Source organism: Lutra lutra, chromosome 10 (genome assembly GCF_902655055.1).
Source record: "Lutra lutra chromosome 10, mLutLut1.2, whole genome shotgun sequence".
Lineage (NCBI taxonomy): Eukaryota > Metazoa > Chordata > Mammalia > Carnivora > Mustelidae > Lutra > Lutra lutra.
In genome coordinates, this window is record NC_062287.1 from 17178976 (window position 1) to 17465770 (window position 286795).

At 47.0% G+C, this 286795-nt stretch overlaps 1 protein-coding gene, 2 long non-coding RNA genes and 1 pseudogene across 4 annotated transcripts; 3 read left to right on the forward strand and 1 right to left on the reverse strand.

Moving 5' to 3' along the window:
• Positions 1-425: 425 nt before the first annotated feature.
• SORL1 (sortilin related receptor 1) lies at positions 426-153434 on the forward strand. Of its 2 annotated transcripts, none has more exons than XM_047690800.1 (48): positions 426-1262; positions 16151-16267; positions 22514-22639; positions 29116-29277; positions 30911-30978; positions 36097-36277; positions 46681-46782; positions 47828-47997; positions 53568-53760; positions 56323-56440; positions 56659-56732; positions 66234-66322; positions 75535-75713; positions 77008-77194; positions 81178-81306; positions 81798-81883; positions 85387-85559; positions 86844-86975; positions 89064-89155; positions 90850-91096; positions 91762-91900; positions 96920-97093; positions 98617-98730; positions 102341-102463; positions 104828-104947; positions 109720-109845; positions 114373-114480; positions 116209-116340; positions 117207-117338; positions 117963-118097; positions 118956-119111; positions 122734-122883; positions 125284-125415; positions 126349-126475; positions 126643-126812; positions 127148-127260; positions 127487-127591; positions 128822-128894; positions 131529-131611; positions 132836-132932; positions 135202-135386; positions 138683-138802; positions 139632-139796; positions 141100-141274; positions 142487-142593; positions 144889-145081; positions 147558-147773; positions 149122-153434. In XM_047690800.1, exons 1-48 carry the CDS (start codon positions 987-989, stop codon positions 149187-149189), a joined length of 6639 nt encoding a protein of 2212 aa, XP_047546756.1. In that variant the 5' UTR covers positions 426-986; the 3' UTR covers positions 149190-153434. The 2 variants fall into 2 exon arrangements, with proteins under 2 accessions (XP_047546756.1, XP_047546757.1); XM_047690801.1 differs by having other exon boundaries at positions 147561-147773.
• A 28279-nt stretch (positions 153435-181713) lies between these two features.
• On the reverse strand, positions 181714-187546 carry LOC125079474 (uncharacterized). The gene is made up of 4 exons (XR_007121129.1): positions 187396-187546; positions 184666-184761; positions 183055-183125; positions 181714-182314 (listed from the first exon to the last, which is right to left on the reverse strand). It is a non-coding gene; the product is annotated as an uncharacterized LOC125079474 (long non-coding RNA).
• A 16511-nt stretch (positions 187547-204057) lies between these two features.
• Positions 204058-229514, forward strand: LOC125080040 (uncharacterized). The gene is made up of 3 exons (XR_007121200.1): positions 204058-204422; positions 224215-224352; positions 229285-229514. It is a non-coding gene; the product is annotated as an uncharacterized LOC125080040 (long non-coding RNA).
• LOC125080039 (28S ribosomal protein S16, mitochondrial-like) lies at positions 216162-216875 on the forward strand (annotated as a pseudogene).
• Positions 229515-286795: the final 57281 nt, after the last annotated feature.

The following is a 286795-nucleotide window of genomic DNA, read 5'->3' on the forward strand; positions in this document are numbered from 1 at the left end:
ACTTGGAGCAGGTGCAGAATGCGGGCTGAACGGACTCGTGAATATGTCCATTTAGCAACAGAGGTAGGCTGGCTCCGTGCTGGGTCACCTGCAGGGTCACAAGCAAGCCCCCCAGCCAGGGCCTGGGTTATGCACAGGTATTCCCGTGTGCAAGGAACCCTGTATAACTGCGTACCCGTCCGGGCATGGCAAGTCCCTTGTCAGAGGTACCCTCGCTGTACTGCCTCTGTGCAGGGGGTACAGTGACTGTGCTCGATGCCCGAGCAGTTTAGCTTGATCCTGGGTAGTTTTTGGCTGCGACCACTTCAGGTACGTTTTGATGCCCAGAGTAGTAGAAACCATGTGAGTTTCACAATGGGGGCGGGTTCATCCGGCTTCTGATTTGCCGGCTGCCGCGTTCTGCGTGTTCAGAGCGAATTTTCTTTGGCTCCGGGCTGTCCCTCGGAGGTGGGGATGCGGCGGGAGCCGGGGGAGGTGGTCCCGCGACCGGACGCGACCCGGGGCTGCTGCAGTCAGGGAAGGAGACCCTCCGCGGTTTAGGACGACCTCGACGCGACCCGGGACAGGAGGCAACTAACTCCGGGGAAGACGAGCGAGCCCCAGCTCAACTCTCGGTTGCCGCAGGGTGGACGACGCGGTGCGCCCGCCGGCGGGCATGGGGACGCACCCCAGCGGGCGCTCGCTGCCTTGACCTCCCCATCCCCGCGCGGGGGAGGGGCCCGAGCGGCGCCGAGGCCGCCGAGCGCGGAAAGTGCGCGAAGCGGACGCCGCTGCGAGCCGCACACGTGACGGCGCCGCGCCGCGCCGAGCGGGACCTGGCGGCGGCGGCGGCGGCGGCGGCCGGCGCAGCGGGGCGGCCCCGAGCGGCGCGGGCGGCCTGGAGCCCCGGGAGCGGCGCGCGCGGCCCCAGCCCAGCCGCCGTCCCGGCCTCGCGCTGCACATTCTCTCCTGGCGGCGGCGCCACCTGCGGCAGCGTTCGCCCGAACATGGCGACACGGAGCAGCAGGAGGGAGTCGCGACTCCCCTTCCTATTCACCCTGGTCGCGCTGCTGCCGCCCGGGGCTCTGTGCGAGGTGTGGACGCAGACGCTGCCCGGCGGCCGCGCGCCCCTGCCCCAGGACCGGGGCTTCCGCTTGGTGCAGGGCGAGCCGCGCGAGCTGCGGCTGTGGGCGCGCGGGGGGCCCCGGGGGGCGGACGAGAAGCCGCTCCGGAGGAGACGGAGCGCTGCCCTGCAGCCGGAGCCCATCAAGGTGTACGGACAGGTGAGCGGCCGGCCACCCACCCGCCTTGCCCCGGCTCTCTCCTCTCCCCGCACTTCCTCAGCCCCGCATCCATCCTCCGCGGCCGCCTCCCAGGTGCCGGCGCCCCTGGGGACTTCCCGGCTTGCGATTGTGTCCCCCCTCCCCCCGCAGGAGTGTGACCGTTCGCACTTGAATTGCATTGATCTTTCCTTCTTCCTGTCGATTTTAGCAAACGTCTTCCAGGTAACTCGCGGGGTGCAGTGCCCATTTCCGCAGGGTGTGTGCACACCCGTGTAGTTTCTAGCAGGTAGAGGAGGGGTGCAGCTGCATTTTACATGTGGGTGAAAAACCGGGTTTCTTTAGTGTGCCGTCAGTTGGCATTGGAGGCGAGGGCAGCCTGCGGTTGCAGTATACTTACACACGGAGCACTGAGGGGAGGGGGACTCCATGCCGACTGTTTTTAACCACAGTTAAGGTGGGCAAACCCGAAAGCGTGACTTTTCTTGCTCTGCCCAGAGCAAGAGGGGTGTGTGTGTGTGTGTGTGTGTGTGTGTAAGGGTTGGATTTTGTTGTTGTTTGTTGGGGGAGGGAGGGTCTGTCCTTTTTTTCCACCTTCCCTTTTGAGATACTGACTTTATTTTTGGATAAGAATATTAACTCATGGCCCTTAGGGATTTGAAAGACTACAAGAATTTGGTGGGCATTGTTATTCAGCAAATGATTTATTTCTGTCCAGGCAATGGGCTTATTAGATCATGAGTAACATGAATTTCACTTTTATGGCCAGACTTACTGCTAGGAATAGCAGACCGAGTTTGTGGGTTCCTATCGGCATTGGCAAAATTAATTTGACCCTGTTATCGCCTCATGAGACTCCTAGCCCTGTGGTTAAGGTTGACATCAGCAAAACTAGAAGGTCAGTGGGGAAGAAAAAGTGGGACCAGAGGAGATGGTAAATGACACCGTTTCTAGAGTCAGAATGTTCCCACTTAAAGCAGAAGTTAAAAGGTTAGTGTGAATTCTGCTCCTCTTCACTGATTCTCTTTAGCCATTTCTTCAGGAAACGTAGAGAGTTAAATGTTCAACCCTTAGAGCCAGGAAGGACCTTATAAACCATCTCACTGATTGTGCCATTTTGTTGATGACCAAATGCTGGCTGGGAAAAGTGAAATGACTAGCCCAAGGTCACATGGGGCAGGGTTGCCTGGTGTTTAGTTTTTGTTGGCATCATCTCAGTGACCTTTGGGTGATCAAATAAACCTCTCTTTATACAGTGCTCCCTAAATAATTCTTTTCTAAAATAAAAAAAATATATGGCTCTTAAGGGGGTGGCAAGTGGGTGGGAGCACTTGACTTCCATCTACCACCAGGCCCTGGGAAAGAGCATGTGCAGAGGTGCGTGTAAACTGCTGTGGGCCAAGGCTGCTGGGGCCTGCCTGCCGGCTCCGTTTGTGTGTGGGTCCTGACCTTCTTCCCTGCTGCACCCTCATGAGAGACTTCTTTTTGTATGTGGAAAAGAAGACAGCAAGGTCATCATTCTCAGCTGGGACGGCAGCATCCTGGTGTTGAGTAGAGGAGGGAAAAAGAGAGACTGCCTTGTTCATGGAGCCTTCCGGGCTATCCAGCTCTGCTGTGGGCTTGAATCAGCTCTCTGGGGGCTGGGAGCAGCAGGGAGGGGAGGGAGTCAATTCTTCCTGGAGCCCAGGTCCCCTGCAGCTGTAGTCTTGGCTGAGGGCAGAGCATCCCAGTCTAAACAGTATGTGTACAGGTAGGTACCATTTCTTCCTTGGGTTTGATTTGTGAACCAGCCTGAGTTTGGTTCAGCTGAAGGATGGAGAGGTAGCTGTTGAACCAGTAATGAGGAATTCCTACCAAGGGTGAAAGCCCCGGTCAGTGTTTTCTCTGAGGGCCCAAGGTTAATAAAAGAGGCATTAACTTGAATCTTCAAGGATCTCAGTTAGATAGAAGGAAGAACTTCCTGGTCCTGGGCTTTCTGCCACAAACACATCTGACAAAGCCCCTTTAGGCTGCAGGTGCAGGAGTCAGGGACTCCAAGGGGTTTGGTGTGCCCCTCTTGGAGCTCTCTTTGGAATGACCTTTCTAGCAAGGGTGACCATTTGCCTCTGTTTTCTCTGGGACAGACCTAGTTTATAAGTTGTCCCTGCTGCTTATGAAAGCGCTGTCCTCACTCTTACATGTCAGAACGCAAAGTATAAATCATATGGCCATTCTGCTTCTAGCTCTAAGCCAAGTTCCATTTCATCCCCCCTCCGCTTTCACTTTTTAAACCCTGAGGAATTGCAATGTTCTCCCATCTTATCGCTTGAAGGGAGTGTGGCTGTAAATAGAGATGCGCGTGCGAAGGGCGAAGGAGGGAGGGTGGGGAATTTTTCATCCCTGCTTTCAGAAAGTTTACAGTTTAAGGTGCAGATAAAGCAGGTGCAGTTGCAGACACGTGCTGGGCGGGAGCAAATACACAGGCACAATAGAGGGGAGTTATGGCTCTATAGTCGGGCTTTAGAGGGTAGTGTGATATGGGAGGGCTCCGGAGATGGTGGGATAAGGTCAGCGGGCTCAGACACTCTGCAGATTCTTGCCCTCTGACCTTTGAGTGAGGTTAAGAGGATGCCTGGCAACACAGATTAGGGCTGGAGGCAGAGGCTGCCTGATGGAAGAAGCTGGAGGGGTGACGTTAAGGCCACCAGCTTCGGGATGAGCTTTTGCAGGGGGATACCTGCCTGCCACTGAGAAGGAGCCCCGTGTTGGCATTTCGGTTCTTTTTCTTCGGCTCCGCTAACCTACGGAGTAAACGATCTTGTGATCGTTTTTATCTTCGTGTTCTCTAATGTGGGGGACTGGCTTCTGCCACGATTCCTTGCAGACATGTTTGTAATAATAAAGTCTGGTAAGAGTAGTGAACACAAGTTGCTATGAGATATTAGGACTTTTCTGCCCAAGTTCAGGGGTTAGAAGTTGAGCCCCTTCTAAAGGGGGCTGAGTCCAAGAAGGGGAATTCCATAATTCTTGCCACACGGAGTTTCTTTTCTGACTTTGTGTTCACTCCATGCCTCTGTAGCATCATGTTTGCTTTTCCTCAGCCTGAGATGGTCTTCCCCACTCCTGTGTTGGCTTGCAGAACCCCAGTTCCCTTCTTTGGCAGCCAAGGAACTCCTCCTAGGATTCCCAGGCTCCAGTGGCAAGAGTTCTTTTGAGCTTGGTTACAGCACTAACAGCCTCGTGTCATAATTGCTTGTCTGTCTCATCTCTTTCTTTGCTCCTTGGGGGCATGGATCAAGCCTTGTTCTTCTCTGTGACTGGCACTGGGGAGGCCGTTAGTGAATAATTTGTGGACCGACTGCCCACTTGGAAGAAGAGAAGCCTGGAGGGTAGGAAGCACATGCAAGTTACAGAAAAGGTATTTATAAGAAGGACCACGGTGAGCCCCCAGACAGAGAGTGAAAATGAGTTGGTTCTCTCGGTGGTGAGGATAGGGGAGTCCTGCTTTTGCTGTGCTGTCCTGGGGGTTATTTTGAATAAAGAACTGGGGTTCTGTTGTACGGAATCCTCCCTTTTAGGGCCATCATGGTATTGCTAATGGTATCGTTTTGGGGAAAAATCCTTTGGAATGAAGCGCGAAGCCCAACAGGATTTACAGGTTTGTTTTCCTTCCAGTGAGCTCTCTCTTCATAATTGCTGCTTTTTAGAGGCCAGAAGTATTCAGTGTCCTGACTTGAGACTGAGAAATAAAGTGTCTATTACAGCACAAGGCCCTGGGACAAAGAGCCTCCTTTGGGGATGAAATACCGTGTAGCTTTAGATCTTTCTCGAGGAGATTCTTACGTGATACGCTTGCTTGGGGAGGAATTGGCTGGTTGATTCTGAAGTTAGGATGCCTGACCTGCTTGCTTCCAGAAGATGAGAAGGCAAAGCATGTGCTGTTTCACGTTGGCTTCTACGTAGGTGAGGAGTTGCCGGGCGTGTTGGGTTGGCTCAGTAAAGAACGTGACCTTGAAAAACTTCCCGGTTCCACTTGGCATCTCTTCTTGGTGCGTGGGGCCTCTTTGCTCAGTCTCTGGCTACCATTTAGTTCATCAGGAGCTTGTTCGTCTTGGGGGATGGTGGGCAGAGGCTGTGAGAGGTGGGAGGAGTGGGAGGGAGAGGGGACGGGGGAGGGGTGAGGAGATGGGAGATGTAAACAGATGAAACGAAAAGGCGTCCAACGTGTCTATTTAGCCTTCAGGGGGTAATACATGTCTGCAAGATAAAATATGTATGAGAATACAGTGAGAAGTAAATTGCCCTCCCTCTCGTGTCCCCCGTTTATGTGTTGCCTCTTCTCAGTTGGCAACTGCTATCCTCTGTTTTTCTGTATGTCTTTCCAAAAACATTCTATGCATGTAATGGCACAGAGGTGCAGAAAATTCGGAATTGGTAAGATCAGTGCATTCTGTGATCCGTAGCCACTGACAGCATGGATGATGAGGTTAACTCTTGCTCCACGATGTGTTTGTGGCATTCGACTGTCAAAAGTAGGGAGTTACGTGAAGTGTCGTAGAGTAGGAGGGCTTGTTACTTTCCCTTCAGGCCTGGGAAGGAAGACGGCCTCTCGTCGCACTTTGAGGCTTCCTGCGGGCCAGGAGAGCCACCTCATGGCCCTGGTTCTGGAGCAGGCTGCTGGAGAGCAGTTCCCTAGAGGCGAAGAGCCCAGGTCTGTGAAAATGTCAGAACCGAGAGGCCACGGATCTTGCTTTGAACTCGTGTTCCTTTCGGGAATGGTTTCTTTATAGTCTGTAAAATAAAGTTAATCGTATGTTTAGTCGATTGCTTTGAGACCTGGGATCCAGGAGGCCCATCCTAACCACAACTCGTGTCCCAAAGCCAAAGGCTGATGTCGTCGGGTCCTTTCATTGTCGTATTTTTGGTCTGTTCCTCCTTAAAGATGACAGCCATCTTCGTGTCGTCCTTATGTCATCCCAGAGCCACAGAGAGACGGAGCCAGCAAGTCCTGTCCATTGTAGCGGACACACAGGAACATTCTAACGATCTGGAGGGGAGGTTTAATCCAAAAGGAAACCTCGTTGCCTTTGCCCCTATTTATCTAGCCATTTTATTAAAGCACCAGTTTACTTTCCTGATTAAATTTGGCTTAGGTGAATATTAAAATGAGCTTGCGTTCTTCGAGTAGCCGATCTGTGAAATGGCTGGCGTAAATGCGTTCGGGGAAGCCTGTTTGGCGTTTAGAATTTCCGACAATACTTCAGATGTGGGTAATGGAGAGTTTGCTGCGCAAAAATGGATTCAAGCTGAAGTATTACACTAACTTTTCCTCCATTTTTTAAGATTTAGTTGTGGTGGAAAGGGAAGGGGAGCTCACTACATTTTGGTTTGAGTGTTTGAGGCTTAGTATTTCTTTAGAAGTGGTCTGGGCTGCGAGGGGTGAGGTATTTTCTTTGTCGAGTGCAGAACCTTCCTACATATCCCGTAGGGGCACCCAAATCCATTGGCACAGGGCATATTCAGTCCAGCCACGTAGATGCAGAAATCAATTTCCCTCAGTTTAAAATGAGCCACAGTTAATTTCGACCTAATTTATTGGTTTATCGACCTGCGGACCTAGGGCCTTCGAAGAAGTGGCACGGGCTGCCTTCTAGCATTGAAGTGGCTGAGAATGCTATAAATCAGGAAGGCAGGGTCGGTGGGTGCTCAGCTTCAAGATTTGGGTTGCTCCTACCTTATTGTGAGCACCCCCCCCTCAGGTTTTTTATTATCCCACGAGGAATGGTCTGCGCGCTTTGGGGTGGATCCCATAAAAACAGGACTTCATAACAATCAGGACGGCCGTGGGGAGTTAAAAATGAGCACAGCATTCTGTTACCTACTGGGTTGATGTTAATAAGAATGGTGACCTCCACGATCGTATCCCTGCTGCTGGCCAAGAGCGGAAAGACGCTATCTTCCTGGGCTCATGGCAGGTCTTCTAACACCGTCTTCTCTGCTGTTCTGGAGATGCACTCTGTCTGTGTGGCCCAGCGTGTCCACTAGCACATATGGCAGTGGGAGACTTGAAATGGGGCCGGGACAACCGAAGAATTCAATTTATTTTCTTTCACTTAATTTTATGAATTTAAATTTAAGTGGAAATGGCTACATGTGGCCGTGGGCTGCTGTGTTGGAAGGCATAGCTTTAATGGGTGGCGGGTGGCCTGCTTTTTCCAGTGCTGGGGATCCTCTGCTTTGCCTGGGAGAGACACTGAATTTGCAGCAGAGGCCTGTGTGTGTTCCCCCCGAAAAACAGCTGGGCCAAAGCAAGAGTTGAGGGCTGCAGTCTGAAGCCAGGTTTCCGTGGCTGTAGCCTGCCTGGGTGGGTGTTTGGAAACAGTGGCCTTTCCTGCGTAGGTCGGAATGCATCAGTGGCCGTGGGGGATTGGGGGGTTGCAGTATTCATCTGGTTGGCAGTGGCATTGGCGGGGGTGGAAACCTCTGCACGGTTGCCTCCTTCCATCAGTCATTTGGGTGATGAAGGCTGGTCTCTGTGCCTTCACTTTTTTTTTTTTTTTTTTAAAGATTTTATTTATTTATTTGCCAGGGGGAGAGAGAGAGTATGTGTACAGGAGAGCCCAAGCAGGCAGTAGGCTGGATGCGGGGCTTGATCCCAGGACCTGAGCCAAAGGCAGATGCTTAACCGACGGAGCCCCCCACGGGCGCCCCTGTGCCTTCACTTTTGATGTGGCCTCGCACATCCCTCGGACCAGGCTTTGCCCGCGCGGTGCGTAGGCCCGGACGTCTGTTGAGCAGTGCGTGGTGTAAACAGTGCCTCAACCCTGGAGCTGTCTCCTCCCGCCCCCGCCCTCCGCTTCCTGCGCGCTTCCTGACTCCCCACAGTGGAGCTGGCTCTGTCTGTCATCCCCGGACCCTGCAGGCTGACATGAAGACAAACAGCGCGGGCCTGGCTGTGTGGCCTTCATCACTGCATGGAACCCCCCCCCCCCACCTGCCCCTTCCCGGCTGGCCCTGTAGCTTAGCATGCCGCTGCTGTTGCCGCTGCTGCAAGCTCCAGGCTCGGAAAATCGGGACCCTTCACGATGATTTATCTCTAGTCCCCTGAATGAGATTAAAAACACAGCTACGAATTCTCAGAAAGGCAGGCTGATGTGATTATGTCCCAAATCTGAGTGGCAGACGAGGGCAATAAAAAGATGTACTTATGTCTTAGGCGTTTTGGGCCGCGTGGGGGCCAATGTCCTGTGTGTTATCCCCCCCCCTTATTTGGGGGTTTTAAATGAAGAAAGTGCGTAATATTGCTTCTGTTGCTTAGAAAGGAGACGAGCCTATGTAGTAGAAACTTTCTTTCCCTGAGTAACTATGAATCGAGGTGGGGAAGGGCGTTAGAGTGATTGTCATGTTACGTAGATGTGGATTTGAGCTATTGAATGGGTCCTGAATGGGGCACTTAAGACTCTAGTTGGGACGGGGGTGAGATCCATTTTACTCTGGTGGACTGGGAAGCTTAGTAGTGTTTTGATGACATTTTGAACTCCTAGGAAACCTCTATGTCCAGAGGAAATCGGGAAAAGCTGGGATGATCTCATTGAGCTTGGAGGGCTGGGGTTCAAAGCAGCCTTGGGTCAAAGGCTACTTTGGAGGCTGTCACTGTGGACACTCAAGTGGGTGCCATTGAGATGGGTCATGGGGGGAGGGGAGGCGAGGTCCAGAGAGTAGAGGACCCGGTTTCCCATTAGCCCAGCAGTTCCACGTGGGTCGGCCTGGGGACCTGGGAAGAAAGGCCAGTGCTGGCCTGCCCAGGGATCCCTAGAGAAGACCCCGCTGATGGCAGGGTGTGAGGACAGCGTGGAGGAGGGTGAGTGGCCTGGGAAGCTGTGCGAGTGTTTGGGGAGACTCGAAGTGTTTGAAAGCATTCTTTGCAGAATGGGAGACCGGGCCCCCAGGCCTTACCTCCTCTGTATACCTTTAGTCCCCTGAAGCTCTCTCTCTGAGAAGTCTAAAAAGAATCCTGCAGCTCGCGGTGCACGAGGCTCGGCGGATTGGGCAGGGCGTCTGTCCGGTTGCTGGTGGTGATGGAAGGATTCTTGCACAAACAAGGCTGGGACTCTTCAGAGGAGACAGATGAAGGAGGGATATAGGCTCGGATGGGGTGAGAGGCCTGTCTGCTCTGAGCTGGAGGGTTGAGCTGGCAGTGGGGGTGCGGCGGGAGGGTTTCCAGCAGGCGCCTTGCCCTCCTGCAGCTCCGAGAGCATCCTGTGTTACCAGGGAATCAGCCGTGCTGCTGGGTGGCATAGGCTTTGCCTCCGTTAGCTTCCCTCAGCGTGGTAAGGAAGCCACCAAGAAGGTGAGGGCTCGATGCAGGATTTAAATGTGTTCCTTTGGGGCAAGGAAAGCGCAGAAATCGGTGCCCTCCGTGTGCGGCAGCCTCAGGTACCCCTGAGGCCTCTAGCTTCCAGCCCTGGTGGAAAACGTTCATTTTTTACATGGAGTTGTTTTGTGAAGAATGGCTTTTTCTGGTGTAAATGACGGACCACCAACAGAAGGCATTTTGAGGTTCGTGAAACCTGTTCACAGGTAACCCCTCATTGGCTGCTTCTCATAGTCCCATAAATTCAGGAAGATAAGAATTACCCTCCTTGTTTCACAGACGGGTATTTCGAGGCCCCAAAAAGGCGTTGCCATGTACCGAAGGCTTTGCAGCTGATGAGTCTTGGAGACCAAGACTCAAACCCAGGCCTGTGGCTCGTCTCCAGTGGCTTATGGTGCCTTTGCCTCTCGTAAATATGACAGTGAAAGCTTTGCTCTCAGCCAGGGACCCACAGCCTGGGTGCTGTGAACTCTCTTTTCCCCCTTGAAAACCTAGAGCTCTCCCATAATTCTGCCCTCTCCTTGGCTCTCCTGGCTGTACTCATTTTCTTGTAACTTTTCAAATATGACAGTCCCCATGTCTCCCCTGTTCCTGGCTTTTGCTCTGCTCTCGTCTGGGTCCAATCTTTCTCCTCCATTGCATTTCCTCTAACTTGTCTCCCTTTTTCCTGTGGTACCTGCTGTAGGTCCTGTGGTACCTGCTGTATGTCATGTCTTCAGTCTTTGGGGCAGTCACACCCTCTCCCCCACATGAAGTTATGCCCCTGGCCCCAGAAATCCTGTTTCCTAACACCTAGCGTGGTGTCTGCTGTAAAGTAAGGGCTCAGTACGTATTTATGAATGAACAAGGGCGGGGGGCTGTTTATGGTGAAACGGTGGGCCCAAAGAGGAAAGGCAAAGAAAGTGCGTGCAGTGCAGCCTGCAGAGCTCTTGGAAATGGCCTGGGTTCGCAGAAACATCCTCATTTGAGGCTAACCCTGGCCTAGGTGCTCAGCAGCCAATTAACAAAGCCCAGTTTGGGGCTTGCCGTCGCCTCCAGCTGTCTGCCCTGCTCTGTGGTCCGGTGGGACAGCACCTCTAACTCTTTCTTTGGGCTTAACCTTTATCTGCAAAATAATGGACATTGGTTTAGATGTTCTTGGAGGTTCCTTCTGGTCCGATGTTTTCTTCTTTTTCTTACTTACCAACTGGTAAATGAAGGGGTGATTGTTTTCATGACAGGGATTTTTCCCAGGTTCTTTTTAATAGGGGGGCCTCCCACAAGAGCAAAGCTGCTATTTGCTCAATGACAAAGTGGGGTTCCCCAGGAGGGGTGCCACCTACAGGGGTCAGGGGTGGCTAGATTCTGCTTGCCGAGGATCGATCAGAAATAAAGTTAGCTCTCTCTGAATTGGTGTCGTGAGTCCGTGAAAATAGGATTATCACCCTTTGGGAGAGAGAAAGCGAAAGACATCTACCTGCCTACCTACCTACCTACATGTCTTCCAAGGACAGCTCATGACTATGGTTAATGCTCCGTTTTATCATCCGTGCTCATCCCCTCTTTGTTGGCTCATCTGTAGAATGGGCAGCCTGAATTAGTTAAAGAGGTCTGTGGGTGAAGCAGCTCCAGCAGACCCAAGTCAGATGCTCGAGCAGGCGGTCCCTGAGCAGGCGCTGTCTGCAGGGAGTTCTTAAACTAGATTTTAGCTCTCCTTCAGAGGTGGAGAGCCCCTGGGAGGGTAATGGCTTGCTAAATATAGTGAATTCACTGTCCTGAATGGGGACATGGAGGGGCTGTTTGCCTACCTAGCATTTAGGTCGTGCAAATGGATGGTCTGAGAAAACCTTGTTATCCTTGGACCTCGGGAGTCTATCTTTGGTTTCCTGAGCCTGTCCTGACATTCAGAGGATTCAGCAGCTGCCTCTGTCCTCGAAATTGAAGGACACGGTACGTGTTTTCTACTTCGTTGCAGAATTTTAAAAACACTTCTTCGTGTTTCCCTGCTAGTGAGGGAGGCAGAGGAATGAACCAGATCTCCTTGTTTGTCCTCCTCGTTCTGGCGAGAAGCTGTGCAGGCGAGGGGAGGACCGCAGGCTACGGGTGTCTAGGACATACTGATCTTCGGGTTTGACTGATTCTCAAGAGGCGATGGCAGAAGAAATGAATGGCAAGGATGTGGGGCCTGTTCCATTAAGGACCCCATCCTCCTGAGTAAGCCTCAGTCGACTATACAGACTTTGACAGTTTCATTATAAATATCTCATCACCGGTCAGACTTGCAACACTGAGTTCCCTGAGGCGTGCTCTGTGCACCCTTGACAAGGGGAGAATTTATTTCAGAGCCTCCAAGAGTGCCTGGCACCCAGTCGGCCTCAGTGCCTTCGTCAGTAAGTGAATGCCTGAGCCATCAGTCCCTCCATACAACAAGCAATTTATTTGTGCTCCCTTCTATTTATAACAACCCCGAGCTTGGGGCTTGGGTGACAGCAGATTCTTTTTCTCACTCTGAATAATGAGGCAAATCATTTAACCTCTTTGGAATGCCAGGGGGGCTGAGAGACAGCGTGGGGGTGGCCCGGACCGAGGTGTGTTCAGTGTGGGGCTGGGGCTGGGGCTGGAAGGGGGTGCTGGCCCAGAGCTTGTGGCCGTTTCTCCAGCCGGGGACCAGGGGCCAGCGAGCGGGGACCGGGAGGCCCACAGGGACGCCGCGGCTCTGCAGATGCCACCGACAGCCTTTGAAGGATGGCTTTGGCCAGAGACCCACTCCTCAGCCCGTCTCCTCTGTGACTCATTCGGGCTGCATATTTTGGTAGCGGGAAGACTGAGATGAAAGACACTGTTCTTCAGAGCAGGAGCTCCTTGGTGTTAGACGAGCACCTCAGAAGTGTGATCTTCTTGACAGGTCACAGAAACAGGCTTTTAAAAAAATTATTTTAAAGGATTTTTAAAAATTTTATTTATTTGGCAGAGAGACAGATCACAAGCAGGCAGAGAGAGATGGGGAAGCAGACTCCCTGCTGAGCAGAGAGCCCGATGCGGGGCTCGATCCCAGGACTCTGGGATCATGACCTGAGCGGAAGGCAGAGGCTTAACCCACTGAGCCGCCCAGGCGCCCCTAAAAAAAATTACTGAGATGAAATTCACATAACGTTCACCACTTTGACTTGAATAGTGCTGTGGCTTATAGTCCGTTCTCGGTGTTGGGCAGTCACCCCCACCCCCCTAGTTCCATCGCTCTAAAATAAAACTGGTCACTTGTACAAGGGTGACTCCCTAGGTCCCTTTACCCCCCAGCCCCTGGCAACCACCAGTCCGCTTTCCATCCATAAGGATTTATTGACTCCAGATCTTTCATGTATGGACTCAGGCGGTCTTGTGACCTTTGGCGTCTGGCTTCTTTCAATGGCAGAGTGTTTTTTGAGGTTTGTCCACGGTGTGGCATATGTCAGATTATGGAGTTTCAACAACTACCCCAGATACCCAAAGACGGCCTCTCCCCAAAGGAGCGGGTCTCCCGGCTACCCCAGTTGGATCTGAGGGCCTGCGCGTAGGAAGGGGAATGGACTAGAGTCACTGCTCCCCAGAGAAGCTGCATTACAGACACCCGGAGCGTCTCTTTTAAAAACAGGAATTATGGAACGCCCCCCCCCCAATCAGAGAGGGATCTAAATCAGCATCTCTGGGGGCGTTCTCTGGGCTGGGTTTGGGCGCCCCAGACAGGGTGACCTCTGGGGGCATTAACGACCTGCCGGTGACCAGCCGATGCTTCAAGTGCCTCCTGGACGCCGTGGGTTGTCAGTGATGCCGTTTCTGTGTGCGGAGATTTTGGGGGCCTGTGATTTTTCTCTGCCTTCCGAGGGGCGGTTGCAGGCCCTTCCCTGCTGCTTGGACTGCTCCAATTCACTGTGTCTCATTTATCAAGTCCTTTTTTATTTTTTTAAAGGTGTTTCACCAAGCTTGCCTTCGGCTTCCTTTGTCAGAAAACCCTTGGACCTTCTGAGGCTTGTCCTTTGCGCTGCTCTCCCCCCTTCACCCCTGTTAGGATTGGTTGAGGGCCTCATAAATCTTGTATCCTCCGGGGAGAAAGACTTCAGCAAGCAGCCTCGAGACCTCGTTCCCACTCTCATCACTGGAGGCTCTGTGGCCTGCTCAGAGCGTGACTGGATTGTCACCCGCCAGGGGGGACTGTACTGAGGTTGCCCGCGTCACATGTTGGTGGGCTCTTTCATGCCAGAGCTGGAGAACTCGGGTGGCCCTTCCAGGTGCCAAATCCTTCATTGTGTCGAAGTTTGCATACGCTCACTCTGTGTTCCCCTCTGGTTCTAAGGGCGAGAATGTTTTTGGAGGGCAAAGACTTTAGCCCGAATTCCCAGGGTACTTGGGCTATTGGGCTTCTGATTTGTGCTGCTTCTAGATTCTTCCCAGAGGCATGAGCTGCAGGGGCAGATGTGGGAGAACGTCTGGAAGAACCTGGGGAAGGCTGGAGGGAGGCCTCAGCCAGCTGGTGGAGGTTTCCTCCGCTGGCTCCCCCGGTAGCACTCTCAGGTGCATTATTTACTTACTTCTGTTTTTCATTTGTCCCTCTCTCTCCATGTGGCCCTGGACCTATCTCTGGGAAGGAGAAGGCACATTTTGGAATGACGTTATTTTCCTAAAAAGATACCAAAAGGTCCTTTTCTCTACAGAGGTCTCATTTTAGGAGTTTTCCAAAAGCATTCGGATCCTGGATCAAACGCAATGCAGGCGCTTCAGAGCCAGAGCAGAGTAGTTAAGGATGAGGTTCTTTGTCGTCTTGTCGGCCAAGTTTGTGGCACAGGTGTTTCCCTTCTCCTTTGTGACATCTGGGAGCACCTCAAGGAGGAGGATGGGGAAGCTTAGAGCGGTGGCAGGATGAGGGATAGAAAGGAGAAAGGAGGAGGCTTTCTGCTGCAGAACGTCCACGGGAAGGCAGCTCAGAGGGCATGTCCATGCAGGCTCGGACTTAGCATCAGTCCAAGAGGTGAGCGTGGTGGGGGGATCGGGCAGAGGCTCCTTGGAGCCCAGAAGCTTGGTTTCCTTCTATACGTGCCCCGGGCAGCTAAGGTTGGACGCTGCTGGAAGAGGCTTCTCCCAGACACTGCTCAGCAAAAGGGAGCGTGCATATTCCCGATTTCGGGGGGGGGGCGGCTATGTCCTGAATCTGACTGTTAACAGCAGCTCTTGGGATTTTTGTTTGTGTGGTCGTCGGTTTGCTCTTCACACAGAGCGGGTGGAAAGTTAGCTCAGGGCCTCTGAGACACGGGCCCTCAGACTGTCCTTCCGTGTCTGGTGAAGGAGGAAAACTAAAAGGAATGGAGTTAGTTTTTCATAAAGCAAAACTGTCTCAAAGAACTGTTCTTTATTCCGAGATAGATCCTTCTTCAGTTTTTGGAGTTTAACTGTCCTTTCGTGGAAAAATGATGGTGATTATGGTGGTCATGCTGCTCAGGAGGGCTAGTTGTGTAACGGGCGGATCCCAGAAGCTCAGGGTGTAAAGGGATCCCCCACTGTGGGGACTTCCAAGTGAGTGTTACTGACCAGTGGAGGGCTTCCTCACCAGGGATGTGGGCTCCTTCCTTCTTGTGGTTCCAGTCTCGTCGGGGGCTCTGGAATCCTGAATGGGGCCTGCAGGTGGGAAGGAAGCAGAGGGCTGACAGGGGCTGCGGCTGGTGGCTTTCCCTCACGTTTGTTGGCCAAAAGTCAGTCCCAGGCCACACCCCACCGCAAGGCAGCCTGGGCACGAGTCTGCTATGTCCCCAGGGAGCAGAGGCAACCGGTTCAGAGAACAGCAAGTCCGGCTCAACACAGTGGCTGTTTTTGTTAATGGCCTTCCTGGGTAAAATAGACTTGGCCAACCAGTCCTGTGTTGGCCTTTCTAATTATTTTTCATCTTCCTGGTTTACAAAATCCAGAAGTCTGGGAACTACTGTTAGCAAGAATTCGAAGGTCATTTCTGGGGAGTCCTGGAAAATATTTCCTTACTTGGGACAGTTCAAAACGAATTAAATAAAACTTGTACCGGGGTGTTTCTCTCTTGTTCCTCTGTCCGAGGAGCTCGGCACCTGTCATGGCACCTGTCAGCCGGAGAGGGCACCAGTTTGAATGGAGGTTTGAAAGGATGTGGTCTTTCTGGCCGGTGCGCTTTTTCTGAGTGAGGAAGATGTGTCAGTGCTTTGGTTTCAAGGCCTTAGGAGTGCATGACCCACGTAGGAGTTAGGGATGAAAGTAACCGGAGATTGGTTTACGCAAAAGGCAAGAATAAGTCAAGACATGGTTATGCCAGAGAGAGCCTGAGAAGGAGATTTTTTGCAATCCATTTGTATCCAAAATAGCAGGGAATTTGTGTTTCTTCTTGGGGGGAAGTTGTGTCTTGTGGAATCTGCACTGGAAGAAAAATAGGCCACCCTGGTCCCCTGCTCCAGATCCCAGAATCTTAGCTATTTCCGAGTGACAAAGGAGGAGAGAGTCTTGCTTTAGAATGTCATGGCCCTCACTCATCCTGGGTCCTAATTCCTGTGACCTGTTTGATCTCTTTCAGGTTAGTCTGAATGATTCCCACAATCAGATGGTGGTGCACTGGGCCGGGGAGAAGAGCAACGTGATCGTGGCCTTGGCCCGGGACAGCCTGGCACTGGCAAGGCCCAGGAGCAGTGATGTAAGTATTGGTTATGGTCTGGGCACTCCTCGTGGAGGCCACCAGCCTGCCCTCTTAGAATCTGGTGGGGTTATCGTGCCAGCAAAAAACAAAAACAAAAAGTGGTTGATTGGAGACTGAATGGATGGGATACATTTTACAACATGGAAGAGAACCTGGAAAACAATAAATACCCCTTGTCTGCTGAACAGAGGGAGGCGTGGGCTGTTTTGCAATGAGATCCACGCAACATGTGGTTACTTTTGTGAAGTGATAGGGTTTGATCTGGGTGGTTGGGTCTGCTCCAGAAAGTGCCAGAAGCACGTTCTGGGCAGAGTTGTCCGTCCGCCACAGAGCCTGATGGGACCCCTTCCAGTCGGGTGGGTTCTTGACGCCCTGCGCTCCTACTCTCAGTTTTCACGGTTGGCTTCTATAGCGTTTGAGTTTAGGTGCCTTGAAGACGAGAGACCAAGGGTCACAGACTGAAAGGCCCCTGAGAGACCAGGTGGGTAGTGGAGGAGAAGCCTCCCTCGCTGTTCCCTACACTCTTTCTTCCGGGGAGGAGAATGGTCTCTCCCATTTCTCTTGAAGTGTGTGGTCTTCTGGGACAATGTGCTGTTTTCCCACTTTGGTAGACGTGCCAGGTTCAAGAAGCATTCCCCTGCGTGTTAATTTGAATGTGGCGATTGATCCTTGGTTGCTGTGTCTAAGCGAGGCTAGGAGGTAGAAGGGATTTGGTGCTTGTGTGGGGCTGCTGTCATCAGTCTTGGCTCTGGTTGCCGTGAAGGGCCTAGTACTGCCAGATCTGATTTCCGAGAGGAACTCAGAGGCCTGGGTTTTTACGTGAAAACTGCTGAGTCTTACAGGTTGGCAGCTTATGCATCGTTGGTACAAGTACTGGACGGGCCAAGTTCCATCCCCCTGAGGGCCAGAGCTGGTCCTTGGGTCCCAGTCTCCAGACGTCCCCTTGTGGGAAGAGGGGCAGCCCTGCCTGGGGTCAGGGACCGATGTGGCAGCAGGTGAAGCCTGTGGACAAAGAAACACAGTGGGGAGCTTTGTTCACTCTGCTCCCTGGCCAGAGGGAGCCTCCTAGTGAATTTGCTAGCGCTGTCACATCAGCCCAAAGGACACCCTCGAGATTCTGGAGTAGAGACCTAGTCTCTGTGAGAGCCCTATCTGTGTCCCTCCTGGGTGGCTTGCATGTGCTCCGAGGGAGACACCCGGAGGTAGCACTGGGGGCCGCTTTCTAGCAGGTTCTGTGGAGACAGCCACGGACAGGGAGGGCGGTGGAAGGGCTCTGATGCAGACCTTTGTCCCATGCGGCCGCTGAGCAGGGGCGGGTGGGAGCCACAGTCAGTGACGGCCAGTTTGGATGTCGTGTTCTGGAGCAGGGCTGGACTCCTTGGGGCAGTGGCTTTGGCCTGTTATAGACGTGGCCAGGGTTTGTGAGCGCAGATGGCAGTGTGTGGGTGCTGTGGTCCCGTAAGGCCCGTGGGCACCTGTGTGTAGACTCAGCACGGTCCTGGCCTGCATGCCCCTTCATGGGTACCCTTCTGAGTGCAGGAAACAGCTGCGGGCCCCATGCTGTCGAGAAGACTGCCTTTGGCTTTTTATATGTTTAAAAAAATTCTTTGTCTAGGTAAAATATGTGTATATATTTATATACATATAAATATATAAATATGTAAATATATATATACATATCTATCTATCTATATATCTATCTATCTATATATATATATATATATAAATGAGATAGGTAAAAGACCTTAAGTGTTGTTTTATGGTTTTGCTGGACAAACAGGAGCCTGGAGACATTGAGTGGCCTGCTCGAGGTCATGCAACCTGTCTGTGGGAGGAGGGCGGTGGCTCTGGAGACCTGACCATGGGCTTGCTCTGTGAGGGTGTCATGTTGCCAGCAGGAACCCCCTCCTCTGGGTTTCAGCCCTTGGAGCCCTGCATCCTGGGAGCCTCCTCAGGCCAGGGTGAACCTGTACCATTGGTCTCCCCACATGTGGCCAGTCTGCCCAAACCCCATTCTCATTCTGTCTGAATACTTGGGCGTATCTTACTGAGAAGCCACTGAACATTGGATGCAGTACATCATCCCGTAATGAAATACACGATAAGATTGCATGGAAGGGAAACGCCGTGCTTGGAGATAATAAATGGGAGTGGCAGAGATTTCTCTGCTGTCCGTACATAGGCTGTATTAAAGACTTGGCAGCTGAAATGGAGATGTTCTGATGCAAGAAGTTAACATAGAAAGAAATTATGACTCAGAGGCCAGAGCTGGTGGTGCGGGCGTCGTAGCAATCCCGACTCTCTTGAGAGAAGACCGGGAGCACGGCTCGTAAGAAGGCCCCATCAGCAGTCCAGGAGGGAAGGGACCAGTGTCAGTGAGGAGCTCTGTGAGTATTGGAGAATGGCCAAGTCATGCATATTCAGTACATTAAAAAGGGACAGATCTGGAAGCTGGAATCCCGGAGGGTTTGCTTTTCAGCAGGAAAAAAACTAAAACAAAAAACAAACTGTCCTGATGAACTAGTAGCAAGTGTGATTCCATGAAGGGTGGCAGCTGCATTCCAAAAGGAAGGCCATCTTTTTCCCTGAGAAGTCTGGCTGATGGAAGGAGACATAGGTATTGGTTATCTGGAGCCTTCCCACGTCTCTGTTTCTGCCCTCTCCTGACGTATTTTGCAAAGGTGCAACTTCATTGGCCAAGGATCTCTCTAGAGATTGCGTCCCCTGGAAGGTCTGAGTCGGCCAGGGAAGGTTTCAGGAGTGGTAGGACTCTACTGCCTTTGCACCCAGACTGCTGTGACATTATGATGGGTGCCCCACCCCCCCCGGGATGGACCAGGGAGCAGGGCCAGGACTGGCTAGCTTGCTAACAGGGCAGACCTTGGGAGCCTGTGGAGCTGCTGTCTCGCTGAGCTCTGGCTCTGCAGTCGGTACGGCTGGGGTTGAATCCGGGCTCTGCCGTTCGTTAGCAGTCGGGCGTTGAGCCGAGTCGTTAACCTGCTGTTGGTCTTCTCATTTGTTGGTGAGACAAGTGCTTGTAAAACCTTGCTCTCCAAAGTGTGGTCTGTGGATCAGCAGCGGGGGGTGTTTTTCTGGGAGCTGATTAGACAGGCAGGATCTCAGGTGCTGCTCCAGACTTCCCGGGCCAGAGTCTGCATTGTGACCTACGTTGTGCTGGGTGACTTGTAGGCGTAATACCGTTTGAGAAGCACTGGTACGAAGGAGCTGCTTTCTGTGCATTTCAGCCTTCTTTCCTTCCTCCCTGCCTCCGCTGTCCCTGCTGCCTCTTCCCCTCCTTGCTCCTCTTCCTTCTCATTATTACGCTGTTTTAAAGGGGAAAGAATTTATTAGGATGGTTTGACCTGGAGAAGAGAAGGCAGGTTGATGAGTCATTTACAAGAGTCTCGAGGTGTAGGATGAGCCCTGACATATTACTCTTAACTTCTATTCATTGGAAGTCATAAAGAGATGTAGATTGTTTACAGGTGCATGTTAAAGAACAGCTTTTTGTTTTGTTTTGTTTTGCTTTTTAAAAAGATTTTGTTTATTTATTTGAGAGGGACGGAGAGAGAGAGAATGCACACAGGCAGGGGGAGGCAGAGGATGAGGCAGGCTCCCCACTGAGCAGGAGCCCGATGCGGGACTTGATCCCAGGACCCTGAGATCATGACTGGAGCCGAAGGCAAACGCCTAACAACTGAGCCACCCAGGCGCCCCGGAATCTGTGTTTTGTTCAAGTTGGTGTTTTACCCTGTCTGTCCCCCACTCCTTCCACTGCCCAGCCTGGAGCCCCAGTGTAAGATCACCCCCTTTAACAGAGCAATGCATGTCCGAAGCAGACAGCATTCTCCTGGGGGGGGGGGGATAACTTGCAAGAGTGGACAGACAACTGGACCGGTGACTGGAGGGAACCCATTACGTTTTGTCACTTCCTAGCTGTAGGACCCTGGGCTGGTCATTAACTTCTCTGAGTCTTGGTTTTTGTCATTATTTATTTATTTATTTATTTAAAGATTTTATTTATTTATTTGACAGACAGAGACCACAAGTAGGCAGAGAGGCAGGGTCGGGGGGTGAAGCAGGCTCCCTGCTGAGCAGAGAGCCTGACGCGGGGCTTGATCCCAGGACCCTGAGATCATGACCTGAGCCGAAGGCAGAGGCTTAACTCACTGAGCCACCCAGGCGCCCCAGTCATCCTTTAAATGGAAATAATCCCTCATTCACTCACTCACTGGTTTATTCGTGTCACTCTCTTTTATACATCTGTGGGACACATTCATTGACCTCACTCCGTGGTTTCGAATCACATGTAATTCCAGAAATCTTTACTGAGGACGTGTGATGTTCTAGGTACACCGAGGGAGACAGAGTTTTTAAAGATGAAGAGCGGTAATATATACTGAAAAGTGATACCCTAATACGACTTATTATCACCTCTGTGCTTCTGAGGAGGTAACTCACAGTGGAGTATCAATTTGGGGAATGTTGGAGCTGGAGGGGGCCGAGTTCCCTATTTGAGGAGCCGTCTGTTCCCTACATGTGACATCTGAACCTAACAGGGCCCCTCCGTGTCCGTTCTGGACCAGGAGACTGGAAGTGAGGAGGTATCACTTTGTTTTTTTACCCACTGAGATCATCTGTGAGTTTCTCAACCTGCTGCCTTTTAAAGCTCCTTTAATGCCAGCCCCTCCCTGCGTGCTTGGCGGTTGGGGACACACGCTGTGTTGTAAATGTGACGTTCATAATGAGGTTTCTGTCACTGTGGCCCAGATACTGGCAGAGGTGCTATCTGTGCTCTTCTAACCTTTACATCTAATAAATATTAACGCCCCGTGTGCGTTCCCGCTTCCCTCTGTACCTGCCATGTGAATTCATTCTTTGTAAGGGTTATTGCTTACCAACATTTGCACATTTACAACGAGTATGAAGGCCACGTCTTTGCCTATCTGGCACTTAGCACAGCCTCCTGCTCGCGACAGACCCTTTGGATGTGTTTGCTGTGGCATCAGTGGGCCCTGGTGGCAGTACCTTTCCCGGGGTTGAGCCCAGCCATTCCCATTCTTGTTGGGATTCACCTGTCATTTTCCTTTCGAACTTACCACAGTCCTAACTAAGCCTTCGACTGTCAGCCTTGTTTTTAATCCCCTGATTATGTTAATTTGACGTCGCCTAGGTAGTCAGTCTAGGTGCGAAACACCTGGTGGCTTCTATCCCACCATCCCTTACCTGAGGTGTAATGGCTTTGGGATTTCTGGCTTTGGAGGCAGGCAGCCTGGATCACATTTCCACGCCTCTCCTTCCCTTTTCTGTTTCTTTGGCGAGCAGCTAATCCTCTCAGCCCCTGCCGCCTTATGTGTAAAGTGATTTTAATAACTGGTTTTGCCACGCCGGGCTGTTGGGAGAGCGCCCCGAGTTCTTCCACGTGGAGAGGGTGGTACGGTGTCTGGTCCCTAGGAAGCACTCCGTGAATGACGCTTCCTCTTGGGTTTTACCACCGTGGTTACGGGGTAGCCAGAGCCCCGCAAGCAGGGGAGAAGTCCGTCGTGCTGGCACGTGCCGGGCTCTCATGGCCATTCCCCGCCACCCTGGGTGGCAGCATCAGCGAGCCTGAGTGCTGGGGCGGGGGGGGGTGTCTCAAACCTATATATTCAACCTCCGTGTGTAGTGAATCACTCAGTACTTCTTTCTTGTCTCTTGGGCTTCTCTGTGGAGGCCTGGGAGGGTTTCCTTTCTCATCCTCTGCAGTGTTGTAGGAACAGACCTCCCCAGCAGAGGGTTGAAGAATTATATTACTTTTTGGGGACATCTCAACAGATGGCAGAACAAGGCCCCATCCCTCCCCCTTGGAAAACCACATTCTGTCTGCCTCTGGATGTAATTTGCTCAACACTTAACCCGGCCGTGGGGAGGAGGTCATCATTGCTTCCATCCATGGGTCCCCCCCCCAGCAGTCTCTGCAGGGACGCGTCTTGGCCTCAGAAAGGAGCCTGTGTCCCCTGGGCAGTAAGGGGATGCGGTGCTCCCCGGGCTTCCTGTTCCCACACTCTTGGGGTGGTGGGTGGAGGGGTGCCCCGCTTCTCCTGGGCGCGTCATCTCTTCACATCTGTTGCATCCTGACACCAGGGACCTGCCGGGAATGCCGTTCGGGATCCAGGGTGGGACGTTGGCAGGTGCGGGCGGAGGGAGAGGTCTCTCGGCCACATTTCTCATCAGCTTTTCTTTGTCTTCTCCTCCCTGACTCAGGTGTACGTGTCTTACGACTATGGGAAATCGTTCAAGAGAATTTCCGAGAAACTGAGCTTCGGCGTGGGAAACAGCAGTGAGGCAGTGATCGCCCAGTTCTACCACAGCCCTGCGGACAACAAGCGCGTAAGGGGGCGCCGTCCCGCCGGTCGGAACTTCATGGGGCTGAATTGGGGGATGACCGCCGTGCTCAGGGTGCGGGGCGGGGCTGGGAGAAGGAGCTCCTTGTCGTCATCTCGTGTGTGATCAGGCAGGCCGGGTGCTGGCCAGGCAGGATTTCTGGACAAGCAGCGTCAGGCTAACGCGAAGAAAGAAAATCTGCCAACCGATGAGCTGCCCGTCTCATGGTCGGCAAAAGTGTTACATGGGTTTTCCGGGACTTTCACCACCCGTGTGCTGCACGTCTTCCACAGTGCTTGCCGAATGCTTGGTTTCGGGGCATCACCAGCGCGTGTGTGGGTGTTCACGCCTGCGCACGTCCCCCTCCCTCCAACCTGTACCGGTCTAGGAACGAACACCGAGGCAAGGGGGCAGATACTGCTGTGTCTGCGTTTGTTTTCCCAGCTGGCTGGCCCGGGGCTCTGTTTCTGCCATAGAACCTGGGCAGTTGGTTCTGGAGGAGGCAATGATTTGAGATGGCCTTGGGCCCCCAGAGAGATGGAGGGGAGGCGGAGGCGAGAGGGCAGGAATGAGGCAGCCTGCGAGGTTAGGTCTCTGTGGCTTGAGCAGTTGTTACTTGACCGCTTTCTTCCCTGCTCTGGGGAGCCCTCGCTCGTGTCCAGAGGCAGGATGACTGCTGCTAAGGACGATCAGAAAGCTTCGAGGGAAGGGAAGCTGCTGCTCTTTGCTCATCCAGAAAGGAGCAAGACCCTCAGGGTCTTCCGGCCAGGTGGCCCCCCCACCACTAGCTTCTCGGGTTGCCTGTATTCAAAATCTTTAGCCGCTGGAATGGCCCCGGCCAATTGGAACAGAGCCCATCCACAGGGAGCTGGGTCCTGAAGGCAACCCTGCCTGGCCGGACATTAACCTTTTAGTTGCTGGATGGTGGACAGGCCCTGGGGAAGGGACCAGGCCGCTGGTGCTTAGGAGGGGCCTCTCTCAGGTTTCAAGGAAGCAGCTATTTACTAACGGGTATAGAAACAATTTTTTTTTTTTAAACTAGAATAATTACTACTGGTACGTGCTGGTTAATATTAGCCCTGCCTGATGATCTCCAAGCAGAGCGGCAGTTAGGAACAGCTCCCTGCCCTCACTCCCCTAACTCCACAATGAAAAGCAAGGAAGAGGTATTGGAGGGATTTGGCTCTGGGGACAAGATTGCCAGCCATCTGCACTGGCTTCTCCCGCCGCATTTGGTCGGGCAGGCCTGGGACCTCACGCTCCCAGAGCTAGGTGGACCCTGCTGCCCGGTTTGCTCTTGGCTTCCAAGAGGTGAGGCTCCCTGCCCCAGGGTCCGGGTTGCTGGCTGTGCCCCATCTCCCCTGGAGAGCTCTGTATGCCTCCTGCCTTGCAAGCAGCAGATAACACTCGGATGACTCACCTGGCCAGGATGTACCTGTTGGCTATTACTATCCTTCTCTTTACACGCTGTCCCAGAGCTAACTCGTATTGCAGTTGTGGCCTTGGGACCACTCTGTGGTCCCCTTGGAATCTTCTTTTTCAGCTCCCTCTGCTCCCCCCCTTCACCTCCTACCACAAGGGCACAGATGTCTGTCTGCAAGCAGGTTCTGACTTCCTTCCTGCTTGTCATGGGTTGTGGTGAGCAGCTGCTGGGCCCACATCCATGTCTGAGTAGTCAGAAGACAGGAAAGACAATGTTCTGGGCTTGCAGAGCGGGTTTGTGCAGGGTGGAGAGGGGCTTTTGGAGCATTAGGTGTGGAGAAGGAGCAAGGGCACTGGGGCACGCAAGAAGAGAACACCAGGGGTGGTTGTCAAGAAGTTTGGGGTACGGGAAGGCCAGGGCATGCCTTCAGCCTGGGCCCTCCCAATGTGGGAGGTGGGGCGTCTTGGCCTTCTCATTGGAGAGATGGACCTACTTTGGAGCCCATGGGGAGATGAAAGAAGAGCCGCCTTCTTGGAAAACCTAGCGACAGGTGGGGCACAGGCCTGGAGCAGACTGAGTGGGGTTAGAGAGGCAGCCTTCTCTGCTGAGTTTCTAGTTCTCCAAAGAAAGTCGTTACCCCTCCCCAACTTCTCAGGAAGGAAGCTGTGACTCTCACTGTGCCGGTTGCTTCTGTTACTTTTGCCTTGGAAGGCGCATTGCCTCACGAGACCTGCCACTTCCTGAGAAAAATCACACAGGCTAGGTGCCTCGCTGTCGACACCACCAGGCCCGCTGGGCCCGGGCACATCCTCTGTGTGAGGACCTGAGGGTGTGGTCAGGAAGCAGGGTTTGAAATGGTTGAAATGACTGTGGTCAGCGGCCTGCATAGGCGAGGATGTCACCTGAGGGCCCCGTGGAACCCTGAGGGGGTATGCCTGTGGAAGGGGAAGGGAAGAGCTGGTTAGGCAAGCAAGCTCTGCTCTAGTGGTTTTGCTTTGTGATGGAAATGGAGTGGCTATGGGGTCATGTGAGGGTTTGGGTCTATTTTTGCACCTGCCAGCAGCCCCACTTCCTTCTTCTCAGCCTTGCGTGCCACCTCCCTGAAGCAGTGCGCAGCCTGGGCCCCCTGGCAGTGCTGCTGGCCCCATGGCGCACCTGAGGTCAGCCAAGCAGTACATCTGGGGCTCCTTCCAGAAAGCCCCAGAGTGTGCTGCTAGGCTTCCCAACCTTGAGAGGTAGTCCTCTCTGTCTTTCCCTTCGTTCTCATCTCCTGGAGATACATTCCTTCATTGCCTCCTCTTCCCATGTCATCATGCTCCTGGTTCCCCCACTGAGACCTGGAGAGAATCACTTATGCGAACATGGAGGTGTGTTCTGTAGCTTATGTTATGCTTCTAGAGGTATTTGTGTTTTCAGAGGAAACATCGTTTTGAGCCCAAAGCTGAACATTGCATGATTGCAAACAGGGTGGGAGAGGTGGGTGTGTCTGAGGATATTTCTGACCTCACACAGTCTAGGAAGCACCCGGTAGGTCGGTAGGTCGGCTCTGCTGGCACATCTTTGGGCTGGCCTCGAGGAGACTGGACGGCAGGCAGTCTGGGGACCTCAAGGCAGAGTGGGACACACTGTACCTCCCGTCCTGTGCTCATGTGGCACAGTTACATCACAGCATGCCTCCATGATAGTGGGAAGTCATGGTGGCGGGGCGGTGGTGGTGGCTGGGGATTGAGTGAGGTCAGGTCAGAGGAGTAAAGGCTTCACGGGGTACTTGGGATTGGAAATGGAGCTTCAAGGACGGGTGTGATTCCAGTAGCTGAGCAGAGTTGGTGGGAGTCCTTGACGGGGAGGAGGCCATGGGCAATGTCAAGGTGTCGGTGGCTTCTGTACAGGCAGGAGGGAGACTCACTTCTCAGGCATGGAGGGTTGGCCCTGGGGCTCTTTGAGATACGAGGCAGGCCCCCAGCTGAAGATGGAGGAGTTTGCTTTTTTCCTCGAAGACTGTGGGGAGCCATGGAAGGATCTTTGAATAGGGGACTCATTGTACATAGAGTCTTTTAGGGAAACGTGTGTTCTGGCAAGAGGCAGGATGGATCAGAGAGGGGAAAGATAAGAAGGGGTCAGGAAGTCATGAGGGGGTCATGGTAATATAGACATGATGCTGCCCGGTTCCTTAGCCAAAGTTCCTATCACCCTCTTGAGCAGTTCACACCCTGCCAAGCCTGGGAAGGCACAAGGGGGCCTAAAAAGCCCAGCGCCTGGCCCCAGTTTGCTCACGGGCTCTAGCAGGGAGTTCACAACATGGGTAGCACTGGGGATGCAAAGGAGAGCAGAGATATGAAGAGGAAAACATAACTGGGTGGGTAGCTGATGGGGCATGGGGCCGAGGCCAGGCAATGGAGTAGAAATCCCAGCTCTCATCATGAGGACTCAGGCCGGAAGCAGGTGTAGCGTGTGGAGAGCTTGGGGCATGGCGGGATGGCATCAGAGGTCTCCGTTGTGGATGTAGTGAGTCTCTTCAGTGCATCAGAGGGGAGATGCTGAGGAGGGTCAGGTCCAAAGTCAGGATCAGACTGTAGATTAAAAGTCCCAACATGCCTGATCTCGGCGGTGGTAGTTGAAGCTGCATGGGGCCTGGTGGACAATGGAGCAGGTTTGCAGCAGAGGATGGAAGAGCGGTGAGGTTATGCGAGGGTGGGGAGTGGAGATGGACGAAGAAGGAGCCAGAGGAGAGTCAAGGACGGGCCCATCAGGTGCGGGGCTCGGAGGCTTGGCATGAGATGGCGTTGCCCAAGGCCAGGGAAGGGAGCTCCCTCTATAAGACCGGGGAGCTGACTTGAGAGAGGGAGGCACGTGGATGAGCCCTGGGGCACAGGGTGACACCTAGGCATGAAATTCTGCAAGTTCTGCCTCTTTGTTGGAGGAGAGAAGAAAAGATTGGGTGAGCGGTGAAGGGATGGGCTCCGAACCCACCAGACACCCCTGTAGATGCTGCTTCCTGGCTCACCTTGGCCGGTTAACCTCTCTGTACTCCAGCGTCCTGGTTAGTAAAGGAGGATAAGATTGTACCCAAAGGAGGACCTGGCTGTGAGTACCAGAAGGATGGAATGAGCCTAGGAGGAGCATGAGCTGAGGCTGGCACAGCTTGTCTGCTCAGTGCCCAGCACACAGTACGTGCTCGTGACACATTCCCTTTTCTGATAAACTCTATGCCCAACGTCGGGCTCGAACTCGAAACCCAAGATCAAGAGTTGCAGGCTTCACCGCCTGAGCCAGCCAGGCGCCCCTGTTCTGGACACATTGAGCTGTCATCGTGAATGACAGATAATACGTTTGATAACCGGCTTCATGATTTTTATATCTTCAAATGTGAAACCCCTGGAAACGATGGAATAGGTTTCTGGAGAAGTCTTTCTAAACGGAGAGCACTCCGTTCCCTAGTAACAGAGATGATTTCGGAGCAGGAAAAGGGGCTCCGGCATTTCTAGGGAATGCCTCTTATGCCAGAAATGATGATGGTCCTTTAAGGATCATAATTGTTTTTACAACATTGCGTTTGCTTGTGGTCGTTTATGCTTTCAAAACATTCGCTCGCCTTTACGGTTAGATTTAATGAGGCTCCGACGGAGTTTGGAGTTCGGCATTAGAGACCATGGAAGGAACACAAGAGAAAGAACACGTAGAATGCGCTCCTGGGAATCGGGGAGGGAAAAGCCAAGGGCGGAGGAGCGAGAACGTGAACACAGCGTGCAGACTGGCACGAGTATTAGGACATGCCTTCGCTGCTCGTGCCAAAAGGATTCTGAGCAGAAGATTGATCTGGGTCAGCTGCAGTCAGTGAGGGGAAGTGTGCTGGGACGGGTTCCTTTGGATTGTTGACTTCTGGAATTTCAGGGACTGGTGGGTGCTGGGAGCTGGGTCCCCCTTGCTCTGGCCACGGTGAGCCACTGAGCTGCCCTCACCCTTCCAGAAGCAGGGGCTGCCCTTCCCACCTCTCTTGTGCGTTCCAGGCCTGCTGCCCTCTGTGCTCTGTAGACATTTCCCACAGGCCCTCCTGGCCGTCCTCAAGTCCGTGCTCTACCTTTGTCCCCTGTGTTCCCGAACTCATACTGCCCTCGACTCGGATATTCTATCCCTCTGGAAGTCTTGCCTACCCTCCAAGGGCCAGATCTTCCCTGAGTCCCTTCTGAGCTCCCAAACTGGGACTCCTCTGGACCGTGCGCTCTCACAGGACTCTGTCTGTGGTCCCCCGCAGAATCTCATTTCCCCGAGTTCCCCCTGAGTCACCCACGGTCACGTCTGTCTTCTCGCATGTGAGACTGCAAGGATTCTGGATGTTCACTGTGGCGCCCACAGCATCCAGTCCACGGGGAATAGCCCAATGTACGTTTGTGAGGTTGAATTGCTGTGGTCCTTTCTCCTGGAGGACCCTCTAGGCTGGCAGTCACTGTGCGGTCCTACTTGTTCAGAGCCGCTCACCTGGGCAGGGCTAAGTCAGGTGAAGGCCCTGCTCACCAGAGCTTTTCCTGCCATGCCCCCAAGTGAGGCGGCCGGTCCCTCCTGCAGCTTGGTCCTTGGAGCTGCCCTGTCCCCTGGCCTGGTGGCCAGAAGAAGAAGCTAATCCTCCTAATCCATCTAGGAGTCCATCCACACCCTAATCCATCTAGGGTGTGATTATAGGGACTTCCGTAGCTGCTCAGAGAATGGAGGGAGAGAAGCAGGGTTATCTGTGTGCAGCCACTCTGAAGAGCAGGCCTTCTGGGTCCCCGCTGCCCTCTGATGGTGCCTCAGTGACCTGCCGGAGGGTGGGAATGGCCAGGTCAGTTCAAGGAAAAAATGGGCTTGACTAGCTTGCTGAGCTGGTGACAGGGGAGCCTCTCCTGCACCCTTTCCTTCCCTGAGCCTTGCTTGGTGTGTGCCAGCATCTCCTCCCGGCCGGCAGATGGGGAGGAGGCCAAGTGGGGGCCCCTGCAGGCCCCCGACCCTGCACACACCGCTGGGGACAGGGTGTTGGGCGGCCCTGGCGGAGCCCCGCTCTGAGCTTGCCTTTTTTCTCTTGCAGTACATCTTTGCAGATGCTTACGCCCAGTACCTCTGGATCACGTTTGACTTCTGCAACACTATCCATGGCTTTTCCATCCCGTTCCGGGCAGCCGATCTCCTCCTGCACAGCAAGGCCTCCAACCTTCTCCTGGGCTTTGACAGGTCTCACCCCAACAAGCAGGTAAGAGAGCTCTGGAACCCTGCTTCTCTGGTTTTCTGTTCCTGCCCCTGTGGGTTGTGTGTCCTCTGGGTGAACTCCCTCTGCCACCCTCCCTCTTCCTCTGCCAAGCTAACCTTTGCGCTAGGTGACTTCCCATGCCTGAGGGAAGTGTCTCTCCCTGACCCTCTCTGTCTGCCTCCCAGCTCCCTGGGGGCAATGCCCGGTGCTCCGCAGGCCCTTGTAGCCAAACATCATACCCTTCTCGGTATCGATGCACCTTTGTGGGTGTGGGGCTACCTCGAAGCTCTGGAAATTAATCCGCGAGAGCCAGCTAAGGAAGCCTAGAGTCTGGGCTCTGCTGGGACCTCTTCTTGAATTTCTGTTCTACCTTTCCCACCCCCCACCTTAAACTCACTGCTTTTGTACCATTTATTTGAAATTACCATTAACTTTAATTTTTTTCCCTACATGTGTATGTGTGTGTGTGTGCGCGTGCGCACCTGTAATACAAATATGTGTATTTTTCTCCTTTAATTTGGATTTGAAGGAGAGTGAGATGGGGAGAAAGCCCAAGTAGGGTTTATATCTCAAGGTTGAAACTTGCCGAATCGGGGCTATTGGTCTGGTATAATCCCATGAAACCGGCAGACCCTGTAGGATTGGATTCATGATGAGTTTTGAACGGCTTGGGTCTGAGGAACCTTGGAACGGTTCTTTTTCTTCGCAGGTTATTTAACCAAAACATGATCTGTTTACCTTCCCTTGCCTTAGGGAGTAACCTAAGTACAGGCTGGGTCAGTTTACTGTGTAGGTGGATTAACGTTATTTTTAGTCTTCTGCTTCTTCCTATGTGGTCGCTAGGGCCGGAGGAACGCTCAGGTGCTGTGTTTGGGAGTTCAGGGGCTTTGGCCAAACCAGCAAGTTCATCACTCTCGGCCGTGTCGTTTGTACTCAAGTGGTTCCCCTTGGTGCTCTTTGCCTCTGCACTTAGCCAGGGTCCCCTCTGTTCACCTTTAATCACTGTGGGCCATTTCGAGTTTTTAGGGAAAAGCAGGAAAGTACAGAGTGTAATCCTTTTGTTTTTACTACCCCTCATGGCTGGTGTCGAGTAAACTGTAATTTCAGATGATTCGTAAATGGAAGACAGTCCCCACTCATTTTTCCTTACAGCTGTTCTTAAGGCCTTAGTAACTGCAGAGAGGAACAGGAAGGTACAGCTCTTGCCTGCCCCCAACCCCCCACTCTTCGGATTTGGAGTAACCAAGCTGGCCTTGCTGATCCCCCGGCCGGCCTTCCCGATCTCCCGGCCGGCCTTCCCAGACTGTGTGTTACTTATGGTGGGGCCTGATGGCCATGCCGTTCAGGTTATGCCTGCCTTTTGCTTCTTTTTCTTCTTCTTCTTCTTCTTCTTCTTTTTTTTTTTTAAAGATTTTATTTATTTATTTGTCAGAGAGAGAGAGAGAGAGCACAAGGGCGAGCACGCACAAGTGGGGGCATGGTTGGCAGAGAGAGAAGCAGGCTCCCTGTTTAGCAGGGAGCCTGATGTGGGACTCGAACCCAAGACCCAGGATCATGACATGAGCTAAAGTCAGACAAGGGAGCCACTCAGGCATCCCTGCATCTTGATCCCTTCTTGTCCTTTTGGTCTTTGCAGCTGTGGAAGTCAGACGATTTTGGCCAGACCTGGATCCTGATTCAGGAACACGTGAAGTCCTTTTCTTGGTAAGTCATCCATCTAAGAAGTTTGAATTATGTAATCACCTTTCTCCAGTTCTGGCTCCTTCCTGGAGGACAGACCTGCCCTCACCTGAAATGTGGAGCAGGTGGTTCGGAAAGGCACATTTTAGACCTGGGAATTAGAGCTTCGAGTACAACACACTCACTGCACAGGGCAGTGGGGGATGAGAAAGGAAGGTTATTTGTGAGAGAAGTAATGGAGCTTTTGCATTTTTTAATCTGTCGGGGAACCCAGGGGAGTCTTGGGGCACTTGCATGGATTAGAATTTCTAAAGACCTTCACTCTTCGAGCATGATAACAGAAGTGGGATTTTTCTCTGTATAACATTTATTCACTTGTTCATTCATAACGTATTTTCTTTGGATGTCTGCTGAATATAAAACATGCTAGATGCTTTAGGGTAGAAGAAGTTGAATAATTTATGGATATAGTTATTAAGGAGACCATAGCTGACGTGGTAAGAAAAGGCATTTCGTGCACATAACACGCATCCTGGAGGAGCGTAGAAGTCACAGATGTAAGCGGGAGAAGCCGGAGGGGGGAGCGTAGTCTTTCCAGACACGACGGTCCCAGATAGTCCATGGAGGAGGTTGCTTAGGAGCCAAGACATGTGCAAGAGGCCGGAGGTCCCAGGAGGGGCCTGCAGGTATGCGGGACAGGGATGCCAGATAGAAACAGAGTGGCCAAAGGCAGAGACAGGTCCCTGTGGCGCTTGGGTGGGGGAACAGGGAGTCTAACTTCTGGACAGTGTGTTGGGTGACATATAGGAAGGGACACTGGTATCCGAAACCACAGTGCTTGGTAAAGGAATCTGAACTGAATTCCAAAAGCAGCGGGGAGCCCCTGTTGGGGTTCTGAGAAGGAGAGAGAAGTCAGTAGGGCTGGCCTTGAAGACATACGGTTGGTGTTAGTCATCCTTGCTTCTGGCCTTTCACTGTTACAGGATGCAGGTGCTCTTGGACACGTGCAGACGAACAGGCAGGACAGATACTCAGGAGCAGACCTGCTGGGTCACTGGGTCACTCGACCCCTTCCCACTCAGCAAACATGATTCCTCCCACATTCACCCTTGACCTTCACTGCTCCCAGTCAGCTCCCCCTGGAACCTTACCCATTTCAGTTTCTCGTTGCTCAGGCCAAGAACTTGGAGTTGTCACTGAATTTCATGTTTGTTTCCTGCTTTGCCTTCTACCTATCAGGAAATCCTGTTGTCTCTACCTTCGGTTAATATCCAGGATCTACTCCTCTGCCATGACTTTACTCCAAGCCACTGCTGTCACTCGTTAGTTGTCTACCTGGTCTTTCCATTACTTCTGTCCTTCTGCAGTTTATTCTCAGTACATAGCCAGGTTGATCTTTGTAAAAACAGGTCAGATCATGTTGTTCCTCTCTCTGCTTTGAACGCTTTAATATGCGCCATCGCTTCTCTCAGATCAGTGCCAAGCACGTTCCTACCACTGGGCCTTTGCCCTTGCTTTTTTCCCTGCCTAGACTGTTCTTCTTCAAGATACACTTATCGCTTACTCCCTTACCTCATTCAAGTCTGCTCCAATAACACTTTCTAAATGAGGCTTGTCCTAAGCATCTTGTTAAAATTGCAACTACTCCCCTGTCATTTCCTGTGCCGTGATCTGTTCTTTTTTTACATAACACTTACCACATTCTAATATGGGATTATTAGGCTTATTGTCTTTCTCTCTTTGGTAGAATGAAAGCTCCACCAAAGCAGGGGCTTTGGTCAGTTTGGCACTGAATAAATCACTGAAATTGTAACTTTGGTAGAGATTGCCAAATCTGTGGAGACTGTCAAAATTTGCTCTCATCTCAGTAACATAGAACTGTGCTTCTCTCCACAGCCAATGCGTCAGGTAAGACAGAGTATCTCAGTATAGTCTTAGTTTGAGTTTTTCTTATTATGAATGAGTTTGAACATCTTTTAACTGCTAAAGCATCATTTTTATTTCTATTTTTATGACACATCTTTTCATACCCTTGACCCTTTTTTTATTGAATGGTGAGTCTTTTTATTGATTTCCAGGAACTCTTTGTATATTTGAGGTTAGGCCTCTGTGACATGAGATATCACATGTGTATATTCATTTGTAATTCTAAGTTTGTCATTTGTGTTTCGAGTTTTCCATATAGTTTTTAGTGCTCATTAAGTGCAGTAGTACATACTGCCTGTGCTTCTTTTAGCTGTTTGCAGAGGAATGTCTTTGAGTTGGTGTTGCTTCCTTGGTAATGAGGACAGTAGAGATGGAGGGAGCACAAGGAGGGGTCTTAGAGCTGAGTATCTTGAGGTTCCATTGGATTTCCTTTTCAAAGAGGGCAACTGTTTCTGATTCTTTTTTTTTTTTCTTTTTTTAACTTGGGCAGAGGTTGTGGTGTCTTAGTGAATTTATGACCACAGTCTTATCCAAGTATAACCTCTACCCGAGGAGTATGTAGAACTTCCTTTTGCTTTATTTGTGTTTTAAGGGGACAAATTGCCCTTTCTCTGTTTATATACCATATATTTTTTTTTTTAAAGATTTTTTTTTTTTATTTGACAGAGAGATCACAAGCAGGCAGAGAGGCAGGCAGAGAGAGAGGAGGAAGCAGGCTCCCCGAGAGAGCAGAGAGCCCGATGCGGGGCTCGATCCCAGGACTCCGAGATCATGACCTGAGCCGAAGGCAGCGGCTTAACCCACCGAGCCACCCAGGCGCCCCTATATACCATATATTAAGAGGGTACACAGTCGTCCAGCAGGATGACTGAGTAAAGGAACATCACGCTTGGGAATTTGAATGTTGTACCTTTTCCTTCCGTGCACATATGCAGATATCTTAGGGGAAAGGGCTGGCTTTGCTGAATTTAGATAATTATGTGTCTGGTGTCAGGGCATTTCAGGCCATTTGGAGGATTTTTCCCCTAGGAGTTCCTGTAATAAGTGAGAGTGAAATCTAACCTCTCTGAGAATAATGGCATACATTTATTCGATAATGCGTGGCAGCCTCGGGGCAGCAGGAGTCCAGAAAACCAGTGATCTATGGAATCCGGAGCTGGAGGTTGGCAAGACGGGACCATGGAAGGGCTGTGGGGGAGGGACTCAAGGATGCCCTGGGGAGCATGCATCACTGAAGGATTGTAGCTGAGGCCAGGTGAGGACTGGGGACTGTGCTTAGAGATGGAGCAAGGCTTGGAATTTTCAAATGAGGGCAAAGAGAAGAGAAAATCTTGGAAGGCTATTGACAGCGGAGTAGCAGAGCTTGGAGGTGAAGGGGCTCTCAGAAAGGGCAGGCCCACCTAGCGATCACAGAATAGAATTGGGAGGAAAGTCACAGCTCTTTCTATCTCTAGATACCGGTTTTGTTTAGGAAAGGAAGAGCAGAGGTGAGCTCAGTCTCAAAATTATCTGAGCGAAGGTCCCTTTCTCTCTGCCTTTTTAAAAATACCCAGCAGCTTTGTTTTAATTTGCATATCCTCTAGGGTAGAGGAAGTACTTTAATCAGTACTTCTAATTGTGGAAAAGAAGAGAACATGCCACCACCCCCACACATACGCACACGGGGAGTCTGATGACGAGCGCTTCTCTCCTGCACTAGGACCAAGGCCGCTGGCTTCTCTAGTGCCCTGCTAAGATTCCAGATTGTGGGGCCAAAGTCATTTCTTTTGGTGTTCTATTTTGTGTCTCCCCCTTCCTTCTTTCCTCCTTTCCTTCCTCCTTCCCACCCTCCCTCCCTTCCTGTGCTCTTGACAGTGTATCTTTACAGAAATTTTATATCTGAGCCTTCCTTACCCTGAGAGCCATCATGCATATGGCCCTGTGCAAAGACAGGCCCAGAAGCGAATCCTGCCATTCCTTGGGTCATCCCTGTAGCCTCCCTTGGAGGCGCTCCTGATTTTTCCCATGTGCTGAGCGGTACATCTGGCCTGGTATCTGGTTGAGCATTAGGGAACCTGAGGCAGAGTAGTCCTCCTCCCTGCTGTTGCTGGGGGCCTTATTTGGGATGGAACCCAGTTCTGAGCCTCTTCTCGAGGGAGTTGGATCAAGTCAACCTTACAGTTTTGCGTTTGGAATAGTCTTTGTACTGTGGTCCACAGATTCAGGGCAGCAAGATTCAGGTCAGCTGGGAGCCCTGTAGGACAAAAAGAAATATAAGACGTGGCCTTTGAAGGGATCTCTGCTCTCTCCGGGAGGCTCAGACACATTATGGTGAACAAAGGAACACAGTGAATCAGAAGCATCACTGTGAATCAGAAGCAGCATTGTATGAAGTCTTGAGAGTGATTCCAAAATCCACCCACCCCAAGCAGCTTTCTACCTTTGTTTGAAACTCACATAATGTTGAAATTGAACACTGCGCGGGTACATGGTGGGTATTGGGAGAAGGGAGGAGAGCTTTGGGGGAGGGCTTCCTGGAAGAGGGGCCTTGAATATGACCTCGGAAGAGTAGGATTTTGACATGCAGGTCCCGAGTGCATGCAGGGTGGGTGCTCTGTTGACGGAGCACAGGGAGCCGGGGAGCAGTGAGCTCTGAATTTCTGAAGGGTATCAGGGAGATCAGTACATGTGAGAAAGTTTGCAGAGGAGCCTCACAGAACATGACTGTACTGATAGAATGAGTCCCGATTGCACGGATCAGAAAGGGACAGACAGAAAGGGCAGTGCCTGTTAACAAGGTCAGGCTCACTGGTTCCTCATGTGGTTTCTTCTAGAGGCCTGGGAAAACATGCTCCTTCCTTCTCTGAGCTTTACAGCTTGAGGCCAGAAACTCACCGGCAGCCTCGAGCAGTCCCATGCTTATTGATTTCGAAATACCCCGCCTTTTACTTTTCCTTCTTTTCGCTCATCTCAGGCATTGGCCAAAGCTTGCCTTGAGGGACACTCAGGGTGCTTCAAAGGGAGCAGTAACAACATCAAAACTTGACTAAGGGCGATCCCTTTGCCTTTCCACTGAGCCAAGGAGCAACCACAGGGCTCTGTTTGTGGCTGGGAGCGTATCATTTGTAGATCCCGCCATCGTGTCCCCCCGTTCCAGTTGGCTATCTGCCTGGCAGAACCGTGGTGTCTCTCGTTGCTTAAACGGGATGATGATAGCAACTTCTCTCTTTCCTCCAGGGGTATCGATCCCTATGACAAGCCAAACACCATCTACGTGGAACGGCACGAACCCTCTGGCTACTCCACGGTTTTCCGAAGTACAGACTTTTTCCAGTCCCGGGAGAACCAGGAAGTGATCCTGGAGGAAGTGAAGGACTTTCAGCTTCGGGACAAGTACATGTTTGCTACAAAGGTGGTGGTAAGTTGAAGGCTCTGAGGAATGTGGAAACTCCTTTCCCTGAGTTTCCTTTTCAAGGTTTGGCGTTCTGTGACCGAGCCGGTGAGCGTGTGTATGCAGGGACAGGATCAGGGTGCCCTGTGGAGCTTGACTGAGGGGCACTGGACATAGACGGACAATCCCTTGGGGCTTGGATGGTCCCAGGATGTCAGCGGTGTGGAGAAGCTCAGACATCCATTTGGGATGTCTCTGGGCTCTCGGAACGTGGATGTTTCCTGGTAGCCGAGCGTCCTCGTCAAACACGTGTTTCTTTGAAATCCCAATTAAAAGAGCAAGGAAAGGAGAGGTAGGGCTCCGTGGCAATTTGCTTTAATCTCACCGCCCGATTTCCTTTCAGATTAGGCCAATGTCTTTGGGAATTTTGGACACATGTTAATTTCCATGGCTAATAGAATGTGTAGTCATTGGCTAGTGGGAGTTAATGCTCTAAGAAAAGCAGTGATTAAGCTTCCAGCTGTCAGTAAGTAGCTTAACTCTCAGCCTTTGGGAAAGTCTTCCCTTTGATTTGATGTTTTGGATGGAGCCAGATGTTGGAATGGGGTTGGGGGAGGGGTTTGCTCATTTAAAACTAGACTTGATTGTTTAACAGGGTTTGCCTTGTGACTGTCTCAAGTTGCAAGTGATGGCTGTACTGCCCTGTGTAAAGGGGAAAACCATCCTGAGGAGAGTAAGTTGGGCCACTTTCTTGGAGTGCCATAGCTTATTTTCTTGATCGGGGCCATTCCCTCCTTGATCTCAGGCTCTGAAGATGGTCTCTGGTAACTGGCAGGTACTTTGCTTTCCATCACCATTAACCTTAGGGACCAAAGTCAGGTGTAATGTTTTCCTCCAGATTCTCACTTAAAATATATGATGGGTAGTTGGTCAGGCAGAAGCAGGCCACTCCCTTTGGTAGGATTCTAGGGTAGAGAGAGGACCTCCCCAGAGAGGACAGCAGAGAGTAAGGTTGAGATGAGAAGAGAAGAGAAGACGTGGGTGGGTTCCCTATTACATACTTTGCAAAATGTTTTTTAAAGCCACTGTAATTATGGTAGTTTTTTTTCTGTCAGGCTATTTGTGTTAGTTCTCTTGCTGGATCGTTCCTTTCTTGCCTTGCCTATCACTTTCTCTCTCTTTCTCTTACACACACACACACACACACACACACACATGGATGCATGCGCACACGCACACACAGCGGCCAGAAACCCATGAAGAAGCTTTCAATAATAGTTCTGTTCTCATAGTTTCATTGTAGATTGGATGGGTTGATGAGGGAAGAGACCCAACTAGCAGTGCATGGTAAAATGAGTGTTTTCCCCCCTTTTATTTTCTTCCTTTTTATTACATCAGACTGCTGAGCCATAAGGATAAACAACATTGGCCTTGGTTGGATAACCCTATCCGTGGGAGTGTCATGAGGTTTTTGCAAATGTAACTTCTTATCTGGGGTGTGCTTAGCACTCAGGCTGCCTGAGTTTGGGGAATTCCGAGTGACCTTTATTAAACAGATTCAAACCAAATTAGGAAAGTCAAGGAGCTAATTGCAGAACCACAGAAAATTGGTTTTGGGTGATTAACTTTTTTGGTTTTTTTCCAGTACTGTGAATGATTACAGTGCTTTGCAAGTTAGCTTTTTAGAACACGTGGGGACAGCCATCTGGATTCTGGACTGGAGCCGGAGTCAGACTCTTCAGGAACCCCCGGTGCCCTGTTAGCCTGGCTCTTATTTCGTATGAGCTTTGTGTCTGAGGCCCCTTTGATTTTTTTTTTTTAAAGATTTTACTTAATTATTAGAGAGAGAGAGGGAGAGAGAAAATCTCAAGCATAATCCATGCGGAGTAGAGTGCCCAATTTGGGACTTAACTGTAAGACTCTGAGATGACCCCAGCGGCAATCAGGAGTGGGTTGTTCAACCGACTGAACTGCTTGGGTGCCCCTCCTCCCCCTTTGAGATATATATATATATATATGTATATATATATATATATTTTTTTTTTAACCCAAGTTTGCTTTTTATTCCTTGTTTTTTGACATGAAGTTCACTTACTTGTCTTAATAGTCTACATGAGAATGATACGCCATTAAGGCAGCAATGAGGCACTTCTGCAGACTGGACCAACATTGATTCCTTAACTTGGCAATAGAGAGCTGTTAGGTTCTTTCTGGTGGATAGCAGTAGTTGCCCGAATGTTGGAGAGAAGTGAGTCTGTAGCTTCACCATCAGCTTATCATGAAAGCCAGGTCCACACCTTTCTTGCACAAATGTGTATCAGTAAGCAAAGACCCAATGTTGGGCTTGATGGCATCTCCTCTCTTGTTCTAGGTGATCCAGACACAATGTTCTAGAGCAGAGATTGGCAGACTATGGCCTTTCACTTGTTTTTGTCAATAAAGTTTTATTGAAATAGCTATGCTCATTTGCTTACATGTTGTCCATCACTGCTTTCATGTCACAGTGGCAGAATTGAATAGTTGCATGGAGGCAGGATGGCTCACAAACTAAAATATTTCTGTATGGATCTTTACAGACAACCAACCCTGTTGTAGAGGCAAGATGCTGTTACCCTTTGAGTTGGCATCAGGCAACCAGAATCCTCTCGTGTAAAAGCTTGATAAGTCATGGGCATTACCCCTAAGAGTTCACGTTACAGGCCTCCTTAAATTGTTATGTGCTGTTCATGCCCGAGTATTATCTTTAGGATATAGTGGCCACTTCAAATATCTTGAATGCCACTGATCTCCCGAGAGAGCTCATTTGTACTTTTGCTATTCTGACCAACCAACCACTATTGAAAACCAGTTTTTTTTTTTTTTTAAGGATTTTATTTATTTATTTGACAGACAGAGATCACAAGCAGGCAGGGAGGCAGGCAGAGAGAGAGGAGGAAGCAGGCTCCCTGCTAAGCAGAGAGCCCGATGCGGGACCCGATCCCAGGACCCTGGAATCATGACCTGAGCCGAAGGCAGAGGCTTTAACCCACTGAGCCACCCAGGCGCCCCTGAAAACCAATTTCTCATCTTCATTATGCTCATTTAAGGTCTCTAATGTTGGTAGAGATAACAAGAAAATTTAGTAATCATTGCAGGATTATGGGCTTCTCTATGAAACGTTAGTTGACCACAGTTGGAACATGATTTTTTAGGATAGCTGACCAAAACCAAGTTAATGACAAATTTTTTTTTCTTTTAAAGATTTTGTTTGTTTATTTATTTATTTATTTATTTCTCAGAGAGAGAGAGAGAGAGAGTGCGCAAATGCAGGCAGAGGCAGAGAGAGAAGCAGGCTCCCTGCTGAGCAAGGAGCCTGATGCGGGACTCGATCCCAAGACCCTGGGATCATGACCTGAGCTGAAGGCAGTGGCCTAACTGACTGAGCTACCCAGGTGTCCCAACAAATTTTTTTAATCATAACATTACTTAAATGTATGTAAACATAAAGGTAGGTATAAATAGATGCTTAATGCATATAATTTATATGCAACAATAAAACCCAAACACATTATAAATAACAGTAAATAAATATAAAACCCCAATAAATTATAAATAAAACTATAATACCAATACATTTAATATAAATTTTTATAATACCTGTATTAAAATATAATTCCTATGCCGTAAAATTCACCCTTTTAAGGTATATAGCTCATTGGTTGTTCGCTTATTCACAAGTTGTTTATGCTTACCCCTATCTAATTCCAGCCCCCACACCCCCATTCTGTTCCCCTCCCCTCCCAGCTCCTGGCAACCACAAACCTATTTCTGCCTCCTAGGATTGCCTGTTCTGGACATTTTATGTAATGAGTATCTTAAACCATGTGACCTTTTATAACTGTTTTCTTTCCTAGTATAATATTTTCAGATTACATCTGTGTTTCATCAGAATTAATGTGTCTTCAGGTCCACTCCCTCTCTCTCCTGCCACTTCAAATCTCTCGTTGAACCCCTCTGGTGATTTTTTTCTTGTGACTTATTGTCCTTTCCCACTCAAGAATTTGTATCTGTACAAATTTCTGTTTCTTTATTGATATCCTCTCTTTGGTGAGACTGTGTTCTCATATTTTCCTTTAATTCTCGTGACATGGTTTCTTCTAATTTTTTAAGCATATTTATGATAGGGGATTTAAATTTTTCATCTGTATGTCCAATATTGGGCCTTCCTCAAAACAGTTTCTATTGACTGTGTGTGTGTGAGCTGTGTCTATATAGGGAACATACTTTGCTGTTTGCTTGATCTTATCATTCTTTTCTTGAAAATCAGACAGTTTCGATGGTATATAATGTAGCAACTGCTCGTATCAGAGTAGCCCCTTCCCAGAATGGTTTTTGTTACCTTTTCCTGCTGTTGTCTATGTTTGTTTTGTCTGAGTTTCCTGCATTAATTTTGTAGAGTTTGTATTCTTCATTGTGTATGGTATGAAATGTTTGATAATTAGGTTTCGTGCTCAGTTAATGATCAAATAGAGATTTTTCTTAAATGCTTTGAATCAATACATCTGGTAGCCTTTGCTGAGGGCCTCGGAGCGTGGGTGGGGGGGCCTGCCTTTGGCGCAGCCTACAGCTCTGCCTTAGCCTTCGGTTCCTGCTTCCGCAGACCCAGCCGTGAGCCATTAGGCCCTTTTCGCTTCTCTCCTGAGCGTACTCATAGTTCTTGCGTGTGTGACCTTGTAGATTCCCCAGAACATTCCACAGCGTATTGAAGCCTCTCAGGAGCATCTACTTCCTCAGCTTTTCCTTTCATGCTTATGAGTGAGCCTTTTGTGAGCTCCCGGCCGTCATGTTGCTCCAGCAGCTGTGATGCGAAACATAGGCCATTTGTCTCTGTTTTTCTGTAAGCAAGCCAGCTATAGGTCTGTTTGAGCAGGGAGCTCTGTGCGGTTATAGGAAGAGAAGGCCCGAGAACAGGGTTTTCACGCTGGGCGTGGCAACAGTCTGTCCCCTGCAGGGGCTGCACGGCTGCTGGTTTTCACAGTTCCCGTAGCTGCGAGGCTGTGGGTTTCCAGGGCTACCGCCGGGCCAGAGAGAAGGGGATGGGACTGAGGCCACGAAGTCGGCTGTTCCCGCTGAGCTTTGACACTGTTCTCCACTAAGTGCTCTCTGGGTTTTGGCAAGTCTTTGTTTAATTTTTCGAATTCTGAAAAGTTGGCTTGGAGAATTTTTGTCAGTGGTCCTGTTGCTTTTCGGATGAGTGCATTTTCAGAGTTCCTTTCTCTGCTGTTCTCAACGTGCTTCCAATGACTATTAACTTTGTGAAACTTTATTATGGATGTTTTCTTCTTTCTCTTAAAGAGTGTTTATTTATGTATTTATTGGACAGAGGGAACAAGTAGGGGGAGAAGCAGAGGGAGAAGCAGACTTCCCACTGAGCAGCCTGACGGGGCTTGATCCTAGGACTCTGGGATCACGACCTGAGCTGAAGGCAGATGTCCAACCTACTGAGCCACCCAGGCGCCCCTATTATGCATGTTTTCAAATCTGTATAAAAGCACAGTTTATACTGATAGGACCACCACAGTTAGCCCTCATTCAGCCTCAATATTATTTACATTTGCTAATCTCTTTTTGGCGGTGTACCCATGAGTTATTTTTTTCTTGGAATATTTTATTTTGTTTTTTATTATTATTTTTTTAGTAGCCTCCACACCCAGCATGGACCTCAGTGTGAGGCTTGATCTCACGACCCTGAGATCAAGACCTGAACTGAGATCAAGAGTCAGATGCTTAACCGACTGAGCCACCCAGATGCCCCTTTTTTCGAATATTTTTAAAGCAAATCATAAATATGTATATATAAAATATATATAAAATGTTATCCATAAATATTTTAGTATGAACAACAGTAATGTGGATGATAATGTCTTGCTGATCCCTTGTCACGGTTTCAGAGGAGAAGGTGGCGGTGAATGCGCAAGCCCCTTCTGGACTATGTCCTTATCTGCCACGTGCCTTGGGGTCCCTCAGTCTCTGACAGCTGTTCTCCACAAAATGTTCGGTTGAAGAGCTCACTGTGACATCCTGTGGCCTTCACCTGGCAAGAACGTGTCGTTTATTTAGTTCCTCTCTGCTCTTCCCTCCTTGACCTCTCATTTCCTTTGATAGAATCTCAAACATAAATGTAAGGGCACTTTCTGAAATTCACATTATTCAGAAACTTACATCAATTTATTTTTCCTTATCGGAATGAAAGCACCAAATGAAACAAAGATCTTATCCTACATTTTCAGATCCTAGAATCCTGGCATAACCCGAAGCATTGAAATACCTCCTGGATGCCATTGGAAGTATTATGTGTATTAACTGGGGTAGCCTTTCAGGAAGGCTCTTTCTTCTGCTGAAAGTGAAAATGTTGACGTAGGGGTTTTAAGAACAGCATCCTATCGACACTCTTGTGTAGTTCTGGCAAAGGTAATATATCCAGGTATATTCACTCTAGAGTGCTTCTGGAAATCATGTCAGAGCCCATGAGCTGTTAAATGAGAGACGCCTAAGAGACTCTGATAATGAAGAAGGTTGAATTGCGTAAGAATATTTCTTGCACAATCTGCATCGTGTGTGGAAAATAAAATTGCATGTATCACATTGACATTGTGTTCAATTACCGGTAACAGAGTAGAAGTGAAAAGTCGCTTAATGAATACAGATAATTATTTTTCTCTCCTCAGTGCTGCCTGGAGGCAGGCAATGTAGGGTTGGTTTGTTGATACCCTGGTGTCATTGGGGGCCCAGGCCTCTCTCTCTGTTCCACCAGCCTGACAATGATTTCCATCCTCACCGTTCCCTCGTGGTCCAGGACATCTGTACTGGCCTTTGGGTCTTTACGGGAGTCAGAAAGAGTAAGGACAGATAGGCCACAGTAGGACCCCTTCCTTATGATTAATTCCCTTTAAGCAGCCTTCCTAGAAACCCAACACACCATTTAGGCTTACAGATCTGGATTAGTTCTCAGTCACATGGCCACATGTAGTTATGCAAAAGGCGGAGGACCCCAGTGCTTTATTTGGGGTAGCAGTCAATATCCTGTTGCTAAGGAGGAAAGAATGTTGGGTACGTGTAGCATTGTCTGTCACTATATAAGTATGCCTGGGGTGATGGTACCGAACACTTCTCAGAGACCCCCTAAGAGGGGTGCCCAGGTGGCTCAGTGGGTTAAAGCCTCTGCCTTCAGCTCAGGTCATGGTCTCAGGGTCCTGGGATTGGGCCCCACATCAGGCTCTCTGCTCAGCGGGGAGCCTGCTTCACCTTCTCTCTCTGCCTGCTTCTCTGCTTACTTGTGATCTCTCTCTCTGTCAAAATAAATAAATAAAATTACAAAGAAAAAAAAAAGACCCCACGAGAGCCTGTTCCCTGTTACTCCCTGGGGAGGAGGTCAGGAGGAGCGAGTGGAGGATAGAGAGCTGAGCGCCTGCATTTTACCTTATAGCCGTCCATACTCTTGGGTGTTTCTTTCTCATGAGCAGTTTTACTTTTTTTTTTTTTTAAGACTTTTATTTATTTAATGGACAGAGACACAGTGAGAAAGAGAACACAGGCAGGGGGAGGGGGAGAGGGAGAAGCAGGCTTCCTATTGAGCGGGGAGCCTGATGTGGGGCTCGATCCCAGAACCCTGGGATCTTGACCTGAGCCAAAGGCAGACGCTTAACGACTGAGCCACCCAGGCACCCCCTGTTTTACTTTTATAATCGTGGTAAAGAGAAACTCAGCAACCACAAGAACCCATGGCTTATTAAGGAAAGTTAGTAGGAGCTTATGATACGTCTATCTCACAATCCACAGTGTCCCACGGTGTAATTGTTAATGTGTTTCTTGGTGGCAAGAAAGTATTACAGTAGCTCCTTAGGGGTGAACCTGAATTGTCCAGGCTTTGGAACTATTGTCCCAAAGGAAAGTAGGATGCATGTGTTTTGAGCTTTCTATCTTTATTTTTTTTTTGTTTTTTGGTTTGTTTTGAGGTTTCTTACAACCTTTGTACTCTGACTTTTGCATCTATGGAGGAAGACTGACCTTGGTGTGCATTCTTAATTCTTGCGCCAACCAACAGCATGCATTAAGAATGCTTAACTAGGGGCGCCTGGGTGGCTCAGTGGGTTAAGCCACTGCCTTCGGCTCAGGTCGTGATCTCAGGGTCCTGGGATCGAGTCCCGCATCGGGCTCTCTGCTCGGCAGGGAGCCTGCTTCCCTCTCTCTCTCTCTCTGCCTGCCTCTCTGTCTACTTGTGATCTCTCTCTGTCAAAATAAACAAATAAAATCTTTGGAAAAAAAAAAAAAAAGAATGCTTAACTAATCATGGCCCTGGTGTCACTGAGAAAAGTGTCTCCTTTCTAAGGTTCAACCACAGTGGGAAGTAGTGAACAAGTTTAAGGCATCAAAGTGTGTGTTTCACGGACATCTGTGTATTCATACATGTTTATAGGGATTTATATAGGGTAACTTAACATGGATCCTCCGACCTTTATGAATAGCTTTCAAATTTTATTGACTTAAGGAGGGCTTTTATTTTTTTATTTTTTTATTTTAAGGAGGGCTTTTGGGATCTATGGCTGACAGTTTTTCTGGGCACTGCTTTCTCACTCAGGTAATATGTTTTACATTTTTAATTTAAAATTAAATTTTAAATAACTTTTTTTTTTTTAAAGATTTTATTTATTTATTTGACAGAGAGAGATCACAAGTAGACGGAGAGGAAGGCAGAGAGAGAGAGAGAGGGAAGCAGGCTTCTTGCTGAGCAGAGAGCCCGATGTGGGACTCGATCCCAGGACCCTGAGATCATGACCTGAGCCGAAGGCAGCGGCTTAACCCACTGAGCCACCCAGGCGCCCCAAATTTTAAATAACTTTTAAGAGATCCATGTTTTCTCTGGCCTCATATTGAGTACAAGCCATTAACATGGTTTTCCGTGTGGCATTTTAGAAAGGCAGTCTTTTGTACTTCCCTACCTGGCTTCTTTCAAATAAGCTACTTTTAAGCATTTGTTTGAATATGTGTGTGCGTGTATCTTCACGTTCATCAGCTTGCTCTTTACATAGCGCCTATTGGATATATATTAGTGCCGGGAATTCAGTTACAGTTAAGAGAAATTGGTATGTTTTTTACTTTATAGGAATTTAAAATCTGTGGTAACAGTGGCAACGTGGTCAAGGATAAATGAAGCCAAATGTGAACCCCTTCCGGCTGGTGATCCCAATATTCTTTTTTTTTTTTAAAGATTTTATTTATTTATTTGACAGAGAGAGATCACAAGTAGGCAGAGAGAGAGAGAGAGAGAGAGAGGGAAGCAGGCTCCCTGCCGAGCAGAGAGCCCAATGTGGGACTCGATCCCAGGACCCTGAGATCATGACCTGAGCCGAAGGCAGCGGCTTAACCCACTGAGCCACCCAGGCGCCCTGATCCCAATATTCTGATCAGCTTAATAGGCCTGTGTGTGATTCTGTCCACACGACAGTGTGCGTCCCTTTCTGTCTGGATAGATGTGCACCGTGTGGCTTGTGTTCGCAGTCCCATACGTTCAGAGCTGGAAAAACCCACATTAAGCCTTTACGGTGGTTCTCACCTTTTTCTGAATCATTGACCCTTTTGAGGATCCAGTAAAGATTGTGTCCCTCCCTGGCAGGGTGAATGGGTGCATCTATCACACTGTTTGCCTGTGTGTTTATAGGGTGCCTGGACCCTGGAAACCCATCGACAGGAATCCTGTGCCTAATCAGCTTCTCAGCCTCATAGATGAAGGCATGAGACCTAGAGAGGCTTAGTGACTTCTCGAGGTGGTACAGCCAGCTCTTAATCTAGTGCTTTTGTACACATTTTCGAGATTCCAGCTGTGCTCCAGTATCTCTCAAACACAATGTGACGGGGCCGACCTCATGGGGCATGCCCTGGGCCCTACCGAAGAGAACATATTCCAGCAAAAACGTTCATCAGGGAGAAGTTATTAAAAGGTTTCAAAAGAGAATAGGTGAAAATTTCCTCACCTCTTTGTGCAAGTTAAAGCCCTTGAATTCGAGTATGCTTCTAACCTGAAAATAGGAGGGAAAGAACAAGGGAATAGGTTTTTATGTGCGCCCTGTGTGGCTGACCTCACCCTGGGTGGGCTTGAGGGCTGCCCGGTTAAGCCTCCACCCTCCCACACTCAGCTTCAGTCGCAGGACCCTTTGCCCTTCATCCTCATCTGGTGTCGGGGGGTGTCTAGTGCCTGCTGCAGACCAGCAGTCTGGAACCAAGCGAGCTACAGAACAAACAGCGATGTTGCCAAAGTGTGCATTTGCAGTCACCCCTGTGCTCCCCGTTTTTGGTAGAATTGGAGGGGTCTGACCCTACTCTTTCCTTCTTCACTTATTTGAGTGGCTGTCATGTGGCGCCATTAACTTCTTTTTCCTCCTTTTCCTTGGCAGCATCTCCGGGGCAGTCTGTATCCATCTTCGGTCCAGCTCTGGGTCTCTTGTGGCAGGAAGCCCATGCGACCAGCCCAGTTTGTCACAAGGCATCCTGTTACCGTGAGTGGGGCCCGCTGTGGGGGTGGATAGAAGTGTCATTGTCCTTAAGCAGGCGTCAGCGGGAGTGTGTCGCGGGCATGTCCTTCTGGGTAGCTCGATCTCTGATAGAGGCTCCCTGAGGTCACTTTTGGAGATCGGCCCTGAGAGAGAACCATTGTACTTTGGACATCTTGATCTGTTTCTTTTCCTGTTCACTTTCAAAGGGGTGGGATGGGAGCTTTAATTTGCTTTAGTGGAGGCGGATGGGTGGAGAGGTTTGCGACCAGAGTCAGTGGGCTCAGGGTGTCAGTCTTGAAGGAATGGGGAGCTGGTGACCGTGAGTGGTTTGTTCGGGATATGCTCTGTTGCTTTGCTTTAGGCAGCTCGATTCCAACAGAGGATAAGAGCTGGGTCCCACCCTTTTAGAAACACATAGGCTGGAGACACAGAGAACCAAGCAGAGGAGGGAGCCACACATGGTCCAAGGCCTGGCTGCTGTATGTGTGTATGGTAACGTAGAGATCGATAGGAAGGATCCTCGTGGGCTGGGGTCATCAGAGAAGTGCCCACAGTCAGGAGGTGGCATTTGAAGGCCTTGCCGCTAGCATTCGGTGTGGTGGAAGGTTTGGGAGCTCAGGTGGAGAACATTCTTGTCCATTCTTTGCTTTTTACGGCTTCTACCTTCCTTTAGTGCCTTAGAGAGAATGAAAGGAAAGGAAACGCACATGAACGTGTATTGTACTTGGTAGTAATGATAGACCTCACGGGAAGTAGATGGAGACATTATGAACTAAACTGAAGGTTTTAGATCATTGATGGAGTTCAGTGGTCCCCACTTTTAGGCCCCATTTGCCAGGAAGAGACTTGCTCCAGCAACCCGGTGGCTTCAGCTCCTCCAAAAAGAAAGTTGGCCAAGCTTCCCCAGGATTTGGGAAGCTGTCTGTGGGCTCTGGGCCCATACCTGTCACTGGGACATTGGGAAATCGTTACTTCAGTGGGCCTAGGGAAAGCCCAAGGCTCGAGTGTGTTTTTTGACTTGTGTTTCTTTCGACTTTTGATTCCAAAGGAATATTACATCGCAGACGCCTCCGAGGACCAGGTGTTTGTATGCGTCAGTCACAGCAATAATCGCACCAACTTATACATCTCGGAGGCAGAGGGCCTGAAGTTCTCCCTGTCCCTGGAGAACGTGCTCTACTACAGCCCGGGAGGGGCGGGTGGCGACACGCTGGTGAGGTAAGGACGACGTGGGTCCCTCACCCGCTGTCTCACGTTAGCACCACCCGTGCCCTCAAGTTGGGTGTTTTTAAGCATTAGCTGCACATTTAGGTTGTGATGGTGAGTTGTCAGAAACCCTGATGCCCGGTTTGGGGTTTGGCCAGTTTGGGGTGCGGCCAGACTCTGAAGGTTTTACAAAGCCCCTCAGGTGATCATGTTGGTCCTGGTGACCTTTAGGGTCACAGCCCGTGTCAGCTACTCCCTGCGTTCCTCCTCTTCAGTTGTCTGGCTCTGTGGTCTCTGAGCCCGTGGGAAAAGGCATGGGGAAAATGTCAGCTCGGGGTGAGCTGGCGTGGGGAGCCCCGAGGGTCTTGCCATTAAGTGACGGGTTCATTGACATTTTTTTTTCTTATTGTAATTGCAAGTCCTGCTCTGTGGATGTCTCTGGAAAGACACCAGTGTTTTCCATCCTTTATCAGTACCTCTGGGCTTGGAGCTGTTTTGTAGTAATGGACGTTTTCCATGGGCTGCGGGGGAGTCCAGGGTTTGGGAGGGATGAACAACCTGTGACCCTTGAGGGCCAGGAGTGCGTTTATTCTCTTGTCTTCTGTGAGGCGTCTGACTGTGGTGAGCCTCACTGTCTGCCCTTGGAAGGAGCCCTCTGCTGGAGCTGGCCGCTGGGCAGCGAGGTCTAGCTCCAAGGCCATGACCGCCAGGTCACAGGACGTGGCATTGCCGTTCACGGTCTCTCATCAGGCTGGTGATTTATTCAGTCACCAGCTCTTTCAGCAGGGACACTGCTGCGTGGGGCCAGCCCTTCTTCCGGGCACAGCACTGAGATAATGTGTCCAGCCATGAAAAGTCAAAACAGGGACCCTGTTCTGTGGATCTTCTGTTCTCATTGGGGGAAGACAGAACATAAATAGGTGTGTAATTTGCCTGGTGGTGGTAGGTGCTGGGAGACAAAGTGAACAAATTAAGAAGACAGGGCACTGGGAACATGGTACTTCATACTGGCTGGTCGTGGAAGGCTGTTCGAGGATGGTGACATGTCAGCAGGTGCCTGAGTTCCATGAGCAAGGGAGCCGGCAGGTGCGGGAGGCAGGGCACTGCAGGCAGAGGGAACAGCATGCTCGGAGGCTCTGAGGTTGGATTCTGGGGGTTTATTTTAGGAGCAGGGAGGAGACCAGGGTGGATCCAATAGGAGGAGGAGGGAGGGAGAGAACCCAAGAGACAGGCACTGAGAGAGCAGAGCTCAGTTTGTAAAAGGCCTTCGAGGACATGGAAAGCACTTTCTTCCCAAGTGGAATATGGAGGGTTTTGACCAGAAGATGGACATCATCTGATTTAACATGTTATATATATATATTTTAAAATATTTTATTTATTTATTTGACACAGAGAGAGAGATCACAAGTAGGCAGAGAGACAGACAGAGAGAGAGGGGGAAACAGGCTCCCCACCGAGCAGAGAGCCCGATGCGGGGCTCGATCCCAGGACCTCAGGACCCTGGGATCATGACCTGAGCCGAAGGCAGAGGCTTTAACCCACTGAGCCACCCAGGCGCCCCATCATGTTATATTTTTTTAACCATTAAAAAAATTGTAAATTGCATAATATAAAGGGAAGCACCTGAAACATAAAGGGACAGTGTTATCAGTCATCTCAGACTAGCACTCAGGTGATCTGTGTTTTAAAGAAGCCGTCCTCAGTGCTTTGTGCGAAGCAGGCTCCCAGAGAGGAATCGGGGTGTGGGGGCAGGAAGGCTGGCTGTGGGGGGTGGGACGGGGGTGGGATGACAATCCAGCGAGCAGGGATTGCTCTTTGCTGGGCCCAGGGCAGCAGCGGCAGAGATGACGGAATTGGGCAAATTCTGATGGTTTGCTGAGCCGCTGGCAGAATGATGGCCATGGGCTGAGTCAGGGATTCGGGGAGGGCTGGGTTGAGGAAAAGAGCCGGACCTTGGGTTTGAACTCACCAGGACCTGAGGGGAGAACTTTCTACCTGGTCTCTGAGCATGCTTTTCCATGCCCTGTTTTGGCTCTTTCGGAGGTATGTCCTATTTTATGCCTAATTTTTTTTTTTTTTCCTTCCCAGTATAGTCTCACGAGTTATTTATTACTTGGTGCATGTTAATGTGTTGTAAACCATTCCTCCCATGATTCAGCCTCAGGTTTTTCTGGTTTGGTCAATGACAGCCTGGCTGCTGCCAATGGGCTGGCACTTGGGCTGGCTCCTGCGTTCTTTTCGTGTTTGTTTTGTTTTGTTTTAAAGTAATTTATTGAGGTGAAATTCACAGAACATTAGCTTAACCATTTTAAAGTGAACAACTCAGTGATACTTAGGGCATTCACAGTATTGTACAACCACCAGCTTTAATTCCAAAACATTTTTACTTCCCCGAAAGAAAATCCCTACTGCTAAGCAGTTTTTAGTGCCCCCCACCACCCCCAAACCCAGCCCTTGGCAGCCTCTAATCTCCTTTCTGTCTCTGTAGATTTATCTTCTCTGGATATTCTATGTAAACAGAATCACAGCATAATATGTGACCTTTGGGTCTGCCCTCTTGCCCCTTGCGCGTGTTCAGGGTTTGTCCACATGGAGCGTGTTATCAGTGTTTTATTATTTTTTTTAATGGGTGAATAATATTTTCTTTACTTTTTTTTTTAAGATTTTATTTATTTATTTGACAGAGAGAGAAAGAGAGATCACAAGGAGGCAGAGAGGCAGGCAGAGAGAGGGGGGAAGCAGGCTCCCCGCTGAGCAGAAAGCCCGATGCGGGGCTCCATCCCAGGACCCTGAGATCATGACCTGAGCCGAAGGCAGAGGCTTAACCCACTAAGCCACCCAGGCACCCCTCTTTACTTTTTTAACAATTAAAATTATAAGCCCATTATTCCTCAAGCCTTTCACAGACTCTGATTTTTTTTTTCCCCCACATTTGACAGCCCTTCGCTACGGAGTGGACAAATCAGAGCTCGCCGAAGGTTTCTGGATCCTCCACACGTGGGGGTTTTTGGGATGGGTATCTCGTGACTGGGCAGAGCCAGAGCCAGAAGCTCCCCCAGGAAGTATTAAGCCCAGTTCGTTGACTGTGTGGCCCTCTCGTAGATGCACGAGGCCCTTTCTGTGGTCACAAAGGTCGCTCCCGCTGTGCCGGAGCGTACAGTCCCGTTAGGAAACTGGAAAGAGTTTTATGTGTATGTTCACAGAACCACATAGGCTCAGCCTTCTGGCTGTTTTCTTTAGACTCTATCTCAGGGCCTGGAGATCTTCACAGGGGCTCATGTGAGTGAACTTGTCACCTGCTTCTGCCTCTCAGCGAGATGAAATGGGATAAGGGTGAATTAGCAGATTATGTGGGCAGGCTGATTTGAAAAAAACAAAACAAAACACAGCTTTTCTGTGGTATTTGAAATGAGTTGTTCTTTGAACTGAATAGGCAAGTGCGGTGCCAAGGAACCCATCCTAATTTGCTGAGAGGACTGGAGAAAGAATTCTTAATGGGGTGCTCTTGGCATTAGTGATATGTGTGGAATAGAAATCTCATGACAAGCGGTGTCTGTGTGGAGGACCAGGTGTGGAGAAATGTCAGGCCTGGTGGGGCATCTGAGGAGGGCCTGGGTTGTGCGTGGCGAGGCAGACTTAGGTTCTGCAGGAGGGTGGCCTAGGGGCCCTGGGGTGCTGGCCAGGGAGCAGGGGACAAGTGCTGTCCTGAGGGCTGGTGAGAGGAAATGTAAGAAAAATGGACGGATAGAGGGCACTTAGGGGGAGGTGAATTGTCATAGGACCACAGAGACGCTGACAGGACAGTCTGGGGAGCATGTGAGGCACAGAGAACAGGTTTCTAGAACCTTGGAACCGGAAGACAAAAATCCAGGAGAGTGACCAGAGGGAAGAAGCAGAGCTCATCTAGGTGAGAGAAAGCCAGACCCTCCTTCATGTTTGAAGGAAGCCTTTGAACCTGACGGTGGCAGCCTTGTGATGATGGGATCCAACGCTGAGGTGAACACATGAACAGAGAGCTGGTGGGTGATAGACCTTCAACTGATTTCTAAGGAAGCAACCAAAAAACAACTCCAGTAGACCTAAGGAAACCACATGTTAGAATATTTGGTCTCAACATCAGTATCTTATTTAGGATTTTGCTTGGTCTCTTAGTCTGAAGTAGCTCTGTCAGTGCTTTTTAAAAATTTTCCTTTCTGCCTCAGAGCTTGTAGTGTGCTTCTTTCTGTCTGAGGAGACAGAGCACTCCTCCAGCTCAAGATCTGTACAGTGGATAACGGAAAAAAGCAGTTCTGTGATTGTTTTTCAATTTTAATTTTATTTATTTATTTGACACACAGAGGGAAATCACGAGTAGGCAGAGAGGCAGGCAGGGAGAGAAGGGGAAGCAAGCTCTCTGGTGAGCACAGAGCCTGATGCAGGACTCAATCCCAGGACCCTGAGATCATGACTTGAGCCGAAGGCAGAGGCTTAACCCACTGAGCCACCCAGGCTCCCAGTTCTGTGATTTTTTTAATTAAAATTTTCTTTTCTTTTTTTTTTTTTGTTACACAGCCCAGTGGCTCAGAACCCTTCTAAGCAAAGGACACACATCCAGTTAAAAGCCTTGTGTGAACTCTGGTTGGCGCTTCTCAGAAATTCATTCCATTTGGGATGGGTGGACCATTTCAGGGCAAAACGGCTTCCCAGTGAAATCAGTATCCCAGTGTAGTAGTTCAGGCCCTGGGAGGGCCTTATTCTCTGTTTCACTATTAAGAAGTATAACCTCAAGGTTCTAGAGCCACTTTTGCTCTCTATCCTGCTTCCTTGGGTAGGAGTTCTGCTCTGCTTTCCGAGAGGAACCCCTTGGGCTTGGGTCTGTCAGGGCATCAGAGAATGAGTTGTCAGCGTGTGGATAGTGGCTGGGGAACCTTTCGCGCTGGATTTCTGCCACTTGTAAGCCCGCCGCTTTGACTAGTGTCTGGCAAGTCTGGCTTCTTGTTCCTGTTCGTCGAGGCTCACTGGAGGTTTTGGGGTGAATTCGTCAGCGAAGTGATAGCTGTGACCCTGTCATCAGCTCTGTGTGTCGTAGCCAGCATTCTGAACTCCCTGCGAGGACTTATTGATCCAATAAGCATCTTAGCCTTCAAAGTTAAAACACAAGCACGTTTTAAAAAAAAAAAAAGAGTGAGAGAAGGCTATTCATCTATATAAAGGAATGGAGTACTGATTTGTGTTACAATATGGGTGAACCTTGAAAATATTACGCTGTGGGAAAAGAACCATTAAAAAAGCGTGTTTCTGTGTACATGAAATGTCCAGAATAGGCAAATCTATAGCGACAGAAAACTCAGTGGTGGTTGCCGGGGCCTGGGGTGGGCAGGGGAAAGGGGCGATGACTGCTGGTGGGTACAGGGTTTCTTTTTGAGATGCGGAAAATTCTGGAATGAGATAGTGATGCTGGTACAACACAACATTGGGAATGTGCTTAATGCCACTGAATTTTGTACTTCTCAACAGTTAAATTTTATGTCATTTACGATAAAAACACACCAAGGAAATATCAGTTCAGGTTCACAGCTGTTTATTTTCTCTTACTGTAGGTATTTTGCAAATGAGCCGTTTGCCGACTTCCACCGCGTGGAAGGGTTGCAAGGAGTCTACATCGCTACTCTGATTAACGGTTCCATGAATGAAGAGAACATGAGATCAGTCATCACCTTTGACAAAGGGGGTACCTGGGAGTTCCTTCAGGCTCCAGCCTTCACAGAATATGGAGAAAAAATAAACTGTGAGGTAGAGATGCTTTCGTCTTGTTTGAGCTTTTACTACAAATTTTTTAGCTGGTTATACTGCCCTTACAGTTCTCAAACTCAGCAGCAGGGCACCTAGGGGGTGCCGTAGTGAACTCCCAGGGGGCACTCTGGGATGTTTTAAATTTTTTGAGGGAAACATAAGGTACTTGGTATTTTTGGTCATTGTGGCAAGTACCATCTTGAGTTTAGTTCCTCATTTCAAAATGAGTTCATGCTGAATTTCTTTGGAAGGCATCCTGTTTGTGTGAAGCTGGATTTCCTAGCAGTTGATGTGATAAAAAGCAAGGGAGAAAATCAGGGTGGAACGGGTAATGACGGCGGTGGTGGGATCTAAAATGACTCTAAACTTTGAGAAGGGGCGTGGTACCCAGCAGGTACATATATCCCATGTTAAATAATTGTGGTTATCTAAGAGTGAAATTAGAAATTTTGTTTTCTTTCTTTCTCTATGTGTGTGTGTATGTATTTACATACGCACACACACTATTATTTTGAACTGCTGCTAAGTTATTAGAACTACTTATTAAGTTGTTTGGCCTTAACTATGTAAAACAATAAATGTTGGTATTTCTTCTGGCTTGAAGCTGCTATAAAAATTTTATGAGGACACTAATTGTGCTGTGAAGCAAGAAAGTTTGGGAAATTCTGATTAAGTTTTTTATTTCTGTGGTACTTTTATTTTTTTTTATTTTTATTTTTTTTTAAAGATTTTATTTTATTTATTTGACAGAGAGGTCACAAGCAGGCAGAGAGGCAGGCAGAGAGAGAGGAGGAAGCAGGCTCCCTGCTGAGCAGAGAGCCCGATGCGGGGCTCGATCCCAGGACTCCGAGATCATGACCTGAGCCGAAGGCAGCGGCTTAACCCACTGAGCCACCCAGGCACCCCTCTGTGGTACTTTTAAAAAAAAGTGCCTTCCTGAATATAATTTAGGGTTCTATAGTTTTCCCAATCTGTGGCTCCATCTGAAAAGCTGGGAATACTACAATGTATTATTTGGCCTCAGTAAGTGTTCCTGCTCGCCTCAGCAGCTCTGTTCTTTTCCCTCGGAAGAACATTCTGTGGACTGAGTTCCTTGGCTTTATATGATGCCCCACACTTCCCTTTTTGCCTCACTTCAGGGATCTGGAATAAGTAATGTAGGTAGGCAGAAGGAACTCAGAAAAAAAAAAAAATCATGTAGTAGTAATTTTGGGAAAACTGTAACATTTAATTAGACGGTTACCTGATCTTTGGAGTTTTTCAGTCTTGTTTGCCCATGATGAAGTGTGTTAACTGTACTGTATGCTGTAGCTCTGGCCACTGGGGAAAGTTTTCTTGGAGACTCTTGTCTCTTTGGATTTCTTGATTACTCTTGCCGATTTCGCAACAGGTGCCGACTTTGTACATCAAGTCTAACTTTGGAAAGAGGCAGGGTATGAGTAGAAAGAGACAACTACACAGGTGCTGCTTTATTCTGGAGCGGCTTCTAGATTTTAGGAGCTCTGCACGGGCCTGTGTGGATGGGGGTGGCCTGCTTTTCAGCGTGCTGTTGGGGTCTGAGCCCTAGTTAAGTAGAATTAATGGCATTATTAAAACCCCGCTTATTCCCTGACTGACCTATTTATGAGCTGTACAGCAGTTGGTGAGCTCTTAGCTTCTACCTGTGATTTTAGATGGTGAAAGAACAGGTTGGTTGACAGATAATTTCCTTGAGATCCAACCTTCCTCATTTGCTCACATCAAACTGTGATCCTAGCAAGATGGACATTTGCTAGAGAGATCCTTTTGTTATAAAAATGAGTATATGTAGCAAAACCGTGTCTATTTTTACCTGCTCACGTAAGCACACCAGACGAGGTTGAATAACACTTGACAACGACTTTCTGGCCAGGACGATCAGGAGTGACCACACGGCAAACGGTGTTGTTTGCAGAACTATTAAAATCCGAATGTAAGCGGCCCGTTCGAATGACTTGTTTTGCAGTGGACACAGCAGAGCTGGTGCCCTGTACAAATGCTCACTACTTTAAATCTGTTTTAATGTGGATCCTTCGGTGTCTGTAGCTCTCATGTGGTACATCTGGGAGCTTATCATGGAGACTTAATGATTTCTGATTCTTGGTTTTTCCTCTAATGGCATTGCTTACGTCCTATTTGAAATGTATCTCTACGGACTTAGGAAATAAGTCCCACGAAAGCATTTCATTTCTTTTTCGTGCCGAGTCACGCGAGAGTATCTCTGGGGTAAAACAGAGGGAGGGATCACTTTCGATCGACTTGCGTTGGCACTGATTTCTAATTGCTGTTCTCTGAGAGTCTCAGGAGGATTTTTTTTACTCGTATTTTTCTCTTTTCTTCAAGGAGAGGCCTTTTTGTGAATCAGATAATCATATCCACCTGAGAGAGGTAGTGAGGGGCCAGCTGGGCTCTGCGTCTGGGTTCCTCTGAGCCAGATTTCCTTTCTGTGTGTGTGGCTGCATGGTCTGCACCCAGGCCTGTGTTTTGAGGGAGCTGGAGGCCTCCTATCCCACACTGACGGTGCCTGGCACTTGTGTCCCGTAGCTCGCCCAGGGCTGTTCCCTGCACCTGGCCCAGCGGCTCAGTCAGCTGCTCAACCTCCAGCTCCGAAGGATGCCCATCCTGTCCAAGGAGTCTGCTCCCGGTCTCATCATCGCCACTGGTAAGTCCGCGACGCTTGTCGCCGCTGCGGTCTTAAGCTCTTTGGGGACACGCAGCTGAGTACAGTACACGGGGACCGCTGACCTCTGCCGTGGCCACGCCGTTTGTGATGTTCTGAGACATCTGTAGTTGCTAAATGTGACTGGCAGTTCTGGTCTGGCAGGGTGAGTATCCGACCTTTTCTTGAAGTGGAAGGTCATTACTCCTCTTGCCTTTCAGGTTCGGTGGGAAAGAACTTGGCAAGCAAGACGAACGTGTATGTTTCTAGCAGCGCAGGAGCCCGGTGGCGAGAGGTCAGCTTCCCACCCCCGCCCCCCACCCCACCACCGCCCCCAGCCGCCAGCCCGGGTTCTGGTTTGTCGGAGATCATGGCCGTGCCTCCACCTTTCAGGATCACGTGTGGCCCATGGGGAGGCCAGCGGCGCCAAGTGTGACTGTAAAATTAAAGGATGGTACCCAGAGCCACACGAGTGCGTCAGCTGCACTGATCTTGTGTTCACACCTTGTAATATGGGCTCGTGATGTTGCCAGAAATATTTCTTTAATCAAAAACAGACCTTCTCTTGCCCTCACGACTGTAAATTTAACTAAATGCCCCGAGGGGACAAAGCACTGTCTCTCTGCTTAACTTCTTCACCCCTAGAACCGAGCAGTGCCTGGCAGGGAGGGGGCACTGCGTAAATATTTGCAGAATCTATCAGCAAATGGCTGTGGGCTTGTACTGGCATCTGGCGTGAAACTGGCCATTTGTTGTTGCATCGTAACGAAATCGATGTCAGGCCTCTCCTCAGTGGGCTGTGCCGGGCAGGCCCTTCCATTTCACTCTGCGCTGTGGAAAAAGACCATTTCTGCCTGAAAACGTCTGCAGAGCTGCTTCGGGTCCGTAGGCACTGCTGATACCAGTTCTGAGAGCAGAGCTAGTCCTGTGGTCCCGGAATGCTAACTCGGCCTTGGGCGTTAGAGGATTGCCAAACTTGTAAACAAAACAAAACAAAACAAAACTTTCACCAGCCTCTCATGATTTACGAGGGCCAAGGGAACTACAGCTGGTCTCATTTGGGGGGGTTGCTTTTAGCGGGGCTCTGCTGCCCGTGTGGGGAGCCAGCAGGAAAACTCAACAGATCATAGGATAAGAATTTAATTGAGCACCTTGTGTAGGTGGAGCATGATGGCGGGAGGGATGTGGTTCTCAGAAGACCCAGCCAGCCTCTTGATGCCCCTTCCTTCCTTCCTTCCTCCTTCCTTCCTTCTTTAAGATTTTTAAATTTATTTATTGGGAGAGAGAGAGAGAGCATGAGGCAGGCAGAGGGAGAAGCAGGCTCCCCTTTGAGCAGGGAGCCTGACGTGGGGCTCGATCCCAGGACTCTGGGATCGTGACCTGAGCCAAAGGCAGCTGCTTAACCGACTGAGCCACCCAGGGGCCCCTCATGGTGCTTCCTTTTGGGAACGCAATATATACACGTTTGTATTTAAATCTGTCCTATGTAAAGCATTGGTGATACCCAGCATTCATTTGGCTCTGTGTGGTTGGCAGGGACCCATCACATCTTATCTCTGTGAGGTAGGTAGGGCCTCCCATCCCTGAGGCCGAGTGATCCGGGACCCAGAGCTTGCAGGTGTGCCTACATGAACAACTGGCCGGTAAGGTGGAGACCATGATCACATGTTTGGATGTAAGACGAGGTGAAGGCCCGGTAGTCCTAAAGGGTGAACGGTTTGGAGTTTGGGGAGCACTCTTGCTCTGCCCCCGTGGGAAGAATTAAGCAGCTGTTCTCCTCTTCACTGGAGCCAGACATTCCTTTTGAAATTGGGTGTTCTCTCCTCAGCGACCAGGCTTGTGGTTTGTTTGGACCTTCTGATGGTGGTGTAATCTGGGATTTGAACATCTGCAAGTGATTTCCTTCTGGGGAGAAAGCAGGGTCTTGTTCCTCCTCTGGTGAAGTGGTATCGTCTGGCTCACACCGGGGCAGCTGCCCGTGCCTCCTGCCTGGCCTGCTTCACGCCTTGCCGGGAAGCAGCCATTGCACAAGGGACCTTAGTTTTGCAAAGAGCAGAGACCGAAGTAGGGGAGAAGGCTGAGATCATGTCTGTGTGAGTGAGCATCTGAGTTCCCTTGGGCAGCAGTTATCACGTGAGAGGGACAGCCTGGGGTGTGAGGGACAAAGACAGGGAAGGGTGAGGTAGGATGTGGTGGATAGAGCTGTCTAGAAAATCAGTGACTAGAAGACTTGTTCCTCCTCTGCTACTAAAGACTTGTGCAAATTCTCCGATCTTGACTTCCTTTTCTATGCTTTCCTTCCTTAACAACTTTATGGAGGCCCCTGCATATTTTGAGTGTACAGTTTCATCAGAGTTGGTCACCATTGCTGCACCATCACCAACACCACAATGAAGACAACAAGCATGTCCATCACTCCCCAAAGCATCTTCGTCCCCCCCCGTAATCCATCCTTCTCTTTACCTCATCCCTGCCCAATGGTTAGTTGGCATTTCCTAGAATTTTATGTAAATGGACTCATAATATGCTGGTTTTTTGCTTGGCTTCTGACACTCATCATGATGATTTTGAGGCCCATTCGTGTTGTTTCATGTATCAGTGGTTCTTTCCTATTTTATCGTAGATTTGTATCCCATTGTAGGGATATTCCACAATTCACTTATCCATTCATCTGTTGGTGGACATTACAGTGTTTGCTGATTATAAGTATAGCTATTATAAACACTTAATTATATATATATATTTTTTTTAGATAGATGCACATTTGTATTCCTTTTGGGTAAATACCTCAGAGTGGAATGATGGGCAGCTTGATGGGTCTGTGTTTAACTTTTTTTAAGGAATGACCAAATTTTTGTCCAAAGTGGGGGCTGTCTCAGTGTTGTCTGAGACTTCTAATCGCCTCAGGTCCACACTGGCACTTGGTATGGTCACTCTTTTTAATTTTAGACGTTTTAATGAGTACACAGTGGTGTCTCATTATGGTTTTAATTGGCATTTCCTTGGTGACTGATGACTTTGAGCTTCTTCTCACGTGCCCATTGGGCATTTAAAAATCATTTTGTGAAGTGTCTGTTCAAATCTTATACTTATTTTAAAAAATTGAGTTGTTTGCCTTCTTATGGATGTGTAGGATGTTTTTTTGAAAAATGTAAAGTTAAGTCTTTCGTTTGATATGTGTGTCATGAGTATCTTCCTTAGTCTGTGGCTTGCTTTTTAAAAAAAATTTTTCTTAATGGTGTTTTTCAAAGAGCAAATGTTTTAAATTTTGCTGAGGTCTGATTTAGCAGGACTTTTCCTCTGGATGTTATGCTCTTTGTTGTTCTGAGAAATGTTTGTCCCTTTTGCAAAGATTTACCCCTAAATTTCATAGTGTAAGGCTGTAGTTTAGGGTTATGATCCATTTGAATTAATCTTGATATCTGGTGCGATGGGAGGGTTTGCCACTCATTTTTCCTTGTGGAGATTCAGGGATCCAGCCCCACTTACTGAGAAAGACTTCTTTCTCCCCTCGCATTGACTTCATGTCTGTTTGAAAATCAACTGGTCGTCTATGCATGGGTCTGTTTCAGAACTTGGTAGACTTTCTCATCTGTTCCATTTATCTGCATGTCTGTCCTTTCACTTGTACCAAACTGTCCTGATTATGGGAGACTTAACAGTAAGTGTTGGGATCAAGTGCGTAAGTCTTCCAACTTTGTTGTTCTTCTTTCTTTCTTTCTTTTTTTTTTTTTTAAGATTTATTTATTTTAGAAGGAGAGAGAGAGTGAGAGTGAGCGAGCGGGGTGGGGGGTGAGGTGGGGGGTGAGGTGTGGGGTGAGTGGGGGCGTGTGTGTGGGAGGGGCAGAGAGAGAGAGATAGTCCAGGGAGACTCTGACCTAAGCCCAGAGCCCAACCTGGGCCTCAGTCTCATGACCCTGAGATCACTATCTGAAACGAAACCAAGAGTCGTTAGTTTAACAGATGAGCCATCCAGGCGCCTCTGAACTTTGTTCTTCTTAAAAATTTCTTTGACTATTCTAGATCCTTTGTATTTCTACAACATTTTAGAATCCGCTGGTCAACTTCTGCAAAACCTGCTGTGATTTTGGCTTGGATTGCATTGAATTTATAGATCAATTTGGGGATAATTGACCTCTTAGCACTATTTAGTGTTCTGATCTGTGAATGTACTATGTTTCTTCATTTCTTTTTATTTTTAAAAAAATTTTTAAAGATTTTATTTATTGGACAGAGTTCATAAGTAGGCAGAGGGGCAGGCAGAGCGGTGGCGGGGGGGGGGGTGGGAAGCAGGCTCCCCGCTGAGCAGAGAGCCCGATGCGGAGCTCGATCCCAGGACCCTGGGATCATGACCTGAGCCGAAGACAGAAGCTTTAAACCACTGAGCCATCCAGGCGCCTCTTTTCATTTCTTTTTAAATCTCACTGAGCAATATTTTTTAGATTTCAATGTGGGAGGCCTTGTATATACCTTATATATATACCTTGTAGGTTAGTTTTATTGCTAGATATTTTACAAATTTTCGGTATTATTGTAAATACAGTTTTTTTCAAGTTTACATCCTAATTTTTATTATAGGATATAGGAATACCATTGATTTTTATCGATTAACCTTGTATTCTACAGCCTTGCTAAAATAATTCGTTAGTGTTAGTAGTAGTTTTGTAGATTCTGTTTAAGAGATGATAATCATCTGTCTGCACATAGGGACCTGTTTTATTTCTTCCTTTTTGATCTTTATGTCTTTTGTTTCTTTCTCTCTCTTCCTTTTCTTCTCTTCCCTAATATGTAATAATATGGCAATATGTAATATAGTGTAAAAAACCCCTCTTTTCCTTTACTCTTGATACCAAATGCTAGGGGAGGTTCCCCTCACAGTGAGCAATTCTCCAGTTCTCTGGACACCAACCGGATGTCCTGTATTTCAGTCATGACACTAGCTGGCTGGAGTTAGCACAGACCCCACAAGTGAGGGGCTCAGGCTCACAAGACTGCCCCCCACTCACTTCACATGCTCACTGCAAGTCCCAAGTTGTCACCCATATTTCTGACTGACCAGCTTATAAATAGGGTGCTCCCCTGACCCCCCTTCTTGGGCTCAGGAATTTGCTGGAATGGCTGACAGAACTCGGGAAATACTTATTTACATCCAATTGATTATAAGGATATTACAAAGGCTGCACCTGGATGGAGAGGTCCATTGGGCAAGGTCTGGAAAGATCCTAAGTACGGGAGCTTCTGTCCCCCATGGCGTTGCGATGTGCCAACCTCCCAGCTTGTGGACGTATTTGCCCACCTGGGAGCTCTCTGAATGCCGCAGTTTAGGGATTTTTTTTTTTTTTAATGGAGGCTTCATCACAAAGGCATGATTGATTATTAACTCCGTCTCCAGCCCCTGTCTTTTCCCTGGGGGTTGAGGCAGGGCTGGAAGTTTCAAGCTTCTAGTCATGCTTTGTCTTTCTGGTGGCCAGTGCCTGTACTGTCCAGGAGTCCACCAAGAGTTGCCTCCTTACAACCAAAGACTCTGCTATCTTCCTGGAAGTTCTCAACGATATAGAAGTTCCTGTGTAAGACCCACATCATACATCACCCCCATCAGTCAGGAGATGGTTGCAGGGGTTTTTAGGAGCTCTGACTGGAAGCTGGGACCCAAGACCAAAATACATATTTCTTTTCCTATCACATAGGTGATACGGTATGTTACATGTATGTTGTGGTATGTTATATTGATTGATTCTTGACAGTTATATGAACCTTGAATTACTGGGACAGACCCTGTTTATTTATGATCTATTATCCTTTCTATACAATGTTAGGTTTGAGTGTCTAATAGTTTGTTAAGGATTTTTACATTATTCATGAGAGAGATTGGCCTGGTTTTTTGTTTTTTTTTTTGGGTGGGGATAATGTCTTTTTCAAGTTTTGGTGTTAGGGTTGGGCTGGTGTCATTGAACAAGTTGAACAGTGACTCCTCTTTCATCTAAAAATGGGGTGATTTTTCTTTCTTGAATAACTCACCATTGAAACTATCTGAACCCGGAGTCTTCTTTTTGGGAATGTGGTTAGAAAAAATTCAGTGTCTCTGGTTGCTAGAAAATGGTTTAGATTTTCTGCTACTTGCGTCAGTTTTAGTGAGTTTCATCAGAGTCATTGAATTTGTTGGCTTAATGTCTCCAGGGTCTGTGGTGCTCACCTGTTTCTATTCCTGATATTGAGGATTTGTGGGGTTTTTCCCATTTTGCTTAATAGTTTAGTTAGTGGTTTGTCAATATTACTGATCTTTTCAAAGAACGTGCTTATGGCTTTGTTTGGCTTGTCTTCTATTTTGTTGATTTTTTCTCTTTAGTATTTTCCCTTATTTGGATTTCATTTGCTTTTCTTTTTGTAGCTTTTTTTAAGGTATAACTTTAGGTCATTGATTTTTAGATGTTTTTTTCCCTAATAGAAGCATTTAAAGCTGTTAAGTTTTCTCTAAATCCTGCATTGGCTACTGTCACAAATTTAGAGATGTTGTATTTTTTTTTGTCATTCAGTTCAGAATATTCCTTATGTCCCCCTTTGAAGTTGAGATGTAAATCACATACCATAAAATTCACCACTTTAAAGTGTACAGTTTGGTGGGGTTTTGCTATATTCACAAGTGATGTGATGTGCAACCATCACCTCTAATTCCAGAATGTTTTTATTACTTCAAAATATCCCTTCTGCTTTTTGTCTTTGATAAGTTATTTAGAAAAGGGTTGTTTAGTTTTCAGATACTTGAAATTTCCTAGATATCGTACATGTTTGATTTCTAATTTAATTGCCTTGTAGTGTGAGAATATACTTTGTGTGATTTTGATCCCTTTAAATTTATTGGGACTTACTTTGGGATCTAATATGTGGCCTATCTTGCATCCATCATATGCATTAGGAAGGAATGTGTATTCTGCTGTTGTCAGATGTTAGTTACATGAAGGTGTTATTTCTATGAAGGTGGTTGATAGGCTGCTGTTCAGATCTTTTATGTTCTTTCTTTTTCTTTTTCTTTTTTTTGGCTAGTTCTGGTAATTGCTAAGAGAACCATGGTGAAATCTCCAACTATGTGGAATTGCCAAGTTTTTCTTTAAATCTCCTCAATTTTATCTTTTGTATTTTGAGGCTCTGATTCAGTACATGCACATTCTATAATTATCTTTTCTGTTCTTGTCCCGTTTATTGTTATGAAATAGCCCTCTCTATCAATGGTGATAACCTTTGTCTTGAAGTCTGTTTTATCTAGTATTGAAATAATCATTCCAACCGTTTATGTTTACTGTTTCAGTAGTGTATCTCTTACCATGCTTTTACTTTGTGCTCACTGGTGTCTGTATCTGAAGCGTTTCTTACAGGCAGCATATAGGATGGTTTTGCTTTTTTATCCATTCTTCAAGGCTTTGTTTTTTAACTGAAATGCCTGGACCATTAGCATTTAACATAATTATTGGTATGATTGGATTTAGGTCCAAGGTTTTATGTATGTACGTATGATCTTTGTTTTTTATCCCTCTGTTCTTCCTTTACTGACTTTTCTATATCATTTAGATGGCTTTGGCATTTTACTTTTATTTAGAGACTGTTTTTTTTTATTATATTTCTTTCAGTGGTTGCTGTAAGGATTACAACATGTATATTTAATCTTTCATAGTCTTTTTAAAATTAATATTGCTCTTAATATAATGTTGCCCTTCACATAAAATTTAGAAACCGTGCAAGCATGTACATCCCTTTTCTCTTTCCCTGACATTTCTGTTATTGTTGCCTGTGTATCTCATTGAAGTCCATTAAAAAACCTATAAGACAATGTTCTTGCTTTCATTTTGCTTTACATTATTATATCAGTTTTAGAGAATTTAAGGTGAAAGAAGGAATTTTTTATATTTACCCAGATATTTCTTTTGTTCTTCCTTCATTCCCGAGAATCCCTGTATCCCCCTGGTAAGTTTCCCTACGGCCTTAAGAAATTCCTTTACTGTTTCTTCTTGGGCCTATCTACCATACACATTTTCTTGGTTTTTCCCTCATTTGAGAATCTCTTTTTTTCCCCTTCCTTCCCAGAAGACATGTTCGTTGGATATAGAATTCTGGTTTGATGGCGATTTTCTCTCAGTGCTTTAAAGATGTGCTACAGCCGTCTTGCCTCTCTGGTTTGTGATGAGAAATCTAGAGTCATTTCAGTCATCACTGTCTTGCACGCAATCTGTCATTTTGTCTAAAGGCTTCAGGAGCTTTTTCCTTATCTTTGGTGTTCAGCAGTTTTGCTGTGATGTATCTAGGTGTGGTTTTCTTTGTGTTTATCCTGTTTGGGTATGCTGATCTTGAATCTATAAATGTATGTCTTTTTACCAAATTTGGCAAATTTTCAGCCGTTATTTCTTCAAAAAAAATTTTTTTTTTTCCTGCTCTGGTCCCTTTTTCCTGTTCTTCTTGGACTCCAGTCATACACACTGGACCCTTTATTATTATCCTCCCAGTCTTTGGGACTTTTTCCCCTCTTCATTCTTTTTTGAGTGTTCTTTGGAATGGGTAATTTCTCCATTCTATATTTCTCACCGTGTTTACCAGTTCCTCTGTCATTTCCATTCAGTTGTTGAGCTCATTCATGAATTTCTTAATGTCACATGTTATATTTTTCTGTTCTAAAATTCTTTTCTTAAAGGATAGCTTCCACTTCTCTGGGAAGAATCCTTGTCTTTTGTTCATTTCAAGTGTGTTTTCCTTTACTCCATGAGACACAGTTATGATCAATAATTTCAAGTCTTTGGTAATTCCAGCATTTGAGCCATCTTGGTGAGGTTGACACCTGTTGATTGCCTTTTCCCTTGAGAACTGGACACGATTCGTTGGCAGCTGTCTGTGTTGAGTTATTTTGGGTTGTCTCTTGGACATGTGAATGACATGCATGGAATACAGTCTTCTGGAAGGTGTGGATATTTTCGTTTTAGCGTGGAGCGAATCTGCTTAGGTTCAGACCGTGGGTTTCTTCCTGCATTCTCAGGGTGACAGTGCAACTCTCCATTGTGTTCACTAACCCTTTGCTGTGTTGGTTTCAGTCTGCTCCATACACGTATGGTTAGGGGTTAGGATGAGTGTTGTGTGAGTTCATACACAGAGGATTTATTTGTTTGATTCTCTCCCTGCTGGCGTTTCAACCACATTCTTCCCGGCCTGCACAAATGGTTTCTGGTGATGCTGCGGCCATCCACCTGGGACTGAGGTGTTCCAGGACTGGGACTTTCCCTTGGGACAAAACCACACCAGGAAACCCCAGCCTCGTGGTGACTCCTCAGGTTTGAAGTCCTTGCCATAGACCGCCTGATTTTGTTTCCTTTTCAGCATCCTTGGGCAGCCCTTTTTTGTATTTTGTTCCAAGTTTTTTTCTTGTAATCGGCAGGAAGGATGGGCTGCTGTGGGTTTGTACACTCATGGTAGAAACTCCAGTTGAATTGTAAACTCTCACGGGGGAGGGCCAGAGATCAGGGCTTGACTCCTCGCCTTGCTGTTTGCAGTCAGCCGCTTTAATACCAACCTTTGTTTCTTCATTTGGGGGAAGAATTGGGGTTTGTGAGAAGTCGCTGTCCTGTCCTCACCGCTGTGTGGAGCAAAGGAGGGAATGGATGTGAATGTGCTCTGGAAACTGAAATGTTGTATTCAAGTGGTTGGCATCACGGCCATGTGCTTCTGTGTGTGTCTGTGCGTGTGTGTGCCCGTGGGGTGTGCATGGTTTCTGCCCGCTCACTCCAGAGCAGTGGCATCAGCACTGGCTTTTCCTCTTCAGGCACTTCCTGGACCTCACTACTATACTTGGGGAGATCATGGCGGCATCATCATGGCCATCGCCCAGGGCATGGAAACCAATGAGCTGAAGTAAGTGTCTCTGATGAAACTTTTTCTCCTGACATCACACCACTCTCCCAGATGTAAGTCTGTGAGTATAAGTAGATTGACCTCAGCAAATTATTTCAACTTTCCTCATCTATAGCAGAGGGATAATAATCTGTCCCTCCTATCTCAAGGAGGAACAAAGGATACCATTTTATTGATTCTGGCAAATACAGCTTTATAGAAATATAAATTCATATATTTATATTTATATATTATATATTGATATAAATTCATATATATAGAAATATAAAATCATGATGACTAAAAAATTAACTAGAGATGTCAAGTTGTCTATCTTTGCTTGGTGTGTGACCTAGAAGGAGTGATAATAGAAACAGGAAAGAAAAATAAATAATAATAATACCTGAGTAATTATTTCAGAATGTACCCTACTTGGTAACCAGTGACTTTTGCTGTTGACACATTTGCTTTGGGGATTCATACCAACAGACCTGGAAGGGACGTTTGGGGTTAACTGCTTCGTTTTACAAATGAAGAAACTGAGACTCAGCAAGGTCAAGTCAACTGGCCGAAGATGCCCCCATTTGTTAGTGACGTTAAATCACATTCTGTACTCTTTGCCACTGTATTGCTCTGAAAAGCAAGAATGTTGAGAGTCTGTAACCTCTGCTTACTTGATCTAATGTTATCAGAACCAGTTCTTTATTTTTGTCTGAACTAGGACCAAAGTTAATTTTGTTAATGGTACATCAGGGCAGACTGGCCCTCCCTTCTCCCCGTATTTGCCCTGAACCCATGAGATGTGTTGCCAAAGGAGGACAGGGAGGCCTCAGCAATGGTCTTGTTTCATGCAAAGAAGAAAGCCTTCTCTTCCTTTGCTGCTTTTAGAAGCAGAGCCAGCAGCAAGAGAGAGGTGGGCGGTTTGAAAAGAGAGATCTTAGCCTCTGGTTTCCCGCGTGGTGAATTTGACCTGTGCTGAGTAGGCTGGCCTCAGGCAGACGGAAGCAAAGCATGGTGTCTGGCTGATCTCAGCTCTGTGCTGTGCTGGTCAGCAGCTGCTCTTAGGGCCAAGAGCCAGAGGCCAATCCTGTTGTACACGGTGCTGTATCCACATTCCCACTGGTGTTCGGTCGGAGGAGGATAGTCACAAAGCACTGTGCTTTGCCCGCTCTGCTGCCATATATCGATTTACACATTAATTTATCAATTCCCATCTCACATGTTTAGCAAGCACGAATTGTGCTGGGGAGTGCATATGTAAAGAAATAAAGACGATCTGTCCCCTCCCTTGTCAGGAACCCATCCTTCAGGGGTAAGATGCACAAGTCAGCCGTGTGATGGTGGGGACTCGGCTGTGTGAGGACGACAGCAGGGGACACGGTTCGGCTTCCTGGGCAGCATACGTGTCATGCTCCGCGTGGCCGCCCGATCGTAGAGTCCGTTTCTGAGGTTCCCTGTTTAACTTCTCTGCAGATGGCATTTGCATTCCAAGCCGGCTCCCCCGAAGTAGTTAGCATGATTCTAGTCCTCTGACACCATCTGTCGGTGCATATGGGCTCAGGGAAACGCAGCGTCATGGCTACACTAGATGGAGCAAAATGTGACCTGGAAAATAAACCCCACCGCCAGAAAATTACTGTGCCCTCCCCGGACACAAAAAATGACCGCGGGGTTGGTGGGCTCGAGGATTATGGGCACTGCAGCCCCCTTCTACTTCTGTAGGTTATTTGGAGGTGTCTGTGCATATGGTTCACATAGAGCGCCTGCAAGTAGGAGGATATGTTCTGGCCTCCTGTTGACAGGTGCATGTGTCCCAAGTATCAGTCCAAGCTTGGCCTCAATCTGTGTAGCCACCTGGCACTCACTCAGTAGGTTGCTCTTGGGTTTTTTTTGCTGCTTCTCCTGCTGCTCTTCTTTTGATCTGTCGCTGTGTGCTATCAGCTTCATCCGAAGACAAGCAGGAAATAATACTGTAGCTAGTGCCTAGTCTCAGACCACAGCGATGACTTACTCTGAGAGCGTAGCATGGACAGAGGAAGGATTTCTGTTGCCAAGCTAGGGCAGTGATGTCTCTCCTGGAGTCTCACGGCATTTATTGGTGGGCTCATTAATTGGGCATTGATCACATATGGACTTCTTAACATTAGTTACCATTTCATTATACGCCTGAATTCTTCAACTCATTGGCAAGGTCTTTTGAATAGTATTTCTATTCTGGACAGGCTCACAGGCACTTTGTAAATGCTTGATCAGTCAGTTATCCACACTCATTCTTCCAAGGTTGCATATTTTTTTTTATTGATTTATAAAACCAGAATAGGTGTGGTTGTGTGACAGGTGCATTGCTCTGAGGGGACCCCTCCTGCCATCCTCTGTGTAAATGACAGTCTCTGGAGCTCAGGTAGGAAAAGGGACCCCCCTGGATGTGTGCCCTTCCCTGGAGGCACTGGGGCTGGCCCAGTCCACCTTCCTCTGTTTTCACAAGAGGAAATAACGTGACTTGTCAGTCGGTAGGGCCCAAGCTGGAACTTGGGCTTATTTCTGTTAGATGTTATCTCAGGTCAATGACAGCAATGAACATGGACAATGAACCAGCATTTTGCTCCATCTAGTGTAGCCATTGTTCTAGGTACCGCGTGTGCAAAGGTGAGTCAGGTGTCCATCAGGGGCTGCCCCTGCCCCCCGTGGGTCTGTTAAGTTTCTGAGCCAGCTGGAGAGAGAGGCCAGTGGAAGGGCTTTTTCTGAAATGAAGTGTTCTGACCCAGACTCTTAGGGAGGAAGGCCACGCGGGATAACATCAGGAATCCCCATAAGAGTTTTAGTAGGGACAGAGGTTGGAACATTGCTTAACGCAAGAGTGAGGTTTTTGTTTTGTTTCATTTCGATTGTTGTTACCTTTCCATTATTCATGTCTTTCTTTCCCCGATTAGCCCAGATAATGAAGAGTTGACTGTTAATTGTCTCGGCTTCTGCCTCGACTCTCCACTGAGGCTGTTACCTTTGTTACTGCTAATTGAAATCGAGAGCAAGAAGTGGAATGCTTTGTTTTGCTCCTGTGTCTACATGTCTGAAATGAGTAAATAAGAACCCGTTCTGGGGATTCACATATTCATTCGATCAGCACGCTGTCACAGTGAACCTGCTCAGGGGAGGCAGGTTTTTCTTGTGTATAATGCCTGTGTCCTTCAGAGAAGGGGCTGCTGTGTTCTTGAACTTTGGCCAAAAAAAAAAAAAAGACCCAAGCACAAGTTCATTAACACAAATTCATGGGCTTGATCATGAAAGAGATCAATTTCCATTTCTTCTTGCTGGTTTACCTGTCAGCAAAATGCTGTCCTTGGTAGTTACTAATAATATTTCGGACTTGCCCAACAGCCTCTTTCCCTGTGGGAGATTTCTGATTTCATAGGTCTTTCCTCTAGGAGTCCCTAAAAGGTCGTGCAAGGATTACACCCAGCAGCTGTTTTTTCAGGACCTGAGTTGCGGAAGCAACCTCCGGGTTCCAGAATGTGGGAGGTGGCAGTTCACCTGCACGTGGGGTGGCAGCTCCTGATGCCACTGGTAACACTCAGGGGGACACTTGCCAAACCATCCCCGCCTGTGACATTTCCACCCTCACTTGGTTTCTCTGGCCTTTGGGTTACAGTGGAGCGGGCATTACCACCTTTTAAAGTGAGACTCAGTGAAGGGGTTGAAAAAAATACAGTGCTGTTCATTTCATCTCCTTTAGCAAATGTTAATTAACACTTACCCTTCTGTGTGCCAGGAAAGGTGCCAGGTGCCAGGGGCAGAAAAGTGAGTAAGTGGGTGTGTTGCTGCCCCATTGCAGTCTAGGAGGATATGCTTGCAAAATCACGCCATGAAAACAGAGTGGAATGTAAGGTATAGGGAGCACAGGGGGCTGTGCGAGCACAGCCAGGAGGAGGAGGGAGGGGGAAGAGGGAGCTTGAGCAAGGTTGGAGTGCCATTTCAGAGTTAGAAAGACCTTGGGCAAAGAAGGCCCAGCAAGCATCAGCATGGAAGGTGTAAGGCTTTAGTAAGATGGAATGCAGATTGCAGGGAAGAGGCGGTGAGAGGCGGGGATTGAGGGAGGTGTAGGTAGGGGCCTGGAACTGTAGGTAAGGGCCGGGAGCTCGAGGCCTGTGTGTACTGCACTGGAGAGATCAGACTTGGCTGTTGAAGTGATCGTGTCCCTCTAGGATTTTCAGTAGGGGAATGACACAGCTAGAGCTGCGTTACAGAGCTTGGGCCCTGGCAAGCTGAGGCGGATACATCTAAAAGAAGCAAGACTGGAGGTGAGAACGGAAGCTGGGGGTTGGGGGACTAAGCGTTTTGGGGGCAGAGTCTGCAGGACAGCTCTGCTGTAGCCGGGCAGGCCCCTCCTGGAGGAGCGGGGGAAAGCAGCAGGCCCTGAAGGGCCCGCGGAGGCATGTGGCTTCGGACGGGTCGGACCGGACTGCCCTGGGCTGTGCACGGGGAGAGGTCCAGCGGGAATCCACGCACGCCCCGTCATCCGCTCTGGCCTCCCAGGCCCTGTGTGCGTCTTCCCTTGACGTCTGCGATGGAAGATCCGCCGGTCTTTGCCTGGACGCTTGCAGTGGTGGGGAGTGGCCAGACCAGAGGGGATTTTGTTTCACTTTGGGACAGCTTGTTGGCTGTTTCTTCGTTCTGTCACTTGTTTATTGATCTAGTCCTTCATGAGTAAAAGGAATTCATCCCTCCTCATCCCTCTCACGTGTCTCCCATTCCGCGGCAGACGGCTCTGCTTCCTTTCCTCCGGTGCCGTGACTTTCCACCGTCTGCGTATCCTTTAGGTCACCTCCCCACGTCAGCACCTTCACGTGTGGGGCCCGGGTCTGACCCCAGCAGCTGACCCCAGCAGCGTACAAGGATTCACATTGACGGGGCTCAGAATGCTCAGTTCCTGCCTGTGAACCCCCAAGACTGATTATATTTCTGACAGCCTCCCCAGCATTTTAGCTTCTACTGAATTACTTTTTTAAAAAAATTGAGGTTTCCATTTACACACCATGAGATGCTTGGATTGTAAAGACACCCGTTAATCCGTTCTGGAGGGCACTTGTCAAGATGCAGAGAATTTCTGTCACCCCAGAAAAGACCTGCGTGCCCCTTCCCAGCCAACACCCCCGCCCCTGCCCCACCCCAGTTAGAGGCAACTGATGGTGTGATTATATTTTTACCGCATACGTTGGTTCTGCCTTTTCCAGAATTTGCTGTGTTTGCATTTGGCTTCTTTTGCTCAGCGTGTTTTTGAGATTCTATCTCCGCTGTGACTTGTACCAGTAGCTCAAGTTTGGTTTAACTACAAAACATGGAGATCCCTTTTTCCTTATGAATTTTATTAAAGACCAGATGTTCTCCATCCTGTATCTGAGCAGGTCGGTGTTTGAAACAACATGTGGAACTTCATTCTCATTTTCACTTCTCCTTTCGATGTAATGAAAGCAGTTTGAACCCTGTTTGGGCCTGAACTGCATCATTGGTGCCATTAGCCTTGTCTGCTTTGCGAATCTGATAGATTGACTGACTGTGGTGTGATTCATATCTTTGACTAAGGCGTCAAGCTGTGTGGGAAGGAGGTCTTCTTTTGGGTTGAAGTCACACCGTATGTCAACAATCAGCACGCTTGGGATTTGTTTCACCAGCAGTGAATTTTATCTAGCTGTGTGGCCCACAGAGATCCTTAATGAAAAAAGAATATTTTGTATTATTGCCCTCTTCTTCCAATCAAGGATCACCATGAAAAATGAAAAATGGGATTCGTTTGTTGTGACTCTTGTGTGAAACTTTGGGAGTCCCAACCCTGACGGACTGCCTTCTGTTCTAAGACCCATCAGATCAGCCATCCTTTTTTTTTTTTTTTTAAAGATTTTATTTATTTATTTACTTGACAGAGAGATATCGAGAGCAGAACACAAGCAGGGAGAGTGGGAGATGGAGAAGCAGGCTTCCTGCCAAGCAGGGAGCCCGATGTGGGGCTCGATCACGGGACCCTGGGATCATGACCTGATTCGAAGGCAGATGCTTAATGACTGAGCCATCCTGGCACCCCAGCTGAAACCACTTTTTCTTCTTTATGGGAGTAAAGCTACTCTTCCTCTTCTGGGCTTTGAGAGATCTCTGTCTGTCCTCCATGATTCTGTCAGAGATTCTTAGAAGGAACTCCGCAGTCGTATTTTTAAGACTTTCCATTCCCTAGAATGTGCTCTCTTTGTGCTTATTTTCTTTTAATGTCCCTAGTTTTTTCTTAATTTTTTTTCTATCTTGTCCAGTTTGAAGATCATTTTTCTTGATAAAGACACAACCAAAATAGAAATTGAGTGGTTCCGCCTTTTTTTTTTCCCTATTATTACTCTTTATACCATTGAGCATCAGAAGGATGATTCTTTCTAGTTCTTTATAGACTTTTTGGTAATTCTTTGTAGAATTTACCAGACAACCAACCCATCATCCTGCTGACCCACTAATCTACCACTTATTTTTATAATTTGACTCACTTTGAATTTGTTTGGCCACTGTTCCCACAGATCACTTGGTGTAAGAATTTTATAGCTGGAATTAACTAGCAAATCACTACTGCTTTTGACCTTTTTGCCTTTGCTTATAAGACTCTTTCCTCGTCGTGAACATGCTGTTCAAAAATCTGAGTTCATCAAGGACCTTTCTGGACAGCTAGCCACACAGATACTCCTCAGCTGAGTTCCTAGCAACACTACCCTTGCTTAGTGCATGTTGGGTTCTGTTTATGTTATCTTACATTTTTCTATTAAATGACCTTCCCATCCTCTTGAGAGTTTTTGACCATGGCGTTTATGACTGCATTTTTATCTGAATGTTTTGAATCCTCCATTCCTAAAAGTTGGGGCTCTGTATGGTCTTTCATGATTATAGGAGCACAGACATGATGTGGGTTTGTTTTCTCCTAAAGTTTTTGTCATTTTCAGGTCATCAAAACAAGTCCTCCTCTAGGGGTCAGAACTTGGTGCAGAGTAGATGATCCCCCAAACTGTTGCAGTGGTAATGTGACCTGCCCCTTCCCGAAATTCTGAACAAGCATCGTTTTCTGAATGCACAGTTCCTTCTCGAATACAGGGCTGTGCTTGGCTATGCACCTGTTTCTTCGCCTCATTCAAGCGTCCTCCCAGAGGCCTCTGGGAACCTCTCAAGAAACGGGATGCTTGGCTTCCTGTGGTTATCTGGAGTTTGAAGAGCTCTTAAATTGCATTAACTAAGCAATGTGCAAATAGATGGCATTCTGGCATTATCGCAGAGCAGATGGACAGCTCCCATCCTGTCTGGATAACGGACTGACCGATGCTGCTGGTTTGTTTTGCTCTAAAAGTGGTACTTCGCCCTTAGCTCGTCACACTGGTACCAGGCAAGTGAACTAGCTCACTTATCCCCGGATAGGTTTCAAAATTAGCCTCAACCAGAAGTGTTTCCACCAGAGGAGAATCTGTCCTCTTTACGGATCTGTAGAGGAGTCCCTTGGTCCTCCCTGACATTCATGATTTTTGTGGCCTTGTAGCCTCGCCCTTTCCGCTTTGAACCTGCAGCCTCTTGCCGAAGTACCCATTTTAGTAATCTCAACTGGGGAGGAAGTGTTTGGATCACATGACGTTGTGAAAAGATTTATGTCAAGGATGAGGGGTCAACCTAAAATCTCAAATATATGGGAAAGGTGAAAGGAAGAAGTTTTGCGTTTCATTAGAGCTAGAGCTCTAGGTCCTAAAGGAAGCTCTCCCTGAGTGCTTTCTCAGGCTGAGCAAGTCGCCAGGGTTCTGGGTGATGAAGCAAGTGTTAGGCAGATTTTCCCCTCTTCCTCCTCCCCTTCAATACAAAAGATAATATAAAGTCAGCACAGGTTTTTCAGTGCCGGTTTTTTTCAAGAGCTTGCTTTCTCGTTCTGAGGTAGTCTTCCTTGGAGACTTTTCTCTGCACATATTTTTTTCCTCCAACTTAAAAATTTGTCAGGCCGCAGGGAAAGGCGCAAGAATTGTGTAAAGAACACTCAGCATACGTTCGCTCAGAATCAACGGTTAACGTTCCGCCAGCCTGCTTTCCTTCTGTCAGTTACGTGTTCGTCCTGTCTGCCTGTCTTTCCGTCTGCCTGTCCTTCTTCACCGAGTCACGGGAAAGCAAGTTGGAGCTGACACGCCCCTTCACAGCTAAATACTGAAAGCATGTATCTCCAATAAATAAGGGCATTTTCCTCTGCAATCAGAATGCCGTTATCCCACCTAATAATGGGAGCTCAGTCTCCCTTATCCACTCTATTTATGTGTATGTACTGACCTCAGCGCCCCCCACCCCGCACCCAGTCCAGGGTTCAGTCAGGGTTGACACACTGCCTGTGGCCATTAACACCTCTTCAGTCTCTGTAACAAGCCTCCTGCCTTCTTTTGTTGGTTTGTTAACTTTTTCATGGCCTCACTTTGGCTTTGGAAGAATCCAGACCAGTCACCACATAGCATGTTGCCCATGCTGGACTTGTCCGGTGGTACAGGCTAGCAGGTAGCGGATGTGATATTCGCAGTGTTTTATCCAGGAGGCCTGTAAAGTCAGGTTGTCCCATTGTCTGTGGTGCTGCGTCTGGTGAAGGCTCTGGCTCTGGTCCTCTGTGGAATTGCATTTCCCCATCGGTAGAGAGTGATTCCTCTGGGGGTCGGTAGCTTTAGACCATGTGAGCACCCTGGTCCCCAGCACTCTTTCCCCCCCGTGGCCTTAACGTCCAGTGGTCATGTGGCCCGGCTCGGTTATTAGAGCGTGGGTGATGGGATGGTTGTTTTTCTCCTGCTGTCATTGTTTCCAGCCTAGATCGGGTATTATAATGTATTGTAATGTGAGAAAAACGTTTCCCTCCTTCCCTTCTCTGTCTCTTTTAGGATCATTCAGAGACCCATACCCTATTTTTACTTAGTGCAAAATCTGTTCCCATCATTTTTCTTTCTATGTTCAAATTGTCCCAAACTGGCCAGCCGGAGAGCCCATCGCTGGCTGCTCTGTCCTTTTGCACCAACCCCATTAGTCCCTGAGCACTTCCTTGCTTTCTCCCTTAACCATGAACGTTCCCTGCTTCAGCCATTTCTCCAGGGAGCCCCACCAACGCCCCACCAACACCCCACCCCGCCCGCCCCAGTGAATCTTCTCTGGGAACCGAGCCTTTGCCCTAGAGACTAACTGCAGGGATCCTCTTCCTCGTCTGTGGACAGATACAGCACCAATGAAGGGGAGACCTGGAAAACGTTCATCTTCTCCGAGAGGCCGGTGTTCGTGTACGGGCTCCTCACGGAACCCGGCGAGAAGAGCACCGTCTTCACCATCTTCGGCTCCAACAAGGAGAGCGCCCACAGCTGGCTGATCCTCCAGGTCAACGCCACGAATGCCTTGGGTAAGCCGCTGCCTCCTTGGCCTTTTCGTGGAAACATTCGCTGATCCGAGCATCCGCGTAGGCCCTCTGTACCGCGCGGAGTTTGTAGCCATGCAGGCAGCAGCACACGTGCACGCCGAGTGACGGGGACATGTGAAGACAGCGACTCGGGCCATTCTTGGGAGGACGGAGGAGAGGTGCGACTCCGCATCTTCCTTCCTCCCCCGTCCTCCCTGCAGCCCTGCTCTTTCCTCCTTCTCCTGTCTGGGCTCTCATCCTTCCAACTCACCGAAGTGTCCCCCTTGCTCCCCATTCAGTTTCCGCTGGTTGAAGTCCTTCCCCTGTTTCAGGATCCAGTGCACTTGGCTGCTAATAGTCCCACCAGGGGACCTTTCCCCTCGTCTCTGGGTCCAGAGCATAAGCCTACACCTCACGCCCTGAATTCTGCACTTGTGTGTGTCGCCCTGTTTGCATCTTCCCCCATCAACTAGATGATAAGGTCCTCGGAAATAGGAACCTGTCCCGCGCGTGTGTTTTCCACCCGCTGATCAGCTGGGGAGCCTTACAGCGGGGGTTTAGAAAGTCCTCGCTGATGGGAATGGTGACGAGCTGACAGCTTTGCACCGGTTCCAGGCAGCCTGTCATCTGTGGGAAGACACACCTGTAAAGAAGACGGGGAGGACCACTGTAGACATAGGCATACTTGGATTCCTGTGGGAACCACTCTACCTAGATTCCAAGTGAGCGTGGGTAGGCTGAGGGATCACCCAGGCTGATTCACCATTTCAACGCCTCCTTCCGTGAAGACTCTCTACCTTCCCAGTAGTGACAGCAAATTGTCTATTGCTCTCTCGGGTCATTGCTTCCGGGCGCGCCCACCCTGCCCCCCGCGCCCCCATCCCTCCAGAGGTGGGCAGGGAACCATACTTCCGAAGGACACCATCTGTCTCTCCAGGATCCAGCCTGACCCTAACTCCCTGGGGGACAGGCCCCTCGATACGTACTTCTGGAGGCAACTGCAGAATCTGCTAAAATATTTCAGAAGTTTAGATGGTGCCAAACTGGGGCTTGCTTCTTCCCAGCTTTCTCAGAAGAGCATCTGTGTTTCAGGAGGCACCATGTCCATTGGCGTGGGTGCCTCCCGGCCTCAGAGCAAGCAGATTCGAGGCCTGGGATAGCGCCAGAGGCCCGTGTGCCTGCCAAGCAGCGGGATGCGCCAGACGCAGGGTCTCGGGGCCAGAGGGCTGGGAAGAACGGGAAAGCCCGCGTGCGTAGGTCTCCCTCAAAGGCTTCCTGCTGTGTTTCCTTTTCCCAGGGGTTCCCTGCACAGAGAATGACTACAAGCTCTGGTCGCCATCGGATGAGCGGGGCAACGAGTGTTTGCTAGGACACAAGACCGTTTTCAAGCGGAGGACTCCCCACGCCACGTGCTTTAACGGAGAAGACTTCGACCGGCCTGTGGTCGTGTCCAACTGCTCTTGCACGAGAGAGGACTATGAGTGGTTGGTTCTTCTTTGCTGACCCGGGCTTGGGTTGTGACTTCCTCAGCCAGCAGTGTGGCCCGCCAGGCTAGGTGGTCCCTTCCCCTGAGCAAAAGAAGGCAGATCATAGGAAGTCAGCATTTATGAAGCATTTTTTTTATGTGCTAGGCACTTTCTACCTAGTTTATTCCATTTCGTTCTTACAGCTATGAAATGAGGGAGAGGTGTCACCCCTGGGGAAGCTGTGGTAGCTGATTTAGGAAGAGATCACCCTGGGATGTATTCCTATGAGGGCAGCTTCAAAATTCCACTGTAGATCACTCCTTTTCCTTAGGGGCCCTATTCTGCAGAAGCGAGGGGATGTCAGTACATACATATTTGTATATCCCTCCGTCCTGGAGCAGGGTACCCAAGCACGGCTGAGAAAGGAGAAAGCAGAAGAAGCCACAGGTGCACAAATAACATGGTCAGAGGGCGAAAGCCACCGGCGCCTTGGAGGAGGAATGGGTGTTTTTATTGTGGTCATCGGCAGGAAGGAGGAGACTGATGTGTTGCAGGCAAATTGGGAGGTTTGGGGGGGGCTGCACTGTTTGAGGTGGGCCTTAAGGAAGCATCTGGATCTGTGGACAGGGGCAGTCTGAGATGCGGCAGCCATGGGGAGGGGCAGAGGTGGGGAAGTCATCGGCAGTTTGGCTTGGATGCCTTGGAGGTACAAAGTTAGGTCAGGGAGTGGAGCTGAGGCTGATCCGGGAGCCTTATTCTGTAAGCAGGCGGGGGTCTTTGAAGGCTTTTGAAGAGAGTTGGTGATCAGGACAGAGCTTAGCTTGACAAGGAAATTCTAGCCCGAAAGCACATAGGGTCTCGGAGCCCCGAGGCAGGACTTTGAGTCTCTAATCTGCATGCAATCACCCCAGGCGAGGCAGGGCCCTCAGTAGAGCCTGGGTATCAACCTAAGCACGGAACTCATTTCTCAGTAGTTGCCAAGGCACAAGAAAACTGAAGTTTGCTTTGGGAAAGCCACCCTTATCTTGACGAAAGCCACCCTTATCTTGACGAAAGCCAGAAGCCTCTGAGTATGTTCTGGTCCAGAGCTTGGACCAGGGCCTTGGCTTTGGAGGCCCTATGGTCGCTGTGAGCAGCTCCACGATTGCTCGTGGTAGCACGGAACCAGCCACAGGTGGTGATTAGGGCCATGGCTATGGCCCCATAAAGTTTTCTCTGTGAGAACAGCCAGCCGGGTTTGCCAGCTCCTGCCCTAGACCAGTGCCTCTGAAACCCGAGTGCGCATGTACCACACCTGGGATCTTGTGAAAATGCCAGCTCTGAGTCTCTCATTCTGGGGGTCTGTAGCTCTGCCAGGCTCCGGCTGATCCTGGTGCTGCTTGTCTATAGACTCATCCTTCGAACAGCAGGGTTTTAGATGCTACAAGACGTGCATTGCTTTTGGAAGCTCTGTGGTTCCAAGATTATAGCACAGACCCTTCCATTGCAAAACCACGGAGCTGTTTAATGTCCCCAGAGGTGTCAGTCGAGTGCCCTTCTTGCCCTGTGCTGCCTTCCGCTCTCCCTTTGATACTTTCAAATTGTAATTCTAATCAGAGCGCTTTTGCTGGCCCGATGTCCCCCTGACTGCAAAGCCCTTGATGGAAGAAGTCACAGTGCTCTCTTCTTCCCTCTCGTATCCCCATTAACTACTTCAAAACAAAATGAAGTAAAAAAACATGCGAGGGGCGCCTGGGTGGCTCAGTGGGTTAAGCCGCTGCCTTCGGCTCAGGTCATGATCTCAGGGTCCTGGGATCGAGTCCCGCATCGGGCTCTCTGCTCAGCAGGGAGCCTGCTTCCTCCTCTCTCTCTCTCTGCCTGCCTCTCTGCCTGCTTGTGATCTCTCTCTGTCGAATAAATAAAATCTTTAAAAAAAAAAACAAACATGCGAGAAAATCTAACAATTCTTTGGGTTTTTTTCTTAATGACCACTACTGTGGTTTTTCTCTGAAATTGGCCCCTCTTCTACCAAAACATCAACAAACCAAAACCAGAGGCTGGTGTGCCTTCCTGGTAAACCGGCCTGGCTCCCACTGGCCTGCAGGCTCTCCCCAGCAACCTCACGGAAACCCACTAGGTGCCGAGTCTTTCTTACAGACCAGGAAAACCAGCTGCCCTTGTCCCTCACGGAGTTGGGCTTTTGGCCAAATGAGATCGTGAGGATGATGAACCAAGGCCTGTGTTTGTGTAGTTGCTAGAAAGGAGCTGGCTGGACGGTGTGGCTCTTAGAAATGTTTGGTGACCCTGGACTGTGGCATTGAGGAAGGAGATGGTCTGAAAGTCAACAGCGGGGGTGGGGGAGTGAGAATGAGGGAGCTTCTAGTCTCTGTGCGTTAGTTCAGCTCCTGAGGGACAGCTGCATTGGAAAGTCTGGTTGCTACTGATGGTCCTTTCTGGCCTATCCGGGAAGCCCAGCACCTGGCCCATATATTCCCTGATTTCAGAGGGAGTCTCTTTCAGAAGCCGCCCTTAACCCTCCAGTGAGTGTCTGTTCACGGCCTGTTAGGTCATGACCTACAGATTGAGGAAACCTTCCTGAGAACAGGTGCTTTGGCGTTGGAGGCAAATAAGTAATTAGCTAAAGCTCCAGCTGGCCCCCAAAAAGATTTTAAGCAGCCATTCGGTAAAAATTACCTAATTATTGCCTACAGCAATAAAATTCTCCCTTCTGAAATATTCCTACAAATTGCTAAATGTGGATTATGACACAATAAACAACATTTAGCCTTGTACCTGTTGATCATTCATGGAGAAGGTGTTAAAATATATTCGTTGGACTGAACAGAGTAAATGAAGTCTTTTGAATAGAGCACATCAATATGGAAAATCCATCTGAATTAGAATCCAAGTTTTGGGCAGGGCTTCGGGAATTAGCTAGGGCGGTTGCCTGATCTTGGGATTGTTGGATGCAGCCCAGACAAGTCGTGCAGTGAAGGGCAGAGCTGGGACTACACCTCCTCTGCCTGATGGGTGTTTTGGCAGAGATATGTGACCCCCAAATTGTGCACTGTGTCCTGAAGTGCAGGGACACAGAGTGATTTTAGGTAGTACATGGGCATGGTCTTAAATAACATTGAATCTTTTAATTTAAAAAAGGATTATTCTTTTAAATTTCTTTTTTAATTCTCCGACTCACATCAAGGAGAAAGGATCATGGGTGCTAGTAACTTTTTAATATTTTCTAATCCCTCTTTTTAAAGATTTTATTTATTTTAGGGATAGTGAGCATGAGTAGGAAGGGCAGAAAGAAAGAGAGGGAGAGGGAGAGAATCTCAAGCAGGCTCTGTGCTGAGCAGGGAGCCTGATACGGGGCTCCATCCCAGGACTCTGAGATCATGACCTGAACCAAAACCAAAAGTCAGATGCCTAACTGACTACACAACCCAGGGGCCCCCATTTCCTAATCCCTACATTTCTTTTTAATTTTAAAAAATATTAATTTATTTGACAGAGAGAGTGAGAGAGCACAAGCAGGGGAAGCAGCAGGCAGAGGCAGAGAGAGAGGGAGAAGCAGGCTCCTCCTGAGCAGGGAGCATGATGCGGGGCTCGATCCCAGGACCCTGGGATCAAGACCTGAGCTGAAGGCAGAGGCTTAACCCACCGAGCCACCCAGGTGCCCCCGTTTCCTAATCTCTCTTAAGAAGGACCAGGCAGACCTAGAGTCTTTGGGTAGGGAATTGGATTCAGCTAAAAAATTTAATATTATTTTGGTTTTTGGCAATAATGATTTTTATTGTTTTTGTCTTATTTTTGGCATATGATTGTGGTTTTCCAATCATGGTTCAGATGTAAAGTTTCTTTTGAAAATGTGTTAACATAAAAAGGTGAGTGTTCTTTAAAGGGACATATTAAGTAACTGACATTAAAGCAGGGGGCGCTATGGGAGAAGTCATAAGCGTTGGTACTGACATGCCCCAAGTATGTAAACCAATGGCCCTAACGAGCCCCAATTGCTTTTTTAGCGACTTCGGCTTCAAGATGAGTGAAGATTTGTCCTTAGAGGTGTGTGTTCCGGATCCAGAGTTTTCTGGGAAGTCCTACTCTCCTCCCGTGCCTTGTCCTGTGGGCTCTACTTACAGGAGAACAAGAGGGTATGTCTCACAACAGTCGCCATGGCTGGGGACATGAGGGGTCTGCACTGGGTTTGAGAGTAGAGAGGGCCACTGGGTTCCTTTCCTACTCCCAAGTGCTTGGATTCCAAGCTTGTAGGTCTCAGGGTGCTTGGGCAATATTTGGAATTAAGATGTTTACAAACTCTTGTACCCTCAGTGAGCAAAATGCAAATCTGTGGACTTCTCTGCAGCTCTGGCTGTGTGTTAAGTTACGAACTTCAGCAAGGATGTGTCTTCATGGGAGTTCGTTGGAGAGAGAGATGTACACTCTTGCCCAGGACAGCTTCCCAACTGTGTGGGCTGCCCAGTGTAACTCGAAGCAGGACCAGTTCAGAATGATTATACGTCGTCTTGTCCTATGGGGAAATGAATATTGTCCATGGATGGGAAATAGATTTCCAATTATGGCAACTCAATGACTATTCCTGGTTGTCTCTGACCTCTTGCTCTTGGGGTGGGGGGGGTGACAGCTATCGGAAGATTTCTGGGGACACTTGTAGTGGAGGAGACGTTGAAACACGACTGGAAGGAGAACTGGTCCCATGTCCCTTGGCAGGTAAGAGATGGCTTCTTGCCTTTGAGTTCTTGAGATTCTCACTATAGCGTCGTCACAGTCCGACCCAGGTCTAGTCTCGTGACTCTTCTTAGGGGAGGAAAGACATGGAAATTACAAGCATCACAGAGCCCCCCTTCCCCCCTAAGCTTGGTAGCCAAACCAAATTTATTTAGAGCCTTATGCTTCTGTAGGAATGGAAAGTATTTTCTGAGGGAAACCCCTTTTGTTCCTTGAAAAGTGTTTATTCTTCGTCTCTCGTATTCTAGGCATGGGCGGGAGGGAGGGGCTTTGGTGATTTACCTCAATCTGTGTGTCAGAGCTGAACATAAAGAGCCTTGTGGCTTCTGGGGACATAGCTAAGTGGCGTGTCTTAATTTTTATAGTAATAAGTGCCATGAATACTTTAGCGGAATTTCACACATCTTAATGTGCTCTTTCCATGTGTTGTCATTTTAATCCTTCTCACTACCTCGTGGAGCAGATCCTGTCCTAAGCTCCATTAAAAAATTAAGAAGCATGTTCAGAGGAGAGGGTCAATGCCCCTGTCGAAGGTCACACACCTGGTAAGTGGCAGAGCTCAGATTCAGACTCTCCAGCCTCATGCTCTTCCTAGAGGGCGCCTGAGTCGCCAATGAGTGTCATTCCCATCATGTCAGGGAATCATTATGCAAATCATTAGGAAACACTTCTTTGGAGTGAGTGCACCTGCTGTAAAGGGAGAGTGTGGTTCAGACACGCTCTTGAGTTGAGTGAGCGGTGGTGGCACAGGTGGTGTGTGGAGAGGATCGAAACGATGATACCCTCGCAAATAGTTCATCTCTTAGCACCTTTCCTTTCCGGCTCTGTTTCGAGTACTTACTCGTGCAGAACCTTGTTATTCCCTGGGAACCCTTCCTCCTGCTCTGACCTCTCAGTGAAGGTGGATGGTCGGCGCACGCTTGCAGCCGTGGCCGTGGCGTCTGATGGAACAGCTGTCGGCGCCCGCTGGGTGGCGAGAAGCACGTGGTCCTCCGCCGGCGGGGCAGCACGCCCCCCTCGTTCGCTTGCCAGCGTGCCCCGGTGTTTTTCATGCTAAGCTCATTAGCCCTTTAATTTAATCTTCCATCATTAACAGAGTAATTAACATCCCTCACTGTGGAGACTTCAAAAAAAACACGGTTTCAGCAGATTCCCGCAGATGAGCGGATAATACTCGAATACGCTCCTCACGAGGGCTGTTACTGATGAGGGCTTGGGTGAGCAGGGTCTGAGTGATTGCTCGTAAGGGCTGGAGTACAGGCTTTTGTAATAAACATTTCTGGAGATAATTCAGTGAGGGGCAAAACAGTTTGTTTAAAGCCGTCTCAACTGGTAGGAGAGCTATTTTCTTTTCTGAGAGGAGAAAAATAGAGCAGGGAACAAAGTAGAAGAATCACATTTGCCGTGTAAGGCCACCTCCTAAACGTTTAAAAAAAAAAAAAAAAGGTGTCACAGAGAGCAAGGGTATCCTGCAAAAGGAAAAGATTTCCTAGAGCTGATGGGAGCCAAAGCCTCTTTGCAAAGAGGAGGTTGTCAGGGCATCTGGAAGGATTTTTAAAAATGAAGTCATCCTTCCTTTTTGATGTCTGTAATAACACAGATGTCCAGGCAGTTCTCAGGGAGGGCTGGGATTGGCCAAGAATTCTGTTCTTCTCCTAAGTTGAGTCTTGGACACAGACAAGCAGAATGTTCCTCTGTATCTAATCCTAAGGCAGGTCTTTCTGGATCCAGGCTCTGCTGTAAAGGCATCAGTTGGTTGGGAGAAAAACGGAAGCCACAGAATGGGGTTTGTGGACGTTAGAGACATGGGAGTCTGGCAGCTGTGAGGATAACCTCTGTGGCCCTCCGTGGCAGCTTCGATGAGAGTCCTTGGTTTCTGTTAGGTTTCATCTTAAAGATCCCCTTCCCTGGGAAGTACGGTGGGAAGCTCTTCTTAAAAACCAGAAGAAGAGAGCGGTTACCACGTGGTGGAGGCTTAGACACTTTTGAAGTACAGTGAGACCAAAGGGAAAGAAGGCAAACGTACCTTTACTAAAAATTGTAGGTCCATTTATCATTGCGGTGCATTATCTGTGCGGGTGCCCTTGTAAAGTGGGTAGCTAGCGTGCGCGTACCCCCTGAATGAAGGGAATGAAGGAGCGAGAGAGAAACAGCCACGGGGCAGGCGTGCAGCGGGGGGCTTCGGTCCCATAAGCAGCCCTCTGTCAACATGGTTAACACAGACATGGATGCGGGTGTGTTGCGCCTCTCTGTTGCTATGGAGACAGAGTAAGGACTCAGAATGTTTTCCATGCTATTCCCTAAAGTGGAAGAGAGGGAGCACCAGGTCTTTCTGTTACTTGTCTGATATAAGTAACTCTTCTGGGGCACCTGAGTGGCTCAGTTGTTGAGCGTCTGCCTTCAGTTCAGGTCATGATCCTGGGGTCCTGGGATCGAGCCCCGCATCGGGCTCCTTGCTCAGCAGGAAGCGTGCTTCCCCTTCTTCCCTCACCGTCTCTCCCTGCTTGTGCTCGCTCTCTGGCTGTCTCCTTCTGTGAAATAAATAAAATCTTAAAAAAAAAAAAAAAAAAGCCTTCTTAAGCACTCAGAGCCAATATTTCTGTGTCAGCATTAGCCTCTACATTGCAAGAGGCAGCCTTGTGTAGGGGGTGAAACACAGATTCTGGATCCAGACTGCCTGGGTTCAAGCCTTGGTCCTGCCACTTACCAGTTGTGTGACCTCGGGTACGGCCATCTCTCCGTTTTCTCATTTGTAAAATGGAGTTCATTGTGGTCCTTCCACGACGCAGTCATTACACCAGTGAAACGACGCCCGGTGCATAGTACGGATATTGTGTAGTGTTCGTTAGGAAGAAACAGAACCTTTGAGATGATTACATTGGAAGCATTTTGTTAAGTATTCAGGAATGAATGTATTATTACTGTGTCGAAACTATAATAGGTTAATGTAACTGCTCTGTGTCATTGTGAATAATGTTGGATGGGTGAGCCAGCAGATTAGCTACAAGTCTTCTGTGATGAAGGGTCTCTCCTCAACATGATTATGGTGCCATGTGACACCGTCATGTGACGAGGGAGAACATGCTGAGTGGTGTAATTATTTTGTCATGTGCAACTCTAAAGACCTCCGGGCCAAGCTCAGAAGTGTGGATGTTGGAGCATGACTGGGGCCTCTCAATTAAAAAAAAAAAAAAAAAAAAAAAAAAAATATATATATATATATATATATATATATATATGTAACAAGACAGTTTGCAGAGGAGAAAACAGATTTACAGGAGTCGAAGTAACTTGCCCCTCTAGATGGACATGGGATTCCATTTTTCACACCTTCTAATCTCGAGTCCTGTGTTCTCCCGCTGGATCTGCGCCGTGTGTCCCTGGCTCCGAGGTATGTGGGTGAGCAGAAAAGAGGTCAGACGTGCTAGGACCTCCTCAGCACCCGCTCTGCCCACCCTCTCTCATGTTTGTCTGTGTCTGTGCAGAGGAGAACGAGTTTATCCTGTACGCCATGCGGAAGTCCATCCACCGCTATGACCTGGCCTCGGGAGCCACAGAGCAGTTGCCTCTCACCGGGCTGCGGGCCGCAGTGGCCCTGGACTTCGACTACGAGCGCAACTGCTTATACTGGTCCGACCTGGCCTTGGACACCATCCAGGTGCGTCAGCCCTTGGTCTGCTCATGGGGGTGGTGCCTTGTGACCACCTAATCCCAGTAAGCTTCCTTCAGGACGGCCTCAGGAAATGGATATTAGAAGTTTTAAGTCATAACTCCTCTCACGGCCAATGGATGAAACTTTGCATTTTTTTTTTTTTTTTAAGATTTCATTTATTTATTTGACAGCAAGAGAGGGGAACACAAGCAGGGGGAGTGGGAGAGGGAGAAGCCGACTTCCTGCTTAGCGGGGAACCTGATGTGGGGCTCGATCCCAGGACCCTGGGATCATGACCTGAGCCGAAGGCAGACGCTTAACGACTGAGCCACCCAGGTGCCCCGAAACTTTGTATTCTTGTGTTTCGGTATTTTCTTAGCCTGTCTATCTCTGTCGTTGTAGGAAGAACTGAGGGACCCCCAGCTCTGCCCTCTTGCTTGTAAGCAAGGCCTCCCTTTTCCTGCTGGGGAAATTTGAGGACTAGGAGTATAGGATAACTTGTCACTATCCCACCAGCTGCCTCTGAGGCATCCTCCTTCCTGAGCCATGACACAGGCACCCTTGACTATCGGTGGTTCCCGTAACGACCCGCTTCAGCTGTTCTAAACACAGCCAAGAACCAGGAAGTGAGCTATAAAGATCCTTACACAGGCCAGGTGGATAGCCATAGACTCAAGCCCATGCATTTTAAAGGGGAGCTCTTTGATCTGTATTCATTGCCTATTTAATCCTCTTTAGAGAAGCAATTTCAACAGGTTTTATCTGGAGTTCCAACCCAGCAGACATTTCACAGTGCCTGGGCTTTCGAGGGGCTGAGCCTGGGGGGACGCGGGCAACCGTACGGCATAGCTTGTCCCGGCGACAGCACCTGACAGCCAGGACCGCCCCCCAGGGAGGACAGTCTAGAGGAGCTGATGCAAAAAACTTAAAAATAACAGGAGCCTGGTTTCCTTTATTTCAAAAGCAGACAGACTCCGGCTTCTCAGTAATCTGCAACCTCATTATTGGGGTACAGCGTCGTTCAGTAACCAGAGTTCATAACAATAACGCAGAGTAATGCCAATGACTAAGTTCTGTGTAGCTCTTCTACTTGAAACAGGAAGCCATGATATATCTTGGAAAAGCTTTTATTAAAAACCAGCTTTGCTCGTGTGGAAAGTTTACCGACAGAAGGCATCTCATGCCTTGCCAGTCACAGTCAGTGGAGTAGCGGGTTGCCATCCACGGGACTGAGCTGGCACGAGGTCATTCGAGCACTCACGGTCTTTTCTCCCCCCTTCCCCCCTTTAGCGCCTCTGTTTGAACGGGAGCACAGGGCAAGAGGTGATCATCAATTCTGGCCTGGAAACCGTAGAAGCCTTGGCTTTCGAACCCCTCAGCCAGTTACTTTATTGGGTGGACTCTGGCTTTAAAAAGATTGAGGTAGGTATATCCCATGCTGTCCTTAATGAAGTGAGTGGGGGCCGGTGGGGGGTACCTGGGCTTTGAGCCGGGTTAGGCACAGGAGGTGGAGCCGGTGGAGCCGGTGTCTGACTTCTCTAGAAGTCCTTGGAGAATTCCAGAGGCTGGACCAGCAGAGCCTCCAGCAAGGGAAGAAAAGGGGGATAGTTTCAGAGTTTTTGCTCGTTGTCCTGAGGGTCCCACATGAGAACAGGATGCCTGAACCCATCAAGCAGAGATTTCATTAAGATGCCCCGAGCGGTTCTGTTTTGGCTAGTCGAGGCACGTGGTGGTAACAATGACGATAATTACATAACACCATAGCACGAGTGTAGTGCTGTATTATCAGTGCTCTAGTATTATTGGAGTTGATTAGAGTAATTAAGACGATATCATGATCATGATTATGACTATTGATGACAATGAGCACTTACTTTGTGCCAAGCCCGGTGGGAAGCCCTTGGCTTGAATTATTGGATTCAGTTCTCACGACAGCTCTGCTAACAGTGCTCTGATTCTCCCACTTGATTTATCTGCCCCTTAGCGACCTGACTCAGCGTGAGAGGAAAACAGGGCCTCTCCAACACCAAAGTCATGGTGTCATAGGCACACTCGCCTCTCGGAAGGCACTGCTGAGCCCCTGGGACATTGTGTCCATCCCTCTTTGTACTGACTAGGGGGAGGCATGGTGTACGGGTTACACGTGGGAAGCTCAGTAGAGGCACGGAGGCACCATCAGGAGAAGTCGCAAAGACAAACCCCAAAGTCGGGAGCCAGACCTGGGTTCAGTCTTCATTCCAGTAGCTTAAGTGTCTTGGGCAAGTTTCTTATCCCCTGAAGCTTCAGTTCTGAGTTTGTGAGGCAGAAGTTCATTGATCCACACCGTCGTTGGACGGGGGCTCTTCCTTGCATGGTGCTTGCCAGGTGTGGTTCAAGGCTGTGAGGATACAGACGTAGGTGAGACACTCAAGTTCCTGTTCTGAGAGAGAGGAGATGATAGTAGAGGAGGCAAACCAAGGAAGACCTACGTCCGTCGGTTGTGTCAGCGATGAGTCCTAGAGAGACTCTCTAACGGGCAGTGTGACCGTGTGACTGCGGAGGGGGGCAGCATTATACAAGGTGCGCGGGAAGGCCTTCGGGATGTGACATCCGAGCCGAGGACAGTCTGTGTCCCCCTCACAGTGCGGTTGAGGAAAGCGAGTGAAAAGACCCATGGTGCCTGACACGTACCGAGTGCAGCGCTGGTGGTCTTGTTATTCTCGTTTCCTTCCTTCCTTCCTTTAACCGTGTGTGGTCAGCACTTTGCCAGGTGCTGGAGGGATGCCTGAGAGCGTGCGTGTGCACACGCTCACAGCATATGACACAGGTACTGTTTGTGTGAAATGGTAAGACGAGTCACTGGCAAAAACTGTAGATGCTCGTTGAGGAAGGCTCGTCAGAAGAGTTAGCCGAGGGGCCGGGCCTGGAGGGGCCTTCTGAAGGAGAGAGGTTCGGAAAGAGAGATGCGATTTGATTACAGAGCAAAGGACAGGCCCGGGAGTGGGTATGGCGCGAGTAGAGGGATGAGGAGGGGTATGTCAGGCTTAGAGAGCCATGAGAAGGCCAGCCTCCCCGAAGTTGTAGGGGCTGAAGTGGACGAGACCGAGCATGGAGGAGAGAGACTTAGAAGTCCCTGGAGATTCTTAATTGGAAGGCTGGGACGTTGCGTGTTTGTTTTGTGGACAGTGTGGAGCCATTGGTGGCTTTGGAGCATGGAGCAACATAGGTGGGTTTAGTCAGTAATACGTACTGAGTACTTTGTGCAGACCTGTCCTCGTGCCCCCAGAACCGGGGCATGGGCAGCAGCACTGCGGTCGGACCATGTAAGAATTGTCACATGGGCCCGAGGAGGGAACATTCTGACCGGAAGTCAGGGCAGGGTTCCCAGGTGAGCCTGCAGGGGAATCTGGCAGCCGGAGAGGCGCGTGTCCAGAGGTGGCAGCCCAGCAGGAAACCGTGAGGTGGGCTTTCAAGGAGCTCCGATCCATCCTGGCCTCCCCTCCGGCCCCTCCCCGCTCCTTTTTCTGTCAGGTAGCCAATCCAGACGGCGACTTCCGGCTCACGATCGTCAACGCCTCCGTGCTCGACAGGCCCAGGGCTCTGGTCCTCCTGCCCCAAGATGGGTGAGTGTGACCCCAGAGGAAATCAGCATGTGGCCGAAGTCGCAACAGACAGATGCTCGTGGGAACGCAGACTGTCGGACACAGGCTTGTTCTCTGATGATGGCGGTTGAAATAGTCTGGTGACTTTGAGTCTTGAAACTAGAGCTCAGTCACGTTGTCGGTTAACTCCATTCCCTTTTTGGTAGCAAGTCTCAGAGTCTCCACATCCACACGTCTCACGTCTGGGGGGTGTTTCTCCTACGAAAGGGGTTATTGAAAGTCTCTCCACAGACATAGCGTAGTCGGGCCTGGTTGGATAGTGTAAGGATTCTTTATTTCGAGTTTGGCACACGATGCAAACATATGATCCCTTCCATCTCCAACCTGCCTGCACCCCACCGCCCGCCCCAGCTTGGCTGGGTTTTCTTACTAGCGATTTATATGCACCTGGGAAATGCAAAGGTGCTTTTTATCAATTTCTTAACTGAAGGAAACATAGCTGAAAGGAAATTCTGAGTTAGGCTTTCTATCCTTCTAGTATTTATGATAGAAAATTAGATCTGTTTTAAATTTTTAAAATTTATATATTATTTTTTTTAAAGATTATTTATTTATTTATTTGACAGAGACCAAAAGCAGGCAGAGAGGGAGAGAAGCAGGCTCCCCGCCGAGCAGAGAACCCGATTCGGGGCTCAATCCCAGGACCCTGAGATCGTGACCTGAGGCGAAGGCAGAGGCTTTAACCCACTGAGCCACCCAGGCGGCCCTAGATCTTTTTTTAAAAAGAAAAAAAATATATATGTGCTTCATTAAAAATTACAAGAGAACAGAAGTTTATGAAACGAAAAACAGGGGCACCTGGGTGGCTCAGTGGGTTTAGGGCCTCTGCCTTCGGCTTGGGTCATGATCCCGGGGTCCTGGGATCGAGCCCTGCATTGGGCTCTCTGCTCATCGGGGAGCCTGCTTCCTCCTCTCTCTCTGCCTGCCTCTCTGCCTACTTGTGATCTCTCTCAATAAAAATTAAAAAAAAAAAAAGAAAGAAATGAAAAACATTTTTTTCCTTCTTTTTCACTCTTAATCCTTCTCCCTCACACTTCCTAGGGGTAATCTTGGTTAGTAGTTTCTTGTATATCATTCAGAATTCTCTTTTACCCACGTGCAAGCACATAGCCTTAAGACACAGGGACACACACACATACACACACACACACACTCAGGCATCAAATAGAAATGTAGATACGGACTGTTCTGCCTGTTTTCAAAACATTTAACGTGGGTTGAAGATGACCTTTTTGTGTGAGCAAACCTGGAAACAGGGAGATTTTCAGGCATCAAAATACTCTTTGTATGTACCATCGTGTTTCATTTTCTCTGTAGATTAACATGTTGGCGTGTATACACATATATCCCCCTTAAAGTGTGTGTGTTTTTAAACACACATAACACCAGTGTCATTTTTTTGCTGGTGTAAACAGTGCTTCGATGAATGTCGTGGTACGTTGTCTTGACATAACCTGATTACATCTGTGGATAAATTACAGCAGAGGAATTTCTGGATCTAGAAATTTGGTGGCGTTAAGTATTATAATTACCGTTTACAATAATCATACTGCTTACCTAACTGGCTCTACGGTTCTGGAGGCTTCCTACCTCTTGGGGTAGCATTTGACTCCCTAGGTCGGATGTGATGTGCGTTCTTCTTCCGTTTTGACCAGGGTGATGTTCTGGACCGACTGGGGAGACCTGAAGCCGGGAATCTATCGGAGCAACATGGACGGCTCTGCTGTCCATCGTCTCGTGTCAGAGGATGTGAAATGGCCCAACGGCATCTCTGTGGATGACCAGTGGGTCTACTGGACAGATGCCTACCTGGACTGCATCGAGCGGATCACTTTTGACGGCCAGCAGCGCTCCATCATCCTGGACAACCTCCCGCACCCCTACGCCATTGCCGTCTTTAAGGTGGGGCCGCCTTTGCTCCCAGCTTCGGGCAGTCTGGTAGAGCGGGGGAAGAGCTGCCCATGGGTTTTTGCAGAGCTGCTTGTCTGACTGACTTCTAGAAAATCAGCTCCCTTCTGCCTTTGAGGCTGTTGCCTTTAGCTCATCTGGATGGATGTCAGACAGAGTTGGCAGGCATCCGGGCGACTCACTGTTCCCGGTTCAGAAGGTTAAAAGTTGAGGTTGTTTCATAGAAAAATCCCCATTTGCCCCCGAGTACTGGCAGTTTGGGCTCAGTGTCCTTATCTCTTGCTCAGCTCGTGTCCTGATGGGCTCCGATGGGCTCCGTCCCACCCGTGTGGCCTGCCACTGCTGCTTTGACTCTAGAGAACAGAATGGTTGGTTTTTCCTGCCACTGGGAAGCAGATTTCAAACTGAAGGGTTGGGCTGTGGTCAAACTCTGCTGCTTAGATAGTTTCTGTCGGGCCATCTGGGCCGTTCCTTCATCGTGGCTCTTGGGTGAGGTCTGGAAAAATCCACGGTCTTGCGTTTCGGTGGAAATCTTGGTCGGGCTGATCACTCACCACTGCATGTTAGGTGTCCTTTGTATGGGGGAGCCCTTGTTCGTCCTGAGGGCCCAGGATCTGAGACCCAGGAGCTGGACTGATGAGCAAGGGTTTTCTTTCTAGAACGAGATCTACTGGGATGACTGGTCGCAGCTCAGCATCTTCCGAGCTTCCAAATACAGCGGCTCCCAGATGGCGGTTCTTGTGAGTCAGCTCACGGGGCTGATGGACATGAAGATTTTCTACAAGGGCAAGACGACTGGTAAGGCTGCATCTCCGGTGCCATCTCCCTCGCGTGCTGGTCTCCGGGAAGGGGCTGGGTGTGGGCAATCTCCGCTCAGGCGGGAGCTGGCAGCCTGCGTCTTTCTTGTCACGACAACATGCCCATTATTTAATTTCTGCCTAATGACGTCTTAATTTCTTTTCTAATGGTACACAAACAGCTGGAAGACAGCATGTTTTCGCCTGCCTAGAGTGTGATCCTTGGTGGGTAATTACACCCTCCTCCTGCCTTTGGCCCCTGACTGATTGGTGGCGTAGCTTCTGCAGCTGGAGAGTCCCAGCGTGCGCTAACTCCCCATTTGGCAACCTCACAGGGAGCCGTGCTGTGCTGAGTCTGATGCCAGTTGCTGCCTCCCGACAGGAGTCCCATCATGTCCTCTGCTTGCCCCGATGACCTGTTGCTCACTGAGCACCTACCTCCCTTCTAATGCGAGGTGTCAGTCATCTGATGCATGGATTCACCTGTCCCCGCCTGAAACTCTTAAACCACACAAAGGAGGAGATGGGTCTTTTTTTTTTTCCCCTCTCAACAGTCGGGCCACTGCCTAGCACTGAGTAGGGCTCAGCATTTGTTGAAAGAGGTCATGAAAAGGGACCAGTTGCCAGTGGGTGCAGATAGGAGCTGTCTTAAAGCTTGCTGGGTGAGGCTTCAAGAGTTTCTCCAAGCTTGTGACCCGCTCGCTGGTCCTGGAGACCAAGACTGTGCCGCAGAAAGCCTCCTGCCTCACTTCCTGGCTTCTCCTCCCGCGCGCTCCCCGCACCGTTGGCTCTACAAGACAGAGAGCAGGATGGTCCGAGAAGAGTAGTCCCTTTAAGAAGCACCCTGTTTATCGCAGTGGGATTAAATAGCACCCTGGGGTCGGCTGACTCGCCTTTATTGACTGACCAGCTGCTGGGTTTCTGTTTGGCACTAGAATGTTGATGTTGTTTTGTGGGTTTTGGCTGGTGCTGTGCTAGGAGAAGATTGACAAAGGGAGAGAATAGGGTTGCAGAGAGCATTGTTATTTTGGGGGGACCAGTGAAGATAGCATTAAGAACACCCTTGTGAAATGGTAAAGAATGTTCGAAATGTAAGTCTGCCTTAGTGTTCTGTCTTTGCACCGGACCTGTGGTGTGGGCGGGGCTGGTGTCACCATCCATGGTTCACAGATCGGGGAACGGCATCTCAGAGGCGAAGGCATCTCAGAGGTGAACGAGCTTTCTCAAAGGTCCCTCACTAGCTCAGGAGCAGGGCCTTTGTTCCAGTTCTGCTGCTAAACCGAGGAGTCACATTCTTCTCGGAGGAGGTGCCTGTTTATTGTTTTTATTTTTTTTTATTTTTTTTTTTAAAGATTTATTTATTTGACAGAGAGAGACACAGCGAGAGAGGGAACACAAGCAGGGGGAGTGGGAGAGGGAGAAGCAGGCTTCCCACCGAGCAGAGAGCCCCGATGCAGGGCTCAATCCCAGGACCCTGGGATCATGACCTGAGCCAAAGGCAGACGCTTAATGACTGAGCCGCCCAGGTGCCCCTATATTATTTGTGTTGTCTCCTCAACACATACAATGCTGCCCATTAATCACATGTATGATAATAATACACATAACAACCTACGTTTTTTAAGGGATCACCGTGTCGGAAGCCCCACACCGATGCGCTTTGTGGGTTCAAATAACCTCCATTCATCTTCCCAAAATCCATGTGTACTGAATACAGTTCCATTTTTTTAGGTGAGGATGTGAAAGTCAGGTTCACGTTTCTACATCACACGTTTAGTAAGTGGTAAGAATTTGAACCATGGCCTAATGGACTTCTGAGCTGGACTTCGAGAAAACCGTTGGGCTCTGCTCCCTTTGTCATCCCACGGGGGAGCAGCCGTGCCCTGGCATATGACAGTGATGCAGAAGTACTGGATTCTGATGGATTCTTGTTTGTGATAGAAATTTTGTTCACGTGGAACATTTGTCCATCGGGTTACTTGTTTATAAACAGACTCCTCTCTTAATCTTTATGTCTGCGGGATTTTTATGCAGGGTCACTGGGATCTGTTCTTTATAAAGAGTGCTTTTTCTTTAAAGAGCTTTCTTTGCAAGGCTGTCGATATATCCAGGGGGTGTTGCAATGAATGAAAATATTTTGGAGCTCTGGGAGTTGTCCTTCAGACTCGGCAGTAAGCCACGGCTTTTATATACCTACAGTGAAGGCAGATTCTCAGTGGGGTGGATTTGAGCTTGATAATTCTCAAGCGTAGATAGTTAAGCAAAGTAGCACCGTTTCTGGCTCCTTAACGGGTTCTGGAGGGATTTTCCAAAAGGAAATCTGAGTGTGTTCTGAATCTGCCCCATGAAGACATCGTGTGGCCGTTTGATCTTCAAAGGGGACGTCTTTGGAGGTGATGACTGTCACTTGTCCACTCTTCACATCTGCCCACCTTGCCCACAGGGTACTGGAGCATCCTGTATGAAGACTGTGTGGCTGTGTTCTGGTGGAATTCTGCTGACTGCTCCTTCCATGCTCGTCCAGGTTTTCTGTGGCTTTGTAGCACCCCATAAGCGCCTGCCCTGCCTACCTCCTGGGGTCCATGACTCGGTCTGCTCGGTCTGGAGTGTGCCCCTGGTTACAGCCTCTCAGACTGTATACACCTCTGTCCAGACCAGCCTCCTGAAATGCCGCAGCCTGTTTGGGGTTCCGTGCTTGTAGCTTTTGCTTCTTTGGGTGGGAGCATTTCACATGCTCCCCACGTGACAATGTTAGTCATGCTATTTTACAGACCTAGCCCCATGTGAAATTGTCATCCTGTCCCCGAGTATTTTTCAGACACTCTGTTATTGTTCGGTTTCTTGGAACATTAAATGATACGTAGTCCTTTGAATACAGAGAACACGTTCCAGATCCTTTTAGAATTGTTTTCCATTAGCTGCAGCTCTGTGTTCCCCCCGTAGCCTAGGGCATGTGTCTTCTGAGAAAGGAACAGCCTCTGCCCATGGGCCAGATCAGGGTGAATTGATTCTTGGCATTTCTGCTCTCATCAACAGGTTATTCTGCTATGGTAACTCTACCTTTAGAGTGGGCTGAATTATTTGTAGAAACTTCTGAATGTTTCCTCATATGGATTCTCGTCTGTGGGTGTGTGTACTTCATGTCTTTGGGAATTCTTCATACTCTCTGGTCTTTAGCATTGAAACAACATTGTTGCTGCATCACTGCCGTTTTTATTTTTATTTTTTATAAGATTTTATTTATTTTAAAGAGAGAGCGTGCGTGAGTGTGCCCGTGCATGAGCTGGATGGGGGCAGAGGGAGAGAGAAAGAATCCCCAGCAGACTCTGTGCTGAGCACGGAGCCTGACGTGGGCCTCGATCTCACCACCCTGAGGTCATGACCTGGGCCCCAATCAAGAGTCAGACGCTTAACCCACTGAGTCACCCAGGTGCCCCTGCAATTTTTAGTTTATGTGTATGCCAGTTAAACTCTGATGAAGTGCCAGCCCATCCAGAGCTACTGCGGGAGTGGTCACCCATATCAATACTGATTGTCATTAATGGACCCTGTTTTCCAACCTGCATTTCGGTGTAGGTATGACACAGCTAAAATCTTGGCTGGTTGGAAGCAGGTGGCTTGGATGTGACTTGGGGGGACAGCAGGGGGGTTTCTCTGTCCATGAGATGGCAAAACATTATCATTTATAACATAACATTATTAGTCGAGTTTTAGCAAAGTATCTATGTTTATTTTCCCCAGTTTTGATGCCGAACCGTCACAGCCAAAAGAACAAGCATCCATTTCATGGTTGATGTGGCATTTATGGTGCTCAGTAGTCACATCGTGTGTCCAGCTATGACAAAACGATTTATGCATCCCATCCCCTCCTTCAAGAAAGGTGTGGGGGTAGGAAGATACCTTTTTCATCACTGTTCATCCACAAAGGTTCTCTCTCCAGACTACAGTGAAGGATTTTATGGACTTGTATCCGGCCCTTTCTTTGGAAAGCCGAACCAGAGACAAGATTAGAAATAGGGACAGGTCTGCATTTACTAGCCTCGTGTGGGTTTATTGTGTGGCTCATAGTGTGAAGGCTGATAAGGGCCCCATGGCTGGGTCTTCGTTCAGCTCGGTGGCTGCGCTCGGGCACTGAGGAAGCGAGAGGCAGAAACCCAGATTTTTGTCCGGGGCCCCGTCATGACTCAGGTGGTTGGCTCCAAATGAAGGGCTGTGGGGTCTTAGGAGCAGAACCCCACTCACGCTAACGCAAGTCAAATGGGCTAATGAAAACATAAAGGGAGATTGTAAGGAACTCAGAGATGGAAAACAGGTGAGCCTGATGGGGCCTGGTGCTGGAATGGCCAAGCTGCCCTTTCTCTCTCTCTTTTCCTCTCCCCTGGGGGCCCCGGTGTTATCTTTTTCCTCACCTCCGGAAGTCTGCTGTGTTCTCTTGATTCCCTCTCTCTCTCTTTTTTTTTTAAGATTTTATTTATTTATTTATTTGATAGAGATCACAAGTAGGCAGAGGGGCAGGCAGAGAGAAAGGGGGAAGTGGGCTCCCTGCTGAGCAGAGAGCCCGATGCGGGGCTCGATCCCAGGACCCTGAGATCATGACCTGAACTGAAGGCAGAGGCTTAACCCACTGAGCCACCCAGGTGCCCTCGACTCCCTCTCTTGAGTCTGTTTCTGCTCGTCTGTGCCCTGCATCCCCTTTGACACCTGCACTCTGGGACCAGCTCCCAGGTCCAGCTCCCCAGTGACTCTGTGGTTCCTCACTAGCCCCGTTCCGAATTCCCAGGACACGTGGCTGATGCCTGGCCTGGTTCCAGGGCAGCTTCTTGGGCCGGAGACCCTGCATGGCATGGCCCCTATCTGGGCTCTGAGCAGAGGTGGCCGCTATACCCTTTTTGTCTTTCCAAGCTTTGTTCACACTGTCCAGTCTGTAAAAGGAGGGGGTGGTCTTGGATTTCAGTCCCCCGTCCGGGGTCTCCCCAGTCCCGATTAACCTGGATGCGGCCGCTGTTTGTCTTCTCCCCAGGAAGCAATGCCTGCGTGTCCAGGCCGTGCAGCCTGCTGTGCTTGCCCAAGGCCAACAATAGTAAAAGCTGCAGGTGTCCGGAGGGCGTGGCCAGCAGCATCCTCCCATCCGGGGACCTGATGTGTGAGTGCCCTCAAGGCTACCAGCGGGAGAACGACACCTGCCTCAAAGAAGGTGGGTCCTAGTCATCTTTTCTGCCCGCTGGCCTCCCCCACTTCTTCCCTCCCTTCTCCCAGCGCTCTCTGTTCCCCTCTCTGTTCCCCGTGGGTTTGGGTGATTGAAATGCCCTCGGTAAAAATCAAATCCGCTAGATCCTTTAAGAGACATCCTGGTCCGGGTTCTGAGGCCTGTGCTCCTCAGTCCTCATCGGGAACAGCCCTGCGTGGTTTGTATAAACACGATAACTGTGCTTTTGGTTTTCCTGTCAGATGACACAGGCCTTCCTCGATGTCCTCTTTTTGTCTCCTCACCCATCCCTTGTCCTTGCTTCCTGTAAGCTGGGACCAAGCCCGACTTGGAGAAAGGACTGGTGGGACTCTACAAGCTCACCGAGGCTCACGTAGCAGTTCTCCCCCGCCCCTCACCCCTGCCAGCCCGGAAACATCCAGAACATTGGGAACGATGTTACAGACTCTGAGGCTTCACCTCACGCTGTGACCAAGTGGCCGTAGCAGCCTCATCCACTCTTCCTTTGAATTTAAATACATGGATTCTAAAATTTTTCCTCAGAACCTGTCTTGATCTTTCTTTCCTGTCTGATTCATGTTCCCAGCCTGGCCTTACTGTGAATGAGGTGAACCTCTGGAAGAAGGGCCCTGCCAGGAAGCACCCACATCCCTGCCTTTTTTTTTTTTTAATTCTCACAGTTATATTGGCTTTGGAATCGCAACCTCCCTCCTCACAGAAGCCTCTTAGTCCTAGGGGGTGGGCACACAAAGGAGCCCTGTGGTCCCTTTTCCTATAAGAAATACACATGGAGAAAGGCTTACCCTTCCTTTTGTAGACACAGGAGAGTCTCTTTCAGGCTCCAGACACCATCTTAAAGCTATTCATAAAGAAAAAGTGTTAACAATTAAGTTAGAGAACAGCTTTTTAATATTTTCTTTCAGAATGCTTTTGGTGACCCAAACAAGAGGCCAGCCTTCATGTGTTCTTGTCTTGGTTTACTAAACAATGCATTTTTTTTTTCCTGTGTGTCATGAGTGGAATAAGGTCCTCAGAGTATTATGTATCTTTGTCATCTACTTGGCTGAAAAATGGAATATATGTGGATGTAATGGTTGTATATACAAAAATACAGATAGGTACAGATCTGTGGAACATGTATGTTTTCGTACTGTGTAGATAGAGCCCCTTAAGCAGTTCCTTGTATAATTAGTGTTTTATGACGGCGATGTTTGGTATCGACCCATTGGACCCAACTGGCACCATTGCCGTTATCACCCTTATAAACACCCCCAACACCGATCCAGCTGGCCTCTTGTCCTTTAATTATAATTAAGAGAGGAAGGGAGGAGGTCTCTGTCGTACGCTCCCATGTGCAGGTGTGCTAGGCACCATTTTCCTCTTTACCACGTAAGGCATGGTATTTGAGGAAGAGAAATGGAAACTCAGTGAAAAGTGAAGGTCTCGCGCTCTGGCCGTAAGAATAATACGGGTCTCTTCCCCTCCCCCCCCCACCTACCCCTGCTGTCCAGAGAACACCTGTCTCCGGAACCAGTATCGTTGCAGCAACGGGAACTGTATCAACAGCATTTGGTGGTGTGACTTTGACAATGACTGCGGTGACATGAGCGACGAGAGAAACTGCCGTGAGTCTTCCTGGCTCGGCCGGGCTTTCGGGACGGGGCGCACAGACTGTACTCGGAAGGCTGGCCAGCCAGCTCTGCCCAGGTTGGGGGGGCCTGCAGCCTGTGGTGCCCACCAGTGACCAGTGATGCCCATGCTGGCTGATGGGGCTCAGAGACCAGAGAAGACACGTAGATAATAGGTTGTTATTGAAAACCCAGCCCCACCAGTAAGGGAACTGCTCGTTCCAGAGGGTTGACCGGTCAGCATCTCCCCACTGGAACCGAGCTGACTGCGGAGTCGGGCAGTCTGGGCTCTCATTGTGGCTTTACTACCGTGACAAAGGTGGTGACCAGGTGACATCCCTTGGTCTGTAAATTCAGCCTTTTCAGAGATGGGAAACAACTTTCATTCCTGTATGCCATCCAGTCAGCAGCTCTTGGCTGCCCGTCTCCAGAGAGACGGTTCTCCCTGACTGAGGATGCCTCGTCAGGCCTGAAATGTGGGGACATTGATCTGTGCACATGGAAACATCATCTCGGGCTGTGTGCTTTCTGAGGGGCATTACTGAGGCACGGGTTTAAAGACAAATAACTACTTATAATGAGTAGACTTATTTACTGCCAGGTTTTAATTTTTGATAGCTTTGACATTATCTTCCAAGGAGGCGCTTGGCCCTCGGACCATGAGTAGTACGTTCCTACATTCACTCAGCAAGTAGTTGTTGAGGACTCCTTTGGGCTAGACTCTGTGCGTGGCCTGGGGTACCGGCTGATCAGTCGAACACGGAGTTGACTCCATAGGGGAGTCGGGAGAGTGGAGACGTGGTTACGGTAGAGCTGTAATGGGGAGGCGCCCTGTGCATCGGGGAAGAGCACACAACTCAGACTCGGGTTGCTATTTATGGGGAACCCTGAAATGTGAGCAGGGCTGAACCAAGCAGAGGTGGAGGGAGCATGGTTGTTGGCAGGAGAACACCAGGTGTGAAAGCCCAGAGGTCAGTTCGTGTAAGGCATGGTTAGGAAGCTGGTGTGGCTCATTGTTGACGTGACTATGGAAGCTGTGGGGCAGGGGGCAGACGGGCTCGTGACGGGGCCCAGGGCAGCAAGTGCCTGTGGGCTTTCTTCAGAAGAGCCGTTGGGAACCGCTGAAATAGCATGATAAGATTTTTGTCTTTGGAAAGATAAGCTGTGGGCAGAAGGCACTGGATGGGAGGAAGACCAGAAGCAGGGAAGCCAGAAACCACTGTGAAGGCTTCTCTTGCAAATATTTTCCCATTGGAAAGCCAGAAGCTCATTTACCCCTTTGGGCTTTGAGAAGAGTGGGTGATGCCTGGCTCCGGGGTGGACATATGTCGGCAGCCATCTGTGGGGTCTATGCCTGGTTCCCATGCCCTACTCCTCCCGCCCCCAGCCAGAAAGCAAGCTTAGCAGTCGACTCCCTGAACTCACCTGGTCCCAGCAAACCTCTGTGCTGGCCTTGCTGGTGCTTGGGACGTTATTTAACTAACACTTTCTTAATCATTTCTCCTTGGTTTCCGTGGAGCAGGGAGATGAGCTCACTACTGAATGGCAGAGCTGGAGAAGCGTTAGACTCTCTCTGTTTTCTTCTCTGCCAAAAGGACACTGATACAACCTTCTCTACCTACCAGGGTCTCTGGAGAGGGCGATATTTGTGGGGGAAGAGCCAAAGCTCCTTAAAAACAATAAATATCAACAACGCTGGACCCGAGCCTAGAAAGGACTTTCTTACATAATGGGGTGGGAGAGGAGATGCTTCTTAGAATTAACACCTTGCTGTGAAGATTGTCCAGACATGATTAACCTTAGTGGAAGCAGACAGATTTAAACTAGATGACCTTGTGTCCGATCGACGGGGATTCCATGCAGGGGCTTTGGGTTCCACTAGGTGACAAGCTGAGATCTTGTACCAGTGCAGTGTTCTGAGAGAGAGAGCTCCCTCCATCTTCAGGAGGGATGCCCTCTCCCCACATCCCCTAGCCCTGGAGCTCAGTGCCAGCCTCACAGGCTTCCACACACCGTTCACAATCCTCCTCTGGGTTAAGTGTGCAGCTGGCACTGACCTCCTCGTGGTCTGGTGTCAGCGTCTGCTGGGATCGACCTTCCCCGGGACCATGGGACCGTGGAACTTGCTTGCTGCTCTGCTCTCTCTCTATTCATTCCACTCGGCAGTGGGGAGGTGGTGAGGTGGGGTGCAGGGGTCACAACGTGGAGCTGGGAACTGGAGAGGGTGCCTGACTGTGCTTGCATGAGTGGCTCCCTTATCGAGGAGGATGAGAGTTGTGGTTATCCTGATGGTGGAGGCGCCCCGTCCGTGGGCAGGGCTGCAGGGAAGGGACAGGCTGTTACAGGGTGCTGCTGCTGTCTGGGCAGCTAATCACAGCATCCCCATCAGCTGCAGGGGAGGAGAAGGGGAGTGGCGACCGGGGAGCCGGGGAGGGCTGTTGTCAGCTCATCTCCCTCCCGCGCGCACAGACTCCTGCCTTGGGAACTTGTCAGGCACTCTGGGTTTTGACGGGAAGCCCCTGCAGCCTTGTCATTTTTGTATTCATCCTCTGCCTCCCACCATGAGCTCAATTACAGAGAAGAAATGGAGCCTCAAATAAGAGCCGCTGGGATGTCTAACTGTATAGCGTTGCCCTTGGCTTTTTATTTCCTGGCACACCGCTGCTCCCCCACCCCCGGATCCTGTTCTGTCATGTGGTACCTCATGTGTCAGCCGCTCCTGAGTGCGGCCTTCCTCCCCAAAGCCTCGCCTCGAGGGTCTTTTGCTGGGTTCTAGGGGTTGTGCTCCCCCCTAACCCCAGATGATTTCCGTTTAGAAGGAGAAGGATCTGTGTCTCTACTCATTCTGGTGCAGGAGGGCAGAGGAAGGACAAGGAGGAGACATGACATTGGTTTAGAGCTATTCCGTTTTGCAGCCCATGTCATGGCTCTGGTCCCAAACCGATTTGCTTATTTACATTCATAATACTGCCTCGGCGTAGGTGTTCTGTTATCTCCGTTTTACAGTAGAGAAAACAGAGGCGCACATCAGTAGGTTACATAAGTTACAGAATTGAGATCCGTATCTAGTCTTTCTGTCATCACAGCACTTGGCCACCTGACCTTAACCTCCTCCTGCTGTGCAGGAGGCAGGCCCAAGGGGGTTCAAGTTAATTGCTTGAGGGAGAGGCAGAGCCAGGATCTGAAACCCAGTCCTGCCTGACGACAGGGCCCAGGTGCCCGCTGCAGAATTCTTGCCCGATACCTCCTGTGTCATCAGTATGAGGAGCACGTGGGACTGGGCTTCTCCGTGGTCGCTGTCTAGACGAAGGTGTCTTTGCTGCTGACTTAGAGGCCGTACGAGGTGATCCAGCCCATCAGTCTCTCTCCCAGCTGAGGGCAGTTTCTCACCCTCCCAGCCCGCTGCCCATCTGGAAGCCGTCCTGCCCTTCTCTCCCTTGCTTGTAAATGTCAGGTTCTCACGGGACTGATTTTTTTTTTTTTGTCTGTTGTTGCAATTCAGGTCTGCTTCCTTCTCTGTTTCAATTCGTTTTCCACGGGGGTGGGGGGGCGGTGTTGGCCAGGGAATAAATTGTCCCTCACGAGTATGTTGTCTCTTCCCGTGTAGCGACTACCGTCTGTGATCTGGACACCCAGTTCCGCTGCCAGGAGTCTGGGACCTGCATCCCACTTTCCTACAAATGTGACCTTGAGGACGACTGTGGCGACAACAGCGATGAAAGTCACTGTGGTAAGGGGACATGATGTCCAGGAACCCCACTCCTGAGTGGAGCAGCACCCTTGCTCATGGGGCTTTTGTGCGCTGCAGATGGAGGCTTTCTGGAAGTGTCCTGGTTTTTTTTTTCCTTTCTTTCTTTCTTTGAGGGAGAGAATGCACTTGTGTGCACAGGTGGTGGGGGGAGGGGAGACGCAGGAGAGGGGAGGGGCAGAGGGAGAGAGAGAACACACGAGAATCCTAAGTAGGTTCCTTGCTGAGCACAGAGCCCAAAGCAGGGCTCCATCCCAGGACCCCGATATCATGATCTGAACCGAAACCAGTAGTTGGACGCTTAACCGACAGCCACCCAGTCACCCCCATCAGGGTTTCTGATACCCAGCTGTGTGACCATGATGAGATAGGGAGATTTCTGACTAAATACAGACAGTTAATAACAGCTCTATGCGGCACAGACTTGGCCCATGTCTGGGTGGCTATGAGATTAGCCTCCTGAAGACACAGATCTATACCTTTGCGAACGTTGTGTTTTTTGTTTTTTAAACCAGTCTAATTCAGTAAACTGTTGGAAGCCAGCAGATGGTACAAACATTGTTCGAACATCTGTTTTCTGAATGGAAATTTTTATGTTTAGAAAAATAGTGTGTTGGAATTGCCAGGAGTGATTGGGGTTCTCTAGCTCAGCCCTCTTGATTTCCAATTAAATGACTGAGGGGACTTACTCAAGGTGACACTCTTGGTTTGTGTCAGGATATGGACCCGGAGCCTGTGGTTCCCCCCTTCTCGCTGCCGCACCTGGCCCTGTCCAGTGCAGAAGGCCTGTTGTCAGGAGTGGCTCTGGTACCACACTCAGTGTTGCTGGCCGTCCAAGGAGGAAACCTCCTGCGGTGCTCGCAGCGCACCAGACCGAAGGAGTCCTGACTGAGAAGGGGAAGTGAGAACAGGGCCAGACGCCAACCCAGACAGCGTGATGAGTTCGTGGCTCTCCCTGCCCACCCACGGGTCAGGTTCCGCACCTTCCGCGCACATGTTTACGGATGGGACCTGCCTTTTCCCCAGCAGGTCGTTTGACCCCAGGGACTGAAATGAGGGGGGCAAGGGAAATGCCCTTTGGCTGGCTCTTAGAGGAATTTTGTATGTATGGGGGTCCCCTCATTTTCCCTCATCTTTGTAAAGATAGAAAGTTCTGGAAGGGAGTCTTTGGGATTCAGTGCTGTTTTCTCTGCATTCCTCCCATTCCCTCCTTCGCTCCTGCACAGGGTTGAAGGGCACAGCTTTGTAGGAAGGAGAGTCCAGCATCAGATTCCTTGTCCACAGTCTGTTTGTGCTAATATCTCCCGAATCCATCCCAGGGTCTCAGTCCCGGATATGCTCAGAGCCAGGTCCTCATGAGTCTCCAGACCGTTTCCCCATCAATATCTGAATTTCCAACTTCACCATCAACCCAAACGACTCAACTCGGGGAGCCACCCTGGGCTCCTGGCTTGGCTACCCCTTTTACAATTCCATTTGACTGAGATTCCCAGGGTCTAGAAAGATGTTGCCGGTGTAACCTGCTTGCAGGTCTTGGGCAGGCTGCGTGGGTTCTTTTGCCTTAGGACCCCACCTTTCTAGAGAGAGCCAGCCAGCCAGCGTCCCTGGAGCTCTGCCCGCAGAAGGGCCCCAGTTTCCTCTATGTTGGGAGCTCAGCACTTATCTTCACTTTCCCCAATCTGAGCATCTCAAACTGATCGGCTCCCTTGTTCTCATAACTTCTTTTCTGAAACCACAGGCTCTGTCTCTAGAAGCTTCTGTTTCTTGAGAATTGTTGAGGATTCTACTTTCTGGGTAACTGGAGCATTGCCTCCTAACCTTCCCCTTGTAGCAAGCTTAGACAGTATTTGTGAAGTGCCCTGAGGTGCATGGATAATGCTGTTCATGGCCTGGAGGCAGCCAATGGCAAGGATGTGAGGGTGTCAGGGGCACCTGGATAGCTCAGTCGGTTCAGCGTCTGACACTCTTGATTGCAGCTCAGGCTGTGATCTTGGGATCCTGGGATCAAGCCCTGCATCGAGCTCCACGTTCAGCCTGGAGTCTACTTGAGATTTTCCCTCTCCCTCTATCTTCACCCCCTCCCTCTGCTTGCACTCTCTGGCTCTCAAATAAATAAATAAATAAACTCTTTAAAAAATGTGAGGGTGTCGGTATCTCAGCCCACCTGGAGTCTGTCCTCGATGGGCTGGCGCCCCCGGTTACGATCCACGCTGTCTCTGGATAATTAGTGATGGATAATGCATGCATCTCTGGCCCTTAGGGACGCCGACACCTGAGCTCGGTTTGAGATGGGTTTCTGAGTAAGCGTTTGTCCTCCCAGCTCTGTGTTTGTGCTCCCTCCCGCAGAAATGCACCAGTGCCGGAGCGACGAGTACAGCTGCAGCTCTGGGATGTGCATCCGCTCGTCCTGGGTGTGCGATGGGGACAACGACTGCAGGGACTGGTCTGATGAAGCCAACTGTACCGGTCAGTATTTTCTGCTCTCCCTTCATAGCACCTGTGTGTGTTTGTGTGTGTGTGCTGCTTAGCCCGGCAGCCCTACGCGATCGTAGAGCCGAGGCTCTAAGAAATAGACCCCTTTAGCCATTTCTTAGCTAGCCATTTCAGCTAGCCATCAGCCAGCTGCATGTGGTTTACACAGCTATTTCTCTGAGTTCATTTTCATTTTGAGGTGACCTTCTATGACCTTCAGGAGTAAATGGATCTCAAATGCCATATCATCCCACAGGATGATCTGTGGTGTTACCCAGTTCTATCCCCTTATGAACTTAACCTAAACTTGGCCCCCCTGTCCTTTCTGGGTCAGTCTCAGTGTCTGCACCTCCGCTTCTCGAAGGACTTCGGGAAAAGGCTTCTCTCCAAATGGCCTGCAGGCGGAGGAAAAGCCAGGGTCCACAAAGGAACTGCTGTCAGCCCAGGAACCACGGAGTGCTGTTTGGAAGTGTTGGGCCTGGGTGGATAATTGGTTAATAAATTAGAGGGGTGCACTTGGGCATTTCAGTTTAGTAAATTGCAAAATGATTGAACACCTTGTTAGCATAACCACTTTAGTCAGTTGTGTGTGTTTCAGCAGCATGTGCTGCTCCTCCGGGATGAATTGTCAACTCCTGTCTGTGGGAGGGTTTGTCCGAGATTCCTGATTTTCTCTCTGATTTTTATCTTATTTATTTATTTTTTGACAGGGCTATCTGGGGAAAATGTAAAGTGCTTGCGCCTCCCCTGTTCCCTTTTTCCAGTGACTGTTCTTCCAGATCTGTTAAAGACGATTTTCCTTCCCCATCATCTCAAAATAATTGGCGGTCAGCTGTGAGCTTCTTAAGATATGTGGCGTGTCCCCTCCTTTCCTGGTCTGATCACCCAAGTCACCTGCAAAGCCAGAGAAGATCAGTCCAGGTCGGCAGACTTCCTGTTGGCCTCCGCTCGCGTGTATGGTCTTTGTTCTTCTCTGTCCTGCTTTTGGTTTTCCGGGGACTGAGTTTTCTTTATTCCCTTCTCCCCACCTCCCTGCATGGATTTTGAGCTTAAACATTTGATTTCTGTTCTTTCAGCGGTTACGCTCAAGACACCCTGTGTGTCTTTGTGTGGTAACGTTGCCCTCCCCTAGACCTGCAGGGACTTGAGAACAGACTCCAAAAATACTTTGTATTTTAGCTGTATGTTTTAAGAACACTAACATTCATCACTTTTATTATATTTTATTAACCATTTACCTTTACTTCTTGTATCTGACATCTCTCTCCCGGGTCCATCTTTCTCTGTTTCTTGCAACAGGAGTCCATGAATAGTAAGCTCTTTCAAGATTTTGTTTCCATAAACGTGTCTTTATTTCACTCTCAATCCTGAATTTAGATGGATCTGGGTTTCTCGGTTTGTAGTAATTTTCCTTTAAATGTTTTTTTTTTTTTTCAAAGATTTTATTTTAAAGATTTTATTTATTGGACAGACAGAGATCACAAGTAGGCAGAGAGGCAGGCAGAGAGAGAGGAGGAAGCAGGCTCCTCGCTGAGCAGAGAGCCCGATGTGGGGCTCGATCCCAGGACCCTGAGATCATGACCCCAGCCGAAGGCAGAAGCTTTAACCGGCTGAGCCACCCAGGCGCCCTTCCTTTAAATTTTCTGATGGGACTATTCTATTTCCTTCCGGCCTCTTCTGTGTTGATTTGAATTCTCCTGGCAGGTGATCTTATTCAATCAGACGTTTTCTCCCCAGGTATCTGTTTGTTCTCGTTAGGCGTTTTGACTTCCTTTAGCGAAATGATCTTTATTCAGCCTGCTCAAGTCTTGTTTTCTTTCTAGAGGCTGAAGATTTGTTTTTCACCAATTCTGGGGAATCACAGGCAGGCTCTTTTCAACTCTATTTGCTATTTTCTCTGGTCTCGTCTTCAGGTAGCTTACTCTCAGGGGTCTGTCGAGCTGGGTCCTTCTGTCATTCATGCTTCCTGGTTTTGTATTTGCCGCCTCTTTATGACTCTGTGCTCGCATCTGAGTTACTTCCTCAGTCTTCTCTTCCAGTTCAACAATTCTCTTTCTAGCTGAATCTAATGGGCTGTTCCACACATCCCCTGAGCTACGCTTATTTCCACGAGTATATTTTTTGTATCCAGAATTTCCATCTGGTTCTTTTTCAAAGTCTGCCTTTTATTTTTCAAGGCCCCTTCTCTATGCTTTATGTTATTCCTTCTGTGTCACTCATCCTTCAGGTTGAATCGATAGTTGCATTTTCTCTCTGCCCATTTGCTTCTTCATGGTCCAGCCCTTGGAAATGAACGTGGTAGCGCTTTCTTACCATGTGAATTCATTCATCTCTTCTGCCCCACTTGTATTTGGTTAATGCTTCTGATCAAGTTTTCCAGAGGGTCTTGTTGAGTCAAGGAGGATCTGTCCCAGTCAGAGAGTTAGGTGTAGGATAATGGCCTCTATTAGAAACCCGACCCTCTAATTTCATGGTCATTTACCCCATTAGCCCATCCAGTTACAATGATTCCTGCCACATGGAGGATTCTTATTTTTCTCCCCCCATTCTTTAGTCTGTATTAAAGTCAGTCTCTTCCCTCTTTGTAATTAAAAGAAAAAGGTGGTAATTGAACATGTATTATGGTAATTAAGACACTCCATGTCAGAGAGCTAGTAAGTTACTCAGAAGATGGGAAAATTCAGGAAAAGAATCCCATTCATAACAGGCCACTTAAATGAAATTTTACCAAACTGATTAGTCTTTCTGAGCTCAGCTTCGGTGATAGATATTTGGAGATCTCAGACGTGCCTCCCAGAATGGTCATTTGGAAACTCCATCAGCACTCCGAAATTGTTTTCAATTAAAAGGGAAAGGCATAAGCTGAATAATAACAAGTAGCTCACCAGGGCAGTGAGTTTAGGCGACAGTATATTTTATGAACATGAGCAAGGCTTTGCTGCGGAGTATTTTCAAGGGCGGTCAGACTTGTAAAACCAATAGATCAGAAGTCTTCCAGGCAGTGGCTGTTACTAGTACAAAAACTCACGTACTGTGCAACATACCCATAGTCCTCTTATCAGAGATAGAAGTATATTTTAAAAAGATGGTTTAGTGGATTCCAAGTGCCAAAGGTTGTAAAATATCGAAACTTCCTCTAGACCTGTTTGCACGCTACACCTATAACCTTGATCTTCAGAGAGATGAGAAGACAGCAGGTAATGGACCACCACTTGTTTTAAAGTGGTTTGAAAAATCACTTTCTTTGCATTTCAGACTGCTGCACAAAATAGCCTCAAATTCAGTAGAAATTCTAGAGGGCATTGGAAGCCAATTTTGCTAATCCTTGAGTAACAATTGCCAACCATCTTGATCACATTAAATAACTGTAGTATGCACTCAGTAACCCACTTTTGTTGGTTCTGCCTCGTCTGTTGCAAAGACATCCTGTTCGCACAGTTAAGCTAACAGCCCATCCCTCTTGGTTGTATTATTTTATGTCCGTGGTAAACAAGGCCACACCTGGCTTCCATTCAGCCACGAGCAGACACAAACACCTTTCTGTTTTAGCAGAGGAAGGGGAAATCCGACGGACAGTAGTGCTGGTTGGATTTGAAACAGTTACTCTGTGTTCGAACTAGTCTTTCACCAGGGTTTTGAGACGTTTCTAAAGGACTTCCAGGTGGCCTCAGCCCATGTATGCAAAGAAGGCTGTCGGTTTGTAACAATGGCACTGTTTCACTTGCGTCTTTTTCTTCTAATGATTGTAGCGGACACCATATGTCGTAGGCTGGGGGACGTCCCTCCCGACGGTCGAGAGAGTTAGATAAGGCGAGGAGGTTCTGGGACCTTCCTGTGAGAGTTTGGATAAGTCTTCTGTGCTCTCTGAATCTGAGGTTTTCCACATTTGAAATTGGGTCATTTATTGAGAATTTTAAGATCACAGCCTGTCTGAGCTTACAAGGGTCCTTATATGTCAATATAGATCATGAAATTGAGGCCCCCAAAGAGTGGCTGGACCAGGTCTAGAGCAGGTCTCTGGGGCCCACACCACCTCTCCTTGTCGCACAGAATCTGGACGAGTGAGTGGGTTGATGAGAGAAGATAAACTTGCAAGACAGAGCAGACCAGGAGCCACACAGGCTTTGGACTTAGAGGGGGCCAGCGTCCTTATTTAATTATCTTTGCGAATGTGGGCAAGTTTCTTAATCTCTCTAAAGCCTATTTCTTTTTTTTTTTTTTTTCATTTTTTAAAAAACTGATTTTCTTTATTTGAGAGAGAGTGTGAGAGAGAACACAAGAGTAGGGGGAGAGGCAGAGGGAGAAGCAGGCTCCCCACTGAGCAGAGAGCCTCACTCGGGGCTCCATCCCAGGACTCTGAGATCACACCCTGAGCCCAGGGCAGACGCTTCACCAACGGAGCCACCCCGGTGCCCCTCTATGGCTATTTCTTATCTGTGAATGGGGACTAACCCTCACGTCGTAGGTGGTGGCGGACCGTGAATGATTCTTTTTAAACCTGTGTGTCTAAGCTTATGTAACTTCACAGACTCACAGAGTCAAGGGATTTCCTTGATCAGGAGGCTGTACTCTACTGCCCTCAGGGCAACCCAGGTGCCTAGCTCCTGGCCAGGGAGGAACTCTGGCACTCCGGGCTTTCCCGCCCGTATTACCCAGCGCCCCCCGTATTACCCAGCGCCGTCTCTCTCTGGTCAGCTCCTTGGCAGTTGGTGGGGGAGGGGGGTGAGGGCGGCATTGACGCTTTCTCTCCTCTCTCTTGCTGACAGCCATCTATCACACCTGCGAGGCCTCCAACTTCCAGTGCCACAACGGACACTGTATCCCCCAGCGGTGGGCATGCGACGGTGACATGGATTGCCAGGATGGTTCCGATGAGGACCCAGTGAACTGTGGTAAATGCCCATGCTTTGGCCTCTCCCGGGAGCGTCCCTCGTATCTGCCGTCGCGGAAGACAGGCATCAGATGGGCCGGGGATTGGGGTACTGTTCTCCCGCGCCCGGGTCCACGCAGACAACCAGAGGTGCCCTCACGGTTCTCTGTGGCTCTGCTATAGGGTGTCGAGGGGGTGTGTAGTGTCGTCCTCACTGGCAGGCAGGCTGTCATGCCTCACTGCCTTTCCCTAACAACTTTGAAACAAAGAAACGGAAACCAGTTCATGCACCCAGAGTGCTAAACACCGTCACCACCTACAGATATGACCAGGGTTCCGTGCAAATTAACCAACTATTTCTGTATCAGTGGCATGTGTTATGACTCAGAGTCCTCTGTCATGGTCCTGTGGGAAAATGGCTCACCGCCCCAAAGGCAGGACTCTTTCAGCATAACCAATTTCAGAGAGAACTCTGAGGTGGTCATTTACCTTCACAAAGTAGCTGCCACACAAACACGATTTGTAAAATTCTGCTTTATGACAAATATCTTTAGGGTCCTCTCTCGTTACCCCTTTTCTCTAACGTCTGTAGGAAGAGAATCCTTGTGTTTCTCCTCTGCTTGCTTAGTACTTCCAACACTTTGTGGCCACCGTGTGTTTTCCACACCACGTAATCCTTCGGCACCAGCTGGGGGTCCTCCAGCTAATGCAGTCCTTACACCATCTTCCTTGGATGGCGTCTCTCTCACAGGAGGAGGGCGAGGTCCCCAGCACTGCCCTCCAGCTCACATGCTGGTCACCAGCCTCGAGTTGTCACCCATCCCTCTGACTGACCACCTGTACATCCGGGTCCCCTTTCTTGGGTTCAGTGATTTACTAGAATGTCTCACAGAACTTAGGGAAACACGTCTCCTCGTTTGTTAGAAAAGGATGTGTAGAGGATAGAATGAACGTTCCTATGGAGGAGATGGGTAGGGCAAGGTATGGGGAGGCATTCTGGGGCTTCCGTGCCCTCTCCAGACCTGCCGCTCTCCCAGCATCTCTGAGGTCAACAACCTGGAGGCTCTCTGAGCCCCAAACTTTTAAGATTTTTATAGTGACTTTATTGCCTGGGTCTGGCTGATCATTACCCCAGTGTCCATCCCTCGCCCCTTCCTGGAGGATCCGGGGTGGGGTTCAAAGTTCCAAGCCTTAATCATGGCATGATTTTTCTGGTGACCAGCCCCTATCCAAAAGCTGTGCAGGAGTCCACCCAGATTTGCCCCATTAGAACATGAGACACTTCTGTCTCCTACAGAATTACAAGGGTTTCAAGAGCTCTGTGCCAGTAGCCAGGGTCAGAAACCGGTATGTATTTCCTGTTACTTACACCGTATTTCCAGATCTTCGTGGGATTGTAGGCTTGTCGGCATGTTGTACACCCTATTGCTCCCATGTCAGCGTCTTAAAGATGTTTGCCTCGATCTCTGTTTTTCTAGACTCAGCATTTTCATGGCAGACACATCTTACTTCGTTTTTCTCTGGCTCACTTAGTTGCTTCCTGGTCAGGCATTTGAGTGTTTTTAGTTTTACGCTATCATGCGTCGTAAAATTAATCCATTTCTTTGGAAACAAAGGCTTATATTTCCTTGACGATCCCTCCTAGGACATGTTCCTCAGTATGGCATTGCTGGGTCAGCGGTCCTGATGGACCTCAGTGATTCTCATGAAGTGTCCCCAGACTGCGTTTCCAAGCAGTGATACCCAAAGTGTCTCTACCAGTAGTGTCGTGTCTGTTTCCCCAAGTCTCCCTTGAGCTTGCATTTTATTTTTTTAGCTGTTTCCACTGATTGAATGAACGGGAGTTTGTCTCGTATAATTTTAATTTTATACTTTTTTTATTTTTTATTTTTATTTTTTTTTAAAGATTTTATTTATTTATTTAACAGAGAGAAATCACAAGTAGGCAGAGAGGCAGGCAGAGAGAGAGGAGGAAGCAGGCTCCCTGCTGAGCAGAAAGCCCGATGTGGGGCTCGAACCCAGGACCTGGGATCATGACCTGAGCCGAAGGCAGCGGCTTAACCCACTGAGCCACCCAGGCGCCCCTTAATTTTATACTTTTTTAAAAAAGCTGTTATTCTTAGAGACATTAGATATTTCCCCAACTCAGGTACTCATTTACTATTTTCTGTTTGATGTCCTTTGAGTAATTTCCTCTTCCATGATGGCTTTTTATGGGGTGAAAACACATTTTCTTGCTGTTAGGGTCCGTGATCAAAGGAACGAGACTGATATAAAGCGAAAATCAAACAAAGCTTTATTTCACGCCAAGCATCAAAAATCAAACTGACCGGTCAGGGCTATCTCTTACGAAAAGACGACGACGATGATTCCGACAAGGTCTCTCCCAAGAAGCCTGCTCCGGACGAGGCTGCTCTGCAGATGAGGCCGCTCCCCAGTTGGAGCCACTCCCAAGAAGAGGCCACTCCCAAGAAGGCCACTGCTGGTGAGGTCGCTCCCTGGACAGGGCTGCTCCCAAGAAGAGGCCACTCTGGAGGAAGCAGCTCCCGGATGAGGCGGCTCCCAATGACGAAGAGGCAATGACGACAGCGACAATGACAAGGACGACAACACAGATGACACAGACTCTGCTCCCCATGACGCCACTCTGACAAGGCTGCTCCAGCGAGGCCGCTCTGGAGGAAGCCTCTTCCCTGATGGTGCTGCTCCCATAGGAGGAGGCCTCTTCCCAGACGAAGCCACTCCCCGGAATGACACAGCTGTGGCGAGGCAGCGGCTCAGGGTTCCCGGCGAGATTGCTGCCGTCTAGGCTGTTCCCCGCGGCGCCGCTGCCAAGGGTCCCGGTGTGTGGGTGGGGCCTCTGGCGTCGGGGCCGCTGGTGTCTCAGGGCCGCAGGCGTATGGGGGCTGCAGGTGTCTCGGGGCTGCTGGCGTCTTGGGACTGCTGGTGTCTGGACCGCTGGCAGTTCGGGCTGCTGGCGGCAGGGCCGCAGGTGGCTCGGGGCTGCCGGCAGCTGAACTGCTGGTGTCTGGACCGCCAGCAGCTCGGGGCCACCGGCGGTGCTTATAGCTCTTACAAGAGGTGTTACAGCTCTTCTTTTGCTCCCGCCGACTCTTCTCCTGCTTCTTCTTCTTCCTTCTTCCCCTGACAGCTCTCCTTCTCCCTTTGACGGCCTTGCAGACCAACCTTTATAGGGGTGGTTGAGCCCCGTCCCTACACAGGCAGCCAATTGAATCCCAATTCACCCTAGTGGATATACGCGCGCCCCACCGATTGGACATCTCCACCCGGCCTGCCCCGCCCCTACGTCCGGGGTCCACAAGCCAGTTCCTCTAGGGGAGGGGCAGGCCCTTACACTTGCCTTATAGCTGACCCTTCTGGAACCATTCTCCTGAGAGTTGGGTTCTCAGTGGCCATGCCTGACCTGCTAGAATTTACTTTGAAGCCTAACATCGGGCAGTAGCTCTGCATTCAGGAGGAAGGGTTACCTCAGGCTAAGAATTGTCCACTAAGTGCGAAACCTAAGATTCTCAAGATTTCTAGGATGGGCTTTCTCCAAAAGGGCTTTGGTTTAGCGTTCCTGAAGAATTAAGATGGTGCTCTATGAAGGCTTTAATAGACCAGGATGTATAATCAGGATTCATATCCCTCCTCCTTTTTTTTTTTTTTAAATCACTGAAACTTTTCTTAAAAATATGTACTCATGAGTATGTAACACATTTTCATGGTTCAAAATGGAAAAAAAGTATCAGGAGGGGTATAGTAAACATTTTTCTCCCCATCTGGCAAATTCTGACCCTGTTCCACATAGGAAATTATGGTTGTATACCCTTTTGGGTATATTTTTGGGATACCCTTTTGGGATATTTTTGTGTGTATGTGCAAACTTAAATGTACTGTGTATTCTTGTTTTCTCTCCTTTTTTTTAAAAAGATTTTATTTATTTATTTGACAGAGATCACAAGTAGGCAGAGAGGCAGGGAGAGAGAGAGAAGAGGAAACAGGCTTCCCGCTGAGCAGAGAGCCCGATGTGGGGCTTGATCCCAGGACCCTGGGATCCCGACCTGAGCCGAAAGCAGAGGCTTTAACCCACTGAGCCACCCAGGCGCCCCTTCTTGTTATCTTTTATACAAATAGTCTGCTATGCATGTTTTTTGTACCTTGTTTTTTTTTTTTTTTCCATACAACTGTGTATGCAGGACACATTTTTTACAGAGCGCTTCCTCAGTGCCTTTATGACTGTCCCCGTGTTCCGTGTCCAATAAGGCATTACAGAGTTCCCGTGGGTGGACACGTGGGTGGTTTTCCATGCGTTACAAGGAGCATTGCAGCGAACAACCTTGTATTTATGTTACTTTTCACTTGTGCGGGTAGGCTACACGTTTATGATGGCATTGCTGGGCTCCGTGTGCACACGTCGGTACCTGTGGCCGCGGGTACCAGTCCCCCACCTTCCTTAGGGTGGTGCAGCTTTCTACCCAAACGACGCAGGCGAGGGGCTGCCTCTTTCCTCTCCGTCATCTTCGCCCCTTGTCGAATTGCATTTCAGAGAAGAAGTGCAATGGATTCCGCTGCCCGAATGGCACGTGCATCCCGTCCAGCAAGCACTGCGACGGCCTGCGGGATTGCTCGGATGGCGCGGACGAGCAGCACTGCGGTGAGCCCTCTCCCTGCCCCGGGGAAGCACACACATTGGACTGAATTGTTGCATTTCCTCAGTGCGTGCTGGTGGTTAACTTTTTTCTTTTTTTTTAAGATTTTATTTATTTATTTGACAGAGAGCGAGATCACAAGTAGGCTTAGGGGCAGGCACATTGGAGGGGGGATCAGGCTTCTCGCCGAGCAGAGAGCCCGATGTGGGGCTCAATCCCAGGACCCTGAGATCACGACCTGAGCCAAAGGCAGAGGCTGAACCCACTGAGCCACCCAGGCGCCCCACTGGTGGTTCGGTTTTAACCGGAGCTCATGCAGGACTCTGAGAGGCTGATGGTGGCAGGGCACCGTGGTTTGGGGGAAGAGGAGCAGGGGTGCGGCTGGGGAGGTAGCGGTGGGGGTAGCAGTGGGGGGGTAGCAGTGGGGTCATAGCTCGGTAAACGCTGTTGTTCAGTCGCAGTATGTTCCAGTAGTCGACCCATCGTTTTGAACTGAACACTTTCTTCTACTTCATTGGTGTTATTAGTGTTGCTGGGGTAACATTTTTGGCTAGGTGATTCTTATATCCCGGTTTCCTCTAGACTCACAGAGGTTGTCTTGGGTCAGTGGTGCTCCTCTGTGAGTCTGCTGTGCTTGGGTTCCCCCTCCCCACCCACCCCCTGATCCGGATGTAATCCGTCTGGAGCGTGGCCTGGGCGCTGGGATGTTTTTTTAAGGGCTGCAGGGGATGGTGATGGACAGCCCGGCTTGAGAGCCGTGGTCGCGACGCAGGGGTCGGCAGGCTGGCCTGTGGGGGAAACCCTGCCTGCCTGGGTGTACGCTGTTCTAGGGCGTGAAGTTTTCTTTAAACACGGTCATGACCTGTTTACGGGTCATCTCAGACCGCTTGCACGTGAGAGTGGCCGTGGGGTGTAGTCGTAGCAGAGACCGTAGGACTCGCACACCCTGGAGAATCTGCTCCCTAGTCGTGTCAGTCACCGTTCTCTAGAGTAGTAGAACCCATAGGATGTGTGTATCTCTAGGGAGAGATTTATTTTCAGGAATCCGTTCCTGCAGCGATGAGGGCTTGCGAGTCCAAATCTTCAGAGCAGGCTGGCAGACTGGAGACCCAGGGGCAGGCTGATGTCGCAGTTTGAGTCCAAAGGCCATCTTCTGGCCGTGTCCTGGATGGCCTTTTGTCTGTGCCCATGTGCCTTGGGTTTCTTCTTTGAAGGACCTGATCCTGTTGGATCAGGGCCCCCCGATGACCTCTTTTAACCTTTATTACCTCTTTGAAGGCCCTGTCTCCAAATACAGTTACCCTGGGGTTAGGACCTTAGTATATGAATTTTTAGGGATACGATTCAGTCCCCAGCTCTGGTCCTTTATAGAAAAAATAGTAGAGAGCCAGTATTCTGTGACGAGTGATTGAAATCGTGAGCACTGACGGCAGGCGGGTCTGGCTGTCAGTTTTGGTCGGCTCCACCCCTGTGAGCTGGGTACTCTTGGATACTCAGTGCTGCCACCCGCTCTGTTCTCATTGTGACAGCGGGACAGCAAAATCCCTCATACGCTCATCTAGAGAGTTCAGTGATGAACTTCTGGGTCAGGCGCTGTCACTCAGGGCTCAGCACACAGCATGTGCCCAGTGAATGGTGGCTACCAGGGCACCTTTGCTCAGAGCTTGCGAGTCCCCTCCACCCCCCAAGTCCCAGGTGCTCACGGCCTTCTCCCGGCCCCCGACCCCTTTCAGAGCCCCTGTGCACGCGCTTCATGGACTTTGTCTGCAAAAGCCGCCAGCAGTGCCTGTTCCACTCCATGGTGTGTGATGGGGTCGTCCAGTGCCGCGATGGCTCCGACGAGGACGCCGCGTTCGCAGGATGCTGTGAGTGGGGCGGGGAGGGGCCGGAGGCCCCGGCGACACTGTGAAGGACTGGGCTGCTCTGCTTCAGGGACCTTGCTTGACCATCCAGTCCGGCCCTTTCTGAGAAAGACTTACCTTTGTTGCTTCAGAATTACTGCTCTTTGGTGGTTGGCGTCCGTATAAGGGGAAGGTGTGGAAGGACCAGGGTCTTGGCCCAGATAGCCCCTTCTCCGACTGGCCTTTCCCATGCACCCGTCCCTCTTCAGTGCCCTTGCCTGGCTGCGGGGTTCTTTCCAGCACTGGTGACCACTTGGCACACCATGCATTTAGTGGATCGATCGCCTGTCTCTCCTGGCTGGAATGTGACTTCATGAGAGCAGGGCCTTTGTCTCGTGCTCTGCTGTAGCCCTGCTTCTAAAACGGCCCTGCCTGTGGTAGCGACTTGTACTGGTCTGCTTGGGCCGCCGTCACCAAATACTGCAGCCCAGGTGGCTAAAACAACAGAAATGCCTTTTCCTGCAGTTCTGGAGACCACAAGCTTGAGGTCAAGATGTCGGCACCATCGGTTCTCAGTGTCCCCTCTGTGCCTGTCCATGTCTTGCTTTCCTTTTCTTATAAGGACACCAGTCCTATTGGATTAGGGCCCACCCTAATGACCTCATTGAACTTAATCACCTCTTTGAAGACCCCGTTTCCAAATACAGTCACCTTCTGAGCTACGGGGGGTTAGGATTTCAACTGGTTTTTGCCATCAGGGAACCCTGTAGCCGGCCTGTCTGTTGGTGGAGGACAGTTTGCTTTTTCCTCTTGTTTCTAAGCAGTGTCCCACGTTGAGCTCTTCAGTATGGCAGTAACCTGGGATTTACGGATGCTTGTTCCTTATCTAGCCCAAGACCCCGAGTTCCACAAGGTCTGTGATGAGTTCAGTTTCCAGTGCCAGAATGGAGTGTGCATCAGCTTGATTTGGAAGTGCGACGGCATGGATGACTGCGGTGACTACTCCGACGAAGCCAGCTGTGGTAAGATCTTGGCTCTTGTCCCTAATCTCCGGGTCACAGTGACTGACGCCTGTGGTTAAGGAGGCCGTTCTCAGCCCCACTCCTGTGCAGCCTCGGCCTTCTCCTTCCTCAGCACTGGTTCCTGCTAGCTCTCGAACTCTGTGTAAGGAGTTGAGTCTTGAGGTTGCAGCCTGCCTCTAGTCGGTGTTGGGGGATGTTTATGTTGGTTCCTTTTCTTTCCCCCGTCGGGAAGTTCGCGTGATGTCTAAGAAATATGGAAGAGGAATTACGGTAAATCTTTTGGAGAGTGCTTCCCTCTCCTCCCCTAAAAGTTACAGATTTCACAGCTTTACGGAGTCATTGTCCCCGTTGGGTTAGAGTCTGTAGTCCCATCAGTCCTTTGGTAAAGGTCAAAATGAAAAAGTTGGGTATTATTTGTAAGAACCAGAAGCTTGGCTCGGAGACGCACTGAGTCGGGATCCGGGAAGACGGGCTTGGGTCCAGGAAGCCGCCTTCCCCGGATCTGGTAGGATTGTGCAGGCTGCCCCGGGACTTGGGCCTTGAGGAGGCTGTGTCTGTCTGGTTGGCATGTATGTTCATGCTGGTGCAGGGCAAACTGACTGATGGTGTGGTTCATCTCCCCAGAAAACCCCACGGAAGCCCCGAACTGCTCCCGCTACTTCCAGTTCCAGTGTGAGAATGGCCACTGCATCCCCAACAGGTGGAAATGTGACAGGGAGAACGACTGTGGCGACTGGTCTGATGAGAGGGACTGTGGAGGTGAGGGGTCCTGGGTCAGCCTGTCACCAGGACACGCCAGCACACGGGGCTCCCTTTCCACCCAGAATTGAATTTGGTCTCCTTGGTGCCGGGCTAATTCAGAGATTTGGGGGGGGGCATAACTCTGAGTTCTTTTATACCCCCTCCCACTTCAAAGCAGCGTGGTTGGTTTCTCCTGTTCCGAGGGGCCCGCATGCCATATTTTGTAGGCCACAGTGAGTACTCTGGAAAGCGGCAACTCCAGGCGTGGCCTATAGACCAGCAGCGTCCACATCTGCTTGGGGCTTGTAAGAAATGCAGTTTCCGACCCCCACCCCAGGCCCCCCTTCTGAGTCAGAATCTGCCTTGTATCAGATTTCTAGGTGATACGGGCGCCGTGTTGCCCCCGAGGAGCACGGGTGTGGGCCACATGCTCGTTACTTTCCTTTTGGGTGTTCTCCTCTCTGAACTAGGTCTTAGGGGAGCTGCTGTGGGGTTGTAACTAGCACAGTGCGTAGCCTCCGTGGGAGTTCTCCCATCTACCCTGCCCGTTCAGTCACCTTCTTCCATCAGCCTGCAAAAGCATCGAGCTCCTGTTGAGCCCCTGCAAAAGCAAACTCATTCAAATGTTAGCCCAAATCAGAGAAGAGGGGTTAGGCGAATCTGCTCCAAAAAAGGGAGGAGGTTGCTGTCTATTCTGAGACCCCATTATAAATGATTTTTCGATGAGCTGCTATTCCGAATCGTGCCTGGCGCTGGCCTCCCCGGGGCCGGGGCAGCTCAAACGGGAAGTCCACGCTAAGTCTGGGACACATTTCGGTCTGAGATCGAGCGTCTTGTAATACTTGGGGTGTTGTTGTTTGCTTGTGTTTTGCTCAGATTCACATATTCTTCCGTCGCCCACTCCCGGGCCCTCCACGTGTCTCCCCAATTACTACCGCTGCAGCAGCGGGGCGTGCGTGATGGACAGCTGGGTGTGCGACGGGTACCGGGATTGTGCAGACGGCTCGGATGAGGAAGCCTGCCCCTCGCCTGGTGAGTGCTGGCCCTCACGCTCCCGTGGCACCTGCCTTTGTGGAGCAAACCTTCCAGGGGGACGCCCTGGGCACAGCAGGGCCAGGCTCAGTGCACCCCCTGCCTTCTGGGACTCTGTGCTCTGTGGCCCCGGGCTGCTGCTCACCCCCAGAGCTGGGAGACCTGGGGCACTCATCGCTGCAGGGTCGCCTCTCCTCTAACTGCCTTCTCATCTTCCTGCACGAAAAGGTCAGCCACCCTGCTTTCCACCCTGGCTGCGGCTGGGCCACCTTTGCTTCCTTCTCCGCAGGAAATTACGATGGGAATTATAGGGGAAGTGTTTGGCTGTGTGTTAAACTCTCAAGGGGGAGAGCCTGATTTTCCTGCTGGCTGGTTGGCGGCCGTCCTGCTAAAGGAGGGTAGGCACTGCCATCTAGTGGCCAGACCCAGAAAGGCATCTGATGGCATGGGCTGTAACCATGTTGCCCCAGGCAGGAGTCAACCCAGAGACCCCGACTAGTGCCTTCCCTTAACTGTAGGCAGAACAGAAGTAAGGGTGCTGAGTCCTTTCCTGAGCGGGATTCTGTTTCAGACGCGCTTAGAGTAAGAGAGGAGACAGTTGTTCTCTATACTTTGCAGATCCTTTTCCTAGCAAATTTCTAGGTCAGCGATCATTTTCCTCCTTTAAAACAAATTCATCCCGTTGCTTCACTGTGTGAAATCATCAGTGGTTTTCTCTTGTCCAGAAGAGACATCCCAACCCTTGAGTCCTGTTTTCAGGGTCCTTCCTTACCTGCCGTTACTTGGCATATCTGCCAAGCCGGGCTGCTCATCCTGTCTGGAGAGACCTGCTTCTTCTCCGTTGATACTCCCTCAGCAAAGTTTCTGTCTTATCAGAGATCTCCATCCTCCTTGACTTTGCCCTCCCACTTGCCCCCCTCTGTGAATCCCACTGTCCATGGCAGCAGACAGAAGCATGGATTTTGTAGCTACAAGAGACCTTGATATGTCACCAGTGTTTATCAAAGTACGGAACAGAGACCACCATAATGGAATCCCTTGGGGGTGTTTGTGAGAATTACAGAATTAGGATTTTTGCGTGGAGCTCAGGAGCTCGCCATGTGACTGCTGGGTTCACTGGAGTTTGAGAGTTTCCTGCTTGCCCTCCCAAGCCCACCACCACGGAACGTTCACGGAGTCCTGTCATTGGCACTGATCTTTTTTTTTTTTTTTTTTAAGAATTTTTATTTATTTATTTGACAGAGAGAGAGAGATTACAACTAGTCAGAGAGGCAGGCAGAGAGAAAGGAGGAAGCAGGCTCCCCACTGAGCAGAGAGCCCGATGCAGGACTCGATCCCAGGACCCTGAGATCATGACCTGAGCTGAAGGCAGAGGCTTAACCCACTGAGCCACCCAGGCGCCCCATGATCTCTTTCACAGTCTCATACTTACCTGTTGTCCTTTGGATTCTTCACTGCGATCTGCCATGTGCTGCTGCCTGATCATCTCAAGCCTGGGAATCTTTGTTTTCCAAGTGATTATACGGACCTCATATTTTGGGATCATGCCACACACTACTTTGAATCCCTCACTGTACTTATTACAATAATAGGCAAATAGTGTCCTATAAATGCTTCTCAAATTAAAACAAATTATAAAGAAAATTGTTACATCTCTATCCTTGGCCCCCTAAGACCACCTGTCTGTTTAGTGATTGGATTCTCCTCTGAAAATTGCCTTTGGGTTCTTAAACCTTCTGAGCAGGGTATTAACACGCTCTAGCAAATTCTACTTAATGCAGAGAGCAGATTCCTATTTCCATCTTTCCTTCAGCTTCTGTGATTCCTTTTGTATGTATGTCACCAGTGCAAATTAACTTGGGTTGTCTCCAGCTCTCGGATCTGGTTTCTGCACTGCGAGTCTCCTAACTGGTCTCTGGGCCTTGTGCCTCTCCCCTTTACAGTTTACCTTCTGAGAGGCCGCATACGGATGCATGATCATGCCTTCCCCAGTCTGGAACCTTCTGGCGGCCCCCTTAGTGTGTAAGCATCAGTGCTGTGATGTGCCTTGTCTTGGCTTTCTCAACTCATTTTTTACCACTTTCCCCCATGGACCCTGTTTCAGCAGAGGGGTTCTAGGCGTAGGAGATGTCCCTTGGAAATTCCGGTTAAATCCCAGATTTCTCTACCACATCCTTCCTTTCCCTCTCTCCCTCTCTCTCTTTTTAATCCCATTTTTTGGTAGATCACATTTTCCAGAAGGTTCCCTGGGAAAGAGAATGTAGGGAGCATCGTTGAGGTCTTGCTTTTCTGAAAGTGGTTTTCTTCTGTCTTCAGATGTGAGTGATAGTTGTTGATCTGGGTTTGGAATTCTAGGTTGTCGATAATTCTCCTTCAGAAATTTGAAGGCGTTACTCCACTGTCAACCAAGCAGCTTCTCTTTCTTCCTGGAACTCTCATCATTCATACATTAGATCCACTGCTGCGGTCCTGTCACCTTTTTATTTTTTAATTGATTTCTTTTTTTTCCTCCTCTATTTCCTGGAAGATTCAGCTCTATCTTCCAGCTCTGCTCCTGAGTTTTCCATTATAGTTACCATGGTTTTAATTTTAGGAGCTTTGACTTTCCAGTACTCTTCTTTTTTCATGGCATCCTGTCCTTTTTTCATGCAGAGATAATATTCCTCTGAGCATATCAAGGATATTTATGTTCAAGGTTTTCTTCTTACAGAGTCTCTATTTCCTCTAGATGTTCTTTTTTGCAGGGAAAGGGTCTGTGCTCGTTGTTGTCTTTCACGTCAAAGGTTTTCCCCAGATAATCCTGGGTTGCTTGCTTGTGTTTAAGGGTGGGGACAAAAACACAAGAGATTGTGCCCACGGGTAGGTGTGTCAGCTTTGAGTTTCATGGTCAGGCTGGTTGCTGGGGAACTTGATCTGGTTTGCTTGAGGATTTGTTCCCGAGGCTGCTCAGTTTCCCTAGAGAAGATTTTTACAATCCCCTGCCTAAGGAATAAAGGTGTCCTTGCCAGAGCTTAGGAGGATGGGGATCAGGATCCTCCCATTCAGCGATATGTGGGTTTAACCCCTTCTCTTCAGTTGGCATTCTTGCTGGTCACTGGGCCCGTCTAACCAGCCCTTCTTACCCTCCGTGTAGCAAGCCTCCAGGCTTCTGTAGGGGTGACGTCTGGGGCGACCGTCGCGTGGGGGGCGGGTAGGAGTGAAGCACGTAGGGAATCTTCTGCTGCTCAAACACTCTTCGGTCTGTTCCCTTCCTGCCTTTCTCCCTCTTTTCTGCCAGTTCACAGATACCATTTTCCAGCTTTTTGAAGATTCTCTGATACTGATTTTACAGGTTCTTTGCTTTTTGACGTGACAGGATGGGGTCCAGCCTCTTCTGATCCCTACTTACCCCTGTCTGTGTCCCAGCTTCCAAAATCAGACAGCTGTGTCTGGTCGATCACCTTCCCTACCCAGAGCTCACAGTGGCCTCCAGGCCCTGTCGCCGTTCCAAGAGTGCTGTGGCCCCATCACCATTCCAACAGCGCTGTGATTTCCCAAATTTCCCCACTGCATTGAGTTGGTTGCTCCTGCTGACCAGCCCCCTCACTACTCAAAAGTGAACTTTCAAAACCTTTTCTTCCAGCAAATGTCACGGCTGCCTCTGTTCCCACTCACCATGGGCACTGTGACCGATTTGAATTCGAATGTCGCCAACCAAAGAAGTGTATCCCAAACTGGAAACGCTGTGATGGCCACCAAGATTGCCAAGATGGCCAGGATGAGGCCAACTGTCGTGAGTAATTTCCGAGGAGTTCACTGCTCAGGGAGGATTTCTGGAGAACAGGAGAAGACCCCATTACTCCTGCTTTGTTTCTCATAATAACCTTGGGACTTGGGGATTATCTCCATTTTAGAGACGGGAAAATCAGCTTCAGAGATCACCTTTTCAGCGTCAGCCCGGGATATTTATTTAGTAGTTGTTTTTTGTTTTTCCTTGTTTTTGTTTGTTGTTTTTGTTTTGTTTTTGCACAAGGTTGTGATCTTTTCATCATGCCACATTCAAAGTTCTTATCGTGGAATACTCTGAAATAACAGAGGGAAATGAGAGAGTAGGGTAAAATTCAGATGGACCTTTGGGACCTCAAAATAACAGGGCAGATCGATCCCACATTTCCCAAACGCATAGTAGGAACATTTCAGCCAAATAAGTAACTGCACAGTAAGACGAACACTGAACATAATTAACAGAGGAAATGAAATAGGATCCTCCTCCTGGGTGAGATTAATTGGCATTCTTTAAATAAGTTTCTTTAAGCTGTTCCAAATCAGCCTTATTTATAACTACGTTGCCTGGTTAAGGTCTTAAAATCAAGATGTGCTCTATCTCCAGTGTTCGTCCATCCATTAGTCAGGGAGCCGTATCAGAAAAGGAAATGAGATTAACATGGCGGCCATTCTTCTTGGAGAAGCTGGCCCCTGAGGTCCGCCACGTTCTCTTCCAAGTGCCTATTAATCACCTGTTTAATTATCAGCTTAAGGATTTTCAGAGATTAATAACAATCATATTCTCCATTTCTAAAACCTGTGTTTTCCCACTTCAAAAAACGTTGAGGTGTGTTTCATAAAGAAACCTCAAACACCCACCAGCTTTACTACTCACCTGTTGTTTAGATCTATTTTACCATGTGGAATAATTCTGGGAGGGGGATCTTGGTATTTTCTAAAACAATGCCTTGCACAGAGTTTCTCCCTGAGTATTCCATATGAAATGACCCCTGCCCATCATTCTGTTACTATTCCTCTCTTCATGTTTCTTTGTCATTTTTAATCACTATCTAAAACCACAGATTTATTTAATTGTTTGCTGTTTCTTTCAATAGAAAGTAAGCTCTGTAAGGGTAGGCCCTTTCTTGTCCACATCACCATATTCTTAGCATCGTCAACAGTACCTGATTCATGGTAGGCCCTCCGTGTACATTCCCTGGATGGGCAGACGGTTGAGAAGATGGCTGGAGGGATAGAGGGATGGTTGGGTGGGTGAGTGGATGAATGGATGGGTAGATGGTTGAGAAGATGGCTGGAGGGATAGAGGGATGGTTGGATGGGTGAGTGGGTGAATGGATGGGTAGATGGTTGAGAAGATGGGTGGTTGGATAGATGGATGGCTGGGTGGGCGAGTGGATGAATGGATGGGTAGATGGTTGAGAAGATGGCTGGAGGGATAGAGGGATGGTTGGGTGGGTGAGTGGGTGAATGGATGGGTAGATGGTTGAGAAGATGGGTGGTTGGATAGATGGATGGCTGGGTGGGTGAGTGGATGAATGGATGGGTCGATGAATAATGAAGGGGGAGATGGATGGATGGATGGGTGTTTCGATGGGGGAGGTGATAATGGGTGGCTGGTTGAATGGGTGGGTAAGTGGGTGAATGGGTAGATGGGTAGATGGGTAGATAGATGGAAGGATGAATTCCATCTTGGTTTTCTTATACTAGTGAGTCTCCAACGTTTTCTAAATGCTCTAGTGCAATTTTATTTATTTATTTGTAACCAAGCCACCCCCTACCTCCCCAAGGCAAACCAATTTCAGCTCAGCATGTCACTGAGCTCTTTAATACAATGATTTTCCAGGAGATGAGGGATTGTAGTTTGTAAAAAGCTTCACATTTCCTTTCTTTCATTGACAATTACTATACTCGAGAGCTCTTTCAAAAGTGTATTTAATTGAAGTCTGTGCCTCCACTCTAATGACGTGCAAAGTCTTAATTCTTCCTTCACGTGAGCCCTCGCTGCTTGAAAACAGTTGTTAAAACATTGCACCCCACCCCAACCCCCTGTATCTTTTCATTTCTGGGATCGCATCTCTGGATCCATTATCCATTCCTGTTGGCCGTGCTGGTTCTCGCATGAGAACACGGCACCGTTTCTTGGCCTGCGTCCCAATGACTGATGCCAGCGCATCGCCATGGAGCCTGTAAATTACCTGTCCTCTTTCGATCATTTGACCCCAAAGCTTTTCCCTTTCCTGGAGGCAGATTCCTGTGCTCCTGTCAGATAAGGAGGCGTCCCAGCACCACCAAGGGGTTACTGGTCCTCATTCCAGAGGCATATTTCGAATGAGAAGCTGATGAGCACAGACCACTTGCCCTGAACATGCTCGGCCGTTACCACAACGCACCCTCCCCTCTGTTGCAGCCACACACAGCACCTTGACCTGTATGAGCAGGGAGTTCAAGTGTGAGGACGGCGAGGCATGCATCGTGCTCTCCGAGCGCTGTGATGGCTTCCTGGACTGCTCGGACGAGAGCGACGAGAGGGCCTGCAGCGGTGAGTGCCACCCCTGGGGCCCTTGTGAACCTTGTGAGCCTTTCCTCGGTCTGCAGGGGAGGCCGCTTCTTGCCCAGTTCTGGAGTGCCCGGTGAAGGGAGGCTCGTCTTGCCTCTGAGGTAGCTGGGCCTCATCTCTGTGAGGGAAGCGCTGGTCTTGGATTTGTTTTCTGTGATGGCCCACTTCGTGCGGGTGCACCACGATCCCAGAACCTCAGGCTTTGTGGCGGGGTCAACGCAGTCCTTCTGTCTGGAGGGCCTTTAGTAATTGTCCTAGTCTTCTGGAAATGCTATTAACAGAACCCCACAGACTGAAGGGCTTATGAACAACAGAAACTTCTCAGTTCTAGAGGCTGGAAGCCCGAGACCAGAGCACCAGCAGATTCCTCGTCTGGTGAGGGCCTGCTTCCTCGTTCATAGACAGCTGGCTTCCCTGTGTCCTACCACAGCGGAAGGGGTGAGGGAGCTCTCGGGTCGCTTTTATGAGGACACTGATCTCATTCATGAGACTCCATCCTTATGATCTGATCACTGCCCAAAGGCCCCGCTTCCTAACCCCATCATGTTGGGGATTGGGTTTCAGGATTTGAATTTTGGGGGACACCCACATTCAGTCTGTCGCAGTAATGGACCCTGCTATGATGTCATCCCTGGATCTGTAGAATTCCCTCTTGAGGAAGCAGGCTTATCTCTGTGTAGACAAGGAAGAGAAATGCAAGGGAAATGCTGGGACTGGAAATTTAGGAGACCCTGGGCAAGGTCATATAGGAAGGTTTGAACTCTCTCTCTCTCTCTTTTTTTTTTTCCTGGAATGTCTTAAGATGCTGACCATGGCCTGACAACCTAGATCATGGTAGGTCCCCCCAAACATCACGGGACCTCTAAGGATTTCTGAGATCCCACTTTCTTTCTCTTCCCCGCTTCATGTCTCTAGACGAACTAACTGTATACAAAGTACAGAATCTTCAGTGGACGGCTGACTTCTCTGGGGACGTAACATTGACCTGGACGCGGCCCAAGAAAATGCCTTCTGCTGCTTGTGTATATAACGTCTACTACAGGTGGGTCCCATCTTGGCCGCGAGAGAAGAAAACAGTGTTCTTACCAGCCCTGGACATTTTGCAAACTCCCGTGGTGCTCACAGAGCGGCTCTTCCTTAACTGAGCCCGGGCATCCCCTGCGAGCCCACGCTGCTCTGATGTGACGGTGTCTTTCTTCTCTCGGCCAGGATGGTTGGGGAGGGCATCTGGAAGACCGTGGAGACGCACAGCAATAAAACCAACACCATATTAAAAGTCTTAAAGCCAGACACCACATATCAGGTCAAAGTGCAGGTCCAGTGCCTCAGCAAAGTGCATAACACCAACGACTTTGTGACTCTGCGGACACCAGAAGGACGTAAGTGTTCTTAGTTTCTGTTGATGGTGTGTGCAGGACCTTCTGTGGGATTTGCAGAGAGTTTCCCAAGGACACTTAGGAGTGTGGGAGCCTAATGACATGGGCTGCATGTATAGAGAAGAACTAAGCCACGGTCTTATGTTTGCCCAGCATGCCTTGCATTCTGGAAGAGAGGAAAGGTTTATCGAGGTGAAGACCAAACTTACAGCCTTTACTAGTGGATTGGTCCCAGTGCTGTCCTTGGATTCTTTCTAGTCTTTGTTTCAATCTCAGGGATGTTCCTCCCATTTACCAGTATGCAGATGGGTTTTAACCCTGAGTTGACTCTTTCCTAGTGCCAGACGCCCCGCAAAATCTCCAGCTGTCACTCCACAGGGAAGAGGAAGGCGTGATTGTGGCCCACTGGATTCCTCCCACCCACTCCCATGGCCTCATTCGAGAGTACATTGTAAGTAACTTCTAGGAGCAGCACGCCACGTGTATCCGGGTGAGCGGATCTCTGGGTCTACCAGGGCCGTGTTCTGAATGGCTAGGACTTGATTTGGTATTGCCGGGTAAATGGTCCACCCATCAGAACGTTTTGCATCTTTCCCTCTCCTTCTGCCTCCTTGTAAGGTATCAGGATGTCCCAGACAATCGGTTACCTTACTAATAATTTTTTCTTTTCACTTTAGGTGGAATACAGCAGGAGTGGTTCCAAGATGTGGGCCTCCCAGAGGGCTGCTAGTAACTTTACGGAAATAAAGAATTTACTGGTCAATGCTCCATACACCGTCAGAGTGAGTGTCAGCCCCCGTCTCAGCCAGCTGGGTAGTCTCAGCATAGGAGAACGCCAGGCTGACCTTTACGAGATATGTGCTGGTAGTCCGCTAAACACCTACCCCCTTGCCCTGGGAGCTCATCATCATTTCAGTCTCTTAAACAAGTGCCCCAGAGAACTTGAAATCACATCTCCCTCAGATAACCGAGAATTTATGGTAATGCAGCTTTACCTGCTTTTCACGCAGGTTTTCTGCTAGTGTTCCAGCTCTGTACTCTTTTTTTTTTTTTTTAAAGATTTTATTTATTTATTTGACAGACAGAGATCACAAGTAGGCAGAGAGGCAGGCAGAGAGAGAGAGGAGAGAGGAAGGGAAGCAGGCTCCATGCTGAGCAGAGAGCCCGATGTGGGGCTCGATCCCAGGACCCCGGGATCACGACCTGAGCCGAAGGCAGTGGCTTTAACCCACTGAGCCACCCAGGTGCCCCTATTTATTTATTTTTTTAAGATTCTATTTATTTATTTGACAGACAGAGATCACAGGTAGGCAGAGAGAGAGAGGAAGGGAAGCACCTCCCTGCTGAGCAGAGAGCCTGATGCAGGGCTCGATCCCAGCACCCCGGGATCACGACCTGAGCCAAAGGCAGCGGCTTTAACCCACTGCGCCACCCAGGCCCCCCCGCATCTCTACTCTTGTACCTCCCGCTTTTCTGCTTCTCTTTGGCTGCAGGGTGGGCAGAGCTATGGTAAGTAGCATTTAGAAGCCGCTGTCGTGGGGATCTTATGCAATATGGTATCAATACCTTTAGCAGAAAAGAGCTTTCGCGCCGAGTGTGTTGGTTGGGACCATTAACTGTGGACACAGACTCCATGACACTGATGATTTTCTCAGTCCTCTTTCTCACGTACATGTATGTTTATGTGGGGCTGCAGGGACCCACCGGCTGCCCCCGCCCCCGCACGCTATAGAAGAACCTGAGCCCTGTCAATCAGCAGAAATCCATCGTGTCTACACCATCACAGCTCCCTCTGCCCAGATCCCGCACCCTCTCCTCCCCCACTCCGCCCCCTCCCGTTGTCTCCAACCCCCCGTTTTCACAGTTGCTGGGGCCTCTGAGTGTCGGGGATCTGTCTGCATAAACCGTTTGCCACCCTCATGCCTGAGTCTCAGCCCCGCAGCTCCTTCCGAACCCTCGCCGTATGCTGTAGTGCCCTTATTTTATACTAACTCACACTCTGATTTGGAAAGGTGGCTGCGGTGACGAGCCGTGGAGTAGGAAACTGGAGCGGTTCTAAATCCATCACCACCATCAAAGGCAAAGGTAAACGATTCCAGCGTTTGCAGGTTGAGAGAAGATAGAAACCCTTTGGAAGTGACTTTCAGTGAGACTGGGAAGCGGAGAGGCATAGATGAGAAAATTTCAGGCAACCTCCTCCCCCTCCAACACGTACACATTTCCAGGGGTTTCCGTAGAGCTTCAGATACAGAGTTTCTCCAGGGCCTGGCGAAGGTACTTCTTCTAGAGCCAAGCATTTCTCGAGGTGTGGACAGACAAGGAGATTTCCAGAGGCTGCCATGCCCAGCTCTTGGGCTCACGCGCAGTACTGCGGAATAAAGGAGTCCTTCCTTCTCACGACAGATAGACATAGTTGTGTATGTGTCTGTTGATGGCATTTCTAAGAGCACTCTGCTGACACGTGTAACTTCCCCTGTGGCACCGATACACGATGTGTAGATGGAAGTTTCTAGCACTAGAGGTGACATCAGTGATAGCCGACTGCTCGCCGAGGGCCATGCTTGTGTTCACTGCATACGTCGGCCCATCTCACTGAACCCTTAGCAGCCTCCAGACAGCTATAAGGACAGATAAGGAGCTAGAAGGAAGTTAAGGCACTTCCCGCACAGTCGGTAAACGGCAGAGAGTGGGGATCGGACCCCGATCCTCCTGAGTCCAAAGCCTGTGCCTTTAGCCACCAGGCCGCCCGGCTTACCCTGGGCTGAGACGCCTGCTCCCACTGCTCGGGTCCAGCTTGTGTCTGTGCCTTGAGAGGGCAGGGGTCTGTTGTGCTTTCCTTCACTCTCCCACGGGTGTCAGGGAGGAGCCAGTGAGATCGCTGATGAAGGAGTGAACTAAAGCAATTAAAAGGAAGGCTTCCAGCACACTCGGGGAGATGGACTGTAGCTCGTCTTCTCAAGTGCTTCTTGAACTTAGCCCTGGCACTCGTGGCTTCCGATCCCGGAGTGAGGTGTCACGTGCAGTGGGTTTGTTTTACCTTAGCCTGAGCCTGTGAGAGATAGGCTGTGGGTTATGGAGAGTCACTATAACATTTTGGCTCCTCGAGATCAGGCAGGAGGCAGCCAAACTTAGTGAAGCCAGCCAGCGTTTGTAACAGGGCGCTTGGGAGTCATTAGAAAAGGCATACGGAGTGCGCACTCTCCTCGCGTTTTGATTGTGTTGTCATTTCCCTCTACAAAATCGATCAAAACATACACACCAAGAAGAAGGGACACTGGAACGTCAGCAATAAGACATGTACCTTGAATTCCTTGGACACAGGTCACACCTGCCATGGAAGGTCTCTTAGACTGCTTTTGTCGGATTTTACTGGTGAGCCCCCGCTCTTTGGATGGATGTTGGTTAGGGCCCGTCCAGGCCTCAGTCAGTGTGCGGAGTCAGAAAGTGCGCGCTGTGTTCTTTCTGGGAGCCTGTGTCGCCACGACGGCACACAGGACACACGCAGCAGTGACATCCGCCAGAAGCACCCCATGCATTAGTGGAGGTGGGGGATTCCTAGCAACAACGAGAGAAGCAGCCATGGACCGAGCACGTCTGTGCTAAGCACCGTGCTTCCTGTTTTAGGTGATTCGATCTTCTTGAATCCTTATGCATCCTATAGGTATTCTTACGCTCATTGTGTAGCTGAGGAAACTGGGCTTTGGGAAGGATTGTGACCCATCCCCAGTCACCACGGTTGTGATTCAAGTTGGCTTGATGGCAACATGTTCACCATTTTGCTCAGAGTTGGTGGCCTGAAACTCCTCTAATACCCTTTCTTCTTGCCCTAACATCCTTTTTTTCTTCCTCACCCACTCCTGTTGCATGGGTGACGTCTGGAGGGACTTCTCTAGGTGTTGGTGCATGTCTTTTGCCACCAAGTCTTACCTTCTCCTTCGAGTGTCTCTTCCCTTGCCTGTGTAAGGGGCTTACGAGCAGTTATCCCATGGAGCCCTTTGGATCATGGCTGACAGGGTGCAGTCCACCATCTTGGGCAGACCTTCCAAAGGATAAGCACCATGCTCTCATCCCTTGAATGGAGAGGGGTCTTTCCTCTCTGCCCCTTTCATCGTGCCCATGCCAGTGACTTCCCAGTTCCTCAGTCTGTCATAGGTAAGACTTCACTGGAAACAGAAAGAATGGGAACGTTGGTTGAGTTAACATTAGTATGAAGATAAGTCGCTTGCACTATTGTCTAAGTGTCCAAATGGGAATTTGGACTCAAGTTGGTCAGACTCCAGAGGCCACGTTCTTTCCATTTTGCCACGCGTGTATTTACAACTTATGCCCTCGGATTTATTGTGCCCTCAACCTTGGAGCCGCTGGGACTCTGTTAGTGCCGGGAGAGGTGGTGCCCACGGGGATGCCTGTGCGTTTCAGAAGCAGGTTGCCGCTGGGCTGTCTGGGGGCATTTACATCATGGAACTTTTCTAGATCTTGACCCAGTTGCCAGGATAGCTGACTGGGCCCAGATAGTTGTGTGCTTACCAGACGACTATGGGCCCTCCCTCGGCTTCGGGACAAGAGTGGTAAAAGAGACGGGTGAGAACAGCGAAACACCAGCCCTTTCTTCTCCCACTAAAAGATCGCTTTGTCTGTCGAGTTGAAAACTGTGAGGTCCCTGCCTTCCTCACTTTTCATCACGTGGTTTCTCTTTTTGAATTCCGTTATTGTTTTCAGTGATCCCACCGCCAGATATCCACATCGACAGCTATGGTGAGAATTTTCTGAGCTTCACCCTGACCATGGAGAGTGACATCAAGGTAACCTTGGGATTTCAGACTGGCCATTGGGTGGGGCTCTGCTTGCGATGGAACCACTGTAGCCGGGGACAGTACTAGGAAGAGGAGCCACTGCCCCGATTCAGTAAAACCAAAATACCGTGACTAGGTTGGTTGCTTCCCCCATGAAGAACAACTTGAGTCCTTCTCGTGTAATTATTCTGCCTCAGCCTGGAGCCTTTTTTTTTTTTAAACATATAATTAAATGGTTCACAGCTACAGTGCAAATAAAGAGTTGGTGTTAACAGAATATGTATGCCCTGTAATTTTCAGCTTTATTGGATTTCCTGGTGTGAAGCACTAATGCAGAGGTTCCCACAGTGAGACAGAGAGTTGGATAACTTAGAAACATATCCGCTCCCAGCCACTCCGCATCCTCACCTTCCGGCGCCACCGTGCCCTCCACGCAGCCTGTCTGCAGAGCCCACAGCACCATGAGCCTCTGTGTGCCCGTGGTTTTCCAAGCTGAGAGGCACCTTCCATGATGTTCTTTCTTTCTTGTCTGTTTTTCCTCCCATCCCTCCCTGTCCGTGAAGCCGTGGCAGGACAGACAGCCTTTGGCGCCCTTGTTCCACTTACTGAACCACAATTTGGTGGCCTGCCCTTGGCTTCAGAGACCGTTGCTGCAAGGGGTGGCCTGCCCATAAACCCTGTCCGTATAGTCTTTGCTCTTGAAAGCATTTTAATTTTTTTGGTTGTTGCCTCTTATCGAAAGATCTTCAGATCAAAGCCTTTTACGAGCTCAGGACTTAGGAAAGGTAGTCTTTCCTGAGGCCTGGGTATATTTGCTCCTGTTAGACTGTGGGAGCTGAGTAAGCCCCTTTCGTATTGACCTCTTGGCCTTGACTGCAAGGATTGCCGAGCTAAGATGAAGCCTTCATTACTGTAACGTAATTCACTTTAAAGTTGTTCCTCTTTCCGCCTTTGTGATTGGCCCTTGTCCTTTCCTTCTGCACCAGTATTTTTTGTCTCGTCACATCTATGGTGTATGTTATATAGTCTCATGTTTGTTTTTAGAAGTAGGTGTAGTATAACCAACTATTCAATGACCGCACACAGGGAACCCATCCGAAGAGCAAAAGAAACAACCTGTCCATTGTGAAAAAGGAGATGCCTTAAGGAACAATAGCAAAGGGGTGTCTTTTGTGTTGGCTGTGCTCCCTGGCTGTGTGCCGTTCCCCTAACCCGCTTCTTGGTTTCCGGCAGGTGAATGGCTATGTGGTGAACCTTTTCTGGGCATTTGACACCCACAAACAAGAGAAGAGGACTTTGAACTTCCGGGGGAGCATCTTATCACACAAAGGTAACACCTTAGAGCTGGGTGTGAGCAGGGAGGAGCAGGGAGAGCAAGACCTCTTAGCAGCAGAGCTTGTCTGGGGGCTGCCTGGAAGAGGGGGCTCTTCTCTGGCTGCCATTCGGGTGAGCAGAGTAAAGAGACCAGAGTGAGTCCTGCCTCCGGTAGCAGGTCCACTCGGTGGCTCCCCAGCCCCCTTCTCTAGCTTCTTGGCTCTTAATGGAAGTTGGGGGCTTAAAGGAGGAGATACTGGAAAGAAGCCAGGTGAACCCTGTACAGATGATTTTTGAGTTCCAAAAGAAAGTTCTGGGTGTGAGTTGCCTGCCCCTCCTTTCTGGCCTGGTTCCCTCCCCCTTTGCTAATACAAGGTTCACAGAACATGGGGCAGAGTTGGTATTCAGAGCACATTTGTTGAGCGAATGGACAGACTGAGCTAAGGGAGGAGGGAAGGTCATGTCCCAGTCCCTCTCATATCTGTGCACCTGCTGTGCATAGCTCATTGACCTAGGTGTTCTAGGGGTACCGTCTTAGAGAACCCCGATCCTAATTCTCTGGGATATGCTCATTTCACGGATAAGAACCCAAGGTTGAGAGAGGAAGTGATTCCCACAGAGGGTGACAGCATCAGGAGTGGAACCTGCATCTCTCTACCTCCTAGGACTGGTGATCTCATTGCCTCAATGTGGCACCGAGGGGAGTCGGCCGAATCAGGAGTGATGTAGTGTTCTTCGCTGTTGCCCGACGTGTGTGAGGGGCCAGCTTGATGCTCACTTCATGCCAAACACTTCACAAGCTTTTTCTTTTTTAATCCCTGCAGCAGCAGCTAAGCTAAGTGCTGTTGGTTTTTCCAGTCTTAAAAACAAGGAAATGGCCTCAGTTTGACTACAGGTGGCCCTGAACAGTTGGGGCTAGAGGGCGCTGACCCGGTAGAAAATCTGCATATAACTTTTGACCCCCCAGAAACTTAACTACTCAAGGCTACTGTTGGCCAGAAATCTTACTGATCGCATAAACAGTCAATTAACACATATTTTGTACGCTGTCTGTCTTCTGTGCTGTGTTCTTACAATGAAGTCAGCTAGAGAAAAGAAGATGTTTTTCCGTCTATCTGTCTATCTATTTTTGAGGAGAGGCGGCTGAGGGGCAGAGAGGGAGGGAGAGAGATTCTTAAGCAAACTCCACTGAGTGCAGAGCCTGATGTGGGGCTTGACCCCACGACCCTGAGATCATGACCTGAGCCGACACTGAAGAGTCAGAGGCTTAACCGACTGTGCCACCCAGATGCCCTGGAAAGAAAATATTCTTAAGAAAATCGTAAGGAAGAAAAAATACATTTACAGTCCTGGACTATAAAAAACACTTGTGTTATAAGTAGTCCGCATAGGTTCAAACCCGTGTTGTTCAAGGCTCAACTGTAGTTTTGTATCCTGCCTTTTTCCCTTAACAAAGTTGTAAGAATTCTCCAGTCTCATTAAATATGCTTGGAGACAACTCTTAGTGGCTGGAGAGTAGCTCGTGGAACACACATTATTTAAGCACTGCCCTGTGTCTGGGTATCGGGTTATGTTTGTGATGCGTAACGTCATGCCCCACAGATGTTTGCATGCTCTGATTCCATGGGACATCTGGGTTGAAGGGCATGGAGAATTTCAAGCTGTTTACCAAGGCCAAATGGCTAAGAGGGTTGTCCCGAGATATAGGTCTGGAAGGTCAGCTTTGTAAGAAACTACCCAACGCCCAGGCATGTGAGTTATTTGTAGTTGTCACCACTAAGTAATGCTGGGATGGATTTGTAAAATAATGAAAATCCTACAACATCTGGGACTCACTGCAATTGAGAGATTATGTTGAAAACTAGGGTGTCAGTGCACCGGGCTGGCCCAGTAGGAAGAGGATGCGGCTCTTGGTCTCGGGTCATGAGTTCAAGCCCCACATTGGGCGTCGTGATTTTTTTTTTAAAGGCTTAAAAAAATAAGGCATTGTATATCAAAACATAATTCTTTTTTTAATTAAATTTTTACTTTTAATTGCAGTCTAGTTAATGTACAGTGTTATATTAGTTTCAGATGTACCATCTAGGATTCAACAGTTCTACACATTACTCAGTGTGTCTCCTAACCCCCTTCGTCCATTTCACCCAAACCCCAAGCCTGCCTCCCGTCTGGTAACGTCCGTTTGTTCTCTGGGGTTAAGAATTGGTTTCTTGGTTTGTCAAGATACCAATTCTTGGCAGATGCCTCCAGCTTCCTCCTGCATCTTCCTGTCCCTGTTTTCACAGTTGCCAATCTGACTGCTCACACGTCCTATGAGATTTCTGCCTGGGCCAAGACTGATTTAGGGGATAGCCCTCTGGCATTTGAGCATGTCACCACCAAAGGAGTCCGCCCACCCGCTCCTAGCCTCAAAGCCAAGGCCATCAATCAGACTGCAGTGGAATGCACCTGGACTGGCCCCAGGAATGTGGTAAGTCAGCCAGGATGACCACTGCAGAGACGGTCTGGACTCGGCCCTGATGCCAGGCCGTGGGCTTTTCTCCTCTGTTACTGCGAACACAAACGTCCTCTTGGTAGTTCTGTATTACCTTCTAGAAGCACCTGCCGTCCCTTTCCACACCTTGGCCAGACATCTAAGAGAAAATGCCTGTGCTCTTAGCTGTAGACTAGACCGTGAGTGTGACAAGGTGTTGGGGGGGGTGTATGTTCCTGTGCTTGGGACTCCCCTTATCTTGCAGGTACAGTGACGTGGTAGCAGCAGTGACAGGCCACTCCCGTCTCTCCCCACCTGCGTGATCCCCCACCCACAGGTCACCTTCTTGAGCTGTTCCTCCCAGATGTGCCCGTCTTCCTCCCCGCGTCCCTGCTACACGCCATATAGATCCTTTTAAATTTTTTTTTTGTCATTATGTATGCATTTTGGTGCACTGTAGTCGGATTTGTGCTTTCTTGAACCTGGTTTTTATTTCCCAGACCTCCCCAGTGTGTACCTTCCTTTGCTCTCAGGTGGGTCCTCCCAAGGTTCTTGGCACATATTCAGCACCCTCGCCTCCACAGCCTGGCCTGTGTTCTTTCTCCTCCCGGAGTCCTGTTGTCCTTCTGCTCTGCAGTCAAATCCTACTGTCTCCTACTTGATCTCTTTCGCTTACAAACTCCCCCCCAATTTATAGGTGCTGCTGTCCAGAATACTGTTTCATTAGATCCTACTTTATCCTATTGGATACTTCTGTGTGTTACTTATCTTCCTAACTAGTCTGTAAGTTCCTTAAAGGGAAGGGTTGTTAACTGAGTTTTCCGAATGGAAAAGCCTTTAGAACTCAGTCTGTGAGATTCAGTGAGTCTTCACAGTGGCTGGTGGCAGGAGACCTGGTCTTGTCTTCTGCGTGCATCCCCAGTGTGCCTTTGGAGCAGGACAGAGCGATGGGGAACGAACCACTGTTTGCATGCGATTGGAAGGTCGGCCTTGAAGAAGGAAGAAGTGAGGCACCAGGAGAGCCCTTCATCCCTGTCCCACTTGATCCTGTCATCAGCTCGGTGGGGTGGATAGTCTCACTTTACCAGTGGGGAAGCTAAAGCCCCGAGTTGAAGCTGTAGGAAACTGTAAAGCAGTATGAGCTCAGGTCTGGCTAGCATGATAGCTTCTGCTCTTCTGTTATTCCACAGCCTGGTCCTGAGGCAGGGACAGAGATAAGAAGCCCAGAGCCATGCCCAGGACTCTCCTGTACCTCGACTCCATTCACAAAGAGGTGCTTTCTTGCTAGTACACCAGCTGAGAGCATGGCCACCTTGTCACACCCAAGTGTGTTCACAAAGTAGGGCCTCATTGTGGTACTCTGGAACACCACTTGACTCCAGGGTCTCTCGTTGCGTGTGAACTTGGAGAGGTAGCCTCGCTCTTCCTCATCCTTGCTGGTAGCCTGGGTATGCCCATCGCAGCTCTCAGAGGGTGACAGGGCCGGTGAAATCACCTGTAGGTAGCTCTCAGCTTCTACCCAACTTCAGACCCCTGAAGACTCGGATTGCCACCCCAGTCATCCCTCTCCACCATGAGAACGGCCACAGCTGCTGTGCATCTTTGGGACCTGCCTGTACCCAGCCCTCCCTAGCACATGGAGCTTTCTCTAGGCCCCTGGCCAGAGCTGCCCAGTTGGGTTCACGGCGGCCCCAGGCCTCTCCTCCAGAAACGAGGCCTGCTTCTGAGCCCAGAGCCCCCACTCCCGTCTTGTGCTTTGAGTGCCCTCCGTCCCCTAGTCCTGCTCCATTTGCCTTGCTTTCTGGCTCCCTTGAGTCCCCTAATTCTTTCTCTTCACACTTCTTCCTGGCTTATCACCCCCTTGGGGCTTTCATTCCCCTTCCCTGTAGGCTTCCCCTCTCTGGGCCTGGCTGCCAAGCAGCACAGAAAATGCACAGCTGTCGGACTCAGAAGTCCCTGTGCACGTCCCCGATCTGTGCTGTCGGTTCCCAGGCCTTCTCCAGACTTTCTTCACAGCTTTTCTTCAAGTCCCCGGCTCACCTGCCTGTGGGCCTTTCCATGCTGCCAGACAAAGAAAGCTTCCTTAGTGCTTACCCCACCCTGTTATAAACCCCTCGGCGGCCGGCCCCCACTCCAGGCGCATCAGAAACCCCTGCCCTGCTTTAAACTCCCGGTTTCCCGCCTGTGTCAGTGGGCGATAAGAATGGCCGCACAGAACAGAGCCGGAAGTGACCATGGCTTTCACAGTTAACGTCCCTCCTCGGAAAAGAAGGTGGAGTCCTTCAGCAGGCCTGGGTTTCTACAGCAGCAGGTCTGACAAGGGACCCAGGCTGCCTGTGACCTCCATCTTCAAGGTCACCTCATGGTCCAGGAGGTCTGAAGCCACACCGTCATCGGTGTTCCAGGCAGCAGGAGGGGGGTAGGAAGGGTTTCTCCTTCCATTTCTCTTGAGTGTTTGCTGAGCTCTCATGTGACACCTCTGCTTGCAGGTCATCGGCCAGAACTTGTCACGTGGCTTCTCCTAGCTTCCAGGGAGGTGGGAGGTGGGAAATGTAGATTTTCTTCCAGCCGGCAATTCTCACGAGGAACCAGGATTCTTCTGAGGAGGGGAGGAAGGGTGGGTGTCTTCTGGGCAGCTCCCCGTGTCAGCCGTGCTGCCGTCCCTCCTCAGCCTCCCTCCACAGATGCACTGACTTCCTTCCCTTCTGTCCTTCCAGCCACGCTTTGCAGGTAGCGTGTGGTCTGCACTCTGAGGACTCTGCCGCTCTCCCCGCCTCCTCGTGCCATCTTTTTCTGCAGTATCTCACTTTCTGTACTTGCAGCTCATCATTTATAATCCTGTCTGTTCTTCTCTGCCCCCCCCTTCCTCAAAAATGAGTGCTTTGAGGGGCGCCTGGGTGGCTCAGTGGGTTAAGCGTCTGCCTTCGTCTCAGGTCATGATCCCGGGGTCCTGGGATCGAGCCCCAGATGGGGCTGTCTGCTCAGCGGGGAGCCTGCTTCCCCGTTTTCCCCTCCTCCGTGCGTGTGCGTACGTGCTCTCTCTCTCTTTCTGAAATAAAATATTTTTTTTAAAACGAGTGCTTTGAGGACAGAGAGCCCACCATGTTTATCTTGGTTTATCTTGGTGGTGGTGGGTTCAGTGCCTGCCCCAGTGTACCTTTTCTGTAAATAAATGTTGAAGGAAGACACTTCTCTCTTGAGCGCTCCTGAAGCTCAAGGGCATTAATTAGGGATTTCAAGAGAACCAGGTCTCTGGCCATGGAGCTGATGTCCTTTTCCATCCTGTTTGCCAGGTTTACGGTATTTTCTATGCTACGTCATTCCTTGACCTGTATCGCAATCCGCAGAGCCTGACTACTTCCCTGCACAACAAAACAGTCATTGTCAGTAGGGACGAGCAGTATTTGTTTCTGGTGAGTTTTCCATACCGGGGAGTCCAGAGGGGTTTCTGTGTTTTAAGGATGGCTTAAATCCTGGGCTCCTAGCTCAGACCCTGTGCCTGGGGAGCTGGAGGCATGACTCCAGGATCTGTGTGTGCAAGAGGGTGGTTCCTCTTCTGTGAAAGCATTGGATTCCTACTTCAAGAAAGGACTGAATGACCCAGTAACCAACTGCATCTCCGTGGGGGATTGGGAACTTGGCAAATGCATAAGCATTCACAGGAATTCACATTCCATTTCCAGGACTAGGAGCTTAGCCCACATACACTTACACGTGTGCCAAGATAGATGGAAAAAGATGCTGGGTATACTGTTGCTTGTGATAGCAGAAGATTTGAAACCAATGGCTATCAGGAGAAGACTGGTTAAGAATACAGGGCAACCCTTCAAAAGAAATAGAACAGAGGTAGAAGAGTCTTCCAAAGAAATAGTATTGACGTGGAAAATATTTGTGCTATCTTGTTAAGTGAGAGAAGTGAAGAGCCTGAAAATATGAGCCTAAAATTTTCTCATTTGTGTAAAGAAGTTAAAAACAGGCTACGTGTACACATGCCTATACAAGTATGTATCTGGTATGCACATATGTGCGTCTGTGCTTACAGAAGCATAAGACATTTCTGGAAAGAAGCACATAAAACTATTACTGTTTCTAGGAAAATGGATTAGAGATCTGGGGAAGGTGGGGCATTGTTTCACCTTTTATATCTTTACTACTGATTGAATTTTGTGTACACCTGTCACTCTTTTGTTGAAAAGAATGGCTTGGTGCCAGCTCCATGCGTCCCTGTGGTATTGGTTTCAGGTGCGGGTGGTGGTGCCCTACCAAGGGCCATCCTCCGACTACGTCGTGGTCAAGATGATCCCAGACAGCAGGCTCCCACCGCGTCACCTGCACGTCGTTCATACCGGCAAAACCTCGGCTGTCATCAAGTGGGAATCCCCCTATGATTCTCCTGACCAGGACCTGGTGAGAGGGCCGGGTGTCCAGCCAGCCATTCCTTTTCTTGGCATGGTTGGGGACGGGCCAGAGGGTGCTGTCACCCCGCATGAAAGCTAGGCTTGGCAGTGGGAGCTCAGCGGGAGGTCTCATCGCCGTATCTGTGTGCCCAAAGAGGGGGTTCTTATAGGTGCCACTTCTGAGTTGTCCTTTCTCCACGATATCTAGCTGTTCTAGTCATTTGTCCCCCTTTTCTTCTCTGCCGTCTCACCTTCCCTTCCTTGAGCCTCTAAAGCGGGTTGGCAGACAGAGGCAAGTTGGCCACGTGCAGCTTGTTGACTGTGTAAATACAGTTTATTAGAACCAAGCTCTAACCGGTCATTTAAATCTTAGCCTGTGACAGCTTTCACACTGCGCAGGGCAGAAGTGAATCATGGAGGGAGAGACCATTTGACCTTCAAAACCTAGTATTTTCTACCTGAACCTTTACAAAAAGGTTTACTGGCTCTTGCTCTAAGAGAAGAGGTGAGGGGTGCCTGGGTGGCTCAGTCGGTTAGGTGTCGGCCCCTTGGTTTCAATTCAGGCCGTGATCTCAAGGTCATGAGATTGAGCTCTGTGCTGGACGTGGAGCCTGCTTGAGATTCTCCCTCTGCCGCCTCCTCCCCGCTCTAAAAAATAAATAAATAAATAAAAAGAATAAAAGAAGAGGCAGTAATTCTGGAAAATGGCTCCCATTTTCCTTTGACCCAGGCTCATTTTCCCTCCGTCCCCTCTGCCCTCTCCCTCATCCCTGGGGTAGTTTTCAGTGCTCGGTTGCTCAGGCTTTCCTTGACTCTCCAGTTCTTCCTGGTGATTGAGTTTCCTATACTTGCCCCATGTCCCTGTATTTGCCCTGGCCTCCACATATGTAAAAAGCAACCTGGGAGATAATAAGTAGAATTTGCTGTCCTTTCGTTGTGTCCTCTGACACCACCCAGAGCTATTACTGCCGGGGAAATACACTGAGCACTGAACTTGAATTGCTCTTGCCTGTTCCAACCTCTGTGTGGATGCCACAGTGAATGTGACTTTCCCTGGGGTCATTTTTTTGGGTCGAATCGATAATTCTGTGCACAGTTCTGGGAGTGAGTGCTTGTTCCAAGTCTGAGCCTAGCCACCCTAAAGGCTTTCCAGAGAATGGAGTCGCTGCGGGCTCAGAAGGAGGTTGCTATGGCTTGCAGCCCCCTGATACACTTGGGTTTTCCATTGCCCCCTGCTGAATTGCAAAGAGTCAAAAAGTGCCAAGTTTCTGATTACCAAGGGTCTCTCTCTCTCTTTTTTTTTTTTGTCCCAGTTATATGCAGTTGCTGTCAAAGATCTAATAAGAAAGAGTGACAGAAGCTACAAAATAAAGTCCCGTAACAGTACAGTGGAATACACCCTTACCAAGTTGGAGCCTGGAGGGAAATACCACATCATCGTCCAGCTGGGGAACATGAGCAAAGATTCCAGTATAAAAATCACCACAGGTAAATGGGAGGGAGAGCAGGGTCCTTCTCACACAAGAAGGGGCCCATGGGGCAGCTCGGACGCCTAGACAGTAACAGTGGAAGGATCAACACCCTCTTCAGTATCCACAGCGGGCCCGGCAGGGTGGGCTTCCAGTGCCTGGGCTGCAGGGTGGTGGACTGGAGGGTATGCTGTGTCTCTTTTCACTCTCCCTCTGCCTAGTTGGTTTTGACACTGGGGTGGAGGAGAGCAGGAATGCCCAAAAGAGTTAGGAAATAAAACTGAGTGTTTGCCACGAAAGCCAAGAATGGGAACCTGGGCTGAAACCCTGTGGTTCCTCGCGGCAGGGAGATGTGTAGCCAAGGAGGGAGACCAGGAAACGTGAAGTAGATTGAAAAGGCCTTGCTGCCAGCCTGGGATTGGCTCGGCAGTCAGACTCTGTCTCAGAAAGCAGGTCATGAGCTCGGGTACTTGGGCAGCAGCAGACGATGTCACAGTGTCTGTGACAGAGGCTCGGTCTCACCAGACCGGCCATGTGAGTAGTGGGTCTGGCGGGACTCACGGTGTCATTCTAGGGCTCTGTGTTCGCGCACAGGCCTTGGCCCCTTGCTGAGTTCTGAGGCTCCTCAGGCCCTGGGGCAGGACTAGGGAGAGCAGGAGATGGACTGGAACCAGAGCAGAAGTCCAGCCAGGGAACTGTGTCCATCCCATCGCTTCCCTTTGTCCCCCACCCAATTTGGTTTTGGCATCCTTGGCTCTCAGGGCCACTGAATGCAGTACTGTCCACGTTTCTTGGCTAAAGGTATTATAACAACAACTAAAGAGATGTCAGAGAGTGTCTACCATGTGCTATGCTCTATGCTGAACAACATTATGTATTTTATTTGTTCCTTAATCTAGCCTTTTGAGTTAGCATTCTTTTTTCTTTTCTTTTCTTTTTTTTAATATTTTATTTTTAGAGACAGCACAAAGGCATTGGGGGGAGGGGCAGAGGGAGATGGGGATGGGGAGAGAGAATCCCAAGCAGGCTCCACACTCAGCGCAGAGCCCGACCTGTGTCCCAGTCTCATGACCCTGAGATCATGACCTGAGCCTAAACCAAGAGTCAGATGTTCAACCTATTGAGCCCCTCAGGTGCCCCTCAGATTAGCATTATCTATCTCATCAGACAGGAAAACAGTGATTCCAGTCCATAGCCACTGACTGCATCCTGTCTCATCTTTAATTTTCAGTTTCATTATCTGCACCTGATGCCTTAAAAATCATAACAGAAAACGACCACGTTCTTCTGTTTTGGAAAAGTCTTGCTTTGAAGGAAAAGCATTTTAATGAAAGCAGGGTGAGTCCCTCCCTCCTCCTCAATGACTTTGGGAATCTAATTGAAACGCAGCTTTAGAGATGAGCTTGTTAATGGCATGCTAGCATAGATGGGGAAAAAACAGAATAGGGCAAGGGAGTGAACTTGAGAATTAAAGGACCATTTTCTGTGGGCTTGCTAATTAGTGAAATGTTTATACTGCCCATTAAAGATGAGAATCTCTGCACTAAGCACTTTTCATTCCTGAACTTGTCTTTCCCTAAAGACAGGGAAATGAGCTGGAACCTTCGCTGTGCCTTCTGAAACTGGGTGGGGCTGGGCATCGGAACCAGGGCCCCGTCCTCCGCAGCCAGTCTGAAAGCAGGGCTGTGGCTCCCGTGCCAGGGGCTGAGCCTCAAACTGGCCTCGAGGTTTCTTTGCAGTGGTGTCTGCGAGAGCAGAAAGTGCTCGAACATAGTCTGTTGACCTTATAGAAAACACTGTTTTGTCTGTCATTGGCAGACCGATGACTGTATTCACAACAGAAGGTGGGAGGAGAAGGAGAGCGTCATCAGGGAACAGATTGGCCACCCAAAGGTGGACAGATTCTGTAGTAGACCCGGCTTGTCCCCATGGTTGGCAAAGCGGGAGCTAAATAGAGACACAGTAAATCAGCTGTGGCTGTTTCCGGGTTCGGTGGTGGCAAAGAGCGCTGGAGTTGTGAACAGTCACGGTGTCAGGCCAGAAGCACAACTAGATTAAAACTTGAAAATTCTCACAACTCTCCCAACCGTGACGTGTAAATGGTTAATATACTCGAATGCAAAGAAAGCTTTCAAAGCCGTTCAAAACAGAAATTGATTTCTGTTGTTTCTGATTTGTTCCCGAATTGCTTCTGATTTCGGAAAAGGTACAGGTAACAAAGTAAAAACTATAGTAGTCGTAGGCAAAAGAAAAGAAGGATCCACCTCCCTGATAATCTGAACCCCAGAGACAGGACACTTTCACACGAAACAGGCTAAGTTTGTGGGGAACAGTTACCAGAATGAGTTGTAGTCGGGGAGATTAGCGCTCTGGAGATACGAATTGGAAATGCCTTCCGTAAGGCATTTGGGTAACACGTATCCGAAACAGGAAAAGCATTTACAGCCTTTGACCGGGCAGTTCTTTTAGGATCTTAATCTGAGAAAACGATATACACCACGAATTTATGGACTCGGCTCTCCAGGGCAGTTCTATTTCTGGGAACAAGAAAGAAGAGACAACTTTAACGTCCCAACAGAAGACGACTAGTTAAATAAATGGTTGATGTTTGTGTCATTTAAATGTTTTTCTTTATACCTTTTTTGTATTTTGCAAATGTTCTACAGCAGGTGTATATTAGGTAGAAAATGATGAATGCTAGTGTAGGATGGAGAAGGCAGGAATGGAACTCCAGGCCAGTGGTGCTGGGAGGCCCAGTTTGGCAGCCAGCTGTCATCAGGGTCCCTCCTAGGTGGCGGAAGCCTGGCTTTCAGGTTGAGCCGACAGGTCAGTACTTCACTTCCCATGGGGTGTGCATAAGCAGGTCGCATGTCCTCCCCTCCCCGCGCCCCCACACCGGGCTTAGTTCAGAGAATAGGCGGGTCAGCGTCAATGGAATGGGGACCAAGAGCCGGTATAGAGATAGGAGAGGAGGCCTTTTCTTTGATGCTGATGGGGTGGGAGTTGGTAGCTTTGACACTGAGGTACTTAGAGATTAGCAGAGGAGTCCAGTAGTCAGTTCTGATCCTAGCCCGATCTTGAAGCGCTTTCTCTTCAAGGCCAGGTTGGTCTGGGGCAACCATCCGCCTCCAGGAGCTGGAGAGGGAGCTGCGGGCTGCCTGTGGAGTTCCCACACGCTGTTCTACCGAGAAACATTCTGACTTTTTTTACCCCACTGCTGGAGTCCCCTGTGACCCGGATTCGTTATCAGTCAGATCTCATTACGGGGAACTACTGCTGACTTGTCCGGATTCTTTGTGGCATTTACTATTACTTCAAATGAGTGAACTGTTGACCAGAATTTTGTGCACTGGAATATTTGTTAAAATGGCTTTTATTAGGGCTACCTTTTCGCTTCCACTTTGCAGCTCATAAGTGGGTGTGGTAGTTATTTGAGACATTTGGGATGGGAAAATTACCATTTTCTGAATCCCGTATCTCAATGGTAATGTAAAAAGATCTAGTAAGAAGCCCAAAGTGCTTTAGCATCTATAAAAGCCTGCAATAAGGAGCTCACATAAAGTTGGAACCAATAATAGAAGCTGTCAGAGTCCTTATTGAAGATCCTGAACAATCTCTCGTGTCTGTTTTCAGGGCTATGAGATACACATGTTTGATAGTGCCATGAATATCTCAGCTTACCTTGGGAATACTACTGACAATTTCTTTAAAATTTCCAACCTGAAACTGGGTCATAATTACACTTTCACCGTGCAAGCAAGATGCCTTTTTGGCAGCCAGATTTGTGGGGAGCCTGCTGTCCTGCTGTACGACGAGCTGGGGTCGAGTAAGTCACTTCATGGGGCCATTTCTGTCTTCCGTTCTGGGAAATCAATGAAGGATATAGCATGGTTTGATGAATTTGTCTTTTTTTTTTTTTTAAGATTTTATTTATTTGGGGGAGAGAGCACGCACATGCGCAAGAGCAGGGGGAGGGACAGAGGGAGAGGCAGAGAATCCCAAGCTGATTCTGCTGAGCAAGGAGCCTGACACAGGGGTCTAGATCATGACCAGAGCCGAGACCAGGAGTTGGATGCTTAACTGACTGAACCACCCAGGTGCCCCAAGATGTGTCTTTCCAAAGTGCATGTAAAATGTTCTCTCTCTCTCTCTCAAAAAAAAAAAAAAAAAAAAAAAAAAAATTCTTTTAGTTCAGAAGAAAATCACTTACGTTTCAGTTTAGTCAGGCACTGATTTAACAAACACTTCCTGAACCAGGCGTGGTGTGAGGAGCTGGGGTTACAAAGTGACCACATTCTGAATGTAAAGCCCAAAAATGGGAATAGGTTAAAAATGGGTTTTGTTTCAAAAGGAGGTCCTGCTTGGGAAACACTAGGTTGGTATGAGTTTTATTGTTTGTTTTTTGCAGGACTTCTCAGAGCCTCCAATATGCCAATGTTCTCTGTGGTTCTTTCAAGTCAGTAACTAATCTCCTTCCCATAGAGTAACTGATTTTATAGCTTCATCTTAGCTGTCGCTCCCGAGCAGAACCTGAATTTGGCCTGGCATCTTGTCTTCTGAACCCTCACAGATGCTGGCGCTGGGTCATGCTGATGGCGGAGGAGAGGAACCTTTCCTTTACACAGAAATTCTGCTTGTATTGTAGTAGCTTAGCCAGGATATCAACAGATGCTTTGCCACTGGTCTTCTTTTGTTCCATTTCTTCCCAGCCAGGAGCTCACCAACACTCAAGCCAAAATCTTGCGTTTGAGTTGTTGTATGCTCCGACATGTCCTGCTTCCCAGGCACCTCCCTAAAAGGAAAACCTTGGCAGACTGCATCCCTTTGGAGAATCCCAGCATACTTGAGGTTCTGAGAAGGTCTTACAGAAAACAAACAACAAAAGTCTTGTTAACCTAGCGTTTCCTAAATAGAGCCTCCTCTCTAAGTAAAACCAATTAACGACTACAATAGACTCTGGGAAAAAGTGTTGCCTTAATAAAACTGAGCTTATCAAGCAGGAAGAATCTCTCCATGAGGCCTCAGTTCGTCTCTGTCTTGTCCCTTGATGTTTGCTGTCCCCTCAGAAGTGGGGTGAGGGGGCTTCACTCATTCCTGTTTACTACACCATCCTGGTTCCTCCTCCTCTTCCAGCTAAGAGCATCCCTCTAGTTTATCGGTTCACACCTGGGGTTAGGTTGGGACGTATGATGTAAGAATTTGCCGCAGCTTTTCTTGGTGGGTCAATAATGAGAGAAATTAAAGGCATGGATTCTGAGTTGTTAGATTGGTCTTGCAAGAAATGGCTGTTCTCTGGCCCATCTTGATGATCTGGTTGGGGTGAGTTCCTGGGTCGTTACCGGGCCTTCCCCGTGAGGCCCAGGCCTGGTCCGTACCACTTAGCCCTATCCCAGGGAATGACCTCAAGCCTGACGAGGCTCCTTATGGGACCTGGAAAGTCCACTGTGCTTCCGTAGCTCAAACTGACTTCCAAGTTCCACTTCTGGCCCTCAGGCTCAGACTTTCCCCGATTTCTTAAGACCAGCCCAAACCCAAAGATGGCTTGGCCGTAGAGCCTTGTGGAGGCCGATCTACCAGCCCATCATCATAGAGCTGGAATTTGTTTCAGACAGGGGGAAGTGAGCATCGTTGTTAGGTCATAGACCCCGAACTGGCTTTGCAAAGAGCATTTAAAAAAATGTGAAACGTGTATGGAAAGGTTCTCTCTTTTATCTACGTAAAAAAAAAAAAAAAAAAAAAAAAAAAACAACAACAAAAAAAAAACCTCATAAAACTTGATGAGCTGTTAAGTCAGTGTTGCAGTAAAGGAATCTCGTTTGTATCACTTAATGGAGCTTCAGGTAATTGCAGTTCAGAGTGACTTTGGTGCCAAGTAGGGGGAAATAATTGCAATCTCGTTAATTAGTGGTCTGATTTCACATCCTCTTATGTAAGGCAAGCAAGTGGTCTTAAGTAATAATGCTAATGAAATCAATGTTGATACCCCAACAAAGGTCTCCCTTCCAAGAGATTATCTAAATAAACAACAAGGCCGTGATTAGGAGGCTAATGTAATTACCGTATTGGCATGCCCCAGGCCCGTGGGCTGTCAGCTCGTGGCGAGGCATCGGGAAACCGTCGTCAGGTGCAGGGACGCGCGGCACTAGGCCGGCGGCTCGGCTCACTGTTTGCTGGCTCCTAGCGGTTTTGGTGCTGGTGGTGTTGGCGGGGGCCGGGGGGGGGGGGGGTTGGGTTGCCTCATAGCCCCCCCGCCCAAACCCCTCCCTGACGTCGGAGGCTAATGCAGTGGCATCTTGCCCCAGCAGGTGGGGGCGCGTCGGCGTCCCAGGCCGCCAGGTCCACTGACGTTGCTGCCGTGGCGGTGCCCATCTTGTTCCTGGTCCTGCTGAGCCTGGGGGTCGGCTTTGCCGTCCTGTACACGAAGCACCGGAGGCTGCAGAGCAGCTTCACTGCCTTCGCCAACAGCCACTACAGCTCCAGGCTGGGCTCGGCCATCTTCTCCTCGGGGGACGACCTGGGTGAGTGGGGCCGGCCGCCCCGGGCTTCCTCCAAAGTCGGGTCCTTGGTTAGGAGATGCGTGGGTCAGGTTTGTCTTGGGACACTTAGGAGGGGTTCGTTAACCAGTGATCTCACTGCTTTACTTTACTTTACGTTAAACCCTTTGGAGCCCTTAGCTTGGAACTTGCTTCTCTGTTAAAATACTCGTACTCTCTTCAGCGGTGTGGTCCTGGGCCCAGAGCGGGAGCGGTTTTGTGGAAGACCTGGGAGGAGCTTGCCTTGTGCAGAAAGGATAGGAGGGCCCGGGGCTTAGGAGACTCCCAGAGCATCAGCAGATTTTCCGGAATGTCCAAGCCCTCTCATCCTTCATGGACCTTGGAGGTCTGACATCTTGGGAGAGCCTAGTCAAGAGGAGACGTCATGCTTTCCCAGATGACTTCTGTCCAAAGAGGCCCTTTCCATCTGGCTCTCTGTCTTTCTGATACAGCTGGTCAAACCTCCCCGCCATTCTTCTTTCCCGTACCGACAGCATGGTATGGGAAAAAGAAAGAAGTAGCCCTTTTAAGATGTCTGCATGCTCAGATTCTAAAAGCTAATAGAGCTAGTAGACTGCTTAACATGGTAAATTAGGTGTGTTTGGGGGGGTCTTCCCCAAATGTGATTTCACATACCTATTTTTTTCTGGAAACCAGTTACAATCTTTTTTCTTTATGAAGTACTTGTATATTCCCTGCCCACTGATCATTTGATATTAGCTTTGCTCCCTCTTCTCAGTTTCCTGTCTTGCTTTGTACAAGTATTTGGACTGCCTTGCATGAATGGGCTGCATTCTTTGCTTCCGTTCCTGGGGGCAAAAGGAGTTGGACCCGTGGTGGTACCACACAGTGATCACTGAATGTGGATCACACAGCTTAGTTGGACAGGATTGGAACAGGGGCCACAGCGGGACTTTCTTAGCCCCTCTAAGATCCCTACCCTCAGAGCAGTGAGGGTTCAGAGGAGGAAGCAGATTATGAGGTTTCACTGTTGACATAAGCTGTGGATCATTCAAATTAGGGAAGCTAAATTGCCCTTCGGACTTTTGGGTAGGTCATAAGATTCTCCCTTCTAAGAGATTGACTTTCTTTATTTGGTCAAGTTCAAGCTACCATTAAAATAAGCTTGGCTACCCATTGATGGGGGAGAAGGTGACCCAAGCGTGTCGGCGGGGAGCTGAGCTGGGATTTGGCTTTGGCTACTGCACCTGGTGGGCTGTGGTCCCGATTTTCCAGGCTGGTGGTGTTGGGAGTGGTCGGGGCGGAGCGGTGGGAGTTGGGGTTGGATGCAGATGCGATGGAACTCACCACGGACTGACTCTTTTGCCTTTAGGGGAGGACGATGAAGATGCCCCTATGATAACAGGATTTTCAGACGACGTCCCCATGGTGATAGCCTGAAAGCTCTCCTCACTAGAAACCAAATGGTGTAAATATTTTATTTGATAAAGATAGTCGATGGTTTATTTTAAAAGATGCACTTTGAGTTGCAATACGTTATTTTTATATCGGCCAAAAACAAAAACAAAAAAGGAAAGAAAGGAATGAATAAACTTTGTAGTAATCAGCTGTGAACTTCAAACCAGGTTGATTTTAGTAACCAAATTGCTCTGATTTCATATTAATGTAGTCTTACAGGGCTGTGCTTGCTGGGCATGCTTTTAAGTCTGTGAGATAATTTTGAGTCAATAAATTGGCCGTTCTTTTTATTTTTCTAAGACACAGAAATGTATTTAATAAAAACTTTGAGAGAGGGTGATGGGTGGCATCTCTCCCACCCCCTCCCCTCCCCCCGCCATTGAACGTGTGCTCAAATTTTAAAGTTTGTTTGGATTTTGTTTATATGAAAGAGTTTGTGTGTATAGTGGGGGAAAGTTCTTTTCTGTACTTTTGTTAATTTATTCGGACTCTATATAAGGCAAGGCTTTCGTGGTCGTTGACTCCGCACGTTATGAGGGGTTGTAGGGTCGAGGGGTGGGCAACAGAAGCAGTTTTGTTGCCATTCCGGAAACAATCCGTTTTTATTCACTTGTGTGTCATGTAATGGTATCGGGCAGGAGAGGACATTGAATCATTGCTCGGTTTCAGTTAGACAGACCTGCGGCTCCGAGAGCCCTGCAAGCAACGGCTTCTTCTCTTATGTTCACCGCTGGAATCTTATCGTCTACGCCTCTGCACAAGATGTAGCTCTCCACGCTACAAGCCGAGAACACTGCTTTATTATACACTGGTGTCGTGGTCATCGCCACAAATGACTGCTCGTGGGAGAGTGCTAGGTCTGGGCCATGAGAGATACACTGGCAGATAAGAGTACCTAATTTGTCCTTCAGATATCTTGTTTTTCCTTACCACTGAAGTATCTCGAATGTAAAGGTTTTTTTTGTTGTTTGTTTTTTTAAGGTTTTTTTTTTTTTTTTTTTAATTAGAGCAAGTCAGAGTATAAGCATGGGGAGCAGGAGAGGGAGAAGCAGACTCCCCACTGAGCAGAGAGCCCCATGCGGGGCTCGATCCCAGGACCCTGAGATCATGGCCTGAGCTGACGACAGATGCTTCACCGACTGAGCCACCCAGGCGCCCCCACATGTAAAGTTTCATATTTACGTTCAGGTGGCCACTTACTATCTTTAAAACTCTGTCCCTGATATATGCAGTCATTTTGAATTGGGTCAGTGCCTTCTCTTTTTTTTTTTTCCTTTTTCTTTTCTTTCCTTCCACCTCCTTCCCCGCACCCCTGCCCAGTTTAAAGGGTGTTGTTCGCTCCGACAGAGATACGGGAGATGGACGGACTTGAGACCATTCCATCTAATTGAGAGTCACAGCAACGCTAGAGCTTGCTCGCTCTGTAAAACAAGCTGAGCTATTATTCCTTATGCCTTTAAACACCACCCGGGTATTCACCTCATGGCCACTTGCTAGGTCCATGGAGTCCCATTGCGGACCAACACCGGCCCTAGACACCGACGTCCAGCGCCCTTGTGATCCCTGCCGGAGGAGCCCCACTGGAGAACTTCTCAGCTGAGAAACAGGGAGCTCGGGGATGTCCCAAAGTCATGTTTCTGAATATGTGTCCTTTATATGCAAGCTTCGTAAAGACCCCATGTCCTCCGAGGTGTGCCGTGTCACCTTCTCACAAATATTTGCTTTCTTTTAACCAAAAGTATCATTCTTGGGCAAGAATATAGTTTTGTTCTATCTAGTGATTGTCTGGAAAACAAAGAGCCAATTAAATTTTTTAGTTTTAAAAAGTTTAATTTATATATATACACACACACATATATATATATTTTGAATGAGGAGTATTTTCAACTGTAGACATGTAGTTAGATCGTGTGGGTAAGGCTCCGTTGTATTTTAACAAGCGGTGGTCATGAGGAGCCTCCTTCCGGCCTTTCTCCCCGCTTCTTTGCCCTTTGTGAGTTTCGTAAAGAATGGATTTTCTTTGGCTTTATCTCGTCTTACCTTATCTTAATCGGACCACTAGAAAGTATATTTTCTTCTGCCAACTTCTCGTTGGCATTCGTAAAAGCTGATCTCAAAGGCTCTGAGACGTTCTTCTCCGTGGCTCCGCAGGCAAGCCTTTCTACAGAGCCTGTGTGTCCAGTCGGCGACTGGAGACACGTCTGAGCACCCAGTTCCTGTTCCTAGTGCCTCCCAGCGCTTAGTGCACAGTACTGTATAGACTGACCGTCACCCCTCTCCTCGGAGAACGCCACTGTGCTGTTTGAGACAAAGCAGCCTTTTAGGGCTAGAGTATTTTATATACACAGAAGAGCTGAGTTTCTGAAGACTAAGCTAGGTAGACACAGCTACGTGTAAATTGTATATTTTTATGAACTTTTCAAGCACGCACTCTTCCTTCCCTCTGCATAACTTTGTGGGGTTTTGGCGTACATGTGCCGTCTGCGAGAGTCCAGAGGCGGGAGTGGCCGTAGGAGAGGAGAACAGAAAGTATGTGCGCCCTTTGGAAGTGACCAGGTAATTGTCTTCACTGTGACCAGTCAGAGCCTCTGTTCGTGAAGAAGGGGCTTTTTCGTACCTCGTTGGAGATACCACCTTGAAAGTTCACACTGTACGGGGTAAAGGTTTTATTCTCCCCCAGTGCACATTTGAATGTCAGAAGCCCACATCCACGTGGGCCATGGTGGACCACTAACGGACCACTAAAATTTGGCAGACAGGGGGATTATGTACAGATTTTCTCTGGTGGCTGATCTTGCCCCTTTATGTATTAAACACCCCTCGAGCTCGAGCCTCGTGAGACCCGGGTCCAGGCGGGTGAAATGACAGAGTCAAATTCCGAGGAGGAGTCGAGGGAGGAGCCATGTCTATGCAGACCTTTCCAGACAGGTGAGACACTCCAGGAACTGCTGGCTGCCCTGGCCTACTGGGTACAAGGTTATGATGCTGGGTCACTGGTTGAAACTTTGGGAAGAGAGGTTCCTGGGGTTCCATCTCTGCTCGGGGCAGAGCATCTATCACTCGGGGCACTTGGGTGGGACAGGTGTGGGACACTGCCGTTCGCTCCTGCCCGTCATCCTGGCCTCCTAGGTTAAACTAGGCTAGAGCCGTTTAAGGAACGTACCCCCTTTCACACAGTGGCTGTCTTAGGGGGACCTGGGGAGAGCAGTGGTGTGGCGAGGCTCTTAGAGATAATCGTCCACTTCCCCTTGGAGAATCCTGTCTTCAAATATCCACCCAATGGTCCCTCCATCTTGTAAGATTATGGTCCCACTGCTTCCTTAAGGGCAGAAACCTCATCTAGTTAGGTTTGGTTGGTCACTTCCCTACTAAGGGGGGCATGGTGCCTCCCCGAGAAGATTTATTCTCTTCCTTCGACAGAGCTGGGAGACCCCTCAGAGAAGGGTTCTGGGAGATAAGTCAACCGAATACCATCTCCATATTGATTTTCAGAATTGACTCTTGAAACTTTGTGCAGAATCTTCCACTTTGTTGGGATTGTCTCTTGACATTCCGAGTCCTTTATTTTTATTAACTGGAGTGTGTGCTGCCTTTCAGGTACAATTTTTGTGTAATAAAAGCCAGTGCATTAAGTTTCTATAGACTACTTTCTATGCAAGACTGAGATATGGGGTAGATAGCAGGAGGTGTGGGTGGTTGGGTACATGGACAATGAGCTCGTTCTCAGAATGGGAACCACCATCGGACGTGGGTTGAGGGAGGATGGGTTGCGTGTATGTTTCTGCCCACTGAGCTTGAACAGCCATATTAGGAATTAAATCCTCAGAGCCAAGTAACCCGAGACTGGTATCTGTTTCATGTGTGTTAACGCCAATGGAAGAAAGTACGAGTGCCGAAGTGGAACATTATTCTCAGATATCCCGTGTCATTTCTCCTGTAAAGACTCTTGCTACGAATTGCTAGAAACTTTAGGCAAAATCCAAGTATTGGCAGCAAAATAAAGGCCTACTCTGCTCTTATTTAAAGTGAAACACTGTATACGTGTTTCTCTCCAAAGTGAAATTAGGCATTTATGATTTCAATTGCCTTGATACGTTTCCAAAATCACCTGTTTCTGCTGAAGATTTTACTATATTGTTGCACAATTTTATGATAATTTTTGTCTCAATGTCAACTTTTTTCACTGAATAAAAATGTAACTGGGTCAAGGAAACACCTCTATGAAAATCCACTCTCTCTTCTTATGTCTTGAGTTCTTTTGAGTGCAATAAAGATGGTTAATACAGTCTCCGAACACCCTTCGATTTGCCTGTTCTAGAAGGAGGGTTCCTCCGTAGATGAGGCCACCCTGAGACCTGGAACAATTCTGTTATTGACAGGGTGGTCTCAGACAGCAGATCCTTGACACACAGGATACCCGGGTGTCATCTGAGGAGCCGGGGAGATGTCACGGCAGCTGTTGTGGGGTAAATAGAATTATCCTGAAGGAGCCGTGGCCCCCTTAAAGCTGTCATCACAAACGGAGGCACCGTTTGCTCCAAGGGCAGAAGAAAGCACTGCGGTGTGATGCTCTGTGTGCCAGAGAGCACTTCGAGGAGGTGTCCCTGGGCCGCGGAGTCACGAAGCAAGCGGCGTGCTGCTCAGGTGGGTGGGTGAATGGCAGGTGGGCCCGTCCGGCAGGACCGGAGCACCTGGAACGGGAAAGGAGGGGAGGCTGGTGTTTTTAATTCAACAGATCCGCTCGCTTGCTACTTTGGTTTAAATACTGAGCCGAAATAGAGCTCTGAAGGACTGTCATCCCGTTCTGTAGGAGAGGAAAAAAAAGAGGGTCAGAGAGGTTAAGTAACCGGCTTAGAGGAAACCGCAGCGTGAAGGGCAAGACCAGCCCCCAGGGCCAGAGATTTCTAACCTGAGACACTGCCCCTGCCCCCGCCCCGTCACCGTTCAGAGTCAGAGCACAGTCCCAACACGTCACACCCAGAAGTATCCCAAGCGGGCATTTGCCTGGTCACGGCCTAGCCCTTAGGTTTCCAGGCTTGAGTAATTTGTCAGCACCTCAGGGAGTTCATTTCTTGTGAGTAAAGCACTTAAACCAAGCTCGTGAGACTGATCTGCAGCAAAGCCCATTTATGAGCTCATCACGGGAAACAGTCCTGGCACCTAGAATGTCTAAGAAAGTCTTGCCAGTGGGGCCTCCATCCATGAAGTCCCTTCGCTGAAGGGCTTGGGCACTGCCTGGATCTGCCACTGATGACTCTTTTTTGGGGGTTTTCCACTTAAACACCATATAGCTACTGTTGATAAAGTCAGACTGGGGGGTGCCTGGGTGGCTCAGTGGGTTAAGCCTCTTCCTTCAGCTCAGGTCATGATCTTAGGGTCCTGGGATGGAGCCCCACATCGGGCTCTCTGCTCAGCGGGGAGCCTGCTTCCTCCTCTCTCTGCCTACTTGTGATCTCTCTCTCTCTGTCAAATAAAATAAAATAAAAATGGGTTTCAATAGAAGCCTTCTGGCTTGAGAGCCATTGTATCTGTAAGATTATTCTACCGATTATGTGTTGGTTTTAAAGTTGGACTCTGGGAGGACATTGTTTCTGAGTCCTAGGGGACACCTCCGTGTGGCCCCAAATTCTGACTTCATCTATCAGCTAAATCTCATTCCCCAGTTCACAGCAACTTAAAAATGGAGAGCAGCCAGTGTTAAAAATCTAAGAAAAGTTAAGCTATCATAAACCCTCTATAAAGGAACTTGTAACAACTTGAGGCCATTTACCCTAAGCCCTATGGATCCCATAGGGACAGTCCCATACATTGAGTGGCTCACTTGATTAGAATAATAGTAGTTCCCTTCTTTGGAGACCCTGTGCTTTGCCAGTCAGTGTGCTAAACCAGGAACATCTTTTGTTAATTCCAGAAGCAATCCTGTGATTTAGATGATTAATCTTTGTTTTAAAAGATGAGTTAAATTAGTCTTAAGAGAGGGGGAGAGGGAGGGTAACTGAGCTCTCACATGTAGTCAATGGCAGCAGAGTCAAGATTTGAACCTAGATTTATTCTATTCTTAAGTTGGTGTTCTTATTCACCATGCTGCTTTGCCCTTTTGGTTTCAATATTAGAGATCTGTAATAGTAATACTATCTGGTTAGGGAATTTAAGGGCACAGGTGACAGAATTTTAAAGAATTTTCCCCAGAAAGATGACAAATGACGTTTGGAGACATAAAGAGATCTACTTAAATTTCCTTGCAAACTCATTTACGTGGAACACAATATTCCCCAAGATGCTAGATCAATGAAACCTTTTTTTTTTTTTTAAATTGGAAAATGTTTTTATAAGGAATTCAGTACTTAGGAACACAGAGAATTCTCCTTTGTGACAACCCTGTTAGATTTTATCAAAATCCCTTTCATCCCGGGAAAAGAATGTTTAATGCACTTTTTATTCACCATTATTTATGTACACGGTGGGACACACCATTGCCACATGTTCCTGTAGGGCGATAATTGGGCTAGCATGAGACCATTCCGGTCCCGGCAAAAGGAGGTAGCTGCTATTCCTTTCATCCAGCCCTAAACGGCTTTGATGCCAGTGCCCCATTAATTTTTTTTTTTTTTTAAAGATTCTGTGTAGGGTAATTTGAGCCTGCGATAATTTACAGAAGAACAATGATGTTAACACTTTTAAAAATGCTAATGTTATCATTGTTAATGCCGCAACCTTATTTAATGCCAAAACGACAACTGGTAATGTTTGGGAATATTTGTATGAAAACAATGACATTTCATACTTAAAACTTGGCATCAGCAAACTTTGAGGAAGAAAAAACGGCTTGGATTTAAATGTAAATCAGCCTTTTATGAAATTTGCCCGTTGGTTGTAGGCGAGTCGGTAAAGCCCTCAGTATCGATTGAATAAAGAGATCTCATAATTAAAATTTATCTTTCAGGCTCTTGCTAGCGGAAGCCAAACCTATTAGTTACCCAGGGATAGATCAAGCCCTGTATAGTGCTAAACTGTTTGGGTGTGTGTCCACATGTGTATTTTGGAATTCTTCATAGGCAGTAGATGAACAAGGGAGGAATAGAAAGTTCTTGACTCCATATGCACACCTTACTTTGAACCTCAAATACGCTTGATTGCTCCCAAGAATTAGCACTTCCTCAAAGGAGGAAATGGGATCCCATTGTATCCACAAGGGATGCAGGGGAATATGCTTAAGACCCTGAATACAGTGGTCCCAAAAGGCAGTTGCAAAAGCATTTAGAGCAATGGCGGGACGGTGGCAACAAATGGTTAATAGCGAATATGGAATTGCTCGACGCTAGGCATTATTCTGAAGGTTTCTTATAGATGAACTCATTTAAACCATCACACCAGTCCTCCTCTAAGGAGGATATTATTATTTTTAAGTTATAGATAAGGAAACAAGCACAGAAAGGTAAAGAAATTTGCCCCAAGTTCACAACAGCTAGGAAGAGGCAGAACTGGGATTTGAACCCGCGTAGCCTGGTTCCAGAGTCTGTGCTTTCAACGATTTCACTCCAGGTGATCCTTCTAATAGTCTGGTTTAGGTGTATACACTTGGAATTTATTTTAACCAGCTAGTTTACCTTTTTTATTTTTTCTTAAGATTTTATTTATTTATTTATTTATTTGAGGGAGACATAGTGATAGCATGAGCGAGGAAGGGAGGGAGAAGCAGTTTCCCCGATAAGCAGAGAGCCCGTCGCGGGGCTCGATCCCAGGACCCCGGGATTATGATCTGAACCCAAGGTGGACACTTACCTGACTGAACCACCAAGGCGCCCCTAGTTCACCTTTTTAAATAACACTTCTTTTGGGGGACTATAAAAGGAATCTGTATCCACTATAGAAATTTTGGGAAAAGAAAAACCCCGAGAAGAAAATGAGATTTCCCGGGGCGCCTGGGTGGCTCAGTGGGTTAAGCCGCTGCCTTCGGCTCAGGTCATGATCTCGGAGTCCTGGGATCGAGTCCCGCATCAGGCTCTCTGCTCAGCAGGGAGCCTGCTTCCTCCTCTCTCTCTGCCTGCCTCTCTGCCTGCTTGTGATCTCTCTCTGTCAAATAAATAAATAAAATCTTAAAAAAAAAAAAGAAGAAAATGAGATTTTCCAGTAAACCCAGTGAAAACCACTGTTAACATTTGGTGCGTGTCCTTTTATCCCCTTATTGTATAGGAGCAATTGCACCTGGTTACAATTTTGTTGCCATGAATATGACTGAATTCATGTGGGGGAGTTTGCCAAACCTCTGCTTCTTAAGATTTTATTTATGTAGAGAAAGTGCGCCCTGTGGGGGAGGGAGGAGCAGAAGGAAAGGGAGAGAGAGATCTCAAGCAGACTCCGTGCTGAGCTCTGAGCTTGATGTGGGGCTCGACCCCACGACCTAAGTCCAAAACCTGAACTGTAACCAAGCATCGGACGCTTCACAAGAGGCTTGTCGCTTCGTTATCTCTGGCTCACTAGGGTTTCCCTAGTCAGTGTTTAGCTTTTCGGAACATGGGAGAAACAGCTCTCAATACCTCCCCTCCAGAAAACAGCGTGTACAGACATAAGAGAGCACAAGACAGATGCACAAGCAGAAGATGGGTTGCCAGCATGGTTGCTACGTTAAGCATGTTTGGTGCAGAATCACGTGGCTAGCTGAAAGGGGTGTGTCTGGAGTCTAAGGAAGAGAAGGGAATGGTCTAAAGATCGCTGGAGGCTAGGTGGTTGGCTTGGGTCCGTGCACCTGGTATAGAGCATGGGAAGAAGGGACTGGGAAGAACTCTGTCCTCACTGAGCACCTCCTCTGTTCCAGGTCCCGTATTAGGCATTGGAAGAACAGCGTAGAATATGACAGACAGGATTCTTGCCTCCAGCAGCAGGGCGAGGCCATTGTGAGTCCTGTGTAGATGATATCAATGGTTTGATAATAGAGGAAGCTGAGGCTGAAAATGTTATGTGACTTACCTGGGAGTTGGGCTCGTCCGTTAGCTCATCAGTCCCACGTACCTCTAAAAGCCTGAAGTCAAATCTGTGCTGGAGCATCTCTTGATTCAACCGTGGTGGGGGGGGGGGGTGCTAGGAGACTCCAATTTGATACTGAGCCTAAGTCAGAGGCTCCAATTCACCTTCTAAGAGAAACTCTACTGAGGGTAGAAGAGTGTGGCATTGGTTGCTTACCTAGATTGCATTAATACTGCAATACATTGTTTCCTTCAGGCGTTTGCTTTCTTTTTTTTTTTTTTAAGATTTTATTTATTAATTTGACAGAGATCACAAGTAGGCAGAGAGGCAGGCAGAGAGAAAGGGGGAAGCAGGCTCCCCGCTGAGCAGGGAGCCCAATGCCAGGCTCGATCCCAGGACCCTGAGACCAGGACCTGAGCCAAAGGCAGAGACTTAACCTACTGAGCCACCCAGGCGCCCCAAGGCAATTGCTTTCCACCCAGAGATTTTCTTTCTTTCTTTTTTTTTTAAATTTATTTGACAGAAATCACAAGTAGGCAGAGAGGCAGAGAGAGAGGGGGAAGGCAGGCTCCCTGCTGAGCAGAGAGCCCGATGCGGGGCTCGATCCCAGGACCCTGAGATCATGACCTGAGCCGAAAGCAGAGGCTTAACCCACTGAGCCACCCAGGTGCCCCCCCAGAGATTTTCTTAACTGGAAGAGAGGATGGGTGAAACACCATTTGGTAAACTCACACTCTTCTTTTACACTCAAGAAATGAAGGCTGACTCTGATAACTTCAGCAAAACACATGAAAAGGAGACGATCTTTTTATCTACAAAACACACAATAAAATTTTGAAGAGCCCACCTTTTAAAAATTTTCCCAGGGTGTCTCCGCTCCCCTCCTTTAGCATGGGATGATGATGGAGGACAGGGGATTCATCTGTCCCAACCACTCCATCCTGAACCCTACATTCAGTCTCCTTGATCCCAAAAACTAGTCTCCACAACGTCAATGAGCAAGTTGCCCTTTCCTCCTTGCTCGGAACCCTACGCTGGGATTTCTTCCCCTTGCCTCATCTTTCGGACATTGGTGGAAACGTTGGTGGAAACTACTTCATCCTCACCCCATTCCACACAGACCCACAGAAGAGTCACGATGGTGTCCTTCCCTCAGTGTTGGTGTTTGTCAGCTTTAGTAATGGGGCCCAGCAGGAGAGAGAGCCAGAAATATATCCCTGGGTCCAGGCTAGCCCCTTGCCATGTGCCATTCTTTATCTACAGGGCAGACCTTTTCTGTTAATCTCCAGGTCGGGTTCTGTGAGGAACTGCCCCGGGAACATGGGGACTAAGGTGTGATATGGTTTATTGTGAAGATAAATCACATGGGAGGATTCGTAAGAGAATTAATCTTCTGTTAGCGGAGATCCTGGGCTATGAGAACACTTCGAGAGGAAATCCATCTTACCTTCTAACTTGGTAAAAATGCCCGCAACTTCTATTTTGGATGGCAAAATTAAGTTCCCTTAAATTAAAGGCCATACCATCTACTTATTTTCCGTTACCCACACTTACTCCTGCGCTCTGAACTCCAGATTATTTTGGAAAAGCTTGTTCGGTGGACAGATGGATGAGTGGATGTCTCCCACTTACTGAAGACCAACCATGTGCTAGGCACAACCACCATTTCATTTGAGATGAAAATCCTTGAAGTAAATATCAGCTCCTCTCATTTCACATAGAAGAAAACAAGGCCCATGTTTGAGCCCAAGTCTGTTTGACCCCGAGATTATTAGCCCCCACGACACTGGTTGATGGATGATCAGATCATGTGGGATCAACGCTTGCTTTTTAAGTGCTTCCTGTGTTCAGAGCCCCAGAGGCTCCAGGGGGAGGCAGACAGGAAGGAAAAACAGAATAGTTGTGTCTTAGAGGAGACCGCAAGACACGGATGGAAGAGTGGGTCCAAAGATTGATGGGACTTCCCCATACCCTCACGGAGAACGAGAGAGAGAGATGGATTTATTATATTTTGCTATATGACCTTTCATATTCCTTACAGCTACAAAAGTTGATGATATGTTGAACAGATGAGAGGGGAGGGACATTTTTCCAAGATGTAGCAAACTTTCTGAATCAGGGCCAGACCGAGGCAGTCCTCTGGGGACTCGCTCTTCCTTAACAGACATTCCAAGTTCAAGTGGGTTTAGGCTCCACAAAGGTGTCTAGGCTGGAAGTGGCCGTGAGAATCCCCTGGTGGGAGAGGCTACACAGAGCGTGCGCTCTCCGTTCCAGAGGCATAAGTCAGCCTTCTCCTGGAGGCGGTGGGCCTGGAGGGGGGAGCTCGGAAGTGAAGCCCGGTGATCTCACCAGAAACCAGGTGGATTGCTGTGGGGTAAAACCCCGTCATTCATCATCCTGGATCTCGGGGGACCCTTGGGGTAGGGTGGGAGTGAAGAAGCAGAAAATGCAGTCTTTGAGATTGGAGCTCCCCATTTACTCCATTTCCTCAGAGCCTCGAACATTCCTTGACACTTACTAAATCTGTCGGACGAGTGAAGGACCGAGATAACCTGTTCCTGAAGAATGAATCAGCGAGTCTGAGGTTCAGGAATAGCCTAAAATCCACGCAGCCATCGTGGGGAAAATGTGTTTGCTTTCATGTAAAAGAAGTCCTGTGGTTGCTGTAGGAGCGTCAGCCTTTAAAGGCTCAGGATTTCCCTGTCTTTCGGCTCTGCTGTCCCTCGTGTGGTTTCCTTCCTTTGGGTCCCTACAGATTCCACAGTCGGCCCGGGCTCCCATTCTAGCCATCACACCCAAGGTCCCGGCATCAAGGAAGAGGAAGAAGGAAGGGCAGAAAAGCACCTCACCACTGCACTGGCTCCTTTGAAAGAGTTTCCTTAGAATCGCCACCAAACAAGACATGTTTCCTTTCTGCAAGGAGTCTGGGAGAGGTAATTCATTTGGCCTGGCTCACCACCACTTTCAGGGACCAAAAGAGGGCTTTAGCTGGCAGGAAGAAGGCGAGAAAACATACTGGCCAGGTAACTCGTGATCTTTGCCACACAGAGTCCTTGGTAGGTAAAAGTAAAACCAACGCATAGTTGGAAAACAACACAAGTCAGCTCAGGTAGTGAGACAGGGCGGAGAGGTCAGCCTCTGAGGGAGGCACAGGGGAGAGCCTGTGGGCTGTGGGCAGCAGCTCACTTCTGCAGTTCTGGCTGTGAGACCGTGGAGACAAAAATCTCTCCGGTGCCTTAGTTTTCTTGTCCATAAAATGGGTTAATGTGAAAGGTGACACCACTCGGTGTGGGGAGGCCTGAAAGAAAGAGATATACACCAGCACTTTATTTTCTTTTGTTTTCTTCCTTCCTTCCTTCCTTCAGATTTTATTCACTTATTGAGAGAGAGTATGAGTCAGGGGAGAAGCAGAGGGAGAGAGAAAAGGAGGCTCTGTCAAGTGTGGAGCCCGACCCCGGGTTCGATCTCACAACCTTGAGATTATAACCTGAGCTGAAACCAAGAGTCAACGCTTCACTGACTGAGCCGCCCCATACCAGTGCTCTTCGATTGGAGGATGTGTATGAAAATGGCTTCCACAGGCTGTTCAGAGGAAGGAGAGGGTCTTCAGACAATGGTCGCCCAGATTCATTTCCCTGTGACCGATTTCATTGCCTTCAATGCTGTTTGTGGCCCACATTTCATGTTCCAGTCTTCTCTCGTTCCTCCAGTGTCTCATTGAGGGAAGCTGTTCTCAGGTTGTAAGGGATCTCCTGGAGCACAGACATGATTGGGACCCCCCATTCCCAGAGAACTCTGGGCCGCCAACACTGCTCCTAGAAGAGAAGGGGCCAGGGGAGAATGAGGTTCTAGATGATGTCACCACTCCCTGCCTGTGAAAATGTGTGGCAGCCTGGCGCTCTTGACCAGGATAGGAAACGCAGGGCCCACAACAGAGGTGGAGAGGGCAAGTGAGGTCTCTTTGGACATGTTGAGCTTGAAGGGTTCGTGGCCCATGCAAGCAGAGGGGGTAAAAATAAACAACGAATACAATAGACTAAATGACACCGTATGTTTGAAGGTGATGGTGCTGTGGGGGGACATGGAGCTGGGAAAGAAGCCCTGGCCATTTGGGTGGGTGGTTTGGGCAATTTCTGGAGCTTAGGGACAGCTTGCCTGGGCATGTTTGCTGGAGGGTTAGGCTGGTGGGAGTTAGAGGGGTATGTGGAAGCGAAAGCCTGCAGAGTTACATCAGGAGTGAGAAGAAATCGCAAAATAACATTTTTAGGAATCCCCAGGAAGCGAGGAGCCTGAGACAGGCCAGGGGGCAGGTGGAGACCAGGAGCACTCCCATTCCAAGGAGCACAGTGGTCTGAGGAGGAAGCATTCAGTCCAGTCCAGTCCAGTACAACAAGGGAGAACCCGTGACCCATGTCAGCTGAGCACTACCTGGACACTAGGAAGCCTGCCATGCAGAGTCTCAGTGTTTTCTCTGTGCAGAACTGATTGCAGTCAAGGGTGTGGGCTCTGGGATCACAGCCTGAGTTCCAGTCCTGGCTGGGGAGCTGCTGAGCGGGATGTCTTAACCTTTTTGCACTGAAAGTTCCTCTCCTGTAAAAAGGATCCTTTCGCGCCTACCTCAATCTGTGGTATGATGCTGTGAGGATTAAATTGGGTAATTAGGTGCATTAGGTAATGCACGTCAAATGCCATGACTAAGAACATTACCCAGGAGAGCACCCCTTTCCTTCCTTCCCACAGCTGCTGCAGGAGCGACCCCCATTCTGCTCCTTCCCGGCCCTGGCTATGGCCTGCGAGGGTCCTGGGTCAGGACCAGCTTGGGGAAGGGACTGCTGGCCCCATCGCTAGGGAAAGGAGGGAGAGGAGCTCTGCTCTCAGGAGCAGCCCCTCTCATCCCACATTTACTCAGCAGTCCCCGAAAGAGGCCCTGGGGACGGAGCCAAAGGAGGCATCAGGCTACCCACAATCTGCAGGCTAGAAGGCACCAGCCTTGCCAAGACCTATGATGGAGGCGGATGCACAAAGAACCTAAAGGGGATGAAGCAAACCTTAGGTTTGGGGAGGTTGGGTAAGGCACCAGGGTGGAATTGGCATTAGGTGCGGGCCATGTGGCACCAGTAGGAGTTAGCCTAGGGAGGGAAGGGGTGAGGGTGGGTGTGTGGACCTTGGTCTGTGTCAGAACGTACGTTTGCCGTGGCTGCTGTAGGTTGTATGCTGGGGGTGCTGGGGTGGGGGTCAGAAGGATGGAAGGGACTTTGTGGGAGAAAAATCTCCCTTCCCTCTTCCTTCTGCCCCTTCCCCAGTGCTTCTGGAGAACAAAAATCATTATAATGGCTGGGAACCCAAGGTCTTAGAATGGTGTATCTGTTTTATATAATCATCCCTTCACCTTACACCAGAAGAAACTGAGGCACGCCTCCCAGCCATGACATGCCGATATGTGGCACAGCTTCTTCTGGATAACCTTCTTGTGGAATCTTCTAGAACACCAGCAGTGCCCTCCAAGTCCAGAGGGAAGCATGTTGGAACAACCTCCTGTTATTTTCACGGCGCTCTGGAGAGGCAACGCGGGGCTCTGAGGATTTTGACCTCGTACCGAGCCTTCAGCTCTCACCACCACGTGTTCTGACCTCCATCTAGTTTCTCTGTGCCTTGTGGTCAAAGTGCTTCTGAGCCTTTCAGAGATGGAACTGTGGAAGGGGTGGGTCGGGGAGTGCAGATGGGGTACAAACATACCATGTTTTCTGCACAGATGCATTCTGGAAATTTGTGTGTCAATCTGTTTTTTTTCCTTTTTTTTTTTTTGCAAATTCAATAGAATCTTAAAGAGATGAGAGGGAGTTGTCATTTAATGGAGTTCAAACCTGCCTCTTTTTATCAAGTGAAGGGTCCTTTTGTCATGCAAATAACGCCTCTCTTCCGTGAGCAGAGATTCTGTCTTGGCTTTCTTTAAATGAGACACACCCCTATAGGGCGAACTGTGGGGCTTACATGCATTTTATATGTAGGCTAGCGTCCACCCCTGCCTTTGTTGTTCCCACTTGCTTCGGTGGTCTTTGTTTATATCAGGAATTATTCCGGCCACTGGAGGGCCCTCCAGATAGAGAATGACTAGAGACTCCCAAATGTGCTCCGGAGCGCAGACTTCAGAGCACACCAGATCTTTGAGCACGTAGCATTTCTTGCAAATCGGATTTAACTCGGGAGAGTAGCAATAGCATTGATGTCCCTTTTATTTAGGAATTTAAGCATAAAAGAAACCTCTATTTAAAAGAGCAGCTTTTGGATTATAGTCTATTTGGAGCTGGAAAGGAGGTGCTAATCTTGTATGGGGAGAGTGATCTTGCAGAATTCAGCACAGCTTAGGAGAGCAGAGCTTTGAACAAAGGTTACTTCTCTGTGTGAAGAGAATCACACCAAGATATACAGAGTGAAGTGGGGCAATAGAATGTATTTTGATGAGGAAAAGAGAGTTTAGCTAGGTCTCGAGAAACAGTTTAGAAGGTTGCGGTCTTCCACCGAGTAAGGCGTGATAAAGTCACTGGTGTTTATCTTCATACCATCTCTTTTGTTTTGGAGTTTTTCTACCCTGCTGTTGGGAGTCTGGTCCAGAGGTTATAGTTTGCTGAACGCTGACAACACATCCAACTTCTGAGTGCACGAATGTCCACGCGGCATGAAAAATGCCACCACCAGCCCCCACTGGATCTGTTGCAAGACCAGAAAGAAGGGAGAAACAGGGTCAGAGAGTCCTGGAAAAACATATGGGTCAGTGACCCGATTTCCTCAGTTTATAAAACAAAGAAAAATCTTCAAAACTCTCCAGGGCAGATCAATATCAAAGCAGAGCCCAATGAAGTCTCCTGTCCTAATCTTTTAAGGCCCGCAACAAAAGCTGAGGTTGGCTGTACTGATGGGCATTGTTTCCCTAAACTAGTAAGTTTCCAGCACCAGAGCGGGGCAGCTGCAGGTGAGGGGCGGACCTGGAGGCAGCTGTGAGGATTATATCCTAGCAATGGAACAACTGGCCACAGATGTGGGCACTGAGGACAGAGCTAGTGGATGGCAAGGCCTGTAGCGACTGAGCTGGTTCTTATGTTATTTGTCCAGCTGCAGAATGGGAATACATCTTTTTGTTCTGACTCGTCCTTCAGAGGATAGGTTTTGGCACCCACGCAGAGGACAGGTCTTGCTATATGTATCTGCGGCTCCAATGGAAGAATAGGAAGGGCTGGGGTCCAGTGGAGAACCTCAGCTTCCCTTTGAACTTGGGAGTTTGTAGGTCAAGTGTGCAAACACGAAGAGACAGACCTACTTCAGTTCAGACGAGCAGACTTCTCTGAGAACCTCAGAAGTGGGCAGCAGAGAGCTGAGGTGCTGTTCAGCAGATGATCGCAAAGGGAGGTAAATGGACTTAACGAGATCTGCCAGCCTAGACCTCTACATGTGACCAAAGTTCTTTCTCCTTTAGATTAACCCCTCATGGCCCCGTGAGTTTTGGGGAAGCACCATTCCTGAGGGTCTGTCTCAAGATTTTGCTTCTGGCCCAGGGATGATGCCTGGGAATCCAGTATAGGGCCCACCCAGTTCCGACTGTGGGTAATGGTTTTGCAACTGGGACGGTCCCCTCACCGTGATTTCCTCTGGCAATGCACTCCCCAGGAACTGGCACAGAAAGATTGAACTTTAAGGCTGGGAGGATGGAGGCTGAGGCTGAAGCAGTTACATAGGGGATTGGATAGACGAGGGGTGACTGGAAGAACAGACTTCTCAGAAATGCCCCCAAACACAGAGAAAGGGCCCGATCAGAGTCTGGAATCTCTGCCTCTGAACTCACAGCTGTCATTGTCTCCCACACTCACTTGACATTCAACATACATTTTCCTCTGACATATTTGTATTGTTTTCTAAACTGTATGACAAATAGTTGTGCTGGGTGAGCGCCGGGCACCTAGCAGGCAGGCAGTAAATATTTGCTGAACACTGAAAGAATGCGATGGCTCGGCTGTCGGTATGGCTGCTGTTCAGAATCCATCCCCAGCCCTCCATTCATACGAGGCTGGGTGGATCTCCCGTTAAAGGGTTGGCCAAGCCCTGCCCGACCAGAATGGTCTCTGTGAATACTGGAACATTCTCCTGTACCCTGCTGAGTACAAGCCACCAGAGCAGCAAAGAGGGACGGCTGGGGGAAGTGCAGCTGGGAGTTTTCCTAGAGACGCGGTGCGGCTTCTTTGTTCTGGTAGATTTTAGCCAGAGGGAACAGCAAATTTTACTGTCTGCAAACCACCAAGGAGCTCCTCCCTCCGCCTTTTACCTCCGTCCTCCCCAACCTGGGAATTCATTTGCTGCTTCTCTCTCCTCCTCCTCTGCCCCAGAGCAGTCCCCAGGGACAAAGCTCTTTGTTGTGCACACCCGAGACAACACGGAAGTGCACAGTCCCCGAGGCAAAAATCGGGGCTGTCCTCGGAGGAGAGAACGGCCGCCAGGGCAGAGACCCCCCACCTGTTGATCTCCCCCTTCCCGGGGGTGAGCGGCAACCTGCATTGTGCTCCGGCCGCCCGCGTTTCTACACCAGGCTCAGCAGATGGCGCCGGTGAGCAGAGCCGTTCCTCTCCCTCCCTCCCTCCCTCCCTCCCTCCCTCCCTCGCCCCTCCCCGCGGCCGGAGCCTCGCGGGTCTAAAGCGAAAACAGATGTTTTCATCATTTCTGGATCTGGCATGTGACTTGCAGTTCAGCCGTGTGCCGACATAACCCAGAGTTGTGCGTTCTCTTCGTCGCCCGCAAAATAAAAATCCTTACTTAAGCGAGCCTTCCTCCTAAGCGAGCCACTGACACGTGATCGGTTTCATCCAAGGGGCACAGGCTTCATCGAGCTCCACTGCAACCGTCTTTGTAACCAGCCCTGGCTCTGCAATTGGGAGGTTGTCTTTTTTTTTTTTTTTTTTTCCTCTCCCCTCCCAGAGAAAGGCCAGGGCAGCCAGACTATCTTTACACCAAGGGCTGGGGAGAGGCGCTTGCTTTTTTAAAATAGCCCTGGTCTGGCTGGCTGGCTGCAGAACGCGTCTGCGTGGGAGCCAGGGCGTCCTGAACAAAACAGGAAGGCCTGGCGGGCGCGCCCTGTTCCCTGCGACCCCCGGCAGGTGGCAGCATTGGCCCGGGCTGGCCTCTGCCGCTGGCCTTCCCCAAAGCAGGGCCCTTTTACTTTCGGTGGCCTCAAAATTATTAGTTCCAGATGAGTTCTTGCAATTGTAATATTTGGTTTAACCCAATCTGCCCGATTGCGTCAGCACACGTTCAAATACAGCCGTCTGAAGCAGACATCAGAGGCATGTTTTGGGGGGTGTCAACATTCCTTACCCTTTGATAGAATTAAAAAAAAAAAAGCGGTGGGGGGGGTTTGATTTATCCTTAAAAAAAAAAAGAAAGAAAGAAAGAAAGAAAGAAAGAAAGAAAGAAAGAAAGAAGGGTGAGCCCGTGTGAGGCTGGGGTGCCCAAAAGGGAGTGGAACAGGGGGACATTTAGGGAAAGCGTAACAATAGAACTTTGTGGGCTGAAGCCTGCTAGAGTGGAACTGGATTTATTTGTTGAACTAGGAAGGGACCTCGGGGCTCTTTGAATGTTAGAGCAAATAAGCAAAACTGGTGGGCATTTGGTTTTCTAAGAGCCCCTCGAGTCACGGAGCTCCCATTGTCAGACACAAAACACACACTATCTGTCTGTGCCTGGACCTCGGATTGCACTTGGCCTGGCTGCTCCCAAAGGGGACGGAGAGGAGGGGCCGCCCTATAAACACAGCTTTCAGGGGTACCCCAAGTTTCCATGCTGAGGGTGCAGACCAGGTTTGCTGTGGACACCCGCTCAAGGCCCCACTGGGGGGGTGGTGGGGGGGACCCAGAAGACAGAGGCCCTCCTTAAGGCTCCTGGAGAGAGGATCTGCTGGAATTCTCAAGTGTCTTATAAAAACAGCCCTGGGGCAGTCATTCACCCGCCACACCCCTGCAACTTGACTTTGGGGAAGCCAGGGGACCTGCTCTGGTGGTCTCAGGGTTATACAGATGTGTCCGTTGAGGCTAAAAGCCTCTCCGAGCCCCCGGGCAGAGAGTAGCAAAGGCGGCAGAGAGTTCAGGAATGTGTCCAGTGACCAGCTAAGGAAAGGCGTCTTGCTTCCTCTAGCTGAGGTGTAAGACTCCGGTCTGAGGAGCTACTCTCCGTCGGTGGGTTCGTCCTCCCTCCCCCTGCCTGCACCCCACTTTTAAACCTGTGCTCTAATTCTTCTAGCCCCTCTCCCAAGGTTGCAGAAAGATGCCTGCTAGCCAAGCCAATGACAGGGAGCCTGGCCATTTCCCTGCAGGTCTCTGACTTGACATGGTCCTGATCAAAAGCCAGCACCGGCCTGGCAGATGCTTCCCGTCCTGCCTGTCGGGAGCCAGGGGCCGGCGCTGGCGTCAGGCAGGCAGGCAGACCGATCGGCCATCTTGTGGGATGTGGTTGGGACCTCTCTCCCCTCCTCCCCACTCCAGTGGCCACCGCACCACCTGCATTACACACAGGAAGGGTGGTGGGACCTCCACACAGCTGGCCAAACCCCTCCAGAATGTTGAAGGATCCAAGCCTCCTGCCGTTTGCCTTTCAGCTAGAAAAATACATGCATCCCCACAGGTTGCTGGGGAAAAGCTGTCAGTGGTAGGAAGCACCTTGATCATAGGGGACGCTCCGAAGGGAAAAATAACCAAGCAGACCAGCGAGCGCGACACTTACACAGTTTCCTCACCCCAGGAGTAGGTAAGCCATTCCAATATTCTTTCTCACTGCCACACTGATTTTATTCCCTTTCGAGAATCGGTGTCTCAGGTCCTATAATCCTGGGGACCTTAACTCTGGCTACTTAGGAATCACCTGGCCCCCACTCCGGAGCTGTCGAAACCAGAATGGGAATGAGGGGAGGGATAGGCATCATAATTTCAAACCACTGTTCCCCCAACCAGATGATTTAATGTATATCCAGAAGGAAGGAAGGAAGATCACCGCAATTCTAGTCCAATTTTCCTTGTTTTACAAATGAGGTTCCCAAGAGTTGAGAGGGTCAGCCAAGGTTACCCAAGTTCAAGTCCAAGCCTGGAATGTCTGTATAAGATCTCTGGCTCCTCGGTGATGACTGAGCTTTTTCCTTCAGTGTTCAAACCATTAGTGACTGAGCCAGCCAGTTCTTCTAAGCAGTAGCTTTTCCTCGATCAGTGAGACTGTCCAACAACCACACACCTGTGTTGCTGTTGCTATAGGAAATTTGGAAAGAACAAATGTTTTTTGAAGAAATTTCCGTTTTTCTGGTTTAAATAAATGCATATACTCAGACAGTTAGAAATGAGGAGCGCCCCTCACCGATTTCCTCATTTATCCCTTCTCTTTCCAAAAGGATTCACACCTGCAAATGCCCCCTCATGGTGATAACTGGTCCAAAATGATCTGTTTTTATGGGTGAAGAAAGTGGGTCCTGTTAAAGCTCACTGACGTGTTTAGGATAAAATAGATGGCAGAGGCAAGGAGAGTGTGGGGCCTCCTGGCCCTCAGTCCTAAGCTCTGCTCATTGGTCTTTTCTCACTGGAGGCAACAAGAACCTTCTGAAATAACTCCATCCTGCACAGGCCAGGAACTGTCCCTGGCTCATCCCTACAAGACAGAGTTTCTGAGAAGAGGTTTGCCTACAGTACTTTGAGATCTTTGATGCTTGGGGGTTGAGTGAATTGCCATCCATCCCTGGGAACAAGAGAGACAAAGAGATTGTCATGGTGACCGTGTAAACTTGAAAGGAAGCTGAGTAGGGAGTGAGGGGCAGAAGTTCGCCGTGGGACCCTTGAAGGAGCGACTGCACCTTTCTGGGCCTGAGTCCCTTCCCCTGGAAAGCCAGGAGGATAGACATGATCTCTGAGGTCTCTTCCAGCTCCAACTTTCATGAGGCAATAAGTTCCCTGCTCTCTGGGACCTTCCCACCTTCAGTCAGATGTGAGAGACCAGATTCTCTTCTCTCCCTAAGTCAGTTAGCCTTGAACCATCTCTCCAGTGGTCTAAGGACCAGCCCGTGGCTATTAAAGCAGAAGTCTGGAGATGGGCAGTTATAGAAAGACAGTGACTCAGTCCCCTACCCATGGCCTGGTGATTTCACAAAGGACTCTTGCCATAAGTCCCTCCAGGTAGAATTCTGTCCCTTTTTAGGAGGAACTTCCTAGAGGTCTTGCATCGCTGGGGTTCATTTGTCCGTCCACCCATTTCTTCCATCACTCATGTACTTTGTTAAGTACATGTGATGTTTTAAAAAATGAGTAAGAAATGATCATACTCAGGAGTAACTCTTCCAGACAAAGAGAGACTAAAACAACATTATAATTAAATACAATGTGAGGATATTGACTGAGCCTAGATCCAAGGAGAAAAAAGCTATAAAACATACTTTGGAGACAACGTGGAAAATCTGCATGTAGGCTGCATACGGGATTACTGATAATTTCTTAGGTGTGATTATGATATTGTGGTTTTATAGGAGAAGGTGCATTCATTAGAGGCATGTCCAAGTATTCAAGGATGAGTGTTGGGTTTGCAACTTACCTCCCAGTGATTCAGAAACAAACAAACAAACAAACAAACAAACACAAATGTGCCATAATGTTAGCAATGAATGAATCGAGGCTGGAGTATATTGGTGTTTATTGGCTAGTTATTTAACCTTTTCTCTAGATAAAACATTTTCAAAATAAGAAAGCAAGACAGGAAGTCTCTCTCTCTTCTAGGAGCTTACCGTTTCCTTGGCACTTACTCTTTACCAAAAAGGGCACAAAGACAAGCGCATCACTGTGTTCAATCAAAAGCAGAGCAGAAAGGGTGGCCTGTGGAGGTATAAGTAATAAATCTTGGAGCCTCAAAATAAAGAATGGCTCATTTTCCCCAGGGCGGTCATGAGGGCTGTTTTCCTAGGTGGGACATTGAGTTAGGTATATGAAGATGTGTACCATCACAATAGGAAAGGGCAAGGCAGGGGCTTGCAGGCTGAGGGGACAATAGAAGCAGAGTGTGAGCCTGAGGCTGTTTGGGGAATAGTCCAGGGTAACTGGAAGATAGTAGGTGGGTTGGGGGTGGGTGGTTAAGGGATGCACTAGGATTTGAATATCGGTTGATGGCTGATGACTGGTGGCCTTGAATGCCATAGGAAACTAATTCAGACTCTAGCCTTCTCAAAATGAGATCATACAGAGGTATACTTTGTTCTCTATCTGCAGCTGTCTGCTGTATAACCCCCATCACTTGGTTATTTAATTTGTGAATCTTCTGAGCAAACTCCTGTGCATTCTTAAAAACCAGCATCCATGACCCCTCTGTAAAGTTTTCCCAAGCCTCTGCAGAGAGAATTAGGTGCTCTGGCCTTTTCCATTCCTGTTCCTGAAACTCACTCATTGCCCCTGTTGTGGGGAGTATCTATGGCCAGTCATGACAACAGCCAGTTCCGACTACTTTCTCTAGAACCCACTGCTCCTTGTTCTTATCCTTGGGCTCTGAAGCTCAGTTCCCCGTACTAGCTGTGGGCTCGGCTTGCTAGGGTATCAGGCACGTTCTCAGGGTTCTTTGGTTTCTTTCTTTCTCTCTTTCTTTTTTTTTTTAAGATTTTAATTATTTATTTGACAGACAGAGATCACAAGTAGGCAGAGAGGCAGGCAGGAAGAGAGAGAGGGAAGCAGGCTTCCTGATGAGCAGAGAGCCCGACGCAGGGCTTGATCCCAGGACCCTGGGATCATGACCTGAGCCGAAGGCAGAGACTTTAACCCACTGAGCCACCCAGCCGCCCCGCTTTGGTTTCTTCATGTTGGCCTCTTTGCTAGCTCCGGGGGTCAGGACTACAAGAGAGTGGCCTGGCTTCTGGCCTGGTCACCCAGCGACCTACCTCAGGTGGATTTCTGTCAGTGGGGCTTCACCAGGACAGAAGATAAGAGCATTTCTTCTCCATGTCGTCGGAGCAAATCTGCATATTTTGCTGTGTATTACTTATCCTATTGTGGTATGAGTATTTTCTTTGTTCATTTCCCCTCCTAGATCATGAGTTCCTAAAGGGCAAGCACCTTGTCGGAGCCAGCTTGGGGTCTCCAGGACTTAGCACGCTCCCTGGTACTTAGTAGGTGCTCAGTAAATGCTTATTGAAAAACGAGTGGCTGAATGAATGGACAGGAGAAGTATCTTTTGTCAGCATCCGTTTAGATTTCTGCCCCATTAGTTCCTTATTTGGGTGCATAATTGAGAATTGACTACTTGTGTAGAAATCAACAGCTATAAATAGGTCACAGAGAGTCTACCTTATTGAAGCTTTATCTCTGTTTATTTGTATTAGTGCGAGTTTTAAATATGGGTCCCTAAGACAGTGAGAATCTCTAGTGGGAAGCTGTTTATCCGACGCATGTAAAAGAGATCAACTCTGCCTTTGAAATCGCAGTGGGATTTCAAAATGTATCAACACAGAGCTTGGGAAAGGAGTTGAGTCATAAACCATAATAATCAGACGTCCCTCCTCCATGTGGCCCTTTTCACTAGCAGATCCGGCAACGATGCAGCAAACGCTAATTAAATCAAAAGATTGCTAGAGTAGTCCTCCTGTCCAGTCTGTATGGCAAACGCATTCTCATCGCATCTGCTGGGGCACAGCCGTGTCGCCTCCGTTTCACACTCTGGGAAACTGTGTGCAGAGAGTGAGTCAAGGCACCGACTTCGTTACACAAAGCAGTTTCCACGATGAGCCCAGGCCAGGAACCATAGGGTCTGTTCTGATCACTAAATAACTCTCCTTAGTCCATATAACAGATGGCGGGTAATTGTGTTGGCTTGTCTATTTTGTCCTGGCAGTGTTTCCTTGATTCCTGTTTTCAAAATATTCTCTCTCTTCCTCCCCGCACCCCCCCCCCATCCCCACCCACTCTCACGAAGGATAGGAGATCAATCTCTAGTTACTTTCATAATTCAGGACCAAGCTGACCGTGTTTGAGAGATTCTTGTAGGAAATAAAAGTTTCATGCTGAATCAAATAGCTTAAATCCCACGTAGGGAAGCTTGAAGGGGCTTTGGTGACAGGATTCCACTGATGAAGAATGGGCACCCGGTGACCTGACTGGACACAGGGACCCAGCCCTATGATAGAGAGAGCTTCTTATCTCTTTAGTCTAACTCCTGAAACCAGAAGCACAAGAAGCCTCCCCCTACAAATGACGAAGTCTGGGACCAAAGAATCATAGGTCACACCCTCCCCCGAGCACTATCCATAGAACTGTTTTGGCTTATTTCAATTCAGGGAGGTTCAGTGATTATCTATTGGGCAACTCTCATGATCAGGACACTGTGCCAGGTACGGTAAGGGCAGGGTATTAAATGTTAGACATGGATCCTTCTGCTCAAGGCATATAGGGATATAGATCTATATCCCACCTTGATCCCGAGTCTTGTAGGACCACAGAACTGATTTCATTCACGGATTCTGTTAGATGGATTAGTGTAGAGGAGGGAGATCCCCGGAAGTGGGAGCATGGATAGGGGGAGAGAGATGACATTTTAGCTGTCTTCAATGAAAGTTGTTATGCAGAAGAAGAATGGGCCAGGGCCACCTGGATGGCTCAGTTGGTTAAGGCCCTGACTCTGATTTCAGCTCAAATCATGATCTTGGAGTTGTGAGACTGAGTCTTGCATTGGGCTCTGCACTGGGTGTCAAGCCTGGTTAAGACTCTCTCTCTCCCTCCTCCTCTCCTCCTCCCTATGCCCCCGCTCGTGTGTGCTCACTCTCCCTCTCTCTCTCTTAAGAAGAAAAAAAAAAAAGAATAGTCTGGTTGTAAATTCAATTTCCCAAGACCTGTTCCCTTAGAAATATTATCTTTAAATTCTCCAGCTTCAGAAACAGCCATCCTTCTGCCTGCCATTCAGAGGACTGATAATAAGAAGGCTGTAAATGGTCCACTTTCATTTTTCTGGGACATTTCTCTTCCCATGACTCTGGGGCCAACGGTCCACAGCCATATGAATGGAGAGTTGGAACTGTGAGCACTGAAACTGTGGGCACTCACTACAAGAGAAATGGACAAGCAGGATTTTCAGAGTGGCTGAAAAAATGCTGGCAAGCTTTATTGATGAGAGACCAGGAGCCTTCAGTGAATGGGAGTGATAAGTTTGAAGTTAATTTTGCTCAACTTTTCCAGAGCTCTTTCCTGTGGGGGCTATTTATTTATTAGTTTATTTAACATATAATGTATTACTTGCTTTAGGGGTACAGGTCCATGAATCATCAGTCTGACACAATTCACAGCACTTACCATAGCACATACCCTCCCCACTGTCCATCACCCAGCCGCCCTATCCCTACCCCCCTCCACTCCAGCAACCCACAGTTTGTTTCCTGAGATTAAGAGTCTCTTATGGTCTATCTCCTTCCTCGGTCCTATTTTGTTTCATTTTTTTTCCCTCCCTTCCCTCCACGACCCCCCCACCCCGCCCTGCCTTTCAAATTCCTCATATCAGAGAGGTCATATGATAATTGTCTTTCTCTGATTGACTTATTTCACTTAGCATAATACCCTCTAGTTCCATCCATGTCATTGCAAATGGCAAGATTTAGGGGTTTTTGATGGCTGCATAGTATTCCATTCTCTCTCTCTCTCTCTCTCTCTCTCTATATATATATATATATATATATATATATATATATGAAGAGATTGTCTTTTTTCTATTGGGCATTCTTTCTTGCTTTGTCAAAGATTAGTTGACCATAGAGTCGAAGGTCCATTTCTGGGATCTCTATTCTGTTCTACTTCTCTGTGTGTCCATTTTGTGCCAGTACCATACTGTCTTGATGATTACAGCTTAGTAATAGAGCTTGAAGTCCAGAATTGTGATGCTGCCAACTTTGGTTTTCTTTTTCAACATTCCTCTGGGTATTCGGGGTCTTTTCTGGTTCTATACAAATTTTAGGATTATTTGTTCAATTTCTTTGAAAAAAAATTGATGGTATTTTGATAGGGATTGCATTAAATGTGTAGATTGCTTTAGGTAGCATAGACATATTTCACAATATTTGTTCTTCCAAAGCATGAAACATTTTTCCATTTCTTTATGTCTTCCTCAATTTCTTTCATGAGTACTTTATGGTTTTCTGAGTACAGATTCTTTGCCTCTTTGGTTAGATTTATTTCTAGGTATCTTAAGTTTTGGGTGCAATTGTAAATGGGATCGACTCCTTAATTTCTCTTTCTTCTGCCTTGCTATTGGTGTATAGAAATGCAACTGGTTTCTGTGCATGGATTTTATATCCTAACACTTTACTGAATTCCTGTATGAGTTCTAGCAGTTCTGGAGTGGAGTCTTTTGGGTTTTCCACATAAAGATCATCTGCAAAGAGTGAGAATTTGACTTCTTTGCTGATTCGGATGCCTTTTACTTCTTTTTGTTGTCTGTTTGCTGAGGCTAGGACTTCTAGTACTATGTTGAATAGCAGTGGTGATAATGGATATCCCTGCCATGTTCCTGACCTTGGGGCAAAACCTCTCAGTTTTTCCCTATTGAGAATGATGTTCGCTGTGGGTTTTTCATAGATGACTTTGATAATATTGGGGTATGTACCCTCTATCCCTACACTGTGAAGAGTCTTGATCAAGAAAGTATGCTGTACTTTGTCAAATGCTTTTTCAGCATGTATTGAGAGTATCATATGGTTCTTGTTCTTTCTTTTATTAATGTATTGTATCACATTGATTGATTTGTGGATGTTGATTTGTAGCCCAGGAATAAATCCCACTTGGTGGTGGTGAATAACCCTCTTAATGTACTATTGTATCCTATTGGTTAGTATTTTGGTGAGAATTTTTGTATCCATGTTCATCAGGGATATTGGTCTGTAATTCTACTTGTAGGTGGTATCTTTGTCTGATTTTGGGGTCAACATGATGCTGGCCTCATAAAATGCGTTTGGAAGTTTTTCTTCCATTTGTATTTTTTGGGACAGTTTCAGGAGAATAGGTATTAATTCTTCTTTAAATGTTTGGTGGAATTCCCCTGGGAAGCCATCTGCCCCTGGGCTCTTGTATGTTGGGAGATTTTTGATGACTGCTTCAATCTCCTTACTAGTTATGGGTCTGTTCAGGTTTTCTGTTTCTTCCTTGTTCAGTTTTGATAGTTTACACATCTCTAAGAATGCTTCTTTTCTTCCAGATTGTGTAATTTGCTGGTTCATGATCAGGCTGGAGACTAGAACAAAGCCGTGTGCTAGATTTAGGGTATATTTTGATTTGTTAGAAGAAACTGTATCCCAAAATTTTAAAGAAAGAAAAACTTATATGTATTCAAAAATAAGTTTAAATACAATGAAGGGATAGAATATGACTATAATGATGAAAATTTAAAAAGATTTTTTAAAAAGTTATTGATAAGATAAAATAGTTTAAAAATGGTTAATATAGGAAAGAGGAAAAATTTAAAAATAGAATAGGAAAAAAAGTTTAAAAAAATTAACTTTGAAAGACTAAAGAATCATGGGGGGAAAGCCATGAATTCTATGTGTTGCTTTTCCCTAGATCTGCAGTTCGGCAGTTCTCATTGATCAGTGAACTTGGTCTTGGCTGGATGTTCTTGTTGATCTTCTGGGAGAGGGGCCTGTTGCAGTGATTTTCAAATGTCTTTGCCTGAGGTGGAATTGCACTGCCCTTGCCAGGGGCTGGGCTAAGTAATCTGCTCAGGCTCGGGTTTGCTCTCGGGAGCTTTTGTTCTCTGAACGCTTTCCGTAGAGTTTGGAGGACGGGAATGAAGATGGCGGCCTCCCAGTCTCTGCCCGGAGGAGCCGAGAGCTTGGGGCCCCACTCCTCAATGCCCCCTCGGAGAAAAACAGTCAATCCCTCCCATCTCCCTGGTCTCTGGCCGCACTCTGGGCTCACCTGGCCTGTGACCGAGTGTTTCTCTCTCCGGCGCACGGCCCCATTTGGAGTTTCCAAACCCAGCAGATTCCTGCCATGCACTCCAGTGCCCCTCCTCCCCAGGGAGGAAGGTGAGTCTCCCTGGATCTGTCACTTGTGGGGTCCCTGTTCAAAAAGCTGTGGCCAGACTGTGCCCCAGATCACAGTTTAAGGTAACCCGGAGCTGAGAGCCCCTCCTCGGCTCTGACTCTGTAGCCGGCTTCCCCGCTCCAATACCTGTGAGTTCTGCTGCACTCAGACACCCCTGGTCTTTCTGTGACCCTGTGGGTCCTGAGACCACACGGTCCCCGGGAGGGGTCCACCCCCACTTAGCTCCTGGAGTGACATCCCTCATAGGGGCAGAGTTCTAAAAGTTCCAATTTTGTGCTCTGTGGCTCTACCACTTGCCAGGAACCGACCCCTCCCCACCCCCCACAGTCTATCTTCCCGTCGCTTTGGATTCACTTCTCCACATGTCCTACCTTTCAGAAAGTGGTCGCTTTTCTATTCCTAGAATTGCTGCTCTTCTTCTCTTTGATCTGTTGAGTTTGTAGGTGTTCAGAATGGTTTGATAACTATCTAGCTGAACTCCTGGGACCAGACAAAATCTAGGTCTTCTACTCCTCTGCCATCTTGGTCCTCCCTGCAGGGGCTTTTTCTTGAGTTATGGTGACACTAGAAGTTTCTGTGTTTTGTGATGTATGAAGAAGCTTCCCAAGAGCCCCTTCTTCCCACTACTAATTCTGCTGTGGATTCACCCACCGATTCGGGTTGGATTTGTTAAATATCTTCTGGGTGTCTAAGCACGGCACTCATTGCTGGTCATAAAGGGCACAGCTCCACCCTCAAATACAGATTGCCTAACTTACTTGATGTTTGTAGAAAGAATAACAGCTCCTGAAGTGGGAAGTTTTAAGGATTAAGTAAGATAATGATGTTAAAGTGTTTTCTGAGCTCTTAACTACTTCACCAATGATAGTCATTATGATAATTGTCGCCCTCAAAGAGCTTAGAGTCAGCTAGAAGGCCATGACACACACCTGTGAAATACTTCCACACAGAACATGACTAAAAACTCAATGTTCCAGTGCCTTCTGTCAGGACCCTGAGGCCCCAGTGTCCTCTGTAAGTACCCTAATGCTCTAATACCCTCCATAAATACCCCAATGCCTAGTATCCCCTAAAAGTACCCTAACATCCAGTGCCTTCTGGAGTACCCCACTGCTCCAGTGCCCCACATAAGTTCTCCAATGCCCAGCACTCTCTAAGTGGTTTGACCTAACCCATATTACTTCTTCCAACATAAAAATGGGGCAATAAATGAGGCTGCCTGCCACCCTTCAATGATTTAATAGGTTTCCGAAGATTGCCAAATTATCCTTCCTGCCAACTTAGCCATATAAAGGTATTGCTTGAGCATTGTTTCCACCACTTTTCACCACTTTTCAACCATGGTCCTACGATTGCTCCTGGACAACCCCTTTGCTCTAGGCAGGTTGGGTGGCCTTACTTTTCGGGAAACCTATCTTGCCCTATTTCACCTCGGCATCTTTGCTGATTCTGGACACTAAAGCTCCAATGGGCTTCGCCTTTCTGTCTGTCTCCTTCACTGTGCTATTGACTCACTTTCTCTGTATGTTTTATCTAAATCTTTGTATTCCCATGACAACCAGCACAGGGCACTGCACATGGTATGTGTTCAATAAATATTTATTGGATGAATGGTTTATTTTGTCCTCTATATTATAGTCAGAAAGATTTAATAAAGGGATTAGCAGTATGAGGCACTGTGCCAGGTGTCCTACTGAGATAATCACATGAAGGATTCCTGTCCCTAAGTAGCTTAACATCTAACACTGTTAAACAGATAAAAAAAAACACTCACTTATAACAGCCAATGACCTGGGTTCTTAACCTGAAATCTATTGACAACGGCCTCTCCCTGTGAAGCTTCTGGAATTATGTGGGAAAAGGTTGTACATGTGCATATCCTGGGGGTGGGGTCCGCAACCGCTATGAAAGAACGGAAGAGGTAGCAAGAAGCACATTCTGGATATGATTCTGGATTTATTGAGGGACTGGATGTAGAACAGGAGAAGAGGGACAGAAGCAAAAGCACTCTTGGGTTTTCTATTTGAGCAATTGGGTGGGTGTCCTGCTATGTACCTAGGGAGTGATGGTTTGGTGAAGGAAATTAATAGATGGAGAGGGAGTGGGCTTGAGATATCTATTAGACATCCATGCAGATGGTGTTCAGAGAAGTTTCTTTCTTAGAAACTCTCTCACCTTAAGGTACTTATTTACTTGTCTGTCCCTCTGACTAGACTAACTTCTTGAATGCAGGGATCATGTCTTAATAATTTTAGAATCAGCAGGGTAGAGCACAGAGCTGGGCACATCTGTGGCACTGGCTCATTATGGGATGAATGGAAAAAAAAAAACCCCAACATTTCAAAGGCCACGCAGGAGAATAAACTCAAGGGCTGAGTGTGGTGTTGTGTCTCACAGGCTTGGCGGACGGGTAGGAGTGGGTACGGTATGCCATGTCTCCACTGCAGGAGGGAGGACACCGGTGTTGCCGTGTCAGAGAGCTGGAGCCTTGGTAGGACACTTAACCAACAATGTCATTTGTGCACAAGGGCACTTGGCTGGGAAAGCAACTGCACTTCCACCTCCACCATCTGCTTCACTAATTCCCAGCCCACTGGCTCCAGTGTCACTTACCTCTTAATTACCAGCCTTGGCTCCCACCTGGCTTGAGAGACCAGCTTTGCTTCCCCACTGCATTTTAAGCAGTGACCCAATGAACCCATCTTTTCTGGCTGAGAGTTCCTTCGGTTGCCTTCAGCCAGCCCTTCTGCTCTGAGATGTCCTGAACCTGCCCGTGGAGGGGTTCAGAGCAACCTGCCATCCTTGAGGCTCTGGAAGCTCTCGGTAAGCTTTGTCCATGCAGGGGCAATGCCCCATGGGACACATGGACAGTTAGAGGCTCTGAGAGTACCTGGCACAGGATAAAAACAATGAAGAGGGCAGTTGAGAGATGCTCGGGACTGGTGCCATAATCTACCATACATGGTCTCTCCGAGTTGGGATGAGGGTAATGACCTGAACACTGGACACTGTACAATGGTCTCATATCCTGGAAAGGATCCTGGATAGCTTATCTCAGCCCAAGGATGTCTGTTTGTGAGCTATCTTCTCTCTAAAGAAGTTCAGCTTCCTTTTATCCCCCCTTTCTCAAGTGGGAGAAGTAGCTAATGGGTTTATGGAATCTTGGTTTTATGGCGTGACCCCAGAGTGGAGAGCTTCCCCCAGCTGAGTTGACCCAATTTACTTCCTCTTAACTAAGGCTTTTTCCTAAACCCCAGTCAATCAAACCCCAAAGTTTACCCTTATTCTTCTGAACTGAGCTGCTTCTGTGCTATGGGTGTGCTAGCCTTTCTCTATGTGTGAAAACCTTCCGTGACCCTGACAGTGAAGGGGGAAGCATGATGCCTAGAGTGTTGCAGCAAGAACGTAGACTCTATCTAGATATGTGTGACAGCTCGGAAAGGTAGATTTTTTTTTCCCCCAGCACATTTGTGTGAATGTGCAGGAGAACAGGAGTCCTTATTAAGAAGCCAGAAAGAAAATGCATTTTCCCATTTCATCTCTTCCTATCCCAAGGGGGAAGGAAAGAGAGAGGAGTCTTTTTTCCTCCCCTTTTTGCAAATGGTGACTGAGACATAGAAATGATGAGTTGCCCAGGAAGTGGATCTGGGACTTGAACCTGGCTCCTCAATTTCCCACCACAGGTTCTTGGAGAGGGGGAGGACTCCCATGTGCTTCCTGGTTTATCCTTCCAGGTTGAAGGTGACAGAAAATGGCACTATGACGGGGGGCCCAGCTAGGTGTCTATCCATCTGGTACACATCAGAATCTTCTGAGTGGGCAAAGGAGGGAAAAAGGGGTCCATTTTTTACAGAAATATAGTTATTATATGTTCATGTTTAGAAACAGAATGCTTATATTATAAACCCACTTAGCAAAAGCCCTAACAAAAGCTTGACTAATGAGGTATGGGTTAAAAGACATTGAAACCAGCTTGAGCTCATCTCTTTGGTCCTGTGTCTCCACAGCTGGGACAGCCGCCGCACCGCTCAGCCATCATCTCCCTGGGGCCTGGCCAGTCACAGAGTCAGAAGGACCTGCCAAGCCACCAACCATCCTTGGAGCTCGTAATGCCAAACTGTGGTCTCTGATGGTGTGCCTTCTGGTGATCTGGTAAACTGAGGCTGACCCTTCATTAACTACTCTGTCTCTGGCTGACAGAGACAACCCACAAAGAGTGTGCATTTGAGGTAAGGAGTCAAAATACAAGGCTTGAAGTTGGATTGAACAATATCCAACTGTGAGACACGTTTATAAAAGAGAAGAATTCTGTATATTGTTCATGCAGCGTTTGCATATTGAATATCTCCTAGGTACGAAGTCTCCTGCATCGAGGGTTGAAAAGGAAGGGCTAGTGTAGCAGTCAGGGTCAGCTAGACTGTCCTCAAGTGACGGCAGTCCCGAAATGCCAGAGCTTTAACAGGACACAGGTTTATTTCTTGCTCAGGTAACACATCCAACAAGGGTGGCCAGGAGTTGTCTGTCTCACATAGGCGTTCAGGGGCCCCTGATGGAAGCTTTCCATTTTGTAGTTGTACCTTCTGGGGACATGTGACCAATGAGGGTTCCAGGAAGGAAGAGAAGGATGGGTAAGCACACTGGCTTTTATCCCTCGGCCCAGAAGTGACAGCTGCCACTCCTCCTTATAACTTGTTGACCTGAACTAGTCATATGACCCTAAGGTATTGCAAGGGGATTTGGAAAATAGAGGACACATGGAATATTTGATGGACACTAGCAGCTTCTGTTGTAAGCGGGGAGTAGCTGTAGAATGTAGATACAGCCCCTACCCCCAATCCCTGAGCAGAACCGTGATACGAAGCAGACGGTACCCCGCAGCACCAGGAAGATGTAGCTGAAATGCTGACAAAATTTAAGGACTGGATAGATTTCCAGGCTGAATCCAGGACAGGATTTTGGAGGACATGGCATTAGCATGGTGCCCCGGGGACTGGTAGGTTTACTAGACTTCACGAACAATGGGTGTTTCTTGGAAAAGCGAAGCAGAGCCGGGAGGAGTTTGCTGGAGGGCTGGATCTGTGATGAGGAAAAAGAATATTAATGACAATGTTAATAAGAAACACTTACTAGAGCCCCAAGTATAAGGCAGGCGCAGTCCTAAGGGCTTCTCATACATCCACCCTTGCAATCATCTCGACAATCCTGGGCCGCAAGTAAGGCTCAGAGAAGGGAAGTAATTGGCCAAAGCCGCAATGTATATGGCAGAGGGGCTCAGCTGGGCTGTGTGGCTCTAGAGTGGGGACCGTGGACCCCTGGGTGGAGAAACGAGCCAGGGCCAGATTCCAGAGGGCAATGAACAACAGGAGAATGGAAGCGGAAGTGGCAGTTGAAGGATTTCAAGTGGGGAAGTGATGTAATCAGGTTTTGATGAAATAAATCACAAACTTGTCCTGGGGCCCCAGTGTAGGGCTTGGGGAGAAGAAGGTGGAAGGCTTGGCAGAGAAGGGACCCAAAGCTGAGTTCTGAGAGGTGAGGGGGCTGGGGTCCATTGGAGAGGCATGAAGGCCATTCCAGTCTGGGGACAGCTGACCGGAGATGTGGGAGAAGGACAGACTGAATTTGCCTGACTGGCTCTGAGTAGGTTTCCTGGGGTGGGGACCAATGGGGAGAGATTTTAAAGTCAGGTCAAGGAGTTCCATTTAGTAGGAAGGAAGAGACACCGACGGCTTTGAAGACACAGCCGCAGAATATGTCAAGAGCAGCCTCTTTGCCCTTCGCTGTCCCCAGTCTGACTCTAGTCACAGGCCCCAACACACCTGGCATTTCAAAGCCTGGGGCATTTTCAAAGTCAACCTGAAAGGCTCCTTGTCATTCTTCCAAAAGATCTCTGCACGACAAGAAATAAAATAATTGAAGTCAGGTTGTTTTTTTTTTTTTTTTTTCCTTTTCCTTTTTTTTTTTTTTTTTAATTTTTACAAGAGCCATTACAGAGGTGTGAAATATTAGACACTTACGCATCTGTGAATAAGATTGGAGGCAAAAACGTGTGAGTTCCCGTCTCAACTAATGAACCGGAATATGGTTTTAATTTTTGAACTGCAAAAATGTTCTGCCTTTTTTGATCGTCCCTGCAGAAGACTCCGTATTTTAATAATTCAGTGCAGCCTAATTACTTTAATTAATCACCTTCTTTTCAGAGATGTCAGTGGGCTTCCTTGTTTTCTTGTTACTGTAGGTACAATTGGGAGTTTTAAGAAATTTAAAAAATCATACGTTAAGCACACAGATTAACCCTTTTGTGAGGTCTGAGATGTGCGTCCTCTCCCCTCATAGCGCTCTGTTGTTCTCAAATGGTGGGTGGGGCTATCTCCCAAGCTCCTGTCTCTTTTCGTCCTCTTCCCTGCCTGACCCGTTAACCAAACTAGCTCTGGTCATTCCGTGCCTTAAAAACTGCTGTCTGGAGACAAAAGTAAAATGCTATTTAGAGTGAGTCAATATTTTTGCATCTTTCTGAGTCATGATGAATACACTGGGAATGACAATAGCTTTTATTGTACAATCAATATAATTTGCTTCCCTTGCAGGAAAACATAATTAGCTATAGTTCACGCAGTGGCAATGAAAATATGCTCACTTCTGAAGTTTGTTTGTGGGTGGAGAGAGTCCTTTCTGGACCAGAGTGGGGAGCTGTCCCCTCCTGGCTCCCAACCGAGGCTGACTGGGTGTCACTAAGCAGGTCACTTAACTTTGGGGGCCTTGTTAGATATCTGCACCAAGGAGAGATAATGCTTTTATACAGAGTTAATAATACATAAGTTGCATATTTAGAGGTTGAAATTTAGAGTCTGGCCTTGAATACAATCCGTATTGCTTCAATGACAGAACTGTAATATTGATTGTTCCATTGAACCCATCATTCTCTCTGTCTCTCTCTTACTCTCTCTCTATTTTCCTCATGAAAAACACAGCTTATGATTTTTATCCATTTCCACAATATATGTAAAAGAGCCCCTAATTGGTGCATATATTAAGATAGAGGGAGAGAAGGCACCATGTAACCTCCCTTCGTCTTTCCCGGGACCAGTCTGTCCCCGTTAGCGGCCAGTCCCCAGTGTGGGCTGGCTGCCTGCGACATCATTACCATGCTCTCTCCACTCCCTGGCACTAGTCTCTGGAGCCTCTGCTTAGTTCAGGCGGGGCAGCTTTGTAAGCAGTCTGAGGTTTTAGGAGAACTCAGAACAAAGTGAGGTTTGAGTGGAGATCTTGTCTGAAGTACATCTCTCAGGATTCCTGGGAAAAGGCTGCAAGGAGGCCTCCCGTTTGGGGCTCAAGGTTCAATACTTTTATTCTGAAATGCTGACTGTCTGAAATCAGATTTACTCAACCCCGACTCTGGCTTTGAACTGAATTCAGCATGCACACGCTACCTGTCACCTGAAGGGTGCAATTAGGGTCTGGACTTGGAGTTGCGTTTTCTATCAGTGCTAAGGGGTGGACGTGAGTGGAGCCTGGCATTTATTTGGCTGGAAGAAAAAGAAAGAATGGTTAAAAAAAAAAACCCACCAGCACAACGACTCCCTTTTTATCTCCTGCCATGTTCTGTCCATGCCCCGCCCTCTGTCCCACCAAATCGTCAACAATCTCAGAAGTCACGGAAATCTCTAAGAAAGAAATTTATCCTCAGATCAATTCTTGCCATGGATCCAATAAAGGCTTGTGGTCGAAAACCTCTCGGTCCTTCTGAGTCTCCTAAAATCTTCTACTGCAATCAGAGATGTTAATTGGTTGAAACTGCCTGTGGTCTTAGGAAGTGCCCCGATTACAAGGAGAAATCCTTTTATGTTGCTGGATTCCATCCACAGAATCTCTGAAGTAGGAATCTGGCAGAGGGTGAGCCCCCTTCGGGGTGTAAATAAACTGGCCAGGTCTATAACCCAATAAGAAGTCAATTTATTGCATGTGTGTTTCAAGTCACCCAGCCCAAACCCTGCACATTTATTAACAAAAAGGTGTGGGTTACAGCCGGAACCCAGACAATGGAACATGGCAAGGGAGGTGGATGGTTGTCAAGTGTACACAGTCAGTGGAGGGAAAGAGGGGACCCTGCAGGGATCAAAGCTTCTCTTCCAGCCTAAGTTTGCAAGGAACTTTCTAGAATCGAGCTGCTGAGCATGACTGGCACACAAAACTGCTTACTTTCCTAGCCCAGAGGCTGAGGCTCAAACGGCTTAAGTGGGTGAACGTTTTATAGCCCCGGTCTGGAAACCTGGGGGTGACATTCTTTGCCGCACTGCGCTCACACATGGTTGTTATCAGAACTGGAGGTTTTGTTGGGCCAGGTCTTGCCGTGACCTACTGAGATGCCAGGGCAGTGTGCTGGGAGGCTGCTCCGATGCCTTGGGCTGGGAACAGGCTGAGCGCCCCGTTTACGCACACAGAGCCGTTTCACTTACATTGCAAAAGGTTGTTTGGGCTTCACCTAATTGTGATCAGGGCTGGAGGAGGAATCAAAGCCTCCCCTACCCTGCAGCTCGAGCATAATTATGTTCCCGGAACGGTGTGTGGCGGCAGGGTGAGGGTGTGAAATGTGCCCAGCCTCGTTTGCATACTGTTCCAGACTGCCCGTGACAGTGAGCTGTTAGTGAAACCCAGGACAGTGTGAACAAAGCTGCCTGTTAATTGCTCATTCTTCAGCACTAGCCCATCGGACAACACTACCCACCTACAGCTTAAAAAAAAAATAGACCCAAAAAACTCCCATAAATTTACAGTACCTCTCTTTACTTGAACATAGCCAACACAATAATAGTCCAGCCAGAGTCTTTTTTTTTTTTTTTTTTGGGTGGCTCCCCCTCCAACCCTCCATCCCCTTCATTCCTATTGGCTCCTATGAAGTCCCAGAGAACCAATGGGATTCCTCTTCTCCATTCATGTCCTAGCAACAAGCCCTGTTCCAATCTTTCTCTGCCAAACTAACACCTGAAAAATTACATCATGAATAATGGCAAAAGCAGCAAGGGCCAGAGAAGGGCCTTTCTTTCTCTTTCTTTCTTTCTTTCTTTCTTTCTTTCTTTCTTTCTTTCTTTCTTTCTTTTCTTTCTTTCTTTCTTTCCTTCCTTTTTTTTTCTTTTCTTTTCTTTTTTTTTTTTTTTTCATCTGTCTGCTACAGAGTTCATTTAAGGTGTTTTAGTCTAGCTTCTTAAAGTGACAATGTCCTAGATTTGTGCCTATGTTTGTTTCCCCCCACAGCACACAGGCTCCTATGTAAAATATAAAATGAACAGTAATTAAATATAGTGAGAGGCCTTCGGGTGAAGTGAGGGGAAAACATTTCATTCGTTGTCATGCCTTGTAACAGTCCTCTTGCAGGGAAGCTTTTGGAGTGGAGAAATAGATTGTTCATATAGTATATTCTTTGGGAAATGACTAAAATATCCCAGACCGCAGAAGCTGCCCACCCACTCTCCTGTACCAAAATACAGCCCTTCCTGGTGACTTCTCTTGCTACAGTTAACTAGACCCAAGGCTCTTTCTATTGCGACTTTGGAATAAAGAGCTCATTCTGTTAAGGGAGTCTTGGAGCCAGGGAAGGAACTGCCTTATGAATCTGCCAAAGGTGTGGGGTTGTCGCGGTAAGGGGCTCCGGGGTGGGAGTGCTGTGAGCACGTGTGTGTCTGTGCACGTGCAGGGCTGCAAATGCAGACAGACAGCTGGGAAAATGCAAGAACAACGAGATCCCGATGACCAGGGAGGAAGGAGGTTGGGAGAGAAATCAGGAGGGGGGAGGTGAGGCGATAGGGAATGGGGCGTGTGTGGGTGGGGGTGGGGGGCAACAGAGGAGTGGGGCTGGGAAGGGGAAGGCCTCTGAGCACGCAGGCTTGTTCTCTCCAAATGTGCAAGGGTTTCTAATGAAAATGTCCACGCTTCTAGGCATTTTTCAAGACCCAGACGTTGATTTGCCGCTTGCTTCCGGCTTCCCCCACCCCACCCAGTCTAGCGCAGACAGGGAGCGGAGAGGCGCAGCCTTGCGCGTGGCCCGAGAGGGAAAGGGCGGTGGTTGGCACCTGCTCGCACCCACGTGCGCCATGCACAGCCAGCCCAGCACCGCACCCCCACCCCCGCCACTCCCCCAGTCCTAGGCACTGAGGCCCACGCACTCTGGCATCCTGGGCTCCCGGAACGCATCTGCGGAGAGCCTGTGGCACGGGTGGGAAGGGACCCAGGGCTCTGGAGGCCGTCTTGGGTGCCTTGCTGGAGAAGCAGAAAATGGATATATTTGGTGTCTGGCTCCTGCGCGGAGTTTGCAGCTCGTCTCAGCCATCGCCTTGGAAGCAGGGTGGCTAGAGGCGCTGGCACACAGTCTGCCTCGGCTGGTACTTGTGAAACCGCATGACTATATAAGGCCGGGGAAGGAAAGAGCGCCGTGCCAACCTGAGAGATGGGCTGGCAAGGCAGGGGGGAGAACGGCAGGGGGCTGAGCTACACACGCTCCCCTCATCCAGCCCTCCACAAGTTGCAGGGATAATAACTCCTGCAGAAGTCCTGTGGCCAACTGTGGAATAATCGAGAAATAATAAAGGGTGGGGGTGTCAGGGGCAGCTGCAGGAATATATACTCTTTCCCTGGAGGCCTGCTTGGCAGCTGCCTCCTCCTCTGGCCTGAGAGTTAGCTGGCTTCAGGGTGGGCCGGGAGGGAGACCTAGAAGTCCAAAGTCTGAAATTGCTGGAGTATACCACATTCCGTGGTGGAGACTATTTGGGTCCCCTAGCCTGAGGGGCAGTTTTGGAGAAATAGATGACTTGGCAGACTGGGTCAGCAGAAAGGCCATAGGGGAAGGAGCACTGGAATGGGAGTCACGTGTCTTGAGTTAGTTCTGGCTTTGGCAGGGTGATCTAGAGCAGAGCTTCCCCTCTCCTCCCCATTGCTGCTGTCGGAGCATCAGATTGGATGATTCACGGGTAAAGTACTTAGAACGGCATCTAGAATGTACAGTAAGTGCTCCATCACAGACATTCTTATCGCCACCTTCCCACTGGCCTTATGCAGCATGGGTCTGGAACCTTGAGTTAGAAGGGATGCAATCCCCAACTGCTCCCTCCTTCAGGTGCTCTCTACCCCTCCGTGGCTTCCAAGGTATAATATTTTTCTGCTTTTTTCCCCACCTGTCAAGCCCTGCCCATTGTTCTTTGTGGCACCTGTGTTCTCTGGCTGGGCCTCGATTGTTGGTTCGCCTCTGGGCTCTGTCCTGGGCCCCTGCTCTTGGGCCCTCACACTGCCACTCACGTGATCCCGTCCTCCCCGAGGTCAGGAGGCGCACCCCGGCTCCAGCCCAGAGCTCCCAAATGTCAGGATTTTCACAGATTAGGGTCCTTCAGGTGTTTGAGAGTAGGTGTGCCTCTCCTCTCCTCCTCCCACCCCCATCTGCTTCTTCACCTATGTCTTGTTGCCTCAATGAAGAATGTTTCTACTCATACAGGTAACCAAGGCAGAAGCCAGGTTGTCATCCTGAACCCCTCCTTCTCCTTCACCCCCATCTACAATCCTTCATCAAGAACGGTCAATTTACCTCTTGTTACCACATCTCTGCCTCCCTACTGCCATCACCCAGGTATAAGCAGCCAGTCCTGTTTTGGGGACTGTTGTAACAATGCTGGGCCCTCGAGGCGCTGGTCTGACCTCATCACTCTGGCTCGGGATCCCTTGCGTTGCTCCCAGGACATGGCTTTGACCTGGCTCCCTGCCTTTCATGCTTCAGCTCGTGCTTCCTTCTGTCTCTTGTTCTCAGGGCTTCTGCCGCACTGATCTTCCTTTACTTAGTTCCTTCAAAATGCTTTCCTCTCCCACCCTGGGACTTCGTAATGCAAAAGGCACCCCTCAACTAGATAAGTTCTACCTACTTGTCTTTAAGCTCTCAACTGGATGGTGGCCCCTTTAGACTCAGCCACCTTCCTTTTTCTGTGGTCTCGCAGAGCTGTAAGGTTTCCATCAGACTGAAATTGCACATTCCACTTATTTGATTAGTGTCTGCCGCACCCGAGGACTGTAATGCTCTAAGAAATAGAGACTTCATTTTTTCTCCACTATTATAGCCCTAACTCTAGTCTAGCATATAGCGGATGCTTAAAGAATATATGTTGGGTGAATAAATAAAAGAAACTCTCCCAACTATGTGCCACTCATAAGCTTGATAAATATAATTTCTTGCTCTAAAAGAATGTAGACTCCAGTGAGGTTGAGAAGAAAGCCCTGGACTTTCAGTTCAATTTATGTAATCAACTTTGATGATTTAAGATCAACATTATTGAGGCATAAAGGCAAACCTTGTTTTATTTCCCTTTGCTTTATTTCCCTTTATAGATACTGCATTTTGTTTTTGTTTTTGTTTTTACAAATAGAAAGTTTGTAGCATCCCTGCATCAAATAAATCGATTGGCACCATTTTTCCAACAGCATTTGCTCACGTTGTGTCTCTGGGTCACATTTGGGTAATTCTTGCAGTATTTCAAACTTTTTCATTATTGTTATATTTGTTATGGTTCACCTATGATTCATGATTGGGATTCGCTAAAAGCTCGGATGATGGTTAGTGTTTTTTCCCGATAAAGTATTTTTAAACTAAGGTATGTACATTGGTTTAGACATAATGCTATTGCACACTTCACAGACTACAGTAGAGGGTAAACATAACTTTTATATGCACTGGGAAACCAAAATACCCATTTGACTCACTTTATTGCTATATCCACTTTATTACAGTGGTCTGAAACCTAACGACAGTATCTCTGAGGCATGCCTGTAATTTACATGTAAATTACATACATTAAAACAAACCCATTTTAAGTGTACACTTTGATGAGTTTTGACAAATGTATGCACCCATGTAAGTGACACCACATCAAGATATAGAACATTTCTACTGCTTATGATACTTCTTTGCAGGCAATCTTGAACCCTCCTTGGACCCAGGCAACCATAAATCTGTTTTATGTCACTAACGATCAGTATGATACTGCCTGTTCTAGAATCTCGTATAAAGAGATCATACAGAATGTATTAGTTTTGTCTGGCTGTGTTTCCTGAGTACGTTTTTGAGATTCACTCATGGTAGCTCTAATGCTAGTTTGATCTTTTTATTGCTAAGGAGTATTCAATTTTGAGGAATTATCATACTTTATTCATTCACCTGTTGGTGGACATTTGGGTTATCTCGAGTTTGGGCTATTATGGTTAATCCAGTCTCAAACATTTCTCTACAAGTCCTTGTGTGGGCATATCTTTCACTTCTCTTGGGTAAATGCCTAACAGTAGAATTACTAAGCCATAAGGTAAATATATGCTGAACTTTATTAGAAACTGTTGGTTTTATAAAGAGTGGTCCCAGTTTGTCCTACCTTTAGCAATGCATGAGAGTTCCAGTTGTTCTACATACTTCTAACACCTGTGACTATGCGTAGTAGTATCTCATTGTGGAATTCTTATTTCTGTGATGACTAGTGATGTTAAGCTTCTTTTTATGCTTGGCTATTCACATAAATTTATTTGTGAACTGTCTGTTCAAATCTCTTGTGTTCATTTTTATTTTGATTTTTTAAAAGTTTATTCAAGTAATCTTTACACGCAATGTGGGGTTTGAACTCACCACCTGGAGATAAAGAGTTGCATGCTCTTCAAATGAGGCGGCCAGAGGCCCCCTTTGTGTCTATTTTTGAATTGGTTGTTTGTGCTCAAGTTGTGAAAGTTCCTATATATATAAATATACATATATAAATCTATAACCATTATATACATATATAAATAAAAACATATAGAGTCTAAATTTAAATGTCTGTGTGTGTGTGTGTGTGTGTGTGTGTGTGTGTGTGTATTGTGTCTAATTCAGGAAACACATATATTTCCACCCCCCTAGTTTGTGGCTCTTCTTTTATTTTCTTAACAACAGAAATATTAAATTTTCATGGAATTTGCCTTATCATTTTTTTCTTTTAATGTTTATTTGCCCTAAGAAATCATTGCTCTCCTAAGATCTCAAGACTTTTTTCCTGTTTCCTTCTAAGAGTTCTGCAGTTGTAAATTTTAGGTTTAATTCAATGATTTATTTTGAGTTACTTTTTGTGTATGAAGTAGAGTCAAGATTTATGGTTTTCCCCCAACAGTCCAGAAAATTTTAGGAAAAGACTGTTTTTTCCCCCATTCAATTACTTTGGTAATTTAGCTGTGTGAATTACCTGACCAAAATGTCAAAACTGACCAAAAATCAACTGACCATATTATATGTGGGTCTATTTCTGGAGTTATGCTCTCCACTGACTTGTATGGCTGCTCTCAGTAACACACCATGTTGTTTAGTGTAGCTTTATAGTAAAGCTGAAATCAGATAAAATGAATCCTCCAACTGTGTCCTTTATCTAAAATTGTTATATGTATTATAGATCCTTTGAATTTACATATAAATTTTAGCATCAACTTGTCCACTTCTACAAAGTATGTAGATAATTATATGATTTTCTTCTTTTTTTGTTGTTACAGTGAATGTCAGTGGTTGAGTTTCAAATGTTAAATTAACACTGCATTCTTCGTATGAACCCCATTTAGTCATGAAGCATTATCATTTTTGTATGTGAATTTAATTTGGTAATATTTTATTAAGATTTTTGCATTAGGGTATTTGTTTGACATTTCCTTTTCTTGTAATTTCATTATTTGGCTTTGATATCACAATATTGCTGTCCTATAAAAGGAATTAGAAAATATCCCCTCTTTTTCTGTATCCTGAAAATTTTTGTGAGATAGTTATTATTCTTCCTTAGGTTCGATAGAACTTACCCATGAAACCATCTGAAGTTTATTTGGGGAAAAGTTTTAATTTATTAATTCAATGTATTGAAATGTATTTTATAGTTATTCATACATTTACAGTGCTCTTTGTTTCTTTGTGTAGATCTGAGTTTCCATCTCGTGTCATTTTCCTGCAGCTCAAACTTCATTAACTTTTTTCTTGGAGTGCAGGTCTACTGGTGACAAGTTCTTTTAGCTCTGTTTTAAAAAAAAATCTTTATTTTGCTTCTATTTTTGAGGAATATTCTCAATAAATAGAGAATTCTGGGCTGACTTCTTTTCAGGGCTTTAAAGTTCTTGCTTGCACTACTTCTGAGGGAAGAATGTGGGCATCATTACTTTGTTTCTTTGTATATAAAGTATCTTTTTTCCTCTGTATTCTTTTACAATGACCTCTTTACCTTTGATTTACAGCAGTTTCATTATGATGTGTCTACTTTTGCTTTGTTTTGTTTTTTCTTGGTCTTTGTTGAATGTTTGGAGCTGTGAATTTATAATTTTCATCTTATTTGTTAATTTTTCAACTCTTGTCTAATATTTTTTGAGGTGTCCTCACTGGGACTCTAATTAAATCTATGTTAGACTGCATTATATTGTCTTAAAAGCTACTTATATGGTTATGAGCATTTTTTTTCTCAATCCTTTTCTTCCTTCACTTCAATTGGGATCATTTCTATTTCTTATCCAAAAGTTCACCATTCTCTTTTTCTCCAGTGTTTAATATGCTATCAAGGAAGTCCATTTAGTGAATTTTTCATTTCAGATACAAATTTTCAGCTCTGGGAATTTCATTTTGCTTCTTTTCCCTATCTTTAATTTATCTCATTATTTTTATGTTTTCCTTTAAATCCTCAAACATCTGTGTATTAGCTGTTTAAAAACCTCTGTCCACTACCTCCATTCTTTCTATATATTCTGTCATTGTTTTTACTGTTTGGTGTTTTGTTTTGTTTTACAGGTTAGGGGTTACAATCCAGTGTGGCGGTGTTGGGTGTCTAGGTGGTATTGGGGATTATGATTGTAACATTGTTTACTGTCTAGATTTTGTTGTCTTCCTTTAAAGAGTGGTGAATTTTGTTTTGGCAGCCACTAAGTTACTTGTGTGTCAGTCTGATCCTCTTGAGCCTTTAAATAATTTTCAAAGGTGGGTCTAGAATAGCTTTTACCCTTGAGGTAGTTTCACCTTAGTTCTAAGGTATGACCCTTCTGGAGTCTCTGAAATGCCCCAAGGTTCAACAACCTCTCTCCATGCTGGCTGGTTGGAGTTTGGCTCTCTCCCAGCTCCATGTGAGCTCTAGAAATGTTTAGTTTACAGATTCTCAGTATTTGTTATTTGCCTGACCTCATAGAATTTCTTCCTGAGCATGTGAAGCTTAATGAAAGACTTGAGGGGAGCACTATGCAAATTTCTGGATCTCCTTTCCAGGGTAGATTCTTTCTCTGCAAAGCCAACTGCCTCTACCTACTCAAATTTGGATCTCTGCCTCCCCAGTTCAGTAAGACTAGTATGCGTTGCTTGGGCTGCTTCTCCCTGTACTGTAGCTTTGGAAATACTTCCGGGTGAAATGCCTAGTCTTATCGTGAGACTCACCTACTTGGCATCTCTTTCTTCAGGGCTCACACTCAAGCCTGTTTCCTAACATCTAAAAGTGATAGTTTCATTGCTCGTGTCTTGTTTTCTAATTATTTACTACAGGAAGGCAGGCCTGGTGTCAGTTACTCCATCTGGGCATGAATATATTTTTTAACTAGCTTACCTAACAAAATTCTCATTTTACCTATATTTCTCCTAAAGAAATCACCAAAGAGAGTATAAAACATTACCAAAAAATGAAGATATTCAACCTCTGTATAATCCCATTAATTCACCTAACAACCCTTTCCAAACAGGAAATGAAACTAGTGGATTTTCTTAGTCATACAAACCTATGCTAATCTAAAGATATCCCCTCTTTCTCTTCGTAAGTCATCTGTTCAACAATATTTTCTAGGATTCCGCCAGAGTATATTATGTCCATTATTAAGGTACTTCCAGAGTTTAAGTATGAAAGCATGTTTCTATTTCTTTTGTCTTTTGTGTCTATTGTGTCTTTTGACACAATAAAGTTTAGAAGTAATATGTATTTACTTAGAGTATTTACTCCTTCCCCAGCAGCATGCTAAGTATTTTACATACATCATCTTTTTGAATCATCATAATACTTTCTGTCAGTTTCTTCTATCATCTTTAGTTACTAGATAAAGAAACTGAGAATAAGGGATATAAAATATCCCAAGGGTGGAGGGTGGAGAGAAACCCAAAGTTTGGAGCCGAAATCCAAATCAAGGTGGTTTCCTTAGGAAATGCCAGTTTATCTACTAGATGTTCTTCACCATCACCTTTCTCTTCATGACTCTTCAGAATTTGCATTATGCTAAGACTCCTTAATTCTTCTTTGTTTCTTAATATCATTTGCGATAACCAAGGAATGGCAAATTTGAGCAATAACATGGGGACCTTCAGTGTGTATCGAATATGCTTTATTGATGAATTCACTTAATCTCTTTCTACTCTTAGGGCATTGCGGGTGAATGGAACAATCGTAGAACAAGAGGGGCACGAAACCGCAGGACTCATGAGCTCTGACGCAGTGTGGGGATGCCCTGTAGAAACTTCACATGGATGTTGCGAGGGTAAAAAAGGAGGAAATGCATCTTAGATACATAAGGTACTAATAATGAGAATATACATTTAAAGTTCATGGATTTATTTGCCACAACCAGAACTATGGTACCTGCATGGATTTAATTAGTATTTTCCCATAAAGAATGTAAAGTACTTCAGTATATCACAAAATATTGTCAGGGGAAATCGGTCACCAAACAGAACAGACAGGAAAACCATGAGAGCCTGACAAGTGCAATGTGTTGGAGGGAGAGGATATCCAAAGGAGGGCAAGAGCAGCCTCACTTGTCTTTTCAAAGAAAGGTAAGAATTTGCCTGGTGGATGGGCACCATAGGAGCTGGAGGAGAGAGGGCATTCTAGGCAAATGGAACAATATGTATAATACAAAGGTATAAGACAGGCCATGTTCTCTTCGATCAATAATATACATACATCTATAAAATTGCAGAGACCATTCACATAAGTCTGAGATCTTGGTTTTCTCTCTCAAAGAGTTTATAACATAACTGGTTAGATCAGGTGCAAGTATGGAAAGAAAATATTGATAATATATGATGGAAGCCTGATAAGATAATTATCTGTTGAATGAACAAAAGATGACTATCAGGATGGGCTAGATGGCAATGACTGATGTCAACCGTGAGACCTTCAAGGGGACAGGGCAGCGGATGTTCGTTTTTGGGTGAGCGCCGTGATCTGACTTATTTTACTGCTGTTATTCTGCTGCTGGGTGGAAATGGAATACACAAGGGAGCCAGGGATCTTACTGGAAGTTGTTACACTGATGTGCAGAGAGGATGGCAGCTTGGAATAAGGTGATAACGGCAGAAGTGGTGAAAAGTAGATTCTGTTAAGATTTTATTTATTTGACAGAAAGAGAGAGAGATCACAAGTCGGCAGAGAGGCAGGCAGAGAGAGAGGGGGGGAAACAGGCTCCTGGCCAAGCAGAGAGCTCGACGTGGGGCTCGATCCCAGGACCCTGGGACCATGACCTGAGCTGAAGGCAGAGGCTTAATCCATTGAGCCACCCAGGTGCCTGTATTCTGGATATTTTTTGAATATCCAATGACTTGGTTCTGAAGTCTGAGAGATGGAGAGGGTGTCAAGGTTGTCTCTAAGATTTCTGGCCTGAGGAACAAAAGAATAAGCTGGCATTTACTGATACGGAGCTATGTCAGGGAAAGCAGGGTGTATGTGTGTGTGTGTGTGTGTGTGTGTGTGTGTGTGTGTGTGTGTGTGTATTGGGGGTTGAGGGCTGGATCTTAAAATGAACATATTACATTTGAGACTTGTGAGAAGAAATATCAAGTGGACAGTTGTATACATGCATCTGAAGTTTAGAGAAGCACTCCAGCCTGGAGATGTAATTTTTGGAGTTGTCAGTGTACAGATATTCTTTAAATCCATGAGACTGGGTGGGATCACCATGGGAGTGAGAAGAGAAAAAGCAAGAGGGATAGATGTTCTAAGATATGGAGGTTGGGAAGCTGGTAAAGAACTGGCAGAGGAGATTGAATAAGAGTAAACAGTGAGCTAGGAAGAGATCCAAGGGAGAGGGACGTTGTGGAGGCCAGGTGAAAAAAATGTTTCGAGAGAGTAGTTATCTATGTCAAATGTTGGTCATCAGTTGAATAAAATGATGTCTGGAAGCAGCTCTTGGATTTGTCAACACAGAGGTCTCTGGTGACAAGAACAATGGGATGATAAAAGCTTGGATGATAGGGACCAGAGAGCCCAATAGAAGTTGGTTCTGGAGAAAATAGAAGAGTAGGGACAGCGAGTGTCAATACTTACTTTGAAGGCTCCCATTATAAAAGGAAGCAGAAGAATGGGGTGATGTTGGGTCAAGAGAGTTTAATTGGGGGGAGATAGATGTTATAGTTTGTAAGTTTATAGGTGGATGGAATGGCCCATTGAGAATGGACTTTTTAAGGAGAGAAAGGGCAGGGTTGGTTGAATGGGGATAAGAAGGGGAGGGGTCAGACTTGAAGGCAGGCAGGGGCAGGGGCAGCTCATTCTGGTGATAGGAATAAAGGCATGATGTGATTATAGTCACAGCAAGATTAGTAGGTTTGGTAGTGGGCCTTGTAGAAGTTCTCTTGACTGCGCCTACCACAGTGAAGTAAGTGAGGTCACCGAGGGCCAGAGGAGTGGGAGAGGGGATGGTAGGGATTTTGGAAGGAGGATGGTCAGCTTGGTTTTGCTCATGTTAAACTGGATAAGATAATTGATCTTCCAAATGCAAATATCTAGCAGTCAGTCAGAGAAGTGTGGCTACATCATGGGTGGAAGGGGAAGTCCCTGTTGAGAGAAAGCTGGGCGCCATGGGCAAAAAGATGTGGAACCTGTAGGCTGATAGTGGCTGCATTCACCAGTAGACAGATGGGAAGTGGTAAGCCTCTCGTCTGCCTGCAGTTGGGGGTAGGATAGGAATCGAGAATTCAGGAAAGGAGGCCATGTCAGGGAAATCCATGGGATGCTCAGGCCCCTCTCCCTTTGCTGCTCTCCTCCCTCTCTCCCTGCAATAGGAAGAAGGCTCTTGATCAACGCAGGCCCACTCCATGACCAGTCACTGTCCCACATAGCCCTTCATTAATTCTCACAAGAGTCCCATTACTGTCCTTTCTGTCTACAAATGAGAAACTGAGGCAACAGACACAAACGAAAGGGGTGAAGCGGGATGTGAACTCTGTTATCTCCTTTCCATTACCTCAGAGAAGGAGAGAAAGTCCCATGAAGATAGAAAAGACTCCCTCAACTCCTAAACTGCAGCAACCCGAAAGAGTCACTTCTGACCCAGTACACTATGCGTTACCTTTCACAGTGAGTCTTCACAACAAGAACAAGACTCCCCTTGTGGGTGGCCTTGCAGACACTGGCTTGGTGAGTGGAGAGCGTCTCTGAGGGGTTTTGAGAATGGTGACCCCCTTTCCTGCCGGGCCCTGCCCTGAACAGTATGTGGCCCGGGGATAAGAGTCCAAGCTATGTTTTAGCCCCACCTTACCTCCTCGTCCCTAGGGATCAACTCTAACCGTCGTCATCATCTTCAACAACAGTTCTCAGAAAGGCTATGCAGCTTGCCCCCAGTCACACGTGTCCTTTGTGCAAGGGGTTCTCCAGAGGGTGCCGTGGGAAGCCAAGAGTTGAGCAAGCCATTCCAGCCTCCCGGTAGAGTCAGGAAGCTGGCACTGATCTGAGTGGGTCTAGGGTAAGTAGGTAATTTATGCAGAGAAGACACACATCGTGCCAGTGGTTTCCTGCTGCCTGGAGGTACTTGCTGTAACAGCCTGTTGGAGCCAAGCAGCCAGCTCCGAAATGCCTGCTGGAGTATGGAAGGGGGATGAGCTCGCAGCGGGTTCAGCACCCACACACGCAAGCATCCAGAAGCCTTCCGTCTGAGGGGCAGAGGCTGTAACAATATACTTGCATACCAAGGGCTGATGTATTGCTCTGTGTGTCCATAGGGAACATTCTGGAAATCCATCAGGGCTCCTTTTTGGGAGCAATTTTGCTGCATGCAAAGGCTTCTGGATTTTCAAGTGAGAAGTGGTGGGGACATGTGTGTGGTTGAGGCAGTCTCCGGCCCATGAAGGATGGGGGACTGCAGCTGAAAAGTGACTGAAGCCTTCTCTGCTCCTCTAGCAATGGCATTAAGTAGCCTCGGTATCCTGCTCTGTAAAATGGGGTAATTATCCCCATCCTCTCTCACTGGAGAGACATAGAGTCTTACGTAGTAGTGTGAAAATGCTTTGCAAACTGTAAGGTACAAATAACACCATGTTATTTGTCCTATTATGGTCCTAAACAACAGTCAAATAAAATCACTTGGAATGTTTTAATTTTTAGTTTAAGGAAATATTAGCTCAGGTTAACACACACACACAAAGATAGAAAGGAAGGAAGGAAGGGAGGAAGGGAGAAAGAAAGAAAGAAAGAAAGAAAGAAAGAAAGAAAGAAGTCAGTCTGTGGGGCGCCTTTGAGGGTCCAACTCTCAGTTTCAGCTCAGGTCATGATCTCAGAGTCCTGGGATCATGGCCCATGTGGGGTTCTCGGCTCAGCAGGGAGTCTGCTTGGGGATCCTCTCCCTCTCCCTCACACTTGCTCTCATTCACTCTTTCTTTCAGATAAATAAATAAATCTTTAATTAAAAAAAAAAAGTCTTGGGCACCTGGGTGGCTCAGTGGGTTAAAGCCTCTGCCTTTGGCTTAGGTCATGATCTCAGGGTCCTGGGATCGAGCCCCACATCGGGCTCTCTGCTCAGCAGGGAGCCTGCTTCCTCCTCTCTCTGCCTGCTCTCTGCCTACTTGTGATCTCTATCAAAGAAATAAATAAAATTTAAAAAAAAATTAAAAATAATAAAAATAAAAAAAAGTCTCGTGGCATATACTTTACTGATGTCCAGGTTTCTAAACTCTGTATCAGCACTGTCCACTGAAATATAATGAGAACCACGTTTGTAATTCAAATTTTTCTAGTAGCCACATTAAAAATGTAAAAAGAAATAGCTGAAAAAGTTTACTGCTCTACCTGATTTTACCCAAATGTATCTAACATATTATCATTTTAACATTTAATCAATATTAAAATTATTAATGAATTGCTAATTCATTAATAGTTATTTAATTATTTAACATTAATAATTCATTAATAATTATTTACATTCCTTTTTCATACTAAAGGTTTGAAATTCGGTGTGTATTTTATACTTAAAACACATCTCAATTTGGGAGCTAAATTTTCAGTGGTTAAAATAAAATGTAATCCTACTAAGCGGTAAGGTTGTGTTTAACAGAAAAATATTTCACTCTGCTTCAGTTCTCAGATAGTGTGTCTCAGATAGTACGCATGTTGGCTTGTGGTTATCATATTGAATGGCACAGCTGACCACCAACCGACCCCTCTTTATTCTAATTCATGTTTCATTACATCATCAGGCACACCAGCCTCCTCTAATAAGCAGGTTCCTGCATTATCCTATAAACTTTTGCAGTAACTGGGGCTCAGTTTCCTCACCTGTGAAATGGGGGTACTAAGAATGGTTGCCTCACATGGTGGATGTAAGGTGTCAACAAGATTCCTTAAGTGACATACCTACAACAGGGCCTGTTGAATAGTAGGTACCAGCCTATAGGAGGAGTTCCTGGTCTTGTTTTTCTGAGATCACCGTGAATTTCTTCAGGGCAGGACCAGAGCCCTTCAGATCACCTAAGCATTTCTCACCACGTTGAATTCACAGTTCAAAATAAACACATACGGGCACCGGGGTGGCTCAGTCAATGAGCGTCAGACTCTTGATTTTGGCTTAGCTCATGATCCTGGCGTTGTGGGATTGAGTCCCACGTTGGGCTCCATGCTCACTGCTGTGTCTGCTTGAGGTTCTCTCTCTCTGCCCCGCTCCCGGCTCCTGTGCTTCTCTCTAAATGAATAAATAAATCTTCAAAATAAGTGACATATACATTTACATTTTTTATAAATACATACATTTACACATACATTTACATTTTTTGATTGACTGATTGAGGTTGTCTCAGAGGGATTCATTGTGACTGGGGGGTTGCACTTGAATTTAAAAAGTTGAGTATATTGGGGCGCCTGGGTGGCTCAGTGGGTTAAGCCGCTGCCTTCGGCTCAGGTCATGATCCCAGGTCCTGGGTTCGAGCCCCACATCGGGCTTTCTGCTCGGCAGGGAGCCTGCTTCCTCCTCTCTCTCTGCCTGCCTCTCTGCCTACTTGTGATTTCTCTCTGTCAAATAAATAAATAAAATCTTAAAAAAAAAAAATAATAATTAAAAAAAAAAAAGTTGAGTATAGACAAAACACTGTGAATTCAGTAGCACACGTATAATTAAGAATTGACTGGATTTGCCTTCATGTGGAGTTCATCAATTTCAAGTTACTTCACATTCATTTTTACAACAAGTTACATTTCCCTTAAGTAACAAAATCAAATTTCAAAATTATCAGAAAAGAAAGAAAAAATGTCACCTATAATCTTATCACAGTCCTTCTTACCAGTTTGGTGCTTTTACTCCCAGTTGGAGGTATTCCAATATTCTTGATTCTAGGTAGAAAATAAGCTGCTTTCTCCATTTTACAGGTAGTGATACAGAGGCTCAGAGATTCAAGAAAACTGCTCAGTTTTACATCAGATACCAGGATGAAGACACGAGAGAAAGGTTAGCTGTGTTGAGTGCTTCTCCCAGTGTGGTTCCAGCAGGTCTTGGTGGAGCAGCTCTCCCCGGGAACCACGGCTTTGAGTTTCCGTGACAGATAAGAGTTAGAGCACAAGGCATTAGTAAGAAATTGCATTTCTTTATTTTCATTGCATGTTTACTTGCCTTCTAGGATTGTGTCAAGGTTTCTTAACATCAACAGAAAAGAGGGAACTTGCAAAGAACAAATGACTATGGCGTTCAGTTGCATCTTTGCAAGGAACCTGGATTTGGTTAGATCATGGAGGCTTTGTTTGACCTTAAACAGCTTTGACAGTTGAAATTTGAGATTTTAACCCCTCCATAAGGCTGTTAAACCAGCCAGAAAATGTGGAGCATTTGAGAAATTCCACAGATCGAGGGGACACCAATGAACTGAAAGGAGCCCAAATGCTGGTGCTCTGAAAGCAGGTGCCGGGGAAGGGGGAGGAGTTGTGCCTGGGGCACCAAGTCTCTGAAGCTCCCTCAATGAAGAGGCTCCTTGGTCTTCAGCTCTGTCCTTCCCGCCCTGCACTTCCCATAGAATGGATCTCTAGCACCGTGTTGTTTGGAAGAACAGTCAAGGAGAGGGGCGCCTGTGTGGCTCAGTCAGCTAAGTGTCTGCCTTGGCTCAGGTCCTGATCCTGGAATCCCCAGATAGAACCCCGTGTTAGGCTCCCTGCTCAGTGGAGAGCCCGCTTCTCCCTCTTGTGCTCTTTCTCACTCTCTCTCATAAATAAAGTCTTAAAAAAAAAAAAAGATTCAAGGAGAAAATCATAACAGAGCCACCTCACTGTCCTGCATGGAATGCATGGACTAGTCTCCGTAGCGGGAAAGAGCCCGTGGTGCCTACAGAAGGCGCAAAGGCTTCGGAAGTGGATTCTGATGGCGTCACGGGGAGAATGCATCGTGACTTGTTTTGTAGGTAGGTAACGGGGGTCAGAGAGGTGCTGTGTCTGCTCCTAACTAACCAGTCTAGTGCGATTTGAATAATCCCACGCGCCCTATTTCAACAGACTGATTTGACACCACATTTGTCTGAGTTTAGTTTCCTGATTATAGCTGTCAAGTAGGGGGGCATCTGGGTGGCTTAGCTGGAGGAGTGCCAGACTCTTGATTTTGGCTCAGGTCATGATCTTGGGGTCGTGGGATCGCCTGGGGCTTCGTGCTCACTGGGGAGCCTGCTTGAGATTTTCCCTTCTCCCTCTGCCCCTTCCACCAACCCCTCCAAAAAAAAAAAAAAATAGTAAAAGAAGAAACTACAGGAGCATAGGTCTCTTGTCTATAAAGGGGATAGAGAAATGGCGTAAACCCCAAACCCAGAGTCTGTTTCTTACCTACTGGGGTTGAGCTGGTAGATCCCAGGGCTATTTGTACACAAGATTGGACTTTCATGTTCCAACTCTTGTTTCCCAGTGGCTTCTTCTGTGCCCCTCTGGCTTCCTTGCCACCAACCGAGTCCCAAGGATCCCAATGTGACCACCATAGGCCACTTTATCTAAATGTAGCTTAAGGATTATGGCAGTGAGTGGTCTTTCCCTACCCAAGGAACTCTGCACCTGAATGGACATGGTCCCAGGTGGGCAGACATGAACATGACCACTTTCTGATAGGGCAGCTGAGAGATGACAGAGGGGAACCAGTCAGCTCACAGACACCCCGCGAGCACAACAGGACTGACCCCACGCCCCGAGTGCTCTCCCCGGTGAGTGTTCTCTACAGGATGAGGATGTGAGGATGTGATCGTGACCTAGAACTCCGGGGCTCGTGGCCGGGGCTGTCAGAGGCTCGCGGCCTCTCTGGGGCCTTTCCTGTCTGACCCTCCAGAAAGCAGAGCTGAAGCTTGCAAAGAGATCGAGTTTCACGGGGGGCTGGAGTGGGAGGCAGGCAGGCCGGGCTGCAGTGGGTAATTTGTCTGGTTTACTAGGTCAGTTTCCTGTCAGGGCTCACTGTGGTTTAAAATGATCGTGGAGCGGGTTTCTTATTGACAGAGGCCTTCTAAGCCCCTGGTATGTCGGCTCCTGCTTCCATCCTGCGGGGAGCGGCTTCTCCCGCACCTCTGCCGGCCCCGCTCGGTCACGCGGGGCTCCGCGGGGTTTTCCGGGCTCACCCAGATGCACTGCGGCGTCAGGGCCTGGAGGTCCCATCTGGGGGCCGATGCTGGCGGTCCTCCGCTCCTTTTCCGGTGAAGCATTTGGACACCACAACCGTCTTCCAAAAGATTGATTTGTAAATGCCATCCCTTGTCTGGTATTCCCTCTTTCCCCCCTGTGTGAGCCCTACGGGGCAGTCATCCTCAGCCCCCTTTGGTCACCGCTCCCCTGAAATGGGTGACACTGGTCCGAACTCGGATGTCCTCTATGCGTAAAATACACACTAGATTTCCAAGACTCGGGGCGAAAGAAGAAGGTAAATTAGCTCATTACGTGTTTATTATTATTATTTTTAAAGATTTTATTTATTTATTTGACGGATCACTAGGAGGCGGAGAGGCTGGCAGAGAGAGAAGGGGAAGCAGGCTCCCCGCTGAGCAGAGAGCCCGATGTGGGGCTCGATCCCAGGACCCTGAGATCATGACCTGAGCAGAAGGCAGAGGCTTTAACCCACTGAGCCACCCAGGCGCCCATTACATTTTTAAAATATTAATTATGATGAAATAATAACATTTCAACTCTTTTGGGTTCCATTAAAAACTTACCATTCCTTTCAGCTGTTTCTTTTTGTTAATGCAGCTACTGGAAAGGAGTGAACTTCCACATGGGGCTTGCATTCTATCGGTCGGGCAGTGCTGAGTTACACCAATTTATTTTCTCTAAAAATGGGGATCGCTCCTAGTTCCCGCCTGACTAGCTTCTCATCTCCAGCAAGTTGCTTGCTATACCTAGCTCCGGATTCTTGGCTTCACGCTAATAATGCCTGCGCTTCGGTATCCCATGAAATTTTATACGGGGTAGGGAATGCTTTGAAACGTGCGGCGCTGGCTGTAAGGAATTATAATTTTTATCAGGTGGTAGAGGCTGCCATCTACAATAGGGAAGGATTATTTCTCATCCTCCACTTTGTGCAGAGAGAGCTCTGAGAGCCTTTTCCCATCCTAAGAGTTAAGCACAGACGTTGGAGAGACTCAGACTATCTCTGGGTTAACAGTTCCCAGAATAGAACTGGGGAAGTAAAAACAAAAAGGTCATCGAACCGGGTAAGGAGACCAAGGGCTGCTGGCATTTCACTTCTTTTGTTCTCGTTCTTGGCCGTCGGAATAGAAACTGATGGGCCGTTGGTGGAGGGTGGACTCTGCAAAGTGGCCTGATCGGATTCCTGAGCTTCTAGGTCATTGAGCAGGATCGCGACTGGCCGGAGCTGCGCTACTCCCTCCTGACCTTGAAAGGTGTGACAAGTGGACGTGGGTGCATTGCTCTGCCAGCCTCTGTTGACTCTCTGTGATGTACTGGGCATCGATCTTATCTTTGTGAGAATTTGGTGAGACAGCAAAGGAGTAAGTAGAGGAAATGAGAAAAAAAAATCCATGTTTGATATTAATTAACGACGATAAAGGAGCAAGCCAGAAACAGAGAAGAATATAAAATACTCCTCCCTTCCTGTCCTTTGGCTCCTTTTTATCCTCGGAGTTCAGCATAGTTGCTGGCACTCCTGGTTTTCTGCAAATAAATGAATGAATGAGTTGTTTGTGTTAAAATAGACATATTCATTGGTGAAATAAAACCATTTTGGGTGTTGTGATTTATCTTCGCAATTCTCAAGAAAGCTGCCAGAAGATGTCAGGCACCCATTTGGAGCAAAGTGGGATTCAAAAGGTACTTGATATATTGACAGTAAACTAGAGAAGGTGAACTCAACCTACATTTACCCAATATCATAGATTTTTATGAGGGGTTGGAGAGAATTACTTTTAACCGTGCAAACATAATTTTATATACACGCTGTTTTCTTTGTTAATATGATCTTTCTTTTCTGTTTTTTGCTTGGCTCCTTCCTTTCCCAGCCACCCTCGCCATTAACATCACCTTCTCCCATGTAACACGTATTAATACCCAAATTTATCTTTCCTCACTTTTCTCCATGCTCATGTAATCACAGACACACATCAGCTATATACAACATTCCTTTTGTCAAGGTATATTTTAGTTACACAGAATAAAATCATACTCCTTTCCTTATTCACTGATACTGCATGGAAACTGCACCAGGACACAGAGCTCCAAGTCATTCTTTTTAATGACTGTATAATACTCCATTGTGGGGCACCAGCATCAGTTCCCAATTTCCTCCTTAGCAATAGGCATTCTCTTTGCTTCGAGGTTTGTTTGTTTGTTATTGACCTTTTGAAAAATGTTTATGCATATGCCTTCTTTCTTTTGTGTGGGTGTTTTTGTTTGTATTAGCAAGTACTCAGGAGTGAGATTACAGAGTATACATGCATTTTTCAATTCTGATAAATATTGTCACATTACTTTCTAAAAAGACTGAAGCAATTCTCATTTTCATCTGCTATATAAAAAGGAATTATTTTGCCCCATCTTCCCCCCCCCGAAGGGTGTTTTTTTTTTAAAGAAATACTTTACCAGTAGGATAGATACAAGTGAATAACTTATTGCTCTAGACCAAGAGTTGCAAACATTCTTGGGGGGGGGGGATGGACTCTTTCTCAGAATACTGTTTTTTAATAAGCAAAATAAATTACATAAGATTACAAAGATATCTAATTATATTGAAATATAGTTATCAAGTTTCCAAAAACCCCCTATTTACGATATAGACATAGATGTGTCTCTATTAACATATTAAATAACAAAGTCTAGTTGCAGAGCTAATAGCTACCATAAATTAAAGGAAGTGATGACTATAGATGATATTTCAACATATATGCTCCAACTGTAACATGCTATGAAAGTATCTGTGATTTATAGTGGAGACAAAGTCAGAGGTACTGCTGATACGACTGTGGTTTGTTGCTGGTACTTGTGAGTGAAATATACACTATATTCCAGTTGGAAATTAATGAAACTAGAAATGTAATGTTTTCCTATCGAAGTTCACAGATTGCTCACTATTATCCTTAGGCTCCTTGGGGCTTCTCTGTACCCCAGATTAGATATGGATCCCTGCTCTAGGGTCTCGGAGAAGAGGCTCTAGAGATCATCCGATTCCACTCTTTCATTTTACAGAAGAGCGAGACAGTGCCCTAGAGTCTGGACCCTGAGCAAGACCCGAGTTCAAATCTCCTGGCTCCCTACCTCGTATTTTTCACCGTAAATTTCACCTCTCTGTAGGGAGGCCCATCCCAGCAGATGAAGTTGCCTTAGTCTCCTCTCCTTGGCTCCGAGTCCTGGTTAGACCAGCGGTTGAAAAACAATGGCTTATGGGGCCAAATGCAGCCTACTGCTGTTTCTTGTAAATAAAGTATTACCAAAGCACAGGGGCATCCATCTGTTTACATATTGTCATGGCGAGTTCCTGTTTCAGTGGCAGAGCGGAGGGGTCGCCACCGACCACAGGGACAACAGAACCTACGGTATTTACTCTCTGGCCCTTTGCAGGAAAAGTTCGCCAGCCCCCAGCTTAGACTCACCCGTGATGTGTATTCTCACCACCACTGTACCTCGATGCTGCCCCTCCCAGCTGTGGAGCTGGGGAGGGCACAACTGCCCTCTTGTCTTAGAGACTTCGCATATACTATTCCCTCTCTCAAGAATACGGAACCCCCAGCCCCAACTCCTGTGATGTCACTCCTTCCAAGAAGCTTTCCCTGATGGTCCCCTTCCTCAAGCCTGCTTTATGTGTCACCAAAGGCATCCCTCTAGTGCCCTGTGTCCCCCTTGGCTAGCACTGGTCATGTTTACCTCTTGTCGTCTAGGTGCCTGTGTGTCTCTCAGACTAGATAAAATCTCCCTGAGGATAGGGCTTGTGTCGGCCTTGTTCACCGATATACCCCCAGTGTCTGCTCTACAGAGATGCTTGAAACGTACTTATGCAATGAATGAATGAATGAATGAGTGAATGAGTGAATGAATGAATCAAGTAGGTGAAGTTTATCCTCAGTGCCCCTTACTTCACCACTTTTTCATCCTTTCATCTTTCCATTCAGGGACAACCTGTCACCGCCCTGCTGTCCTTAGATGGGCTCCCTGTCATCCCCTTCTACGATGGAAATGTGCTTTCAGGAAATAAACTCATTCTCAAATGCCTGCTACAGATTAATTTAATTTAAGTGCCCTGAGAGCTAAAATCTTGTCTCGGTTACTTGCCCAGCACAGTACGTGGCACAAAGAAGGTGTTTAAGGGATATTTTCTGAATCAATTAATGTTTGTGGTAGCTCAGATTTGCTCTAAACCAAAGGAATACATCTAATTGTGGAATTTATGGTGCGAGAGGCCACGTTGGGAAATATTTTCGGACATAGAATGTCTCCTTTTGTGTTTCTGAACTGTCACTAATTCAAAGACTTCCCCCTCCACTTAACGCTAAGTGGTAGGCTGGCATTTCAGGTGAAGGAGGGAAGCAGGTGGAAGGAAATGCCCGAGGAGCATGGATTAGGAGAGCTATAGAAAACCCAGGGAGGGGCGCCTGGGTGGCTCGCAGGTTAAGCCTCTGCCTTCAGCTCAGGTCATGATCTCAGGGTCCTGGGATCGAGCCCCACATCGGGCTCTCTGCTTGGCAGGGATCCTGCTTCCCCCTCCCTCTCTCTGCCTGCGCTCTGCCTACTTGTGATCTCTGTCAAATAAATAAATAAAAATAAAAAAAAAAGAAAAGAAAACCCAGGGAAGGTGAGTTTTTGTGAGAAACTCCGCTCTCTTTGTAGCTCCCATATCTAAAAATTCTTTCAATCCCTAATGTACAAGAGGAAACTTTTTCATGTTTATGGGTACTCTTGACAGCCCACTTCTGACCCCCAGTTCTAGCTCTGCTCTGGGGCCACTCTCATTAGCTCTGGATAAGAGAGTGTGCTCAGTGACCTGAGTCACTGAGGTGCCATGTGACTAGAAGACTCCCTCCCAGGGCCAAGGCCTCATGGTGCTGGCCATCCCCACTTCCTTTCACCAGTGTCTTTGGAGGCTCTCAGTGCCAGCACTCTGGGCTGCTCCTGGCCACACAGGCTGCTGGGAGAGGCCACTGTGACTCTCAATGTCCTGTTCTTTCCCATACTGGGCCTCTGTCTTTCTGCAGTGCCCTGAGCCTGTCCTGGTCAAGAGACCTCACTCTCCCTCTGAAGTGGCAGAGACATAGGAAATCTCTCAGCAATGCTCCCAGAACTTCCACAACCTCTAAGATGGCTGCAGAGTGGATCAGGTTCCTGTCGTAGACTTTTCCCAGCTGTTAGCTCTGAGAGAGCCCGTGGTAGCGAGAAGGGCAGGCGGGGAAAGTGAGAAAATTGGTGAATGTGGCCTTGCACATCTTTGCCCTCTTTGGACTGTGGCTGGGAGGGATAAGGTAGATTAGCGAATAGCGAGCCTCTTCCCGAAGTCGTTGATTCTCAGGGGCCTTTTCTTGGGTGGAGAGGATACCTCGGATTCTATTTTGATTTAAGGCCTTTGGCTCTGTGGGCTCCTAATACCAGGACACTTTTCTTCCCGGTCCCCTGCCCCCTTATCCAGCCCACTTGAGAAGATAATCTGTTCTTTCTGGACTCCTGGTAGTTCTAGTCCCTTCCCCTGCTTGAGAATCCATGCAGAATTATCTCAAAATTCTTTTTTTTTTTTAAATTTGATTTATTTATTTGAGACAGAGAGAGAGAGAGAGAGCATAAGCAGGGAGGCGAGGGAGAAGCAGACTCCTTGCAGAGTGGGGAGCCCGACACAGGGTTCGATCCCAGGACCCTGGGATCACGACCTGGTCCTGAAGGCAGACTCTTAACTGACTGAGCCACCCAGGTGCCCCAACTGTGCCGATTATCTGAGGTCATTCACTGGGCAGCCAGTCCACCTGGGCCTGGACCCCTGAGGTCCTCCTAACACGTCCGGTGTGGCCTGCTAGGCGACATCTGTGGCGTGTGCCGAAGATGGGCCCTTGGCCCCGGGCATGCCTGTAGCTAGTCAGAGCAGGAAGCTCACATAAGAGCCACAGACACCTTCGTCCACGGGGCAGCTACAAATCCCTTCTTTTCTGGAACGTACCACCAGCGCAGGGATGGACTGTGACGAATATTTGGCCTCAGGCAACGCTGGAGCCTAGGGACTGCTTTAGCTGCATGTGTGTTTTCTCACAGAATTATAAAGCCCGGCAGCTCCCGGAGCCAGAGGCGGCAGAGAGTTTCTGTGTTTCTGGACTATTCATTAGTGATTACATACCCCCCCGAACACCTGCAGGACAGATTCATAAAGCGAGCATTCATGGACTTTGGCAAGGCCTTCATGGGAACTGCGGAGCATGGACCACGGTCATTGTATCTCCAGATAAAAACATTCTCTTACCAAGGAGGCCTCTGAAAATAGAAGCAGGCTGCAATTTCGGTTTGGCACCACAGGGTATTAAAAAGAAAAGTGTTACTTCACCTCGCCTCTTTATAAAGTCAGCTCGCCGCGGGGCCTCAGCATTCCTGGGCAAACTCTCTTTCAGGACCCTTCGGGGAGTGAGAAGAGGGGAGTGGTGGGCACTGCATTGATTGGGACAGAGGACAGCCTGGCCATCGGGGCCTCGGGGCCTGGTCTCCTGCAAGTTACACTGATTTACAGCAGGATAACAGGAAATACGGAGCCTGGGTGGCCTTCTGTGTAATCCTGGGTGACAGATTGCTCCTGCCACTTATAAAAACGGTACCATAATTAATCCAAAAAGGCCAAGAATAATAAATAACCATCACAAAAATAACATCTTGATAACAAACTCTGGCGGTGATGTTTAGCAGGATTCTCTTTCACCTTTTATTTTATCTTATTTTATTTTTCCTTTCCAACACTCACTATTAAATGACAAGATGGCTGTGGCTGGTACAGGAAGGCTCCGGAATCTGGGCTGGATCACAGTGGCTAAGTCTGAGCCGAACACGCAAAGCCAGTAGTGCCCTCAGAAGGACCGTGGGGACCGTTTTATAAAGGAGGGTGGCTGAGATTTATCTGGGCATCTGAAAGCCCAGGTTCCAGAAAACATAACAAATGTTTTGTCTATAGGGGCGCAAAGAAGTTTATGTTGATTCACTGTCCGATGAAATTGGCGGGCTTGGATCATTCAGCAGGGTTTTTCTTGCATGAGGGTGGGTGGGTAGGTGGGACTGAGGGGTGGGGAGCACCCGGACGGGTAGGGCTCCGGATCTCCCCTCTGCTCTGCCCGTGTAGACAGCCTCCAGTAGTCAATTAGCCTCCTGAAGTGCCTCATTCTCAGATAACAGCTTATCCGCTAGGAGAAGCGATGCTCACAGTATGTTTTAAACTCACACATATAAACACACATCGTCACAAAGTCATTTAGGTTAAAAAGGAGTTTTAATGGGACATCTGGCTCTCTTCCACTACTTCTTGTCAAGGCGAAGTGGGTTCCCTTATTGATATCCTGTAGCAACCACAGGGATGGCTAGAATCTGGGGTTACATGGAAATATTTTTTTTGTCTCTTGTTATCGATTCAACTGGTACCAGGGAGCAAAAATAAAATGGTTAAACCTGAGAAAGGACAGCCGGAATTTCCATGTATATCATCTCCCTGAAGGGCGGAGAAGGCTTTTGTGCTGGGCAGATAAGGGAAGCTAGGAGTCTTTTTTTTTTCTTTTTTTTTTAAAGATTTTATTTATTTATTTGTCAGAGAGAGAGGAAGCACAGGCAGACAGAATGGCAGGCAGAGGCAGAGGGAGAAGCAGGCTCCCTGATGAGCAAGGAGCCCGACGTGGGACTCGATCCCAGGACGCTGGGATCATGACCTGAGCCGAAGGCAGCTGCTCAACCAACTGAGCCACCCAGGCGTCCCGCTAGGAGTCTTATGGGAGAGGACAATTGGTGATGGTGATGGACTTGACTTACAGGCCTTCATAAAAATCCTGCTCTTTGCTTGAAGGAGCAGCAGAGCAGGGTGGCTAAGGGTACGGATTCTGGAGTCGGACTGCCCGGGTTTGAATTCCAGCTCGGGTACAAATGACCTGTGCAAACTTGGGCCTGGTTTTTCACCTCTCCGTTTTTTTGGGTTGAAGTAACTTCCTCATCTGCAAAATGGCATCATATAGTTGCAAACCGCAGTGGGTTCTTGTAAGTTTTAAGCAAATCTTGAAAGAGGGCCCAGGTATATTGATTCTGTCATTAGTTAAATTACCTGGATCACTGGCTCTGGCTAAAGGATGGTTTGCATCATTCCTTACATCCTTAGGAATGACAGCTCTGCTCCATGTTCCACGGTCACAATTATCAAGCACTTACTGTGTGCCATGGACTGTGCCTCCCTCTTTTATAGAACGGCCCTCTATTTTACAAAGGAGAACGCCGAAATGAAAGAGAATGATTCCTTTCAGGCCACACGGTGAATCGGTAGTAGTGTGGAGTTTGATCCAGGCGCACCTCAACAACCCCGGTTTTAATTAATAAGCTATCCCACCCGCATTTGCCTCAGAAGAGTAAAAAACTACAACAAATTTTATTTTCCATCCTTTTCTAGCTGTTCTTAAGGTCCTGATCAATACTTCTGAAAGTACGATTTAGGCAATGCCTGAAAGTTAGCAAAGATGCGTGTCTGTTGGCAGTGCTCTCTCTGGGCAGACCCCCGGCAGAGGCAGGGAGCCCCCCATTCTGCAGTTAATCCAACCCGAGTTCAGAGCCTGCCGCTGTCCATTATATCCTAAATCTCAGTGTTCTCCTTAGTAAAATGGGGATAAAAGAAACCCCCTACCTTGAAAGGCATTTTCTATATTTACATGAAATGATACGTGTTAAAAATCCTGCTGTATGTTTCGCTTTCAGTAACCGTTTTATTAGTGTTAGCGAAAGTCAACTCATTGACGATCTCAGTGGATTGTATTGGGAGGGGGGAGTAGGAGCTGATGAATCAAATGAGAAAATTTATTTGGCTGCTGTATCATCCAACACATTGAAATGAAATAGAAATATTTCTGACTCCTGGTGTCCATACATAAGCAAAGCTGTATTTAAAGAACTATTATTTAACTTCAATGTGTGCAGAAGTCCATAAAATCAGGTCTCTGCCACACCTACTTTTTCCTCACAGCAGGGCTTTTTTGTTTTGTTCTAGATAATTCCCTGAGCTTCCCAGTGTATTTTGCATGGAGGTAGGCATGATCTGCGATACTTGAAAAGAGCAACTAGATTTTATAAGACGATTTCTTATTATCCTGTTGGTGTCACCTGTTAGCTTGCGGCTTGATTTGGCCCCGTCCACGGTGGAGACTCCCTACTGCAGAAATGGAGAAGGTTGTCAGTTACCTAATAATGACGAAGCTCTGGATAATTTAGGCAGCATAAAAAGCTTGCTCTTTTCTGGGTGATCTGGTTAATTATCTGGTTAAATTAGGTTAAAACCTTTTTGTCAGGGGGGTCTCTAATTATCTGGGAAACCAGGTAACTGTGTCCTTTTAAGAGCCTTTAGGCTTGAATTATTCATCGACAAAACCCAGCATCCCGGGAAGACACCCAATTCTTCACCTGCCTTTTTGCACATAGATTTGGACGGAGTCTCTTGAGCTGTTCTATTTACAGCTTCTTGTAGATGCAAAATATTCAAACCAACTCCATTTTTTTTTTTTTCTTATACAAAAGAGAGATCCAACTTTGAGCTGTGAGGATGCTGGTGCTCAACTTGGAAGATCGGTAGCAAATTTTCCCAAGAGACACAAACAAACACATACATAACTGGAATATCAATGAGGTCTTTTTAGAGGCGACGCATTAAAATGCAAGGCAGCAGATAATGAGATAAGCAGCAAGTTGCAGTTTTCTTAATTCTAGCGTGAAAGGAGACAGGGGGAAAAAAAAAGAACAGAAAACCCCCCATAAAGTAGCTTAGCAAAAGGATCTCCTGGGCTTCATGTTCAGCGCGCTTGGGGAGGGAGTTAGGGGGTGTTTTCACCAGCCATCTCAGTGACATAAATGGAAGTGGAAGAAATTGTCTTAGAGGTTACAGGAGAGAGATTAGAACCATGCTCTGTTTGGGGGTCCTGGTTTACTTCTATGTCCCACCTCTACTAGCATATTTCTGATTCCAATAAAGGACATCTCTTCTAGTTACAGCTTGACTCTTTCCTGGCTATTCTGGGGAAAAATTGGTACCATTTCTTGAGCATAGATGAGGTAGCAGACATAGTCCTGGAAGCTTTGATCTCATTTACAGCACCCTTACAACAGCCCTGCGGGATGATGTGATTGCCCTCTTGTGATAGCTGGAGAGACAGGCTTAAGAGTTCTTGGGAATCAGACCCAGTTTACTTGGGCTCCCAGGCCAGGCTCTTAGCCATAGCTGCATTCAGAGCCACCGGAATTATGCCTCGACAAATGGTCTACCTGCCAGGCTTCAGTGTGACCTAGAAAAGAAATAGAACAAGGATTATTCTGGGGCTACTTAGCAGAGGTGCAATGGCTAGCTGTTGCCTTCAGCTGTGTGGCTTTAGGCAAGTTACTTGATGTCTCTGAGCTAGTTTCCTCGCTGGTAAAACTGAGATAAGGATATGTATTTTTTCAGGGCGTGTTTTGAGTCTTAACTAATGTAACTGAAAGCACAAGAATACTTATTTCATGTTTAAAAAATAAAAACCAGGGGTGCTTAGGTGGCTCAGTGGGTTAAACCTCTGCCTTCGGCTCCGGCCATGATCTCAGGGTCCTGGGATCCAGCCCAGCATTGGGCTCTCTGCTCAGCGGGGAGTCTGTTTCTCCCCCTCTCTCTGCCTGCCTCTCTGCCTACTTGTGATCTCTCTCTCTGGGTCAAATAAATAAGTAAAATCTTTAAATATAAAAAATTAAAAAAAATAAAAAGATAAAAAATAAAAACCAAACCCACCAGACCAAAAAGCAAGATCGTACGTCCAGGAGGAAATCAGGCTACGTATCCACATAAGTTGAAGTAACTTCCTCTTTTCAGCAAATGGTGTTGGAAAAACTGGACCGTCATGTGTAAAGGAATGAAACTGGACCACTTGGCTTACACCCCACACAGAAATTAACTCAAAAGGGATTAAAGACTTCAGTGTAAGACCTGAAACCACAACACTCCTAGAAGAAAACTTAGGTGGGTAAGCTCCTCAACATCTGTTCTGGTGATGATTTTTTGGACTTGACATTAAAAGCATAAATCAAGGGGCGCCTGGGTGGCTCAGTGGGTTAAAGCCTCTGCCTTCGGCTCAGGTCATGATCCCGGGGTCCTGGGATCGAGCCCCACGTCGGGCTCTCTGCGCAGCGGGGAGCCTGCTTCCCCTTCTCTCTCTCTCTGCCTGCCTCTCTGCCTACTTGTGATCTCTATCTGTCAAATAAATAAATAAAATCTTTAAAAAAAAAAAAAAAAAAAAGCATAAATCAAGAAGCTGGACTACACCAAACTAAAAATCTTCTGCACAGCCACAGAGAATATCCACAAAATGAAATGGCAGTCTACTGAGTGGGAGAGAATATTTGCCAATCGTATATCTGATAAGGGGTTAGTAGCCAAAATATGTAAAGAACTCATACAACCCAATGGCACAATACCGAGCCATCAGATTTAAAAACGGGCAGAGGACCCGGATAGACAGTTTTCCAGAGAAGACATGCAGATGGCCAAGAGGTACATGAGAAGGTGCTCATCAGCACTCATTGTCAGGGAAATGCAAATCAAAACTGCTGTGACACATCACCTCACACCCGTCAGCACGGCTATTATGAGAAACAGAAGAGATAACGAGCGTGGGTGAGGATGCGGAGAAAAAGGGAACCCTCGTGCTCTGCTGGCGGGAATGCAAGTTGGTGTAGCCACTCGGGAAAATAGTAAGGGGTTTCCTCAAAAACTTAAAACCAGAACCACCATATGATCCAGCAGTTCTACTTCTGGGTGTTTATTTGAAGAAAACAAAATACATGAGCTCGAAAAGATACGTGCACCGTCACGGTCACCGCGGCATTATCTACAATCGCCCAGATATGGAAACAGCCTCAGTACTCATCACCGGGTGAGTGGACAAAGAAAAAGTGATGTGTGTGACATATATAATATATAAAATAGTACTCAGCCATAAAAAGGAAGAAGATTTTGCCATTTGTGACATCATGGAGTCATGGATGGGCCTTGACACCAAGGTATCATGCTAAGTGAAGGAGTCAGAGACAAATACCGTATGAGTTCATATGTCGAACTTAAAAAGGCAAAACAAACCCCCCAGCAACACACAAGCGCGCGCGCGTGCGCACACACACACACACACACACACACCCCAAGCTTGTAGATACAGAGAACAGACTTGTGGGTGCCAAGAGGGGAAGGGTTGGGAGGTGGATGAAAGAGGTGAAGGGAGTCAAGAGGTATAAAACTTCCAGTTATAAAATAAATAAGTCCTGGGGACATAACATACAGCATGATGACTATAGTTAAAGATACTGTGTTGTATATTTTTTTAAAAAGATTTTATTGATTCATTTAAGAGAGAGAGAGAGAGAAGGAGACAGAAAACAGAAGCATGGGGCAGCAGGCCAAGGGAAAGTCAGGCTCCTCGCTGAGTAGGGAGCCCGACTCGGGGCTCGATCCCAGAACCCCGAGATAATGACCTGAGCTGAAGGCAGACGCTCAGCTGAGCCACCCAGGCATCTGGTGATATCTTCCCCTTTAACACAATCTATTTATTAATCAGCAAAAGGCGAAATTAACTAAAGTGTGGGTCATACCCAAGCCAGTCTGAAGGATTCAGAACTAACAGGGACTGAAAGGTGGTCACGTAGAAACCAGTAAACTGGTGGGTGAGCTCAGTCCTTCACAAAGAAGGAAGAGAAAAGCCTCAGGGGGATTTGGGTTTCCTACCAGGATGTGAAGATTTCTGATCTTGGAGTAATTCAAATGGCAAAAATGGTGGTTCTGTTATTCTATTGTCCAATGTCAGCGTGAAGATCCTGGACCTGGACGGCCCCAGATTCCCTCCAGTTTTCTCTCCAAACATTGGCAATTCTGGAAAGGACAGAAATTATTTATTTGTCATTATTATTTTTATTGCTTAGGTCATTTGGTGGTAAGTAAATGGGCAGTGTTTAACAAAGGGTAGCACTTTACGTATTTTTGATCACTCTGATGACTTTTGGGGAATGGTGGAGGAAACCATTTAAAAGCTGTATTTCAGCCCTTCCTCCATAGGGGCGCTAAGGCTTGGGTGGCAAGGTGGTGTGGTCGGGGGTGTAGCAGTGTGGACTTTGCGTTTGTCCTCTGCCCCACCCGAGGCGGTAGAGCTGATTGGTGGCGGGAGGCTGTGCACTTGGAGGTGCGGCAAGTGGCGCACAGGCCTTGGCGCACGTTGGCTGCACCATGGTCCAGCTCACTACTGTCCTGTGCTAAGCCTACCGTGGAGGCCATTTAACCATTCGTCTTACCCTGAGTGGCTGTACCAACTGGCCTTTCTACCGCATTGTGGCTGCTCACAACAAGTGTCCCAGGGATGGCCGTTTCGTGGAGCAGCTGGGCTCCTATGATCCACTGCCCAACAGTCATGGAGAGAAAATCGTTGCTCTCAACCTAGAATGGATTCGGCATTGCATTGGCTGTGGGGCGTACCTCTCTAAGCCTGTGGAGAAGCTTCTGGGTCTTTCTGGCTTTTTCCCTCTGCATCCCATGATGATCACAAATGCCGAGAGGCTGCGAAGGAAACGGGCACGTGAAGTCCTCCTAGCATCTCAGAAAACAGATACAGAGGCTACAGAAACAAAAACGAGCTGACTTCAATGAGCAGAGCATTGGGAGAAAGGTCAAAGTCCTCTTAAAACACTTATGCGGAGCGCTTAGTCTTATTAGATTTGGAGGTCAATAAATGGAGTTTTCTGTGTAAAAAAAAAAAAAAGGCTGTATTTCACCCACCTCCAAATTTAGTCTGCAAATAAAGAAATGAAGCCCCTGACTTTGAATGGATGGTTCCCTGGGAACGGTAGTTTCCGAAGTGTACTTCCCCACTCCCAGCCTTCCTGTAACTTGCTCTTGTACCTTCTTCATTACTCCCTGCTGGCCTCCAGCGTTCACAACCAAATGCTTTGAGGATCAGAAAACTGACACTCCAGAAGGTCTGGTGGTTGAGTAAATTCTTTGAAGTTTTGGCAACACACCTTGGTTTAGAGGACACGTCTTGGTTTTAGGATCTCAAGATAAATGGCAACTTCCAGCAGGAAGTCTTTTGCACCCAGATTTCCTACACGTTGTTAGAGGATCAAGAGAAAGAATGTTCATGTCTTAGACAACCGGCTTTAGGGCAGCGGTTTCAATGTCAAATACACATCGGAATCATTTCAGTGCTTCAAAACTACTGACGCCTTGGTCCCACTCCCAGAGTTTGTAATTTAGTTGGCCTGGGAGCAGTGTGGGTCCTGGAATTTTAGAACTATCCTCCCATGTTCCCCGGGTACAACCGAGGCTGAGAACCACTCTCGTGGGTGTCTCGGCCTCAGTTAGCTCGAAATAGTCCGCGAGAGCTGTTCGCCTCACCTCGCACAGGGGGCCCTTGGAGGCCTTGATGAGGACATCAGAACGAGAACAAAGAGAAAGGAAGTTAAGACATAAGAAAGTATTCAGAATAAAGGTTCATTATTAACCAAACCCAGCAAAGGAGGGAAAAGATATTTTCATTTCTGCCAAAGGCCATATGTGAGTGCCTGTGGGGGAGAGCGTATCCATAGCTTTGTGACTGAACCAATAATTCATATCTGATTCAGAAGCTGACGTTGTTGGATTATAGATGTACAGCTGTTCTCAGTCTAAGCCTGGCCTCTCCCAATGGGACTTTATTGTAGCAACACGTCTCATTTATAGAGCTCATATGCAGGGGCCCAGAGACCCAAAATTGTAAATTAAAACCTCGTGTATATTACTTTGGCGAATTCAATTCCGAAGCATTTTGGCTTCTCCAAATAGGCCGTTTTCACTAGAAAGGGGTAGGGGGGAACACAATGGAAAGGAAATAGGTCTTTTATAGTCACCCTTCCTCTTTCTGGTAGGAAGTCTTGACACAGAGGTAATAAAGAAAACAAATTCTAATCAAATGTTGAGGCTCTGGTCAGGCTCGGTACCAGCATGTGCGGAGGGGTAAATGCATGGGAAAGCAAGTGAGCAGGAAAGAGGATGGAACTCTGGAGGCTGGGTGTTAGCACTCCAAGTTCCGTAGAGAGCACCTTCTGGAAGAAGACCAGCTCGAAATTTATTCCTGGAGGCCGCTCCAGAGGCTTTTCTTTTTCTTCCTCCCAAGTTGACCAAAGGAAAGGAAACTGAGACCCAGAGAGAGAAAACGTCTTCATGAAAGTCACACTGTCAATTAATTAGCAGGTGAGGTAGAATAGAAAACTGATAAAAAGCTGTATACCTAATCCAGCCTCCCTCTCTCTTCCCATGTTGCCTTGAAGGCACTATGGCGACGTTGAGGGAGACCTAAGGAGAAAGTGTTCTGGGTGGTGTTGCTAAAACAAAGGGAGACCACGATTCAGAAAAAAATTTCCAGAAATTTCAGGTCAAGAGAATTTTCCAGGTTTGTCCCGGAGAAGATATGCCAAGGGATTGAGGGTGATCCAAAGTGAGGATAGATGTGGGGAACATTTTAGAGGGAGAATGAATGAGATCTGTGGGCTCACTGGATTGTGGAGAAGAGGAAAAAAGGATAGGGTCGGGGATGATGATTCTCTCATTTTGATGCCTCAAAGGTCTGTATGTATCCCTGTCCAGGTTACTAACGCAAATGACTTGGGGAATGGCTTCCATTATGTGTTTAGTTCTTCTCTATCTAGTACCAGATGTTTTCCTTCTGTCTAATATTATTAAGAAATCAAGGGCTAACACTATTACTCTTCCGCCTCCTAGGGTTACCATTTCCATTACTTTCCCTGATGCTGTTCCCGATATGCTATTTGGGAAGACAAAGCATTTATACCCCAAACAGAGAAGCCCCAAACAGTTTTTACCCTGCTCTTGCCAGCCATCCCCTACTCTACCATATGCAGCTGGAATTTGTTTCTCAAGCATTTAAAGAGCTTACTACCTACAAAGTACTGTGCCAAGCTCAAGGGCCAGAATGGAAATCATCGTGAGTATGCCAGGAGTTCAGGCAGTGGGAACACCTTGAAATTCGGGGCACCAGGAAGAGTCCTAGAGAGGAGGCAGGTTTGGATCAACGCTATGCAGGAGAGAAGTGGAAAGACTTGGGACAGGAGCGGCAGCTTGAGCACAGACGTGGCTTGGGAAGTATCTCTAACTTATTGGATGAAAGGGACTGGAACAGTGGTGAAAGCATCTGGGAGGAGGGACATAGAGACGGGGTAGTGCCTTTGGGCTTTGACTTTCTGTCCCCAGGTGTCTAGCCACAGCAAATGTGTTGCGTGGAGCCATTTGCACCTTGTTCTGAACTATGTCACAGCCCACACTTTGCACCAGTGGGATGGCTGGATGGGATTCTCCTGCATTCCCCTTGTCCAGCAAAGTGTGACTGCGGCTTTCTGGTCGGGCGAGGGCCTGGGCACAAGATTAAACCTTGGCCGCATTAGCACCTTGCTCTAAACAACTCAGATACACTTCACAGCCTCCCCCACTTTGCCTGTGACCTAGAGCATCCTCATAAATAAAAAGACTTTTAACACAGTCAGAGCTAAGTGGATGGTTTTGAAATGAGGAACATCTTCTGTTTTTTCTCTTTCTATGCTTACGTGTTTCCCACTTGGAATTTATTTGCCAACCACAGTGCACCACACTGTGATCGCCTCAGGTCAGAAACCTGTATTCTCTTCTTGCAAAGAACTGCTGTAGGTGAACAAATGAGACGGAAAATGAACGAGAAGGGTGTGGTGGAGAAGAGAGTGAGGGTCTGAGTGGTTTTTGGTTATGGGGAAGCCAAACAATTCCAAGTTACATTGTTATGGTAATGTTCAAGGGACTTTCTTTCTTTCTCTTTCCCTTTCTCTTTCTCTTCTCTTCTCTCTCTCCCTTTCCCCTTCTCCTTCCTTCCATCCTTCCTTTCTTCCATCCTTCCTTCCTTCCTTCCTTCCTTCCTTCCTTCCTTCCTCCGAGGACTTGTCTTGAAGTTCACGCTACGTCTTGACCATAATGGAGTCCTACCTCAGCTGGCCTCCGACAGTAGACCATATACAGGAATGGTTTGTGAATTCGATCTCACCATGTCTTTCCCTGGATCTGGGCAAAGAGCTCAGGGGTGCTACAGGGAAATCAAATGCTCCTTGCTCAACCTACTCACCCTCCAAGGCCAGATCGAGAGTTGCTTCTGCCACAAAGCCTGTCCACATCACTCCAGCTCACTGAGATTGCTACCTATTTTAAATTCATAAATCTCATTGTCTGTACCTCGCACTTGCAAACAATTGCATATTATCTTGCCAAACCACTTGTCATGTTGTCTTTCCTATAATGTAATCCTTATGCTGGCACTTACATTTGATATGTTGATGCTTTGTTCCTCCAGATAGGTTGCAAGCTCCTTCTGAGCAAGGGTCAGACCTACTGGTTCATTGTATAATAACGTTACTTTGCATTTCCCTGGCACTTTAGAGCTTATAAATCCTTTCCACATCTATTACCTTCTTTGAGCTTTACAATAATCCTGTCAGTTTGGAAGAGTCGGTATTATTAGTATCCTAATTTCTCAGACAGGGTAGCCTGGAGTAGGAAGTATTAAATGTGTTGCACAAAGTTACACTGTGCCCTGTTTTCTACAGAGCAGGGACATCCGAGATGCTCAGCAAGTATCATTGATTTATCTGTTCATTAAACCTGAGCTCAATTCCACAGCCAGCCTGATGTTTTAGGCAATAGGTTTTGTATTTGGGGGAGACGATTGGCTATAAAAACATCCTGCACTCATTGGCTTAACATGCAACCTTCTGCCTCCCCCTAAGTGCCCGAAATGCATTTGGTGAATCAGGACAACAGAGACAGATGATAAATCCAGGTTTTAACATGGACCCTTCCTCCCTATTTTCCTCCAAAGGGAGTTTCTGAGAATCGCTTTGCTGTTCACCTCTCCTTTTCAAGGCTGCCTGGAAAGACACAGGTGGGGGTAATGAAACAGTGGGTTTTAAAATTCCTCTTTCCAGATGTCATCTATTTAGTTCTTGCAATATTCGTTGGTAGCCATATTCGATTTTAGAAGTGTGAGGCTTGCTTGAAACCATATGACAGAACAGTTTTTCTTAGGGAACCAAATGTTGAAAGAGGCTTTGGTAATAAAAGGGGCGCGACAAAAATGGAATTTGTAAAGAGGGATTTTATACCTTGTACATTTCCAGGAAGGAGTCTGTCAACCTGGGAAGGACTTTCTAGAGCACTGGGCCCTTTCTGCCCGACTCGGTGCATAGAGTGAATGCCACTGAGCGTTGAGTAAATTAGCCGGTCCTTCATGCCCCGCTCCCTGCTCCCACCCCCTCCCTATCCCATCCTGTCTTCCCTGTATTTAGACGAAAGTAAAGTTTTCAATTTGTTGGAATTACCTGAGAAGTTGTAAGGATAAATGAGGTGTGAAAACACTTTGAAAGTGGAGAGTTGCTTTGAAGAATCCAGACCCAGTCTAAACAGAATCCTCTGTACTTTATAATCCAAGAAGAAAAGAAGACAATGACAAAGGTCAAAATGAAATTTGGAAGGAGGTACAAGAGCAGTGGGCTGCTGAGGTGTGTCCCTGGGTCAAAGACAGCTCCGGCGCAGAGGGGAATGCACTGGACTTGCAAAGTTTGAACCCAGCTGTCCCTTACACACGGTGTCACGGGGATGATTGATCAGATGTCTGTGAGTGTGTGTTCTTATCGGCCAAGTGGCGATAAAAATGCTTGTCTCATAGGGTGGTTGTGAAGAGCAAATGAGATAAACCACAGGGAAAAGCTTTGTAAATGGAAAGGCGCTATGCAAAGGGAAGGGATTACTGTTGTTATTCAGAACAGTATCTTCTGCGTTTGACAGGTGTTTAGGAAGTGTATTGTGGCTTTTCATGTCCCCACGGATGGTCCAGGCACCCAAGTCTCTGCAGTAATGAAGCAAAGACTTTGGTCATAAGCACTAATTACTGTTTTAGAAAGTGAATTGATGCCCTTTGAGAGACTGTGCCCTCCGCACTCCCCCCAAAAGATCCCTTTCTCTTTCTAGGAAGATCACTTCTTGATTTCTTGAGCCAGACATGCCCTGGCTTTCCTTCTTCTTCTTCTTCTTCTTCTTCTTTTTTTTTTTTTTTTTTTTTTTAAGATTTTATTTATTTATTTGACAGAGAGAAATCACAAGTAGGCAGAGGCAGCAGAGAGATAGAGGAGGAAGCAGGCTCCCCGCCAAGCAGAAAGCCCGATTCGGGGCTCGATTCCAGGACCCTGGGATCATGACCCAAGCCGAAGGCAGAGGCTTTTAACCCACTGAGCCACCCAGGGCACCCCTCTGGCTTTCCTTCTGCCTCTGTGCTCTTGTCCACCCAGTTCTTCAGCCTGGAGGTGGTGCAGGGAGGTTCTCCTTCCGGGGTCTGGTACAATCCTGTCCATTCTGCAAGGCTCCCTTTTGTCTTCCATGAAGACTTTTCTTGAGTTCTCCAGGAGAAATTACTTCTTTCACAGTTGTCCCGCAGAACCTCATTTCCTTTGTTAGTACAACATTTGCACCAATATTTCAGAGTGAATTTGCATGGATCTCTTCCCAGGGCAGGGTGCTCGGTGTTATTTCACGTGGCATCCCCACTGTCCAGCTAGCACCAGACTGCCTGATACGCACTTGCATTCATCAGAGGGTAGCGATTAGGAAGCTCTGCAAGGTGCCTGGTCTGGGCCGGACAATGGCGTTCAGTGCCCCGAGTCAAGGATGCAGCTGGTGTTCAGGAAACGATTGTTTGCTGATGATTCGAGTCTCACCAAAGAGATTCCGAAAAGGATCCTTAATTAGTTTGTAGTTTGTCACAACGTGAAATCTACCAAAGCATTTCATTCCTTTGAGCGTTCTGGCTATTCCAGATGTCTCAATACAAATCATCTTTAATTTTAGTTTTTTATGTCTCTGGGTATTTTGTTTCCAATTTTAAAAGTAGCAGATGCCCAACTTGACAAGTTTGGAGCTTACCAAAAACTTAAAGAAGAAGATAATAATAATAATAATAATAATAATAATAATACAATATTGGGATAGTTTGTTCTATTTTTATCGGTTATATAATTTTTGAGATTAAATTTTAACATATAATTATGACACCTTTCACTTAATAGAAGACCAGAGGCATTTTCCATGCCATTAAAAATTCTCAGCATATTTTTAGTGACTGCATAATGTTCCATTATATAGATAGACCATAATTTACTAAACCATTACCTTGAATTGCTCATTTAGATTTGATACAATCTTCATTTGTTATAAATGATTTGTACACAAATCTCTCTATTTAAAACAATCGTTGTGCTTCACGTTGTTTCCTTAGGATACATTAATCGAAGAAAAATCACTTAAGGCACAAACTTTTTTTGAGCCCCTGGGTACATTTTCCCAAATTTATTTCCAGAAAGACTGAAACAATTGTATATATTTTCATTAAAGGGGTATTAGAGTACCCATTTCATTGTATTCATTCTATATTTTATTACTTCAACTATTTGACTGGCTTTGCTTTCTCAAGGATGTTTTGGATCAACCTTGCTTTAACACATGATACTTATTTAACGTTAATCATTTGTCTCCAGAAGGTTGTTTGGGTGAAATTATAGATGTCATCTTCTGAATTGATGATCTAGTGCCACTAATCCTGATGAATATGACATTAACTCCAAATAATATGAACCATAAAGTGGGATGCAAGTCTGAGCTCTTATTGTGGTGGTTATTAGTAGTATTTCCCAAGAAACAAAAGGATTTAGGCAACTGACACATCTAAGATGTCTACCACAGCAATTTAGAAGGAGGCAGTCTTCAGTAGACAGAGTAATGTAAGGAAGTATATTAAAATTGAAGAATAAACCAAGCACTCATTAAAAATGAAAGAGAAGATTTAAGCCCATTGTGTAACTATATTAGCAATGTTTTTGCCTGAAGTGAATTAGAGACTCAAAACTGAAGGTGTGTGTGTATGTGTGTGTGTGTTACGTATATACTATTATGTGTATCTGTATCCATTTATGATTATGAGTATTATTACTTGAATGTCTTCTAAAGCTTTTATATCTTTATTGTCTTCTTTTCTCCAGGTCATAAGGGGAAAAATGCCTTCAGAATGAACATGGACATCTTCATGGAAAAAAAACATCTTAAAAGGAAAAAAAAAATCACTGAATCGATAACATAAAACCCATTGGAAGTGATCAGAACAGCCAAGGAGAATCATGGTAAGAGCTCGAGGGGATTAGAGATAGTATAGACTAACCCTTCTTTTTATAGATGAGAAACTGAGGTCCATTGAAGTTAAAATAATTCGTCTAAAGAGCGGTAACAGAGGGGTGCCCGAAATGGGTCGCAAACCCCGGTCTCCTTGTTTCGTGGGTAGTACGTTTTCTACTAAACCTCTCTGTCTCTCAACAAGTAATTTTCCTAGCAGAGGTCCCTGCTTCGTATTTTTTATTTCAAGAACTTTTGTTGGGTGCGTGACATGGAGTGCCCTTCATCCTACCAGGAGACGTCACAGAGGAGCCCTTTGCAGTTAACTAAGGAAACACTAAAACAATATACAGGGTGAGAACCCTCCATGGGTCCCCAAGATCCTGATGGTGTACCCCAAGAGATGTGTGTCACCTATAATTCTGTGTGGTCACTTGAGACTAGTCAGAGTGAAATCACTTGGAATCATTGAGTTTTGTTCTATTTAATACAACAAATACCTTACTTACTCCAGCAGAGTCCAGTGTGAATGTTTTGAGTCAGGACAAGGATTTTGGATAAAAGGATTATGGATTCGCATGAACATTAGGCATTTGTGGGCTTGTCTCCAGGAAAATATCTGGACTGAATGGGCAAAAGGCTGGGACTTGGTTTCCTGGATGAAACGAAGAAGAGAATGAAGATGACAGTTCTTATGATTTAGGGTGGAGTGTAGAGGGTACTTAACAAAAAATCAACATAAGGGCTTTTTGAGGCAGCTTTTTCTTTGTGTTTGTTTTTGTTTTAGTCTTGATAATCAAGATTGATCAATTTCAACGGATTCTTTTTTTTTTTTAAGATTTTTATATATTTATTTGACTGAGAAAGAGACAGTGAGAGAGAGAGAAAACAAGCAGGGGAGTGGGAGAAGGGGAAGCAGGTTCCCTATTGAGCAGGGAGCCCTATGCAGGGCTTGATCCCAGGACCTTGGGATCATGACCTGAGCCGAAGGCAGCTGCTTAACCGACTGAGCCACCCAGGCGCCCCGATTTCAACGGATTCTTGTTCAGTTTTGGTTACAAATATCTATGTCAAAATGTTCCTTGATAAAGTTAAGTAGACAAAAGCAGACATGCCATATTTCTAGCCCATTTCTGTCCCCTGTCCCCATTCCTGGCTCTCTAATCCACTCCTCTGGTTTCTCTGGGTAAGTATATATCTCAAGTCTTCCTGGGGGAGATCTGACCTTTGTTGATTTTCCATCAGAAAGGAAAAGGAGCAGAGAGCAAATTTTCCTTTTGTTTAACTAGTCTAATTTAATTCCTGAGTGCCACCCTCACTTCCGTCTTCATTTTTTGGCTCATCAGTCCCATGGGGGGCCATGTCCCCCTTGTCTGCCTCTTTATCCAGACACTGGAAGAATTACTCAAGACCTAACTTTCTTTTTATTACACTTCTTAGGAGTACCAGGTAATAAATCAACGGGGCAAGGACAGATACAGAAAAGCAATATTTAAAATGAGTTATGATGTAAAAGAGATGACTTGCTCTTATGTTTTATCAAAGGCAGCCTCTAACAAGCATAATGTAATTCACAATGCTTAAGCAGGGCGACTTTAATTGCAACAGTCATTAAGTTCACAGGATCATTAAAGGAGGGAGCCAGTGAGCTATCATGAATGAAATAAGGCCCCCACTCACTCCACTTCACCTATTTAACTGGCATTGAACTTAGTCAGGGTCTCCGGTATGTCACAACCCTTAACTTCCTCTCCTCCTTTCTATACAAAGTCACCATGACTATTTCAGAGCTGCTCAAACACAGAAACATTTAAGAGGAAAGACAGACAGAGGTATTGTCAAACTACGTTTAAATTTGCCAGTGGATTACATTTTGTCTAGTATATCTTATAGCATTTTAAAGTTTGAAGTCTACTCACACCTATTTTTCGTAAGTTTATCATCTTCAGAAGTCTACGTAAGAAAAGAAGTACTAACATCAAAAAGTTGTGTCTCCCCAGTAATGACAGAAACGTAAATGGAAACTTCTCAGATTGATAAAAACTATAAATGAATAATTTTTCCTATTGTTGAAAATTATATAGGAAAATAGACACTCTCGTACATTGCCATGGGATGTTAAACCTTAATAAAAATGTCTGGAAAATGATTTGATACTATGTATCAAAAACCTTAAGAAAGTATTCATATATGTCCAGCCAGAATTTCTGTATCTAGGAAATTATCATTAAAAAGGATTAAGATTTTGGGTGCCTGGGTGCCTCAGTTGGTTAAGCATCTGCCTTTGGCTCAGGTCATGATCCCAGAATGCCGGGATCAAGTCCCACATCAGGCTCCCTGCTCAACGGCGAGTCTACATTTCCCTCTACCTTTCACCCCATTCATGCTTTCTCTCTCTCTCTCAAATAAATAAAATAAAATAAAATAAAATAAAATAAATGATTAATATTTAGCTATAAGGAGAAATAAATGTACAAAGAATTTGGAAGTACCCTAAATATCCCACACTAAGAGATTGGCTAAATAAAGCAACAGAGTGATAATAAATAAATATTATGCACTTATTTAAAACAGTGTTTTAAAAGTCTATTTTTTGGGAAGAAAAAGATGTTCATAATATACGGTGATGAAATATGCACCACAGAACCTTACAAACAGCATGGACCCATTTTTGGAAAAACATATTTTTAATGCCTCTCTACATAGAAAAGAGTGGGGATTTATGTTCTGGGTTTTCTCTTCAATTCATCTTTCAACATTCATATCTTTTCACTCTGCTGTTCTGACATATTGGGGTTATCTCAGGGTTGGGTTTTTGGGGTTTTTTGGATACAAATGTTCTTTCTCTCTTTTTCTCCTGGGACTTCTAGAATATTGTTCTCAACTTTTAGAACACACTTCTTCTGTCCTCAACCTTGGCTAAGGTCTCATGTTACATATTTTCCACCCCAGATATCCTTTCTTGACCTCTCAAGTCTGAGCTGGGTTTTCCTTCAAGGGGCTCCTGTTCCATAGTGTACCTTTTATATCATTATAATGACCTATTTATTGTTTGTATCATCCCTTCTTTCTGTGAGAACAGAGAGTGTATCTAGATTCTTATGTGTGTGTGGTAGCTTCTCTTCAAGATGGCCACCATCTAGTCCTTCTTTCTCTGTATCTGCGTTGCCACTCCCCCATGGAAAAGTGAAGTCTTCTCCTTCTCTCACTTTGAATCTGGGTGGGCTTTAATGACTCACTTTGATTTAAAAAATGTGGTGGAAATGATGTTCAGAGACTTCTAAAGCTTCCACTTGGGTTTCTTGGAACACTTGCCATGGTGAAGTTAGTCATCCCATAAGGGATATGAGAACTTTGAGACACCCATGCTGTGAGAAATCCGAAGAAAGTGGAGAAGTCCCAGAGAATGAGACATCCAATTGGGGGAAAGGTGGGTAGGGGAGGGAGAGAGCAAGACAGAGAAACAGATATAGAGAGACAAAGACAAAGAGACAGAGAGACAAGAGACTGAGAATGGCCAAGGAGCTTCTAGACATGTGAGTGAAGATACCATCATGGAAGTAAACCCTCCAGCTCACCAGCCCAGCCAAGTGCATCCAGCTGAACCATTTCCGAATTCTTGACTCACAAAAATCATGAGCAAAATTAAATGGTTGTTTAAGCAACTAAGTTTTGAGATAGGTTGTTACATAATAATAGGTACCGGTAATATCAGCCAGGCATGTATTGAGTCTTTAATAAATATCTATTAAAGAAAGCAATGCATGGTGGGAGTTTTTGTTTTTTACTTTCTTTTTTTCCTTTTTTACCCACTTTCTGATTTTTTGGTAATGTATGTAAATAATAAACCACAAAATTTTTTTTTAATTAAAAAATTTCCAGGAGATCTGAAAATGGTAGATTATGGCCAGCTGACCAGAGACTATCTCTGATTTGATCCAATACTGTAGAAACGTCCTAAATTCTTTCTGGCAAAGTGGCTTCTCCATGACAGCCTCTGTCTCACGGAGCAATGACAAGTTACCTGAAAGCCTAATGCCAGGACAGAGGGAAATAGACACATAATAGTAGATTTCTAATCTCTGTTTCTAAAATTTCAAATGATTCCAGACAACTTCCACCAGTTCATCTTAGCATTCTCTGAGCTCATCATTCCCTGTTATTTAGGGAAGAAAAAACATTATGCCTTATTTTTCTTCTTACATAATAGTCTCGGGTTCTTAAGATTAAGAGTATGGAAGGCCTTCATTTTCGTTCTAAATGAGTTTCTATGAGTTGGGAAGAAAACGCCTATTGGCTCATGATGACGTGGCAGGGGGTGGGGGCAATGTACTAACGTCCTTCCCATGAGCATTTTTTTTCCAGTCTGGACCACACCTAAGTTTTGCTTATGAAGCCTGGGGAGGGCAATGACTGTCAGTGGCATTTCTAAACCAGTTGAAGCATCTGTGTCTGGGATGAATTAGGTGTCCTGGATAGATGGAGTGAAATGCTCTTTAGTGACAGGAGGAGGATTAACTAGATCTGTGCTAACACTGTTAGCTCGAGAATTCTACAGTGTTCTAAGGGTTTCCTCTTGGAGAGCTGAGTGCATAGAGGATTATTCAAAGCCCTACTATTTTTGGTCCCATTACTCCATAGGTATGTCCCTACACTCTAGATTTTCCTTTGAGACCACAGTAAATGGTGAATAAAGGAGTTCGTGAGCGGGTAAATGAATTAGATACCTAGCTAAATTTTTTTTATTGTGGTGAAGTACGCATAAGGTTTAACATTTTAGCCATTTTTAAGTGTATAATTTGGTGGCATTAAGTACATTCACAATGTTGTATCACCGTGACCAGTGTCTTATTTCCAGAACGCTTTCATCATTCCTACACCTTGATTTTTAAAACCCCCCTTTCTGGCTATTCAAAGGTGATTTTTTCCCCCCTTATTTCTAGATTCTAAATGTTTGATGTGGCCAAGCAACTGACCTTGAGATCAGTGCCATATTTTCAAAAATCCTCCATGGATGAAATATTTCAGAAACATGTTCATCAGAGTTGTAAACACAGAGACAGACTTCTCAACGTAGCGGTCGTGTCGGTGGTTTTAAATACTCTGAGAAGAGTTAACATCTAAAAGCCTAACAGCTGCAGTTGGTGAATCAGTCGGATCACTTCAGTCAGGTCTGGGGGTGAGTACTGCTGTCTGCTCAGGGGTCTACTCTCCGGCTTTCCCCTGCTAATCAACTCCACTCCCCTGGCCACAGAGGGGATTGGTTGACCACGTGGTCCAGGTGAAGCGCTTCCTAGCGCCTCACTCCCAGGCCACAGGGACTGGTCCCATGGGATAGGCAGAAGATACAAACCATGTTCAGAATTTTTATCTGGAGATTTTTCCAATTTCACCTGGGAGAAGAGGACCATTATTTATACTTCTTGTTTTGGGGTGTTTGGGAATATAGATGTGGAGGATCTGGCAGCCAGGTACCTACCCTACCCTGGTAGCTAAAATATTTTCAGAGAATAAATTTGGTATTCGGAGAAGAACAGATAAGAGATGAAGAGAGACTTTTTAGAACATTTGATCCTTGGCTTACTTGTCCCTAAGGCCATGTCCAACTTTGGCCCCTTCTACTGTTGGATTATTATGAATCTACCTCTTTTGTGTAAACTTTGAGTTGTGTTTCCGTCCCTCGTAACCTCAAGTCCTGATCAGAACAGTCGGATTTAGAATTGTGGACAAACGCCATATCTTGAGCAGTAATATAGCTTTCAGCTGGGGTTGGTATCCTGTGAATTTATGGGATAAATGTATGGATAGTGTATCCTACGTCCATCCATCCACAGGTCCCACCATCTGACCATCCAGTTCCAGTCCCATGGGTATCCCACACATGTGAATACAAGTCGATACTTTAAATTTCTAGAATATTTTCTGTCTTGTGAAGTCCTCCTTGTGGGTCAAAATTGGTAGCATAAAATTGCAGGGAACCAAAGGCACTGTATTTATTTAAGCAGTTAGAAATTTCATACAAAGAATTAGGCACCTCCAGAATTTTTAGATATGCTGAAGGAGCAAGCTTTAGGGTGGGCTTTTGTGGAATTGGTCGACCCCGGGGAGCTTCTACTTCTGCCACAATCAAAGTAAAATCAGGAGGTTACCACTGGGAACTATTGACTTTAAAACCGGAATCAGGAAGCCACTTCAGAGGTCTTCACAACTGTCGTTATCACCCATAAATCTAGTGATTAGGAAACTTCATTTTGCTGCACAAAAATCCCCAATCCCCGTAGCTATGCTTGCCGGGATGTGGGGAAATGGACTTCACCTCACTTCCACCTTATAAATCTTATAGGTGTATCTAAATGCATATCGTGTTAGTTGGGTAAAAGAAGCCGTGTTTAGAACAGAAGTGGGATAAGCTTGCTCTCTGTGCTGGGGAAATCCCACCTTTGCATTCTTTTTGGGTAGCCCACTTTAAGAGGGAATGAAATAGTGTATTTGGGGATGATAGACATGATGACAAAGGAACCAAAAACTGTATTATGTAAGGAGGAGTTGGAGGATCTGGGGATATGTAGCTGGGAGAGAGAAAACTCAAGAAGGCTCTGCCAGCTTTTGCTAGATATTAGAAAGGTTAAGTTCTTTAAGGTCCTTAAGGATAGGGTGAAAGCTATGGGAGACAGAATTCAATGAACATTAAGAAGAAGTTTCTACTAGTCAGAGCTGTGGAATGATTGGGCTGTTCTGAAGTTTTCCAACTTTAGAAGTACCCAACCATGATTTACATGACCATGTAATAGGGATGTTGTGAAAAATATTGTATTTTTAGATCCTGGAGACTTGAATATGAATTAATTATGAAGTTGGTTAATTTGGGGAAAGCCCTTCTCTTTCCTCAATTTTCCAGGTTAACTGTGTCTATATTAATGCTAGATTTAGAAAGAAATGTGGTTGAACACATCTTCTCTTTCAGGATCCAAAGTGAGATCTTATGAAGAAGGGAGGCTATAAGAAATTCAGGGAAGGGACAGGACATAACACCACCAGGGGTTAGAGAAACAAATAACAAATAACAAATAACACCATCAGGGGTTAGAGAAGAAGAAGAAACAGCAGTACCTACTCCGAAAGAGACATGAAGAACACATCCTATGGGACATTTGGGCAGAACTGGGGTTTCACTGAGGGGTGTCATGGGGTTTGGTATAAATAATAATAGTTACTAAATATTGAGCATACGGTGTGTGTGATATAGATCATTAAATATCACAGCATCTTTTTTTGAAAACTCCTTGATTTACACACGAGGAAAATGAAGCCCAGAACGTCCAAAAGACTTGTCCAAGGCAGCAGGGTCACTAAGGGGCGGAGCCAGGGTTTGGCCCCTAGAGCCCATGCTTATGCACTCCATGATACCATGGTCTATGTCCAAGTTAGGAAAGAATAAAAATGCAGCTGGTAATGGAGCCTAGGCTGCTAACAATCTGATCGTGCAGCAGAGCCAAGAGGGTAAGGATAGGCAAATACCAGAATCTCATGGGCAAGGAGTCATCCATTTTTCCTTCTATAATCAGGAGAGCACAGTCAAATCTACATGTAGCCAAGGAATGCTATTTTTGGGACATCTTTAATAACTGATTTCAGCTCCGTTTATTCTAGTTACAGTTTTTCATCCATAAAATAGAAATAAAAGTAATTGCTTCAAAAGGTTCATCTGAGGATTCATTAATGTATATAAAAGTGTTTGCCTGGAGTGGTGTTGTTAAATCAAAGGGAGTTGACTGAGCTCCCAAACCAGGAGTTGTTTTGCCCTTAAGGAGATGTTCTTAGTCTTGGACCATCTAGTCAGTTAGAGGAACAATGGAATAAGAAACATTTTTGAATTCTGGGCAGGCCTTTATTAAAAAAAGAAAAAGAAAAAAGAAATTTCACCTGTGAATGCTATTTGAGTCAACCCATAGTTCTATCCCAACAGGCAGGGGACGTAGAGAGTTCAGTTTGCGTTCAGGTTAAAACACCTCGGTGTAATGTGTTTTTCTGTGTGGTCACTATTTTTGTAAAAGAATAAGCAGCTGCTTATGTGATATGATCTGACAGATACTGAAAGGCCTTCTGTCCTTCAATCTTTCTTTTTTCCACCTGACATAGAGTCTGAAATTCCATTTTAAGAAATCTGTCCTTGAATTAAAGCAGTGATTCTCAGACTTTGCTATGTATCAGAATCGCCTGAAAAACTTATTTAAAATATTGACCCTGGGACCTCGGGGTCAGACTCTGGGGTTGACGCTCAGGCAACTGTATGTTTCACTAGATGAGTCTAATGCCCAGCAAAGTTTGAGAAACCCCAGATGAAGGCATTATATCTATAGAAGTCTCCTATTAAGTTTTAAGGTTTCTCTCTGGGAGGTTGCCATGGTTCTCAGATTATGATTTCTACCTCCTTATTCTACTCTAACTGGTCTTGCCAATATCAGCAGTGAGCTCTTTGCTGTCACCTGTAATGGATTCTTTTCTGTCTTCATATATTATGGTGCCTGTCCTCAGTATTTGAGGGTGTTGATTATTCCTCCTTTCTTCATCTCTGAGAGACACCAAACTCTCCTGAGTTTCTGCCTTACCTCCTTGACTTCTCTTCTGTCTATGATGCTGGTTTCTCCTCAGTTCAACTCCAAATATGGAAGTTCTTCAGGGCTTGTGGCCAGGACCACTGCTCTTCTCTGTATACCCTTTTCCTGGACTTCAGTGCATAATGGCCAGCAATTTTCAAATTTTGACCTCTTACCTAATCCTCTCTCCCCAGCTCTGGTTTTGCATCACTGACCACCTACTTGATAGATCTACCTGAGTATCTCATGATAATCTCAAACTCAATATGTGGGAAATGATTCCTAGACTCCTCCCACCCCCTATCTGTCTCCAGTTTCCACTTCTCAAAAATGGTACCACCATCCACCCAGTTACTCAAATTGGAACCTAGAAGTCATGGTAATTCCTGCTTCTCTTTCATCACCTGCATCTGCTCCATCAGCAAGCCATGTCCATGTCTTCTCAAATGGTTCTTGAATCTTCCCATCGCCCTATCCACCCCGATCACTACCCAGCAAGTCACCATCCTTTTCTCTCACAATACTTCCTGGATCCCTGCTTCATCTCTTACCCCCTTTATATCATTTTCCAGGAAACAGAACTTTCTTTTAGATAACTCCAAACATAAATCATTAAACTATTCAGTGGCATTCCACTGCATTTAGAATAAAAATGATTCCTTACCTGGGTCTGCAAGGTACCCATTAATTTCTTCCTTGTCTTGGTCTATAAGGCTCCTTATTTTCATTCTTTTCTAAAGATTTTATTTATTCATTTGACACAGAGAGAGAGCAAGCTTATGAGAGTGAGCATAAGCAAGGGGTGCAGCAGGCAATGAAAGAGGGAGAAGCAGGCTTCCCACTGAGCTTGGAGCCTGCCTAATGCAGGGCTTGATCCCAGGACCCTGGGATCATGACCCGAGCCAAAAGCAGAAGCATAATGACTGAGCCAACCCAGGGGCCCCTGAAGGCAGACCCTTACACCCAGGCACACTGGCTCTTTATTCTCTAGTTCACTACATTGCTCACAGTATTAAAGTACACTGATTTTCTTTAAGTTCCTCAAATACTCCAAATTATTATCTTCCTCAGGGCCTTTGCACATACTGTTCCTTCTGCCTGGAATGATCTTCACCTCAATGACATAGTTTATTTGTTTACCTTTCAGAGCTTAGTTTAAATGTTGCCTTCTGTAATTATTCTCTGTTATTCCCCCATTAATTTGTCATAGTGCTGTGGATTTTATAATTGCTTATTCATTCATTTGTTTGTTTGTTTGTTGTCTATCTCCCTCTCTAGAATATAATTCCATGGATTTAGGAACTATGTGTACATATCTGGTCTCTAAAAGAGGGTCTGGCATATATTACTTGCTCAACAAAAATCTGCTAAATAAGGGGTACCTTTGTGGCCCAGTCGGTTGGGATCTGACTCTTGGTTTTGGCCCAGGTCACGGTCTCAGGGTTGTGGGATTGAGCCCCTCATCAGGTTCCACACTCAGCATGGAGGTCAGGTATGAATGGAAGGCAGTTAGGTTCACACAGTAATGTCATACAGTAACAGTTAACTTTCTTACATGCATTGTAAATTAGTGTAACATTTTTATTGGATGATTTGGCCATTTCTCTTGAAATTTAGACTGTGCCTTACCTTTGACCCAATACTGTTTTGAAGTAGAAATTTTAGAACTCATCTTAAAATAATACTTTCACAATATATAGTGTATATTTATATATGGATATATATTCAAATATATTGGTATATACCCATATATGATGTATATTTGTATATGTCATATATGTTTAGTTTGGCTTTTTTTTTTTTAGTGAAAAGAACTGAAAACCATCTGATTATGCAATTAAATAGTAATACATTCATACAAAGAAATACTATGCAGCTATTAAAAAGAACACTGGTCTAGATTTATGTATTCTGTTTGGGACAGATATATTCTTTGATACATTGTTAAATCGAACAGATTTAACTGAATGGCATGTGTACCAAGATCCCCCTCCTTTTTTTTTTTTTTTTTTGTAAAGATGCAAGTATTTATAAACTGCATAAATATGTTCAGGCATGCGTGGAAAAATAAGAAAATGACTGAACATCTTAACTATGACTATATTTGGGAAGTTGGATTGGAAAACTTTCCCTTTTTACATTGTACATTTATGTTTCATACATTTCCGAATTGTTTGAATTTTTTTAACCACAAATGTGTATTGTTCTGTAATTAGAGAGAGAGAGAGAAGGAGGGAGAAGAAGGCAGGAGGGAAGACAGGGAGGAAAGGGGAGGGAGGGAGAAGGAGGGAGGACTGGGAGGAAGGGAGAGAGAGGGAGACAAATGATCACTGTCTCTTGCATTTTGTCATCCTAGTTGGAATCAGCCTAGAAGGTCAGACCACTATAGGGTCAAGGGTTCAGGGGCTCCGGCCTTTCCCCTCTCCCTCTCTACCCCAAGAAGGGGAGGCACTTTGGCATCCTATGTTTTTGTAAGGATTAAATGAGATGAAGGTAGTGAGAAGCCTTTATCAGCTATAAAGCTCTTTCAAATACAAGAGATGATAATCACAATCAAAGTCCACTTCCCATCGCCGGCAGGGCTGGCTGGCGACTTTAGAAATCCCCCCCTTCCCACCCACGGAGAGCCTGTGCTCTGCGGGGACTTGCAGTGCCCATCACCCAGAACAGCCCTGCCTTCCCCCGCCCCACCCCCCGCCCCCCACCCCCCACCCCGGCCCTCCGGGAGCCGGGCCTGTCTCCCGCTCCATCCCTTCACCCGGCCCCGGCCCAGCCGCTTCCCAGCAGAGCTTGGCTGTTCCTTGAACTTTCAGTGTTGGTTCGATTTCCTCCAGTGGTACCACATGCTGCTGTGCAAACAGAACACGTGGTCGGGCCAAACAAAGGAACATGTGTGCTGCAAACCATCCCCCCCTATCACGGGAGCTCGAGCTCGGCCAGGAGAGGGCCCGGCCGGCGCGCGGTAATTTTTCCCTGCGGTTGGAGCGGCCGCGGCTCTCCGGAAGCGGCGGGGCCGGAGGGGTCGGGGGGGGGGGGGCGCGGCGGGGGAGGTGGCCGGCCCGCCCCGCGCCGCGCCCCGCAGCCAGCGCGCCGCCGGGGCCCCCGCGCCCCTCCAGCTGCTGCGGCTGCATTTCACCTCCGCCGGGCCGCCGAGGGGACTGCCTGTTCGAAGATCGCTCCCCCGGGGCGCCGGCAGGGGGAGGGGCGCGGCCCTGTATACAGCTGTCAAAACGTCTAGGACGGGAGGCGCAGGCACATCTGCACGAGCCGGTCTCCGGCTGGGGGCCACGCGGGGAGCGCCTCCAACCTATCAGTGTAATGGCGAGCGGTAATTGCATTAGGATTAGTTATCTCCTGCGCTCTGCTCATTAGCCCCGAGGATGGCTCGCATCCAGCGAGAGGGTGGCACGCGGAGAGCCAGAGGATGTGCGCCTAACAGGTCGCGATAATGAAAGACTTGCTCTCCCCGAGTTGGCTTCCCCCCGCCAGCCTCCCCTCCCGGCCCCCTACTCGCCTCCTCCGTCTTCCTCTAAACCTCATTTCCTGACTTTTTCCTGAAGGTCTTATGAAATGCGCAATTTAGGAAGATTGCAGTGAAAACAAATCTCATCTGGCTGGAGGTGGGGGAGGGAGGCTGCGGAGGGCGCGGGGCCGGGTTGCCCGAGTCCGGGGGAGGCAAGAAAGTGGGTGGCGTTGGCTGACGCCGAGGCCAGCGGCTCGGGAATGCCTCGGGGCTTCTCCTGGCGGGGTGGCTGCGGCCACGTTTTCACTTCCTTCCCCGCGCGAGGAAGAGGCGGCGATTTCCACGCATTGGGATGCCGGGGAGGCCCCCCCCCCCCCAGACTGAGGGAACTCTCGGGCCGGCACCCACCGGGGCTGAGCCGGCTGCTCCCTGCTGTGAACTCCTGAGGCCCTCGGGGTGGCTGCATGGACCCAGGACCCAGGACTGACTTGTTGGATGTCTGCCCCGGGAGAGGGGACCCGGTCATTATACCCTTCACGGCACCTAGCACAGGGGCATACAGTTGGTGCTCAAAAATGCATAATGGGTAATAATAGTCATTTTTTTTTTTAGGGTCAGAGGAATCACCCCCAATCCCCCTCAATTATGATACAAAACTTGACTCGTGGGCAAGCAGACTTCCTAGCAATATGACCAATTCCAGGTGACCTCACTTTTCCAAATGCGTTCTTCTCATCTGCAAAACAGGATTAACAATATACCCGTAAGCTTATTCACGCACGCCTACATCACCGCAAAAAACTCGAACGCGTAGTGGGTGCTCAGCGGATGTTAGTTCCTCCGCATGTCTTGCTTTATTCAGCCCTAAAATGGGGATTAAAAAAAAAAACAAAAACCAAAAAACTCTTTGATGTCTCAGGAGGAGGTAATTAATGTTCTCTTAACCCATCTGAAAGGGCCAATAGAGTACAAAGTTGTTTTATAATTAAGAAATGTATCAAACCCCGTGCAGGACTAATTGCTGTGCAAATTTGATTGAGGCCTGTGAGGACAAGATTGCCTTTAATGGGTTGTAGCGGAGGGGGATTATTTAATATTCTTCGGGGAAGTTCCAATGCGCAAGTCTGAGTACCAGAGATTGCGTCACCAACCATTAGGAGCCCTACTCAATGGTTTAGAGTGAATACACCAGGGCTTTGCTTAGATAATTATTTTGAAACTGGAAGGTTTATTGAGAGTTCAGGGTTCAGATTTAGAAATGTCAGAAATAGAGTTTTATTTGTTTCCATTGCACATAATGAATTGCCCTTTAAATAATGAAGCAATGAAAATGCCAAGTCCCACATACTCCAATGGATTGCCAAATGTTGAATTAGGCCCCTGTGAGACCAAGGCTTCAAAGCCACATACATTAGAGAATTGGGGCAGTTACAATTTCTACAGAAATCAGTGATCCAGAGGGAACCCGGCGAGGGCACACCCCTCACCAAATCTATAGTCTAAACTTTTCAACTTCTACTTTAGTGTCATGGGAATACTTGGCCATCTTTGTCATGGGGTACCTGGAACAATACTTTCCTGGAGTGGCCACTGAGAGAAGCTTCTAGAACAGCCTATGTGTGTTCCATTTGTTTGCATGGAAGAAATATACTCTCCCCTTGACAGGACAATGTGTATGTATTCAAGCTAGGGCCGAGTGGAAATTAAGGGTGTGATGGGCTCCCTTCCTTGTGGTCTGAGGTCACTGGTGCAGCTTCCCAGATATGAATCCGAAAGGACTCGAGTGGCTTTACCTCCTGGACTCCTTTTTCTCCACCACTCACAGGGCCTCAGAACACATCTTTTTCCTTATACCCCAATTCTCTCCCTGTCTCTTCTTCATCCTCTCCACCTAGGAGATTTCTTCTCTCTGTGTCTCAGGCTAATTCACCCATATTTCTCCTGGACTGCATGACTGTCTGCCTCCATCTGGGATGTTGTCTCTGAATTATCATTTTTCTCCCAAGTATTTCTTTTTTCACTGGAACTTCACTTGGCTTATTTCTGCTTTCAGTCACAGTGCAGTCTTTTAGGTATGGCAACTAAATTCTCATTTGAGTGTGTTCCTTTTCTGGTGTATTTTCTAGGATTCTCTTTCCTTTTACTGCCTGTCTTATTTGTCCACATCTGCTGTCTCCATTGTGACATTATGCAGTGGTTGCTTGACCCCCGCCCCCCCCCCCCAAAATCGGACTTCTTTAGTCTGCCCCGCCCATTGCAAAGGCAATGATCCATTCTGACCCTACCCTCCTGTGTTTATCAATCTCTCCTAAAGACCGTGCAGGCCTATGTCAGCTAGCACTTTTCTAAGTCTTTGTAAATGTCTCTAATTATTTTTTTTCTCACCTGTGTCCTCTCTGCCACCCTTCCTCTTCTTTCTCCCAAAATACATGCAGGCCTCAAAAACCAGAGCTGACATTTGTTGAGTACTTACTGTGCCTTTGAATGCTCCAATCAGCCCTGTAAACAAGGTGCATTGATTATTTCATTTTTAGAGGAAGAGCCAAGGCTAAGATAGTTGATATGTGTCAAATCCTGGTCTGCTTGAGTCTAAGCTCTTAACTGGGTGGCTCTACTGCCCAAGGTTTGGGTCTCTGCTCTGAATCCCTGCTCCTCTGTCATTACCCTGCAGATGTCACCATGTCTGCATGTCCCAACTGATCCTGAATGCAAAGGTACTGTATGGATTAGCTGACCACTTTCCCCTCCTTCCAGACTGTCACAGAACCATTTTCCCAGGACCAAGGCGTGACCCCTACAACCCTTTTTTCTTTCCCTTGCTTACCTTGGTCAACTCCTCACCCTATTAGACTCAAGGCTTGACCATATTTCTTCTGCAATGTCTCTTGACTATTTTAAAAATTCTGCCCTCCCTACTGTCCCTTAATAGGGACATTTAAAGGGTCCCCTGTTAGAATGAACACACTATCCTAATATTCTCTCACTTGCTATTTTTGGCTGTTGGTTTGCACCTAACTCATCCCATTCATCATGGCCAGAATAGTCTGGTCCACATTCACAAAGTTTTCCTTTACGAATTCTAATGATTTCTCTTTCCTTGCAATAAATCGATACCCCTTAACTTGTTACTCAAGTTCTCTATGGTCTGGTCCTGCAACTTTTCATTCTATATCACCTCCGTATTTCTAAGTAGCTCCTTAGCTCTGTTTTAATTAGTTAATTACTTGATTAGTTGATATCCTGCCTTTTGCTGAAAAGGCCTTGAAACCCCTGTTGCAACCTCATCTGCATGAACCCAGGAAAATGGCATTCTGGTGTAGTTTTCAAGTTCATGAGCGATGGGCCGCGATTCCAAGTCCAGCTCCGCTTTTGTTACTTGGGAGAGCTTGAGCAAGGTTCCTCCTTTCCCCCCTGACTTCCGCATAATGAGGAGGTATCCTGAAGGCTAATTAGGGAAATAGATGCTTATATCCATTGGTGGTAAAGCGAAGCCCTTCAATAAGTAGTAGCTATAATTAGTCCTTTATCTTCCCCTAATATTCTTGGTGAATTTCTGATTCTGTGCCTTTGGTTATTATCCCCTCCTTGTGGAATTTCCCTCTTCCCTCCTTATCTACACTGATTAAAATACTCCCATTCCAAGTACATTCACCCCACTGCTTCAGAGGTCCCCTCCACTCCCCACCCAGCCCCGACTCCCCTGGAAGGGGCTTTTCTCTGATTTTGGCACGTAGGACAGATACCATGCAAATTGTATACCGTCTTGGGCCATCCTTTACCTGCCCCAGGCACTTCCTTCCACACTCAGCCAGCCGCCTTAGGGTGTCCGTGAGAGCTCCAAGCACCCCTCATGGAGGAAGATGGGGAAATGTTAAAAGGATAGAACAATGGGGTTGAGGGGGAGGGAAGTAAGTGTATTAAACAGGAAAAGTCAGGGAGGGTGTCAGACATCCGCTTTCTTCCTTCCTTTCTGCCTTTCTTGGACAAAATAAGTCACGCGTTTCACTGATATCTTCAACAAGCACAATCGAAGGATGTGATCAAAACATAACTCAGTTTTGTTTCCCACTGCCCGTTCAAAGTTTATTCAGTTGGGATAGTTTTTCTGCCCCTGGATATGGGTGGGTCTGACTAGTAAAAACAAACAAACAAACAAACAAACTATGAAGATAGAAGTTACATACAATGGTATGCATAGATCTTAAGTGTTCAGTTTGATGAGTTCAATAACCCTGTATACCTGTGAAACCACCTCCTCCACACAAGATACAGGGCATTTCCACTTCTCCAGAAAGTACCTTCATTTCCTCTTTTCAGATATCTACTTCCTACCACCTCTAACCCCATCCTGCTTTCCCACGCAAGCCCAGTGGTAGTTTCTTTCATAATATGTTAATTTCCCCTGTCCCAAACAGGGGAATGGAAATGCGGTATGTACTCTTTGCTATTCTTCTGTATTCTGGCTTCTTTAGCTCCACAAAATGACTTTGAGTTTCACCCATGTGGGTTGCCTCTATCAGTGCTTTGCAAATTCCTTCTTATTTTGTATTGCATTGTATTGTTGTGTGGCTCTGTTGTATTTTGCAGACGTATTCTGTTGTGTGAACTCCAATCTGTTTATCCATTCTCCTGGCAACTGACACTTGGGTTGTTTCTAGATTTTCGCTACTATGAGTAAGACTGCTATGGATATGTTTGTGCTAGTCTTTTTGTGGACACGTTTTTTATTTATTTTGGGATGAATACCAGGAGTAGAATTGCCGGCTCAAGGAGTAGATTAAGGTGTGATGAAAACTATTCCACTGGGAGGTTGGCCCATAGAGCAAGAGAACTGTATGGCCAAGATGGAATCACTTCATCATGTGCTCCATGTGGGGCTTGGTTTTCAGTGTGTTGTTTTCTTTTTGAACTCTCGTTGTAGGTTGAATCTTCATGTTTCTAGCCATTTGTCTACTTTTATTAAATATTTACAGAGAATCTCCTAAGGATCTGGGGGATTGATGAACTTGGGATTGTTTCTTGTAGAGTGGCCTTTGACTTACTTACGCAGGTTTTCTGTAAGGGGTTGAAATGCTGCAGAGGCTTCACTATATTTCCCAAGACCTCTGTGAACCAAAGACAGATCAAAGATGCCCACTTGATGGTTACAGAAGTTGAGGCACAGGGAGCGCCATCATTCTTCTGCAGAATAGACCCATCGAAAATGTCCTTAGGCATCTGCACCCCCAGACTGAGATGTTCACTACAGGTCAAGTGAACCCCTTGGGAACAAGGTCCCATTGTTTGTGTGTGTGTGTGTGTGTGTGTGTGTGTGCCAGCCATTCCACTTTCTCTTGAATCATATCACTCCTCTCCTACATCACAAAACTAAAACCCCATTCCCTTTGGGGTACTTTCACCCTGGTATAACCACTTCGTAACTCCCTTGGGATAGGATATATGTAGGATATATGGCAGCAAAATACTAGAACCAAGTTCCACAGCATCTCTGCTATGCACTCACTGGTTCTTGTAAGTAAAGCAGAAGAATTTGGTCTTCTCTACATTTAGAAGAGAAATCTTTCAAGAAATCAGTTGAAGTGTTGGGAAGGGAGGGTTGGTGATTCACTGGTGGGCAGAGAATGACATCAGGCCTTGCAATGGTTAATTCTCTGTGTCAACTTGGGCTACAGGGTGCCCAAGTAGTTGGTCAAATGTTATTCTGGGTGTCTGTGAGGTTTCTGGATGAGATTAGTATTTGAATCAGTAGACTGGGTAAATCAGATTGCCCAATGTGGGTGGGCCTCATGCAATCAGTCGAAGGCATGGAGGAAACAAAGAAGCTGATCTTCTCACGAGTTAGAGGAAACTCCTGCTTGACTGCTTTGAGCTGAGGTATTGGTCTTTTCCAATTTGAACTTGAACTTGAACTAAGGCACTGGCTCTTCTTGGCTCTTGAGCCTGCTGGGTGCTTAACTGACCAAGCCACTCAGGTGCCCCTACATTACCGTATTTAGAATTTCCCGCACTGTGTTGAATAAGACTGAGGAGCAGGTGTCCTTATTTTATTCCTGATCTTAGGAGGAAAACATTTAGTCTTTCACTACTATAATGTTAGCCATTGGCTTGTTGTAGGTGGTCTTTATCAAGTTTAGGAATTTCCCTTATTTCCATTTTTTTTCCCTGAGTGATTTTTAAAGAATCATAAATGGGTATTACATTTTACCATGTGCTTTTTCTGCATTGATTGATATGATTATGTGATTTTATCCCTCTACTCCATTAATATGATGAAACACACTGATTGATAGTTGAGTAATGAGCCAGCCTTGCATCTCTGGAATAAACACCACTTGGTTGCGATGACTAATTCTTTCTATAATTATTGAGTTCTATTTGATGACATTTTGTTAAGAGTTTTTATATTCATATTCTTGAAGGATATTAGACTGTAGTTTACTTTTTTTGTATTGTCTTTGATTTTGTACTGTCTTTGACTGACAGCAGAGTAATATTAGGGTTATAAAATAAATTGCAAGGTGTACTTTCTTCTTCTGTTTTCTGGAAGTGACTATATAAAATTGGTGTCAACCTTTCTTTCTTTCTTTCTTTCTTTATTTATTTTTTTTAATATTTTATTTATTTTTTTGACAGAGAGAAATCACAAGTAGGCAGAGAGGCAGGCAGAGAGAGAGGAGGAAGCAGGCTCCCTGCTGAGCAGAAAGCCCGATGTGGGGCTCGAACCCAGGACCTGGGATCATGACCTGAGCCGAAGGCAGCGGCCTAACCCACTGAGCCACCCAGGCACCCCTCAACCTTTCTTTAAATGTTTGATAAAATTCCCATCAGATTTATTTATTTTGATTTAATAAATAAAATTTATTTATTTTGATTTAATAAATAAAAATAAATCAGAGATTTATTGGGGGGAATTTCTTAGTTATGAATTCAATTTCCTTAATAATTATAAGGATATTCAAATTATCTATTTCATATTTGATGAGTTGTGGCAGTTTCTGTTTCTCAAGGAATTGATCCATTTCATCTAAAGGTTATCATATTTATGTGTGTAATAAGTTCTAAAATCACGAAATGCTAGTCCTCCAACTTTGCTTTTCTTTTTCAAGATTGTTCTTGCTATTTGGGGTCTCTTAAGATTCTAAATGAATTTTAAGGTGGGTTTTTCTAGGGGCGCCTGGGTGGCTCAGTGGGTTAAGCCTCTGCCTTCTGCTCAGGTCATGATCTCAGGGTCCTGGGATTGAGCCCTACATCAGGCTTTCTGCTCTGCAGGGAGCCCGCTTCCACCGCCCCCCCGCCTGCCTTCTGCCTGCTTGTGATCTCTCTCTCTCTGTCAAATAAATAAATAAAATCTTAAAAAAAAAAATATGGGTTTTTATATTTCTGAAAAAAACATTGTTGGGATTTTGATAGAGATTTCATTGAATTTGTAGATCACTTTGGGTAATAGTGGTATCTTAACAATGTTAAGTCTCTCAATCCATGAACATGGGATATCTTTCCATTTATCTCTAATTCCTTTCTGCAATATGTTGTAGTTTTCATTTATAAGTCTTTTACTTTCTCCTTTAAATTAATTCCTAAATATTTTCTGATATTTTGTAATATTGTTTTATTAATTTCTTTTTCAGATTATTCATCATTAGTGTATAGGAATGTAAGTTAGTTTTTTTTTTTAAGATTTTATTTATTTATTTGACAGAGAGAGATCATAAGTAGGCAGAGAGGCAGGCAGAGAGAGAGAGAGAGAGAGAGGGAAGCAGGCTCCCTGCCGAGCAGAGAGCCCGATGTGGGACTTGATCCCAGGACCCTGAGATCATGACCTGAGCCGAAGGCAGCGGCTTAACCCACTGAGCCACCCAGGCACCCTGTAAGTTACTTTTGTGTATTGATTTTGTATCCTACTTAGCCAAATTCATTTATTAGTTCTGACACTTTTTTTCTGATATGAAATCTTTAGGATTTTCTACATATAAAGTCATATCATCTGTGAAAAGATATATTTTTTCTTTTTTCTTTCCAATCTGGATGCCTTTTATTTTGTTTTCTTGACTAATTGCTCTGGCTAGAACTTCCAGTATGATGTTGAATAGAAGTGGAAGAGTAGATATCCTTGCCTTGTTTCTGATCATAGAAGAAAAGCTTTCAGTCTTTCATCACTGAGTATGATATTTGTTCTGGGTTTTTCATATAGCTGTATAATGTTGAAGTAGTTTCCTTCTGTTCCTCGGATGCTGTGCTTTTATCATGAAAGGGTATTGAATTTATTGAACTTTATCAAATGCTGTTTCTGCAGTAATTGAAATGGTAATGTATTGCTTTTTTTTTTCATTCTATTAATGTGGTGTATTACATGATTGATTTTTTGTATGTTGAACCATTCCTATATTCCAGAAATATATCCAATTTGGTCACAGTGTATAATCCTTTTAAAATGCTGTCGAATTCTGTTTATTAGTCTTTTGTTGAGGATTTTTGCATCAATGTTCATAAGGGATATTGGTCTTTAATTTTGTATTGTCTTTGGTTCTGGCATCAGGGCAATTCTAGCTTCATATACTGAGTTAGGAAATGTTCCCTCATTTTCAATTATTATTATTATTAATTTTTTAAAGAAGAGTTGGTGTTCTTCATTTATTATTTTTTTAAAGATTTTATTTATTTATTTGACAGACAGAGAGAGGCAGGCAGAGAGAGAGGAAGGGAAGCAGGCTCCCTGCTGAGCAGAGAGCCCGATGCAGGACTTGATCCCAGGAACCTGGGATCATGACCTGAGCTGAAGGCAGAGGCTTTAACCCACTGAGCCACCCAGGTGCCCAAGTTGGTATTCTTTAAATGTTTGGTAGAATTCACTAGTGAAGTCATCAGATCTGGGCTTTTTGTTGTTGTTGTTGGGAGAGTTTTGATTACTTATTCAATTTCCCACTAGTTATAGGTCTATTGAGGATTTTTTTTTTAAGATTTTATTTATTTATTTGACAGAGAGAGATCACAGGTAGGCAGAGAGATAGAGGAGGAATCAGGCTCCCTGTGGAGCAGAGAGCCAGATGCGGGGCTCGATCCCAGGACCCTGGGATCATGACCTGAGCTGAAGGCAGAGGCTTAACCCACTGAGCCACCCAGGCACCCCTATTGAGGATTTTTATTTCATGATTTAGTCTTGGTAGATTTTACATTTCTAAGAATTTGTCCATTTCATCTATGTTATCTATCCAATATGTTGGCATATGATTGTCTTAAAATCCTTTTTATTTCTATAACTTTGGTAGTAATGTCCCCACTTTCAGTTTTAACTTTAGCAATTTAAATCTTGTCTCTTTTTTAGTCAGGTTAGCTAAAAGGTTGGTCAATTTTTTTGGTGTTTTAAAAGAACAAACTTTTGGTTTTGTCAGTTTTCTCCATTATATTTCTATTCTCTATTTCATTTATCTCTGCTCTAATTTTTATTATTTCTTTCCTTCTGCTAGCTTGGCTTTAGTTTGGTCTTTCTAGTTCCTTAAGTTTTAAAGTTAGGTTTTTTTATTTAAAATCTTTCTTATTTTGTAATGTGAGCATTTTTAGCTATAAATTTTCCCGTTAGCACTGCTTTCGTGACACCCCCTAAATGTATTTTCATTTACATTTATCTCAAGATATGTTCTAATTTCCATTTTTAATTCTTCTTTGACCCATTGGTTGTTCAAAATTGTATTGCTTAATCTCAACAAATTCCTGAATTTTCCAGTTTTTCTTCTTTTGGTTTCTCACTTCATCCCATTGTGGTCAGAGAGGATACACTGCATGGCATTTGCCTTTAAAAATCTCTTGGCAGTTAGTTTGCGGGCTGACCTGGCTTATTCCAGGAAATGTCCCTGTGCACTCGAGAAAAAATATATATTCTATTGCTGTTGGGCAGAGTGTTCTGTTTACGTCTTTAGATCTTGTTAGTTTATTATGTTGTTTGAGTCCTCTATTTTCTTACTCATCTTTTCTCTAACTGTTTTATCCATTACTGACAACAGCCTATTAAAGTCTCCAATTATTACTGTAGAACTATTTCTTATTTCAATTCTGTCAATTTTTGCTTTATATATTTTTCTGGCCTGTTATCAGTGCTTACATAGTTATAATTATATCATCTTGCTGAATCGAAACTATATTGTCCTTCTTTGTTCCTGTAAACCTTTTTGGATTTAAATCTATTGGGTTTGATATTAGGATAGCTACCCCTGCTTTCTTTTGGTTACTGTTTGCATGGAATATCATTTTTCACCCTTTTACTTCCAAAGTATTTGTATTTCTGGATCTAAAGTGAATCTCTTGTAGACAGCATGTAGTTGCATTGTAAGGTTGTGTGTTTTTATCCATTCTGCCAATCTCTGTCTTAATTGGAGTTTAAGCCATTTATAGTTCACGAGTTTTTATTGTAATTATTTTACTTTTGGTTCTGAAATTTCTATTTTTTTTTTTAAGATTTTATTTATTTATTTGACAGACAGAGATCACAAGCAGGCAGAGAGGCAGGCAGAGAGAGAGAGAGGAGGAAGCAGGCTCCCTGCTGAGCAGAGAACCGATGTGGGGCTCGATCCCAGGACCCTGGGATCATGACCCGAGCCGAAGGCAGAGGCTTTAACCCACTGAGCCACCCAGGCGCCCCTGAAATTTCTATTTAATTCTTCTTTTTATCATCTGTTTGAGGGTTTCTAATTTCTTTCTTTTTCATTCATTTTAAGCATATTCATAATTCATTTTTCTCATAGCTTCTTTAGAGTTCGAACATCTCTGTCATCTTGGTGTTGGTGTTCACACCTGTTGATGTCTTTTCCTTCATTCACTTTGCAATCTTTCTGGTTGCTATGATGAGTAATTTTCTATTAAAACCTGGTCGTTTTTGCATATGTACTATACTCTGGATCTTATTTAAACATTCTATTTTAGCTGGCTTCCTCTGACACTACTTCAGGAGGGGAAAAGAGGGCCCTCTCTGGATACTGCCAGCTAGAGGAAAATGTGCAGGTTCTCCACTGTGTCTTCACTGACATCCAATGGGGGGATCCTTGTCACTGCTGGGTGGGAGCGGCATTCTGGCTCCCCTCTAGGCCTCTACTGATACCTTGCAGCTGGCTGATAGGAGTAGATGCGCCTTGCTCTCCATCTGGCCACACCGACACCATGGGGAAGGTGTCTTCATTACAGCTGGGCAGGGCTGAACACTCTGACTCCCCACTAGTCATCCTCTGATACTACCCCAGGGGCGATGTGGAGGGGTACCTCGACATTCTGAGTGGGAGTGGAGGTCCAGGCCCCCTGTGTGGTCTGCTGTGACATGGTGGAGAGGGGGGTGACTGCTGGAGAGGATGAAAGGGGCAGCTTCTTACTTGGTCTTTTCTGACAACAGCTGACAGGGGTGGGTGGGTGCCTCATTACAGCCTGATTAGGGTAGAAATCTAGGCTCCTTGCTGGCCTTTGCTGGCATGGGTGGGGGTAAGGCCACAGTGTTCTCTGTGCTTTTTGGCAGGAGTAGAGCGATTATTGTCTAAAAGCTTTCTCTCCTGCTAGACTGCCTCTTTCCTGGTCCTTCGGCTAGGGTGCACGGGCTATTTTTAATCTGTGCCTGCTGCCATCTCTCAGTTTTTAGTTTCTTGAGCTCCAAGCCTGGCATCGACGAAGCGAAAAGAAAACCCGGAGAATGCAGCACTGCCTTGTTCTTTGGGTCCTGAGCCCTGTCGCCAGTCTTTTCCCTTCTCTGTAGATTTCAGTCTTGTGTTTAATGTTATGTACACTGTCCAGGCTCTTGAATTCTAGTTTGTGGGAGGAATAGAGAAATATATGTCTACTCCATCTTTCCTGGGGTGGAAATACACCCATGTATCATTTTTGTGGTGAGAAAAAAAAAATACTTATTTTTTTAACAAAACAAAAAGACTTAAACTGCGGCTGGAGGATTCTGAATCAGTCAAGAAGTGCTTGTCTGATTTAATCCAGAAAGAGCAAAATTGGTGACCACCGTCGTGGGTGATGAGGAACAACAGTGACCATACTACACGGAGCACATTTGCATATACTTTCTTCCATTTTTATGAATTCTCACAGCAAACCTGTGAGGCCAGCCTTATTCCCATTTTACAGTGAAGTGAACTGAGCTACAGATAGTCTAAGAAACGTGAGTCCCCACGTTGTATGTCTAATGAAGGAGACAGGAGGGAGGGATTCACACTTTAGCACGCCTTGATAGAAAACCTGAAATCTCTGTGTTTCATTGCCTCGGTGGACTTCCTTTTACAAGAGGAATCCTGGAGAACAGGAAATGTGCATGTGACCGGGCAGCCCCCATTATCTGTGTTCTGTAGAAAGCACTTAGGCCCCCGTGCAGGGAGCTGGTTTTGCTCGTGTTTTATATTACTTCCTGAAACAACTTTGAGATGTAGGTATAAGCCAGACTCACTGAAGCACAGATGGGGAATCTGCAGCTCAGAGAGGTCGAGTAACTCGTCTAAGACCATATGGCATTTGATGCTGGAAGCAGATCTGGAAAAAAGGTCTTTTGAGTTAGGCAGGAGCTGGTCCGGTTGCCCCCAGTCCCCAGTGCTGCCTCGAGCGTGGTCTCCACTCTCTGTCTTTGTTCCTACCAAGGTGTAGGCAGAGCCCGCTGCGGTCAAAGCCGGGCCTCTCCTCCAGCAGCCTCCTGGCCTGCACCAGTCTGCGGACTGTTTCTGATGGAAACCTTATGTGGAACAAAAAACAAACCTGAAAAACCAGACCCATCTCAGTATCTCCATCCGCTGGATAAACATCTCTAAGACAGACGCACAGGGAGGCCAAATTCCCACTGCCAAGTTTTTAACCTAAAGTTTGGAAGCGGTTTTCATTTTCCGTAGAGCAGTAAACTATCTTCATTCCTTTTATGGGGAACGACTCCTTATGGGGTGATAATTTACTTTTAATCTCTCTTTCAGGAACTGACGATTTTGCCTTCTTGCCCGATAGAAGTTCTGGGTTAAAAGAAAAGGACCACTTTTTTTTTTTTTTTTTTTTTTAAGTCTTCTTCTTTCCCATCTTTCCATTTTTTTTTTTTTTTTTTTTCTTTCCCCTTTTGAAAGCCTGCTTTGGAAGTCTTTGGAGCCTTGCCTCTTTATTCGGAGAGAACTTGGCTCCTTCGTGGTGCCCCCATTCCTCTGCTGAATCTAATCTGACTGTTCTATTTATAATTCTTGAGCAAGATGAATCTCGTCTTTGTATTTCTTTCTGAGCAACAGCGTCCCCTCCCTAGGACTACAGCCATTTAACCTCCACAAGAATCTCTTTAATTTCTCTGCAAATTGCCAGAAAGCAGGCAGCTGAAACCCTATCCAGGTCCTGGATCATATCAGACCTGCTTTAAACTGGCACCCTCCTCCTTCCCCCAATCTCCCGGGAGTTCATTTAGGAACAGGGTTGTGCAGAGAAATTCCCAGCAGCCCTCTGGCGACGCCAGCGCGGTCTGGGAAGTCTGACAGGGAGGGGCACACTTGGGAGGGCAGAGAGGCTCTAAGACGGAAACCCCGCCCACTTCCAGCCAGGCCTCGGTTCCTCCCGGATCCCTCAAGGCTTCGACATACATGACATGCTATTTACCTGAAACTTCGATTCATTGCATTGTTCTGCCTGGAAACCATCTGGCCCAAAGCCCTCATTTTACAGAGAAGACAACGAGGACCCAGAGAAGGGAAGTAACGGACCCAAAGTCGCCCATCCAGTCCGTTCGGGAGAGTTCAGACTGGGAAGTCGGTGTCCCACCTGGACCTCTTTGAGTTTATGGAGGCATTATTTTGATGAGATGTGTCCACTCCATATTTTTAAATGCCTTTTAAAAAATGCATGTCTATTTTTATGCATTTTGCATGTTTATGCATCTTTTTTTTAAAGATTTTATTTATTTATTTGACAGAGAGAGAGAGAGAGAGAGAGAGATCACAAGCAGGCAGAGAGGCAGGCAGAGAGAGAGGGAGGAAGCAGGCTCCCTGCTGAGCAGAGAGCCCGATGCCGGGCTCGATCCCAGGATCCTGGGATCATGACCTGAGCTGAATGCAGAGGCCTGAACCCACTGAGCCACCCCGGCACATCTTCTAAATTCCTCTTGTCATTCCCTGTCTCCCAGTCCTCATTTGTGCCCTGTCTATATCCAGTATGGGTCTTTCTGTTCTCGGGGCATCTTCGTAGGTGCCCTGGAATATGACTTCTACAACCAGGGTTCGAGAAAGAGGTGATGAGCTGCAGAACCCAGAATGAGAGGAGGCAGATAATCGAGTCTGGGGACATCTGAAGGCTGTGACGGACTTTCTCAGGCGGCCTAGCCAGTCAGTGACCCTGCGGGCTTGGAGCCTGCGACTCCCCCCTTCTCATCCAGTGTGTTCTTCCCTACTCTGTTCCTGCCAGCTCTGTGTGCCTCCCAGTTCTTACCTGGGTCTGGCGTGTTCATATAGACAATTCCTGTTAGTTAGGGTTCGCTCAGACCTACCAGACGTCGAGCCTGACACTCATTCGCAATAAGAGAATGCATCATCGCACTTGGGAAGCCAACCACATTTTAACCTCATTTGCTGTGAGCATCCCTGTGAAATTAAATAAGAAAGGGCCAACATATTTACTCTGACCTCCTTAACGTAATTGGTCTTCTTTTCTGTAAGACAAACTAAGATGGTCTTATAAGTTTTTAAGGATCAGGAACCAGTGTGTCCCCTTGAACCTGCATAAGCACATTTACCCTTTAAAGCTACTGAGACCCATTTGAAGGTAACACAAATGCTGCTCCAAGCCAAGGGTAATTATATTTAATTCATACGGAGATCCAGGTGGAGCAAAGGCTGTAATCAGTGGCTTCCTAAGCTTGTGACTGTCTCAGGGTCCCCTGCCTCCCTCTTTCCAAGAAATACCTTTTGCTTCAGGTTCTAAGTTCTTTGGGAGGCATGGCATGGCGCACTTTTTGGAAGGCACCAGGAGAGAGGAAATGGAGTTTAAACGTTTTGAAAGAGCCCACTTGCTTCCCTGTAGGGCCCCAGCCTTGCTTACAGTGGAAACATTGCCTCCAGTCAAGTAAGGATATGAACACTCATTTAGGACACAGACAGGAGGGAAATTATTTTCTTTGAAGGGATAGTGAGTCTCCAACACTGTGCCACATTCTTCCTAAACATGTTTCTCTTTTAATCCGCACGCTATCTCTGGTGGGCAGGTACGGTTGTCCCTCTTTGAATAATGGACAAATTAAAGCCGAGTACGATTTGAGAAATTTTTGCCTGGGGTTACTCAGAATAAATGATTTACACAAGATTGAACCTAAGCCTGTGACACCAAACCCAGCTACTATTATGAACGGTCTTGTATCTTGTGGAATGTGTGTGAGAATTTCGTGGTGTGTGTGTGTGTGTGTGTGTGTAAATGGAAAAGCTCTGTCATGAGGAGTGTGCCGCTTCCACACCGAGGGACTTTGCCAAATTGTTCTCCATAGCAATGGTATTTATTTATAGTCTCCCCAACAGTGTTTAAGAATTCTTATTGCTCCATAGCTTTGCCAACATTTGGTGTGATCAAGATTTTTAATTTTTTTTTCTGGCACCACTTGCTACTTCATTGTGGTCTTAATTTACATTTTACTTGATTACAATGAGATTGATTGGCTTTTTGATGTTTTTATTGCCCGGTCAGGTTTCCTTTGTGAAATGCTTGTTTGTCATTTTGCCACCTCCTCTTTCTCAAAATATTGTTTTTAATTTAATATTTTATTCCTAGCGGATTTGTGAGAGTTCATATATATGCACTCACAAGTAGAGACATATATATATATCTATCTATCTCCTGGATTCTAATCCTTCCATGATTATATAAATTTTAAATATCTCTTCCCAGTCTATAACTTGACTTCTTACTTTTTTCAGCAATGGCTTATTTTTTTTTAAAGCAAGCTTTATAGATCTTGAGTTTGTAGATCACAGAATTTACTCATTGTAATGGACCGCTTGATGGGCTTTAATAGGTTCATGGTTGGACAACCATTGCTACAATTTTAGGGCATTTTTGTCACTCTCCAGAGTTCCCTTTTGCCCACTTTCAGTGAATATCACCTCCCAGCCCAGCCAACTACTGATCTGCTTTGAGTCTCTGGTTTTGCTTTTTCCAAAAATATAACTGGGAGTATACAGTATACAGTCTTTTGTGTCTGGCTTCTTTCATCTAATAGAACATTTTAGAAGTCCTTCTGTGATGTTACAGATAACAACTACTGTTGTTTGTTCTTTTTATTATTGTTATTATTACAGACTAGTGTTCCCTTATATGGCTTTAGTATTGTGTTTACCCACTTCGATATTTGTATCATGTCCAGCTTTCAACTATTGGTGAGTAATTTGCTGTGCACATTTGTGTATACATTTCTGGGTAAATATAAATTTTGATGTCTTTTGGATGGATAGTCAGAGTGGAAGTGATGAGTTGTAAGTTAATTCCGTTTTAACACCCTTTAAGAAACTGTTGAAATATTTTACAAAATGGTTGTACCATCTTTCTTTCTTTCTTTTTTTAAGATTTTATTTAATTATTTGAGAGAGAGAGAGCATGAGAGAGAAGCATGAGAGGAGAGAGGTCAGTGGGAGAAGCAGACTCCCTGCTGAGCAGGGAGCCCGATGTGGGACTCGATCCCGGGACTCCAGAATCATGACCTGAGCTGAAGGCAGTTGCCTAACCAACTGAGCCACCCAGGCGCCCCAGGTTGTACCATTTTTCATCCCGACGAGAAGTGCATGTACTTTTTAACAGTAGACACGTGATTTGAATAGACACTTCACTGAAGAAGATATGTGAATGGCTGATAAGAATATGGAAAGATGCCCAGCACTATTAGTCAATAAGGAAATGTAAATTAAAAGCACGATGAGATAACCCTAAGTGCCCACTAGAATGGCTATAATTGTGGCGATTAGCAATACCAAGAGTTGGAGGGGGTACGGAGAAACAGTTTCCCTTAAGGTGTGTTGCCATTACAGTATCAGCTGAAATTTTTTATTCTCATTTTAATTTTTATCTTTGCTTCCTGAAGGCCACCCCTGTGTCTGCTTAGCTGGTGGTCAGCCAATAGAGATTGTGCTTGATTCTCTAAGACTTTCTCCCTGTGCTGAGTGATCTGTGGGTGAACCAGAAATCATATAGACTTGCAACCAGTTCTCAAGTCTCCCTTGGATTCATCTCCAGAACTTCCTGAGTCTCCCTTGCACATCGGTGTAGTTTGCCAGTCACTAAGGTAGGTGCGGGAAGTTTATTTCAGCTCTCCTATGGCTTTCTTATTTCCTGGATCTCTCCATTATATTTCTGACTGGTCTGCCACTCACCACAACGAAGGGTGCAAACTGGGACTATCAAGTTGCTATGGCAGAATTCACCACTTTCAGCCAGAAAAGCTCTGGGTGTTTGCTCCCCACATCACCTCTCCAACCACCATTACGAATTAAGCCAGTTCTCTCTGGCCACGAAGCTCCTGGTTTTGCAGCTGGCCCAGCATTGGCAAAGCTACAGTCCTTGCCTACCAAACCAGGGCAAGGAATGGGAGCAGCCCCAGGCGAGAAGACCACAGACCCCCGCCTTGTTCTCACCCAAAGTTCTAGCAGTTTTTCAAGAATCAAATTTTCCAATTTATTATCTACTCCTGGTTGATTTCTAGGGCCTTGAAATGATTGGTTTTGACAATTTGTCCAGCGTTATATGTATTTTGGAAGAACTACTTCTTCATCCTGCCTCCAATGATGTCTTTTGAAGTGCAGAATATTTTGATTTTAATATAGTCATATTATGTTTTGAGTCTTTAAGAAATTCTTCGACATCACAAAGCCATAAACATGTTCTCTTCTAAGTCTTCCGAAACTTTTAAGGTTTATATTTTTGTTTCTCATGTCAATGGCTTTTAATGGGTGTGGAATAAGGCAGAAATCTTTCTCTTTTCTCAAAGGAATTAGTTACCCTAGTGCCATTTATTGGATTGCCATCCTTTCTTCCTAATTGGTAATGTTTCCTCTATTATATGTGAAGTTTCCTCATATGCACAGATCTGTCTTTGAGCTCCATAGCTTCTCTCTGTGTGTATGTGTGTGTGTGTGTGTTTATTTGTTTATCCATTTTCCAACTCCACAGTGTAGTCTTGAAATCATTTAGAGCAGATGTTTTTTAAGATTGTCTTGGCCTTTTTTTTTTTTTTTTTTTTGGCCTTTTGCTCTTTCATGCAATTATAGAGTTTGGCCTCTTAAGTTCCATGAAAAATTCTATTAGGGCTTTGATCGGAAATTTTTTGAATGCGTAGATTAATTTGGGAATAATGGACATAGTATTCTTGGCACATCTTTCTATTTGTTTAGGTCTTTTAAATATTTTTTCAATAAAGTCATATCACTTTATCCTTAAAGAGAGTATACATTTTCTGTGGGATAAATTATTTGGTTACTTTATATTGGGTGTTGTAGATGGTATTTGTAAAATTACATTAACACTTATTTGTTTAGTTTATAAGGGAGGGCAATTAATTTTTGTTTATTTATACTATATACAACAATACTAAATCTACTGTTTCTTTTTTGCTATAGATTCTTTTGTTTTATTGTTTCATGTAGGAAATCATGTCAACTGCAAGTACTAACAATTTCGTTTCTCTTTTCAGTCTTGTACCTGCTATTTCTTTGACTTTTCTTACTGTCCTGCTTAGGACTTTGATCATAAAGACCGATGTGTTGATAGTTGGAATATCTGCAACTTTCCTATAAAACTCTAAACATTTGATCATTAAAAATGATGTTTGAGAGATGTTTTTGGTAGATGTAAAAAAAAAATCCCTTGTATTCTTTCTTTGCTAAGTTTTTTCTTTTTCAATTAGAAATAGGTGTTGAGTTTTATCAATTTTTAATAATTTTTCTGTGTCTTTGTACTTCTGGGTATTAGCACATGGTTTTTCTCCTGCAGTCTGTTAATGCAATAAATTAGGTTAATCAAACTTCTAATGTTGTGCCATAGATGAATTCCTGGCATATCCCCAATTTGATCATAATGTCTTCTTTATTCATTGATTTGGTTGGCTAATAATTTCTTTCATGTTGCCTTATCTATGTTTGTAAGTGAATTAGGCTTATACTTTTTTTTTTCAGACCCTTGCTTATTCCCACTTTTTAGACTATTAACATGAGAGTTGATTATTGCATGGATCATCCTCTTTAAGACCTCTGTTAGGGTGGGAGCCATGGAAATGGGACCAATGCAGAAGACTGTGAAAAGAGAAAAGGCAAGGACTTAGTGAATGTTTAGAGTCTGGAAGCAAGAACATGAATATGAGTCCCACCGCAAGCTAAGTGAAGGCAGTGAGTTTGGGGAGCTATGTAAAGTGAGTATGAATGATAAAAAAGTTAAGTTTATGTAAAGATATGAGTTTGAGGTGTTGAGATCACCAGTGAAACTGTCCAGTATGCAATTAGGAATTAGATCTAGAAATTGCAAAGTCATACAGCCACGGGAGTCATTTGCTATGACCGAACTGTGTAGGTGGATGAGCTCATCATCTGGGATGAGCACATGGAGAGGAGAGCAGAGGAGGGAACCTTGAAGGGTAAGCACTGTGAGAGAATGAGGAGGAAGGGAGAGAGAAGCTGCGGAGGAAAGAGCAATGAAGGAAGCAAAGGTCATAATTTTCTGAGCTAGGGCTCAAAATAAAATGGGAGAGCAGATGGGGTCTGATACCTCCTCATTTAGTTCACACCAACTGAGGAAAGGAGACCATTGCATTTCTCAAAAGATTTTTGGAGGAACCATTTTTTAAAAAAAGATTTTATTCATTTATTTGAGAGAGATGGGGGGAGCATGAGCAGGGGTAGGGCAGACAGAGAGGGGGAAGCAGGCTCCCTGCTGAGCAAGGATTCCCAACTTGGGGGCTCAATCCCAGGACCCCAGGATCATGACCTGAGCTGAAGACAGGCGCTTGATCAACTGAGCCACCCAGGCATTCCTGGGGGAACCATTCTTAAAAACACTGCCTCTCATGGCCTAGGAAAACAGATCCCATCCCACAGATCAAAGATAGTCATATATATTCTACCACCTGCTGGCTTCCAGCTCCTTTGCCTTTTTAGTTATTAATCTAATCTCATGAAAAATCAGTTCAAGTACGACCTTGAATTCAGAACAGAGATTATTTACTTTTTGCCACAAGTATCCTGTAGGTTATGAGATCTTTTAGCCTTGTCCTATATATCGTTGGTAGTAGAGTCTACAGTTCATTGACATCAGTATATCATTGATGTCCATCAGTCAGCAAAGACAGGCATGTAGAGTTGCAGTGTTACAAGGGAAGGTAGAAAGCATTTTTCTCATCTCACAGATGAGAACACTCAGGACCAGAGAGGTGCAGGGACTTGACCTGGGTCAGTTGGGAAGTTAGAGGCAAAGCTTGGACGAGAGCCCAGATCTCTTGACTTGTAGCCTTCATGACCCAGAACCTTACAAGGATCAACATGCAAATCGCTCTTGCCTATCACAACACTCTGTTTGAACTAATCATCTGTTCCTTTTATTGATGGCTGTTTCCTAAGTTATGAGCTGTTAGTTTATCCAAATGGGATTTGCCTACAAACACACTGTACTGCATTCAGGTTGTTTTTTTTTTTTAATGTTTAAATGTATATAGATTTGGACATATAGAGGGCCTGTAATGGGGGCCGTTAAATAACTGTGCCATTAGTTTGCAAACAGAAATGGTAACCAAGGCAGGATCCATTAATCTGTTGATAAGTGATTCACTGGATGAGTCCTCTGGCCTATTTATTAACAATCCGTAATTCATCCTTCCAAGGAGCACAAACGGAGTTCTTAAAAATACATAAGCTACCATGGGTATGCCTCATTGTATTTACTGGACTAAAAGCTCTTAACATCTGATATTCTTTTATTTGACAATATTTAGGGAGTGCCAACTGCATGTTTGGTCCCAGGGATATAGCAGTGGGCCAGGCACAGGAGGCCTCTGCCCTCAGGGAGCATATATAACAGCAGGGCAGTAGACAGTACACATGCAGGTAAATGGTGTTTTTTTCAGACAGTGACAAGGGCAGAGGAATAGAGAGTGGCCAGAGGGAGGTTTTATATCACCTGGAGTGGCTGGGTAGGGCCCCTGGCCCAGGTTGGTTCCTGGGGAAGACAACTCAGAGATGGGGATGACCACGTAGGGAGTTTATCGTGGAGCTCTTTTCCAATCGACACCCATGGGGGGAGTCTAGGCAACAGGATTTGGAAGAAAGAGAAGTTTTGCTCTTACAGTCAGAGCAAAGCCTCAGCCTCCAAAGCCACGGGGAACTTTGGAGCTGGGGCAGCTTGGCTGGGTACCCTGAGCTGGAGTTGGAGGGCCGGCTTTTAGACCCTCTGAGGGGCCAGAACTGTACATGGGGTGACTTGGGTAGGAGGGCACGGGTGAGGGCGATCTGTGAGAGCCCCCAGCTGGGAGTTGTCAGCAGCCAACACTCCCAGCAGCTATGGGCACAGGAGCGATGCCTTAGTCCTGGAAGGGGGGAGCGGGGTGACACATCACAGCCCGCACTATTGCCCTCTACGCAGGGGACAGTTGAGCTGGGACTGGATGACTCGATCCCATTTAATCCTGGACTTGATGTTGTGACTTATCCCCATTTGGCCTCTTGGAAGCTCAGAGAGGGAAAGTGACTTGCTCCAAGTTACATAGTTAATAGGAAGCATTCCTTGGCTTACCCTAGCCCAGGGTTTTTTCTATGACCTGACTGTGTGTTCCATTTATGCCTGGACTTGTGAGAGTGCCATCAACATGGATTTCTGGAAACACTTTCATAAAGGTCCCGGGTGCCCTGCCAGCAGGATATAGGGTAGGGCTCTGTGCATTTCACTGGAAAGTGCGACGTTAAGGCAGGCCCATAAAGCCATGTTTACAAATTTGTTCAGATACATGATTAGAAATCTTTCTGCAAAATAGGTCCTCAGAATTTAAAAAAGTTTTCAAATAATATGCTGACAACTTAGTTAAAAGAAAAACAAGTGGAACCAATATCACTAGATGTTACTTGCTCCGAAAGTCAAAAAGCTGACCACGGCCGTGCCACACATCTGCAAATAGTTTTAGCCCTCGAATCCCTAATCTTTGTTCAGTTTCAAGTATGAGCAGAGAGTACCGGGTGTTATGGCTTTTACGGTCAATATCGTCGACGGCTCAAAGTTTGTTCCTTGCCTGGTTTTCAGCCTGGGACCTGTTCAGCCCGTCTCCTGTCGAGGCCAGGCTGCAGTCAGACCATGCCTTAAACGTCATGTCCCTTTGCAGTCTTTAATGTGCTTTTTGTAAATTATTTCATCCAGTCCTTGTCAAAACACTGGGAGATGTGGATCTTTCTTCCCGTTTTACTAATAAAGAGACTGAAACCCCGAGAAGTTAAGTGACAACAGGTACATAGTATGAACTCAAGTCCTTGGGTTATAAGACCGCAGGTTCTTCTTATTACCTCTCTGCCCACAGAGCTCTGAACTGGGTTTCTGGGCTGGGGGAGTGGAGGTGGGGATCTAAGAGAAAAAAGGAAGACACAAGAATGAGGAGAGAACAGGTTAGTGTGCTTAACTCTCTGGGCAAGTCACATGACTTCCTTAGGCCTTTACTTTCTCTCTCTTTTTTATTTATTTTTTTAATTTTAATTTTTATTTTTTTTAAAGATTTTATTTATTTATTTGAGAGAGAGACAGTGAGAGAGAGCATGAGCGAGGAGAAGGTCAGAGAGAGAAGCAGACTCCCCGCGGAGCCGGGAGCCCGATGCGGGACTCGATCCCTGGACTCCAGGATCATGACCTGAGCCGAAGGCAGTCGTCCAACCAACTGAGCCACCCAGGCGTCCCTCTCTCTCTTTTTTAAAAGATTTCATTTATTTATTTGACAGAGAGGCATCACAAGTAGGCAGAGCATCAGGCAGAGAGAGAGAGGGGGAAGCAGGCTTCCTGCTGAGCAGAAAGCCCGATGCGGGACTTGATCCCAGGACCCTGAGATCATGACCTGAGCCGAAGGCAGAGGCTTTAACCCACTGAGCCACCCAGGGGCCCCAGGCCTTTATGTTCTCACTGGAGAAGTCTCAGAATGGAAGTTGATTCTTTCCAGGACTTTTCTTGACTCTAAGCCTCTCTGGTGTTCAGGAAAAAAAAAGATCAGCGCAGCGAGTCAGCAACACCAAAGAACAGCAATGCTACCCCAGGTCTGCGGCTATAATTGCACTTGTCGAGTAAGCTTCCTTCTGGATTTTTCCCATGGGCGAATTGTCTTCAGTTTGAACACTGCTCAGGTAGCTGCTGATTTCCTGGTACCAATGTCACTGTTTTACACGTAATGGTGAACAGACTGAAGAGATCAAATTAAATCCATTTCCACTTTAGGGTAGGAAGTTTGTTTGGAACAATCAAGAGGGTTTGGAGCAGTAAGCATGGGTTTTCAATTGCCATCAAATGGCAAATTGCTTAATGTCAATTGGCATTAAGTGGACTGATTTGTACCCAATTAATATGCGGTGGTTGGAAAGGAAGAAAACAATTTCATTTAGCTAGATTGTTCCTCCCTGGGTTCATCTCTCATGGAGCTCCAAGCGGCTTGCAGACATTCTCTTTTATTCCATAAATCCCCTACCCCTGTGAGCCACATCCTCCCTTGTTGGGAAGCGTGTGGCCTTGGAAAACTCACTTGTAGGGGCGCCTGGGTGGCTCAGTGGGTTAAAGCCTCTGCCTTCAGCTCAGGTCATGATCCCAGGGTCCTGGGATCGAGCCCCGCATCGGGCGCTCTGCTCAGCAGGGAGCCCGCTTCCTCCTCTCTCTCTCTGCCTGCCTCGCTGCCTACCTGTGATCTCTGTCAAATTTAAAAAAAAAAAAAAAATCTTAAAAAAAAAAAAGAAAAGAAAAAAGGAAAACTCACTTGTAGTATTTTCATGCTCTGGAGCCCCATTTAGGGAATGGCTACTACAGGCCTCCGCCCATCCCTGCTCGAGGCAACACAACGTCAGTGATGTAAAAGAGTTCATGGGGCTTGCAGAAGTATTTCATTTCCAATCAGAGCTCACTTTGGGCCCTGGAGAAAGCGGGTCTACTGGCCATGAGGCTGAATTATGGGGCCAAGCCACTCCCAGCATTTGCTTGGAAGACTCCTGCTGGAGAATCCAAGGGATCAAATTAGTGCTAGCGGTGAAAGGTCAGATGCACGAAGACCCAGATTCTTGGCAAGATCTGAACGCCCCCCATTCCGGCTTTGACAAATAGCCACAGAGGAAGCCCAGGGCACCCACTCACTGCCCGCTAAAATGCGGGCACACAGAAGCTTAGCCACATCCATGTTCCAGAGACTCCCCAGATGGGAGAAAAACCGTGTGAGCCCACCCTGACCGACTGGAGCTGGATGAACGATAGCTGTCTCATTTTCACATCCATAGATTTTATGCTCCCTTTGGCCAGTAATTTACATTTATATAGACTCTTTCAAACTCTGGGTTCTAAAATGGCTTTGCTGGCTTATATGTATAGGACACCGCTTTGTATCAGCAGTTGGCTCTGTGTGTATAAACAGAACCTGACCATCTGTATTTAAACAAAAGCATGTGGCTCAGTTTTAACTTGGTCATTTTAAGCCATACCATACTTGGATGAATTCCTCCGAGTGGTTTTTTTTTTTTTTTTTTTGTAAGGGCACATAAATGTGGTGTATGGTGCTTCTGGAGGAACCCTTTAGTCTGACTCCATTTTGATGCAAGGTGGTTCTGTAGCTCTCCTTCCTCCATGATTTATGTCTGAACATGAAAAGATGTGATATGACTGAAAAAAATAAGGGCGATGACTTTCTCTTTCAGCCTGAACTCAAAAGGTGTGTTCCGCTCTTTTCCATGAGTTTGTCCAAAGCAACACCTGAAGAGAGAAATAGTGTCCATGAAAATCACTTAAGCCCATTGCCAGTCTCCATCCAGAAGGGGGCTCATGCCTGCTGTTACTATGGAGAGTGGCAGCTTCCGAATCAGGAAGATTTCTGCATCTAGAGTCAGAAAGCTTAGGTCAGAGCCAAATCAGCACAAGCTAGGAGCAGAGAGACCTTAGTTTCCAAATTTAAGTGCAGATATACCGATTCTGTTTGCTCAAGACAGTTGTTGAGGAGGGACGGACATCTGCCTGGGGCATCAATCCCCAGTGACCACTGAGAGTTGATTCAGCTGTTTGGTTGACTAGACAGAGGTCTCTACCACTTCCTGGCTTAGTTGGAGAGAATGGCTTTTCCAGGTAGAGGAGGACTGTTCTTGGGTCACCGTTATGTGGACAGAACTATTGCAAGGACTAAACATGATAGTGTATACAAAAGAGATTTCTTACCACTGAAAGCCATATGAATTCATACAAATCCTTGTGCAGGAGTGTGCTGGGCTCTGTTTCTCCTGGAGTGTAATACCCAAGACTGCCAGTGGGTCTAGCTACTGAACCCAAGATGTTGTTAGACTCAGTGACTTAGACTGACCTGAGCGAAAATCAAGAGTCAGGCACTTCACCTACTGAGCCACCTGGGAGCCCCTATTCCTTATTATTTTTTTAAGTTGTATCCTTGCACCAAGTAGCATAGCATCCAGCCCTAGTAGTATTAAACCTATTATATTTAATAAAATGTAATCGAGTAAAATTTCAAACTGAACACAATAGCAAAATTTCACCTGGGGATGATTGCTACCTCTTGTCAACTTTCAGCCTCAGTTAAAGAGGCCACAATGAAAAGCAGATGAAGCGTGTTATGGTGTTAAGCAGTCCAAGGTCAACGGAGAAGCACTTATCAGCAAAGAATATATGTTCACAGCATCACTTGATACAGATTTAGAAGTAATTGAAACTATCTCAGATTGCCATGGGGTACCCAACCACCCTGAAATTTAGGGAGCTGGAGATTTATTTATACTTGTCTGCTCATTGTTATTACCCACCCTCCCCCCTTTCTCCTTCCTCCTTAGCCAGAGATGTGCTCACAATGTAATTCTTTAGTTGGCTTTGGGTTCTCAACCTTTCATATCTCAGGTTTTTTTGCAAGGTCTCTGACGAACCTAGAGGGCATTGTCATCGTGCTGGTGACCAGACAAAATTGTGCCCGCAGACCCAAGAAGGAAGAGCTAGGGAGGTGTTAGGTGGTTTTAGTCATTCTAGCCCGTACAGGACTGCTGACTTGGGGCACTCCAGGGAGCCCACATCTTCTGTGATTTTAGTGGGTAGACGGAGGAGCCATTTCGAGAGGTTCTAGATCATAGGCGCATCCTCTGGGAGTGACAAGTGGACTTTGGAGCACTCTTCCCCTTGGAAGGCGGTGACCTTTCTCCAGGTTGTTCTTCGGCTACAGCAGGATGTGTCTGCTCTGCTCTCCCTCACAGTGAAATGCCTAGAAATAGTGACTGATAGGAGGTGTTCCAATTCCACATGCCGCCCTTTCTCTTGAACACACCACATGCAGGATTTCACCCCCATTACTTGACAGAAAATTGTTCTTGTCAAGGTCACCATGACCTGCCAGTTGCTAAATGCATGGTCAGTGTGCATCCCCACACCACTTGATCTATCAGCAATGTGTGACTGAGGTGACCATCTGTCCTCTTTGAAATGTTTTCTTCTATTGGCTCTGAGGACACCAGACTCCCCTGGCTCCCCTCCTCCCTGGTTCCAAGGCAGTTCCTTCTAGTGGTTTTGTTGGCCCAGTCTTATCTCCTTGTACCACCCCAGGGCTCCCCTTTCTGCTCCCCCCCTTCCTCCTCTTCTCTCTTTTATATCCTAGTCTGTTGGCATTAAATATGGCTATAGATCGAATTGATTCCCCCCCCAAAATTTTTTTTTAAAATATTTTATTTATTTATCTGACAGACAGAGGTCACAAGTAGGCAGAGAGGCAGGCAGAGAGAGAGAGAGGAGGAAGCAGGCTCCCCGCGGAGCGGAGAACCCAGTGCGGGACTCGATCCCAGGACCCTGGGATCATGACCTGAGCCAAAGGCAGAGGCTCAACCCACTGAGCCACCCAGGCGCCCCCCCCCCCCCCATTTCTATGTTGAGCTGCTAACCCCCAATGAGAACGTATTTGGAGATGAAACTTTTGGGAAGTGATTAGGTTACGATGAGGTAATGAGGGTGAGATTCTCTTGGTGGAATTAGTACCTTCCTAAGAACAGACACCAGAGAGCTGGTTTCTTCTCTCTCCCTCTGCCACATGGGGGCAGAGAAATAAGGTGATTGTCTCCAAGCTGAGAAGAGAGCCCTTTCCAGGGAACTAAGTTGGCCCGCACCTTGATCTTGGACTTCCCAGCCTCCAGAACTGTGTGGAATAAATTCCTGTTGTTTAAGCCACCAGTCTGTGGTATTTTATCATGGCAGCCCAAACAGGCTAATAGAAATACTGCTTGCTGGCAACCCATGCATTTCTGTATCCAGCCTGCATATCTTTCCAGAGTGCCAATCTCAGATGCCTAATTTCCCACTCAACATCCCCGCTTGGATGGCTAATCAGTATCCCAAATTAACATACCTCAAAAGGAGCTTCTTCACTCCAAAACCTACTACTACAATCTACTCTACCTCAGTAAGTGGCAACTCTATTCTTCTGGTCAATCAGGTGAAGAACCCTGGAGTTCTTTCTCTCAGAATTCATATCCAATCCTTCCCTCTAGCTCTGCCTTCAGATATATATCCCAGACTCAATGACGTCTTCCTACCCTCACCACTTGCCGCCGTAGTTCAAGCCACCAGCATCCTGGATTATGGTAGTGCCTCCTAATGGGCTTAGCGCCTGCAGACTTGCCCACCACTCCTGCCTTCTGCCGCCCGTTTTCAGCACAGCAGGTAGCCCACATGGCGCTTCAGCTGCCCATCCTCCAAAAGCATCCATCTTAGTGTAACATCCAAACCTTACCGCCGCCTAAGGTCCTTCATCTGACCCACTGCTGTTGCTCTGAGCTCATCTCTTGCCACTTGTCCCACCCAACCTTATCCCTCTTCCATCCTATCCTGCTACACTGTGTTCCTTGTTATTCTCTTCCTCAAACACCAGGATTCTCCTGCTTCAGAACCTTTGCACATGCTATTCCTTTTGCCTGGGATACTGACCCTTCACATATTTGCATGGCACACTTACCACGTTCATCAAGCCAACCAGTCATTTCCTCTAAGTGGCCTTCCCTGACCACCTATCCTACCTAACATACTACCTCCCACCATGCTCATTTATTTCCTCCACATCACCGAATCATGTTTGTTCTCTGTTTACTTTCTTATCCTGTTCCTCCTCGAGAATGTAAACTCCCTGAGTTTAAGAAGCCTTGTTTCACTGCTGCAACCCTAACACCTTAACAGCTTCTGGCCCCTAGTTGGTGCGTAGTAATATCTGTGGAGAGAATGAATAAATCCGTATCTCAACTACCAAGAGCCAACATGATACAGCAGCCTTTGTCAACAATTTCTTGTAAGATTTTAGGTTATTGATGCTTCTTTATTAAAGAAGAAATTCTTTATTAAAGAAAAATTCTTTATTAAAGAAGCATCATTTGAGCTTCAAAATGAGATTGTGCATGTCACTGTTTCTTTCCAATGTAAAATGTAATTTGTTGTTGTTGTTGTTGTTGAAAATGGGAGATTTAAATTTGGTGAAGATTTTGGTCTTTAGCATTTTGTGAATGGATTAAACTGGTCAAGGTGTCCTTTGATTATGTTCAGTTAAATTCAATAGGCACTGATTGCTCCCCACCACATTCCAGGCTCTGTGAGAGACAGAAATGCAGTTTGCTTAGATAGGATCCTGCCCTCAAGATGCTCACAGCCATCTAGAGATACAGAACACAGACTACCATTCACTTTTTCAAAATTTAAAAATTTTGATAAACAGTAGCAGGTTTTGGGGGGCACCTGGGTGGCCCATTTGGTGAAGCATCAGACTTCCACTCAGGTCATGGTCTCACGGATCAAATCCCCAGTCGTCTCCCGCTCAGCAGGGAGTCTGATTCTCCCTCTGCCCTTTCCCCTGCTCATGCTCTCTCTCTCTCTGTCTCAAATAAATAAATAAATGAATCAAATAGTATCAGGTTTCTATTCCCATCAGGAGCCTGATGTCCAATGAGAACATTAATGTCCACAGGCAGATTACATGTCAAACTTCCTCTAAAGGGAAGTGCTGGGGCCAGATAGATTCATGTGGTCCAAAGAGCACAGCATCGATAAATGCCATAAGGGAGCTGAAAACGAAGGGCTATGGGTGATCTGAAAAGGAAATAGTCACATCTCTTGGGGGATATTATGGATGGCTTCATGTGAGAGACCATGGCTGAGCTTGGCAGGTAGGGAAGTGGGGCAGTGAGAGCCAGGGGGAAGGGCACCTGAGCACAGGTGTGCAATGGGAGACTCCGGGACTTTTTCTAGAAATGGTGATGGCCAAATGTGGCTAAAGCACGGAGCAGGAATGGGGGAGAAGTCAGCATTTGTGATGGAGGACAACCCAAATCATGGTTAGTAAAAATATCTTTTCCAAAAGTGACAGGATTGGGAAACAGAAGCTTTGTTTTTGTGACAATAACAAAAATGATAGTTTGAATCTGATCATTCTCACTTGCTATGTAACATTTGTGCAAAAAAGTTTTGGACTCCTCAAAGAAGACTAATTTATTTACAACTTTCTGGTGTATTTCCATGTCTCTTTCAATCTTTGTAAATTGATAATCCGTGCAACATCTATAAAGACTGTCTACTCACCACCTACCAGAACAACCTATTATTCTCCCTTGATGGATAACAGAGTTTACTGTAAGTGCCTTTTCATGACCATGATAGAATTTCCCCCTTCTTTCACTTTTCCCATCAAGCCCACATCTGCTGACCTCCAGGGTTTGATAAAAGGTCTCTCTGATTAGCTCATCCAGTTCAAGCTCTGTCTGCACAGGATTCCAGTAAGGATGGCTACAGACTGAATAATGGTCTGCCTTTCCAAACACCATGGACTCAAATGCTTAGAGCAGACCGCATTTTAGTAGTTGGACACCGAATATACACCAAGAATAATTATAAACTATTATGGCCCCAAATGCAGACCATTATGACAAGGATGCAGGGATCTGGCCTCCTGAATCCGCCACAGCTGACATTCACCTGTATCCGGTCCATTTCATACGGTTTCACCATGACGTGGGTCACCAAGCAAAGCTCAGGGAAGGATTCACAAAGTATTCCCGAGCTGGGCAACACATGTGGTTAATTTGGTTGAATTGTCCCCTTTTATAAACAAGAAAGTTGAGGTCCGAAGAGGTTACAGGTTTAATAGAGGTCATTTAACCCAGGGCTTGAACTTGTACCTGGGACCGCAAGTCCTCCCACCGGAAAGGCGATCATCTCAGTGCCCATCTGTGGGAGGGTCTCCTCTTGGGCTGGTCTTTGGACCTCATTCTTTTAAAGGGCCCCTGCAACTCCTACCCTCTACTTTTCTGCTAGAACTTCACCTTCACTGCCTTTGTAGGCTCTGCGTTAGGGAGGTGCTGTAGCACCAGCTCCAGTCCCCAGGCTCCAGGTCAACACTGAGTCCAAGGAGCTTCTCTGTCTGTATTCTGGATTTTTGTACTCTGCGTGGTGCCTCCTAGGAGCTCGGTGCATCTTGGTTGCCTTCCTCTCTACTGTGGAATACACTCATTCGTTTGAACTGACGTGGTTGGGGAAGAGGGTGGGTATGTGACGGAGGGATGTTGGAAGTGGCTTTGTCATCCACCAAGTCTGAGGGGGTTGGAGGAAAAAGAAACGTAGGGAGGGGATGGGAGAGTGAAGGAAAAGAAAGAGAAAGGATGGGGAAAAGTCAGAAAAAGATCACATTTAAAGGCATGAAACTGGCTCCTGTTTAAACGCAGATGTGCGTCCAGGGTGTGTCACATGTATTCAGCCCGCCCAAGTGATTACGCAAATTAATTAAAAAGGGGGAGGAAAGAAGGGGAGACGGGAGATGAGTCCATGTTGAAATGTTCCCAGAGATCCCTTAGAATGGCTTTCTTCCCCCACATTGGTGTGTGGAGGAGGCTATGGATCCCGTTTATGCTGCTGCTATAGGAGAAAAGAGGCATTAGCTCTGAGCAGTCACAGGGAGGTGGTTCTCACTGCAGAACAGAACGGGTCTTATCACCCACACAGTGCAGGGGAGGGGGTCACCTCCCATCTCCCATGATATTAGCTCAGCAAGCATTCAGGGGGCTCCATTGGCTGCTGTTCACTCATTTTCCCGTGGACACCCCTCTAAGGTTCTAATTCCACAATCAACCACCCCTGAGTCATGGGTCAGCCCGGATGCTCCCCTGCCTCCCGTGGGCTCAGGCTGCTCCAGGAGGCAAGGGCCCATTGGCAGTGGGATTTCTCTTCTTTAGCTGGTGCTTCAGAGGGAGTCGGAGCGCGGGTGATCTTGGATACAAGCAGGTGGGGCTGTAGTGGCTGCCCCAGCTGGGGCTTTTCCCCTGCTTTCTTTCCAAGTAAGCTCCATGGAGCCTGGACAAGTTGGGACTGGGGCCCAGACACCAGGGATGCTTGGGGGCAGGTGGTGTACCCTTCCGAGTCCCTGACGTCACACTAGGCTAGAGCGGCCTGCTGCTTGCAGGAAATATTGAACATTCTGAGTCTTAAAGAGGGAACCTGGATCGGTTCCAAGATTACACTTAATACATCTGCTGGGAGCTACAGAGAAGGGAGATGGGGAGAATCTGTGAAAATAACCCTTGCAGAGCCAGGCGCACACACAGCATGAGGATGGCACAGGTAAGAAGCCAGAATAAAATGCCTCCCTTACCTCAGGTAGCAGGGACAGTTTCCAGAGCTCATATGCATGGTCTCTTTGTGCATCCTTGTGGTCCTGGGAGGTAGGCAGGGACTCTGATTTTAGGTAAGCTACTTGATTATGCATCTGTATGTTTCCCATAGCACTTAACCTAGCTGGTTGTCCAGTAAATGGCAAGTAAAGAAATGAGGGGATGAGTGGACAGACTTGCATTTTGCAGATGAGAAACTCACTCAGAATAGTTAAGTTCATGGCGACGCAGTCAACATGGGGCACTTACTACCTGCTAGTCAGTCACCCGCGCTACACCCTGGGAAGACAGGGTCCTCTTGCTTGAGGAGCTCACCATCCAGAGAGCTAGGTGGCCGGAAGTGATTACACGGTCTGATACGCATTCTATCCGAGGCCATCACAGAAGGCTCTGGGAGACAGGGATGAGAGAGATTGACTCCAAGCCAAAGGATCCCACGTGACTTGCCTGATGTAGGAAGAAGGGCGATGAAACTACTACCCAGGTGTATAGACTCATCCTTCCTTTGTTTTCACTCTCCCCCAACCAGCAAAGTTTCTCTTCCTTTCTTGCCATCCGCACATCTATCATTTTCGGGACTTCGTTGTTCAGCGTCAGGCTGTATTAAACGATTTTGATTAAACGATTCCCTGGGAAAGACAGTTCTGTGAGTAAGGAGTAAGAGAGTAGGCTTACATGCAAGTGACAGGAACACAGAGGTGGTGGGGTCTTGAGGACTCTGAGCCATCTAGGGGTTTGCGTGGGACAAGAAGGCGATGAGGGAGACAGAAATGAGACGAGATCGAGGCTTATTTAAGGGAAGCACTGCCTTTGCAATTTTGCTTTCCTCCCACTAGCACATCCTTACATCAACATAAATGTACCGTGTATATATATGGTGTATGCATATAGATGTGCGTGTAAGTCTGTGTATGCACACACTTACACCAACCAGCATCGTCTTTAAACCTGTCACCAAATGGCATGCAGAGTTTCTGCCAGCCCTTCTTAAATTAAACAATTCTGTAGTGATGGAGGCCCCATATTTGAGAACATGGGGCTTCATGCCATCTGACAGCTGTGGGTTTCAAATTTATTAAACTTTGGCCTTATACAGTCTGGATTTCTTGAAGGCCTTATCTAATTGCCTTGGGCCACAGGGCCTACCACCTTGGCCACGTGCAAAGATATAAATTTTACCATGTAATGGAGGGAAAGTAATAAACTAATGTCTAATAAACAGCAAAGAATGTTGGTGATCTGTGTCCTCGTGGAAGAATGGCTCGTAAAAATAATGATCACATGATACATGCTTACGTTATTTACAAGGTATATGCACGCTCTCCTTTCTCCAAACTCTGTTGGGCATTTGGATATAATCACCAGAAATCCAGGCATTTGCAGATACCCACGTGTGTGTTGACATGTAGCCCAAACATCCGGGTTGTTGACTGAGAACTGTGATTTTTCTGCAGATCCCTGAGTGCCAGGGGCCCACAACCTGTGTTTAAGTCACCTCTTCTGGGAAGAGGCTGTGATTCTGCTGTATGGTTTAGTTCCCCCATTCATATCTCCAGAATACCATACACGTGGGTTCACTTGTCTATCCCTCCCCATAGGGATGGGAGCCCTTTGAGGAATGTGATGAATCTTTTTCATCTTTTTTACCCCCAGACATTTGTCGAATGAATGAATGAATGAATGAACGAAGTGCCCACCATGCACTTTTCCACCTGTACATCCAATACAGGGCTTTGCATAGAGGAGTCAAATATTGAACGAGCGTCTCTGTTCCTGGGTAGGGAGATTCACTTCGGCTGTGTTGCATTACACAGAGTTTTGTTTAAGCCTCTCAAAGCCTGCAAAGTCATTTTTACACTGCTTCCTCCAGCCCAAGGGAGACAATAGATAAAAATAATGAAGAACTTGCAGCGCCGGGAGGAGGATGAATTCCCCACGTTCACTGGGGGAATGAGGCACAGAACCCCACGGCTTGGATCTCACTTCCCTCTGCTCTTTCCCTCCCGCAAATGTGCCTCCCTCCGCCTTTCTCTTCACATTAGAAGTTGGTCGAGTATTTATATGTGTTATGGGGCCTCTCTATGTAAATCCACATTCCATAAACCCCAAAGCTTTTCTTCTGTTTCAGAGCAAAAGGCCAAACAAGGTATATATATATATATATATATATATATATATATATATAGTAACCAGCAAATGGCTTTTTTAATCAATTTCACCTCCTCTTCTAACAGCAGGTTTGTCTTCGTGCAGGCTTGAGCACTCTGTGGTATCTCTCTCCCGGTCTCTCGGTCTCTCGGTCTCTCGCCCCACTGCCTGGGCCCTCTCTGGCAAGGCCCTTGCTTAAGTTCAGAGACTTTAACTGTTTACTCCCCTCCATCTCTCCCTTTCTGCAGATTTCTCTGACCTTGGCTGTGTTCATAAGCCCCCAGCTTCTCCAGAGTCTTGGACTTCCCGCCTGCCATGGCTGGAATTTTATGGCCCTAATCAGATTTTGCCGTTTTTTTCCACACCGTGTCGCTTCCCCATCCATTCTGCCCTTTTGACTCTTCCCCGCTGACCCTCACCTTCATGGTGCATGGGCCTATTAAATGGTGTCCGGTCCAATTTCTGGCACCCAATAAATCTGAATTTTCAAGCTTGGAAAGCCAGGCTCACCCAGTGGCACCCAGATAAATGAGTCCTCCATGAGAAACCTACACTGGTCATTACTCAAGACTCTCCAGAAACCCCAACACCGGTTTCCTGCCTGGGAATGTCAAATTGCCCCTTTCCCCCCTCACCCCCTGAAAAAGAAAACGCCCCCACCGCTCATGGAAAGTTGTCTTCATTGGGGCGCCAGGAGGCTCGGAGCGGTTCCCAGCCTCCCACTCCCAGCACCCCCAGAACCCAGCCGCTCCCACGTCACTTTGCCACAGCAGCGGCTTTGAAATGAGACTTAATATCCTGTGCACGCGCCTGCACCGTTGAGCTCGCCGGGGCTTCGGGTGCGGAGCGGAACAAAGAGCTTCCGTGCAGACATGTCATTGTTTGCAAAGAGCACCACCAACCAGGGTTCCCTGCCCAGCCTGCCGCATGCCGCCTCCCTAGCCTTTTTTTGGGGGGGGGGGGTGTATTGTTTCAACACCTGAAATTTACACTCCACCTGATGGACAAGGGCCTCCACGTGGTCTCACAGGGAGAGGAAGAGGGCTATGGGGACTGGAGGCATTTGTAGCCAGCCTTGCAACCTGGAGAACTGGAGGAAGGGGTCACCTAGAGCCAGGGCTGGTGACAGGGTAACAGGGTTTATGATCTGTGCCTCACTCACAGAGACCTGCCGGCGGTGGTCTGCTCTTGGGAACTTGGGCACTATTTGTATTTACTTATTTGTTATTTTGACTTGTGAAATTACCCCCTTTCACTCTGCCAGCCTTCTGCTTCTGTACGATAAAAATTAATTACAATGAATTAGAACCTTTATAAACCACCCTCAGCAGTACAATGGCTTGGAGACAGCCCCTCCTCTGGCCTCTCACTGGTCTATGGTTTAAGATCCCATTGGAAGAGCAATTCTAGAAGGCAAGAGTCTCTAAAATAAAGTACCTGCGTTTGGCATGTATGGAATAAATCTGGGAACTAATCGGATTCTGTGATGGTTGGTTTTATGTATCAGCTTGCCTGGGCTATGGTACCCAGTGACTTAATCAAGCGCTAATCCAGGTGTTAACCTGGTGATGTTTTGTAAATGTGGCTAAGGGGTACAGTTGATTGACTAACCATTCTGCCCTGAATAATGCAGGTGGGCCTCATCCAATCAGTTGAAGGTCTAAAGAGCAGAAACTGAGGTCTCTCAGAGAAGAAAAAAATTCTGCCTTGAGACTGCAGCATCCACTTTTGCCTGGGTTTCCAGCCTGCTGGCCTGCCCGTTGCATTTCAGATTTGCCAGCTCTGACAATTCTTTGAGATGGATCTCTTCATATAAAAATAAATATCTCTGTCTGGATATCTCTATCTATGTGTTGTTGACTTTACCTCTCTGGAGAACCCTGCCTGATCCGTTTAGAAGTCTTATGCTGAATTTGAATTGTTCATTGTGTAAGTAACTCCCGGGAGGATGACCACTCTTCTTTATTTCTCCAGCACAAAGCCCTGCCTTGTGCACATGGGAGGAGCTTAATGAATGTCCAAGGAAGTGGCTGAAAACCCAAAGAAGCCCCATGCTTGTCTCGATTTCTGTCACTGCATTTTCAGTTCCTGAAAGCATTTGCTCCTTCTCGCCTCCGCAGGACTAATCAACCCTACTTGGGTTGATTAGTCCAACTCTTCTCGGTACTTGACCATGACATTGTAAGGTACTGATGCTCTCCCCACTCTCTGCCTTTTAAATCTATTGAACAAACCACATCTTCCCCAAAACCCTCCCTGCAGAGTCCAGGCACTTAACTTACCCTGCCTTCTGCAACAGAGACGTACATGGTTTATGTTAGTGGTGCTTTGCTGTGCCTGCCATGCTACGATGATGTTCTCCCTTTCTCATTAGCTGGTGGGCCCTCTGGGGCAATCCCCAGATTGCCTGATGTTGTGGAACATTTATTTTATGATTTTGGAATCATCCAGACCTAGCCTGAGACCTGGTTTTCATATAAGCTTTGAAAACCTGATGAAATCATGTAACTTTTACAAACCTTCCTTATTAGTAAATTGGGGGTTAAATGACTCATAGGAACATGTGAGGAATAAATCAAGCAAATAGTTATCAATTATTTTTTTTTAACATTACAGTAAAACATTCATATTTCCCTGAGTGAAATTCTCTGTGGAACAGCAAAAACACAAGGCAGATGAGAACTACCATGGTTGGCCCTGATGAAACCCTCCTTCTTGGGTGCTACTGGAACTCCTGTCTTCCCTCCTGTTCAAGGACCTGCCTTTAGCAATTCTCCCTCCATCTCCTACATCTACCTGTAACACTGTTCTACTGGATCATTCCTGCCAGCCGGAAGACATGGAGGAAGAGTCTCCATCTTTCAACCAAACAGCCAACCCAAACCATCTTCTTTACTCTATACCCCCAGCAGTTACTACCCCATCCTGTCTTTTTCTCTACTGTAAAACTCACTCACAGACTAGTCTACACATTTTTGTCTCCTCCTGTTCTTTCTTGAACCCACTCCAGTTGGATCTTTGTTCCCATTATTCCACCATGGCTGTAGTCAAGGTTCCAAAAAATCTTCACATTTCCAGAAGTTACACTTGATTCTCCATCACCATCTTGCTTGGTCTACTGGCAACATTGGGCACAGTTGGCCACACCTTCACCTTAAAGTACTTGCTTCACTCTCCTTGGGATATCACTCTCTCTCAGTTGTCCCCACCTCACTGGCAGTTCCTCCTCGATCTTTTTTGTGTGATTCCTTCTCATCTTCCTGACCTCTAAAGTTCTGAGTGCCCCAGGGCTCAGTTCTGAATTTCCACACACTTGGGGAAGGGAAAGAGGGTTTCATCTAATCCCATAGTTTAAAATACCATGTATATTCTGAGAGTTCCTCAATTTATATCTCCATCTAGGCCCTCTCTCCTGAAAGCCAGACTCATAGCCAACTGCCTATTTAACACTCTGCTTGGCTGTCTTTACAGACCTCTAAAATTCATCATGTCCAAAGGAAACTCCTGATTTTCCCCTTGAAATCAGCTATTCTGAAGTTTTTCCTATTTCAATAAATAATAATTGGATTCCACAGCTGATTCCTCTTGTTTTAAAATCTTGGGATCATCTTTGGCATGTCATTTGTGAACATGCTCTACAGCCAGCCAATCCAATGGCAAATGCCAGAGTCTCTACTTTCAAAATTCTGAATCTAAGAACTTCTCATGTGGACTGATACAGTGAGAGTCTAGTCCAGTTCACTATCTTCTGTCATTTTAACAGGCTCCTGATTGTCTCCTTATTTCCACCTGCATTCAACGATAGGTTATTTCCAACATACTACCCAGAGTGAGGCTGCTCAAACATTAGTTTAATTATGGCTCTCTTCTGATCAACATCTTCTGATAGTTTCCCTTCTCACTCATAGTGAAAGGCAAAGTACCATTAAGGGCTCAGCACCTTACACTGTGTCTCCAGCAGATTAAGGTGGAAAGTTAGTTTTCATCATGTTCCTTATCCTCCCACCGGCTTTGATTGTCCAACTTCAGCATGATCTCCTTGCTACTTCTCAAACATGGTGAAATATACATGCAACTCGGGACCATTGTGGATGCTGTTCCCTCCACCTGGAATCTTTTTCTCCTGCATAAGCGTATGAATCCCTCCTAGATAGCCACAGGGATCCCTCTTTTCAGAGAAGGGAACTTCTCAGATATCTGAACCTGCTCACCCTATATAAAAAATGAGTAACCTCCCTCATCTCTCTGTAGCCTCCTTGCTCTGCTTTATTTTTTATAGCACTTATCAATACCTGACACATTATTGATTCCTTTGTTTTCCTCTTATTGTGTTTTCTAACAAAAATTGTAAGTTTGAGGCATCAGGAGCTTTGTCTCTTGCTCTCTGTTGTATTTACTAGCACAAAATATAACACGTAGTAGATTCTCAATTAGTATCTGTTGAAAAAGTGAATGAATGAAGTGAAATCAGTAGGCTGAGACTGTAACCTCCACTCCTTGGCTCTGAACCCTGGAGCTCCAGAGATGGTCTCATCTCTAGAGGACTATCCTGTTCCTTCTCAGATCTCTGCTACTTGACCGTAAACATCACTGGTTCTTTCTGCAGGTCTGTAAATAAGATGGGGATTCTGACAGCAAATCTAAGTTTCTTCACACTCCACAGTGTAGTTTGTCTGGATTCAGGGGTTTGGACAATTAAATTAAGTGGGTTGTTCTTTGACTACATTCTGGTCCCTTTGGGCTTTCGTTCCACGGTCGCCATATTGGCTTCCCCCACCCATGTCTGAAGACCAGTTTGAAATTGCAACAGAGAGATTTGGACATAGAGCTGAAGTGATTTCAAATGGTAAAAGTAACCTAGAAGTGTCAAGATAGTATCTTACAGATTTGAGATCACTTGTTACTGTGCTCTCAGGGCAGGATGAATCAGTGGGGAGGGGGGGATGTTGTAAGTGTGCTTTGATTAGAAGTAGGTAGCTGACAAACCCACCAGCAACAGTCTGTTGCTCATGGAGCAGTTTATAGCCTATGCATGTGGTGGAAGCAAAAATATTTCCTGTAAGATCTATTTAAAACTTAACGTGAATGGCAATCAGGGGCAGAAGACAGACAGCACATTCATGTGGAGCCGCTGAGAAGAGTGTAATGAGGGGGCTATTGACAAAGGTGTGGGAAGGCTTAAGGAAAACCGACCAGAAGTGTTGAAGCAATCAAGGGGTAAGCCAAAGGTGGGAATTGTGACCATCCAGGCCTGAGGAATCAAGGGGAGGGAGTCGTTCCTATGCCTGGAGAGAGCAGCTAACTTTAGGAAAAGTCTGCCTGAAATGTGGCTCTCTCAAAGGTAGTCAAGGGGGAGCAGGGGAGTAAACACTTCCACCAACTCGCTGCTGACTTCCCATCTGTAGCTGGCGTTCCTTTGATAGTTCCCAAGTAGACACTAGGGACCCCAGGAGCCACTCAGGTGGCCTGGAAAGGTCAGCCTCCCAAGGCCCAGAGCAGAGAGCAGAGGGATGGAAGCATGTGAAGGAGCCAATGGGGGAGATCCAGCAGGGTTAGCTTAGGAATGAACAACTTTTGAGGAAATGAGGGCTTTCCCCAGTATTGTCCTGTGATGTCTGAAGTACCTAATAATATGTAGGTATTTCATCCATTGTTTTAACATGGAGGGTTTTTCTTTCTTTTTTTGGTGGTGGTGGTGGGATTATGGACGTTCCCATTTGATTTGATTTTCTGTATTAAAAGGACCTTGTACTGCTCTTTAAAAATAAATGAGAGACTGTATGATTCCATTTGTACAATTTTAGGAACTGGCTAACTCAGTGCACAGAGATAGAAGTGAAAATAGTTGTTACCTCTGGGAAAGGACAGAAGGGAACTTTCTAGAAAATGTGTGTTTTGAATTGTGTGATGGTTACAGGGGCATATATATAAGTAAAAATTCAATGAGCTGTGAATTTAAGATTTATGTGTTTTTCTGGTATGTAAATTATACCTCTATAAAAAAAAGAAAAAGAAAAAATAGTGTGGTCATGTCCTTGGAAGCACAGTGTTTATATGGGATATTTTTTGTGTTTATACAATCCATATAAGCATTTGTATGCCAGTCCTACCCTGTCTTATCTGTTCTCTCTACCCTTGTAACCGGTACTCAGTTTTTCAAGGGGCAAAGGTAGGGGAGGGGTGTCAACTATCTCGGGGAAAGCTACAGACAATTACCCTCAGTTGAAAATAAACATAATAAAACTATAGAAGTCTAATTTTTGCAACTTGAGAGGGTTTTTTTCTGTAGCTATTCACTTCTAATCACTCTCACCTAATAAATGAATAGAATAGCTAATGTGATTAGACTAATTCACTATTCATCAAGAATATTAAATGAATAGAATATTTTGCATTTCGCCAGTCACACATCTTGAGTATTTACCTGATATTACAATCAGACATGTGTTAGATTTTCTCTCTGCTTCTGGGCCATAGCTCATGGATAATTATAGTGTTTAATTAGCCCCACACAGCACTTGGCTCTCCGGTGTGGATGGAAATTACAGGATGTAGAAAGAACAAATCAAAGACTGTAAAGGAAAGTAGCCCTTTGCTATATTCCCCTGGAAGCATTAGCAGGGGCGATGGGCAGTGCAGGGTGAATAGTGTTATTCCACTTGAATAGAAAAGAAGTTGCTTTTCATAAAGATTTTAAAAGTACTTTTTTTTTTTTTTAAACACAGCTAGTGAGCATGAAATGGAAAATGGGTGGAGAGTTTAATGGACTTAAAAAGAGAATTTTTTTTTTTTCCCTTGACCATTCTTGACTGGCCCTTCCATTTGATGAAATAATAAGATCTTCAGTGGGTTGGGAGCTTCCTCTGAACAAGGTGACTGTGGTCTCAGGCTATTGAACTGACTGTCAGAGGTTAAGGTGACTGTTTCTTGGTCCCTAAATCCTGAAAGTGCAATGAGACAGTTTGCTAGCTAAATGCCTCATTTCCCAATTAAAAGCACCAATTCAAATCAATCCAATCTCATTCCACACACATACAGCAAGCATCTTCTCAGGTAAGACGTGGTGCTAAGTGCTCTAGAGGACAGAGAAGTCCCACAGTACCATTCTCTCGAAGGTGGGGAACTGTGGGAAGAGGGAGGGGTGAGAAGGCACATAGGTACGGCCATCTGGAATAGGGTGCCTTCGGCATGCAATGTCAGGGAATCAAGAAATATTTGATGATGAAGATGGTGTTTCTGATGGAACTTGAAGGATGGGTAGGATTTTGAGAATTCGAGGTGAGGACAGTCCAGGCAGAGAGCCATGGAACCATGATGTAGAGGTGGGAATCTAGTTTGGCTTGCAGAAAATGGTGTAGGGAGACAAAACAGCCTCTGGTTTCCATCAAGGCTGACTACACTGATCCAGACTTACTCTATAACCCTTGAGATGAAAGAAAACATATAGCTCATTTGAATATCTTTCCTCCATGAAGGTCTTCCTTTGTTCTCATTCTGATGTTTAGATGGGTTGAATTTACTCATTTTCTAAAGAGAGTCACAAGGTTATCCTAAGCGTTCTTTAATTTTACCAAAAAAAAAAAAAAAAAAAAAAAAGCACCATGTTGAGAAAAATCTATGTTCTCTGATGTGTAAGCTATTGGATAATTTTCACTCATTCAGCAAATACTCATTGAATACTTACTATGTTCCTGACACTCTAACTGAGGCTCTGGGACACAGCATTGAACTGACAAGGCCCCCTGTCATGGTGCTTACATTTTAATATGGTGCTGGGAAAGAAAGTCATACACTGTATTACCTCATCAATCAGGAGGCAATAGTGCCACGAAGAAAATAAAACAGGGGCAGGGAGCTTGGAAGTCCCCAGGATGGTGTTCATCAGGGAAATTCTGTCTGATGTTCTTATTTAATAAGCAGAGAAGAAAAGAATGAGGAAGTGAGTAGGTATCTTGTGGGTATCTGGAAGAAGAGCAACAGCAAGAGCTAGTGCAAAGGCCCTGTGGGCAAAACACAGTTGGCATGCAGGAGGGGCATTGCGGTGAAATGGAGGGAAGGGTGCACAATGTGTTGAGAGATGAGAGGGGACAGGGATCAGATCATGAAGTGGAGACTCTGGCATTTTCTCTGGGCACATGTTCAGCAGAGGAGTGACATGACATATTTAATGTTTTACAGGAAACACTCTAGCTGCTGTGTAGACATGAGACTGGAATGTGGAAGGGGAAACAAAAATGGAAATTAATATGCCATTTAGGTGTCTATTGTAAAAACTCAGGCAAGGCAGCTTGTGAGCAGTGGAAATAGGAGGTTGCCAGATTCTGCACATAGTTTGAAGGTAAAGCCAGGAGACTTTACTGAGGAACTGGGTCTGGGGTATGTGAGACAAAGAGGGGTTAGAGAATGGAAGAGTTGCCATTTCCTGAAAGAAGGCAGACTTGGAGAGGAACAGTTTGGGGACGGGTCAGAATCAAGTTATTCTGAGAAACATTAAGTTTGATATTCGCATTGGACGGTGAATGGAGATACTGAGAAAGCAGTTGGGTATGTGAGTCAGGAATTCAGGGGAGAGATTTGAGCCAGAGGTAAATTAGGGAGCCATTGTGTGTAGGTGGCCCTTGGGTGGGATGAAAACTCCAGGGAATGCTGTGGATAAAGAGGCTAGAGTCCTGAGAAACTCCAGCATTTAGGGGCTGAGGGGTGGGGTAAAGAGGAACCAACACAGTAATTAGAGGTTAGAGAAATAGTGGCTTTCAGAGGACAAATCAAGGGTGTCTTGGGGTGTCTGGGTGGCACAGTGGGTTAAGTGTCTGGCTCTTGGTTTCTGCTCTGGTTGTGATCTCAGTGTCGTGAGATCGAGCCCTGTGTTGGGTTGTGCACTGGGCACGGAGTCTGTTTGAGACCCTCTCCCTCCCTCTCTCTCTCTTTCAAATAAATAAACAAATCTTAAAGAAAAAAGTGTTTCACATGGGAGGGCAGAGTCATCTCTTGGAAAGAAAAAGAAAGTCTCCTTAGGTATACTAATGCCACACAAATGGAGTATGCTGTTGCTAAGTGTGGCAGGCAGAATTCTAAGAGCCTCCCCTCCCCCCCATTTCTTATGCCCCATGTATGGATGCCCCGTGAAATCCCCAGGACTGTGAATATGTTGAATCTTACTGCAGTGATTTACCATATGACAGTTGATGGACCCGAGCATATCTGAAAAGCAGAGTCATCTCCAGCTGGTGGCGGAAGAGGTAGTCAGAGAGACAGACGCCAGCTGTTCTGGCCGATGGGGGCACATGGCAGGAACTTGGAGGAGCCTCGGGGAATGCAGAGCCGTCCTCAGCTGACAGCTAGCAGGAAGATGGGCGGCTCCGTCCCATCGCCTCAAGGACATGGATTCCACTGACAACCAGTCCCCTTGGAAGAGGACCCAGATGAGACATGCAGTCCTGGTTGGCTCCTTGATTTCAGCCCAGTGGGACTCAGAGGACAAGCCACACCCTTCCCAGACTTCTGACCTAGAGAAACTGCCAAATTATAAACTTGTGTTGTTTTAAAGATGTTAACTTTGTGGTAATTTTTAATGTAGCAATAGAAAACTAATAGCCCAAGCGAGACCCAGGATTTGAAAGCTTATGATAAAGAGAGAGTGAGCAAAATAAGGGGAAGGAGGGAGCGGGGGAGGGCACAGGAAAGTGGGGGGGGGCAATGATGAAGGAGTGCACCTGTACGAATATTTTCAGGGCACTATTAATCACAGAGTAAATAACTCTCCTCATTGCAGAAAGGAATTTAAGAAAAGAAACTATGATTTATTGCCAAGCCTGCGAGGGTTTCGGACTAAACGTTTGGCCAGAGCAGAAATCAGGTTGTTCTGGAAGGCTCATTTGGGGACTCCTGCTTCCCTCTACTCAGTATGTGATTCAGGACTCTCTCCCTTGAGAAAGTCACTGGCCTGGGCTGGGTTCCTGAGGGCACACTTTCCACTTTGGCTCTCATTGTGAATTACCTCCACAAAGCCTTCCTTATTTGAATATGGTCCACACTGTGACTTATTATTGACTTGGAGATCCAGAAATTTGAGGCTGAAGGGTAAGGGCTGTGGTCCATGGCACAGGTTTTCAGTTTTTCTGGGCTATTTAGAGCAAGTAGAGGAGGTCACAGGAGCCAACAGACGTGGGCTTTAGTTTTGTCTGTATTTATTTATTTAGTCTCTAGCTGGGTGACCATAAGACATTGTTGACCATCTTGGAATCTCACCCATAATTTGGGGAAAATTCCAATTGCGATTTATTTCTAATACGGAAGGTGGGGATCAGAAAGCGAGTGAAGGGAACTGTACGAAGTATTATTACCATTTCAGCTTTGAGTGTGAGCTCAGCCGCCTATGGTTTCTTTTAATCCCAAAGGTTCTGCATTACAGTCTGTTAACATCCTAGTCACATAGGACCTACCTTTAAATATCACAATGTTAGGATATTACTCTAAGTAATTAGAGACACAGAGAACGGGGCAATGAGATTGGTTGCCACCGTAGATAATATTATCATAAAGGTAAAATTCCATTGCAATGAATATTTTTTCAGTATTATGCTTCTGTGCTATCTTGAAAAGAGTACTTTCTCTAATGATCTAAAACAAACCAAAACAAAAGCCTGCATAAAATACTGAATTTCCTTCCTAATGACGGTATTTGATTGTGAACTGTCCGCAGGACACAGGGAAAACCTCAATGGAGTTTTTGTCTTTCTATGAAGTAAACATTAGCCTGCAGCTTCTTCTTCTCCCTCTTCAGCATCACAGTGGCTGAAACGACATTTCACTGAATTTCCAAACCACCACCGGTGGTGGTCACGAGGAGGAAAGGAGTGGGGGAGGAGCCCAGACACCTTCCTCTAAGCAGGGCTCCATTTGCCCTTTCAATTCACAGGGGAGAGAATGGACACAGCAGGTCTTATCTCCAACTCCTGCGGACGGGAAAAGTGACAACATATCCTAAGAGAACCCCGTTGTGTGTGCACGTGCATAAAGGAGGAAAAAAAAAATGTAATCTCAGAGGTCTCTTCACAGAGAAATTATACTTTTGGAACACGGCACTGTTTAAAGGGTTGATACAATTATTTGCTTTTTCAGGTCAGACAAGAGGAAAGGAAGGAAGGAATTGGATTTCTGTGACTATGTCACAGCACAGGTTAATGGAGCGCCCACAGTACGGGACACAGCAGTGAGCAAGGCAGAAGGGGGTCCTGCTCACCAGCAATGCCTGTTCGAGTGGGGGAGGCAGGACAAGCGGTGTAACAAATATGTAATATGTCAGGTGGTAGTAGGTGCTGTGAAAAAAAAGAAATGGAGCGGGGTAAGGGTAGAGAAATGGCTGCTGGAGGGGGAGTTGCTGTTCACATAGGGTGGCCGATGAAGGTGATGCCGATAAGGTGACCTTTGAGCTGAGAACTGAAGACAGCGCTGAGGGAACCAACCACGTAAGAGTTATGCAAGTAAACACCCTGAGGTGAGAGCACATCCAGCTTTCACTTCTGCATTCATTTATTCCTTCATATATCTTCGATTCATGTTCCTTCTTACAAATAATAACTTCAAGGCCAACTATGCACTTCCAGGCAACATCTTTTGTTAAATTGTACTTCATTGTGGTTATGAAATGCGTATTTGTCGAGGCGCCTGGGTGGCTCAGTCGGTTAAGCATCTGCCTTCGTCTCAGGTCATGATCTTGGGGTCCTGGGATTGAGCCCTGCGTCGGGCTCCCTGCTCAGTGGGGAGCCTATTTCTCCCACTGCCTGCTGTTCCCCCTGTTTGTGCTGTCTCTTTCTCTCTCTGTGTGTCAAATAAATAAAAACTTAAAAAAAAAAAGGAATTCGTATTTGTTGACTAGCTGATATATATTTAACATAGGAGGAAAATAGAGATGAGTCAGGCAAGACTCTTATCCTTAGAAAGAATACAACCCGATATAGAAACAGACATAAACAAATAAATGTAGTACATCAGGAGGCTTCCTGGGATTAGGAAAGTAGCATGGGCTTTGGAGAGAGACATCCTTATCTAGTCCTTTGTAACTAACTTGGGCAAGTTAGTTTCTCCTTTGAGCCACAGAGCCCTGGACAAGCCATACCTATTTTGTAGAACTCTTGTGAGGGGTAAATGAAATAATCTATCTGAAGAATATAACATATAGAATGTCTGATTAATGTAACATCTCTTCTCCCTCTCCTATAATAATAGCACAATATGGCTAACAAGTTAAACATATGCTAAGAACAGTATGTATACATAATCCTAGTATTTGACACATTGTTTTGTGGTTAACTGAATAGGGGCCCCTCTCCCATATTAAACCAAGGTTTTCTTGAAGATAAGCAACATTGTTAATAACCATTGTTTCTACTGGGCCCAGCCCAACACCTGGCACATAGTAAGGTATTCTCAGTAAATATATAGTGACTGAGTGGAATTAATGAATGCTTAGAAACTGAGTGGTCAGCATTGTTTTCTGCCATAGATAATTACACAGAAGAGTAGAAAGGTTAAACTATTTGTTCTTGATTGTACAGCAGAGGTCAGAAGTCAGATTTGCTATATGGTCTGTACAGAGTCTGGAGCATTTAAAACATAATTTAAAATCTTTCTGAACATGGTATATTTCAGAGGCCAGTCTGAAAACAGGGCCCTTCTGTGCATTTCTTTCACAGCGTGTTTAAATAATTAGGATATGGTAAACTCTTTATTCTCAAAGTAATGGAAACATAATTGAATCCCATGGATTATGCAGGAGATCATATTGTCCGTTGGTTTCAACTCCTCTTAAGTGGACTTAGTTAATTTCATTTTATCTTCCTCTTCTTGTTTACTCTCAGGCAGAGAAATGGAGCAGCTTTGAATTACACTGGCACACAGTCGATACTCCATAAGTATTTGTTGAATGAATAAATGATGAAAGAACTCTTTTAGGCACTACAGCTCCCTAAGATGCTGATCTTTACTTTCATCAAGATGCCAACACCCTCGGCCTCTCCTTCACCCGTCTAATTGCATCTAGGCCACCTTCATCCCTGCGTCGTTCATTAACACCCTCCTCCCCTCACTCCTCCCACATGCTGCAGTGCTCCCTATAGCTGAGTCAGTCCCCCTCTACCCGTCAATGGCACAGCATCATGTGAGAGGGTCTCTAAACGCCAGTGACGTGGACCAACACACATCCTGGCCATCTGATGTCAGTAGGCGCTTACTGATAAACTTCATTTTTGTATCTTGCGTTTTACTTAGCATTGTGCCACCATTTTCCCACTTTTCTCTGTGTTCTCCCAGCCCCAGTCTTAATTCCTCCCAGCCCTTGGCACCCACAGACTACCTCGCCTGCTATCTCACTGGGAGTTGGGAAGGCAGCAATGTCCGTCTTGGACAGTCAGATCTGCCCCATGTGTTGGCTAATCCCCTCGAGCAGCTTGCTGATTTATGAATCTCTGTCTGTCTCCGTTCCTCCCTGGACTTTTCTGCATTGTCTCTTCAGTCTTGTGTTGACTGCTCCCATAACTCCCGTGTCTTTGCTCTGCTCTTGCCTACTCTTCCAGTTATCTGTTGTTCCAAATTTCAAAATACCACCCCCCTCCCCAAATTGGAAGTTTTAAACAGCTCAATTTTATAATATCACACAACTTTGTCAGGTGTCCAGACAGGGCTTGGCTCACTGATATCAACTGGGTCACACAGCGGCATCCGGTGGGTGGTTGGTAGGAAGAGTCCAAACCAGCTTCATTTGCACGCTTGGCACCTTGGAGAGGGTGGCTGGGAGGCAGGGCTTGGCTGGCTTCCTCTCCATCTCGAAGGAGTCTCTCTGTGCCATCTCTCCAGCTGGGCCATTGGACTTCTTATTTGACACATCTGGGCTCCCAGAGACAAAGTTATCTTAAAGGCTAGGCTTAGAAACAACAAAGTGTCTCTTCTGACATCGTCTAAAGATCAAAGCAGTCACAGGCCAGCCCTGATTCAAGGGAAGAGGAAACAGACCCTACCTTTTGATGAGAGGTATTTGAAAGATTTTACTGCATTTAAACATTTTTACTGACATAGGGAAGGACCGCATTGCTCTGTGACCTGGGTTATGGGATTTGACATAACTTTTTAAATAAGTTCTTTTAAAATTATTAGGGATGTCCAGGTGGCTCAGTTGGCTATGCCATCCACTTTTGATTTCAGATTCGCTCAGGTTATGTTCTCAGGGTCCTGGGATCGAGCCCTTAGTTGGGAATCCCTGCTCAGTGGGGGGTCTGCTTGTCTCCCTCTTCCTCAGCCCCTCCCTCCACTCACTCTCTCTCTCTTAAATAAATAAACCTATAAAAAATAGTAAGGGTATAAAATTATTAAGACTTTATTTTTTACAACAGTTTTGGATCACAGCAAAAGTGAAGGGAAAATTACAGAGATTTCCCATAGACTACGTACCCCCCCCATATATAGCCTCCCCCCTCCCAGAATGGCCATTTTTTATAGTCAATGAAACTGTACAGACACCTCCTTATCACCCAAAGCCCATAGTTTCCATTAGGGTTGACCCTGGGTGCTGTACATTTTATGGATTTGGACAAATGTATAATGACATGTACCTGCCATTGTGGTATCATACAGAGTAATTTCACTGCCCCGAACATCCTCATTGTTCTAGTCTTGCATGGTAGATGTGGAGAGGTACCATCCTGAATTCCTCTTGAAGGAAGGACTTGCTGCCCAGTTCTGGGGAATGCAGAGAGCAGTCAGCATCTCCCAAGTCTGCCTCTGCTGTACAGGGCATGATTTTTCCCGAGTTCATGTCTTTCCTGGGGCAGCCCACATCCACTGACTGAGTGATACGGGTGTATAAAGGCCCAGGCACTTTGGTCCAGCCATTTCTAACTGACACAGATAATTCTGACTAACGACAGTCTGGAGCACTCCTCTGGGCTGATGGAGGTCTGCATTGTGGCTTTACTTCTCCGTTTTCCAAACGTAGCTCCTCCCTTCCCTGCACAAGTGTTGAACTTGCTAACAAAACCATCTCAGCACCTGCTTTCAGAGTACCCTGCCTGTTACATACATTATAACTATATGACTCTCTCTATATATGTACATATATAGCATATACATTATATATACACACACACATATACATTCATCTGAAGACGTGCTTCTGTTCCTATCCAAGGCTAACCATGTCTAGTTGAAGTGGTTGCCTTCATCTGCCCTGTACCTCCTTTCTTCCTAGTCTGTGGGTCAAAGCACCCTATGTGTTGTCGGAGAATGAAGAGTGGCTTCTTCCTCCATGTATGTTTCTAATGGGGACTATCAGCACGAATCCTCTGTCTTCCCCTTCTTTCTCTGACCACAGGGCTGGGCACAAAATTTAGATCAGACCCATCAGAATCTTGATGGCATTTAACAGGAGCTGAAGAGAAAGGCCTTCTTTTCTGATGGCCAAGTTGGGAAGACACATGCCAGAGGCAGTCTGTGGAAAGGGGCTGGCCTCTGCTTGTCTTCATGAGAGTGTGAAGGGACCTAGAGGGCAGCAGAGTGAGACAGCGATCCTGGAAGCACCCAGTCTCTGGGTGCTACCATCTCCAGCTGCACAACTCCCATTGCTGGTTGTGTAAGCCCATAGGTTTCTGTTTGGGCTTCAGTTCGTTGACGAAGATACACCACCACCAGCAACTAAGAGTCCTGATGAATAGATCCCTCCAGTTTTGCTCTCTCTTCTCTCTCTGTCCTTTACCGGACCCCTTTCCTCCAAGAATCTCAGCTTCCACTGTCTTTCCTCTCTCCCTCTCTATTGGCTTCTTTCCCTTTGCATAGAACCAACGCTGACTACACCAATGGTTGGTGGAGAGAAGGCTGTCCATTGAGCCCTCCTTATCTTTAGCTAAATTCATTTCATAGTGGGCCATGCACACCCTGACATCCTTACTTCCTTCACGTTAAGCCCCTACCATCTGTCTCCTGTCCTCACCTCTCTGTGGAAACAGCAGCTTTGAAACCATTTATCTAGAATTGGCCACAACCAACAACCTCTCCTCAGTTTTATTATCTTGGATCTATTTCTGGCACAGGACATTATTAATCACCGACAACCCCTCTGCCCTCTGAACAACACGGTCTCAAACTTCCCTTCTTAGAGGCCCTCCATTCCACCAGCATGCCTGAGCCGTGAGGTTCTGGTGGAGTTGTGAGGGAGAAGAGTCAGCGATTCAGGGAGGAGGAATCTCCCTCTACTTGGAGTCAGGAGGCGCAGCCATAGAGAGGGTTTGGAGAGCAGTGGGAAAAAGTGGAGGGAATGTGGCTGGGGAAATTTGTTCTTAGTCAAGTAAGAGTCAAGGCCAGTGGCCAAGGTGTGGAAGACTGGTATTAAAGATACCAGTATACCAAGATACCAAAGTAT

Bases quoted from the DNA above. Each gene is read 5' to 3' on its own strand.
- SORL1 (XM_047690800.1), top strand. From the start codon at position 987: ATGGCGACACGGAGCAGCAGGAGGGAGTCGCGACTCCCCTTCCTATTC. The intron at 116,341-117,206 runs GTGAGTGGGGCG...TTCCTTATCTAG, and splicing joins CGCCGCGTTCGCAGGATGCT to CCCAAGACCCCGAGTTCCAC. The intron at 127,592-128,821 runs GTGAGTGTCAGC...TGATTTGGAAAG, and splicing joins ATGCTCCATACACCGTCAGA to GTGGCTGCGGTGACGAGCCG.